This window comes from Bufo gargarizans, chromosome 2 (assembly GCF_014858855.1).
Source record: "Bufo gargarizans isolate SCDJY-AF-19 chromosome 2, ASM1485885v1, whole genome shotgun sequence".
Lineage (NCBI taxonomy): Eukaryota > Metazoa > Chordata > Amphibia > Anura > Bufonidae > Bufo > Bufo gargarizans.
The window spans coordinates 469,403,835-469,637,934 of record NC_058081.1 but is presented as its reverse complement, the minus strand read 5'-3'; the positions used below and the strand labels follow the sequence as shown (position 1 = coordinate 469,637,934).

The following is a 234,100-nucleotide window of genomic DNA, read 5'->3' as shown; positions in this document are numbered from 1 at the left end:
TCTATGTAAAGAAAGGAGTTAGAACCTTCTAGTCAGTGTAGTGTAGTCGAGCCTACCTAGGGCTAGAGAGAGGAAGCTCATGTATGGTGCTGCCACTCAAGCTCACTTGTCCTGGAAAAGGTACCACCCAGGACAGGACCAGAACATCTATAGAAGTATGCCAGATGAGGGAAGTAGAGATAATTGTCTAAAAAGGAGTGCATATTGAGGAAGATTAATTACTTTAAAGAAACACCTTGGGCCTATTACTACCTGTCCAGCTGTGAAGCCTGTAACATCTGTGAAATTGCATTTTGTGAACCACTTTTGGTCCATTGCAAGGTAAGAACTGTCCTGATCTGTCTGTATTTAAATTCTTCAGTAAAGAACTGTTCTGATGCACTGCTTCCTCCTCATTGCTTCCTGCATTACTATTGCACTGAAAAGTGCCAGGACCCTTGTACCTCAGAAACCGTCACAAGCAAGGGCACCTCAACCGTCATCAGGCAGGAGGACCCCAGAATCGATAGGTTCCCTGAAGGGAAGAAAAAGTGCTCCCTTTGTGTCACTGTACTGTAGCCCAGGGATCATCAGAACCGTGATTACAAACTACTACTGCATCTGGCCACCCACTCACTCCCACACCCCTGTGGCCCGATGGCTGCACATATACTTTTCATGCCCAGGGGCCCTTTCCTGAGGATCTGGTAGGAAGTTAAGTCGGACCTGCATATCTATCTTATATACAGTATGAGAAATTTTCCAATGTAAAGCTTCCTATACAATGCATAATGATAGTACAAATAGTAATAATAAGATGTAATACTGTAGGTTTGTTTTCCGCAAATATACTTTAAAACGTGGGGCTGTTATATGTCCTGTAGACAGCATGTCTTCTTAGCAACCTTATCAGCAAAATTCCTGGTCTTGTGATTCTCTATTAACTCTAAATAGTTTTAAAAACAGGAACAGATCCATTAGTTTTGAGGTAATTTCAGTTTCTATGGACTTTCCGCATTTGGGCAGATGTTCATTGTCTTCAGTCCTGGTGCCCGGGCATTTTGGATGGTGGAAAAATAATTAATTTGCTGTTGCTTGTATAGCTCCAGCATATTAACAACGCTGTACAAATCAATTAGGCCTCTTTCACACGGGCGTCTTATTTTTGGCCCGGATTGTAATGCGTTTTGCACTCGCGTGAGAAAAATCGCGCATGTTTGGTACCCAAACCTGAACTCGGGCTTGGAATTGATGTTCTGAAGATTGTATTATTTTCCCTTATAACATGGTTATAAGAGAAAATAATAGCATTCTGAATACAGAATGCATAGTATAATAGTGCTGGAGGGGTTAAAAAAAATAAAATAAAAATTAACTCACCTTCTCCTCTTGATCGCGTAGTTCCCGGTCTCTTTACTTCTTGGATGATGAGCTGTGGGCTAAAGGACCTGTGGTGACGTCAGATCACATGCTCCAATCACATGGTCCATCACCACGGTGATGGAGCATGTGATCTGACGTCACCACAGGTCCTTTAGCCCACAGCCCACAGCTCATCATTAAAGAAGTAAAGAGACCGGGAACTACGCGATCAAGAGGAGAAGGTGAGTTAACTTTTTTATATTTTTTTAACCCCTCCAGCACTATTCAGAATGCTATTATTTTCCCTTATAACGATGTCATAAGGAAAAATAATACAGTGAATAGACTGTCACCTAGCAATCGTGCGTGAAAATCGCACCGCATCCGCACTTGCTTGCGGATGCTATGCGATTTTCACGCACCCCATTCACTTCTATGGGGCCAGCGTCGCGTGAAAATCGCACAATATAGAGCATGCTGCGATTTTCACTCAACGCACAAGTGATGCGTGAAAATCACTGCTCATGTGCACAGCCCCATAGAAATGAATGGGTCTGGATTCAGTGCGGGTGCAATGCGTTCACCTCCCGCATTGCACCCGCGCGGAAATCTCGCCCGTATGAAAGGGGCCTTAGAGTCATGACAATCTAACGAAGTTAAAACCAGCGCTGTACCTCACATGGATCCAGAGCTCCTGCCATTCATTGCCCCAATTGCTCTCCTAGGTTTATTTAATGCTGGCAGCTCAGTGGGAAAGTCCTTTTTCAGAGGGTGTGTCCTTTCTACCTTAACATTTTCCCTGCAAGGGCTCATGCACACGACCTCAGTACCCATGCTGCAGACCGCAAATAGTGGTCTGCAATGCATGGGCACCAGCCATGTGCACTCCGTATTGCGCTGCAGACCCATTCACTTGACATTGACTGCAAGATACAGCTAAAGATTGAACATGTTCTATCTTTTTGCGGTGTGGAGGCATGGACCCGAAAGCCCATGGAAGCTCTTTATAGTGCTTCCATGTGCTTCCGATCTGTGCCTCTTTCACAACATATAGATGAAGTCCTATCTTCAGTCGTATCTTTTGGATCGCGGACCCATTGAAGTCAATGGGTCCACATCCGCAGCACTGAGTGCAAACGGCCAAACTGTCACAGCTTCTAACCGTAGATACAGCTGGTGACAGTTTAAGGATGGAACTGAGCACGTACGACCACCTGAGTGAAGTGGACCAGTTGCGTACCTACCATATAGGCAGACCACGCAGCTGCTATGGGGCCCGTGGCATGGGGGGCCCAGAGCGCATGGAAGGGCCCGCCCTCTACATCTGCAGACAGTTTATCGGGCATTGAGGAAGCACGCCCACTTGTCCTCCCCTGTCCCCCCCATTCTGTACTGTACACAATAGAGCACACTGCTGATGTCCCGACCCTCCGTGTCAGGCTCAAGCTGACAGAACTTCACCGGTCACGCCCACATCCATGAAGCCACGGCCCATCCCATGAAGCCACGCCCCCAATGCCAGTCGTGAAAAAAATACTGCAGCAGGAAAGAATCTCAGGTAGGACACTAGCTGTCTGCCACCTCCCTCTATCCTTCTGTTACCTATTATCTCCCTCCTGGCCCCCACAGAACCTCTTTTGTATGCCCCTCTACTACTCTCCCCACAGAATAGCTGCAATCATCTGTGGCCTCCAGCCACTATCATCTTCTATGTTCCCTGAAGTCCCCAGAGACTCCTTGCCACCTTCTGTGACCCGAAGAACCTGCACCACTTTCTGTGCCCCCTTCTCATAACAGAGCCCCTGCCACTTTTTGTATTCTTTGTCACCACCACCCACTCACAAAGCCCATGGAACCTTCTGCCCTCCTCCAATCTGTTTCTGTCCATCCATCAGTAACTCAGCCCCTATCACCTATTGGACTTGATGTGCCCAATCTCTTAGCACAAAGCCATTGTCAACTTCTGCCCCCTGATCTAACAGAGTCCATGCCACCTGCTTCTTTCCCCTTTCCTATAAAAGAGCCCATCAGCTGCTGCTGCTATCCTCCCTCTAATAACAGATCTCCATCAGCTTTTGTCTTTTATGTTCTCTCTGTTCTGTCAGAATACTATTCCTTATCAGAATGCTATACCCTCGTCACTTCCGTTGACGTGGCCGCACCTGAAGTGACGAGAATCAGCTGGAGGATGGGGTGTGCGGCGCTGCGCAAGCGCAGATCCACGGATAAGTCAAAATTATAGCAGCGCCACGGGAGAAGCGCCCACTTAATGCGCATGCGCGAAACCACCTGGGACACACTGCGCCTGCGCCTGGAGCCACGGCTGGGTAGGAGATGGTGCGTACGTGCGGCTATATACTCCGGTCCAAATCTACCTACCCCTGAGTGCGCACGCGTGCTGTAATCCTGATGTGTGTGGCCGACGGGAGTATATAGCCGCACGTGCACACCCTCTCCTACCCAGCCGTGTCTCCGAGCACAGGCGCAGTGTGTCCTGGCCGGTTTCGCGCATGCGCATTAAGTGGTACCTGATAAGGTATAGTATTCTGACAGAACACACTCCCCTCATAGAGCCTCTAGCAGCTTCTAATCTCCCACCCACTGCAGTGTCCCTGACATCTGCCTCCTCTAACAGTGCCTAGTGGCACTGACTCTGTGGCAATTATGGGACAAAAAAGTGCTAATAGCTGCCCTGCCCCACTTTGTACAAGATATGGTGGCTTTATCTGTGTACATTGTATAAGGGTCCATTCAGACGTCTGTTGAATGGGTCCGGATCCGTTTCGCAATTATGTGGAACGGGGGAAGACCCATTCATTTTGAATGGGGCTGGAAAAGATGCGAACAGTACACAGTGTGCTGTCCGCATCCGCAGTTCCTGTCCACTGCCCCAAACTTCCGGTCCGCGGCTCCGGAACAAAATAGAGCATGTCCTATTCTTGTCCGCAGCCGGTGATGTGCGGCGTCAGTGTTTTGCGGTCCGCAATTTGCAGACCGCAAAACAATATGGACGTCTGAATGGACCATTAGCAGGATTATTTATCTGTATAACATATTATGTTATTATTTGTGCATAGTGTATGGGAGAAGCATTATATGGTGGAGTTACTGGTGTGTGCAAGGTCTAACAACATTATTGGTGTGTAACAGGTAATAGATCATATTTTTAGTGTATAACGTAAAACGTATGATGTTCACGCTTTTATTTCTTGCACGTTATGAAAGCAATATCAACTTATACTCAAGTCAATATTCATGATAAATGGCAATTTTTTCTCATGGTTAAAGAGGTTATCCAAACCCTATAATGCCCCCCAAAATGCCAGGGCACCTCATACAGGTAAAGTATTCAGATCCAGGTGCTGGTTTCAAAAATTTTGAATATTTTTTGTGGAATACTCCATTTAAGAGAATTCACATTACTAGCTCCCTGACTCTTTTACAATAAATATACCATTGGATGAATTATGTAATCCTTCCAGTAAGCTTTTAATGCTCTTGTGTACATCACGGCCTGGTGCCTGATGGGCTGGTGATGCATCAAGGTAGTGTGTGCAGATGGACAACTTACTCCGTACTGCCTTTACTACAAGTCTTCTCATCACAGAGTGGTATAGTAATAACATGGGCACATGCCCAACTGCAACTTCTCAAGTAGAAAGGATACCCAGTTTCATAATTTTGCCACTGTCCTACATGAGCGACTTAGCATCCAAATGCCTATGTACTCTCATGGTACAGAGGGACCACTGCCATGTAATTCCCCACCAATCATGGCATTTGGAGACATTTTATCCCATGGTTTTGGCAATATTTAAGAGTAATGATGGACGAACATCGGCTGGGACGTTTCGCGAACCCAGGTTCGCGATCAAATGTTCGCGAACCGCGCATTCGCGGCGGGCCCCATTAACTTTAATGGCAGGCGAACCTGAAAAACCTTCAGGTCATATTTGCAGCCACCAAATACTTAATAGAAGTGCACAAATAGTCCCACAACTTGGACAGTGACATGCCAGAGGGGGATCAATGGCAAAAATTCCTCAAAACAATATGTATTTTAATCAGGGGCCTTTTTTATGCGTCTTAAAGGGAAACTCTCAAAAATGTGCCCTGCTGGAGCCTAGAAAAGTTTTATTTTAGGCCACAGGAGTACAGGCCCCAAAAATTAGGCATTCGCCTGACAGAAAAGAACAAGTGATTATGTGGCTGGAGGTACATCACTGAATAACAATTTTACTGTAGGCCAGTGGAGTACAGGCCCCCAAAATGAGGCATTCACCTGACAGAAAAGGCCTTTTATGCCGCTGTATATGCATAAGACAAGGACCATTCTTTGTTTTGTGTGGTGGCAGATATGTGTGGGCTGGCATGAGGAAATTCAATTACACGTGGTCGTCACAGGTGTTGAATTCCTCCGAGATCCATGCCTCATTAATGTGAAGTAGTCCACACTGTCGTGAGCTAGGCGAGTGCGCTTATAGGTTACAGTCCCCCCCGCTGAGCTGAACGTCCTTTCGGACAGGGCACTCAACGAGGGGCAAGCCAAGAGTTCAATGGCAAATTGTGTCAGCTATGGCCACAGGTCAAGCCTGCACACCCAGTAGTCCAGGGGTTCCTTGCTTCTTAGAGCGTTCACAACAGCCGTTAACCCAATGTAGTCGGACACCTGTCGGTCTAGGTGTTCCCTGAGGCTGGATTCAGAAGGCAGCTGTCGATGGGTTGGTTGCAAGAATGATCTCAGATCCGAAGTGACCAACACATCTTCAAACTGCCCTCTTCTTACAGGCGCGGTAGGATTGGTACCTGCACCTGTTTCGCTATGGGTGGAAATTCCTCTGCCAGTGCCCACAACAGCAGAATGCAGCATCTCTCTCAGCAAGACCTGGAAATGCTGCATTCGGCCAGCCCTCTGTGATGCTGGTAACATGTCTGCCATTTTTTTGTTTGTACCGGGGGTCTAAGTACATTGCCAACCAGTACTGGTCCTTTCCCTTTATGCTTTTTATACGGGGGTCCCTCTTCAAACACTGGAACATTAAGGCCCCCATTTGCACTAAATTGCAAGTGGTGGAGCGCCCTGGCTCCTGCTCATAGCCCAGGAGAATGTCGTCCTTGGTCTCCTCCCCCCAGCCACGGACAACACCAGGGATCCCCGAAAAGTTTAAAGTCCCCCTCAAAGCCTGCTTTTCTTGCTTCTCCTCCTCCCCCCAGCCACCATCATCCTCTGACTCCTCTTCACACTCCTGCTGACTTGTCTCAGATGGAGTATCCCCCACTGGGAATTCATTTAGCATTGCGACTTCCTCATCTTCCAGCTCCTGCTCCTCGACGCCTTGATCAATGACATGACGCAATGCACGCTCCAGAAAGAAGGCGTAAGGTACGATGTCACTGATGGCGCCCTGGCTGCGACTGACCAGTTTAGTGATCTCATCAAATGGCCTCAGAAGTCTGCATGCATCGCGCATGAGCAGTCACTGGCGCGGTGAAAAGAAACCAAGCTCCCCAGAACCTGTCCTGCTGCATAGTTCATACAGGTAGTCGTTAAAGGCACGTTGCTTCTGGTGGAGCCTATCAAGCATATACAAGGTGGAGTTCCAACGCGTCGGGCTGTCACAAATCAGAAGTCTGACGGGCAGTTGGTGTCGCCGCTGAACGTCAGCAAAGCGAGCCATGGCCGTGTAAGATCTTCTAAAATGGCCAGAGATTTTCCTGGCCTGCCACAAGACGTACTGGACCCCGGGGTATTTGGCAACGAATCGCTGCACGACTAAGTTCAGGATGTGTGCCATGCACGTGTGTCATTTTGCCCTGTTTCAGCACGCTCAGCAGATGGCACTGTTGTCGCACACCACTTTACAAACTGTCAAATTGAGCGGTGTTAGCCACTGATTGGCCTGTGACCGCAGAGCTGAAAGCAGTGCAGGACCAGTGTGGCTCTTGGCTTCCAGGCACAACAGCCGCAGCACAGCATGGCAACGTCTCACTTGGCACATTGAATAGGTTCTGGGGAGCTTGGGGGTGCAGCGGAAGAGGCGGTAGCAGTGGAAAAGGAGAAATCAGCTGAGGAGGAGACGAAGGATAGAGTAACACCAAATCCACACGGGTGCCACGGGTTACATGCTTGACAGCCGTCAGAAGAAACACCCAGTGGGCAGTAAAAGTTATATACCTTCCCTGCCCGTGTTTGCTAGACCACGTGTCTGTGGTCAGATGTGTCTTGGCACCAACACTGTGTGCCAGAGATATATTCAATTGCCGCTGAACTGGCTCTGGGATCCCCTCCTGGGAGAAATATTTCCTTCCGGGGACTTTCCATTGTGGTGTGCCAATGGCCACAAATTTTCTAAAGGCCTCCGAGTCCACCAGTTTATATGGCAGTAGTTGGCGGGCTAGCAGTTCCGACAAGCCAGCGGTCAGCCGTTGGGCAAGAGGTTTTTCCGGCGCACTCAACTTTTTATGCTCGAACATTTGGGCCACGGAAGCCTGCCTTCTTCCAGATGAACGTGACGACAGCGCAGTGGAAGGTGGAGTGGAGGACAAATGGGAGGAGAGAGGAGAAGGAGAAGAGGCAGGACATGGAGCGCTGGGAGTATGGCTTTGTGGGTTCTGACAGCGTTGCTCCCACTAGGCTCAGTGATGGGAGGCCAGGTGCTTTCTTAAGGTGGTCATCCCTAGGTGAGTGTTGGACTTACCGCAACTTATGCATTGACAGCACAGGCTGCAGATGGCAACACTATTGTCAGCAGCTGACACGTTAAAAAAAGCCCACACTGCGGAGCCATGTGCAAGCGTCCTGGGAGTGCAAGATATGACCATGCATGGTGGATGGCTCACTCCAGATACATTTGCAGTCTACTTTTTGCTTCCTGTGCACTGCGAGTTTTACCTGCTTCTCCTCCTTCTCCTCCCTATCTGCTGCTCTGTCTCTCCCTCTGAACTCCCCTCCTCTTCCTCTCTTGTGCACACCCACGTGATGTCCATCGACACGTCATTATCGTCACCTTTACCACCACTGACATTAGAGTAGGCAGCAACAGCGGGGACCACCCTCCTTGGGCTGATCTGGGTACTGTCACCAGACCGCTGGGTGGTGGCCGTTGCTACCTCTTCTTCCTCATCCGATGCCAAGAATGGCTGTGCATCGGTAAGGTCTGGGAATGGATGGGAAAATGGTCTATGGTGGTGGTGGTGGTGGTGGTAGTGGTGTCTTTGGGGGTGCACACAGCAGAGAGTGAGGAGGGTGCAGATACAGAGGATGAGGAGGGTGCAGAAGCGGAAGGCTGAGTGATCCACTCAGCCAACTCTGGTGTGTCCTGGTGCACCTACCCGACCCCTACCACCCCTGCGGAACGGCCTGCCTCTTCCTCTGCCTGTCATTTTCAAAATTTCCCTGTGCCAAAGTCCCTAGAGAAGAGCAGTATTTGTGGAAGCAGGTATATCGCAGGTCTCAGTCAGTATTTGGTGGAAGCTGGTATATCAAACCCCTTAATCAGTATTTTGTGGAAGCAGGTGTATCGCAGGCCTCAATCAATATCTGGTGTAAGCAGGTATATCAGTCCCCTTAATCAGTATTTTGTGGAAGCAGGTGTATCGCAGGCCTCAATCAATATTTGGTGGAAGCAGGTATATCAATCCCCTTAATCAGTATTTTGTGGAAGCAGGTGTATTGCAGGCCTCAATCAATATTTGGTGGAAGCAGGTATATCAATCCCCTTAATCAGTATTTTGTGGAAGCAGGTATATCACACCCTTCAATCAGTACTTTGTGGAAACAGGTATATAGAACCCCTTAATCAATATTTGGTGGAAGCAGGTATATCAAACCCCTTAATCAGTATTTTGTGGAAGCAGGTATATCAAACCCCTTAATCAGTATTTTGTGGAAGCAGATATATAGAACCCCTTAATCAATATTTGGTGGAAGCAGGTATATCGTATCCCTCAGTCTGTATTTTGTGGAAGCAGGTATATGAAACCTCTTAATCAGTATTTTGTTAAAGCAGGTATATCGCACCCCTCAATCAGTATTTTCTGGAAACAGGTATATAGAACCCCTTAATCAATATTTTGTGGAAACAGGTATATCGCACCCCTCAATCAGTATTTTGTGGAAGCAGGTATATAAAACCCCATAATCAGTATTTTGTGGAAGCAGTCATATCGCAGGCCTCAATCAATATTTGGTGGAAGCTGGTATATTAAACCCCTTAATCAGTATTTTGTGGAAGCAGGTGTATCGCAGGCCTCAATCAATATTTGGTGGAAGCAGGTATATCAATCCCCTTAATCAGTATTTTGTGGAAGCAGGTGTATTGCAGGCCTCAATCAATATTTGGTGGAAGCAGGTATATCAATCCCCTTAATCAGTATTTTGTGGAAGCAGGTATATCACACCCTTCAATCAGTATTTTGTGGAAACAGGTATATAGAACCCCTTAATCAATATTTGGTGGCAGCAGGTATATTGCACCACTCAATCAGTATTTTGTGGAAGCAGGTATATCAAACCCCTTAATCAGTATTTTGTGGAAGCAGGTATATCAAACCCCTTAATCAGTATTTTGTGGAAGCAGATATATAGAACCCCTTAATCAATATTTGGTGGAAGCAGGTATATCGTATCCCTCAGTCTGTATTTTGTGGAAGCAGGTATATGAAACCTCTTAATCAGTATTTTGCTAAAGCAGGTATATCGCACCCCTCAATCAGTATTTTCTAGAAACAGGTATATAGAACCCCTTAATCAATATTTTGTGGAAACAGGTATATCGCACCCCTCAATCAGTATTTTGTGGAAGCAGGTATATAAAACCCCATAATCAGTATTTTGTGGAAGCAGTCATATCGCAGGCCTCAATCAATATTTGGTGGAAACTGATATATCATACCCCTTATTTAGTATTTTGTGGAAGCAGGTGTATCGCAGGCCTCAATCAATATTTGGTGGAAGCAGGTATATCAATCCCCTTAATCAGTATTTTGTGGAAGCAGGTGTATTGCAGGCTTCAATCAATATTTGGTGGAAGCAGGTATATCAATCGAAGAAAACCACAGAAACAAGATAATAATGCACTTATTAAAGCAGATGCAAGCACTATATATGGACTAAGTCCTCACCCTGATATGATAATGTCTGAGACACTTAGTCGATATATTTTGATCAAAACACATCTAAGCCCGCCACCAAGCGTCAAGGTGGTCTCAGGTCAGGCGGGTCCTACGCTAAACCTACCTAAGCCGTTGGGCTTCTATGTTCAGGAGCGCAGACACCGCACATATGGTGTGCTGCTCCTAGTAACCTCCATGTGCATCAAGCAACCAATGGGAGGAGGAGCAAGCACAGCCATATGTACCACCTAATTAAGGCGCTCATTGGATAGAGGAGGGGGGCAAAAGTGCAGAGGAATGCTACTCCCAAGATACTAGGTGCGCATTCACACTTGAAGGTGCCACTCCCTCAAGCAAACACTACATAAACAAAAAAAACACAGAAAAAACTAAGATAAAAACATCCTGCACGATATGATACAAATTTGCGGATGTCCCTGGCCATATTATTGAAGAAAACCACAGAAACAAGATAATAATGCACTTATTAAAGCAGATGCAAGCACTATATATGGACTAAGTCCTCACCCTGATATGATAATGTCTGAGACACTTAGTCGATATATTTTGATCAAAACACATCTAAGCCCGCCACCAAGCGTCAAGGTGGTCTCAGGTCAGGCGGGTCCTACGCTAAACCTACCTAAGCCGTTGGGCTTCTATGTTCAGGAGCGCAGACACCGCACATATGGTGTGCTGCTCCTAGTAACCTCCATGTGCATCAAGCAACCAATGGGAGGAGGAGCAAGCACAGCCATATGTACCACCTAATTAAGGCGCTCATTGGATAGAGGAGGGGGGCAAAAGTGCAGAGGAATGCTACTCCCAAGATACTAGGTGCGCATTCACACTTGAAGGTGCCACTCCCTCAAGCAAACACTACATAAACAAAAAAAAAATGTTTTTATCTTAGTTTTTTCTGTGATTTTTTTTGTTCAGGTATATCAATCCCCTTAATCAGTATTTTGTGGAAGCAGGTATATCACACCCTTCATTCAGTATTTTGTGGAAACAGGTATATAGAACCCCTTAATCAATATTTGGTGGAAGCAGGTATATTGCACCACTCAATCAGTATTTTGTGGAAGCAGGTATATCAAACCCCTTAATCAGTATTTTGTGGAAGCAGGTATATCAAACCCCTTAATCAGTATTTTGTGGAAGCAGATATATAGAACCCCTTAATCAATATTTGGTGGAAGCAGGTATATCGTATCCCTCAGTCTGTATTTTGTGGAAGCAGGTATATGAAACCTCTTAATCAGTATTTTGTTAAAGCAGGTATATCGCACCCCTCAATCAGTATTTTCTGGAAACAGGTATATAGAACCCCTTAATCAATATTTTGTGGAAACAGGTATATCGCACCCCTCAATCAGTATTTTGTGGAAACAGGTATATAAAACCCCATAATCAGTATTTTGTGGAAGCAGTCATATCGCAGGCCTCAATCAATATTTGGTGGAAGCAGATATATCTCACCCCTCAATCAGTATTTGGGAAGCCAGTATATTGCACCCCTCAATCAGTATTTTGTGGAAGGAGGTATATCGCAGGCCTCAATCAATATTTGGTGGAAGCAGGTATATCGCACCCCTCAATCAGTATTTGCAAAGCAGGTATATTGCACCCCCTCAGTTTTTTGGGGGGCAACAGGTATATCACACTCATTGCAACTGCTGCACAATACAAATGCACTATATACTTTCAATGTTAGAAAGTATATTAGTTATATCACACCCCTCAATCCGTTTTTTGGGGGGCAACAGACCAGTCTATAAAAGGACTTTTGTGGCCCTATTAGCTACGTTTGGTGTCCCTAACAGCCTGTCCCTGCTCCACAAAGCAACCTCTCCCTAAACTGGCATATCACAGAATGTAAAATGGCTGCCAGATCGGGTTCTGTTATAAGGTGGGGGGGTGTCCATTAGAGATATCCAGTTCTTGAACGAATCGTTCTTTTGAATCGATTCCTTTCACTGAACTGGAGGAGTCGATTCATCTGACTATGCTGATCCGTTTGAAGCAGCTCAGTGTGAGGTAGCAGAGACTCTAGCAGGTAACATGATCTTAGAGTGAAGGATGGGCCCTCCCAACCTACCTGGTCTGCAACCATTTTAATTATATTAATTACCCCTCCCCTCCAATCCTGAGTTTTCCCCACCCCTGGAATGCTTTTTTTTTTTTTTTCTAAACCCCTGAGCTTCAGTTCACTTGCTTGTCAGTCGACTCAGCAAGAGAATTGAAGATTTGATTAATGAATTGGTTCTTTTGAATGAACCGATTCATTTAAAATATTCGAACTTCCCATCACTAGTGTCCATGTGCTGAAACGTCTCAATTGGCTGTCCTGTCCCACCTGATGGATGTGTCATGGGTCAATGCAAAAGAATATAGTGTATGCGAACATTGCATGTTCTGTGAATCGCGAACAAGCAAAGTTCGCTGCGAAACGACCGCCAGACGAACCGCAAGGCCATCTCTATTTAAGAGTCTGTGTGGACTTTAGGTCAACAAAGGATGCTAGGAGATTTTAGCCTTGAGGTCTGTATATCACGAATCAGCGGGTGTGAACCTACTGTGCCACGTGTCCTACCTCCTCTAAGTGCATTGTCTAATGGAACCCCTCGATTCTTCACAATACCCCTGATGGTAGGGATAGACTTTCCCGAGGGATATACCAGGCCACTACCTCTTGAGGAGGATAGGTACACGAGGCAGCTGGTCCAGGCGGACCAGGAGGTACCTGAGAAATGTACCAAAAATACAAGAGTAGTCAGGCAGGCAAAGTCATTACCAGGATAAGGCAGAGGCGTAATCAGACAGGAAAAAGTTCAGGGCAGACAGTACAGGTCAGGCAACAGGAGAATTAAGGCAAGCAGGCAGGGATCAGACAGTTAGCAGAATCCAGAAATGAAGTACAAGTCAGGAACACACGTGAGTATCAGGATCTTTAGAAAACACAAGGACCTTGACACTGAGGCATTTGAGAAGGGGACTAAGCCACTTATATATGCTCATGGGGGCTGGGATTGGTCAACAAGGTCACATGACCTAACCCATAAAACCCAGGAAGTGACGCGTGCCGGCCCTTAGGGAAGTGCTGCAAAAAAACAGCAGCATGCATGCTGTGGCCAGGGATGAGATGAAACTGCGGACCGGATCCTCAGAACCACAGCACCTACACAAACAGAGCCCAGAGCTGCAGCGGTGAATGGGAAGCTCTGGCCACAGATCACCACGGTGCCCGGGACCACGGTGGTAAGCAGGGGAACAGCGGTGCACAGCAGCCGCTGTTACACTGTAGAATTGTGAATGCAGCTCTATAGTACAGACTATAACTTAGGATCAATACAAGATAAGTATGTACAAAGTGACAAAATTTTTGGGGGATTCTACATTGTGTCCAAAATTGGTCATACTGTTTAGCAACGCGTCCACAGGTGGCGTCTTTTTATGTGCACTGTTATTAGATGCTTTGGATGAGTATTACACAGTACAGCTGGTATACTAACGGCCATCACTTTTATTATTGGAAAAAGAATGAGCATCGTTATTACTACTGGAACATCATTACATAATATTACTACTTGGACAGAGGCGTAACTTGAAGTATCTGTAACAGGGCGTTCACCTATCATATGCCGTTTATAACACTGTTGTCTACATGTCGCAGAGGAGCCTCTGAGCCCCTCAGATTTTGGGGCTTAGGTGTGACTGCTACCTTTGCACCCCCTTATAGATACTCCCTGTGTTTGGAATCTGTGACTCTGCATTTCAACTAAAGATGATATGAAATGTATCATATGAAAATATCATATGAAATAAAAATGCCCTCCACCACCTCAACCCAGTAGGGGGCAGTATTCTAGTACTTCATGCTGCTCTAATCTCATACAATCACGTTCATGTTTAGTAATGTAGTAAGGGGTTAATGGGAGACTAGGTGCATTGCGTAAGTGTCCACAGTCATACCAGACAGGATGCAGCATAATTTAAAACACATGTTCTAGACCCATGCTTGTACAGGAGAGCATGCCTCTATGGGTGCAGATGAACATTTGTGGATTCCTTCATAGGAGTTACTCAAATCTATTAAATATACACTAAGATTATATAGCTATGTAAGAGGGGCACACCTACATCTGATTCATACCAAACTCTAGACAATATTTAACTCTAAAAATTTATTAAATACAATTTGATGTGCAAGTGAGGTACCTTATCACTCTAAAAATATAATATAAATGTTTAAAATGTAGCCAAGCCAAGGGTTAATGCGTGCTCAACCTGAGGTCTCAGCAATAGATATAATGTCTATTTCAATAGTCTCAACCTGTAGACAATAGTGGATACAGTCTCTATGTTGGTCCGCAGTTTATCAGCGATATATCCAATATACAAGTGTGCTGTGATAGCAAAATTTTTTATTTATTTTTTTCTTTTGCAATACGTTGCATATAAGCTTTCACAGTTATAGCTCAGTTGTAATTAGCTGGTACACTGTGGTATGTAATGTTAGCAGCAGGGCCGGTGCTACCATAAGGCAGACCAAGCGGCCGCCTTAGGGCGCACCCTGGGGGAGGGCGGAAAAATGTGACATGGAGGGGGAGAAATGTGACATGGGGGGCTGATGGCTGGGGGATGATGTCTGACATGGGGGTCTGATCTGAGGTCTGATTAACATTGGGGGTCTGATTGCTGGTCTGACCTGAGGTGTAATGGAGAGAGAGAAGATACCAGGACCACAGAGAGGAGAAGCGAGGGGGGGGGGGGGGGCGCCAAAATGTAGCTTCGCTTTTGTTGGCAAGAATCCTTGCACCAGCCCTGGTTAGCAGATTACTCACTGTTTAGAAGCAGTAAAGTGTTCGGATTTTTGTGCTTAGCGTGGCGTCCCACGTATCATCAGCACAGGTGGTCGTACCTCCAATCAACTTTTGAAGTGAGTGATGAACTTGCAACCATAGAAACAGTCCGCTTAGGTGCCGGGGTAGATGTGGGATTATACCCACTTAAAGATTGTGATGACTCAATGTCTTTTACCCAGGACAAGGCAGGACTATCGTTTCTTTCGAAAATATATTCGGATGTTGTTGCAGGTTGAATAAAGATGCGCAGGTGAGCTGCGGTTTTTCTTCCTTTTGTAGAGACTTGTATACATGCAATGTTCTGAACAGCCAGAGAGGAGTGTGGGAGTGCTGGTGGCTCTGACTATAGCATGTGTTGTGGTTTCCCTTAGGCCTTTGCTCTTTAGGGTCTTACCTTAGGGCACTCCTTGTTGTTGGGGCTCCTGTCTGATTTTAGTCTGGGGGGGCTTGATGTTGGTGTTTTATGGGGGCCTGTAGTAGCGCAATGGCCAGCGTATGGTGTGTAAGGATTCAGAAGACCAGAAGTAAAAGAGTAGATGTCTTTTTTTTCTGAGTGCAAAATAGAAGTTGTAGTACATCCAGCAATAATATATACAGTGCAAATCCTTTTTTTTGGAGGCTGGCAAAGTAGAAAGTAATGGCGCTCTTGGTGTGCTATCTTGCTAAAATCTCTCTAGAATGTCTGGCTAGCAACTGTAATCTGGCAACTGTGGTTGTAGTGCCCACTGCAGGATACAGGTTTTAGAGGAACATCTGGCCAGGATGTTGTTAAGTGTGACGAGTGTCTTAACTGTAGTCCCTCACAAGTAGAAAAGTCTGGATAGCTATAGTAGAAGGTTACCTTACTGATTCCTATGATTAGCCAATGCAAATTCCAAGTTATTGTCTTTCTTTCCCTCTCTTGCTGTTTCTTTAGAAGATGCAGTAACTCACAGAGATCTGTTTGTCTTTGGATCTTGAGGCCTGTGACGAATACCACACCTCGTGCCCGCTTGACGTCACCTATGTCGAGCTCACGAGACGCTGTATGGTCACGGGTTACCAAAAACATGACGTTACGCCCTCCAGAGGAGCAGGTAAAGATTACACATACACCTCCTGTCCACGCGGGCACAGAGATGCAACAAGCTAAGAGAGCCTTTTCACTGCCGCAGTGAAAACAGAGCTGTCTCAGCCCGGGTATCTGCCACCAGCTCTTGTTTGATATAAGCCCGAGACGCTAATGGGATTATACAGGGTGAGAAACCAACCTGCGGTAGCTTATAACTAGGCCAAAACACAGACGTGGGGATTCATGATCGAGATACAAGACAGCACAAGATTAAATTATATATTTAATCGCCGTAAGGGCACACTAGATATAACACAATATACACAGAGAATATATACAGTGGTCTGAGGTTACCGATACAGGTTATATGGGTACAACAGGGTTAAGCAGAGTAAAAGTCAGTTACCGGGTAAATGGAAGTTCCTTTGGGTCATAAGGGTGGAATAGCCCTTGGCTGCAGTCACTTGGGGCAGTGAGGTCAGCTGGTTCCTGGTCTCTCCAAACACATTGGCACGATGTGACCCCCTTCAGTAAAGACACCGCCCTCTAGCTTGCATGGGCTTATGACCTGTAGCCGGACGCTCCCCTCCCCGCCTATGGGTAAGGTCCACCCCTCCTTCTCTGGTGCTGGGAGCAAATGACCCATAGGGCTCATAGCCCCAGACCAGAATGTCGCAAGAAGATGGTTCCGGGCCCAATTGATCCGCCTGGGTTCCGGCTATACCCATCATGGTACCGGTATTTGGTTTTTGTGGGGAGATATGGATATCTACTTTCCCTGGCATGCCCCCATCAGACAAAGCCCATGGGCACGTACATCGTGGCCACCGGGATACAAAAATGTATCCGGTTTGCGCTTGCGATGGCCGGGCAATTCATAATTCCTTATGAAATGTAGGTGCCAACATGTCTGGAAGGTATCCTTGATACTGGCAAGGGCTGATACCTTCTGCTGGGGTTTTTTCCTGCAGGATTTAGCTTGCCTCCAAACTGGTTGATTGAGGTGTGACCTTCTCTACCTGGGGCTTCCTTGAAGCCTGGACCCCTGGGGCTTTCTTCCTTGTCAGTTGACAACCAGATGGCTGGGGAGTGGGAACTTATTTTGCATGTACACTGATGAACATGCCAAAAGGTGAATCAAATGACAATCAGGGCTGGGGCATTGAAGCAGGGCCCTCCTGAGGAGTTCACTACCTCTGCTATCTGTCAGCAAATGTGGGGTGTGAGGACATGGCTGACAGTAAATATTAATCCATATTCCTTACAAGGCCTATGAAAAAGGAGCACATAGACTTGCTTTCTCTGTCCTCACTCACTAGACTAGAACTCCCTCTCTAGACAGGAATTCGGACCAGCCTTCCAAGAGGGGAGGAACAGAGTTATTAACTCAGTCCATTCCAACCATACCATGTCATGGTGGGTGTACATAAACTTGGCATAAAATTACATTAAAATATGAATAAACCATTTGCAGCTACTTCCTATACTGGGGTACTGCAATTGTAGGGGTTGTCTGAAAATTTTAATTATCTCAGACAATCACTTTAATTTTTTTCTTCAGGATCCTCATGTATTTACCATGAAGAAGAGCAATTACAAACTTTCTTGAAAACCTGTCCTGCATAAAATAGACAACCCATTGATTTGCATGGGTTACAGGATTATCCTATAGAGGCACTGCAGGACTCCTGTATAGCGTAAACATCCGGATCCGTAGACTTCTATTATGACGGAATGTAAAAAGGAATGCCTTAAAGGCTTCCGTGGTGCATTCCATCACAGCAGTCCGTTATATTCCGTGAATAGAATCCATAACGGAATTGCACAAATACCCGAATGCCGAACCCTAACTTGAAATATCAAGTTCGCTAATCCCTACTTAAAAACCTTTGGGAGTGCATAAAAAATCAGCATTTCCATATATTCTACCTATTTTTAGTCAAAATTCATAAGCCACGTCCTCATTCGAAATGTTACCAAGTTTTTATTTAATGTCAGTGGTAGGGTCAGCCAATAGTTCTTATCTTATCATCGTTTAACATCTGGAGCACTTCTCTTCTAGTTCTATATAAAAGAGAAGTGCAGATGGTAAATGATGATTAGCTACATAAAAAACTACAGACTGACCCTACTACTACATTAACCCCTTCAAGACCAAGCTAGTTTTTACCTTCAGGACCAGGCCATTTTTAGCAAATCTGACGTGTCACTTTATGTGGTAATAACTTTAAAACACTTTTACTAATCCAGGCAATTCTGAGATTGTTTCCCTCAGCTTCTATCAAGACGTACAGCAAGGGACATAGCCACCTCCAATGACTCGAGATATTCGTGAAACGCCAAAGCGTCCTTCAGGTTCTCGGATAGCCCTTGACAGAATTGAATACGGAGAGCTGGATCATTCCACTCCGTATCCGTAGACCATCTCCAAAATTCTGAGCAATAGGTCTCTGCAGAACGCCCTCCCTGCCGTAATCCATGCAACTTAGTCTTGACCAGGGAGAGTGTTTCTGGGTTTTTCAGAGCCCTAAAGCTCTGGAAAATTAATCTACTGACCAGAGGGACGGTGATCCGGTCGGCTACAAAAAAGCCCAACACTGAGCATCACCTTTTAGTTTAGTTTGTAAAATATTTTATTGTTCAAAATATGAAGAATGTCATACTTTAAGAAAAGCATTGGCATCACATTATGGCTCAGCATAACGCACATCAATATTGACATTTACATATAGATAAAATCATCTATTTTATATTGCCAAGTGAGAACATCAACTATAACATCCGACAGAGAATTATGTCATAATAGCTATATCATCTTCCCTCTTAGTACTGTTTTTAGGTTAAAGTTATTAACATCTTCTAAGTATCACTCAGTTCGGGGAACCTCTAAGCATATACGTCACAAGATAGAATACAATTGAGCATCACCTTTTAGCAAAGAAATGATTATCCCCACTCTTTGACTCTCGTCCTCAGACGAGCGTGGACGGAGTTTAAAGTATAACTTGCACGACTCCCTGAACCGAATAAAATTGTCACTTCTGTCCGGAAGAGCCACATTGGGTTCAGGGCAGGCATGGTTCTCGCTGTCGTAACCAGCCGCCTGTGGTCTCTGGATCAATGAGAGGGTCGTGCGGAGGTCAGTTACCTCAAGAGTCAGCCGCTGGAGTTGTCCGACCAGTGCAGAAATAGAATCCATTGCTGCACTGATACAAACAAAATGGTGTTTTTTGGCAGTTGATAATGTCACGAATAATAAGAAGGGGAAAGACAAAGAACTAGACCTCAAGGCTAGGGAGAGGGGTACGGTCACCTCCTACGAAACCCCTAAACCTGACCCTAACTCCTGTCAGTATGTATAGACCCTGAAGGTGGGAAAATACATACACCGGAACCTAAACCCTAGGAGCCCTGAAAATCCCTAAAGGTAGTGACAGGGAATGAGACAACTGGTTCCTTCCCAGGTGCATGAACCAGTGTCTCCCTGAGGCCTAGTAAACAATAAGAACAAGGGAACAAGTAAATACAAAGAGAAGAACAACTTATCTTATAGAAAATGGATAAGCATACTGAGGGTGAAGTGTGGGCATTTTTTCCGGTGCAATCCTATTCCTTTGCACCAGTGACAGAGAGATGTAATAGTTAATCAGTATGGTAAATGTGTAGGTGAGACATACCTATTTTTTGGTGCAAAAAAACCTTTACTTGCCTCTGTCAAAGGGATATATAATAGTTATTCAGCTGGTTAGCAGGGTCGATGTGTTCTACCTTTTTTGTTGTTGTTTTAAAATACACTGTACTTGCCATCGCAAAAGGAAATATATTATAGTTATTTAGCCGATTATTTGGGTCGGTGTGACCTACAGATAGAGCAGGGTTAGCACTCCAGCTCTTAAATCAAAGTTCTTAACTCATCGGGTTATCTTGAGACAAAAGCCATTGAAAAGCAATTGAAGGTGTTTGCTTAGATTAGATAACACAACTCAGAAATCTCAAAAAACAGGAGTGTTAACTCCACTCAATCCGTACCTATATTTGGGGTTGAAAATACACTATACTTGCTAACGTCAAAGGAATTATATTATAGTTATTCAGCCGGTTAATTGGGTCAGTGTGACCTACCTATATTTGGGGTTGAAAATACACTGTACTTGTCATCGTCAAGATTAATTGCCAATGAGAGTAAAACTAACCCTAAAATGTTCTTCAATTATATAAAGGGTAAAAAGTATAAATCTAAAGGTGTTGGCCCTTTACAGAGTAATGAGGGGGGAGTTGCAGAGAGCGATGAGTTGAAAGCAAAGCTATTAAATATATTTTTTCTCCAATGTATTTACTGAGGAAAATAAACTGTCAGATGAAATGCAGAATGCAAAAGTAAATTCCACATTAAAGGTGCCCTGTCTGACCCAGGAAGAAGTACAGCTGTGTCTTAAAAATATTAAAATAGACAAATCGCCGGAATCAGATGGCTTCCCCCCCTGTATCCTAAGAGAATTAAGTAATGTCATAGCCAGACCCTTATTTCTGATATTTAAGGACTCTATACTGACAGGGAGTGTTCCACAGGATTTGTGCATAGCAAATGTGGTGCCAATATTCAAAAAGGGTCCAAAAACAGAGCCCTTAAACTATAAGCCGGTACATTTAACATATGTGGTGGGTAAACTGTTTGAAGGTTTTCTAAGACATGCTATCTTGGAGTACCTCAATAAAAATAAGTAAATAACGCCATATCAGCATGGCTTCATGAGGGATCGGTCATGTACAAACTAATTTAATCAGTTTCTATGAGGAGGTAAGTTCTAGACTTGACCACGGCGAATCAATGGATGTCATATATCTGGACTTCTCCAAAGCATTTAACACTGTACCACATAAAAGGTTAGTTTATAAAATGAGAATGCTTTGACTGGGGGGAAATGTCTGTATGTGGGTAAGTAACTGGCTGAGTAATAAAAAACAGAGGGTTGTAATTAACAGTACACACTCGGATTGGGTCACTGTCACTAGTAGGTTAACACAGGGGTCAGTATTGGGCCCTATTCTCCTAAATATATTTATTAATGATCTTGTAGCAGGCTTGCACAGTAAAATAAATTTTTTTTAGATGACACTAAACTGTGTAATGTAATTAACACAGAAGATGGCAGTACACTGCTACAGATCGATCTGGATAGATTGGAGGCTTGGGCAGATAAGTGGCAGATGAGGTTTAACACTGACAAATGTAAAGTTATGGGAAGGAATAATGCAAGTCACCAGTACATACTAAATGGTAAAACACTGACATGGAAAAGGACTTAGGGATTTTAATGGACAGCAAGTTAAGCTGTAGAAACTAGCGTTGAGCGGACACCTGGAAGTTCGGGTTCGAGGGGTTCGGTCGAACTTCGCAAAAAAGTTTGAGTTCAGGACCCAAACTTGACCCCGAACCCCATTGAAGTCAATGATGACCCGAACTTTGGAGCACTAAATGCCTCTAAAAAGTAATGGAAAGGGCTAGAGGGCAGCAAAATGTAGTTAAGAGCATGGCAAGTACTCTGCAAACAAATGTGGATAGGGAAATGACTTAAAATAACATAAAATACATTAAAAAAAAATAATAATAATCTTGATCTAGGAGGAGGAGGTCCATATGGAGTAGGAGGTTGAGGAGGTGGTGGATGTGGGTGTAGGTGGAAGCGGCAGTGGAGGAGGAGGAGGTAGCCAACACTGGTTTTTGTTTTTTATTTTATTTTATTATTATTTTTTGTTTACATTTTGGTAGACCCCAAAACATTGGGAAATATAAAAAAACGAAACAAATAGAAAGTGCGCTGGAGTTCAACAATGGCTGGGTGATGCCGGTATACATGTCTATTCTGCACGTGTAGGCGTGTGCACACATACTGCTCCACCATGTTGCTGAAATGCTGCCTCCTGCTAAGACGTTCCATATCAGCTGGTGGTGCTGGTTGTTGTGGGTGCTAACAAAGCTTTTCCACATTTCGGCCATGCTAACCCTGCCTTCTGAGGTGCTGGCAGTGCCCCAGCTGCGTTGGCGACCTCTTCCTCCTCCTCAACCTTCGCCTTTTGCTTCCACTGTGCCCCCGCTGTCAGGTGGAAATGCCATCAGCAGCGCGTCTTCCAGCGTGCGCTTGTAGTCGCTCATCTTCCGATCAGTAACAGACGTTTTTACTACATTTAGTTTCCTGTCAGCAATGCAGAGCAGGGGTTTTTCACTGGCAAAAATGGGTTAATGTCAACCATCAATATAACAGACGATTTTTTGAAATTTAGGTTCCTGTCACCTATGCAGAGCAGGGGTTTGTATATGGCAAAAATTGTAAAATGTCACCCAAGAATGTAACAGATGCTTTTGCACCCTGCTCTCTCTTTTGCTGTGCTGGTGCCTCTGTGCGACCACCGCCTCTTCCATCAAACTGCACATGTCACTCGCATGACCTTGATTCCATGTGGGGTCTAGTACCTCATCATCCTCCACATTATCTTCCACCCACTCTTAACCCCTGCTCTTCTTGTCGGTCTGCAGACTGCAGAAAGCCAGAGCAGTTGGCCCCTTTGTTTCGTCATCATCAGAGACGTCCTGCGGTGGTCCTCCCATGTCCTCATCCTGAAACAGTGGTTGGGCATCAGTGCACTCAATATCTTCCACTTCTGGGGCAGGGCTATGTGGATGGCCCACGGAAACCCTGCCAGTAGAGTCATCAAAAAGCATAAGAGACTGCTGCAGGACTTGGGGCTCAGACTGCTTGCCTGATTTGCAAGGGGATGAGTTGAAAGACATATGGCCATGCGCTGTAGGTGCCAACTCTGATCTTTCAGCAGGAGACTGGGTGGCAGACAATGTGAAGGAACTGGAGGCACTGTCAGCCACCCAATCTACTATCGCCTGTACTTGTTCTGGCCTCAACATTCGTAGAGCCGCATTCGGGCCTACCAAATAATGGTGAAGGTTCTGTCGCCTACTCGCACCTGAGGAAGGTGTTTCACTTGGGCGTGTAGCTGGCACAGATCGACCACGTCCTCTACCTGCAACAGGAGCTTGACCAACACCAGCAGCACCACGACCAGGGCCATGTCCTTTTGACGCTCTCCTCATTTTTTGCGGTCACCCACTGAAGTAACAGACGTTTTTACTAAATTAAGTTCCTTGTGAACAATGCAGAGCACGTTTTTTTTTGACGGCCAAAATGGGTTAATGTCACCCAACAATGGAACAGACTAGTGATGATCGAGCATGCTCGGCCGAGTACCGGTTCGGCTTGAGCATCGCTATGCTCGGCAGATCCGAGCGCTCTGCCGAGTACCACATGTGCTTGAGCGCCATGCTCGAGTCTCCTCCCCAGACGTTTGGCGCCTTCTAAGCAGCCAATAAACATGCTGGTAAGTATTGCCATCACTGTAATGCCATTAGACATGTTTTCTACTGGCATTACAGTGATTGGCTGGCTGGAACACGTCATCAGCACCCGATCACGCGGGTTCGGCTCATTGCGTGTCAGGGAGAGCGGCTGTTAGGAAGGGACAAGAGCGAGTGTAGAGCGAATTTGATCTCAAACCTTTCAGAGACCCAAAAGTCCTTTTAAGGACTATTGTTAGAGGTGGCAGCAAAATTTATTTTGGGGGAATTATTGTTTTGTGTCAGGGCGACCGTTAGTGACATTCATTTTCTGCATTCTACAAACGCTGCTTGCTGTGACCAGTGAGAAGCGAATCTACACTTATTTCTAGACCGTGTGTGACGCCTATATTTAATCCAAATAGCAGTTACAGTCAGTTTCTGTATTGTTCAAACTCTGCTTGCTGTGACCAGTGAGAAGCAAATCTACACTTATTTCTGGACAGTGTGTGAGGCCTATATTTAATCCAAATAGCAGTTACAGTTAGTTTCTGTATTGTTCAAACTCTGCTTGCTGTGACCAGTGAGAAGCAAATCTACACTTATTTCTAGACAGTGTGAGGCCTATATTTAATCCAAATAGCAGTTACAGTCAGTTTCTGTATTGTTCAAACTCTGCTTGCTGTGACCAGTGAGAAGCAAATCTACACTTATTTCTAGACAGTGTGTGAGGCCTATATTTAATCCAAATATCAGTGACATCCAGTGTCAATATGAAGAAAGCGAGTATTAAGGGACGGGGAAGTAGACGTGATTCTGATGGTTCATGCAGAGGCCGTGGCTCAGGGCGCGTTGCAACTGTGCCTGCTGCCAGAGCACAAGGAAAACAGTCATTCACGATACCTAGCTTCATGTCCCAGTTTGCAGGGCGTTACAAGACAACACTCTTGAAGTCAGACCAGTGCGACCAGGTGGTCGGTTGGACTGCAGCAGATAATGCTTTCACTGGGTTAAGCACCACCCTGTCTTCCACCAAGTCCAGTCTCAGTAGCCAACAGTCTGGTCAACAACACAATCCTCACCCTGATCATCCTTCCTTCCACCATGCAGAGTCTGGCCAAACAAGCGATCCAGTACTCGGATGTTCCGAGGAGCTATTTTCACCCTATCACTTAATTTGGCCCTCTCCCCAAGCACTCTTGAAGAGGGACATGAGATCTTGTGCCCTGATTCTCAACCTCTAGAGCCTTCACACTCACAAGATGATGTGTTTAAGGAGGTGGATGATGACGAGACACAGTTGCCATCAAGTCAACCACAATTACTGACTGCAGAGGTTGATGGAGAGGATGATATACCGTTGTCAATCACTGAAGTTGTGTTGGGGTCAGCAAATGAGGAGGATGATCGGAGTGGGGAAGTTGAAGAGGATTTGGTGGACGATGAGGTCACTGACCCAACATGGGAAGGCGGAAACGCGAGCGAGGACAGCAGTCCCGAGGGGGAGCGATCTGCAGCACCGCAACAGGCTGAAAGAGGCAGTGGGGTGGCAACAGGGAGAAGGCGGGCCGCGCCAAACAGGAGCGCCCCCTTGCGGAAATCTCCCTTGCCAAGGGGTAGGTGTTCCGCGGTATGGCGCTTTTTTGCGGAAAGTGCAGACGACAAAAGAATAGTAGTTTGCAACCTGTGCCACACCAAAATGAGCCGAGGTGTGAACAGTAGCAACCTCACCACCTCTAGCATGATCCGCCACATGGCAGCCAAGCACCGCAATAAGTGGGAGGAACGCCTGGGTCCACAATCTGTGTCCGCGGGTCACACCACTGCCTCCTCTTCCCCTATGTTGGGTGACGACCAATTGCCTGTCGAAGGCGCAGGCCCGGATGCCTCCCGCGCTGCATCTGTACCGTCGCAAACACCATCAGCGACCACATCCACTTTCCTGTCACAGCGCAGCGTCCAAATGTCTTTACCCCAGGCATTTGAACGCAAGCGCAAATAAAATACCCAGCCACCCACCCACAGGCCATGGCACTAACCGCCCAACTTTCTAAGTTACTGGCGGTTGAAATGTTGCCATTTAGGCTTGTGGACACCGAGGCCTTTTGCGGCCTGATGTCGGCAGCCGTCCCTCGGTACTCAGTCCCCAGCCGCCACTATTTTTCCCGGTGTGCCGTCCCCGCCTTACACCAGCATGTGTCTGCTAACATCACCCGTGCCCTGACCAACGCAGTTATTGCTAAGGTCCACCTAACGACTGACACATGGACAAGTGCTTGTGGCCAGGGACGCTACATTTCCCTGACGGCACACTGGGTGAACGTAGTGGAGGCTGGGAGCGACTTGTACCCTGGGATGGCACAGGTGCTACCGACGCCCAGGATTGCAGGCCCTACTTCCATCAGGGTTACCGCCAGCACCTATGTAATTGGTTCCTCCGCCTCCTCTTCCACCTCCGAATTCTCCACGTGCAGCACCAGTCAGTCATCAGCTGGAAGCAGTGTAGCACTGCTGTGGGGATGCGTCAACAGGCCGTGCTGAAGATGATATGCTTAGGGGATAAACAGCACACCATTGCAGAGCTGTGGCAGGGGATAAGAGACTAGACTGAGCTGTGGCTCTCGCCACTCAACCTGCAACCAGGCATGGTTGTGTGTGATAATGGGTGTAACTTGGTGGCGGCAAGCTCATACACATCCCATGCCCAGCCCACTTCTTTAACTTACTGGTTCAGCGGTTTCTGAAAACCTACCCCAATTTGCCCGAGCTACTGGCGAAGGTGCCCCACGTGTGTGCACATTTCCGCAAGTCATCAACAGCTGCTGCTGGTCTGTTGACTCTGCAGCAGCGCTTGAAATTGCCAGCTCACCGGCTGTTGTGCGACATGAGCACGCGCTGGAACTCCACATTACACATGTTGGCCAGGCTTTGTGAGCAGCAAAGGGCAGTAATGGAATACCAGCTGCAGCACGGTCGTCGCCTTTCCAGTCAGCTTCCGCTCTTCACAAGCGAGGAGTGGGCATGGATGTCTGACCTCTGTGAGGTGTTAAGAAACTTTGAGAAATCGACACAGATGGTGAGCGTCGATAACGCTATTGTCAGTGTAACCATCCCACTTCTGTGTCTACTCAAACGCTCGCTGCTCACAATTAAGGCCGACGCTGTTCGTGGGGAAGAGTTGGAAATGGGGGAAGAAGACATGACCCTGGGTGATAGCCAGAACACCCTCAGTTTGTCTTCTCAGCGCGTATTGGAGGAGGAGGAGAAGGAGGAGCAGGGGTCGGTTGCCTCCGCTACACAGGGTAGTAGCCATGGAACTTTAATTCCATCTGTTCAGCGTGGTTGGACAGAAGAGGAGGAAGAGGATGAGGAGATGGACAGTCATCCTCCTGATGACGACAGCGAAGTCTTGCCCACTGGTACTCTGGCACACATGGTTGACTTCATGTTTGGCTGCCTTTCCCGTGACCCCCGTGTTATACGCATTTTAGATAACAGGGATTACTCGGTGTTCACCCTTCTGGACCCCCACTACAAAGAGAACTTCTCATCTCTCATTCCTCCGGTGGAGAGGACAAGCAAAATGGTGCTATACCAGAAGTTCCTTGTTGACAGATTGCTGCAAAAATTTCTATCTGACAGCGCTGGCAGCAGAGTCCATACTTCCTTGGGCAACCGAGGTGGGGAGACAAGGGGAACACACAGCACTTCCAGCAAAGGCAGGGCAACACTCTCCAAGGCCTGGGACAGTTTTATGACACCCTGCCAGCACCCTTAACATGATGCACAAAAGGGAAAAGTTTTGGAAGATGGTAAAAGAGTACGTAGCAGACCGTGTCAGCGTCCTCAGTGATCCCTCAGTTCCTTACAACTACTGGGTGTCCAAGCTGGACACGTGGCACGAACTGGCGCTCTACGCCTTGGAGGTGCTGGCCTGCCCTGCTGCCAGCGTTTTGTCTGAGCGGGTATTTAGTGCTGCTGGTGGCATTATAACAGATACTGTAAGCGTATCCGGCTGTCAACTGGAAATGCTAACAGGTTGACTCTTATAAAAATGAACAAGGCCTGGATTGCCCCTGACTTCTCCACTCCACCAGAGGAAAGCCACGACTGAACATAAAGACACTTTAAATGTGTTGTTTAGAATGTACTGAACACTCTGTATTCCCATGCAACCCTTCCACCACAAAAAAAGGTATATGGTTGAATCTTCCTTTTCTCATCCTCCTCCTCCTCGTCCATCACGTATATGCCTTCTCATATAATTTTTCGGATGGTCAGCTCACCAGCAGGCCCTCACCCATAATGTTTTAGATCGTCAGCTCACCAGCAGGCCCTCGCCCATAATGTTTTAGATAGTCAGCTCACCAGCAGGTCCTCACCCATAATGTTTTAGATGGTCAGCTCACCAGCAGGCCCTCACCCATAATCTTTTAAATGGTCAGCTCAGCTGAAGACCCTCAGCCCTAATGTTTTAGTGGGTCACCAGCAGGCCATCAATCATACTTTACCTCTCCTGTATAACGTTTCCTCATCCTAGATACCTATGACATTCCCTGTAATTTTTTTGTACTCGTTCCAATGACAGGCTCTCTTATAAGTCCTGTATTGTTATTTATCGTCACTACCTCCCTGAGTCGGTACTGGGAAATTTGCGCGCCCCCGCCTGCCTTTCTTGGAAGTGGTAGCCGTGGCCATCCCTCAGTCTCCCTCTCCGGAAGCGAACCCTGATTCCCCATTAGCCGTGGTCACCATGGTAGGCGCAAAAAAGAACATCGAAAGTTGATAGAGCAGACATCCGAATAGATCTTCAACATCACGGGGACGTGCGATCAGCTTAGAAGTTATCTAGAGTAAACAAAGCGGCAGCAGGCCCTCACCTTCAATTGTTTACAAGGTCAGCTCAACGTCTGTTCCTCTTCCAGGTTCATTATCATCAGATGATAGTCTGGTCAACACAATTGTAATCACCAGGGGTCACGTAACTAATTAGCACGGAGGAGTGTCTTTGGTTATCGGAATGAACCACACAAATCGACTTGATTCACACGCTCAAAACGGCCATGCACCACCACCCACAGAATTGCGAAATAGGTATCAATCTGTCAATCCTTTATGTGTCCGGGCCGGGTGAGGCTTCCCGTGCGTAGTCAAATTAAGCCGCAGGCTCCACTCCTGGTGGTGCCCTTACATCAATTAGTTTAAGTTTCAGCTTTGCAACCATACTCCCCCCGAAACCCCAAAACTTTAGTTTCCCTGAAAATGCTCGGCGGGAAATAGGAATAACGCTGCCGGGGATCGTCTTCGAACCTCCAACTTAAGTTGTTGATTAATGAAAACGTTCGTGGCAACAAAGGTTTCGGCTGTGGCTCGGCTTGCGCCGGTACAAGAATTTCACCTCTACAGGTACAATACGGATGCCACCGGCCGTTCCTCTTCCAATGAGTTCAGTTTGATTGTCCGGTCAACACAATCAAAACCACCGGCCGTCCCTCTTAGTCATGGCCCCAGTTCCGAAAATCACGAAAATTTTTGTCTGAACTTGCTCTTTATATAAAAGTAAATATACAGAAAAGAATGTTTCCTAACAATTTTTCATCTAAAATAGCTTTTATCTTCGGTTTTGTGAGTTTTATGGTCAGTCTTTAAAAGTGGCGTACAACTTGGGCAACATCATTACCAGCAGCGACATTGTAGTCCAAGATGCATCCAGGCATCCTCCCCATGCTGTCCCCGACCCATTTCGGTGGTGTTTCCATCAATTTCTGACCTTTTCCTATGAACCAGGCACCCTCCCCTCTTCAGAGCAGGGGGTGCCTGGTTTAATGCTCAGGTCCTCCCGTTGACTTCTATAGGGCTCGGGTGCTCGGGCAGAGCACCCGAGCATTGGGGTGCTCGATCATCACTAGAACAGACGAATTTTCGAAATTTAGGTCCCCGTCACCTAGGCAGAGCAGGGTTTTTTTTACGGGAAAAATGGGTTAATGTCACCCAGCGATTTTTTTAAAACGTATTGCCCGGTCTGCTATGCAGCAAAGGTACTTTATTGCAAAAAAAATAGTTTTTTTCTCACACACAATGAAACAGATGGATTTAACTGTATTTCTTTAACTACCAGAAATGCAGCACAGGGCGAAAAGGTACTTTATTGTGCCCAAAAAAGTGTTTTTTTTTAACCCTAAATGAAACAGATGAACTTAACTGAGATTATATTGCACGCTCACAAATGAAGCACAGGGGTTTTTTACAGAAAAAAATGGTGGCTATGTCACCCCTACAATAGAACAGAAGAATTTGCTGAATTTATGTGCCTGCCTGTCACATGTGCAGGCCTCAGAGGTACTTTACACCCAAAAATGGGAATTTGAAGCCCAAAAATGTAACAGCGGTATTTAATGGTTTTATTTGACTGACAGGAAAGCAGCGTAGGCCGCAAATGTACTGCAGTATTTTGCGGTTTTATTGGACTGTCAGAAATGCAGCACAGGGCAAAAAGGTACTTTATTGCCCCAAAAAGGTGTTTTTTTTTAACCCTAAATGAAACAGATGGATTTAACTGAGATTATATTCACTCGCACAAATGAAGCCCAGGTTTTTACATAGAAAATGGTGGATATGTCACCCCTACAATGGAACAGATGGATTTGCGGAATTTATGTGTCTGCTTGTCACATGTGCAGGCCTCAGGGGTAGGGTTGAGCGAAACCAAACTGTAAAGTTCGGGTTCGTACAGAACTTTGGGATTTTTGGACCCTGGACCCGAACCCGAACTTTTCTGTAAAAGTTTGGGTTCAAGTTCAGTGTTCGGCTATATAATGGCGCTTTTTGTAAGGCTGCAGGGCAGCCAATCAACAAGCGTTTAACTTGTGTACCCTTAGAAGCCATCACAGCCATGCCTACTAATGGCATGGCTGTAATTGGCCAGTGCAGCATGTAACCCAGCCTCTATATAAGCTGGAGTCACGTAGTCAGTAAACATTTTTATTAAACATTTCATAAATACAAAAATCTGGCTTCACTAAATTTAAGAACATTTAAAATCTCATAGGTTGTAGGTACCGTATATGGTGATATTAATTCATCAATGTAAAGTGCAAACATATCCATTCGGTAGTATGAGAAATGCATACATACAATATTATTACTGACCACAGTGTGTAAATATCATCAGATATCTAGTGTTGCTTCTACTAGACTCATAGGTAGAGTTGAGCGGACACCTGGATGTTCGGGTTCGACGGGTTCGGCCAAAATTCGGAAAAATTTTTGAGTTCGGGACCCGAACTTGACCCCGAACCCGAACCCCATTGAAGTCAATGGGAACCCGAACTTTTAAGCACTAAAATGGCTGTAAAAATGTCATGGAAAGGGCTAGAGGGCTGCAACTGGCGTCAAAATGTGGTTAAGAGCATGGCAAGTGCTCAGTAAACAAATGTGGATAGGGAAATGACTTAAAATAACATAAAATATGTTTAAAAAATAATAATAATCTTGATCTAGGAGGACCAGGTCCATATGGAGTAGGAGGTTGAGGAGGCGGTGGATGTGGCGGTGTAGGTGGAAGTGGCAGTGGAGGAGGAGGAGGTAGCCTACACTGCTTTTTGTTTTAAAAATTTTCTTTTTTTTTATTAGGGTACACCCCAAAACATTGGGAAATATAACCCTCCAGTCGTGCTAAACACACGTTCAGACAATACACCGGCTGCAGTGCAGGCCAGCACCTCCAAGGTGTAAATGGCAAGCTCAGGCCATGTGCCCAATTTGGAGACCCAGAAGTTGCAGGGGCTGACCCTTGTCAGTTCGTGTAGGCGTGTGCATACTTACTGCCCCACCATGTTGCACGTCCCCGTGATGTTCACGATCCAATTTGATATCTGCTCTATCAACTTTCGATGTTCTTTTATGCGCCTACCATGGTGATCACGGGTGGCGGGGAATCAGGGTTCCAGGCCGGAGAGAGAACGCGAGAAAAAGAGACCAAATTTAAGTGAGCTAAATTTATTTTAAAAATTTGGGATCGAGCAGAAATGTGGGAAAAGCTATTGAGGCGCAAATGTGGGACAAATTACAGAAGCCCAAATGTGGGCCAAAAGAGTCAAGCGGAATTGTGGGAAAAGGTATTGAGGCGCAAATGATGGCCAAAAGAGTAAAGCGGAAATGTGGGACAAAGTATTGAAGCTTAAATGTGGTACAACTTGTTTAAGTTTAAGCATTGAATCAAAGGAAGTGGCGCGCATCAATTAAAGAAGCATTTCAGAAATGTTATTCCCTGTCACCTATGCAGAGCAGGGGTTTATTCACGTCTAAAATTGTATAATGTCAACCCAAGAATATAACAGAAAAATTACAGAAATTTATTAACCTGTCTACTTGGTAGAGCAGAGGTCTATTGTTTATTGTCACCCGAAAATGTAAAATAAAAATTATTGAAATTTATTAAGCTGTCAACTAGGTAGAGGAGGGGTATATTACACCCAAAAATTGGTGAATTTGACCATAAAATGTAACTGAGGAATGTTTTTTTGTTTTTTTTTACCGGTCTAATAGGTATAGCAGTGGTACATCACACCCAAATATTGCTGAATTTCACCAGAAAATGTAACTGACAATTTTTTTTATTGTTTAACCTGTCTACTAGGTATAACAGTAGTACTATACACCCAAAATTTGGTGAATTTCACCCGAAAATGTAAATGACAATTTTTATTTTATTTTGTAACCGGCCTACTAGGTATAGTACAGTGGTACTATACACCCCGAAATTGGTTAATTTCACCCGAAAATGTAAATGACAAATAAGTGAAATTTTTTTCAAATTGATTTATAAGGTGGAGTTCCATATGGAGTAGGAGTTTGAGAAGGCGGTGGACGTAGCGGAGTAGGTGGAAGCGGCGGTGGAGGAGGACGAGATGGCCAACACAGGTTTTTGGGCTTTAATTTAATTTTTTTAAATTAAGGTACACTCCAAAAGAGTGTGAAATATCCAAAATGCAAACACGAGCAATTGCGCTGCAGTATAACAATGGCTGGTTAGTGCCGGTATACATGTCTATTCTGGACAAGGTACGGACAAGTCCTGAGGGATCCATGCCTGGTTAATTTTAATGAACGTGAGCTTGTCCACATTGGCTGTGGACAGGCGGCTGCGCTTGTCTGTGATGACGCCCCCTGCCGTGCTAAACACACGTTCAGATAATACACTGGCTGCAGGGCATGCCAGCACCTCCAAGGCGTAAAGGGCAAGCTCAGGCCATGTGCCCAATTTGGAGACCCAGAAGTTGAAGGGGGCAGACCCGTCATTCAGTACGTGTAGGCGTGTGCACACATACTGCTCCACCATGTTGGTGAAATGCTGCCTCCTGCTAAGAGGTTCCATATCAGCTGGTTGTTGTGGCGTGCTGACTAGAGTTGAGCGAACACCTGGATGTTCGGGTTCGAGAAGTTCGGGGGAACTTCCCGGAAATGTTCGGGTTCGGGATCCGAACCCGACCCGAACTTCGTCCCGAACCCCATTGAAGTCAATGGCGACCCGAACTTTTCGGCACTAAAAAGGCTGTAAAACAGCCCAGGAAAGGGCTAGAGGGCTGCAAAAGGCAGCAACATGTAGGTAAATCCCCTGCAAACAAATGTGGATAGGGAAATTAATTAAAATAAAAATAAAATAAATAAAAATTAACCAATATCAATTGGAGAGAGGTCCCATAGCAGAGAATCTGGCTTCACGTCACCCACCACTGTAACAGTCCATTGTCATATATTTAGGCCCCGGCACCCAGGCAGAGGAGAGAGGTCCCGTAACAGAGAATCTGGCTTCATGTCAGCAGAGAATCAGTCTTCATGTCATAGCAGAGAATCATGCTTCACGTCACCCAACACTGGAACAGTCCATTGTCAGATATTTAGGCCCAGGCACCCAGGCAGAGGAGAGAGGTCCCGTAACAGAGAATCTGGCTTCATGTCACCAGAGAATCAGTCTTCATGTCATAGCAGAGAATCATGCTTCACGTCACCCACCACTGTAACAGTCCATTGTCATAAATTTAGGCCCCAACACCCAGGCAGAGGAGAGAGGTCCCGTAACAGAGAATCTGGCTTCATGTCACCAGAGAATCAGTCTTCATATCATAGCAGAGAATCATGCTTCACGTCACCCACCACTGTAACAGTCCATTGTCATATATTTAGGCCCAGGCACCCAGGCAGAGGAGAGAGGTCCCGTAACAGAGAATCTGGCTTCATGTCACCAGAGAATCAGTCTTCATGTCATAGCATAGAATCAGGCTTCACGTCACACACCACTGTAACAGTCCATTGTCATAAATTTAGGCCCCGGCAGCCAGGCAGAGGAGAGAGGTCCCGTAACAGAGAATCAGTCTTCATATCATAGCAGAGAATCATGCTTCACGTCACCCACCACTGGAACAGTCCATTGTCATAAATTTAGGCCCAGGCACCCAAGCAGAGGAGAGAGGTCCCGTAACAGAGAATCTGGCTTCATGTCAGCAGAGAATCAGTCTTCATGTCATAGCAGAGAATCAAGCTTCACGTCACCCAACACTGGAACAGTCCATTGTCATAAATTTAGGCCCCAGCACCCAGACAGAGGAGAGGTTCATTCAACTTTGGGTTGCCCCGCAATATAATGGTAAAATGAAAATAAAAATAGGATTGAATGAGGAAGTGCCCTGGAGTACAATAATATATGGTTAAGGGGAGGTAGTTAATGTCTAATCTGCACAAGGGATGGACAGGTCCTGTGGGATCCATGCCTGGTTCATTTTTATGATCGTCAGCTTGTCCACATTGGCTGTAGACAGGCGGCTGCGTTTGTCTGTAATGACGCCCCCTGCCGTGCTGAATACACGTTCAGACAAAACGCTGGCCGCCGGGCTGGCCAGCACCTCCAAGGCATAAAAGGCTAGCTCTGGCCACGTGGACAATTTAGAGACCCAGAAGTTGAATGGGGCCGAACCATCAGTCAGTACGTGGAGGGGTGTGCACACGTACTGTTCCACCATGTTAGTGAAATGTTGCCTCCTGCTAACACGTTGCATATCAGGTGGTGGTGCAGTTAGCTGTGGCGTGTTGACAAAACTTTTCCACATCTCTGCCATGCTAACCCTGCCCTCAGAGGAGCTGGCCGTGACACAGCTGCCTTGGCGACCTCTTGCTTCTCCTCTGCCTTGGCCTTGGGCTTCCACTTGTTCCCCTGTGACATTTGGGAATGCTCTCAGTAGCGCGTCTACCAACGTGCGCTTGTACTCGCGCATCTTCCTATTTAAGACAGCCTGAATGCAATCTGCTACACCGTCTTAAAAGGGCATTGTTCCTAAAAGTCATAACATGGCCATTAAAGGGCCAGTAGCAGCAATATAAAATACCACATGCCCAAATATTGCATTCAAACGTACCAAATCACCAGGGGCCATAGTCAGCAGGTAGGAGGCGGGCAGCCAGGCCTCTCCAATGCCCAGTGGCGAGGCGGGTTCCGCCACAGTGGTGAAGGTGTTATGCTGACCAAATAAGAAGCTGGTAGAGGATGAGGAAGCATAGTAGGAGGAGGAAGCAACAGGATGCAAACTGAAGTGCCCTGCAATCCTCGGTGGTGGAAGGACATGCGTTAAACTGCTATCCGCCTCAGGCCCAGCCGCCACTGCATTTACCCATTGTGCTGTTATGGAAATATAATGGCCCTGACCGTGCTTACTGGTCCACGTATCCGTAGTCAGGTGCACCTTGCCACAGATGGCGTTGCGCAGTGCACACCTGATTTTGTCCCCTACTTGGTTGTGCAGGGAAGGGATGGCTCGCCTTGAAACGTAGTGGCGGCTGGGCACGACGTACTGTGGGACAGCCACCGCCATAAGGCCTTTAAAACTATTTGTCTCCACCAGACGGAATGACAGCAATTCAAAGGTTCAAAGGCCAGTAATTTAGAAATGCTGGCATCCAGGGCTAGGGATCGTGGGTGGGTAGGGGGGTACTTCCTCTTCCTCTCCAGCATTTGGGAGATGGAGAGCTGAACGCTTCCGTGGGACATTGTGGAGATGCTTGGTGACCCAGGTGTTGGTGTTGCTGGCAGGTCCTCTGTTTGCGGGGTCGCAGGTGGCACTGTCACTCCAGAGGTGGATGAAGAGGCCAAAACTGCAGCAGAAGAGGAAGCAGGAGGAGCCAAAGACCTTTCTTGGTTTTTGAGGTGTCTACTCCACTGCAGTTCGAGCTTTGCACTTAAATGCCTGGTCATGCAGGTTGTGCTCAGGTTGAGAACGTTTATGCCTCGCTTCAGGCTCTGATTGCACAGCGTGCAAACCACTCGTGTCTTGTCGTGAGCACATTGTCTAAAAAACTGCCACGCCAGGGAACTCCTTGAAGCTGGCCTTGGTGTGCTCGGTCCCTTGCTGTGGTGGGCAGTAGGAGGCGTACTGTCTAGAGGACGGCTGCTCCGCTTTTGAACCCTGCTCCCTCTTCTGCTGTGCTGGTGGCTCTGTGCGACCTCCGCCTCTTCCTCCGAACTACATAGGTCACTCGCATGACCTTCATTCCATGTGGGGTCGAGGACCTCATCATCCTCCACATCATCTTCCACCCAGTCTTCACCCTTGCCTTCCTTGTCGGTCTGCACACTTTCGAAAGCCCCAGCAGTTGGCACCTGTGTTTCGTCATCATCCGAGACGTGCTGCGATGGTCCTCCCATGTACTCATCTTGAAAGATAAGTAGTTGGGCAGGGCCACTTCTGGGGCAGGGCTAGGTGGATGGCCCTGGGAAACCCTGCTAACAGAGTCATCAAAAAGCAGAAGAGACTGCTGCATGACTTGGGGCTCAGACTGCTTGGCTGATTTGCAAGAAGGTGAGGTGAAAGACTGATGGACATCGGCTGCAGGTGCCAACCCAGCAGGAGACTGGGTGGGAGACAATGTGAAGGAACTGGATCCACTGTCAGCAACCCAATCTACTATCACCTGTACTTGTTCAGGCCTCACCATTCGTAGAACAGCATTAGGCCCGACCAAATACCGCTGCAGGTTTTGTCGCCTACTCGCACCTGAGGAAGGGGTTTCACTTGTGTGTGTAGCTGGCACAGATCGACCACATCCTCTCCCTGCAACAGGAGCGCCATCAGCAGCACCACGACCTGGGCCACGTCCCTTATTTGACGCTCTCCTCATATTTTTCGAATTTAGGATCTTGCCCTAAATGGGTGTTTAAAGGGATTCTGGCACCTCGTTTCTGGTTATAGAGCTACGGACATGCACGGCTAGATCGCCGCTAGCATGTCCGCAATATACCGGTCCTATAGGGCTGTGTCCTTTTATTTTGTTTAAAAAATTATTTTAGAGATATGTAAATGAGCCTTGTAAGGTGCCCAAGGGGTTGTACTAACCTTCCTGGTGCCCAGCCATGCCCCCCTGTGAAGGAGCCCAGCACCGCCTATGTCCTCCGAATTTCCTCCTTTCGTCACAGTTAGATTGCCGTAATCTCGCGATCCGCGAGCTCGCGCATGCGCAGTTCGTTCCCTGAGGCTGATGCCAGCACAGGGAAGGAACGCTATACCGGCACTGCACATGCTCGAGCTCGCGCATCGCGAGATTACGGCAATCTAACTGTGACGAAAGGAGGAAATTCGGAGGACATAGGCGGTGCTGGGCTCCTCCTCAGGGGGTGTGGCTGGGCGCCAGGAAGGTTAGTACAGCCCCTTGGGCACCTTACAAGGCTCATTTACATATCTCTAAAATAATTTTTTAAACAAAATAAAAGGACACAGCCCTATAGGACCCGTATATTGTGGACATGCTAGTGGTGATCTAGCCGTGCATGTCTGCAGCTCTATAACCTAAAACGAGTTGACAGAATCCCTTTAATTAATAGTAGAATAGAACGACAGTATGTAAAGGGTGTTTCTCACACGGCCTGAACCAGACTAGGCCTCAATTAAATATTTCTCTGCACAAAATGGCAGTATCTTAAATAACTGAATCAAACCCCTGTAGGTAGAGGGTGTATCTCACAGGGCCTGAACCAGTGTAGGCCTGAATTAAATATTTCTTTGCCCAACAAGGCTGTATTTCAAATTGCTGTATTTCAAATGCCTGAATAAAACCCCTGTATGCAGAGGGTGTATCTCACAGAGCCTGAACCAGTGTAGGCCTAAATTAAATATTTCTTTGCCCAAAAAGGCTGTATTTCAAATAGCTGTATTTCAAATGCCTGAATCAAACCCCTGTATGTAGAGGGTGTATCTCACAGGGCCTGAACCAGTGTAGGCCTAAATTAAATATTTCTCTGCACAAAATGGCAGTATCTTAAATAACTGAATCAAACCCCTGTAGGTAGAGGGTGTATCTCACAGGGCCTGAACCAGTGTAGGCCTGAATTAAATATTTCTTTGCCCAACAAGGCTGTATTTCAAATTGCTGTATTTCAAATGCCTGAATAAAACCCCTGTATGCAGAGGGTGTATCTCACAGAGCCTGAACCAGTGTAGGCCTAAATTAAATATTTCTTTGCCCAAAAAGGCTGTATTTCAAATTGCTGTATTTCAAATGCCTGAATAAAACCCCTGTATGTAGAGGGTGTATCTCACAGAGCCTGAACCAGTGTAGGCCTAAATTAAATATTTATTTGCACAAAATGGCTGTATTTCAAATGCATGAATCAAACCCCTGTATGTAGAGGGTGTATCTCACAGAGCCTGAACCAGTGTAGGCCTAAATTAAATATTTCTTTGCCCAAAAAGGCTGCATTTCAAATGACTGTATTTCAAATGCCTGAATCAAACCCCTGTATGTAGAGGGTGTATCTCACAGGGCCTGAATCAGTGTAGGCCTAAATTAAATATTTCTTTGCACAAAATGGCTGTATTTCAAATGTCTGAATCAAACCCCTGTATGTAGAGGGTGTATCTCACAGGGCCTGAACCAGTGTAGGCCTAAATTAAATACTTCTTTGCACAAAATGGCTGCATTTAAAATGACTGTATTTCAAATGCCTGAATCAAACCCCTGTATGTAGAGGGTGTATCTCACAGGGCCTGAATCAGTGTAGGCCTAAATTAAATACTTCTTTGCACAAAATGGCTGTATTTCAAATGTCTGAATCAAACCCCTGTATGTAGAGGGTGTATCTCACAGGGCCTGAACCAGTGTAGGTCTAAGTTAAATATTTCTTTGCACAAAATGGCTTTATTTCAAATGGCTGTATTTCAAATGCCTGAATCAAACCCCTGTATGTAGAGGGTGTATCTCACACGGTCTGAACCAGTGTAGGCCTAAATTAAATATTTATTTGCACAAAATGGCTTTATTTCAAATGGCTGTATTTCAAATGCCTGAATCAAACCCCTGTATGTAGAGGGTGTATCTCACACGGTCTGAACCAGTGTAGGCCTAAATTAAATATTTATTTGCACAAAATGGCTGTATTTCAAATGGCTGTATTTCAAATGCCTGAATCAAACCGCTTTATGTAGAGGGTGTATCTAACAGGGCCTGAACCAGTGTAGGCCTAAATTTAATATTTCTTTGCACAAAATGGCTGTATTTCAAATTGATGTATTTTAAATGCCTGAATCAAACCCCTGTATGTAGAGGGTGTATCTCACATGGCCTGAACCAGTGTAGGCCTAAATTAAATATTTCTTTGCACAAAATGGCTATTTTTCAAATGCCTGAATCAAACCCCTGTATGTAGAGAGTGTATCTCACAGGGCCTTAACCAGTGTAGGCCTAAATTAAATATCTCTCTGCACAAAATGGCTGTATTTCAAATGCCTGAATCAAACCCCTGTATTTAGAGGGTGTATTTCACACGGTCTGAACCAGTGTAGGCCTGAATTAAATATTTATTTGCACAAAATGGCTGTATTTCAAATGCCTGAATCAAACCCCTGTATGTAGAGGGTGTATCTCACAGGGCCTGAACCAGTAAACTTCGGGTTCGTACTGAACTTTAGGACTTTTTTGACAAAAAACACAAATTTTCAGGCCTTGCAGCATCAGCACGTGTGAAATTACAGGCTTATATACTGCTGTTTTTTGGAAAAAAAATGTGTTTTTAAAACCCCAGAAAATGATGGGTGTATTTCTAGCTTAAATTGCACACTGACTAATCCAGATGTTGTAGATTGCCCAAAAAGTGTTTTTTTGGTAACAGAATATGAAAGCTGTATATATTAAACTTGAATTTAACACTTGCAGATCAGGAAAATACATTTTTTGGGGGGAAAAGTGTGTTTTTCAAACCCCAGAAAATGATGGGTGTATTTCTAGCTTAAATTGCACACCGACTAATCAAGATGTAGTTTGCCCAAAAAATTGTGATTTGCAATTGTGAGATGCAGTGCTGGTGCACTGAGCTTGCATAAAATGGCCGCCGCCGCCACCCACCTAACTAACAGAATTATACAATTTTTTTTTTTGGGGTCAATGGCCTCAGGGCAGGGTAAAACGATTGTGTCTTGCACCCACACAACTATTTCTAGGTAGATCGCTGAGTTAGATTCTCTCCTATTCTCTCCATTAAATCACAAGTCCAGCAGCATCCTCTCCCTACACTTGTAACAGCAGAGTGACGTGCAGCGTTACATGACTCAAGCTTAAATAGGGCCTGGGTCACATGCTGCTCTGGCCAATCACAGCCATGCCATTAGTAGGCATGGCTGTGATGGCTTCTAAGGTCAGACAGTTAACCACTTGTTGATTGGCTGCTCTGCAGCCTTTCAAAAAGCGTCAAGAAAGCGCCGAACACCGAACCCGAACTTTTACTGAAATGTTCGGGTCCGGGTCCAAAAATCCTAAAGTTTGGTACGAACCCGAACTTTACAGTTCGGGTTTGCTCAACCCTACTTATTATGTCATATTATTCTATCACTTCATCCCCAACTAGAATACACAATGTGCCTGCTGTTAGTGGGTAAGTCTATATGATTGGGCTAGAAAAGGGTCCCTCTGTTAATGTATTATTAACCTAAAGCTGGTCCTGCTTCTCTCAATGGTGTACACCGATGAGGTGCAGAACGATACCCTTTGTTATATACAAAAATAATTGCACCTAGAGGTACTTTCACACTAGCCTTTTTCTTTTCCGGTATTGAATTCCGTCCTAGGGGCTCAATACCGGAAAAAAACTTATCAGTTTTTTTCCTAATGCATTCTGAATGGAGATAAATCCGTTCAGTATGCATCAGAATGTCTTCCGTTCTCCGTTCAAAATTCCGGAACACTTGCCGGAATGGGCATTATTTTACATTGAAATGCATTAATGCCGGATGCAGCCCTAAGTGTTCCAGAAAAACGGATCCGGTTTTGCTGTCTGCGCATGCACAGACCTTTAAAAATGTGACAAAGATAAATACCGGATCCGTTTTTCCGGATGACAACCGGAGAGAGGGATCCGGTATTGCAATACATTTGTGAGACGGATCCGGATCTGTTTACAAATGGTATCTGTTTGCATACAGATTGCCGGAATCCAGCGACACCAGTATGAAAGTACCCTTAAATCCTGGAAATCACTCTCTAGAATATAGAATCCCGCTATATCTAGCTGGATTCTAAGTATAGATTGGCCTCTCTAGTTACCCTGTTCCTTTAGCAAAGTTCATTTTCATTTCTGCCTCTACTGTGAAATGTTGAGGAATTTGGCCATCAGTTTTGCACAGACTGAATGTCTTTCTAAAGCTCTGTCTCAGCAAATACAGATTCCAAAAAAAAGAAAAAATTAGCAAAAAAATAAACATACTTTTTTTTTGCTGTTTTCCTTCCCTATCAATAGAAAGTGAAAGGATTTGGACATTTCGCATAAGATGTGTTTTTAGTGTTAGAAGTACATTATGTTATCAATAGGGAGATACTCTGCAGATTTTTTATTATTTTTTTGGGGCTAAAAATTATGCAGACTATTACAGTAGCAACAAAGTAGATAAACAAATCTCATCCATACCCTGCGGAAAAAAATCCACCTAGAAATGATGTGGAAATTTTAAACCTGTAATTTATGTCACAGATTTTCTCAGCGATTTCCACCCTTTGCAGTGTCTAGGGAGACATCTGTGGCAAATCTGATCCAAAATCTGCAAGTAAAAGAAGCAAATGTTGCCAAAGATTTTTAAGCAAATTCCATGGTGAATCCATATTGGATATTTTTCCTTTGCAAATTACATTCCATATGGATATAACCTGAAACTGGCTTTCTAGCTGTAAAAGAAAAAATATATAAAAAATTAAAAAGATGGGGAACCCCCATTCAGAACTTTCCTCTGTTAGTCAGGAGGGAGGTCTCTCTAGCTCTGGATGACCTGACTCTGCTGTGCATTACACAGATAGCCCATAGATTTCAGTGGAAGTGCATCTTTAGGCCATGGATATTTAATACTTGCTTCCCCACAGATTACAGCTTGCTGGATTGCTGGAAGTCTGGCAGGACAATCTGTAATTAGTTTGCCATTGGGGAACGTTTCTAGCAAAATGAATTGTCCACAGTGAACAGCTCCTTTAAAGGGAATGTTTTATCAGAAAATAACCTTTTGCTTAAATCAGGTTTTTGTGTTAAAGGTGTTTCCCTATCTCAGACAATGGGGGTATATCGCTAAGATATGCCCCCATTGTCTGATAGGTGCGGGTCCCACCTCTGGGACCTGCACCTACAAAGAGAACGGAGCCCTGAAAGTGGTGGAATTCATTTCTATGGGGTCGCTGAAAATAGCTGACCACTGTCTCAGCTATTTCCGATGGGCCCATAGAAGTGAATGGGAGCAGTGGCCGCGCATATGCGGTGCACTCCCATTCACTTCTATGGGGAGAGCGCTTGGTGGTGGCAGAGGTCCTCCAGCCACCACTTTCAGGGCTCCGTTCTCAGGGGTGGGACCCGCACCTATCAGACAATGGGGGCTTATCCTAGCGATATACCCCAATTGTCTGAGATGGGAAACTGTCAAGTTTGGCGTTGGAAGCCTGATGATATGGGGTTCTGTTAGCGACCTAAGATTAATATCCTCCATAATTCGCACCTCTCACTCCCATCTTCAAGACTTTTTTTGAGCTGCACCTAATCTCTGAAATGCTCTGCCCCGGAATATTAGGTTAATTCACTTCTCCACCTTCAAACCTGCCCTTAAAAACACATCTTTTCAGGCAGGCTTATAAAGATAACTAAAATGACTTTTTCCCAACTAAACCTCTCCCCCACCAACTCCTCTGGCCTGAACTCAATCCTCTAACATTCCCAAACTGGAAGCAGATCAGCCACCTCCACTCCTTTCAAAGTTCAATTATGGCTCAAATCCTACTTATCACAATCAACTACCTTATGTGTCACCCCCAATTCCTCATAGATTGTAAGCCCTGACTCCTAGTGTTTCAGTTGTATATTAGCGAGTTACTTTTGTTTTGTACATGAACCCTATGAATTTGTAAAGCGCTGCGAAATATGGTGGCGCTATATAAAAAAATATTATTATTTCACAGCCATGGACTACAGAACAATAGGCAAGCAGCTTGGTGAGAAGGCAACAACTGTTGGCACAATTATTAGAAAATGGAAGAAACACAAGATGACAATCATCCTTGGTCTAGGGCCTTATGCAAGATCTCGCCTCATGGGGTAAGGATGATTCTGAGAAAGGTCAGGAATCAGCCCAAAACTATACGGGAGGACCTGGTCAATGACCTGAAGACAGCTGGGACCACAGTCTCAAAGATTACCATTAGTAACACACTACACCATCATGGATTAAAATCCTGCAGGGCACGCAAGGTCCCCCTGTTCACGCCAGCTCATGTCCAGGCCCATTTGAAGTTCACCAATTACCATCTGGATAATCCAGGGAGGCATGGGAGAAGGTCATGCGGTCAGATGAGACCCAAATAGAACTTTTTTGTATCAAATCCACTCGCCGTGTTTAGAAAAAGAGGAAAGATGAGTACAAATTCAAGAACACTGTCCCAACAGTAAAACATGGGGGTGGAAACATCATACTTTGGGAGTACTTTTCTGCAAAGGGGACAGAACGCAGGGGCGTAACTACCATAGTGGCAGACCATGCAACTGCTATGGGGCCCAGGGCAAGAGGGGGCTCAAACTTAGTTAAGATTATCTACTCTTCCACTGGAGGTAAAAACTTGGTCAGGACTCTACCCTTTAAAAGAAGAACTTTTAGCAAAAGAGGCAGTGGAAAAATGGCCCAAGGGTCATTGAAAAGGGTTTAGGCAGAAACCCTTCTGTCCTTTGTGGGGGGCCTGGTTTGATCCTTGATATGGGGCCCTTACTTCTCTGTGATACGCCACTGACAGGAATTACCCAAAACACACAGCTAGGGCAACTAAGGAGTTGCTCCGTAAGAAGAATTTCAAGGTCCTGGAGTGGCCTAGCCAGTCTCCAGACGTAAATCGAAAATCTTTGAAGGGAGCTGAAACTCAATGTAGCCCTGCGACAGCTCCATAACCTGAAAGATCTGGAGAAGATCTCTATGGAGGACAGAGTTGCCAACCGTCCAGAAATTTGAAAAAACAAAGTATTTTTTTTCCGTCCTGCATAACGGAAACCAGACGGATCTGTTATGCTTGCCCATAGACGTCTATTAGGGCGGAGCAAAACGGAATGCCTCTTAAAAGACTTTCATTTTGCATTCCGTCTGGCCATTCCGTTATATTCCGTTATAAACGGAAAGTATAATGGAATGGCATAACGCTAGTGCGAACTCACCCTAACTAATAGTGGTCAACTATGCACCCCAGTCCATGTCAGAATTGGTTGCAGCAGCACTCTTTCTGCTCCAATGCTTGATATATACACCAATATCATATTAGAAAAGCATATGTTTAGAGATCAAAAAGTTTTGCTGAGTTTGAGATTTCCACTGCAATCAGACTTTTTACAAAATTTCAACTTAGTCCATATTCAGATTAGTGGTCCTGGTATTATTTTCAGAGAGAGAAGGACATAAAGATGGTTCAACTCAGATTCTAAGCCAACCATGTGTCATTCCTAGGTCACCACTACACCCTTTCTCTCCCACATAAATATAAACAGAATTTAGTTTTATACATCAGTAATTTTGGTAAATTCAGTTTGTAGACATTTCTAGACAGGCACAAAAAATTATAGTTTTATTGAAGAGAATAAAGGAAACAAAAGAAAGTGCAAAATTTTTTTTTTAGAGAAGCAGATAAAAAAGTTAAAAACACAGCAAAACCAGTTTAACCTTGATGACCACAGTTTTTTACATCTTAATCTCATGACTTATTGAGAGGTTACACAATCAGAGGGGGATGAGCGGTCATCCAGCTGTCTGCATACCCAGAGGAGGAAGAAAATGTTCATGTGTGTTAATAGACCACTAATAGCAAAAAGCTTTTCAAGGCAAATCAGGGAGGTTAGAAATACATTTTCAGTGGTACAACAAATTCACCCACAATTGATTACTGGTTGAACTGGCCAATATGTTTAAAAGGGAGAGGCTTAAAGGAAATGTGTCACCAACATTTTTACCTGCCAGTAAATGAGGCTTCCAGGCTCATTACTTGCATTCAACAATCCAGGCCAACAGGTGGCAGCACTTAATTGTAATAAAGCTATTTTGGTTTAGGATAACAGAGCATAATATATATATATATATATATATATATATATATATATATACACAGGTCCTTCTAAAAAAATTAGCATATTGTGATAAAGTTCATTATTTTCTGTAATGTATTGATAAACATTAGACTTTCATATATTTTAGATTCATTACACACAACTGAAGTAGTTCAAGCCTTTTATTGTTTTAATATTGATGATTTTGGCATACAACTCATGAAAACCCAAAATTCCTATCTAAAAAAATTAGCATATCATGAAAAAGTTCTCTAAACGAGCTATTAACCTAATCATCTGAATCAACTAATTAACTCTAAACACCTGCAAAAGATTCCTGAGGCTTTTAAAAACTCCCAGCCTGGTTCATTACTCAAAACCGCAATCATGGGTAAGACTGCCGACCAGACTGCTGCCCAGAAGGCCATCATTGACACCCTCAAGCAAGAGGGTAAGACACAGAAAGAAATTTCTGAACGAATAGGCTGTTCCCAGAGTGCTGTATCAAGGCCCCTCAGTGGGAAGTCTGTGGGAAGGAAAAAGTGTGGCAGAAAACGCTGCACAACGAGAAGAGGTGACCGGACCCTGAGGAAGATTGTGGAGAAGGACCGATTCCAGACCTTGGGGGACCTGCGGAAGCAGTGGACTGAGTCTGGAGTAGAAACATCCAGAGCCACCGTGTACAGGCGTGTGCAGGAAATGGGCTACAGGTGCCGCATTCCCCAGGTCAAGCCACTTTTGAACCAGAAACAGCGGCAGAAGCGCCTGACATGGGCTACAGAGAAGCAGCACTGGACTGTTGCTCAGTGGTCCAAAGTACTTTTTTCGGATGAAAGCAAATTTTGCATGTCATTCGGAAATCAAGGTGCCAGAGTCTGGAGGAAGACTGGGGAGAGAGAAATGCCAAAATGCCTGAAGTCCAGTGTCAAGTACCCACAGTCAGTGATGGCCTGGGGTGCCATGTCAGCTGCTGGTGTTGGTCCACTGTGTTTTATCAAGGGCAGGGTCAATGCAGCTAGCTATCAGGAGATTTTGGAGCACTTCATGCTTCCATCTGCTGAAAAGCTTTATGGAGATGAAGATTTCATTTTTCAGCTCACAGTGCCAAAACCACTGGTAAATGGTTTACTGACCATGGTATTACTGTGCTCAATTGGCCTGCCAACTCTCCTGACCTGAACCCCATAGAGAATCTGTGGGATATTGGGAAGAGGAAGTTGAGAGACGCAAGACCCAACACTCTGGATGAGCTTAAGGCCGCTATCGAAGCATCCTGGGCCTCCATAACACCTCAGCAGTGCCACAGGCTGATTGCCTCCATACCACGCCGCATTGAAGCAGTCATTTAGAACACCCCCTTTCCCCAAAATCAAAACATTTAAACAATGAAAAAAATAATGGGCATCGCCATGTGTAAAAAGACCCATACTATTAAAATATAAAAAAAATGTATCCCATATCGTGAATGATGTAAAATGGCTTATTTGCCGTTTTTTCATCACTTTACCTCCCAAAAAATCATAAAGTGATCAAAAAGTCATACACACCCCACACATCTCCGTAGACATAACTTTTTTGTAGTTACGTGGGTCAGAATATGGCGATAAAAATTTATTTTTTCTAAATTTTTTATATTTTTCAGTATTAAAACATAAGAAAAACTATACATATGTGGTATTTCTGTAACCATACTGACCTGGAGAACGAAGAGCACAAGTCACTTGTACCGCATAGTGAATTCCGTAAAAACAATAGCTTTTTTTTTCAAATTTCACCCGATTTGGATTTTTTTCTCCATTTCCCAGTACATTAATGCTGTATTAAATTGTGGCATTAAAAAGTACAACTTGGCCTGCAAAAAAATGGCCTCATACAGCTATGTGAACAGAAAAATTAAAAAAGTTATGGCTCAGAGAGCAATAAGCAAAAATGCAAAAAGGGTAAAAATAACATTACTCCAGTTTTTCTGTCACCCCCACCTACTGAATGACTTTGTAACTTTTTTTTTTTAGTGAAACTAATTAAAGGGTTCCTATCACCTCGTTTTGACGATCCGCTAGTGTCTGATCTACCTAACAATGCTATTATATTACCTTTGTGTGCAGCCGTTAGCCTAAAAAACGAACTTTTATTGATATGCTAACGATCCTCCCTCTGAGCCAGCGGACGAATTCTCGCGCCTGCGCTGTGCGCGTCTGTATTCGGCGCAGGCGCAGTGACTGTCTGAACGCTCCCTGCGCCGGCATCTCCACTGCGCCATCTGTTCCTCGGAGCACTCTGGCGTAAGCCTGTGCCGAATACAGACGCGCACGGCGCAGGCGCGAGAATTCGTCCGCTGGCTCAGAGGGAGGATCGCATTCCAGAGGAGATGGGCGGGCTGGAAGGACGCGCTGGACGGCATTTTGTGTAAGTAGACCGAGCCTCTAGGTGCTGAAAAGACGCCCCCATAGCACCTAGAGGCTAATTAGCATATCAATAAAAGTTCGTTTTTTAGGCAAACGGCTGTACACAAAGGTAATATAATAGCATTGTTAGGTAGATCAGACACTAGCGGATCGCTAGTGTCTGATAGCTAATTATGTCAAAACGAGGTGATAGGAACACTTTAACATAGCTAACCACAGCCACTTTTTCAAACTAGAGTGTGTGGTGTACAAATGGAAAAAGTCTAAAGATTTTTGTGCAAGTTGGGGCTGTATTTATGTTAGGAGCTTGGTCCTAGTGCTGTGTTCATGTTATGAGCTTGCTCCTGGTGCTGTATTCATGTTATGAGCTTGCTCCTGGTGCTGTATTCATGTTATGAGCTTGGTTCTGGTGCTGTATTCATGTTATGAGCTTGGTCCTAGTGCTGTGTTCATGTTATGAGCTTGGTCCTAGTGATGTGTTCATGTTATGAGCTTGGTCCTAGTGCTGTATTTATGTTATGAGCTTGGTCCTGGTGCTGTATTTATGTTATGAGCTTGGTCCTGGTGCTGTATTTATGTTATGAGCTTGGTCCTGGTGCTGTATTCATGTTATGAGCTTGGTCCTAATGCTGTGTTCATGTTATGAGCTTGGTCCTAGTGCTGTGTTCATGTTATGAGCTTGGTCCTAGTGCTGTATTCATGTTATGAGCTTGGTCCTAGTGCTGTGTTCATGTTATGAGCTTGGTCCTGGTGCTGTATTTATGTAATGAGCTTGGTTCTGGTGCTGGATTCATGTTATGAGCTTGGTTCTGGTGCTGTATTCATGTTATGAGCGTGGTTCTGGAGCTGTATTCATGTTATGAGCTTGGTCCTGGTGCTGTATTTATGTTATGAGCTTGGTCCTGGTGCTGTGTTCATGTTATGAGCTTGGTTCTGGTGCTGGATTCATGTTATGAGCGTGGTTCTGGTGCTGTATTCATGTTATGTTATGAGCGTGGTTCTGGTGCTGTATTCATGTTATGAGCGTGGTTCTGGAGCTGTATTCATGTTATGAGCTTGGTCCTGGTGCTGTATTTATGTTATGAGCTTGGTCCTGGTGCTGTATTTATGTTATGAGCTTGGGACTAGTGCTGTGTTCATGTTATGAGCTTGGTTCCGGTGCTGTATTTATGGTCTGAGCTTGGTTCTAGTGCTGTGTTCATGTTATGAGCTTGGTTCTGGTGCTGGATTCATGTTATGAGCTTGCTCCTAGTGCTGTGTTCATGTTATGAGCTTGGTCCTAGTGCTGTATTTATGTTATGAGCTTGGTCCTAGTGCTGTATTCATATTATGAGCTTGGTCCTAGTGCTGTATTCATATTATGAGCTTGGTCCTAGTGCTGTGTTCATGTTATGAGCTTGGTCCTAGTGCTGTGTTCATGTTATGAGCTTGGTCCTGGTGCTGTATTTATGTTATGAGCTTGGTCCTAGTGCTGTATTTATGTTATGAGCTTGTCTCTGGTGCTGTTTCATGTTATGAGCTTGCTCCTAGGTGCTGTATTCATGTTATGAGCTTGTCCTGGTGCTGTATTCATGTTATGAGCTTGGTCCTAGTGCTGTATTATGTTATGAGCTTGGTCTGGTGCTGTATTATGTTATGAGCTTGGTCCTGTGCTTGTATTTATGTTATGAGCTTGGTCCTGGTGCTGTATTCATGTTATGAGCTTGCTCCTGGTGCTGTATTCATGTTATGAGCTTGGTCCTGGTGCTGTATTCATGTTATGAGCTTGGTCCTGGTGCTGTGTTCATGTTATGAGCTTGGTCCTAGTGCTGTATTCATGTTATGAGCTTGCTCCTGGTGCTGTATTCATGTTATGAGCTTGGTCCTGGTGCTGTGTTCATGTTATGAGCTTGGTCCTAGTGCTGTATTCATGTTATGAGCTTGGTCCTGGTGCTGTATTCATGTTATGAGCTTGGTCCTAGTGCTGTATTCATGTTATGAGCTTGGTCCTAGTGCTGTATTCATGTTATGAGCTTGGTCCTAGGTGCTGTGTTCATGTTATGAGCTTGGTCCTAGTGCTGTGTTCATGTTATGAGCTTGGTCCTAGTGCTGTGTTCATGTTATGAGCTTGGTCCTAGGTGCTGTGTTCATGTTATGAGCTTGGTCCTGGTGCTGTGTTCATGTTATGAGCTTGGTCCTAGTGCTGTGTTCATGTTATGAGCTTGGTCCTAGTGCTGTGTTCATGTTATGAGCTTGGTCCTAGTGCTGTGTTCATGTTATGAGCTTGGTCCTAGTGCTGTGTTCATGTTATGAGCTTGGTCCTAGTGCTGTGTTCATGTTATGAGCTTGGTCCTAGTGCTGTGTTCATGTTATGAGCTTGGTCCTAGTGCTGTGTTCATGTTATGAGCTTGGTCCTAGTGCTGTGTTCATGTTATGAGCTTGGTCCTAGTGCTGTGTTCATGTTATGAGCTTGGTCCTAGTGCTGTGTTCATGTTATGAGCTTGGTCCTAGTGCTGTGTTCATGTTATGAGCTTGGTCCTAGTGCTGTGTTCATGTTATGAGCTTGGTCCTAGTGCTGTGTTCATGTTATGAGCTTGGTCCTAGTGCTGTGTTCATGTTATGAGCTTGACTCTGGGGCTGGATTTATGTTATGAACTTGGTTCTTGAGCTAGGTTGATTGTGATGACAGAAGCTCTTTAACAGCACACCATGTAGTCAGACATGGTATTGCAAGTATAGACATCAATTGTTTTAAAGAGACAGACACTGACGATTACAATACATTTATAATTTTATTGTGGTTGCAGTTTCATAATACATTGTTGAAAAAATATCCTAAGCAGCTGAAATGTTTTCAATAGCTTTGAAGACAATCATAGCCAATTTTGTGTAGGGATATTTACCCTTGAACATAACTGAGTGCATTTGCATCTTGTAAGTAAACATTTGAATTATTAAAAGCATACAATGTTTAAGCAAAGCAGTGGTTTTAATCTTTAGAACATGAAACAGTGTGATTTATTTATATTTTTATCAAATATGATGATAATACTAATAAATGCCAAATTTAGGCAAGCGTGATGACGTCCATATTACAGGCACAGTGCCTGGGCCCCCCATAATTTTGCTGAACCAAAACCTATATCATCAAGGAACCATATAGTAGTTTAAGTCTGGCTTGACACAAGCTGAGAGGGGAAGGGGGTGTTCCAAAAGTGAAAAAAAGGCTCTAAAATATGGTTGTATAAGTGCCGCCTAAAAGCGCCAGAATATGGCCCAAAATTACACTTGGCATATTTAACTCACACTGTCTAAAAATGTCAAGATCTATCTCTTAGGCCTCATGCACATGCAAACAACCGGTCCGTAATATGCGGGCATCGGCCGCGTGCTCCCTGCATCACGGATGCGGACCCATTCACTTGAATGGGTCCGCAATCCAGAGCTGCGGTGCGGAACGGAGGCACTGGAACCACTAAGGAGTGCTTCCGTGGTGTTTCTGTCTGTGCCTCCTCACCGCAAAAAATAAAAACAGAACTTGCTTTTTTGCGGTGCGGACGGATCACAGACCCATCCAAATTTTATGGGTCTCTATCCATCCAGGCTGCAGCACAGACCTTGCCTGTGCACGGAACAGCCATGTGCATGAGGCCTTATACGGATGACACACATAGTAACTATATACATATAAAATGAAACCTGCCTGTCAGAAACTTTGGAACGGATTAATAGGCAAATGGAAAAAAAAATATATATATATATATCTGCATAATATATATATTTAAATGAGTGTGGTGATCCCAGTGGCGGGATTCTCAAATTGTGCCGATTTTCTAATTTCTAAAAATATTTTAAAAATTCAGTTTTTATAAATTAATTACAATTTTTTATTTTTTTTCCCCTCCCAAATCTGAACTAATCTGTACTCTTTATAGTCTTTTTTTTTTTTTCCCCAAGATGTTGTTGGCTGGCTTATTTAAAAAAATCTTCTTACAGACTACAGAAATGAAAAACAAAAAATATCTAAAACTAACGTGAATTAAGAAAAACTGTGATATTGGCTAGTATGTAAAAAATTCTAGATATAGTCTAGCACATATAAAAGCGTTCTGCATTTAATAGTGTTGTTAGATTAAAAGCTACCTGTGTACATAATGTGTATTTAAAAAAAAAAACAAGTTGAACAATTATAACACTATAAGGTCAACCATAAAAGTACCGCTGCTGGCTAATAGGAGCCACAAATTTGGCAATACCTGTAACAGAATGAAAAGGTTGATTTTTTTCTTTTCTTTTTTTTTCTTTAAGTAGTTAATAAAATTAAAAAAAAACTTAATTTTTTCCTTTAAAGGGCTTCTGTCATCCCACTAAATTCATTTTTTTGTCTACTTATAATCCCTATCCTGTCATATTGCCATACATTATGTTATTAATAATTTTCGTTCAGTAGATTTAGCCAAAAACTTACTTTTATGATATGCTAATTACCTTTCTCCCAGCAAGTAGGGCGTCTACTTGCTGGTAGCAGCCGCAGAAAACCGCCCCCTCCTCCTGTTGATTGACAGGGCCAGTTGCGATCTCCTCCTCCGGCCGGCCCTGTCAGCATTTCAAAAATCGCGCGCCGGCGCTCTGAGAGAAGGAGGCTCGTCTCCTCAGCACTCCCTCAGTGCGCCTGCACCGATGACGTCTTCTCTTTCAGGTGACGTCATCGGCGCAGGCACACTGAGGGAGTGCTGAGGAGGCGAGCCTCCTTCTCTCAGAGCGCCTGCGCCGAGTCAACACAGGCGCGCGATTTTTGAAATGCTGACAGGGCCGGCTGGAGGAGGAGATCAACACAAGGATGGGGGTGGTTTTCTAGGGATGCTACCAGCAAGTAGACGCCCTACTTGCTGGTAGAAAGGTAATTAGCATGTCATAAAAGTAAGTTTTTGGCTAAATCTACTGAACGAAAATTATTAATAACATAATGTATGGCAATATGGCAGGATAGGGATTATAAGTAGACCAAAATAATATGCGTTTAGTGGGGTGACAGAAGCCCTTTAATGGATGCTGGTCTTAATATAAAGAAAAAAAAGTAAACCGTGTTATACTGTAAAGTGCAGCGCGATTCTGCTGGTGCATAATCTCATGGAAAACTGCCCTTTTGCCTGTCACTAAAATTTGCGTAACTATAATTGTATCAGTAGAAATCGGTTTGTTTCACAGCTGAGACTATCGAAGATCTTGTGCAAAGGCAGTGCTGTACTTCTGGAGAATTCACTGTGTTAAGGTGGGTATTAAATACAGTGCTAATATACATGGGTTTATTCAGCGTAATGAGAAACACATTTTTCTGTAAAGTAAACATAAATATAAAAATGACAATTTTAGCACTTTGTAACGGAGTTGGTCCGGTGGCTTGGAAAGTGCTTTTTATGGCTCCTTTTCGAATCGTAATCCTGCTGAAGAAAAGTAAGGCATTAAAAAAAAGGGCAGACTTGAGAAAAAAGTTGATTTGGCAAATATGATATAAAATAGCAGTTTAAAGTGAATCCGCATCCCTTAGTATATCTTTATAGTAGCCGGAGATCTGTTTTTCTATTACACAGCTATGGCTCAGGCAAATTACTGGTTCTCACTGAAGAGATGCAGTTGGTGTATTTTCAGGCAATGCTCCATGGGAAAAATGTATGGAAATGAGCTCATGTCAGCCAAACTAGAAACTCCTCCAAGAGGAAGAACAACCCATCTGTTTCAGGGTTTTTGCCTCTCGTCAGCACAGAGCCGGGTACTAGTTGACTAAAGAACATAGATTTGTGATGGTTAACCTCTGACACTCCAGAGTCGTAGTAAAACTACGACTCCCAAGATGTATACTTGCTTGGCTGTTCTTCATAGAAATGAATGGAACATGCTGGGAGTTGTAGTTTTACCACAGCTGGAGTGCCAGAGGTTAGCCATCACTGCTTTAGATGCACTACAGGTTCTAAAGAAACCAAGGTTTTTACAGCTCATTGATTGTAAGCTCTTGGGAGCAGGGCCCTCATTCCTCTTGTTTTAATTGTTGACCTACTATGTTATTTATGACTCTGTTTGTACTTGAACCCCCTGATTGTGAAGCACTGCAGAATATGTTAGTGCTATATAAATAAAAAGATTATTATTATTTTACAGCTGTAGTTCCTATGGAGCCCTGCAGGCGCCAGGGCTCCATAAGGACATAGAGAATCTGCAATGAATTGCAATGGTGATTTATTGCAATGTATTGTAAAAGCAATCTAACAATTGCTGGTTATAGCCACCTACAAAATAAAATAAAAATATAAAAATTCAAATAACCCCCCTTTACCCATAATTAAATTAACAAAAAATAGGCATCGCTGCATTCCAAAACAACCGAACTAGCCATAATTTTTGAGTGATGATTTTTTTCATTGCTATGACTTTTTACTCAAGTTTTTTTTCCCCAGTGTTAGAACAAGAAAACCTATATTAATGGGGTATCTTTGTATTCATTTCGACCCGGAGAATGAAGGTAACAGGTCAGTTTTTCTGCATAGAGAACGTCTTTAAAACAAAACCCATAAAACAATGGCAGAATACAGCTGTATGAACAGAAGAATAAAAAGTTATAGCTCTGGTATGGTAAAGAGTAAAAAACGGAAACGCAAAAACAGAATATCACAGGCTGCTAAAGGGGTTAAAGTCCTTGTCCAGGGTCAGAAAAACATTCCAGTAAAAGTGCCTATCCATAGGTATTGCAGCTCAATATTATTGAAGTGAAGGGGACTATGCTACAAAACCCCATTTAACCCATGGACAGGTGTGGCACTGTTTTAGGTCTACTTCTGTTTTTATCATGCAGGGTTCCAAATTGATCAAATTTCTGGCTGCCTGCAGCCACCACTAGAGGGAGCTTTTATATACTGTTTATGTTTACACATATTAAATTAATCAATACAGAATTACATAGTGCTAAAAACACTTCACATTGTAGACAGACTGCAAAAGAAGAGGATTTGTCTCTTACCATTAGTGTCAGACTTTTTCCCTCCAGTTGTCATCTGTTAATAAATATAGAGAACCAGTAAAAATGTGTTTTGTCCCAAATTCCCTATGTTGGATGATCATGAATTTATTGTATCATGCATTCAGAATACACAATCAAATTTCCCTATTTCATATGCTAGGGCATTTTAATAGAAAGCACCAGGGCATTTTAATAGAAATATCAGATTGGCATTGGTCCAACACCCTGCGAAGCATCTGGATTTGATAATGTGGGTGTGCATCTATCATTTTGTTTTTACAGCCAATGTTTTGTACCTACTTATTTCATAATGCATCTGTCTACTGTTCTCAGCTCTGTATCACAGACTTCCAATCCCCTGCATAGATGTAGGGGGAGATTTACTAATCAAAATGCACCAAAATTTGGGTAAAATTCTTTCCACAGTTTATTTACTGTTTGGACACTCTTGGACACTTTTTGCAACTTGTCCAATGAGGAACATGGTTAGCAAAAAAGGAGGCATGCCTGTGGACAAGAGGCAAGACTGTGGCTTAAATGTGCCAAAATGTTGGGGCAATTTTCAAGTGAGCTAAGCCAACAAAGAGGTGTAATCTTAGACTGGACAGTCTATTAGTGCACCATATTTTTCATCCAGCATCAGCCACTGTGATAAACCTGGAACCGTTTAAGGCTGTCTGAGTTTACTTTTAGACAGTATTGATAAATGCGGGCGATAGAGATAAGTGCTAAAATTCTGGCTTCCAACAGCCACCACTAGAGGTTTTACTTTTACTGATCAATTTACTTTTACAGAGAAAAATCTGCAGGATTCTACCTCAACCAGGGTTTCCTGGTGCCAGAATACTGGAGCTATAAATGGCACATGATTGTTGGAGGTGTTTGTATTAGGACCAAGAAGCTTAAAGTTACACCTATGATGTCTAATGAATTGCAGTAGGATGTCCACCCATTGCCAAAGCTATATTATGACAATCTGACTTTTGGACTCCCCAATTCCTCTAGACCTATGTAGGATACATCCTGATGATCTCTACAGAGAGGAGTCATCAGAAACATAGTTAGGAAGATTAAGACATCAGGTACCCATTAGATTTGTCTAGGTTCAGCTAAACTTGCAAGGCAGATACAGCGCCACTCCTGTATATCAACTATATTGCTTATCCAGGTACAGATGTACCGTACCTGCAAAGAACATATCCAGCAGTAGTCTACTTCAGCAATGAGGTGGAAGATGCAAAAGTGGGGAAACCCTTTAACTTGTCTTTGCACCCGATCATGGAGGGTACAGGAGTAACCAGCAATATACTTAACTACCACTTAAACTTAAAAACCCCTACTACTAAAATTCGGCTCTCACCTTGGTTGGTGACCCAGGTTTCTCTGTTTGCTGCTTTTCCCAGATATTACGTTTGCCGGATACATCTCCAGGTCTCAAATCCTGAACATGAAAAAAAATAAAAATTATTATTTATAAGATAAAAACATTGTGTGCAAAGACTATAACCACATATGCAGAAAGTCTAGAGAAAATGGAGGACCTTTAAAGGAGTTGTCTCATGCCTGTATTTAAATATAAGCTGGCTCAACAGTCAGCTAATCGCTATCTGTCTGGCTTCTCTAATGTCAGTCATCCTATCGCCCTATGACATTTGTCTTACGATTTGGTGTAAGTAATAGTAAATCAAGAGGCCATCCCTTCCCACTAAACCCTGTTCACTTTCTGAAACACCCCAACCTTCATAAAAAGTAACACATTTTAGCTCCAACATAACGTATGTTAAAATGTGTGACTTTTTATGCCACAAAATTTGTGCAACTGGCTTGATAAATTCCCTCCCCTGTTTTTTTGGGGGGGATCTGTCTACATTCTAATGACTGTAAGGACTGCTGGACCGGTTTCATTGCTTGCAGTTAGCACATGTGTGGCCTGTCCTTTATTTTATTCCCCATGGATAAAGATGGAACCAGAAAGAACTGATATCTGCTCATGTCCATCAGAATGGGACACATTTATGCTAGCTCGTAGCTAGTGTAGAATTTATTTTATGGAGCATGGACAGCACAAGATGCAACAAATTTATTAAGACCCATGCCTAATAAATTTGGTTGATCTTTTTACTAAGGCTGCTGTATAAAACACCAGTCTTTAGTAAATATAACCCAATGTTCATGTTAATGGGGAAATCTGGGGTTATAAATGTAAATCAAAAGATGGCTCTATGGCTATATTAGGCTAATCATAACTAGTCAATTCATGCTTCTATCTAGTCCTATTGGTGTCCACCACTGGGACCACTGCAATGATCTAGTTGATTGAAGGTTCTACTGTAGTCACTGGACTACAGTTTGGTCTAAAGCTGGTCACAAACCTAAGTGCTTCTACTACACACTTGGGTCAGTTGAATGTGCACATTTATGTCTATGGCAGCAAAAAGAACAAGCTGATGCCAAACCCATCTTGGAGGAAAACATTAGGCACTGGCAAGGTAGAGCGACTGTCTATTGTTCCTTTAAGAATGGATATCTAAAGGGCCTTTATTATGGGCCGATTATCAGCTGAACAAATGTTCATAGGGACATTCATTCGCGATCATTGCCTCATTTTAAAGGCAACTTTCATTCACTCCAACAATTGTCCAGTGTAACATCTATTAACGAGCGACTGTTGACTTGCTATTGAGGATTGGCACTGTCATGGACAATTATTTACCCATGCAAAAGGAACCTAAGGATGTCCCGATCCCCACAAGCTGTGCCAATAATGGTGAACAATATATTATCTATGGCCAGTTTAATACCTGGTTCTGTTTATGTGGGAAGAGAAGAGCCAAAATACAAATCAGGTTAATATTAGATTCCTCTACAGAACACGGATGATGACGATGATGCCATGTGACTACAATACCCACTCTGTCATACAGGAGTGAAACATTAATAATAATGAATTACTAATTTCTGCGCATTATTACCTTCTCAGCACAGTGAAAAGATCCAATAAGGAAAGAAGGAGGAAGAAGAATAAGGCATCAGAGAGGAGATCTCTTCAGGTGGGGGCAGATGGATAGACGAGTAAGGAAAGAAAATCAGCTGATCAGGAGCAAGAAAAAGAGGGCGTCAAAAAGGTAAACATGAAATAGCTGTATTCTGAAGATCTACAAAGGAGACAGCTGCGCTTATAAAAGGTTGTCCAAATACATTCATTTTTAAAAAAGCTGATTAATAGAGAGGAAGAGAAAAAAAAAAAAAAAACAGGAGTGTCAGGGTGAAACACCCTGGCACTTTTTTTTTTGACTGGCATGTCCCCTGATCCCTGCCATGTTCAAATGATAATGTTGAAATTAATACTGATAGTTCCCTGCGCTTTCATTCACTCTTTTAGACCACTTCACCACTTCAGGCCTGTGGCCTACAATATGCTGAGGCCTTGGTGCAGACAGCCTCATCATACCGGCCTGTGCCATGACTCTGACAGCGCAGGTCACAGGCTGGGAGAAAAACGTATTTCTACCCTGGGGGAGACAGTGGCAATGTAGGGGTACTTTGCTGCGTTGGGCCTATTATGGTGTTGGTATACAACAGATACATGTTTACTTAGGGTACAGTATTACTATGTGGGGCACTAACCAGGCTATTTTACTATGTAGTGGCTTACTATATAGTAAAATTGGGGGGCACTATTACTACATGTGGGCATGATCACTGTGTTGAGGGCATTAAAGGGAGACATCTACTATGTTGGGGAAACTAAGTGAGCACTTTTAGTATGTGAGAGGCACTGTACTATGTGAAAGGCACTATGGGGCACCTTTACTAGGATGCAGGATTTAAGAGAGCACTTTTGCCAAGTAGTATGCACATTTACTAAGTGGAGGCCAATATTATTAGTCACTATTACTATATAGGAACAGTAAAGGAGTATTATTTCTCTGAAGGGGGCACGTCAGGTACATTACTGTGGGGTGAACTATTAGCTCCTGGACCACTATCTGTTTGGTACCAGTTTTGGGTAACTATAGTTATGAAATCATTATTTCTGAAGTACAATATCTGAGAGCCTTTACTACACAGCAGGTACAGTATGTGGTGACACCTGGGACAGCAGAAGATACAGGAAGATAGTAGTCTTATAGGGGCAGGAGAATGGGCAATTTTCTCCCCACTGTTGGGGCACCGATTCTTAAATGGGACATATCTGCAGTCAATGGAATTATTTTTTACTACAGAAAACGGTGCCAGTTGTTGGGAGTCTCGATTATGGGCATTGCAGCAGGCATATCTAACGGTGTAATCATAAGTGCTGCGATGTAGTCAGAAAATTTACATTTTTACCTGGAATTAAAAACATTTTTTGATGCTGAAATTCATAATAAGAATGCACACAGATTACCCATGCTTTAAAAAAAATTCTGCAGGCAGAAGGGTAAATCAAAATAACCAAATTGAAGAATCCCTGTATTAAAAAAAAATTAGTAACAAATTTCAGGACTTCCACCTGTCGAAGCCATTCTTTACTTTTTACTTTACTATTTCCTTTTAATAGTCCAGAGTGTTCAGTAATCTGGAAACAATTTTTGTCCTGTGGTGATGGATTAATGAAATATTGCTTGATATGGATGCTTCATTTTACAAACAATAAATTACAAAGTAAAAAAATATAGGTATTAATATTCTTTTATATTATTTTTTTATGCATATATCAGAATCAATCATTAGGATCTTCATCCAAATTGTTGTTTTTCTTCTGAAAACAGTACCACATCTAGCCACGGGTTGTGTGTGGTATTATTGCAGCTCCATTCATTTCAGTGGAGCAGAGCAGCAATACCAGACCAAACTGGTGGAAAGCAGCCATGTTTTGCTTCCACATTTCTTCCACTATTTGCATACCACATGTCCATACAAAGAAATATTATATGGAATTTGATGGCTGTAGACTGTAGGTCACACTGAGCAGTAGCACTTACTGAAGGCTTTGAGGAAGGTGTTTTGTTGGTCTCTGGAGTTTTTGTAAGCCATTCATTAATACGGCTTGAGACACCCACTTTTATTCCTACTGTTTCCTGAAGAAATGAGTAGAAGACCAAACAAAATTTTAGTAACAGAAACTTAAATGTATACCGTAATTTTCCCAAAAACGTTTGAAGTCAAACATAAAAAGCATTGCATTTTTTTGGTGTTGACAAAGACTTTTGAGACTAAAGTGGATGACAAGGAGAAGGAACAAATGGACTCTTGATCAGTGGCGTACATAGAGAAGTAAGGGCCCCATAGCAAGTATCAAACCAGGCCCCCCCACACAGGACCGAAGAATTTTTGCCTAAACCCTTTTCAATGACCCTTGGGACATTTTTACAATGCCTAATTTGCTAAAAGTTGTTCCTTTACGCTGGGTTCACACCTGAGCGTTCGCGATGGAGCGCTCTGTATTTGCGATTGTACCGGCGTTTGCAATCGCGCATACAGAGGCAAGCGAACGCCCATTGTCACGCGTTCCCGAAAGTCTATGTACGGGAACGTGCGACAAGACGCCCCAAAGAAGCTCATGTACTTCTTGGGGCGTCTGGCATTTTACAGCGCGATCGTACGCGCTTTAAAACGCCCAGGTGAGAACCATGCCGATAGGGAAGCATTGGTTTCTCCTTTTTGAGCGTTTTACAGCGCGTAGGAACATTCTGTAAAACGCTCAGGTGTGAACCCAGCCTTAGAGGTTAGAGTCCTGACCAAGTTTTCACCCCCAGTAGAAGAGGAGATAATCCCAATTAAGACTGGGTCCCCTCCTGCGCTGGGCCCCATAGCAGTTGCATAGTCTGCCGCTATGGTAGTTACGCCCCTGCTCTTGATCAAATCATGCAAAACCTTGACCATGATATAAGTTTATGTTTTTCTGGTATGTTATCATACTGCCGGGGAATCAGAGATTATGAGAACATATGAGAACACCCAGGGAGGATACTTGGAAGAGTAAATAAAGGAAGCAGGCAGCCAGCTACTGACTAGCATAAAGACCAAAAACAGCACTATCCATGTGACACCAAGAATAAAAATAGTTATTTAATTGCTCCGACAATTGTATTAAAGTTATTGTCCAAATGGACAGCTGTCGATTACTTTGTAGACCCCCAACAAGAACCTACTGGTTTTCAAAAAAGTGCTCCAGAGCAAGGGAAATTTTTTATTTTTTTGCTGCTCTCAACTTTGGCCAATAGTGGTAGGTTGCAAATAAAGAGGTCTGACTATATGCAATGGCATATTATAGCAGAGGCAACTCCTATAAATTAGCAACTGATTAAATGTGAAGTTAGGACTATGTCCAAGAATTTTGTGGTTATCATAGAACACTAATATATCTTGTGTGTGTCTGTAAGAGGCTTGAATGGAAATACAACCACCTTTACAGATAGTACTGTATCCTTTAAGTTTGACACTTACCTTAACTTACAATTGTGACCCTGTTGTGGTGGTTACTCTATTCCTGCCTGAACAATTAAGCCAATATGTTATATTATGTTTGATATGCCTGTCTTGCATAAATGTATTGCACTGTAATTGTGTATGTTGAAAATATCACTTAGGTTTTGCTGCCACCTAGTGGCAAATTCTATTATTTCCAGGTTAGCCTCTGCAGAAGACACAGGAGTGACAGACTGGGTGAGGAAGGAGCTGCAGATTCCTGTGTGTTGATAGCTAGCAGTGGAGGTGAGTGACACTAGCCATAAAGGTGCACCATCTCCTAAACAGTACAAATACATAGATAGGCACCACAGAGGAGCTGAGGAGGGAAGAGAAGCCCCCTAGACTGTGCAGAGAGCATACAAGGCCTGTATAATAGTCAAGCCTGTGACAAATACCAGTCAACCTGCCGCCTGTAAGAAAACGTGTGAGATATTGTGTGCACTACTGTGTGTTTGGCCTGTCCTTGTCAATCAAAGCACCGGGAGGGGGGATAGCAGGTTGGCTGGCCACCAAAAAGAGCAGAGTCTGGGTGCAATGAGTGCAATAGTGATGCCCTTATTTGCATATTAGGATCAACAAACGAAAACAGCACTTTAATAAAGAGAACTACAGTTAAGCGACTGTAAGGCTATGTTCGCTTGGTGCCCGACTCAGGGACAAAAAGATTTGGGGGGATATTTATCAAAACTGGTGCAAAGTAGAACTGGCTTAGTTTTCCATAGCGACCAATCAGATTCTGCCTTTCATTTCCCAAAGGAGCTGTGAAAAATTAAAGATGGAATCTTATTGCTAGGGCAGTTTCTCTTTACACCAGTTTTGATTGGTCTGACCCCCACTCCCTTACATGTCTATTGTGTCATACAACAGTGTCTGGTATTTATTGGCTTAAGGCCCCTTTCGAATGCTTGTTAGTGACGATATTCTGCTGGTGTAATGGTGCCGCTGATTATCCGACGAATGAGCAAAACACTCATTCACTGGGCAATATGATTGTTTGTGCAGGCTCTAAATCATTGTTTCCTGGCAGCAGATCGTGCCGTGTAGACAGCCTCGCTGAAGGCAAACAATGATTCTGTATGGGGGCGAGAGATGGCATTAGTGATCACTACTCCCCATACGGTGGAGGAGATCGCTGCATGTAAATATGGCGGTCTCCTTCACTGACGAGCAGGCGATTGCCAGGAAGGAACGCTTCCTTCTGGACAATCAGTCTGCTCCATCAAGCAGTGTAGGGGCCTTCGTTTTTTAATAGCATGTTGCCCAAGCTCTTCCCTACAGTCCAGGGATTGTACTCCACCCTGTCCATGGCATCCTCTGCAGAAGACCTATAAAGTACATTTTACTTCATCTTTTTGATCAGTGAAACAGGTAGATAACAAATCAGCTGTCATTTAACATTCTCTCTGCTGTGATTTGCCTCATGGTGTTAGCATCCTCACAGGGGAGGGGAGTCTGCACTTTGTAAGTGATGAGTTCACTGGCCATAGACCCCACAGGGAAACTTCCCAGTGGGCCGATGTCCAGGGGGCCGCCTGAGCCCTACCTACGGCACGCAGCCAAGTACCGTAATTAATGATCTGACGCCCCCCCCTCCTGATTTTAACTGAGGCAACTGGAGTAGGGAGGACAGAATGGGGCAGCTGGCACTGAGCACTACAAAGGGGCAGTTTTTGGGGAGGTATTTTGTGCTGCATTTTATGATGCACTGTGGCACGGGGCAGAGTGGGAACTTACAGTGGCCCTGGAAAAAGACCAAAGTGTCCCCATGTTGTAGGCAAGTCCAGATTGACAGAAGACAGGACCAACACAAGTCACAAGTAGGCAGCATGAAATACACCACATTGCAGCATAAAATACTGCTCTATCACCATACTGAGGATGGTGATGCAGTTGAATTCCGGAGGGACTAAGAACCTGATGTTCCTAGCATTAATTCTGAGAGCTTCAGATCATTATGTACCCTGGGCATTGTCCCACTGGTAATTTTCCCTGTAGGGTTTATGGCTAGTCCGCCCCTGCACTGTGGTACTTGGCTCTGCTGGGGTGGTATAATGTGCTGCAATATGGTATTGGTGGCCCTGCCTACTTGTTCTGGACCTGTTTTCTATAAATTTGGACCAGACTACAAAATAGGGGCCACCTAATTTTTTCCAGGGCGACTTTAAGTTCCCAGTCTGCCCCTGGGTCTGTGGGTCATCTTAACTCTTGGGACCCTGTGCAGCAAACCACCGCTGCTCAGCTGTCAGATAGTAGCAAACATAAAATAATAAAAATCGGTACAATGTATTTCATGCTAATAAGACGAGCTAAACGTACCTTGTTAGGTGACACTACTCCACTGGGTGATGAGAAAACATTTCCCTTCTCCCACATGCTCTTTATGTTCCGCACACCCTCAGTTACCAATGGAAGGTCGGCTGGGGCAGGTTTGGCTAGTTTAGTGCCTTTGTTGGTCTGCAAAATATAAAACATGTCCTCAAACACAATTAAATCTAAAGTGCTGCATAACTGGTCAGGTCAAAAGAAGAATCAAGTCCACAGTCAACTTACTGTTGACCCAGATGAAGTCAAGGTTTAGCAAGACTGACCTTTCATGTGCCAGTCTTAAGGCGTGCTGGAGTACAGTGTGCCTAATTTTAGTGCAGTTATGTTGTGTGCCATAATATGTGGCATTTCCTTACTATACATGTGGTGTAAAGCATTTTATAAACGACTATGGTTAAATGTATAATTTTCTAACAGGCTACGTGGAGGCTCAGGTCTTGTTAGGAATAGCAGCCTTGCATTGTGTGTAATGTGTTGGTCACAAAATAATGACAAAAACTAATCTGGGGGCAAAAAGGTCCCAACCACATTATCATCCCAGACTTACCCCAATCGCACTGGTGTATTGCTCAAGTCGGCTGTCAATCTTGGACACCACTGCTGGTTGTGAAGCTTTAACACTGAAAGAAACGAGTTATCACATGCATTATAAATACAGTACTATGGGACCACAGTGTTATTTTGTGTTCCTCAAAAGTGGAAAAAAAAAAAAGGGGAAAAATCCCCTGGTTTTGACAAGTTGATAAAAATTACAAGGAAATATTTATGAGAAAGCTGAATGACTAACAATATGGTCACCATTATATTTCTCAAAGGGTTGACACCTAGAATAAAGTGATACGGTTGTGGAGTCTGTACTGCTACATACTGGCCAAACTAGACTCTGGGAGAACTTTCATGTCAGCCATATTGGTTGTCATCCAATTTGTCAGCCTGACAGATGATGACCACTTAACCCCTTAAAAAACTGGACCCATATTCATTTTTTATTTTTCCTCCCTATATTCCAAGAGCCATAACTTTTTAAATATTCCGTTCACATAGCCATACGCGGGCTTTTTTTCACGGAAAAAGATGTATTTTTAATGGCAGCATTATTGGAAAATCGGAAAAAAAAAATTGGGGGGTAAAACTAAAAATTTTAAAATAAAAATAAAAAGATTCCGCTTCGTGCATAGCTTTACAGGGAGCTTACCATGTAAGGCCTGGGAACCTTCAGAAGGTCACGGGCTGTCATGGTAACTGATCAGAGCCCCGTTAATTCTCTGGGGGGAGGTTCCGATTGGAACGCAGAGGGAGCCCCTTCCCTTTGCCTAACCTCACAGCTGCCACGGCCAATAGTGATTGTGGCATCTGAGGGGTTAAATGACCGGTTTCAGCGCCATTGCCGATCCCAGTAATTGTGGGCGTGTCCCTGATTTATTATACAGCCAGCACCCGTCATGTATGGAGCAGGCTTAGCGCAGTAGCCCGCTCCATACAACCACTTACACATTATCATGTACAGCATTTTGCGTAAAGGGGTTAAGAGCTATATTTCAGATATCTGAGACATAATGGTTGCCATGGATACGCTCCAGCCTTTTTTTATTATGTTGTCAGGCAGGAGGATCCTAACAACCACTCTGTCTGAGATTAACCCCTTCCCCCAGTATGAATTTTAGGACTTCGTGACCAAGCAATTTTTTCATTTTTTGATTATCGCCTTCCAAAAGCTATAACTTTTTAAAGCAATTCTGTTTTCTTTCTGAGCTTGTTAGCCGTGTGGGTGGTCTTATCAGTTACTGACAGCCTTCCCTGTATAAGCGCTCACGCACACGACCGTATGTATTTTGCAGTCCGCAAAACACGGATCTGCAAAAAATATGAATGACGTCCGGGTGCATTCTGCATTTTGCAGAACAGCTGGCCCCTAATAGAACAGTACTATGCTTGTCTGTTATACGGACAATAATAGGATACGTTCTATTTTTTTTCCGGAACGGAAGCACAGACATATGGAAGCGGAGTAACTTCCTTTTTTTTGCGGACCCATTGAAATGAATGGTTCTGCGTACGGTCCACAAAAAATACGAAACGTGAATAAGCCCTAAATGTATACACACTGATAGCCGTCAGCCCACATGTCTAACAAGCTCAAAAAGAGCACAGAATTAAGGAATAAATTACAAGTTTTACTGAATCATTTCCTGTAAACTATCTATCAATCAGCTCAGCTCCTCCTGCTCTATAACATGCTGCCTGCAGATTAGGCCTCAGGCACACAGCCGTTGCCCAGCTGTGGCCGTATTTGCGGTCCGCAATATGCTCCCCACATCACGGATGTGGACCCATTCACTTGAATGGGTCCGCAATCCGGAGCTGCGGTGCAGAAAGGAGGCACGGAACCACTACAGAGTGCTTCCGTGGCGTTTCGGTCCATGCCTCCGCACCGCAAAAAAAATAGAACATGTTCTATTTTTTTACGTTGCAGACGGATCACGGACCCATTCAAGTTGAATGGGTCTCGATCCGTCCCCGCCGCCGCACAGATGTTGCCCGTGCATTCGGTCCCCAATGCACGGAACGGCCGCAAAACTGCCATGTGCATGAGGCCTAACACTGCATTTAATAGTCACAGGTTCCCTGTAACAGAGAAATAGTCAAAAAGGCTTTGCCAAAACCTCACTTTTTATCATCTATTGCTGCCATGTTAGGCTAGGGCTACACGATGACATGTGTCGCACGACTTATTGGGCACAACTATACTGCAACATATGTCGCATAATAATTTTTATAATGATAGTCTAGAAAAATCCAACTTGGTCGCAGAATGTCACAGTGTGACACCATAGACTATTGGTGCAACAAAATGTTGCGCGACACATGTCGTCGTGTAGCCCTAGCCTTAATCCTTTAAAAAAGCTTCAGCTATTGTTACCATATATTGTATATGAAGTTTGAAGTAAACTCCACTGTCAATTAAGACTTGGTCTGTAAACAGCAAATGTAAAATCCATCAATCTTTTTATCTCTCTTTATTATACTTTTCAGGTTTTTTATATTCCCACTTATCAGCTTTATTGATTTTATTTTGATTTTGATGGGGCCACAAAAGATGCATCTGCACGTCCATTCTGCAGCCCCGCAAAAAAGATAGAACATGTCCTATTCTTGTCTGTTTTGCAGAGGCCTCTTGCACACGACCGTATGTATTTTGCATCTGCAAAAAAACGGATCCGCAAAAAATATGGATGACATCTAATAGAACAGTTCTATCTTTGTCCGTAATGCGGACAAGAATAGGACATGTTCTAATTTTTTGCACAACGGAAATACGGAAACGGAATGCAGACTCAGTTTTTTTGGTTTTTTTTTATGAATGGTTCCGTATACGGTCCCAAAAAAATAAAAAAATAAAAATGGAATGGACATGGAAAGAAAATACATTTGTGTGCAAGAGGTCGGACACTCAGCAATCAGTTGCAACCTGTAGAGGAACTTGGTTGCACAATCATCTGCAGCACCACCACAGCGGGAGCGAAGCATTACATGAGGCCTTTTTCAAATCAGTGGACGCCCCTCTAAAGGGAATCTGTCACCAGTGACCTTAACCGTTTGCATAGACACATACAGATGCAGTCGAGCTAAACTTGACAGTTAACGCATTAAGGCCCCATGCACACGGCCGTGTTTCACAGCCGTGTGCGGGCCGTGGAACCGTGGCCTGGATCCCTCCTGAGAGCAGGAGCGCACGGCGTCACTGGTTGCTATGACGCCGTGCGCTCCCTGCTGCCGCCGCAATACAGTCATACACTGGTATGATCTATACCAGTGTATTACTGTACTGTGCCGGCAGCAGGGGAGCGCACGGCGTCATAGCAACCAGTGACGCCGTGCGCTCCTGCTCTCAGGAGGGATCCAGGCCGCAGTTCCACGGCCCGCACACGGCTGTGAAACACGGCCGTGTGCATGGGGCCTAAGTAAAAAATAGCACAAAAAGGTTAATTAACTTTTCAATGTATTTCAAAGACCTTTGTCACAAGATGGCATGAGATAACACTGTGACATGAGTTATCAGAGTCAATTTTAGTAGTAAATGTAAAATATAAGAAAAAGAACTGGATCGCACATCCTCAATACTATGCTTTTATCTAACTGATTCTCAGCATAATAAACATCGCTTCTCAGCGCAATTTCTCGTATACCTACCCCTGTGCTGCATGCTGTACATGAGGCATTAGTATACAATTTGATAAGCATAGGCCCACTCACCACGACAAGGTTGCCTCTTTGAATGGGACCCTACTCTAAATTTGGCGCAGTTAGATAAAAGCATAGTATTGAGGATGTGCGATCCAGCTCTGTTTCTTGTATTTTACATCAGAGTCAATTTTAGCTCGGCTACATCTATAGCTGTGACTCACCTGATTAAAATAATTTCTCTGGTTGCTCCCAACCTCCCCTCCTTTAAGCAGCCAGCCTCTCCCTCACTGCTTTGATTGACAGGTCCAGGCAGTGGCAAAGCAGCAAGGGAGGGGCTGGCCCCAGAGAGGAGCAGAGCTTGGGTGCAACAAGAGCAATGGTGATGCCACATTGCACCAAAGGCCTAAAAACATTTAGATAGGGAGGTCACTGGTTAGAGATTCTTTAACCCCTTAAGGGCCTGCCTCGTACATGTATGGCGCAGATGTCCGTGACTTAAGGACCAGCGGCGTACATGTACGGTGCTGTACCGGGCGGGTGCAGGTGATGCGCTTGCCCGATCCGCGGCAGGGGTCCAGCAGTCACAGATGCCGGGCATTAACCCTTGATGTGCCGTGGTCAGCACTGACCGCGGCACGTGAGATGTCCTTGCGGGGATCGAAGCTTCCATCGGGTCCCCATTCTGTTGTTCTGTTGTGACAGGGACCTGATGGCAGGGAAGGCAACCAGATGCCTTCCTTAGGCATTGTAGCTGCCTTCCTGGAGAGCCTGTGAGATCCAGCCCCCTGGATCTCACAGGCAAACAGGCTGTAAGTATATTACAGTGTGCAATACACTTACAGCCAATGCATCACAATACAGAAGCATTGTGATGCATTGTAAAGGGGATCAGACCCACAAAAGTTGACGTCCCACAGTAGGGCAAAAAATGTGGGACAGTGGGACAAAATATTATAAAAGTAGAGAAATTTAAATTTGGAAATTTGCTCATTTTTCATAAAAAAAATTTTTACTCAATTTTACCAGTGTCATGAAGTACAATATGTGATGAGAAAACAAGCTCAGAATGGCCTGGATAAGTAAAAGCATTTTAAAGTTATCACCACAAAGTAACACATGTCAGATTTGCAAAAAATGGCCTGGGCAGGAAGGTGAAATATGGCAGGTTACTTAAGGGGATAAATGTGGGGGCAGAATGTAAATGTAAACAGAAAAAGACATGAAACCACAAATAAAGGTCACAAAGATCTATCAGTAGGATGCAGAGTGCAAAAAGTTGCACTAAAACAGACAATAGGATAGGTAATAAGCATAACATAAAAAGTGAGTCAACCACGTGCAGAATTTCACTTTTTATCTTATTTATCACCATCACTATCTCTTTGCTGGCTGATAATTTTATGGTGCACCTGTATACATAAAATAATTTTTATGGCTTGTTTGGTGCTGTTCAGATACCGGTTAGAAAAGTGTTACCTCCGATATGACCTCAACACTATAGAACTCCAGGTGGCACCTGTTTTTATGGTAACAGAAGGTCGCCCTCTGGTGTTGAGTGTATAGAATGACAGGTAGAAAGGGATAAGAATTACTTTTGTGCACTCCAGGATTACTATGACTCTACAGATGTGGAGAGGGATCCTTCGGGATTTCAATAAGTTACAGTTATATTAATATATATGCACATATACAAAAAGGTGCTAATACTGTGCCTTTAAATGGTGTTGACACCAAGACTGCTAGAGAACTACATGGTAGTTGGCTCCGAAGCATGAGAACATAAAGGTAGGAACGTCACAGTTTTCACATAGAACAACGGTTAGAAGGGTGTATGCTCAAGCAGTGTGAAGGTGCGACCACACAATGCGGTCACATTGTGGCAGAGTACCATACGGGTGTATGAGCCACAGTGAACTCCTATTAAGCTAATTAGGACCTCACTGTTTAGTCAGTCTCTAATGGTAATGGCCAGGACTATTACAGCAAGCCCTGTCCTGTACTCTTTTCCTCCAGGAGAAGGCTGCAAGTGTGATCCTGGACTATAAGAGAAGCAGGACTGACTAGAGGATAGCTGCAGATACCCCATGTATAAAGGAAGGATTACAATTCCTGCACCACAAAGGAGAACCACTATTGCCACCTTTAGATCATTTAGGGTTGCCACCTTTTCCAACACAAAATACCAGCCAAGGTTACATGAATAAAACAGGGTAAGGTTTTGTGAGCATGGCTTAATATTTAGTGTTATTTGACACTAATGGTTTCATCATATTCTATTTACATTTTTTTTTTAACTAAAAGTATTTTTTCCTGTCATTTTTATATAAAATGCAGCCAGAAATGATGCAAAGGTCTTATATGTAAACAGGTGTAATGAATGAGCTGTTATGAAGAAGCAAATAACCACAAAGCCAGGAAAATCCACCCCTTCCACCTATTTCACTGCTGCCCCTAAACCATGCAGCCCTGTGCAGGAGCCCAGTTTGCCCTGGTTTGTCATACTGTATTGTTTTGTAAAATTAATTGAAAACAATCATTTATGGTACAGTCAATAAGAGAAAATGTCCTTTCTAGTGCTAAAAATTTATATTATTGTGGTTTGAAATCGGTATCGCTAGAGAAGCAGTCTACATGTTTAACTCTAAAGATCCAGTATGGACAAATGGACACTTTACGGATGTGTGTATGTTTAGTACAACTAATCTGACACTGTGATCCGGAAGCTGGTAAATGTCTAGGTCGTGGCCTAATTAGGCCTAAAGGGGTGATTAGATGGGCAAGTGATGATCTTCTCATTCCTTTTCTGGAACAAAGAAAACCATATTTAACAACCAGAGAGCAGGTATGCTGTGGTTCATGTGGGGGTTGGGGGGGGGGGGGATAACTTTGGGTTGAGTTCACAACCATGGTGACATTTTTGTTGTTCTTTTCCATCAGAGGATCAGAAAAACTGATAAAAACACATCTGTTGAATAATGGATACCAACACATTACCTCTAATTTCCATCCATCATTTATTGACTTCCATGTTATGCTAAAAGTAAAATGGAAAGTTCCTTTCCATCATGTTTCCATTATTTTGTATGTAAAAAAAGGGGGGGGGGGGAATAAACATGGAACTGAGTAAATCTGAGTATAACTGATGCTATCACTACACCAATAAAAATCAATGGTGATAATAGCGGAAGCATTTTTTCAGTTTTTCTATTCTTTAATGGAACAGAAAAACAGAAATTACTAGCGTGAATATAACCAGACTTTACATGCACAGAAGTCCATGTCAGGCTTGGTTCACATTGGCATTTTGTTTATAGGAGTACAACAATGGAAATAATGTTTCTATCAAATGACGGGAAGAAACACCACCTAACGGATCCCATTGACTATAATGGAATCTGGTTTCCCTTAGAAAACCTGCATTTTACCTCACCAAAAAGCACAGCCTTCTGCGTTATTCTGGCCCGTATATTTGAAGGAATTTGCAACAGAGGCTCCTGAAGAATCCTCTGTTGCAAAGGTGAATGATCCCCCTCCCCTGAGATCATGTACAGATACACAAGAACAGGACGATCTGTGTCTCTCCTCTTGTCCCTGTAGCCGTCAGCATGTCTGCCCCTCTCCTCCTCCATGCTAGCCAGCTTCAACCTGGAATATCTCAGGCTATGTAGAGCCTAGAGATATGAGCCAGATCTGCAGATATTACCTGCAGATCTCACTAATGACCTAATTTCTAAGAGGTATATCCCAGGCTGTATGGTAGTTAGTACAGCGATCCTTGTCTTAGATTCTTAGCTCTAAAACAAGACCTGGATCATATCTCTAGGTGCTATACTGAGATATATCTTGATCTTATATCTATATCGAGATATATCTTATATCTCGAAAATTGCTGAAACTTCTATGTGCTGTTAAAAATACAATAGTGACACCAACTTTCTGCTGGTAGTACCGGCTAGGTCACTGGCCTACTGGCCAGGTGGCAACCTGAATTACGTTGCATTTAGAGTTTTGTTTCAGTAACATTTAAGGTCTGCACCTCTCTACATGAGAAGACTGTGTGCACGACTGTTGTTCTTGACCTGGTCGACTTCTAATGTGTAACCTGCCTTACTGTTCAGTGAAGTTGGCTGTTACTTGCGGCACCTGACTTTTTGCACCATTTGCAATTGTGACTTGCCTACACCCACATTGAACTCCGCTTACAATACAACAATCGCCATCCATTTCCTCTGACTAGTTAACTTGAAGATAAGATCACAAAGAAAAGATGGCTGCCTGGGCGTCTGGGAACTTTGAGGCCGGCTTTAATCATAGAACAAAGCCTTCATTTACAGCACTTGTCATTAATGAGTCTTCGCCTGAGAACAGAGTCATTTGTGTTAAGACTCCGGAAAAGAGGAAGAGAACTAAACTGCAGAAGACAATAAAGGTGCAGATTTAAGGCAGTCACCTCTGAAATTAGAGTGTGTATTGACGTCAGGGGCTGTTCAGCCGTGTCACGTAATGTGGGAGTTCGGGGTAACTCATTATTTGGCTTGTGTTGATAGTTTTCGGGATTTTAAGCGGAACTACTTTCAGTAATCTATAATGGAATTGCATCATGAGAAGTCATCTAACGCATACACGTACCCAGAGTTCAAACTCTCACTAAGACATATGGATGTCATAGCAGGGAGGTCCCACTCTGTAAGAACATTCCCTGCTCCAGCAGACTCAAGCCTACAATGTATTACTGCCATGTAATACTACATTTCCCTTGCAGTATCTGCTGCTGGAGAAATGTCTGACTTGAGAAAGGATTCCCCAGCAAAATGAATGAATGAATGAATGAATGATATGAACGGCTTGAGTATGCAAAGTGTTGTTGCTGGTAACACAGCCCTTTCAATGACCACTGTACAACTTGTGCCGTAGTATGGCGCAAGTTGCACCATGTATGCTCATAACTTAATCCTTGAATACAATTTGTGCTGATTAATTTCCTAATATATCTTTACAGTGGTCAGAGCTCCTGGCTTTGAAGCTTACTATATACTGTGTATACATTGAGTATGCCATAGTCTCCCCCTGGTGGTGGCTGGAGGAAGCCGGAATGTTATGTTTTAAATCAATGTCTGTGCAGGGGATTTGGTGCTCTGGGTCAAAAACTATTATTCCGACCACTGTAAAGAAATTAAGCACCACTGAAATTTTTTTACCTAAAGGTGGAACGATGGGAAATATTAGTCATTCATTCTAAGCTGACTGTACAATTTTGATGACACGACCACAGTTTTGTTATAACCAGGATAAAGAAACCGGCCAAAAAGGGCCCCTCTGCTGAATAATGAATATTGCTGTGTGTCAACTAATGTATAAAGTGAGCAGGTAATGTTGTCAGATGGATGGAACATTTGTTATGGATTTTGGATTTCCACATTATGTATTGCATGATTCTATGAGCTTAAAACTGTTACACCTATATATTTTACAGTACAGCTACATAAGATAGATAGCTAGGATTTCCTTCATCCGGAGCATAGATTCCGTTCAATGCCTTAGCCTTGTATCTAAATACACTGGTAAAGGCTTGTTGGCGCTCCAATGACTGCTAGCTTCTACGGCACTGGCCCCCTCAAGCTACTTCATATGTGTTATGACATTGAAACTCACCTTTTCTGGGACGACCTATGCAAAAATTCTGCCCGTTCCTCAATCTATAAAAAAAAAAAAAAAAAAACGTAATAGAAATTTAGTATTACACCAGTCATGAATGCCATTCTATATTCATATTTCCAATGGGGTATGGCTTGTGGACCTTAGAGGCAGCCCATGCACTGTCTGTGGGCCACAGGTAGAGAAAAGGGCCCAGTCCTGGTTATTCCAACTCCCTCTAACCAGTGCATCAACTAAACAAACAAAGAGGATTTGGCCCCAGCATAATGGAACGGGGGTGGAGGAAGGAAATAAACAACAGGCCCTTATGCCAAAACCTGGCACTATAATGGGGGCACATTTTGATGTCCACTTTGGGGCCTCTCTCTTCTAATAATCAAGGCTAATTTCATGCAATAAATGACAAAATACCCAAAAGTTGGCACAGCCATGCAAAAGAAGATATTACACGTAAAGAAGACTTTAGTGCAGCATCAACTTAGAATAAAATACGACTATCCTAAAGTTTACATAGACACCGAACGCCCAAATAGGATGTATTAGTAAAATGTCACACATGATGTAGATTTCTACATTTACATCACTCGCATTCATTAAATAAACCTCACTTCCTGAAACACTAAAGTCTGCTTCATATGTAATCCCAGGTAATAAAATGACTGCCACATATTGGTCATTTGATTTGTTTCATCATTGATTCTTATCATTTTACAAGTACTGTAGGGTTAAATCAAAGTGCAACGAGAAGAAAAAAAATGATGCACCCATCATGCTTACTATGTGGCAGCAGGTTACTAAATCCACCATTATATTTCACACACAACACACATTGTATCTTGAATGACATACACTGTATAAAATCACAAAGTACTTCTGTAAGAAAAAAAATACAAATTATTTACTGGAAATCTGTGACAAGTTAGTCTTTTCAGTTCCACTTCATCATGATAAATTGATTAACCATTCAAGTGTCACTGTCATTTCATTGTTTTCATATAGTGTAGGGACAGAGATGTTAAACAGTTTCGTACTATACTTTATTATGGAAATGTGTTTCTTTTTACAAAAAAACAGGGTGTAAAGAGTCTCCTTAGGCTACTTTCACACTAGCAGCAGGACGGATCCGACAGGCTGTTCACCCTGTCGTATCCATCCTGCCGCTATTTCGCCGTGCTGCCGGACTGCCGCTCCATCCCCATTGACTATAATGGGGATGGGGCGGAGCTCCGGGGCAGCACGGCGGTGCACGGCGAGAGGCCTCCGGACTAAAAGTCCTGCATGTCCGACTTTTTAGTCCGGTGGCCTCTCGCTGTGCACTGCTGTGCTGCCTCGGAGCTCCGCCCCCGTCCCCATTATACTCAATGGAGATGGAGCGGCAGTCCGGCGGCACGGCGAAATAGCGGCAGGACGGATCTGACAGGGTGAACAGCCTGTTGGATCCGTCCTGCCACTAGTGTGAAAGTACCCTTAGCAAGCCTCTAAGTGAGTATTGCTAAGGCTCCTTTCACACTCGCGTTTTGTGCAGATCCATCATGGACAGATCCGTTTAGATAATACGACCATCTGCATCCGTTCAGAACGGATCCGTTTGTATTATCTTTACCAAAGCCAAGACGGATCTGTCCCAATTGACTTACATTGTGTCCCAGGACGGATCCGTTTGGCTCAGTTTCATCTGCAAGCAGCGTTTTGGTGTCCATCTCCAAAGCGGAATGGAGACTGATGCATTCTGAGCGGATCCTTTTCCATTCAGAATGGAATGCATTAGGAGAGTCTTTTCAGCATCTAATGAGCATTGAAGACGACTATGTGGACCATACAGTGTGGGCTTCTCAGCCTGCCTCTTATTACCCCAGCTCCTGGCTCTCTATATGAGCCCTCTCTGTCTGTGTCACTGCTTATCTGACTTGCTGCCGGTGCTAACCATTGGCAGCTGTGTACAGGTCTCTCTTACCTGTGCTTTACTTTTATTACTGAGTTCAGGGAAGAAAAGGTATTGCCAAGGCTTAGTGCTGACGGTAAGTGTACTATGTTCAGGTACACTGCACCCATTGTCAGTGCTAATCACTGGCTGTCCTGCACTCAGTAACAGAAGAGAGAGGCGAACCAGATTTTCAGCGCTTCACAATGACAGTAAGTGTAATATGTTCCTATATACTATACCCTACTGTCAGTGCCAAGTGCTGGCATTCCAATAGAAAGGAGAACAGGGCTTCCAGTACTTAGTGCTCACAGTAGGTGACACAGAGATATAGTAAACACTGTCAAAACTAAACGCTAGCAGTTTCGTATTTCTCTTTCTTCCCTGCACTCAGTAACTTAGAAGTGCGGAGAATAGAGCTGCCAATGCTCAGCGCTGGCTCTACGTCATATAGGCAAGGAGACAGGCAGATGGTACATATAGAGAGGCAGGGGCTGGGTGAGTAAGCTAAGAGGCAGGTTGGAAGCTTCTGAATGTTCCACATAGTCGTTTCAGCGTTCAGACATGCTCTTCTAACCTTTCCGTAATAAAGTATATTATAAAAATGTTTAACATCCCTGTCCATACACTATATCAGCAAAAAAATAAAAATAAAATAAACCAAATGGCAGTTCCACTTTAGGGGATCAATCATGGAGGCTCAGCTTCATTAGTTAATTTATTTTGTTTGAGTATGAGTGATCTTCAATCAAAGGCTCTCCAGTTGTTGTGAAATAAACCCTCACACCTTGATGGGAGTTGTAGTTTCACAGCTGGAGTTCCAAAACGGGAGACCTGGATCTAGTCATTCAGGTCCATCCCTATGGTTCCATAGTACATAGGTATTTTACCCAGAAGCAGCGTTGAAGTGGTTAACTGATGATCTGGAATTTTCTTGGATTTTGTTATTTGCAGTGATTATGCAGCCAGATGACTCTCTAGTAAATTCTTCTGTTATATAGTAATTGTTAGCTAAATGCTAGGTAGGTAACCAGAAATTCTGGATCTACTGGTAGATATCTGACACGTCCTGACTAGATAGCCATGAATAAAGCTGGCACTAATTCCCCACTGCTCCTGTACAGATATTGCTTGAACTCCTGCTGTTGTTTTCTTCCTACCTGCCTCAACAAACAGGAAATGCCTGGAAATGGTTGCACAGCTAATCATTGGCCACAGTGATTGGCTGAGCTGGCATTTCCTGTGAGTCAGGACAGAACCAAGAAGCAGAGACTAGTAAAAACGTTTATCAGTGAGGTATCAGGTTTTTTCTTTATTTCATTAACCCATTCTAAACCAGATGCCACCAATTTTATTTTTCCAAGAGTCATAGGCACTGTTAGTGTTCTGAAATGTATTTCTGTGGACAAAAGGTTAATTAAAGGTTCCAGCATAGCCCGGTGGAGCAAAATATACAATCAGATATTCAAATACCCATAGTGGAGCTCTGCAGTTATACGTAGTCTTCACATATAGGCAGGCCACAGCCCTCACCAAATAGGCATCGATTTTTCTTGATTATAACCAAACGCTTAAAAATGGTTTTCCAAGATGTTTTTTTACTGATGACCTTTCCTCAGAATAGGTAATCTGACCCCCCCCCCCCCCCCCCGATCAGCTGTTTGAGAAAACACCGGCACTTCTTTGAGTGCCATGGCCTTCTTGCAGCTTACCAAGCACAGTGCAATGTATAGCAGCTATGCTTGATATCACGCTCAGACCCATTTACTTGAATGGGGCTGAGCTGTTCCTAGGCCATGTGACTGATGAATGCAACGCCACTGCCTATTTAAAACGGAGATAAGGCCGTTGTGCTCACAGGAGTCATCAGTATAAAAATCTGGGTAGACCCCTTTAAGCAGAGGGATGCAGATTAAACTTCAGCCTAAAGTTGTTTCATGTAAGGTCATGCTTTGTTATGGGGTGGCCGACTCTGTCCTTACCAAGGTTGTGTACTCCTGAGCTAAGCTACAAAAACTACAATTTACAAGAAGACTAACAGGTGAGTATCCATAAGAAGGGTTTATAATGGTTTGTACCTTAAAAGCTGAACCCTTTGGAGTAAAACATTTGAATGGTTTCTTCTCCTCTGATGACCCATCATCTGGAAGTTTCTGGCGTTTTTCTGCAGCCTCTGCTCGTCTCCTTTCTATTTCTTCCTTAAGTCTCTTCTTTTCTTCCTATGATGAAAGAACAAGAAATTGGAAAGCTGTCCAATAGTTGTAAACAATAGAAGCAACCAACTTGTGGACAGAAAACCATTTACCACATTTTAAGGACCATAAGTACCAGAATGTTATGCCAGTGGTATTCAACCTGTGGCTCTCTAGCTACAAAACTACAACTACCCAAAAAGGCCAACATGCTGCAGTCAACAGCTGCAGATTCCTGGGGGATGTACAAGATTAGAAAAGTACAGCTGCATTTTCCCAAAAACACAGCCATGTAAGAATGTGGCACTGACCCTTTAAATTGTAAAGGGAGGTGTTCTTCATAGTACAGAGAGAGACCACTTATGGTGATTGATGCTGTCCTCTATTTGTGTGCTTCTCTTGTGCCTGAAGTGTAAAGGGGACTGTGCGCCCTCAGTGAAAGACTGAAACCATTAAGCGGTTTATCCTCAGAGAGAGACTTTTCAATTGCCCATAGTAACTGCCAAGCATATAATACATGTGTAACCATCAAGCTTTGTACCTTGTTTTGAATGTAACCACTAAGCGTTGTGCTTTCTATTAGAAAATTAAATCACAAGTGCAGCTAAAGTGTCCTCCTCATTGCTGTGCCATTTTGAATTGCCATCTGTGCCAATTATGTACAACACCAAAATGTCTTCCTCTGCTGAACATGGCAACCAAGAACCCTTTGAAGGGTCACTGAGTTTTCAGAAAACTTTTTATATGTCATATAGACATATCAAAACTTTTGATCAGTGGGCATCTGGGTGCTGAGACCTCTCACCAAATGCTAGAACAAAGAAGGAGAAGCGCTAGCATACTGTGATCTGTCCCCTTGCTGCAGGAGACAGAATTGAGATGTGCCGAAAGACTTTCTTCTGATTCTATTTTGCTTCCTGCAGCGAGGAGTGCGATATGCAAGCACTGCTCTATCCTTGTTCTAATAATCGGTGGGAGTCTTAGCACTAAGATCCCTACCAATCAAAACTTTTGATATATGTTTCTAAAACTCAGTGACCATTTAACTTGCTACTAGTAATAACTGTATCATACCTCTTCCTTAGCCTTCCTCTCAGCTTCTTCTTGTTTCTTTCTTTGTTCTTCTTCTTCCATAATTTTTCTCCTTTCCTCGCGTTTTTTCTTCAGCTCCTCCAGCTCCACGGCTGATTCTTGTTGCTTCTGTTTAAGCTTCTCAAACTCTCCGGTTTCTGACTCTCCCCTACGACGCTTGAGTTCATCTAGCTTCTTCCCAGTGTCCGTCTGATCAGAACCTGGCTGTCCTTTCGCACCACTTAAAACGGAAAAATAAAACAATCTTATTTTTCCCAAAACATTTTAACATGTTTACTATACCACTGATGTTAGAATAACTTAGGCTAAATTGCTCAAATAGGGGGATTTGTGTTTTATGGCGTTTTCACCCTCTGTCTAGGTCTATCTTGAATTTAAGACAGTAAAAACAATAAAAATTGGTTGGCAGGGCAATGTAAGTTGAAAAAATATACAAAATATCCTTTCATGGGAATAGATTGGCCCTTAAAAACTCATTGGAAGTTTTCTATGAAGATGTTCATGAAAACCATAGCTGATTTACAAATTCTGCTTTCCCAGGCTTTTTTGGGGTCAAAAGATTAGAAGTTCATTCCAAGCTCTTTCAATTATAAATATGAAGTGTCAACCAGCAGCTGTGGAATCTGAATTAAAAAGGCTGCAAGCATCCAAATAAAGGACAAGATCAAACAACTTTGCTTAGCGTGCATCAAATATGTGTGCTACACCAATGACTGTTTCCTATAAGTCATGTCGTTTTAGATGTTGAAATTTTTTGAATTCTCCAGAACATGATAGATGAGAATCACGAGATCAATTCGGTTGTCATAGAACATACATAATACATGGATTTGAAGGCCCACCTTATGCCCAACACTATGTAATTTTTAGAACATAGACAGTGTGCTGATTAATTTCTTAATACTGGCTGGTGGTGGCATGGAGGATCAGGAAAGTGAGGTAGATAGCTAGATAACATTTAGAAAGTGGGGTAGAGGGAAGAATGGCAAGGAGGCTAGTCCTGATCTGACACACCCCAACAAGTTTGCATGGTTGGCAGATGAAAGGGATGTTCAGTTCAGGGATAGCACTGCTGCAGCAAAATACTTCCTCTGCCAGTGGAATGTCAGCTCCAGTAAGAAGGGGACCCGGAGAGCAGGGCAGGCTAGACAGGTGCTGGTAGTGGAAGACTTGATCATTAGAGGTACAGATAGGGCGATCTGTCAAAAAGAACGGGATCGTCAAAAGATGTGTTGTCTTCTTGGTGCTTGAGTTCAACATATCGCAGATCAGGTTGATAGATTACTGGGAGGGGCTGGCAAAGATCCAGCTGTCATGGTCCACATCAGAACCAATGACAAAGTTAGAGGTAGGTGGAACGTCCTTAAAAATGATTTTAGGGATTTAGGTCACAAGCTTAGGTCAAGGACCTCAAAAGGTAGTATTTTACTAAATACTACCAGTACCACGAGCCACACCAGAGAGGCAGCAGAAGATTAAGCAGTGCCTCAAAAGTTGGTAAGGAAGGAGGGATTTGGGTTCCTGGAGAACTGGGCTGGCTTCTCTGTCAGCTAGAGGCTCTATCATAGGGATGGGCTGCACCTCAATGAGGAAGGTGCAGCTGGTTTGACGAAGATGGCTAGAGGTTTAGAGGAGTGTTTAAACTAGGGACTTGGGGGAGGGTAATTACATTATAGGAGGGTAAGATAGAGCAGATATAGACCTGGAGTGAGGTAATGGGATTTGGGGGGGGGGGGGGGATTGAAGAGAGGAACTAGAACAGTTCATAAGAAAAGGTGTAGTGTAAAAATATCCAAAAACCTGTTAATTGTATGTATACTAATGTCAGAAGCCTGACTAATAAAACTGGGGAACTGGAATTAGTGATGTGTAAGGAGGACGTGACTGGATGATAGCTATGACTGGGGGGTTAAAGTACAGGGTTACAGTCTGTTTAGAAAGGATCGTTAAAACTGGAGAGGGGGAGGGATTTGCCTTTATGTAAAGCCCACACGCGGGGAAGCGAGGGACATGCACATGTGGAGTCACTGTGGATAGAAATACATGGAGGCAAAAACAATAATAAATTACTGATAAAGGTTTGTTACAAGCCACCTATTGGGATTCCCAAACATTACAAGGGACCAGTAATGGAGCAGTGGTCGAGAATGTGCTGCCACTAACTTCGGCACTGAAGGAGATGGCTGAGTGCAGCACTTGGCTACCTCTGTCAACCCCATAGATCTGAATAGAGCAGCAATGCTAAAGCCCAACTGCTGCTTTATTCCAATAGGTATCCCAAGGCCTCTGTTCTCATGGTTTACGGGGGTCACAGCTTTTAGACACTTATCACCCATTCTGTGGATAGGTGCCAAGTACTGCTTGTGGGAAAGGCCATCTTCAGTACTATCTATGTACTGATCTTAATGCAAACACTTCCTCTCTTATCGTTTCTTGAGTCGAACACCAGGATCGTGAGGATACAGTAAACACATACAGTATATGTCAATAGTTTACAGACTTTAGACTGACAATGGCTATTATAAGAGATACTTGCTACAGTATCTCTGGCTCCTCAGCTTATGCACTGGTTGTTTAACTGGTCATTGTATTCCAAGACTTGGCAAGTGCTACAAAAAAATGCAGAAGGATGCTGTCAATCATAAGCCATCTCCAAAAGGTGAAGGTCTCCTTATTCCCAATCTTTGAACCCTGAAAAATGTCAGAGCTCAAAGTCTAGGTTTGGCCAGGTTGCAAGAGCATGAGGAACCAGATGGTTGCAAACAATCCGCCTAGATCCTCAGTGGAGACAACCATAAGAGCACCACAGACAGAAAAGTTCTTGTGACCAATTCTTTTGAGCAAAGGTCTCTAGGAAACAGTATGCAAAGTAGCTTTCTCATTTCAGAATGATGAAAATTGTCCCTCTAGGGCTACTTACTGAGTAAAGTCAATGCTTGACCCTTTAAACAACACTTAAGTAATATGTGTAATACAGCCCTATATAGAGGGACAGATGATAGGAAGACAGTCTGAAGTATGTCACCGTACACATAGTCTTAGGGGAGGAAGACATTTAAAAAAAGCACTTCCATCATTTTGTTTTGCTTTAGACCTAACCATATCTCTACAAGCTCAACAAGTATGTCAACAGTTCTAACTGTTGCTTCATCCCTGCTACAAGTCACTGTTTTTTCTGTACTGGTCTGAATCTTTATCTGCCTTTTCTCTCTACTATATTCATTAAAAATGACTGCTGCTGTGTGAAAATCCCATGTTGCTGCAGTTTTGCCTACGAGTCCCAGAATACTGCTGTCCTAATGTTGTTTCCATCCACTGATCCTCCTCCTGGCAGTTGGTATTGTCATCGTCCTGACAGGACCTTATGATGTCACTCGGTCATGTGACCTCTGTTTGATTAAAGGGAACCTGTCACCAAAAAATTGCTTACTAAGCTGTTAATAGTACCTTATAGTGCTGCATAGTAGTTTCCTAATGCACTTTTTCATCGTATAGCCGCATCTAGCCTCCTTGTGAAATCGATGTTTTATTCAGCCGCTGCCCCCTGCTTCAAGTCAGGTTTAAAGTCAAGGGGGCAGCGGCCTAGGCGTCCCCAATCCTGCTCTCCCCGCCTCCCGCCGCCTTTATTGACACGCCGGATCTCAGTGCCGGGACTGCGCTCCCAGCCCTCATGCACAGTAAAGGGCTGCTGTAGCGCGATCCCGGCTCCGGCTCGTACACTCAGCCGGCTTCAGTTTCGCTACTGCGCATGTGCCCGGCATCTTCTGTAACTGCGCTAGTATGTAAGGCTGGCGGCGCAATCTGCGTCTTTTTTCCCGCTTACGCCAGGGCATGCTGTAGGCGGGGAAGGGGTTGGGCCGGCAGGCCCATCTCATTTATCCATTTTAACGCTTGTTTTAGTCGTAGAAAATTGTCTAAATTTAATCCAGCTAGGAAGCCGGCTAACATTTAGACTGGTGCTGGATACACTAAAGTTACATAACACCGCCTGGAAAGGGACTTATTACTGGCTCCTAAAACGCTTGTCTTAATAAATGACCTCCAAAAATGTAACTTTATTAGTAAAGGAGGTTTAATATCTATTTGAAATGCAAGTCTAAAAAAAAAACATGGGAGTGGTTCTTTAACAGGAGATGAGACATCTAAAGTATCTGAAACCAGATATGAAGTTGTTTGGTTAATGGAGAACACTTATTACCCAAACTTGTCTATATGCTTAAGCTTCTGTGGTGTTACTTCATGTAAACCTTCTCCATTTTGAGCTTTAGTCTTGCGTTCCCAGCTGGCCTTTAATTCTTCCTTTCCTCCCTTGTCTTTAATTGTTTTCTCATCCTTAACCTGGTCAGAAAAAAGTTTAGAAGACCAAGAAAATAACAAGTAAGTTTGGTGCAGAACATAGCATGAGCCCTGACCACTAGAATAATGACTGCAAGTACGAGTTTCTTCAGTGACTTCATTCACATGGTTGCATTACTACTCCAAACTCCATACAGCACCCATAGAAACCCATGGTCATACTGTACCTCTGTAGGCCTCCGATTCTAAAAAGAGACATATGAAGAAAAATGTGTATATGAGAGGCTATTATATGGTGCTATATGGAGGACATGGAGTGCAACACCATAAGAGACCAGTGGAGTTGTTAGTATCTGTGAACAGGGGCCCATGGGTCTCTTGGCACCACTGATCACCACTTTCAACCATTTGACAGGTCTACCAGTATCCCTGATAGGCACTCTGTGCTTCTTGCAGTCTCAGTGAACATGGCATAGACTTTACTATGGTTTTAGGTGGTTACTCAGAGTCTACCACATTGGGTTTAAATATTTATAACTTTATTGATTGTTTATTCTTTGCTAAGACTAATCATTGATCATACATTGGTCAGCTTTAAACTGCTAGTATCATATTCAATGCAATTTCCTAGAAATCACTTATTAAAAGGGGCTGTCTAGTCTAGAACACCCAATGTCAAATACAGTGATCCCTCAATATGCAATGGCCTCGGGATCAACATACAATGGTCTTTCCTGGGCCATCGTAAGTTGAAACTAGACTCAACATACAGTGCCTCAAACTCAGATACAACCAATCAACATGACAATTTCTCAGGTAAAACACCTGTATTGGTTGTCTAGTAGTTCTTCTTTACAGTACAGTTTGGTACTACATGTTCTGTACTGCTCTCTATCTGTGCCAAGATGGGCTGCTTCTTTGGATGCCAGCTCAGATTAGTTCCATTTTATTTTTCTGGTACACTGTGTGCTCTACAGAGCCCTGAAGAAGCTCCTGTCCTCATCATAGAAAGTGATTTACAGTTTCCACCAGCTTGTCCTGACTCATATGTAAGGATTTCCTTTATATGTCTTAGTTATCTGCTTATACTTCCTAATTGATAATTTTCTCTCATCTTGGAATTATATTTTGGGGCTTTGGAACCAATTACTAGTTTATCATCGAGTTAGAGACTCGAGATACAATGGTTTGAACATACAATGATAATCTAGGAACCAATTAATATTGTAACTTGAGGGACTACTGTATTGTATTAGGGAATTCTGAACTATGTTCAGTGCCTTTGCCAATTAGCAGAAGCAAAGAGAGGCTACAAAATGCATCTCTTGCTCTGGAGGACCCAGCACATCCATGTGAACACAGTTCTCACATCAGTGAGGACTGTGCAATTCTTTATTTTTCTTGTAGTGGCGCTGCAGGTTAACTGAACTGGTTATTTCACAGATTACAGCTGATCGCTGGTGATCAGACTATTAGATGTAGCTAAAAGCAGAGTCTTATAGTCAGAGCAGTATGTACTTACCATACTATGCAGTATACTTGCACCACTTTGTGTTTGTAATAAAATGTAATGCAGCACAATTGGGCATTTTTATGGATTAACAAATTAGTTGTAGGAGTTTTAAGAAAGATCAGTTGTTATAGTATGTATTTAGACAGCGTATTACTGTAAATGAGCTAGTATACTGTATTACAGAGAATACTGTTAAACATTTAACACAGGGAAAATGGAAAAGTAGACTTAAAAGTACAGTTAATACACAGTAACATCTGATAGTCAAAGGGTCAGTAAACTAAAAGTACAATTATACATATTACTGTAAACTATTTAAATTGGTAAGGAGAAAGAAAATAAGTCTTAAATCTTGTTACTCTCATATGTAATAAGGCAGCCATTTTTGACAACGGGAAGTGCCGCCATATTGATTGAGCATGAATAAAATAATAATAAAAAAAAAAAAAAAAGTGGCCATATAGTTACCTCCTCTTTTTTGAAGCCAGGTCGACCTTTGTCATCTTTTTTAGCTTCAAATTTATTTTCTTTGTCTTCTCCCTTGCGTGATATTTCACAGATTTCAGAAAAGTCTATGAGATTACGAGCAGACAAGGTGCACTCTAGCATCTGCAGGCAATCTAGCGCTTGATAAAATGGCGGCGTGTTGAGTGTGGGATTCGGTTGTGTGCATGCCTGGACTTGAACCATACCACTGTTCATATGGGCGCTAATTTTATTTTCATGTCCCGTAATAATGCTAAATGCTCATTCCAGTATTGCTAGTGCCCATAGACACTAGATTGTTGCCAATTCCTGACCAAAAAAACTGTAGGATCAGTTAACAAAAAGTAATGTCTATAGCGGGCCTTGGCAAGCCTAAAAGGTCTACAAGATCTATAAGTGGACAATTTGAAAAAAAAAAAGAAAAAAAATATTCCCAGGAAACATTCTGGGGATGTGCAAGCTTGTCTTTACAGTTACTTAAAGGGGTATTCTAATTGTGAGAACTTATCCCCTATCCATCGGGGGATACATTTTAGATCAGTGGGGGTCCTACTGTTGGGCCCCCCATGTTCATGACAATGAGGGACCCACTACCCCTTAGATCAGGGTCACCCTTTCCCATCGGTGTTAGCATCCAACTTCATGCCTTTGACACCAGGTGGGATCACATGGCCCTGACTGCATGAAGAGCAAGGAGCAAAACTTGGTTTTGACTTGGTGGTCTGGTGACCAAATTTTGTCCAGTTAAATGTCCTTGGCTATTTTCTGTATATGAAATAAATGTTGGATTATTTAAGGTATGGTTTTCACACTGAAACACCATGGAAGAGTTCTTATTGAAGCTTGTGATACACACCAAATGCTTGATGCAAGCGTGCCCAAACACCAAACGTGAGGCAAATCAAACCTATAGCACTCAAAAAAATTCAGCTGAACATCTCACAAACATGCTTTATGGTCCCTCAACTAACAGGGTGTAGATAGTGATTAGTTGTGCAGTATTAGCAGTGATAGTTGTAAGCAAGGTGTTTTATGTGCAAGTACAAGTCTGAGTATTCAGCAAGATGAAAGAAAGTGACAGCAAATTTTAAAGAACTGCACGGTGTTAACAAGACCCCAAGTTATTGCTGCCATTCCATTTTTCAAAACACAGGTGCAAAATAAGTTTACAGTGGGCATAATGTACCTGCTTCCTGAGGAAGGCTGGCTGCATTTTGTCCTCCAGCTTCTTTCCTTTTACCTGTCTGTCGTCAGCTTTGACATCTTTTTTCTCTTCTCCTTTTAACTTCTCCTCTTTCTTTTTGGCTTCTAACCTACTCTTCTCTTCTGCTGCCCTTTTCTCCTCTGCTTTTTTCCTTTCCCTCTCCTCTGCAGCCTTCTTGTCCTCTGCAGCCTTCTTCTCCTCTGCTTTCCTCTTTTCCTCTGCTTTTCTTTTTTCCTCTGCCTCTAGTCTTTTCCTTTCCTCCTCTGCCCTTCTCTGTTCTGCCTTTTGTCTTTCTTCTGCTGCCCTCCTTTCTTCTTCTTCTTTTTGTTTTCTCTGTTGCTCTCTTTCCTCTGCTTCTAACTTCTCCCTTTCAAACTCCGCTTTTCTCTCTGCCTCAAGCCTTTCCCTTTCTGCTGCCTCCCGTCTTGCCTCTTCTTCAAGTCTGTCCCTTTCCTCAGCTTCTTTCCTTTCTGCTTCTATTCTTTCTCTCCATGCTGCCTCCTGTCTTGTTTCTGCCTCCAGCCTCTCTCTTTCTTCAGCAGCCCTTTTTTCTGCTTCATCTCTTTGCCTCTCTGCTGTCTCTTGTATTGCTTCTTGCTCAAGTGTTTCCCTTTCCTCAGCTGATTCTCTAATTTCTTCTGCCTCTCTCTGCTCATGCTCCCTCTCACTGTCTCTTGTGATGATGGCTTCTATCCTCACCTCACCATGTTTCTCAACTGTAGACATCTCCACATTCTTAATTTGGAAAGTTACTTCTACCTGATTCTCCTCTATGTGAGGTTCCTCAGGTGCTTCTTCTTGTATATCCTGCTTGACCTCAACCTCTTCTGTTTCTACATGTTCTACTTCTTCCTCTTTTCTGTCATTCGTCTTGAAGGACTTGTCAACAGTTTCAGTCTCTTCAACTTCATGTTGGCCTGTATAAGATTCATTATTGTGTTCTTTAGGCGAGGTATCATTTTCTTGGACTTCATTTTCTCCATTTCTACTACTTTTTGTGATAGAAATAGTTTCGTTGAGTGTAATAGATATGGTTGGGTCTAACTCTTTCTGCCGTTCCAGAGCTTCTTTTAGACGTTTCTGACGTCTCTCTTCTCTTTTGGCCAGTCTCTCCAGCAATGCACCTTCATCATCCACTGAAAGGTCAGTGTTTAGTATTGAAGAAGACTTGGTCTCGTCTCCTGTGATGCTGTAAAAAGAAATTAAAAGTTTAGGTACAATAAATAGATCTGGACAATTTGGTTTCACATTTATTGACCATGACCAGACAGACCCCTACCTTACTAGCAGCATCCAGAGGTTGGTTGAACTAACAACTAATCTATAGTTCTCCAGCATCCCATTCTGCTCTTGCAGAAAGATCTCTGTTTTTGTTAATGTTTTCTCATGAGTTTTACCATAAGAAGGTGAAATATTATGGAGGAAAAACATCCTGCATATTTATTGGTAAACTAAATAATAGAAAAGAGGCTCCCCTCTCTCAAACTGGTCCCATGATTATGCTGTTGAGGGCAAGAAGGACTAATGTTTATTTTAATGACCCATTGGCCAATTTGTCACCCTCTTGTTTGCCAACAATGCAGTTCTCCTGGATGGCGGAGACCATAACAGGTTGACCACCCAATAGCACAGGAGATAGAATCTTCAAGGGCACACGGTTCATATGCCATTGAACATACAGACGTGGACAAAATTGTTGGTACCCTTTGGTCAATGAAAGAAAAAGTCACAATGGTCACAGAAATAACTTTAATCTGACAAAAGTAATAATAAATTAAAATTCTATAAATGTTAACCAATGAAAGTCAGACATTGTTTTTCAACCATGCTTCAACAGAATTATGTAAAAAAATAAACTCATGAAACAGGCATGGACAAAAATGATGGTACCCCTAACTTAATATTTTGTTGCGCAACCTTTTGAGGCAATCACTGCAATCAAACGCTTCCTGTAACTGTCAATGAGACATCTGCACCTCTCAGCAGGTATTTTGGCCCACTCCTCATGAGCAAACTGCTCCAGTTGTGTCCGGTTTGAAGGGTGCCTTTTCCAGACTGCATGTTTCAGCTCCTTCCAAAGATGCTCAATAGGATTGAGGTCAGGGCTCATAGAAGGCCACTTTAGAATAGTCCAATTTTTTCCTCTTAGCCATTCTTGGGTGTTTTTAGCGGTGTGTTTTGGGTCATTGTCCTGTTGCAAGACCCATGACCTGCGACTGAGACCAAGCTTTCTGACACTGGCTAGTACATTTCTCTCTAGAATTCCTTGATAGTCTTGAGATTTCATTGTACCCTGCACAGATTCAAGACACCCTGTGCCAGACGCAGCAAAGCAGCCCCAGAACATAACAGAGCCTCCTCCATGTTTCACAGTAGGGACAGTGTTCTTTTCTTGATATGCTTCATTTTTTCGTCTGTGAACATACAGCTGATGTGCCTTGGCAAAAACTTCGATTTTTGTCTCATCTGTCCACAGGACATTCTCCCAGAAGCTTTGTGGCTTGTCAACATGTAGTTTGGCATATTCCAGTCTTGCTTTTTTATGATTCGTTTTCAACAATGGTGTCCTCCTTGGTCGTCTCCCATGTAGTCCACTTTGGCTCAAACAACGACGGATGGTGCGATCTGACACTGATGTTCCTTGAGCATGAAGTTCACCTTGAATCTCTTTAGAAGTCTTTCTAGGCTCTTTTGTTACCATTCGGATTATCCGTCTCTTAGATTTGTCATCAATTTTCCTCCTGCGGCCACGTCCAGGGAGGTTGGCTACAGTCCCATGGATCTTAAACTTATGAATAATATGTGCAACTGTACTCACAGGAACATCTAGTTGCTTGGAGATGGTCTTATAGCCTTTACCTTTAACATGCTTGTCTATAATTTTCTTTCTGATCTCTTGAGACAGCTCTTTCCTTTGCTTCCTCTGGTCCATGTCGAGTGTGGTACACACCATATCACCAAACAACACAGTGATTACCTGGAGCCATATATATAGGCCCAATGGCTGATTACAAGGTTGTAGACACCTGTGATGCTAATTAGTGGACACACCTTGAATTAACATGTCCCTTTGGTCACATTATGTTCTGTGTTTTCTAGGGGTACCATCATTTTTGTCCATGCCTGTTTCATGAGTTTATTTTTTACATAATTCTGTTGAAGCATGGTTGAAAAACAATGTCTGACTTTCATTGGTTAACATTTATAGAATTTTAATTTATTATTACTTTTGTCAGATTAAAGTTATTTCTGTGACCATTGTGACTTTTTCTTTCATTGACCAAAGGGTACCAACAATTTTGTCCACGTCTGTATAAGGTGATTCTGTGTATTCTCTGGGTGACAATCTACAGTATATGGCTGCAAATACAACCCATATAGGAGTGTGAATAACTCCAAAAAGGTGCCATAGGCACTTGTACATTGTTATTAGCTACTAATCTACTATGCTGCAGTACCATAGCAGTACCACAACTGCTGCAAAAAACAGATAGACAAGTAAAACACATCTAGTGGGTACCACACAACTATCCACACCTATCGTTCCACTGACACCACCTCAGTAATAGGGTATCCTTGATACAGCTTAGCACAAAGAATCATTCATTACCTAGCTTTCCTTTCTGCTGTCCTCCAGATCCACGGCATATTCCTCCCTTAATCTGCGGGGGTTTAAATCCAGGGTGCTATGACAGGTAGTTATGTTAGGAGTGTGCCCCGACTAGCGGCTCAACTCCTTTCCCTATACCTGAAGCTAAAACTCCAAAGGAGGACTAATTGACGTTACTATAGAGCTATGGATGCCTGTTAGAGCTGTGGAATGATACCCTATTACTGAGGTGGTGCCAGTGGAGCGATACATGTGGATGGTTGTGCGATATCCATATAGGAGTTTGTCATGCTACGTCATTAGAGTCCTGAATAGTAATTTGCTATGTTATGCAGCAATAACTAATAACGTTTCATTGCATAATAATAAGGTACTGTGGATTTGAGAATGGAATGACAACTCCTACTAACATTTGTTAAATAACCCAACACTTGTAAAATCCCAGCTACTAATCTAACTAATCCACCCAGTGACATTTTAGATGAGGTTGTTCTCTCCTGGATCTCATGCTTTGGCTGCACTCTGATTGTCCCACAATTTGGGCCTACTTGAGGATCACAAGGTCTTCTGGTCTGCCAGTCCAACCAAGAATGTGCCAATAATACTCTCTACCATGAAGTGAAGTGATTTTTCTGTATCACTTTAGGTATGGGTCACAATATCATATTAAACCAGGAATGGATTATACATTTGTACAATGTGTGATAGTCTATCGCTTGTGGGGAACTCATGGTTCTAAGCCAGTTAAAACACTCCCTAAAGGTGGTATTCCAAATATAGAAAATTCAGGCATATCGCTAAAATGTATCCTAATTAGCTGAAAAGGTGAGGGTTCCACTGTTCTGATCTCTATCTTTTGAACATCCCTTGATGTGCTCTTGGGCTATGCATATCCCAGCTGCAAAGGGGTAAATGTGTGTAGGGGGAGGGTAAACACATGTGAGGCATTCTACATTTTCTGTGGATTATCCATCATACTGCAGCCCAAGTTTATCATGGTACTAGTCATATGTAAAAGGCCAATGACCTTTAATGTTGGTGTTTCAGACCACTCGGTTTACCTTTGAAAATTGAACAGCAAAATGTGCCCTCTACCATATCCGGAAAAACTGATCCGGTATTTATTTTTTTCACAGATTTAATGGTCTGCGCATGCGCGGACGGAAAGAACTAATCCGTTTTGCCGAAACACTTGGGGCCAGATCCGGTATTGAGCTTCTGTGACGGAACTCAACACCAGAAAAGAAAAACGCTAGTGTGAAAGTACCCCAATACAGTAGAGAACATAAGTGTGCTGGATTTACCTATTCTGAGTTCCATCATGCCCTTCTGAGTCATCCTTATTTAGCCGTTGCCGTTCTTGGCGAGCCCTTCGGCGTCTCTCTCTTGCAGCTTCTTCTTCATCATCGTCATTTCTCTCATAGGTTACTCTACAGCATAAAAAAAGTGCAGCTTTAGAACATACAGATCATTTCTCAGGTATGCATTTTGCACAGTCCATGCATAATATTCTCTGTAGGAACAAAACTATGTCCTGCAGAGCATCATGCTGGGAATACTAGTGTTGTCTGCAGATAAATGTGCAATAGAAATGAGTAAATATACCAAGAGGTCGTACAGAGTGCATTTGAATTGAATTATCACATTTGATGGTCAATGGAACATATAGAGACTTGTGCCAGTACAGAACTGTATTATGATCCTAGCTGCTACATGATCCGGACGGAATCTTAGATAAATGGACCCTTCTGATGATACATAATGGTCTCCAAAACATTTCATGTTCCCCTAGTTCTGAGTAAGTGCTCTTTAGTACATACCATTAGCCAATAAAAGTATTTAACCAATACTACAAAGATATTGGGGGCAATTTATCAAAACTGGTATAAAAAAACAAAAAAGGCTTAGTTGCCCATAGCCACCAATCAGATTTCACCTTTCATTTTTCTGAGCTCCTTTGGAAAGAAAAGGTGGAATTTTTTTGGTTGCTATGGGCAACTAAGCCAGTTTCCCTTCATACCAGTTTTAATAAATCACCCCAATCTCCCAGTGGGAATGTTTCCCTTTTACTGACCGCCAAAAACAGACAATAGAGGACAATTTATGAAAATCAGCACAATTAAAACACGGACTCTGCTCATAGCAACCAACCAGATGAACCTTTGAACTATGGAAAAACCAAGAACCCACTTGGTCATCAAAGGACAAACATTTCATAGGGTCAAAAAGTCCAAAACATCTCAGGTTCATTTATTAGATGCATTTATACCGGTCAAACCAGCCACCAGTATTCTATAACATAGGGTCAAAAGCTAATGATCATGCTCCCCTGTCATGAAGAATTACGGGAAAATAGGCTTTCACGTGAAAAAAAAGCAAAGAAAATATCCTATGCTCTGGATTATTTAGATTATTTTATTTTTTTTAAAACCAAACCTGTTATCCATCTCTTGTCTCCTTCCTCCTCATACCAGCAGTTCTCCAAAGCAAAGGATACAGTTTCCTAACTGAAGCGGTTTCCTTTTCTTTGGGCTGATAACCTAATATGTTGCATTAAAAATGTATGCAAGGCAATGTAAGCCATATAAAATACTGGAGGCCCTCCAGCCAAGTCACTTTCTTAGACAATTAAGTGCTCTTTAACAAAAAAAAAAGGAAACATTCTTGTGACCTGGGTCTTCTCTACCTGAGGCCTTTCCCAAGTCACGGAGCCAGAAAGGAGCTAAAAAAAAGAAATCCTAGCAAGTCATGCAGGGTATTAACCTTTGCTTGTAAAAGTGGTGGAGGTGGTGGGGTGGGGTATTTTAGTTGCAGTAGGGGGTTGTCCGATTTGGACAATCTCTTTGTTGAAAGAGTACTGTGCCAATAAAGCGATGACAGGATATCCTGTTGCTAGGACCCCCAGCAATCAGCTGTAAACTGTGGGAGAAACCATCTGCAAATGTTCAATTTCCCAAGAGCGCATCCAAAGGGAAAAGGTAATAACAGGTCCTCTAGAGATGCTTTTTGTAGCTGCTATCCAGTCTTGTTAATAGATGAGGGAGATCCACTGTATATCAATCATAGACTGGCAGTCAATTAAAACAATTGCATTGTTTCAATGATTCTCGCAGTCCTTATTCCTACTACCACCTCGTACTCTGGCTGCTGAAGCCACTCATCTGGTTATAGGATGTATAAATTGGCTCAATAAAAAAACAAAGCTCTAATATGGCTACCATAACAAGATGAGCACATGTGTAGGCCTCACATGAGCAGAACATGTGGGGGTCAGAGTGTTGAGATTCTCACCGATCATTAAAATAGATAGACACCTTCACACAGAGCACAGAAGACAGGCTCATAGACTTTCTAATGAAACATCTTTTTAAGCAGCAAGGAGAGACAGTGTGTGAGTGAATATAGCTAATTTTAGTGATCCATGAGGGTCTCAGGATTCAAACCCCCACCCATCAAAACCTTTTATATGTCTCTATGACATATCAAAAATTTGTTTGAAGTACAGGTATACTTTAAAGAACTTTATTTGCAGGAACTGAAATACCCAATTTATCAAGTAATAATTGAAATCAGATTGATAATTATGACAATACTTTCTACTCAACAGGTTCCTTTAGTTACATAATAGCCCCCAGCATGGGGACATCACTACTTTTGGTCGAGGGGTAAAAAGCACATTATGTATTAGCCCCTACTCCTTGTTATATTGGATATTTTTGTGGAATTTATGCTAAAAGCAACACATTCTCAAAGAAAAATAGTTCCCTTTGAGAATGTTTTATGGGTTTTGTACTTCATGTTGCTCTGTTATTTTGAACATTCTGTGTTGTATCACTTGATTCAAATTTGCCCCACCCCCAACAATGGACACCTTTATCATACAGGTGGCATGACCTCACCGGAGATAGAAATTGCTTCATGTTATTTTATTAAGGTGACTCACTAAGAGAGGACCGTGATTTCACACGAGAACTCAATGTTATAATTTACAAGACAAAAGAATGAAAGATCTATAGTATCTACAGCCAAAAATGTAAATGTTCCCATACTCTGGAACCCTTATGGTTAATAATCTGCAACCCTTCTAAAAGACCTTATTGGAGGACTCTGCTTAGTCCGTATGTGGCAAGGGCACTCCGCTCAGTCCGTATGTGGCAAGGGCACTCCGCTCAGTCCGTATGTGGCAAGGGCACTCCGCTCAGTCCGTATGTGGCAAGGGCACTCCGCTCAGTCCGTATGTGGCAAGGGCACTCCGCTCAGTCCGTATGTGGCAAGGGCGCTCTGCTTAGCCCGTTTATGACAAGGGCGCTCTGCTTAGCCCGTTTATGACAAGGGCGCTCTGCTTAGCCCGTTTATGACAAGGGCGCTCTGCTTAGCCCGTTTATGACAAGGGCGCTCTGCTTAGCCCGTTTATGACAAGGGCGCTCTGCTTAGCCCGTTTATGACAAGGGCGCTCTGCTTAGCCCGTTTATGACAAGGGCGCTCTGCTTAGCCCGTTTATGACAAGGGCGCTCTGCTTAGCCCGTTTATGACAAGGGCGCTCTGCTTAGCCCGTTTATGACAAGGGCGCTCTGCTTAGCCCGTTTATGACAAGAGCACTATCTTTTGTCTGTTTATGACAAGGGCACTATCCTTTGTCTGTTTATGACAAGGGCACTCTGCTTAAAGGGGTTATATGGGAAATGATAATGGTGACATATCCTCAGGTCCTGGCACCCCGGCCGGTCAGCTGTTCCAGGTCTAGGGAGCTGCTGCGCTCACCAGATTTCTGGTGAACGCAGCCGGCTGCCCGCATCTCTCCAAACACTGCGCCGGACATACTACAGTGGCAGTGCCTGGTATTGCAGCTCAGTCTTATTCACTTCTATGGGGCTGAGCTGCAACTAGGCTATATGACCAATGTACGATGACATCACATGACCTAGGAAGAGGCTGCGTAATTAAGGGATAACCCCATTAATCTGTTTATAGAAGCAATGCTGATACTGTTCATGGGGGAGTATTCTGCTCAGTCTTTTTATTGGGGGCACTCTGATGGCAACCTAAATGGAGGTACTTTAGCTGTCTCTATTTAGACACATTCTTCCTCATCTTTGTGGTTTAATTGATTCTTAAAAGGTAGATGCTTCATATCAACATGATCTTTATGCCATGAATAACATATAGTAATGCAGCTCAGCCATGTTTACTTGAAAGATGCAATACCAGGCACAGCCCATGGACAAAAGGGGCACTGTTGCTAAAAGAAAACGAATCCTCCAACCGGTATCAATGATGGTTTAAGAGCTGAACAATCTGTTATGAAGAGAGAACATGACAGCTATGGCTGGGGAAATGTTAATTTAGATAACTTGGTATTGAGTGAAAAAAATAAAATTAAAATTAAAGTCTACAACTACTTTACAAGCCCCGTAAAACAGTCATTACTCAATGGTAAGCCAGGCTGAGGCCATACCTGCCAAGCCACTCCTCATCCTCATTAATCAACAGTTTCGTTTGCTGAAAAGTCTCACACAGTTTTTTAGTTTTTTTTGCATCTCCAAAAGAGTTGAAATCTTTTCCCTTATTAGGACAATGTATGTGTAATAAAAAGCAATTCCCCCTAACAACCATTACCATGATGATGAGCATGTGTTTGGAAAGGAGAACTGTAGGTCATGAACAGACGGTTATCAGCCCCTCCACCCACCACCCCAAGTTGATTCACTCAATTGAAACAATATGTTTAGCTTTAGTGAAACATTGATAAAGGTTGGGGCCGCAGCAGTGACTTCTGGGATATCAAATTGTCTCAGCAGCAGTTTTTACATAGTGGTTTCATTCTGGACTATTCCAAGAACTACAGAGAGAGGAATTTTACAAAAAAAAGCCTGATTTATTCTTTTTGGAGCTCCTGAGTGTAGGATAAGGTTTCGTTGCATGTACCTCAGCCTGAAGGAGCTTAAAGGGAGTGTTTTATTTTTTTAATCAAAGTTTTATGTTTTTTAAGAATTTTTGGTGATGTTTTAAAGTGCATTTGGAAAGTCTTCAAAACCTTTCATTTTGGACTCATGCACACGGCCGTTGTTTTCATCCGCATCCGAGCAGCCGGTTTGGCCGCATCCGTTCCGTGGCCCCGCTAAAAAAATATAACATGTCCTATTCTTGTCCGCTCTTTGCGGACAAGAATAGGCATTTATATTAAAGGCTGTCCGTGCCGTTCCGCAAATTTCTGAACGCGCACGGACGCCATCCGTCTTTTGCGGATCCGCGGTTTTCAGACCGCAAAACACACCACGGTCGTGTGCATGCTGCCTTTTTTTTACATTTTGTAGGTATAAAAAAAATATCACGTTTTCCTGATCGTTCTGCACTCAATACATCATGATGAGGAAGTAATTGTGGTAAATCTTTGCTAATTTATAAAAAAAAAAAAAAAATCTTGCATACAGACCCAATACTCAGTACTTAGTTGAAGCACCTTTGGCAGCCATTACAGCCTTCAGTCTTCTTGGTTATGATACCACAAAGTTTGCACGCCTGGATTTGGGAATTTTCTGCCATTCTTCTTTGCAGAGCCTCTCCAGAGATGTTTGATTCAAGTCAGGGCTCTGGCTGGGGCACTCAATGACATTCAAAGAGTTGTCCCTAAAGGCGTATTACATTTGCAGAAAATCAGTAAGATCATCGCTAACGAGCGTTCGTAAAAACGTTCATTAGTGATGATCTGGCAGTGTAATGCTGCCGCGGATTACCCAATGAATGAGCAAACACCTTTTTGTCGGGTAATCAGAGTCGTTCAACATGTTTAAAAATAATAATTTGCCACCAGCAGATTGTGCCATGTAATCAGCACTCTGCTGCCGCCAACAATGATTCAGTATGGGGACAAGCGATGGCATAACGATCACTCCTCCTCATGCTGTGTAGGCGATCGCTGCACGCTTCCCTCCGAACAATTGCCTGCTGAATCTGCAGGTGTAATAGGGCCTAAGCCACTGCTATATTGTCATGGCTGTATACTTACAGAATGTGAACCTTTGGCCTAGTCTGAGGTCCAGAGCACGCTGGATCAGGTTTCTATTAAGATCATCTCTGTACGTTGCTCCATTCAGCTGTCCCTGGACCCTGACCAGTCACCCTGTCCCAGCTGCTGAAAAAACACCCCCACAGCGTAATGCTGCCATCACCATGATTCACTGTAGGGGTGATATTGCAGGTGATGAGCAGTGCCTGGTTTCCTCCAAACAGGATGCTTAGAACGGAGGCCAACAAGTTCAATCTTGGTTTCATCAAACCAGAGAATCTTGTTTCTCAGAGTCCTTTAGTTTTTTTAGTTTTCTTCAAACTTTCCTGTGTTCTCTTACTGAGAGAGGCTTCTTTCTGGCCACTCTGCCATAAAGCAGAGATTGGTTGAATATGGACTGTGATGGTTGACCTTCTGGAAGTTTCTCTCATCTGCACACATGATCTATAGAGCTCAGCCAGACTAACCATTGAGTTCTTGGTCCCCACCCTCACCAAGGTCCTTTATTCATGATTACGTAGTTTGGCGAGGCTGCCAGCTCTCTGAAGAGTACTGGTTGTTTCAAACTTTTTCCATTTAAGAATTATGGAAGTCATTGTGCATTTGGGAACCTTCTCCAGATCTGTGCCTCCACACAAGCCTGTCTCTAAGCTGTACAGGCAGTTATTTCCTCCTCGTGGCTTGGTTTCTGCTTTGATATGCATTGTCATCTGTGAGACTCTATATAAACAGGGGTGTGTCTGTCCAAACAATGTGCAATCTACTGAATTTACCACATGTAGACTCCAATCAAGGGGTAGAAACATCTCAAAGATGATAAAGAGAAATGGAAAGCCTTCAGAACCAAATGTTAAGTGTCACAACAAAGGATCTGAATATTTATGTCCGTGAAATGAAAATTTGTAATTTTTAATAAAACTGCTAATATTTCTAACATTCTGTTTTCACTTTCTCATTATGGGGTATTGCAGATTGATTGGCAAAACTTATTTATTTTTTTTTTTTTACTTTAGCACAAGGCCGCAACATAACAAAATGTGAAAAAGTGAAAGTGCATGAAGACTTTCAGAGTTCATTGCATACAATAATACAAAAATAATAATCATGACATCTTGAAGGATTTGCTCTTGTCACTAAGCCGTACAATAGATCAACACCTCCTGTTTTGTAGAGATCATTATTCAGTAGTCATTATAGCATCACAGGCATTGTTACAATGACAGGCAACACCTCTATTACAAAGGTGGAAGCAGACAACACAGGATCCACCATTCATAATTTGTAATGGTTGCACCTCAACTTCTCGCCACTCCCTGCATTGAACAGGTCACAAAACATGGCCACAACACTATCCCATAAAAGAAAATAAAGTTATTCCTAGCACATCTCTGAACGCTGTAAATTTAAGCTCAGGCAAGATGGCTGCCCCATACTCGTGTACAGAAAATAGAATTAGAAAATATGTACAATTATAAAAATAAAAAAATAGCGATAATGAAAAAGAATGTGTATCACTATCCGATTTCAATCAGTAAGTAGCATAGATACATTCCCTTTAAATAGGTATTTACCTTTTAAGAAGTGATGGCACATCTCTAGGATATGCGATCACTGTGGGGGGCTGTCCATCGGGACTCCGAGATTCTAAGGACCAAAACAGTTTATTCCCCATAATTGGTTATCATTGAGTGGAGGGGAGAACTGCATTTACATGCAGCAATAATCACTGATAGGACTAACTCCTTAACTTCAAAGCCCAGAATGAGAAAGGATATAAATAAGTAAATTACACGTTATACTGAATCTTTTCCCATAAAACTATATATTAATCTGCTCAGCTCCTCCTGCTCTATAACATGCCGCTGCAGCTCAGATACTATTTTCAATATGACAGGTTCCCTTTAACAATTGCTACAGCGATCACTGATCCCCATACAAATTCAGCCTTACGGTTTTATGTGCCGCAAAAAAGATGCAATCACTTGATGAGCAATCGTATCAGTCACAGGAGAAACATGCCTCAAGGGAGTGACACATCACTGCACGATCAGACTACATAAAAGGGTTTATTTGTAGTCTGTAGCCATGGAAACAGTCACATGGAAACTGTATACACAAAATATTCATAGTTTAGAATGAAGACTACCTGCATCCATACACGTACATCCATAGGTGTGAATGGTCTTAGTAGCTTATTTTATAATGCCACCGATTTTACGGTTAAAGGGAATATGTCACCCACATTTATTAATTTTTTTTCAGTTTTAAACCAGATAGCGACGCAAATCTTTTTTTCTAATCCGTTTCTGATTTCAGTAGTTTTTTTTTTAAACATGAATTAAATAATAGGTCATTTTGTGATGACACATTTCCTTTAAATGACTGCAGAAAATAGCTTCCCAACAGGAGCTACAGATTAAAACAACACTCCTTATCCTTTAATGAGAAGATTAGTGAGTGACAGTCATGGAATAGTATGCGTGGTGCACGCTAGGTGGACACCAGCAGAGAGGAATTCCATCACCCATATATTATTATGTGCATTTTGTGATATCATCACTGTCATCGTGCACAGAAAACAGTAATTAAGATTCTTCTGTCATCTTGTAAGATTAAACCCACACCCACGGAGAGCCTCCAAGATGCTATGTCTGGCCAGAATCACTTTTTTGTCAGGTAAAACGACATAAACGTGTTTGTATCTGTGTCTCCTGTCTGCATCTCATATTTTAAAGAACCCACGCTAAGACAATTTTCTTCGCTTTTAGAGGCGGTAATCCTAAAATCAGTACTTGAAAACATTCTCTAATATAAGTGATGTACAATGAAGAAAACGGGGCACATATCAAAAAATGAACCTGTACCCCCATTATGATGATGAGTTTTGCTATCCAGGTCAGATGGGCCTGTGGTGTATATCCCCCTCCATTCTCCTTGCATGACTGTCAGCCCCCCACCGCCATGCTTGTTCAGGATGCAATTCCTCTGTAGAAAGGAGTCCAGATGTTTTTCATACAGGACATGGAACCAATCAGGGCTTGCACCCTTTCTCTAAGTGGCCCATAGCAGCAGCATGGTCTACCTCATATGTGGCTTTCAGATCTTAAGGGCAGGACTGACCAGTAATTTCTACAAAACCCACATTTGTCCACATCAACATGCACGTTCACATGGAGCATGGGGACAAGTGTCTTTCTGACACCTCTTGTTATTGGGCAAAAAGTTATGGTTGAAAACCAGAGTATATTATTGAAATAGGTCAACAATGATGAATCCTCATTTTAGTATCAAAAAGCCTTCTTGGCTTGGCCAAGCATGGATGCTATTTCAATGACGGAGGAAGAGTTAAGGGGCTTGCTGAAACCTTTGTCCTCTCTTATTACTTTGGTATACAGAAGGATGAGACAGAAAAAAATGTATCCTGTATGAGAGAGACTCATAGCATGGAATTGGAGATCCATCTAACGTCTATGACCATGAGATTAAATAAATGGGGCTTGTAGTAACTGCAATACAAGACACAGGCCATGGACAAGATTGGCGCTCTTCATATATACAGCCCCTTAAAGTCTTGACATATTTTAACCCACCAGTGTATCTCTAGATTTCACATAGTCATGTAGCAGCCGCAATGCAAGAACATCCAAACAACAGGCCCTTGTTCTGCCCTGGCACATTCTGTTTTAGCCACATGTTTATTTGCTATGACCCGGTGTCATCTCCTGACTTCCAACCATTTCAGATTAAATCGCCTGCAAATTACCCACAAGGTCTGGGAGAAACTGCTGCTTTCACCTGAAAGGGCTCACGTCCCAGCATGCACCATCCCTGAGATCTCCGCTGGGCTCAGAGTTGTGAAAATAAACACTTGCAACAAAAGGGCATTGTTTCCCTGCGCTGTGCGCCTCTCAGGACATTTCTGTTTTTCTTTTTGGCTGGAATATAGCTTTATGCCAGACTTCATTCTCACCTAAGTAACTTTGACAGATTGCTATGAGATCCCTTGAATACATAAAAAAAAATAATCAAAATAAATCCAAGATTCTCTAATGATTTATTTCTTAATATACTTTTATAGCGGTTGGGGATATGTTTTTGTGATGCCAAATCTCCTGCATAGACACAGAGTTAAATAACCAAGTTCTGCCTGCCTCAAGACACCACTAGAAGGTTTTGCCACCAATAAATGCTATTTTAATATAACTTAACTTGAAAAACTAGTAACTTTTGTAATAACTTTCTGTTACAAAAATGCTCCAGTTGTGAGATATTCTCTTTACTTCGTTACAATGTAATCCCTACTGAGGAGGTTGCACGTGCTTAGTTCCATCCTTCAACAGCCACATCTACTGTTAGAAGCCATGAGAAAGGACACAGCCTCAGGAGAATCTAGCAGAGAAATTGGAGAAATGAATGGAAACATCTCTGGATCCATGCACAGGGCTGGCTCTAACTTTGTTAGAAAGAGATTGTCATGTACTATATGTTGTCTGATCTTCATTTTTACATCAATCATGGCATAACCCCCCTTAACTGTCTATACATTGAATTTATGAAGAGCTGTGCGCCACAATGTCTCAAGATGCAAATTTTTGTGCAAGCCTAAGGGGTGCAACTGCCCTCTATCACCGTCACTGTATGGTATCTCTGCAGTATCCTCAGGGCAGGGGCATACATAGTAATCATGGGGCCCCATTAGCAAAACTCAGAATTGGAGCCCCCCCAAAGGGAGCTAGTTCACACCTGTCAGTTTCAGTAATGTATCAGCTATATAGCTGACACCAAAAGGTGATCACTGTGCTACATATCTACATAGAAGAGCAGGAAACAGTAAAAAAAAAAAAAACTGGTGTAAAGTAGAACTGGCTTAGTTGCCCTTGGCAACCAATCAGATTCCACCTTTCATTTTCCAAAGGAGCTCTCCAAAATAAAAGGTTGAATCTGATCGGTTGCTATGGGCAACTAAGCCAGTTCTACTTTACACGAGTTTGATAAATCGATATATCTATATATCTATTGTAGGGATTTGCTCTGGTAGGCAGGGTAAGCGGACTCAGTACAGAGGCAAGAACACGGTAGTAAAGCAAAAGTTAAGTGTTTATTCACACAAAAAGCAATAAAGCAAAAGCAACACTGTGCAGAGTCCTGGTGTTAATTCACACCACATAAAGTCCAAAGCACAAACGTGTCACCTGGTGGACTGTTTTGTCCATGGCAATCCACAGCAGTCCACAGCAGGCTTTAGGGCGCCTGATTTTCAGCGTGCGGCTCTCCAGCATGCTACCAACTGGTTGGAACCCAAGACCATAGTGCTTCACAGCTCCACTATGAAAATGCAGGGTAATCCACACACAGCTGTGACTGGATTTGTATTCCCAGCCCAAAACCTGGCCTGGAACATGGGGAACAGCCACCCATCCTGCTCTTTGGCTGCTCCCTATAACAACTGGCCCGGATCGGTTTTACAGCCACACTATGTAAAAACACTAGCTGCTGCTGACACACTAAACTACCAGTTCCTATCTCACAGAGGCCAGGAACTTCGGTGACACGTACCTTCCGTCAATGACAGACCCCTGCGCCTTCCTACACTATATATATCTATAGATCTATTTATATATCTATTGTGGGGTTTCGCTCTGGTAGAAAGGGTAAACGGACACAGTACAGAGGCAAAATACAAGTTCTTAACTCAGTCTTTGGTGTTAATTCACACACAAATGGAAAGTTCAATTTTTACAGAACAACATTTCACTTTGCAGTCTCTGGTGTTAATTCAGACACAATGGGAAGTTCATATTGCACAAGTCACCTTGTTGGCAGTTCTAACTCCACTAGTCTACAGCAGGCTTTAAGGGGCCTATTCCCCCTGCACATGGATCTCAGCCCTCCAGTCTGGCACAAAACCTCATATCCCAACACAGAGACTCAGCTGCTGAGCCCAGCTGACTATTTAAGGACAGCCAGGTGCTGCCAAAACCTGGAATGGCACTTAAACTCCTCCGGTCCGGTATTTGACCTCACCTGGCTGGAAACCAGCCCAGCCGCACATGCTGGGAGGAAAATACCTTCCCAGACAAATTTCCTCACTGTGTCATACTATGTATCTATAAAAATATATATAAAAGGTTCAGTCTCTGTCTCTTATTGCCCTATAATAGGGCAATGAGGAGCAAAGACTGAACTCCCTGAATTTCAATCATGTGTCTGTGAGTGGTAGGAAGCATATGGAGGCTGCTGTGTAGTCAGTAAGCAAGTATATATACAGTACAGACCAAAAGTTTGGACACACCTTCTCAATTCAAAGAGTTTTCTTTATTTTCATGACTACGAAAATTGTAGCATTCACACTGAAGGCATCAAAACTATGAATTAACACACTGTGGAATTATATACATAACAAAAAAGTCATATTCTAGGTTCTTCAAAGTAGCCACCTTTTGCTTTGATTACTGCTTTGCACACTCTTGGCATTCTCTTGATGAGCTTCAAGAGGTAGTCACCTGAAATGGTTTTCACTTCACAGGTGTGCCCTGTCAGGTTTAATAAGTGGGATTTATTGCCTTATAAATGGGGTTGGGACCATCAGTTGCGTTGTGGAGAAGTCAGGTGGATACACAGCCGATAGTCCTACTGAATAGACTGTTAGAATTTGTATTATAGCAAGAAAAAAGTAAAGTAAAGTAAAGAAAATCGAGTGGCCATCATTACTTTAAGAAATGAAGGTCAGTCAGTCCGAAAAATTGGGAAAACTTTGAAAGTGTCCCCAAGTGCAGTCACAAAAACCATCAAGTGCTACAAAGAAACTGGCTCACATGCGGAGTCACCAGCCTCAGAAATCGCAGGTTAACAGCAGCTCAGATTAGAGACCAGGTCAATGCCACACAGAGTTCTAGCAGCAGACACATCTCTAGAACAACTGTTAAGAGGAGACTGTGTGAATTAGGCCTTCATGGTAGAATATCTGCTAGGAAAACACTGCTAAAGACAGGCAACAAGCAGAAGAGACTTGTTTGGGCTAAAGAACACAAGGGATTGACATTAGACCAGTGGGGATCTGTGCTTTGGTCTGATGAGTCCAAATTTGAGATCTTTAGTTCCAACCACCGTGTCTTCGTGCGACGCAGAAAAGGTGAACGGATGGACTCTACATGCCTGGTTCCCACCGTGAAGCATGGAGGAGGAGGTGTGATGGTGTGGAGGTGCTTTGCTGGTGACACTGTTGGAGATTTATTCAAAATTGAAGGCATACTGAACCAGCATGGCTACCACAGCATCTTGCAGCGGCATACTATTCCATCCGGTTTGCGTTTAGTTGGACCATCATTTATTTTTCAACAGGACAATGACCCCAAACAGACCTCCAGGCTGTGTAAGGGCTATTTGACCATGAAGGAGAGTGATGGGGTGCTGCGCCAGATGACCTGGCCTTCACAGTCACCTGAACCCAATCGAGATGGTTTGGGGTGAGCTGGACCGCAGAGTGAAGGCAAAAGGGCCAACAAGTGCTAAGCATCTCTGGGAACTCCTTCAAGACTGTTGGAAGACCATTTAAGGTGACTACCTCTTGAAGCTCATCAAGAGAATGTCAAGAGTGTGCAAAGCAGTAATCAAAGCAAAGGGTGGCTACTTTGAAGAACCTAGAATATGACATATTTTCAGTTGTTTCACACTTTTTTGTTATGTATATAATTCCACATGTGTTAATTCACAGTTTTGATGCCTTCAGTGTGAATCTACAATTTTTATAGTCATGAAAATAAAGAAAACAATTTGAATGAGAAGGTGTGTCCAAACCTTTGGTCTGTACTGTATATACACACACACACACACACAGTATATAAACACACACACACACACAGTATATAAACACACACTAGCCCTCCTACTAACCCTGTCCCTGCTACATATTACACACCTAGCCTCAGCCAGCAGATACAGCAGTCATCTATGATTATTGTAGTGAGCTCACTGTCTGCTGGGTCTGTACTTGCTCAGTTTGGTCCCTGGAAGAGTTAATCCCTACCTCTGCAGGTCACTGGTCAGGAGGAGGTTAGAGCAGTGAAGCTCTGTTGAAGTTGCCGGGCCCCCTCTCAGCAATGAGATCTGCTGCTGTAATGATGCTGGATGCATCAGGCAGTGAAGCAGCAGAGTGAAAACTGGAGAACAGATCAGGTCATGGCCTTGAAAATTCTGCTGGTCAATAAGCAGAGCAGGGAACACAGCATCTCCCTGCTCATTGACCAGCTCGGTATCTTGGGCAGATGGCAGCAGCTGCAGGGGCCAGGAGAAAAAGCTGTGCATTTAGGTCAGAAAGGGGGCGGGGCCATTCAGCCTGGCCAGGCCCTTCACACTCACAGGCCCCATAGCAACTACCTAGTCTTCCTATATGGGAGGTACGCTAGTTCCTCAGGGGAATAGAATCTCTGTACATAGGGGCCCTTCTGATGTGATGGGAAACCTGAAGCCTTTTGCAGATAAGTCAATAGCCACAATGTACATGTGTTACCTTTCTCTAATCAATACTCTGCACACAATGTTCTGTTGCACCCAATAGTTTTTTTACTAACTGGCCATACAGTTCTATAGTGTAGTGGTTAACATTCTGGGCTGAAATGTAGAAGGTTTTGAGTTTGAATCCCGACAGAAACTTTCAGAAATAGAGACTAAATTAAATTTATATATTTTTTTGTAATTGTAAAAAATGTGTAATTACTAAAATTATATATATATATATATATATATATATATATATATATATATAATATATTTTCATACATCTGATATATATGAATGCATAATATGTGGGAAACTACTACTGATGTTTTAGCCATAATATATTTACATATATTATAATATATAATATATTTAAAATATATAATAATATATGTAAATATATTATGGCTAAAAACTTATACATATGTTTAAATTAAATTTAGCCTCTTTTTCTGAAACGTTTCTGGCGGGATTCAAACTCACAACCTTCTACATTACAGCCCAGAATGTTAACCTGTACACTATAGAGCTGCATGGCCAGTTACTAAAAAGTAAGTATTCCTATACAGCAGAAGTCTTTTTTTTTTTTTTTTTTTAAGTAACTGGCCATGCAGCTCTATAGTGTAGTGCTTAAGATTCTTGGCTGTAATGTAGAAAGTTGTGAGTTCGAATCCCGCCAGAAACTTTTCAGAAATAGAGGCTAAATTAGATTTAAATACACTGGGTGTCCCCAAGCACTGACTCCATATATGGACATAGCTATATATGGAGTCAGAGCAGGGACTTCTAAGCCGAACTAGAGTCCCGACACCCTCCCCTCTTCAGACCAGGGGGCGTCTGGTTTAATGCTCGGGTTCTCCCATTGACTTCCATTGTGCATCGGGAAGTGTTCTACTCGAGCACTTTGGTGCTCGACCAACACTAATAATCACCCAAATTATAACAAATAAAGGCTTGAAATATCTCGCTTTGCATGTAATGAGTCTATCTCCTATGTTAGTTTCACCTTTTAAGTTGCATTACTGAAATGAATTAACTTTGCGCGATGTTCAAATTTTTCGAGTTTCACCTGTACATATGTATAGCAGAGCACTGTTGTCTGAATTCATAAATGATAGAATTCTGGTTGAATGCAGCCTCCACTAGGGGGAGCATATGTACATATTGATTTATACAACTAGTATTGTACTCACTGGGACCTGTATTGATCTGCATGCAGTGAGGATTTTAGAATTCAGATGGAGATACATTTGTGTACATTTTCACCATTTAAAAAAATTATAGAAAAATGGGAAAAAAATAAGTTACATAATAAAGTTAAAATTATTTAAAGGGTCGGTGATAATCTCAAGTAACAAATGGATATGATAGAGAAAATGATTTTTCCACTTAATCCAAGTGCAGAAAGTGAAATAGATCCAATGCTTTGAACCTGAACCCTTGTATTTAATTAATGGATTAGGCGCTCTGTAAAGTTTCCTCTAAATTCCAAAGTCTTATCTGGTGACCTCTAAACGCATACCAGTGTCAGAGGCCTGAAAGGCAACAAAAATAACTGAAAAATCGCGGCCCAAATATTAGAACAGGAATGATAAATATATTTCTATTTACTGGATGAGACATTTATTTTATTTTGTTTCTGGGAAAGCTGAGTGAGACAAAATGGCTAACTTTACCCTTACTTTCTCCCACCAGCAAACAATGATAAAAATGCCCGTCAAGGACAGACAGAAGTGCAAGTGGGTATGGAACTCCCACTGTGCAGATGAGCAAAATTCTATGGTCATCACCATTTAACAAGGAATTGGAGAAACACCATTTTGATCCCGCAACAGGGCAACCCTGGGAACTTACAGCATCATAGGAATTGGGATTTGTGGAGGTGCAATAACTGCAGGCATATTACCTTCTGTAAAACCAGGGTTGTTCCAACATTAACCACCTCAGCCCCCCTAGCTTAAACCCCCTTAATGACCAGACCACTTTTTACAATTCTGTACTACACTAATTTCACGGTTTATTGCTCGGTCATACAACTTACCACCTAAATGAATTTTACCTCCTTTTCTTCTCACTAATAGAGCTTTCATTTGGTGGTATTTCATTGCTGCTGACATTTTTACTTTTTTTGATATTAAATCGAAATTGACCGAAATTTTTGCAAAACAATGACATTTTTTACTTTCTGTTGTAAAAATTTTCAATTAAAACTACATTTCTATATAAATTTTTCTCTAAATTTATTGTTCTACATGTCTTTGATAAAAAAAAATAATGCAATGTGTATATTTATTGGTTTGGGTAAAAGTTATAGCGTTTACAAACTATGGTGCAAAAAATAAATTTACGTACTTTGACTTTCTGAGCACCTGTCATGTTTCCTGAGGTTCTACAATGCCCAGACAGTAGAAACACGCTACAATTGACCCCATTTCAGAAAGTAGACACCCTAAGGTATTTGCTGATGGGCATACTGAGTTCATGGAAGTTTTTATTTTTTGTCACAAGTTAGCGGAAAATGTTTTTTTTTCTCATATTCCACTAACTTGTGACAAAAAATAAAATTTTACATGAACTCACCATACCCCTCACGGAATACCTTGAGGTGTCTTCTTTCCAAAATGGGGTCACATGTAGGGTATTTATACTGCCCTGGCGTTTTAGGGGCCTCCTAAAAGGTACTCATTGGAATTTGGGCCCCTTTGCGCACCTAGGCTGCAAAAAAGTGTCACACATGTGGTATCACCGTACTCAGAAGAAGTAAGGCAATGTGTTTTGGGGTGTATTTGTACATATAACCATGCTGGGTGAGAGAAATATCTCTGTAAATGACAACTTTTTCAATTTTTTTTATACAAAGTTGTCAATTTACTGAGATATTTCTCTCACCCAGCATGGGTATATGTAAAAATACACCCTAAACCACATTGCTCTACTTCTCCTGAGTACGGCGATACCACATGTGTGACACTTTTTTTGCAGCCAAGATGCGCAAAGGGGCCCAAATTCCAATGAGTACCTTTAGGATTTCACAGGGCATTTTTACGCATTTGGATTCCGTGAGGGGTATGGTGAGTTCATGTAAGATTTAATTTTTGGTCACAAGTTAGTGGAATATGAGACTTTGTAAGAAAAAAAAAAAAAAATAAATAAAAAATAAAAAACAAATATGAACTCGCCATGCCCCTCAAAAGTGATCTTTATAGTGCCGCAGCAATTTTACGGTGTTTTTGCAGTGATCAAAATAAAAAAAATTCTGTCACTGTGGTGGGCCGACTGAACGCTAGTGATGAGCGGGAGGTGCCATATTCGATTTCGCGATATTTCGCGAATATTCGAATGAATATTCATGTTATATTCGTCAAAATCGAATATTCGTAATTATTCTAATTATCGTGAATAATATACGAATATTTTTTTTCGCGTATTGCGATTATTTATCTTGATAGTATAAAGCAACGTTCCTATGCTAATTGACTATGGCTAGGCTAATATGTGTATTTTACGAAATTTCGTGATTTGCTCTAACTTCGTCTCTTAGAATATTACGAATATTCTAAAAGACGAAGTTAGAGCAATATTACGAAATTTCGTAAAATACACATATAGATTGTAATTTAGCTAATATAGTGCTATAATCCCTTTTTTTGCCTCTAATTTTTTTTTGCCTCTTCTGAACTTAAGTTTTGTAAAATATGTACACTATTAAAAAATATTACTATAGCAGTATATTAGCTTAAATACAATCTCTGTATTTTACGAAATTTCGTAATATTGCTCTAACTTCGTCTTTTAGAATATTCGTAATATTCTAAAAGACGAAGTTAGAGCAATATTAAGAACATTTGCAAAAGCCGAAATTGCGATGCGAGTAATATAACACGAAATAATCGCATGAAGATTTCAACTTAGCACTGCTATATTCCATATTCTAGCCTAATATGGAATATAGCTGTGCTAAGTTAGCACTGCTATATTCCATACTAGGCTAGAATCTGGAATATAGCAGTGCTAAGTTGAAATCTTCATGCGATTATTTCGTATTATATTACTCGCATCGCAATTTCGGCTTTTGCAAATGTTCTCAATATTGCTCTAACTTCGTCTTTTAGAATATTACGAATATTCTAAAAGACGAAGTTAGAGCAATATTACGAAATTTCGTAAAATACACATAGATTGTATTTAAGCTAATATACTGCTATAGTAATATTTTTTAATAGTGTACATATTTTACAAAACTTAAGTTCAGAAGAGGCAAAAAAAATTTGAGGAAAAAAAAAGGGATTATAGCACTATATAAGCTAAATTACAATCTATATGTGTATTTTACGAAATTTCGTAATATTGCTCTAACTTCATCTTTTAGAATATTCGTAATATTCTAAAAGACGAAGTTAGAGCAATATTAAGAACATTTGCAAAAGTCGAAATTGCGATGCGAGTAATATAACACAAAATAATCGCATGAAGATTTCAACTTAGCACTGCTATATTCCATATTCTAGCCTAGTATGGAATATAGCAGTGCTAACTTAGCACAGCTATATTCCATATTAGGCTAGAATATGGAATATAGCAGTGCTAAATTGAAATCTTCATGCGATTATTTCGTGTTATATTACTCGCATCGCAATTTGCAAAATTTCGTAAAATACACATATAGATTAGATTGTAATTTAGCTAATATGGAATATAGCAGTAAGTTGAAAACGCCACTGACTGGAGCAGCCAGGAAGCCAGGAATCCAAAGGACAGGTAAGAACAACTTTAGAGAAGTGGGAAAGAAAAAAATATAATAATAAAAAAATAAAAAAACGAATATTCGAATTCGCGAATATATAGAACGATATTCTAAATATTCGCGAAATCTCTAAATTGCGATATTCGAGAAAAAAATTCGCAATTCGAATATTCGCGCTCAACACTACTGAACGCAAGTGTGCGCACAAGATAAGGCCTGATCGGGCGAACACTGCGTTTTTTGTAGAGCCTATAGAACAGGGGTGCACAACCTTTTTAGGTCTGGGGGCCGCATTGTCACATCGCTCTATTTCAAGGGGCCGCAAATAAAAAAATGTTGATTGGCGCTCATCTGCCTATTACGCAAGCCAGTGCAAAGTGACTGGGGAGGAGTGATCGCTGCCACAGTCGTGCTGCAGATAATCAGACAGCTTTCATCCTGATAAAATATGCAAATCAGCCGACAAATGAGCAATTCCTTGTTTATCGACTGATCAGCTGCACGATTATACCGGCCAGATATGAGATATGAGCGCTCCTATGAACACTTGTTTCCAATAATTGTCCCAAATATCGTGCTGCAGCATAACCCCTGAAACTGAAGAGTTATACTTACCTGCTCTCCGCCTCTCCGGTTCTTCAAACTGCCTCCGCTGTTTACACCTGGCAGTGCATGGACATGGTCATACACCACTCCAGACAATGACTGGCTTAGGCGGTGATGTGGCCACAAGCAGTGTGTCACTGCTGAAGCCAGTCATTGACTGGAGCCGTGCAAGTGACCATGGTCATGCACTGTCAGGTGTAAACAGAGCAGGAACCGGAAGATGGAGGCAGCGGGGGCAGCGCAGAGGACCAGAGCGGAGTGGAGCAGGTAATTATGAATTTTCTATTCCAGAGGCCATGCTGCAGGAACTTGTTAAAAATCATTTTTACCAGAAAAGTGGCGACATTTCCTTCCATCCTGCCTCCTATTTATAAATCAGCATTTTCCTTCACTGCAGAGGACGGAGCTCACTGGTTACTACCATCTCCTGCCAATCCAGGTATAGGCGCCCTGCAGTAACCAGTAAGCACTTTACCTTGCTAGTGGGGAAGGTGCCTATTGGTTAACGCTTGAATGACCAGGCCCGAAAAGGCCTTAAGGACCAGACACTTTTTTGTGATTTAGCGCACGTGGTGGTTCAAATGGTTGTAACTATCTTATTTGTTGGACTACCAAAATCATTTTTGCAACTATTTTTATTTAGGGGAAACTGTACAAAACGTTTTTAAAAAGTATATTTTTTTTAACCTATAGCTCCTTATTCTTTAAATATGCAAACTGACACCAAAATAAATTATTATAATTAGTTCTCTATTTTGTGTAGGCCGTTTTGCTATATAATATCAAAAGTTTCACGTGAATGGGGCTGTAACGGTGACAGGTTTGATTGGCGTGGGTGTTTTTTCTTTTATGTATATATTTTTTTTTTAACTTAATATATTTCTGCTACATAATATGTCCCCCAAGAGGTCATAAAAAGACCTTGCGGCACACTGTCACTTTTTTACATTTTGCACTTTTTCATAAAAAGACTGTGGTGGGACACTGAACACTCTTTTATTAAGCACTTTTTCCTTTTTATTTTATTTTTTAAGTTATTTAGTTTCCACATTTTTTTGAATATTTTTTTTTTTTACTTTTTCATATATATTTTTACCACATAATTTGTCCCCAAGAGGTCACTGAAAGACCTTTGGGAGACGATAAGTGACTTTTTTTTGTACTATTACCACTGTAACTGGAGCATCCAAAGGAGCCCCAGTTACAGGGAAACCAGCCTGCTGTGGAGGCTTTGTACCAGGGCAGCGCTCCTCTGTTCCTGAGACACCCAGTGATCACATGATCGCTGGGTCCACACTGCAGAGTGCTCATAGAGGAGAAGGCAGAAGCACTAATAAAGCGCTTCTGTCTTCTCCTCTGCTTCCCTGCTCTCACTAATAGCCGGGGATCCTTTCTGCTCCTGCTACAGGGCAGGAGCAAAACCTGTAATTCATCTGCTGTGCGGCGCTCTATGCAGAAACACAGCTGATTGCAGGATCAGCTGTGTTTCTGCCCAGTAGGGTGGGGGCCGCAAACCATGGCTCTGGGGGCCGCATGCGGCCTGCGGGCCGCAGGTTGTGCACCCCTGCTATAGAACATGTCCTATTCTTGTCCGCAATGACAGGGGAGTGATCAGGGAGTCTATATGGGGAGATCAGGGGTTAATAAGGGGTTAATAAGTGACAGGGGGGGTGTAGTGTAGTGTGGTGATTGGTGCTACTTACAGAGCTGCCTGTGTCCTCTGGTGGTCGAACAGCGTTAATGTACCTTTTTGGAGTAAAAAAAATAAAATAAAAAAAACGCATCTACAGCCGGCCAGCGAATGATCTGCCTGCTGGCAGGCTGTAGATCAACTCGTTTACCTCGCGATCCTGTGAGCGCGCATTCACAGGAAATCTCGCGTCTCGCGAGATGACGCGCCGACGCGTTAAGGAGGAATAACCCGGCTGCCCGCAGGACGCATCTCTGCGTTAGGCGGTCGGGAGGCGGTTAAAGGGGTTCTCGGGGCCCATACCTAAAATGGCACTTTCAAATAACCTGTGGACAGAGGACACATTGAGCAACGCTTAGCTTTCTTTTGCTCTGTCGATTCCGCAATCTTGGCTGAAATCACATGACCAGTGGTAAGCACTGCCAGATATGCCCTTCCCGCACCCACTGGACAGTGACTGACAGTTTTGTCCTATGCAGAACACGAAAATAAACTATCAATCATTGTCTGGAGGGTCAGGGTAGTTTGCATATTATCAGATTCATCTTTGGCATTATACTGGTGCCCCCTGGTGTTCATTCTGTTCAGTAATGTTCAATTCCTCCTACTGAGCTGAAGGAGCAGGTCACACATGCTCAGTTCCATCCAGCCGGACTTTCTTTTAGAAGGGCCGATTGAGGTTCTCTGTTGGGATTTTCTTCTATGGACAGAACATCTTGTGCTGTGTAAGGAGACCCAAACAGTGGATAGAGAATCACAGAAAGGAGGAGAGTCAGCAGAGAGAGCCCAATCATACAGCTCGGCCTGCATGCAGCTTTAATGCTCTCCTCTCCTGCTCAGCCTCTGTGTGGAAGCCCCAGGCTCGACCTCTTCTTCAGTTATCTAGAACTGGACTTTCCTGAAAAGTCTGGCTATGTGGGGCATTTGTAAAGCTTCTCCTAGTGATATAGTAGGATCTTCCTCTGCAATCTGTGACGGGTAAAGAGTTGTTGGAGAAAAGACACACCCCACCTGGGAAAGGACACGCCCCCCACCGCCACCCCCTCCCCCAAGTTGCCAGCCTGAAGAAAATCCAGTAGAGCAATAAATGGGAGGGCTCTGGATGTATGTGTGTTACAGCACTCGTTCTACCTTTGTTAGAAAGAGATTATATTGTATTATATTTCTGTATGTTAGATTTTAAAGGGGGTTAGATTTTAAAGCTTAGTGGTGTATCTTGGTTTTGTGCTGCCCTAGGCGAGACTAAACTCGGCCACCCCCCTAATATAAATTTGATCCGCCCCTTCCGGTCAAGGCCAAACCCCTTTCTCTCTAAACCCCACCCGTTCCTATGTTCCATCCACAGATCCCCCTCCCCTAAACAGTGCCATCCACAGATGCCCCTCCCCTAAACAGTGCCATCCACAGATCCCCCTCCCCTAAACAGTGCCATTCACAGATCCCCCTCCCCTAAACAGTGCCATCCACAGATGCCCCTCCCCTAAACAGTGCCATCCACAGATCCCCCTCCCCTAAACAGTGCCATCCACAGATCCCCCTCCCCGAAACAGTGCCATCCACAGATCCCCCTCCCCGACGCTCACAGGAGTACATTTATAAACTAATCTGTAACTTTAACTTTAATCATTGCTGATCTATTTACTGGATACCTTACTCTGTCTTAGTTCCGGTAACAGCAGGCAGTGCGGGCCGGCGGCGCTCACTCACTGACGTCACGCGCCTGTGCCGCCTAGTGGGAGGAGCAGGCGTCAGTGAGTGAGCGCCGCCCGCCCGCACTGCCTGCTGTGCTGTTACCGGAGCTAACACAGAGTAAGGTATCCATTAAAGAGATCAGCAATGATTAAAGTTAAAGTTACTGATTAGTTTATAAATGTACTCCTGTGAGCGGCGTGGACCTGTATATTCTAACCCCCCCAGGCAAGCGTCCTTGTCACCATGGGATCTCACTGAGATCGTGAAAACTCAGATCTGATGGTATATTCTAACGCCCAGGCAAGCGTCCCCGTCACCATGGGAACGCCTGGGGGTTAGAATATACCATCGGATCTTCTAAGTATACCGTCATATAAGATGGATGGGAGAAGGGGCTAACAAGGCATTTTGCCACCCCATTGGCAAGTGCTGCCCTAGGCAAATGTCTTGTTTGCCTCGTGATAGATACGCCACTGCCTGTGTCATTAACAGCGTATACTCACTTTTGTGCGCCACTTCCTGTTGACTTCTAGGAAAGGGCTGGCAATTCCACTCAGCCAGTTACTAGGAGCAGCAATGACCTATATCAGCCAGTGATTAGCGTAGTGGCATTCCAAGCCATTTCCTGCCATGTCAAGAACAGGAGCTGGAAGTGGCGTGCAGTGGGGATCCAGGTACCATCGAAACACCAGCTGGTCAATGTGGGTATAAGCTGCTTTATTTATTTTATAATCATTTGCAGACCACTAGGCGGCAATTTTACTGTGCTGGAATACTTCTTTCATTTATATGCTAATCATGGGATTACCCATGTAAATATGAATGAACAATCGCATTAATATTTAAATGTATACAATTAAAGTTAAAGTCCTCTTTGGAGATTAAAAATGGGGGGGAAAAGTAACAGTAAGGCCCCTTGCAGACGAGCGTGTGCGGATTAGGTCCGGATGCACTGCAAATGTGTTCAGTGAAAAATGCGCAATTTCGCAAGCAAGTTCATTCAGTTTTGCCTGCGATCGCGTTCCATTGTTCAGTTTTGCCTCACCAATGTGATACTAATCACCTACCCTAAGGATAGGTCATGATTATCATTTCACAGATATCCCTTTTATTACTCATCCCAAAATGCCAAAAATATCCTCATAACAACAAGCACAGTAAAAGTATAATATCACTAAATATAAATTGAGGCATTTCTCCCCAAATCAATGAATGAATAAGAATATGTAAATAAATAATTAAATAATTAAATAAACAACTATTGCGATTCCTAATAAAAATTATTTTAAAAAAATCATACAAAATGAAACATTAGTGCATTCTACATGTGCCATAGAGGGGCCTCATACAGGTATAAAACCTATAAAAACGTAATGATGTATAGAATGCAAGAGGGCCAAACTAGAGAACAATTCAGGTCCCCTATACCCTAATTGTCGGGGTCCTGAAAGGCTTCAAATTCCCACAGGGTTTATCGGTTACTTCATAGCGACAATGAAGCGGTTAACCTGTCATAAAAGATGCTGATCTGGGGTCATTCTACCGGGCAGTGCCCTATTATCCTATTATAATTAGATTACCAAAGTACACAGAACATTCAAGCTACATAAAATCTAAAGCCGAAAAAGCCAGGCATGAAAATCATTCTAACATATAATGGATGCATCCATTATCAAAAACTATTTTAGAGTACAAGAAATGGGCATGTACGGTATGTACCGTGCAGTGTCTAGATGTCTTGTTTCCTCACTGACAGCGCTTACGGACGGCATATACATATGTAATAATAGCATACACACATCTACACATACAAGAAATGAGTATATACACACGTGTATATACACAAAATCCATCCATACACATCCATGCCGGGTGTTTTTTTCAGGCATTTTTCCCACCCCCTTCAATATAGGGGGAAAAAAAACGGCTTGAATAAAGCACCAAACATGTTAACCCAAAAACAGCACATGGTATGGCCAAAAACGCATGAGGTTGTTGTGGCGGTTTTTAGCAGGACAAAACAGCAAAGCAAATTTATGTGTAGAAGCCTAAAGGTGAATTTTGGCGCTATTTCTGCCGCGGTTCTTTACTTTGAATGCCATGGACCGACTTGTGGCTTAGCTCTACTGCATGGAGCTAAACTACGAGTGGATAACTTTCTTGTCACTTTAAACTCCTGGCTTGTGAACTGCAACTCTGCCTCTCATCGAAAACAATGGGAGGCAGACACCACGCGGCTACTGCCAGAATTTTGGTGCAGAATCCACGCCAAAATTCTGACTGCAAATTCCGTCAAGTGAACGGGCCCCTAAGAAAGCATTTCCATTTAAGGTACAACTACACAGCGCAGGTCATGCCACAGTCACGTCATGACTGAGTACCACACATTCGTACGCTGGGGCCACATATGAATATTCTTTAGCAATAATCGGCCCGTTTAAAGGCGCCGATGATTACCCGATGAACAAGAGAATCGCTCTCTCATTGTGTAATAAGATAGTTGGAGCAGACACCTAAATCGTCGTTTGCTGGCAGCAGATCGTGCCATGTAATCAGCATCTTCTGCCGGCAAACAGTGTTTCCTGTATGGGGATGAGCAATGGCATTTGCGGTTACTCCTCGCCATACTGTGGAGGAAATCGCTGCATGTAAATCAGGATCAGTGTGAAGAGGTCTTTAGTTGCTATGCCAACTGGTCCAGTCGGACATCCACCATGTTCACAGACTAAGGGCTCATGCACATGACCGTATGCATTTTGCAGTCCTTAAAAAAAACGGATCCGCAAAAAATACTAATGACGTCCTGTGTGCATTTTCCATATTTTGCTGAACGGAACAGCTGGCCCCTAATAGAACAGCACTATCCATGTCCGTAATGCGGACAATAATAGGACATGTTCTATTTTTTTGCAAAACAGAAATCCGGACATACGGAAACGGAATGCACACGGAGTAACATCCGCAGAAAAAAAACGGAACAGACACGTAAAGATAATATGTTCGTGTGCATGAGCCCTGATATAATGTTTCAAAGCAACTGTGGTCCCAGCCCCCACGCCTCAACTGACACCATTTATAGCACTAATATATATATATATATATATATATATATATATACGCACACACACATACACACTATATATCTTTTGTGTCAGTCTCACTCCCTGAGATCCAGTCCAGAGAGCGGAGATAGTAGGAGCTGATTGATAGGGTCTTCACATTATAGAACTGATTTAGCAAGTCCCTGTGACAGGAAGATGCTATTTGGTCCCCTTGACCCTGCCAGGGCCTGAGTGAAGGAATAAAGATTCCATTAAATATATGAGAGAATCGCATAAATAGCAGTTCCCTGACATGGTTGAGGAAGCCCTATGTACCAGCATTCTATAAACAGAATACAGACTGCTATACTTGGTGTCTGCACTCTGCAATGTCTCTGGTTGATTGTGAAGGGAGAATGGGGGAAATTTATCAAAACTGGCTTAGTTGCCCACAGCAACCAATCAGATTCCACCTTTCATTTTCCAGAGCTCCTTTGGAAAATGAAAGGTGGAATCTGACTGGTTGCTATGGGCAGCTAAGCCAGTTTTCCTTTACACCATTTGTGATAACTTTCCTCCATTATGTGAATACCAGTACATTAGGGCATTGTCACTTAGGCAATTGCCTGCTATAAAGATTAAAGCAACTCCTCACCAGAGTTTCTATTTAAGACTCTTTATACCTTACAACAGTGATCTCTGACCTGTGGCTGTTATGCTGTTGCAAAACTACAACTCTCATCATTCCCTGCCTTTGTTCCTCAAGATTTGGTGAGCCACAAGTTGAAGACCAGTGTCTTAGACCGCAGAAGGCACATGGACCAATGGGCTCCATATAGTACAATGAATACACATACACAAAATAGATGTATGCCTACTAGAAGATCTGCTCTACTGTTTCGGGAATGTAAGGGTTAAAGCTATCCAAAAACAATGCACATCATGTACAGGACTAACTTGTACAAAAGCTGCAATGGAGGACGCCCTTCACACCTACCATCATCACGCCTGTACAATGCAGGAAAGAGCAGCTTGTAAAACTACAACTCTCATCTTGCCGCCAGCTTTCTAGTTCTAGGTTGCCGTATTGAAGGCAAAACTGCAAAGCAAACTCCCACTCTGTTTCTCTAAGTGACAGGGCTGATATTGTCATAGGCTGCATTAGGGTAGCAGCTTTCAGGTAAGATAATGCACTAGGTTTATCTGCAGTCCTATGTAAAAAAAAAAACAAACATCTTAATGTATCTTAAAGCTCGTTCACTATCCGAGGTGGCTTTGATATAGTTCCACACTGAGGTCCCAGACCTCCACCCGTGACCTTTAACTCCCTTACAGGGAATATTCTCTCCTCCAGCTAGGAGATATTGAGTATCATGCTAATTGACAAACTCAGCTCTACTATTACTAGGACCATGATAAATGCACTTAGGATATCTTTTACAAAAGCTACAGTGGAGAAGACTACAACAGTAGAACCCATCAAGTCTATACATTACAGTAGAGGCTCCAGCGGTTGTGAAACTACAATTCCCAGCGTGCACAGCTGCTCAACTGTTCTCCGAACTCCCATAAGAGTGAATGGGGCATGCTGGAAATTGTAGTCTCACAACAGCTGGAGCGCCGGAGGTTGCTGACCCCTGCATTTCAGGCAACTTGTAGAACTACTACTCCCATCTTGCCACAAACTGCCTAGTATGCAAGTAAAAAAATCTACAAAAGCATAGATCTACTATCCTTTTCAGTACGGTCCATGCAGAGGGTAAAAGCTTTGAGATGTTTTTAGGCAGTCCTAGGTAAACTACTAGATAACATATACTATCCAGCTGTACTGTGCCAATTGACCAACTCAGCTCTGCTACATCTGTACTAGCAAATAGGTGATCTAGCTTCCTAGTATGTTGGCAATGGCTTTTTACAAAATCTCTGAGCCGTAAAAAATGCACAGGTTGGGGCCAGAACAGAGGCAGAAAAGTTAATAACTCACTTGGAAAGGGCGGAGAGGCTGTGCCTGCTGCTGTTGGATCTGCTGATCATTTCTGCTTGTGGAAGTCAATGACTCTTTTCCAAATTCTCATTAAGAACAATGCAGGATGGGATGAGACAATGTCATATTCCTTTCCAAGAGCTGCAACCCTGCAGGATGCTCAGCACACCTAGGCATTCTCCTTGCCCATCAGCCTATGACGACAGAGCCTGCCAAGCTTGACCCACCACTTTTTATCACATGATCTCATATACGAATGCTCCCCCCCTCCTCTTCTTGGTTACCGTAATCACTGTAGTAGAAGTTCTGTACTCTTTTGTCTTCTATTTTTCCCATATTCTCCCTCCCAATCCCACCACCCCCACCACCCCTGATAATACAGGAATGTCTACGCTAAGCTTACGTCACCTGAGAAATATTGCATTAAATATTTCCAGGTCTGTTATCTGGAAAGCAGAAACTCTGAAGTCTTCATTCGAGGTGACTTCTCTACTGAACATCTTAAGCCAATTTAAATAGTTTACCTATAAGAGTCTGATAATTTATGTAAATGTTCCGGATTCTGCACCGCTTGTTTGGCTTTGTGAGACCGGTGTGAGAGCTTGTTTTTTTGGATGTTCTACATTGAACTGCTACATATAATGATAGTTGCTTATAGCCATTGTGAGTATAATAAGGGTACACACAACATTTTTGTATATATAAGCCATTAAAAGGGGTTCAATTTTGGAAACTGTTTTTTTTAGGGTCCATCACACGACCGTAAGTGTTCTGCGGCCCGCATAGTGCCGATCCACGAAACACGGGTACTGACCAGACCTATGATAGAAATACCTATCCTTGGACGCAATTGCGGACAAGAATAGGACATGCACTATCATTTTTTTTTGCAGTTTGCCCATTGAAAAGAACGGGTCTGCACCCTTTCCGCAAACTTGAGGACCCAGAAATACAGTCATGTGAATAAACACTTAGGGTCCACTCACACGTCCGTAGTGTATTGTGGATCTGCAATACACACGGCCGGCACCCCCTCCCCCCCATAGAACTGCCTATTCTTGTCCGCAATTGTGGACAAGAATAGGACATGTTCTATTTTTTTTCGGAGCCGCGGAACGGAAGTTCGAGGCCAGCGCTCCGGAAATGCGGATAGCACACTGTGTGCTGTCTACATCCATTCCTGCCCCATAGAAAATAAATGGGTCCGCACCTGTTCTGGATAATTGCGGAATGGGTGTGGACACCTTCTACGGACGTGTGAATGGACCCTTAGTTGAAGGTTGCTTTACTATAAGTTAATTACTGGATGTCCTGCTGTTGGGACTCCTAGTGATCAGCTGTAGAAAGGAGAATAAATTTCTGCAGAAAGCGCTCATTTTACCACCGCTGCCCCCGCAGGAAACTTGAAGCATTACATAGTCAAATCAAAGTGCAGATGTTGTGGCAGTTGCAGAGAGGGCAGAGCCTTAAGGAGTAAGGGCAATGCCTTCGTTGCTCCTATAGGTTCATTTGCATATATTAAAACTTCATGTTACTCAACAATGTGCGCACATATGAACATGGGACCAACACAGATGCCTTCAGCTGCCAGTGTAACATCCCAGAGTTATGTTATGAAACTCTTTTACTCCGCTACAACCTGTTAAGTGTATTTGCATGGTCATCCTGTGTAATTTAACATCACATCCTCACTAATGTGCATTGAAACCCTTGTTAAATCATATATTGCTGTAATTTTCATGTACACCAGCAGATGGCAGCAATGTTTAGAAGGGCCTTAGTAACAGTTTAGCATTTCTAGACTGGAATAGTACATTCCAGTTTAGCTCCCCCCTCTTTGAGGAGGTGTGGAATGTTCCCACATCCTGCCTCATGGGTGGGGAAGGAAGTTCAGCTAGTGTGCCAGCCATCCCGGCTAGGGGAAGGCTGTGCTGGTAGGAGCTCCCAGTTCTAGGGATCCCAACCCAGGATCGTGTCTCGGCTGAGACCAAAGATCTTCATTCCCAGTCTGAACCCTTCAGTCTCAGCTGGTGACAAGCAGGCAGCCACCTCCAGAACTCCAGGAAGAAACAGACCCTGTGAGCACAACTCTGAGTAACGTCCAGAGACCAGGAGAAGCCCTAATTCCTCCTCAGCTAGTCAGTCCCATACACAGCAGAAGATAGACAGAGCAGAAGACCGATTCCTGCCACATATTACAGAGCCATAAGCAGACGACTAATCCTGCAAGAGAGCAGCTCCAGGCACATGATAGAAGCAGAAGAGATAGTAATTCCTGCCATACATTGCCAATACCTGCTGGGACCCAAGACTATTGCTGTATCTCATGTGGATTACTGCTGTAACAAGTGAAGACAAGTTGCATTATATTCCAAGTCTGGATCTCATTCATTACTACCTAAGTTCCTCAATTACTCCTACTAGCAACACATTCATTTATTGCAAGTGAGCCAGGAGTCTAGCCGTACCAAGGTAGGAGACACCAGTTGACACTATACCCACTACTTTACAGAGACATTATACCACTCTGGCATTCCTAACTTAGGTACGTGAGTTGCAACACCTTAAAGGGCCCTGAGACTGTACCCTGCGCACGCTGCAGTGGGCGTCACAAACAAAAACTATTAACTATCATTTACACCTGACCCAGTCATTGCATATTATAGCGTCAGTGTGCATAACCCCAATCCGGCTTACTGCCCCAGGTCAGTGACAGATGCCCTTCAAGTGCTGTAAGCAGGGCTGAGCTGCAGGACCAGAAACAAGAGTGGTGCTTTCTCCAGAAACAAAGCAGACCCTTTTGGCCACCTACATGTGCAGAAAAACCGCAGTGTAGTACAGTACCAGCAAAGTGTATGAGATTACACAAATCTCATGTACTCTTTGCCAATTTTTTTCCCCAAATCCGCAGCATGTCAATTGTGTTTGCAGTTTTAGCTGCACATTTGACCCCTTTCCAATGAAGGGTGAGATCTTTGGTAAAATCGCATCAAACTCTAAACCAAAAAACAATGTTAGAAATTGTGGATTTTGGAGCGGATAGGGGGCAGAAATGCACAGAAATCCACATGAAAATTTGTGTGGATCTTCCGCACATTGACCTGCACTCATGTGCAGGTACCCTTTATCTAACTCTAGAAACCCCTCTAGGTCTAGCTCTTATCAGTGTTTTGGTGCTTATTTTGATAAGTGTCAAAATGGCCTCAAAACAACCTCCAATTGCTTTCAATGCTATTTAGGCTACTTTCACACTAGCGTTCGGCTGTCCGATTGTGAGCTCCGTTTGAAGGGGCTCACAAGCGGACCCGAACGCATTCCGTCCAGCGCTAATGCATTCTGAGTGGACGCGGATCCGCTCAGAATGCATCAGTCTGGCAGCGTTCAGCCTCCGCTCCGCTCAGCAGGCGGACACCTGAACGCTGCTTGCAGCGTTCGGGTGTCCGCCTGGCCGTGCGGATCCGTCCAGACTTACAATGTAAGTCAATGGGGACGGATCCGTTTGAAGATGACACAATATGGCTCAATCTTCAAATGGATCCGTCCCCCATTGACTTTCAATGTAAAAGTCTGGACGGATCCGTTCAGGCTAATTTCACACTTAGACATTTTTTGACAATATAATGCAGACGGATCCGTTCTGAACGGAGCCACCAGTCTGCATTATATGAGCGGATCCGTTCAGAACGGTGTGAAAGTACCCTTAGCAGCGTTTTTTTTTTTCTCCCCCACTGTTGTTTTCTCAGCTCCAGAAAAAAGAAGCAACATGCCATATCTTGGGCCAGAATCAGAGTTGAATTTCCCATTGAAATCACTGGGAAGTGAAAAAAATGCAAATCTAAAACAAAACTATGATAAACGCGCATCAAAAATCAGCATGGAAACAGAGTCATATAGATTTGTCCGAAAATGGGCTCAGAACCCAAAGAATTTCAAGGCAAAGAGGTATCTCCCAAGGAAAGAGAACTGTCTCGCTAGTGCCATCTTGTGGTAGTGGCTCCCTGTGAGTGAAATCCGACTTTTTAAAGGGGTTTTCCGAGACTTTTTAACTGATAACCTATTCCCTGCCAAATATTCATCCATAGACAGCTGTTTCGGGTTGCTTACCCCTCATCAGTACAGAGTAGGATTCTGGCTGGCTGGATGCAATACCTTGGTTGCAGCTTAGGTAGGGTATTGGCTGTCCTTAAAGGGACCAGTCCTGTATGGAAACTCACTGTCCCACTCAATGAGTCTCCATAAAGGGCTGTTTTTTTTTTTTTTTTTTTACAGTCAGCAATTACCCTGCTTAAGCTGCATCCAAGGCATCACACTGAGCCAGCCAGAATCCTACTCCAAGCACCCCAAAACAGCTGTCAACGGATGGATATTTGGCTTGGCTATTTTCCCTTGTTATATCCCAAGGTGCTGCTAGCAAGATGATTTACTCTCCTTGGGAGATACCTCTCTGCATCTTGTGTACCCATTGAGCATTGCCAATAAGTCTCCATACCATGGAGCACTACCAATAAATCTCCATACTGGGCTGGTCTCTTTAAGGCGATTCAGCAACCTGCCTAAGGCAAAGAGACCAAGGAATGTTATCAAGCAGCAAAAACTCTTCATCAATGAAAATGGCATACAGTGGTCATGATAATGTGTTTAGCTGGTCATGCATATCTGATGATGTGTGTGGGGCCTCCTGACATCAGTTGGATTCCAGGTCCTTTTGTTCTCAGGGTAGATAACCCAGAGTAGTTAGAAGCTTACTCCCTTCTCTCTACTGAGGTGGTTGGGAGGAATAGCTGTCAGCTATGGCCTACCCTACTGTGAGCCAAGGGGTTTGGCCCAATCTTAATGGAGTCTACAGTAATAAATCACTGTACACATCAGATGTGCTGAAGTAAATAATCATAAATAATCAATAATCAAATATATCGTTTCTTATGTAAGCCAGGAGCGGGAATGTTTGGCCGGCTACATTTCGGGGGGGGGGGGGGGGGGGGTGTTCTAAAAGGTTGTCGTGACCACTAATGGAGGCCAGCAGAAGCATAGAAGAATGTTCTAAATTCCCATAATAAACAAGCGGAGGCAGCTCCACCGCAGTAGTCAAACTTGTCATTCAAAAGGAAGTCTTGAAAGTACACAAAGGTCGGAGATTTGTATAGAGAACGATACAATGCGGTCATGCTCGGCTGAGTTGTTGTTACACTTGAAGATTTTCTATTGAAAGTCTGATACTTTTTTATTCAATTTGCAGTGATTAAAAACAAATAGAAGAATGTGAAGATGTGAAGACTATTGATTTAGTGAAGCACTTGTCTATGGAACGCGACTATACTGTGTAATAGATGCAATACCTCTGTGGTGCAGAGGAGACTTCCCAAAAACACTTGATTGCAGAAGTCAGCTAGAACCTTATTAGATATACACAGGTTGAACCAAGTCAGTTATATGTCCAGATGAATGTGCAGTACAGTGTAACCTATTGTTCCTTGTTACAATCCACTTCAGGCCAGAGGGAGGTTAGAGGCATAACTTGAAGCTCCTAGGCCCAGTGCAAAATCTGTAATATACCCTATGAACCATGGGCCATTTATAACATTGGTGTCTTCTTATCTGGCAGAGGAGACTCTCTTGAGAGCGATTGACTATATAGTTGTTTTCAATGATAAGGACTGTTTCCAATATACATCAACTCTGTGACACTACTTCAAATCTAGTTCTCCCCCAATAGTAGGAGAGGAGTATCGGGCAGTTGGATTCCATTGGATTTGAACTGGCCAATCTTTTTGTCCTCTGGGAGGTCTGGGGTCTTTGCCAGGGAAGTCTGAAAGTACCTTGCTACTGAGAAATGCAAGATCAACTGAGCTGGGCAGGCAAGTCTATGAGGGGATCAAAGTTCCTAACCCAAACTTTTCTCTTTTCTGGACAACTTATCCTAAAATCACAAACCTTTTATACGGACATATTGAAACGGACGTATACAGACGTATTGGAAAACCATAATGAATGATAAAGATTATAATTAATACAGGTCTCTAGCTCAATATACTGATGAGAACTTACTGTGAGTTGTATAATGGTGATGACCACCACCAAAACAATATAGTCATGTACCACCAGTCACAATTATTTTTTTCATGGACACAGGAAAAAAAAGTTGCCTATTCTTTACAGACTGTCCAGAAATTTCTGGACAGTTGGCAACTCCGGAGGGGATTGGGAGTGATAGCTGTTAACTGAAGTAGTATTTGGCTAACAGCTACTGTATCTTGGTCTTAGCCTCAACAAAGTTTTCGTTATCCAGCTGACAGCACTAATATATGAAACTCAAAAGTCGGTCAGATCACTTGCTATGTGGACTTTATTTCACAAATATTTTTACCCCTGTTAGAAATGAAATAGGTCTGTATGATTTAGTCTTGTATTCTAACTAGAAGAACATACTGTAGTGCAACCTGCTGGCCTGCAGGGGGAGGGCATAGGGAGGAAGTGGAGAGGATGGGAGTGGTGGAGGTCGCAATGAGGGAGGTCATAGTCCTCACAGTGGCAAACCCTGCTCCAGTGCTCTTGCATTGTAGCAAAGCAGAGGGGAACAACCCTTCTTACCATCAGGGCACACTCTGGTCTTTGGGGTCTCCTTTCTGGTGGTGGCTGGGGTGCCCTTGACCAGGGTAGAATGCAGGAGAACAGGCAAGAAAAACATTGATTGGGTAGGGAGACCAATGAGCAGACTGTTTAATTATAATAAGATAAAGTCCTTTACTGAACAAGATTATGGGGTTTACAGTACAAATGTTAGCAGTAAGCATAAGTATTTCAACAGAATAAGCCATTTCCAAAATCTGTGTATAGGAGGTGGCTATGATGGTGATCCACCCTGAGCCTCTCTTTATACAGTAGATACTAGCAATCTTCCCAGTTAACCAAAGGTGTGCAATCACTCTTAATATTTCTCTTCAAACTGTGGGGTGCCATCCTACATCAGATGGCCAGTCCATCTCAGTAGTCTACCGGGCACCAGGAGCAATATAACCCAAACCTTGTGCAGTAAAGTCTAAAGCATAATGCATGCATTACCTTTACTGTCTTTGTCCAAACACAGCCTTTAAATGGCCTCAACCTTCTGCAAAAATGCAATGCTTCTTCTTTCCCCCAGAAGTTCGTTCCCAGCAAAGATGCCTGTCAGGCAGCTTTTTACTTACAGGAAGAGTGTCTTCCTAGAGAAGGGTTCTCTGTTGGCTTACTTAGCAGCAGCACATTCTCCAAACAGAAGACTCTCTAACCAGAGGAAATGGGTCCAGCACACTACCTGGGAACTATTACTAAGTACTGCCAGTTAATTTCCTACCCATATTCAATCTTTTGGAATACACATTGCATAGTAAAGTTACATAAACCACTTGTATCAAGGATAGCGTATTGTTACCTCTTTCAGTAAACAACCTTTAACAGTGAACCATTTGATAATTGGAACAGTGAACCATAGCATTAACCCTTTAGCAGTGAAACATAACACTTTTTCTTTAGCAGTGAACCATAACATTAATTCTTTAACAGTGAACTAGTGGGTCACTGTAGGATTGTGAGCATACAGAGTGTCTATTGATTTCCCTGTTGAAAGGGGTCTTGGGCAAAGCCTAATTAGGAACTATTAGCACAAGAAGCTTGCTGGTCTACTGAAGTCCACAATTGTAGTTATAGATATAGCATCCCTATTGTCCTCTGCTATTTAACTATTTGTTGCCTATTTTAATCAGCATGTAAACTTAGTATAACAGAAAAAGGAACATATGCTGCTTGAAGGAAACCCAGAACAAAGGACTAATGAGGCCATTTGAACCTGTGACAATCAATAAGCTGAATGTTCCTTCCCGAAATATTTTCTTTATTCTCTGAAAACAGATACATTGGACAACTGTTATCAATTCATTAATGAAGAACAGTAATTGGGAAGTAGCATTCAGCCAAGTTTAGCTGTTTTTCTTCACAACCTCTAGTAGCCGTCCTTCAGCCAAGAACAGAGCATACGTATGTAGATGTGACAGAAGATCCCAAGCCAGTAGCTTGCAGACTTTTGCAGATCAAGCAGTAATAGAGGGTGTTATCTTAGGCTGGGGCATGGGTGTAACCATGGCCATAGCTCTTGCTATGGGACCCAGAGGTTGGGAGGGCCCAGTCAGGTGGAATAACAATATGGTGGCTTTTTGTTATAATATGGGTTTTCTGATATATGGTGCTATTACCTTTAATTATAGCTACTGATGCTGATGTTTTACATTTCTTACACTAGATGGTGGAGTCCCCATCATATTTTGCTATGGAGCCCTATGAATTATAGTTATGCCTATGGCCTGTATACAATGTTGTATGGCAGTATGATGGCCCATTGGATTATCCCTAAGACAACCTACCAGTGCCATAGCTAGTAAAGGGGGTTGGAAAGTCATGGTTATCAAATTCTGGGCGCTGGGAAGTAGAATTCAGTAGAATTAGCAGTCAGATTCGATCCAAGCAAATTCAATCTTAATCGAAAATGCCCAGATTGTCTTGTAAAAGTAATATAGGATACTCGGACTAGAAACTAGGACTATATCAAACCCCTTTCAAACTCTTTAAAACCAAGACAGCATTAGTACTGTCAGAGTGACAGTGACATATATGACTATTGCTAAATGGATGTGCAGTGGCCTGTGAGGAGCCGGAGTGGAGAATGGGAGTGGTAGTGGTTCTGTAATCACACAGTCTGTCACAGTGCTTATCCGGTCAACTTTGCTCCCTAGGGCCAGTGCAGCAGAAGGAAAGGGCACCCTTTCTTCCCTCAGGGGACAACTCTGATTCAGGGGCTCCTGCTTGATGGTAGTTGGGGTACTCTTGATGTTAGGCGTTTGGATGGGTGCAAGGCAGGGAGTTTAGAATGCAATAGCTGGTGTATGGTGCAGGAGTCAGGAAACCATGCCAGATAATAAATGCTTTTCTTTACTATAGTACAAAATAGGAGTAATAGAACATCCAACTATACAACTGTACATCTGAAGCAAAACACAGTTCCAGCTGTTCACAGTGCAATTCTCTCACAGATAACAGTTTGTGGATGTCAGCAAGCTTGAGTGTTATGTCCCTTCTTCCTCTCTAGCTTGCCAAAGTCTCTCCCAGTAGAATCTATGGTGGGCAATAGTACTGTAATAGTACTGTAAAGTAATGGCTGTAATGACCACTGTGGGATATAGGTTTTTTGATTGCACATCAAGCCAGGATGTGTCTAAGGGTGAACGGTGTCTTAACAGTATCCCTCCACTGCAGTATGGTTTGGTTAGCTGTAGTGGCAGATTACCTTCCTGATGCTTGGCTATACAAATTCCAAGTTCTCCTTTTCCCTCTCTTTCTCTGTCTTTCTCTTTCTGTAGATCTGCAGAGATCTTTTAGTCTCTGGAACTTGAGGACCAAGAAGAAGGAGTGCATGGACTTTGTTTTATTCTCTTTTGAATTATCACTATACACTCCCCCAAAGGTTAGAGGGGATGGGACCAGTCCACAACTAACCTTTTTACAAGGGCAGAGCCAGGCTTTGTTAACCCTGGGTTGCCATCCATATACTATATGGTGGGTGTAATACAGAATATTAGATAATATAATATATACATATTACTAGAGATGAGCGATTTTCTTAAAAGTCAGATTCGCCAAATTTCACACAAAAATTCGCTTTGTGATGAATTACTTGGTCACAAAGCGCATTTTTTGTAAGTAGCGGGTGCAATGATAGGGAGCTGCGATAGCTCTGCCCCTGTCATTTTACCCCTCAGATGCCGCGATCATACATGATCACGGCATCTGAGTTCAAAATTAACAATAAAAAGAATTATATTAAACTTACCGCCTCCATTTGCTTGAAGATCTCGTCCGAGATCCTGTGCAGCGCGAGATTACGTCATCACGCGGTCACGAGCAAATGGAGGAGGTAAGTTTGAATTTTTTAGTTTCTTATACTATTTCAGGTTAAATCGATTCGCTGACACGAAGCATGAGGAAATTCGTCATCTAGGCGAATCAAATTTATCCTGAAATTCGGATCATATTCCACATCATGGGATTCGATTCGCTCATCTCTAAACATCACCAACCATTTGCATATACAGGGGGTACTGGGGTACTACAGATGTTAACAAGTGGTAAGAAACAGCCTGTTTGATAGAACACTGTCCTGTCAGATTTTTTTTTTTAAACGGTCCAAAAAGTATTTCTTTTTGGTGGCAGATGTCTCCTTGGCCTTCTGACCTGTGAAATGGTGTCGGCCATTTTAAGTGATTTATACTTGATGAATCACACAAGTTTCTGATTTGCCAAAATTAGAATCTTCCGGGGAATTCATAACAGTTTTCATTTGCATAGAATATATTCACTCATCACTAGGCACCAAAAATCTACTGTGACTTGATCAGGTTACTAGATAGAGGTCTACATTTTTGTCTTGGATGAAGGAAGGCCTAGCTGAACACACAGATGTGGCAGGGTCAAATTTAACTGTTTGGTGCTGCATTGTTGGCGTACCATAATTCTAACTCTTTCGGTTAACCCTTCAATGGCCAGTCAAAGGGTTTCTTAAAGTGGACTGCATTAGTGACTCTCTGAAATCGTATGTATGTATCATATAGACAGCCAGTGTCCATGCAGTGAACTTGTATCTGACTTCACAGGTACCTGCATGGGGCTTCTCCATGGATAAAGAATGTGTGATTACCATAAGAAGATCACATAGTCAAGCTTTTGTTGCTAGATGGAATGGGTGAGCTGGTGTCAATCACCAGCAGGGGGCTCTCTTACCTCTTTGCACAGTCATGTGTCAGCCACATGTTTGTCCACAAAATAGAGAATTGTGCTTTTGCAATGACATGTTTGTCAAAAAGTGGAGAATCGTGTTTTTGTAATGACAAAATAAAAAATAATGATACAAGATGCAGGACAGATAAATAGGCCTCTAGCGAGGAGAAGGCATCTGACCATTGGATGCTGGACTCCATTCCCTGTCAGGGGATTCGTGTGAATACTTTATTATTCAAACTACAAAAATCTTGTGAACTGTGTGCTGGAGAGTAGTCGCAATATTTGTACTGTAACCGAATCAGAAACAGCTGCGTATCTTCATAGTGGGCCAAGCACTGAGATAGCAAGAAGTAAATAAGTACAAGCTGGAAAATCAAAACTCCTGCTAATGAATATTTGAACTGACCAAGTATTAATAGGATACAAACCAGCATGATAGCTGTGACACTATAGACTACGACATCACTCTGGCCTTTGGCATAATTTTTGTCTGTATACACAGGTGATCCCATACAGTTTCAAGGGAGACCCTAAGGCAAGAGCTCCATATGGTTGCATGTGAGTCACGATAAAATACTTGGATCAATGTTTCCCTGTAGAAGGATCACTTTGGAATCCTAGTTTTAATACCACTTAGGTTCTGTTAGTCAGCATGTGCAATACGGTTTGCCTTTGGATTTATCCAACAGTAGGCCCTGCTATATTCATTGTAATGTCAGCATTGATGAGCTGGGGTACTTTGAGCCCACCAGATGATTTTCTTGAAGGTCTATCCCACAGCTATACCATAGAACAGGCATCCTCAAACTGCGGCCCTCTAGCTGTTGCAAAACTACAACTCCCAGCATGCCCGAACAGCCTACAGGTATCAGCCTACAACAGGGCATTGTGGGAGTTGTAGTTTTACAACAGCTGGAGGCACACTGTTTGGGAAACACTGCCATAGAACATAAACAACAGCATGTTGACTTTTAGCCCCTTAACCTAGATTATCTTCACACATCCAACTAAAGGGGTATTCACAACTATGCTTAGAATCGGCCATTAAAGGGAGTCTTGACCATGCAAAACTGCTGACTGAGATACATTGAGATCTTACACCTCTCTAGACACACCATAAGTGCCTTCTGTTTGTTACCCAGTGCAGAAGTGTCCTCAGCAGTAGTGGTCCACAACTGCTCACCTCGATGGTGAGTGATGGCTGTGACAGGCTCTAACATAGGAGGGGTTATGGAGCACTTAGTGTACAGAGACCAGGGAACTTTATCGTTAGGGAACACCCAGAGGGCACTTGCAATAGCAGCCTGCATTGGTTTAAAACTTTGTCTTGGTGAGGCTGATAGTAAGAACATATACAAGGCTAAGTTTAACGGTGTTATTCCGTGATTATTGTAAAAAATGAAAGTCAGACATCAGATAGTACATGACAATATCTTTCTAAAATAGCTAGAACCAGCCCTGTACCCAACATGAAAAAACATATCTCCATTCCCCTGCCCCTAGTTCATTGCTCCAATTGGTCTGCTAAATGTATTTCAAACTGGCAGCTCGGGGATGGTGTGGGGATTAAGAATTTCCTTTCTTAGGGGCATAGACTTTTTTCTGCAGCTCTCCCTGTAATTGCCACAGCTTCTAACAGAAGACCTGGCTGGTCGCAGTTCAAGGATAGAACTGAGCATGTGTGTCCACCTCAGCAAGGTGGTTAGAGAAATAAACAAAAGAACAAACAGCAGGTGATGCTAAGCAGGTAGATTTTATTGATTAACTCAGCGGCTATATTACATTTTTGATTACATGCAATTACAAAAAGGTATTTAGATCCAGATGCTTTTTTTTTATTATTATTTTTTTTTAAACGAAATGTAGAATATTTTTTATGCTACAACCCATTTAAAGAAGTCTGGGGTCTCCTAACAAATTTTGACATCAGTTTTGCAGAGTCATAACTGCTGACAGACTCCTATTCATAAGTGGGATTGAATGAAATGAGTTGCAGTACCAGGCAATACTGTCTGTACGGCAAGTTACTGTGCCTATTTAAACGATGAAGGAAACACAGCACTCTTAGGAGAACCTCAACACCTTCATTGTGCTGATAGGTGGGTGTCTCAGGGGTCAGATCCCCTCCAAACATAGATGTCTTATTTTATACATAGCTAATTAATGTCAAAGCCTGGAGAAACAATCTAAGTGATAAATTAGTCTTGCCTCCAGGGGGAGCTCACTGCATACATACTACTGAGGTCAATAAATGTGATATAAATACACATTCCACAACCTAACCCTAGTCGTGGCTGCCAGCAGTCTTTGTGGGAGACGTGACTGTTCCGCTGGGAGTCCAGAAGATCCCCCTCTTTCTTGGAAGACTCTGGGAGAGTAGGCAAATATGGTTATTAATATTATATTTAGACAGATACATTTTAGTGACATTTTTTTGTGACAATTCACACTTTTAGTTGAAGTTTTCTAAAGGACATGGCCCTCTATGGGGAGCACAGAATAATTTGGCCCCTGTTATTGTAAGCCATGTAGGAGCCTGAGATGGAGACAAAATAAAGCCTCCATTCATGACATACTTTGTGGTGACAGCTCGCTGAGATATTGAACTTCTATTCAAATAGCTCCACAAAATTCACAAAATACCCGCAGGATTGCCTAAAAGGGAAATGTGTATTTATTTCAACTTAACTCCAGATCTGGCAACTTCTGTGTGGATTTAAGGATACACTCCCATGAACATGGGTATAAAATGTACCAATATTCCTTTAGTCTGGCATCCAATGACCTGGGAAACATGATTGTTCTAAAGAATTTAATCAAAATTTACTGCCAGTAAGAATTAAAAACTTAAAGAGGACTTGTCACTTCTCCTGACATGTTTGTTTTAGTAACTACTTGCATTCCAATTCTGGAACATATATACTGTAAGTTGAGCTGTTAATAATTGTGTATAGTTGCCAACTGGGTGTTACCGTTCCCTTTGTCAAAAAGGTGTGTCCCTGCGGACAATATTGGCAATATTTTGGGAGAGGCATCGGACCACAGAATGATGGACCCAAGAGTGGTTTGGATCATCATTCCTCCAAAATTTGACATTCCTAGAGCTGTTCTTAAATATAGCAAATGTGCACATGTGAACAGTACAGGAACAAAAGGGATGTGTTTTGGAAAGACAACATGGCAATAGTGGAGGCAGTTAACTGTATTTCATGCTCCTGTCCTCATATTGGTCCACTAGTCAGTAGCCTGGATAAGTTATTCACCTCTCCTTATGAGTGTGCACTCTTCCATATTGCCTTATAATGGTCATATTTGGAGCATCCCAAGTGGGAAAATTGGTGAGTGAGAGTAAATAGCACATGGGGAACTTGTCTAAGAAGGATGTGGTGATAGGTTGAAATTGTGCGAGTTTATTGTTGGCCAGGTCAAAAGAGATTAGCTGGGTAAGGGTAAATGTGTTCCATTTCACACAATCGATGAAATGACTTGCCCAATAGCAGCAAACCAGGCCTTTATTGATATTAGACCCCCTCTCCAGTCAGATCCTTGGTTGGTGAAGCTGATGTATCACCACTTAAGAGGTTCAATGTTTTGTCAATGTTGAGAAAGAAGGTCCTAGAGGGGGTGGACCATGATCTTGGTTCCCACTCTTTCAGAGCGGGAGCAGCCAAAGCTTCCAGGTTTGGGTTCAATAGGGAAGTGATCAAGAAGGTGGGTTGTTATTAATCAAATAGGTACACATTATACACTTGTCCAGTCACCAGGGTGTGGCAGCCATTGGAGATATTCAACTAGGGATCAGTTTTGGTGTACTGCAGGATTGTTTGGTGGAGGACAAAGAGCAAATATGTGGCTTAGTGGGCAAACCTTTCTGTGCTTCAGGTTAAGAGCTGAAGTCTGAAAGTGGCAAACACTGCTTGGCTTTCCAAGTGCCCAGGTAGTGCTTTCATCGTTTGACTTCTTCATTTGTGAAACTAGCTGATCTACCCCACACAGTTTCTAGGGGCTCTTGACATTTCTTGAGTATAGAAGGAAAGATGTTAGGCAGGAGCCCCAGCTTATCTTTTAAAGCTCATGACAAAGGATGTAGTGCCAATAATTGGGCTGATGCCAGGAGTAGAAGTTATCTCATCAGAGATGGTGCCGCTGTCTATCTGCCAGGAAACCAGAGGGATTGGACAAGTTGAGTAAAAAGAACAAAAAAAAAAAAAAAAGGCCTCATTTATAAGAAACAGGTGGCCATTCGGTGTCAGAACACTGATGGCATAAGGGATCTTGTGGTTGGCTTTTAGTGGGTTCATAGTCAGCTGTATTTTTTATTGGGCTGTCTCTTTTACTAGTTTTCTTGGTAATCATACTCTATGTAAGTTTTAGAGTATTAAAAAAATAAAAATAATTCACACCTTGGTTGTCTCTGCCCAAATGTGTTTTTTTTTTTTTGTTGGCTTTAAAAATTATGATACTAGGGGTAAACAAAACCTCTGCCACTGCAGGAATCATGTTCTTCACACCTCTCCTCCTTCATAATTCACAAATATAATGGAGCCACAGCCCATCAAATCTCTTCTAACTTTGCCCTATTGAAATGAAAGGAGTGTACAGCTTGCAAGTCATTAAAGCTAATAAACAGCACAAAATTTCAGGTTCACACAAAAACCGCACCCCATTGCTATACCAGTTTCAGCTTAAGCTGGCTGACAACCTATATTCATGACCTGTAAAGCTGTTACATAACTTATCGCCTAGTTCTTCAAAAGGCATGTACAGCAAAATTGTATAGCTACACTGCAAAATGCAAGTAGAGAATATATCTATTACTAGGCAATTTAGATATTTAGGAGTTTAGGTAAGGTGGGTGGGAGCCTATGTATTATAGATAATTCTTCTATTATAAGGTTTAATCAGATGACAACCCTCCCTAGAATTAGACTGGATAACACTTTTGAGGAGATAATCTTGAAGCCTCAAGCAGTTACATAATAAACTTGTAATAGACAACAAGTGTGATGAGAATCAGCATTTGCTTGTCTTCGTTATCACCATTCAGTTGTAAAGGGGAAAGCCATGTCTACACATGGGTTTTGTCTGGGAATTCACTGCAGCATTGGTCTCCAGCCAGGTTATAATATGTCTAAAGACAGCGTGCTGATATATTTATTTCACAGGAGCAAAAGTTGTTCAAAGGAGGGAAAATAATAGGCAAAAAATCATGAGAAAAAAATTAATTTTAAAAATCTATACTGATAACGTCCGAGTTTGAAGGCTTTAGGTAAGTTCAGGCACATTTTATGGAAATGTGAAAAAGTGGTGAAGACCTGGCACGAAATGTAAAATGTAAAGACCCCTTTACACTGGCTGATGCATTTGCAAGGAACGAGAATGAACTGTTTATTCCCGCGTATTGTCTAATTGTTGAGCAGAAATGATAGCTGCATACATGGAGAAAAAATTGGTTAAGAAGATGAACAACCCCTTTAAGCTCACTCATCTGTAATGGGACCCCGTTCATAATTTATGGTGACCTCTCATATGGCAGAGAGGCCTTGAGGGTGACCTCAGGCACCATAGTCCAAAGTCGATTGTCACCTCTGAACCTTCTATAAATGCACCACTAATTAAACATACAGTCATGTGAAAAAATTAGGACACCCTTTGAAAGCATGTGGTTTTTTGTAACATTTTTAATAAAAGGTTATTTCATCTCCGTTTCAACAATACAGAGAGATTAAAGTAATCCAACTAAACAAAGAAAACTGAAGAAAAGTCTTTTCAAGATCTTCTGTAAATGTCATTCTACAAAAATGCCTATTCTAACTGAGGAAAAAGATAGGACACCCTCACATGTATTCCCTCTTAAATTGGCTCAGATCTCACACAGGTATATCACACCAGGTGCACATAATTAGTAGATCGTTACTCTGCATGTTGAATGAGGCTTGCCCTATTTAAACCTCAGACATTTAGTTTGGTGTGCTCCTGACTGTTGAACTGAGAGTGAGCACCATGGTGAGAGCAAAAGAGCTGTCAGAGGACTTCAGAAAAAAGATTGTAGCAGCCTATGAGTCTGGGAAGGGATTTAAAAAGATCTCAAAAGATTTTGAAATCAGCCATTCCACTGTCCGGAAGATAGTCTACAAGTGGAGGGCTTTCAAAACAACTGCCAACATGCCCAGGACTGGTCGCCCCAGCAAGTTCACCCCAAGAGCAGACCGCAAGATGCTAAAAGAGGTCTCCAAAAACCCTAAAGTGTCATCTCGAGAACTACAGCAGGCTCTGGCTACTGTTGATGTAGAAGTACATGCCTCTACAATCAGAAAGAGACTGTACAAGTTTAACTTGCATGGGAGGTGTGCAAGGAGGAAACCTTTGCTTTCCAAGAGAAACATCGAGGCCAGACTGACATTTGCCAGAGATAAAGTTGACAAAGACCAGGACTTCTGGAATAATGTTCTTTGGACAGATGAGTCCAAAATTGAATTATTTGGACACAACAGCAGAGGACATGTTTGGCGTAAACCAAACACAGCATTCCAAGAAAAGAACCTCATACCAACTGTGAAGCATGGAGGTGGAAGTGTCATGGTTTGGGGCTGCTTTGCTGCAGCAGGACCTGGTCAGCTCACCATCATAGAATCCACGATGAATTCTACTGTGTATCAGAAGGTGCTTGAAGAACATGTGAGACCATCAGTTAGAAAATTAAAGCTGAAGCGGAACTGGACCATGCAACATGACAATGACCCAAAACATACTAGTAAATCAACCAAAGATTGGCTGAAAAAGAAGAAATGGAGAGTCCTGGAATGGCCAAGTCAAAGTCCAGATTTGAATCCCATTGAGATGCTGTGGGGTGACTTGAAAAGGGCTGTACGTGCAAGAAACCACTCAAACATCTCACAGCTGAAAAAGTTCTGCATTGAGGAGTGGGGTAAAATTTCCTCAGACCGATGTCGAAGACTGGTAGATGGCTACAAGAACCGTCTCACTGCAGTTATTTCAGCCAAAGGAGGTAACACTCGCTATTAGGGGCAAGGGTGTCCTATCTTTTTCCTCAGTTAGAATAGGCATTTTTGTAGAATGACATTTACAGAAGATCTTGAAAAGACTTTTCTTCAGTTTTCTTTGTTTAGTCGGATTACTTTAATCTCTCTGTATTGTTGAAACGGAGATGAAATAACCTTTTATTAAAAATGTTACAAAAAACCACATGCTTTCAAAGGGTGTCCTAATTTTTTCACATGACTGTATGTGGTTGAGCTCCTAAGTGTAAATTTGACCACAGCATTTCTAACATCTACGTAGAGTTTGCATGTTCTTCTCCATAGGGACATAGCTATAGGGGTGCAGAGTTAGCAGTTGCCTGGGGCCCAAAGTCCCTCCACTACATAAGAAGATGTAAAGATTTTACATATGAACATGGTATAAATGCACATGTTTGTGTGAATTTCCTTCAAGTTTCTGACGTAAAGGGGTAATCCTATTGAAAGTATATTTCTAGTTTATGCCCTCAATGTCAGATAGGTGTGGGTCCCACCTCTGGGACCCACTCCTATCTCCAGAATGAGGCCCAAAAGAGAATGGAGATCAGCCATGAATGCGCGGCCACCCTCTATTCACAGCTATGGAAGTTCAAAAATAGCCAAGCACTGGCAATCCCATAGCGGTGAATGGGGAGGTAACCATACTTGCGTGGTGTGCTGTCCATTCACTGCTATGATACTTGCGAAAATAGCCAAGTGTGATTGCTCGGCTATTTTAGGAAGCCCCATTACGATATATAGAATGTATGCCTTGTCTGCATGGTGTGATTTCCTTCACTTCGTGACCCCATTCTGTATATCGAAGCAGGTCCCAGAGGTGGAACCTGCACCTATCTGACATTGATGGGCCAACCCTTTTAATGATAGCTTAGTTAATTTCCTTATTGGATCTATGATATGAGGCACAGAATTACGCTGTGAGACCTATATGTTACCAGGACTGATGTCAGCATTACATTCTGTGTACAGCTCTACAGAATATGTTGTCAGTATACTAAATAATACAACAATGGAATATAATTTTACTCGTCCTTAAAAATCTTAGACAATCTTAAATTTCCCAATTCCTATTTTAAAAAAAATAATAATAATGAATTTTAACGTTTGCTGAGAAGTTAAAATTCCTGTAACTGCAAATCTGTAGATTTTTTTTTTTGCTTCTTAACAATACATATGTTGTATATAGTTTGACGAACAGCTACAGTATTTAATACGTCCCCGAAGGTGGAAGTGAATTTACAAAAGCTCCCTCTGTCTGCAGCTGCATAAGAGTTTGGATCACTCTACAGAAAAATCAACAAATAAGAAATGCCAAGAACCGTTTTAAGTGGGATTTGTGGATTACAGATCAAGCTCGAAGGTCATTCTGCTATACGTGACGAGGACTGAAATATCTCCAAGGTGGCCGTCTAGGAGAAGAAGCATGAGGGAGCACTTTAGTTTCTCAGACAAATGATCTTGGCTACATCATGTTTCTATCAAGAGCAAATGTCTAGAATACTTTCTCCCACTGAACAATTCCAGTAGGGGTTTTCAGAAATGTAATACCTTCCCAGGCAATTCCTTTTATATATTTTATGTGTTTTAATATATACACACAATGGGGGCTCAAGTAGAAAAGTGTTGATGAGACAAATACAGAAAATTAAATGAAAAGAAAAACGTTGGCGAAAATGTGGGTCAAGTTTATGATTCCATGTTCTAAAATGTTTTTGAAAAATGAGATTGCTACAAATATCCTATAGCCATGTTGAGGCACCCCTGTATAGATTCTATGTTATAGCTACAGTATATAGGGGATGTATAGGTATTTGCCAAATGCCCCTTAGCCACATAAGTAAACAATAGGCACCTAGATCGGGTGCCCTGTTACAAATTTTTCATTGTACCCCAGGAACTTCAAGTTACACCTACAGTAGATAATTTTTATTATAATTTCCACGTTTAAACCTCAATTTGGTAGAAGGAAATATATATATTTACAATAATATTTCTAGTTGTCGGTTGTCACTGTACTTCCTACATGCATGTGAGGTTCTAGCCTTTATAGAGGGATAGAAATTTGAATGGAGTGCCAACCACATCCCAAATTCCAAGTCCATGATAACAAAAAATGTATTCTGAGCAAATAGAGAAGTTCTAACCCCTTCCCAAAGTCAACACGCTTGTCTTGTAGCCAGGAAATACTGCAGAGCATTTCTTGCTGTGGAGGACCCCTCATCTTAGTACATTACGTGAACAGCCCATGGATTTGCAATGCTTTGTTTCTCCTGTGGTGGCGCTGCAGAGAAAATGAACTAGCCCTAGTTCTAGCCCACAGAGTGCATGTGAACAGCTTATCTTCGAGGTAACCCTCTATAGGGATATCTGCAGTGGCCTACATGTGATACCAGGATATCTAGCCCTGGGTTTACCAACTATTATTACATATAATGTGAAAAGGAAGCCAGAAATGCCCTTACAAGGCAAAAGGCAAAGTTACTAGGGAAATGTTAACAGAATCTTATTGAATTTCCAGTACAAAAAAAATGAGTTAGTTGCCAACCCTGGGTCGATAGGAGATTATTATCATTTCCTTTTTCTCTTTTTCATCATAATGCCCTCCAATGCCAATTACATTTTATGCACAATAGATGAAGAAAAAAAAGTCAACACACAGGGTGGGATTTAGACCCTGTAGTACAGCAGGATTCTCAGCTGGCCCACAGTCTGTAAGGGCTAATGACTCACCAGATTGCCTGGAGTGTGGGGTGATCATACCACCTCATAAAATCACAGCTTCACTAAACCACAAGCTCAAAGACGCAACACAATGAAATATGCTAAGGAACAAAAAAGATTGTTCTCTGCAAACCTCATAACTGACTATCATATCTAACAAATAATATTAACACTGAATCAGGTAAAAGTTCAATAGTAGATTTAAAACAGGAGAATTTCATACTCATTTAGCATAAGGATTGAGTGCAGAGGTGTAACGTGATTTTGTGACAGGTCCTTCCCTGCCATGTGTCTTTTATAGTACTGGTTGTAGCTGGCCAGCTAAGACCTGTCCTATTTTGCTAATATAGCTTGTATGTTTATGCAGCTGGACCTGCCAATAACCTTAACACAGTTCCTATGTTTATGTGTTAGAGACAAAAGCAGAGTTATTTACTGTGACATCATGTTTTGAATGTCATATAACTTTTATATTTTGTGTTCACAGAAGCAGAAAAAGATAATATGCCTTTAAGATTCATTTTGTAATGTAAGGTAAGCTCAGTGACACAGCAGAAACAACAGAAAGCATAGTGTTAATCTGTTGTTGCTGGACAGAAGTCTAGACCAATCACAACCATCTTCTTACACAGCAAGAGTTTTCACCAATCACAGCCAGCCTCACAGTCAGCCTGTCTGGGAATTCCCCTAGCAGGAGCTGCTAGAATCATTATTCACCAGAGATAGGAGCTGAAGAGACATTCACTCCACTGAGAACTGTGTTTTTATGGAAGCAAAGAGGCCAAAATAGGTATTTAATACAGTTATGATGTGTTCCTATTGTTAATAGTGTGATTAGAGCTGTATACTGAAGTGGTTATATGTGTTTACTTGCAGTTCCACCAATTGCAAACTACAAATAGCATACAGATAGCAACCCATACATATTGCATACAGATCAGTAGAACTATCGGTCAAATCTTAGATATACCTCTCAGAGAGATCATAAAGTGCTTAAATAACTTAAAGAGGAGTACAGATACTCAAGAGAGAAATATATCCACCAATTTATGTTGAATGATAAGATTGAACAGTTGAACCACCATCTTATGCATACCGCCATTTTGTGATATCTTTTCAACATGTGTTTTGTACATGGACATAGGCGGCAGTGTTATATATGAAGAAAAGTTGAAGTTTATAAAGAAGTTATTTGAAGTATTTGGTGTGCTCTTTAAACCTACTGTTTCCATAGAACCACACTAGAGGAATTGCAGAGTAATAGACAGTCTGGTTAGACTAAAAGTCAGAGATATCAAAATTCTTCTAATGCCACAGCGCAAAAGGCACTTCATAGTGCTGCGCCTGCCACACTGGTGACTTTGGGCTTCCTCAGGCACCAGGTTCCCGGTTCAACTGCTACCTTTGCACCCACTATAGCTACACCCTAAGGATAGATTTCATACTCTTCTTTCAATGGGAAGGAACTTTTTTTGCACTCATTGTCATCCCCTGCTGATTGATCCAAATGTAGCCACGATGGAGAATGCAGTGTCCAGGAATCCATACCCTGTTCTCCCAGTAATGAGGAGGCCTTTATTTAGGTGTTATAAGGGTCTATACCACCCTTCATTTGATCAGTCTAGGACAGTGATGGCTAACCTTGGCACTCCAACTGTGGTGAAACTACGACTCCCATCATGCTCCATTTATTTCTATACAGTTCTGAGAGCAGCCAAGTAAGGGGGGCATTTTGGGAGTTGTAGTTTTACCACAGCTGGAGTGCCAAGGTTAGCCATCACTGGTCTAGGACATGTTTACCTTCATCAATCTCCCTTATCCCAACTCAAGCCCAGTTGGTGCTGGTGCATGCCTTAGGTCTGCATGGTGCTGACACCAGTCCTGCCTAACTTCATTAGTCTGTCATCACCTAGGCGGTAATTTGTGAGTTTACCTGGCAACTGAGATATTTTACTAGCTAGTTGAAATCCAAGATATGAATGGTCCATGGCTAAAATGACTAGTTGCAAATGAATATACTGTATTACACAGAGTAGATATTTCATAATGTAGAGGAACAGTTCCTTTAAAAATAAATTATATAACATAAAGGCGAATATAACTTAATAGTATATAACCTTTTATATAACTTAAAGGAGTATTCCTATCTGGGACATAGATGGCATATCACTATCTCCAGAATAGGACCCCTGAAGTAAAGAAGAGCAGTCACTCTTGCTATAGGGGTTCTGGAAATACTGCGATCAGCTATTTCCCATAGCGGTGAATGGAGAGGTGGCTGCGCTTGCACAGTGTGCGTTACATTCACTATACATGCTCGCTATTTTCAGAACTCTCATAGCGGTGAATGAAGAGCACGCCTAACATGCTCAGTGTGCTTACATTCACTTCAGGGTCCCTGTTTTCTAGATAGGGATGGGTCCCTGAGATGGGACTCTCACTTATATGACAGACATGGCATATCCTAGTGATATGCCATCAATATCCCAGATGGGCCAAGCCCTTTAAAGGGGTGATCCTACAAAAGTATTCATAGCCTATTCACAATATAAGTGATAGATATCAAATTGCTGGGATTTCAACCACTTGGACCCCTAGTGAGAACAAGGGGTCCTCGAGTCCGCTCTCTGAATGAATCAGTAGTGCACAGGTCCGTCCACCATTCCATTCACTTGATGCAGACAGCACCATGTCATTCAAATAAACTGATTTCCAGAACAAAGGAGATAAGCTCTTGCATGTTCTTTATTGAATATTCCAAACGTACACACGGTGCAGTGAAAGAGGTCCCTCCATGTCCCTGGTCAGACCGACATGTTTCGAGGTAACCGGCTCTTAGTCATGATCTGTAAGCTGTATGGGTCTGGACACACATATGGGACCCCACCTCCAATCAGGTGCATGGGGAAGGGGGAAGGGAGAAGGGAGAAGGGAGAAGGGAGAAGCAGTGTTCAGGTGATCGGAGGCGGGGGCGCAAATGGAAACCAAGCCCAGGCAGCAACCTGCTCTATTCATAGTGAAATATGCAAGGTGAAAAAACCCAAATAGATACAAAAAAGATTTTTAAATACAAGTTCTTTCACATATAAAATGATTCTAGGGTGTCATGCAGAAAAAATCTGTGCGTTCATATAAGTAAAAGGTCATATATAAGATTTGAACAAAAAAAAAAATACAATTTTTTTTGCTCAAACTGCATGAGATCCTAGATAATACCAGTTATAAAAACAGGAAAAAGGCAGCAAGGGGGATAACATACATAACATTATCCAAACAATAAAGGAAGCATTGTTTGGTAGAAAAAAACCCTGTATATACAAATCGGCAAGATGTTAAGAGAAAAGTTGTCTCTTTTCTTTCTCTCTTTTATATATGGCATATAGGGAATGTAAATAAATAATTAAGTCAAAATAAGCCTAATAAAAATGCATTAACTCTTTCTTTAAATTGAGCCCATAGGGAATTCTGGTATTAAAACGAAAAATCCAATCGGCCTCCTCTGATGGGTATAGCAACCTTCTCAAAGGCAAATGCGTTCAGATAGTCAGTCTAAGGCAGTGCTGCGGCCCGCAAAATGATGGGCCGCAATACACGAACACAGTCCTTGGGGCAGCCGCAGCAGATCGTGGATCCATTCACTTTAATGGGCCCACGATCTGGCCATTCTGCAAAAAGATAGGACATGTTCTATCTTTTTGCAGAACGGACGTACGGGACGAAACTCCACAGAAGCACTCGGTATTGTGCTTCCGTAGGGTTCCGTTCCGTGCTTCCGTTCCACACCATTCCACATCTCTGGATTTGCGGAATGCTCACAGAACAGCACCCGTGTATGCAGATCCGCAAATGCGGTCCGCAATACGGCAATGGGAAGCACAGTGTACAAAAGTGTTGTGCGGCATTGGTGATATTAGTGGCTCGGGGGTGAGATATATAATTAAGATGTTCTCTGAACCTGGTTTTAAACTGTCTGCTGGTGCTGCCCACATACACCAGGTCACAACTAGTGCACCTAATCATGTAGACAACACCAGCAGCGTTACAGTTAATATAGTTCTGAATCGCAAACTTCTCAGTATGTAGAGAATTTTGAAAGGATATTGTTTTAGTAACAAATCTTCAGGTCCGACATGGGTGACTTCCACATCTAAAAAAAACACTGATTTAAGCCAGGTGTTCCTTGTAGATGGCCGTACACTGTTAAACGAAAGATACAATATATTGCCCAGTGTCTGGGATCTTCTGCGCACTATACGACAGCCTTTTTCGAGGATATCAAACAGAATATGGTCCTTAGTGTATGGGAAGACATTTTTGGATAATCCGTTTGATCTCCGCAAATTGGCGACTGTAGGTGAGAACTAATGTAGGTGCATCATTTGCAAAAAGGGAACTCTGGTCCCCTTTGTCATTTGGACCTACAATTATATCTGCGGTTTGTTCGTTAGACACATGAATACCCCCAGGGATCAATTTGATGTTATTGGGTTTATTATGGGAAAAGTAAATCTACTCTGCTTTTATTGTTAGCAATATGAAATGCTCTGTTAAGCATCCAGTGAGAAAATCCTCTGTCACATAGGCTATCCCAAATAAGCGAGCATTTAGATTTAATGCAGCATCAGTGCTGCAATTGCGTCTTGCTCGGATAAACTCTCCGACGGGTATCGCCTTAATAGCGTGCATAGGATGATGACTGGAGGCCTGCAGGATTGTATTTCCTGACATTGGTGGTTTGAATGACCAAATATGCACCCTCGTTAGTGTAAGATCCAAGAAGGAAATGGTATTTCTGTCAAAATGACAGGTGAAACGAAGATTGTAAGGATTGTCATTAACGTACCCAACGAGGTCTGGTATGGCAGACACACCACCGCCCCAAATAAGGAGCAGGTCATCAATGTATCTGCCATACCAGACCACGCCAGGCACGAATGAATTGCCGCAGGAGAAAATATAGCGTTCATCCCAATACGCCATCACCAGGTTGGCTAGGGAGGGGGAGTACTTAGCCCCCATGGACACACTTCTAATCTGTAAAAAAAAATATTGGTTGTCATTCTCATTAGTCTCCGTGCACTACTTTATGTATTTAGAGATGAGATTGGGTCAGACCCCCTGAAATCAAATATTTATCACCTATCCTGTGGATCGGTAATAAATACTTTTCTGGGATAACCCTTTTATAGGGAACCTGTTACCATAAAAATGCAAAGTAATCTGCAGGCAGCATGTTATAGAGCAGGAGGAGCTGAGCAGGCTGATATATAGTTTTGTACTAAAAGATTCAGTAAAACTTACAGTATATGCCATTCACCTAAATTCCTACTCCTTCTGGGCTTTGTAGTCAAGGAGGCGGTCCTATCAGTGATTGACAGCTGTCTATACACAGTCATAGAAAGAAGGCTGTCAATCACTGACAGGACCTCCTCCTTGACCTCAAAGCCCAGAATGAGCAGGACCATAAATGAGTAAATCACAAGTTATACAGAATCTTTTCCCAAAAAACTATTTATCAATCGGCTCCGCTTTGACTCCCACCTATTTAATAATTATCCCCTATTCTCTGGATAGGATATAACTTGCCGCAACCAGTATAGCCCTTTAAGGATAAAACAAAGTTGAGTAGTAAAAAGTCATCTCTGCCAGGTGCATGAAGTAGGTGGAGTGACCATTAGGCATAACTCCTTGGACATTTCAGGGCTGGTCATCCACTCAGTCTGGGGGAGTAGCTATAAGGGTGGTAATATTTACCCCATGTCCATTGTGCTTCAGGGAGCCCTAAGGCCTCTGTCATTAAAGATACCATTTGGTGGGGGTGAAGGGGGTTTGTTACAGATTTTGCATGCATTGTGGTTCAGGAATTTTAAGTTACCCTACTGACCCCGCAGGCCAACTTAACTGCTCAAGTTGAACATCATGGAATGAGTTGAAATCCCACCTTCCTAAATTAAATAACTAAACACATACTGTATGAAGAGACCACTATAGGTTGTAATACATCAAGTTGATGTATAGCATATTATATTTAACCCTTTAATATGGAGTCTCATTTTGCATGCATAATATGATTCATAACTGATATAGCCCAACTTTCAAAGCTTTAACTTTCCTTTCTTAGGAGATGTTTGACAATACTTGGCTACATATCCAGAAATGTTTCCTGTCAACAATATATCCAAGAAATAAAACGGGTCCACTGGGAACAATGATGTCATCAATATACAATTATAAATAGCGCCCGACTCCTAACTCAGTCTACATTCCTGACATGCCGTATTTGGCCCAATGTACAGAGGACACAGCAAATCATTATTTATGACCATTTTTGGAGATGCAACATGGCTGGTTATTTCATGGCATGGTAATTATGCCGGCCAAGTATGACTGCTAGATATGGGTAACCTCCAATTCAAACATAATGAGCACTGTACTTGCAAATTTATTATGAGATTACCTTTCGACTTCCTGGCGCATTTCCTCCCGTTTCTGTCTCCTAAGCTCTCTGCGACGTTCAAAGTCATCCATGGTGGCCACTGGAACTTCTGAGCTGAAATCTAAAACAACAGCAAAAACCACAGGTTAGACAAAACACTAATCTATCCTGGCACAGAACTAGGTGGCGCAGAACTAATTCTCTGTACTGCTTAATGTCAGATTTAGACAAATTATATATTATTACATGAACACCATGTATCACATATCCACAGTGTGGCTGGTAAATGTCAGACTTGGTATCTCTGGGGGTTCAACTGCTGGGGCCCCCAGAGATACCAAGTACTGGGGTCTCCAAGTTGCCTGTCTGAACTGAGTTATAGTGTTCACATTTGTCCATTTCATTTACTTCTACTGACTCAGACGGTGCTCTGTCAGTAGATTGAGTGGTGGACTGACATGCGCACTTCATTTCACTCAGACAGGAGACTTGGAGATGCCCGTTCTTTGGATCGCTGAAAGTCAAGCTACCTATGCTCACATAGGCGATAATTCTGTTTGTGAGATAACGCTTTTTCCTCAGGCTGCCTCTAACATCCTTTTTAGATGAGAACAATCCCGCATGTGGCCCCATCTTTATTGCAGAGATGACTGGTTGCTACCTGTCCATTACGATCTTGTCTGTTGCTACCTTGCCAAGCATTAGATAGTAGCATTGATCGCGAATATTCTAATCACAAATTTTTATTGCGAATATCGGCACTGCAAGAATTAGTCAAGATGTAGAATATAGTGCTATATATTCGTAATCGCAAATATTCTAGATTTTGTTTTCATCAGTAACCTCCCTTCTTACTTGTGGGCCAATGAGAAGGCTGCAATGTATTTGTCTAAGCTTAGCAACATCCCTAGCAACCAATAGGAAAGCTGCCCACCCCTTACTATATAAGAACCTCCCCAGCAGCCATTTTCTGCTGGTTTTTGCAGTTCTGAGCGAGAAAGCAGTGTCATTGCTGTGCTCTGTGCTATAATCTGGATCCTATTCCTTATCCAATTACATGAGTTAGTTAGTTAGCTCACATATATAATACACATAGTTAGTGGGAGATAGTCAGTGTAGGTTATATAGTGATATAGTGTAGCTGATACTTAGTGCTTCAATCAGTAATATCTACTCAGACCTTATAAAATGTAAAGTTGCATGTCATGCGCCAAAAATATGTGCATCATTTGTGCAATTGCGAAAATAATGACTGGAGATCATGATTTCTAGAATTTGCAAGTGTCTTGTGAATATTATGCGAAAAATCTGCGAAAACGAATATTGCCTATGCCGCTGATCACTATTAGATAGATCGGTGTGGCCAGATCATATCTACCAGAAGCTATAATTATATAGATAATTCCCAATAGTAAATAGCATGCTGGAGAACCATAGATGAAGGTTTAAGGTACAGGAGAGGCAGCTGTCTGTGCTCTGTCCTGCAGTATGTACTGTATGTCACAAGCAGAGCAAAAACTCCAGTCTCTGCAGGGAGAGGAAGAGTTGAAGGGGCAAAAAGCCCTAAATTATCTGCAGGAGGCAGCATGCAGAAGCAGAATACACAGGGCATTGCTAGATTGACACAATGGACCAGGGGCAATATCAATTAATTCAATTTACTAATTATTACTTTAATTATGAAAGCCTTACAGATGGTCCAGTTTCAGTCCTTGCCCCTTCAGTCATGGAGGAGGAGCTTCTGCTGAAAGCTGTGACCTTCGACATAGGCTTCCCTGGCCAGGAGCATCCTCCCTAACCTTGTGTGTCAGTGGCATGTTTAAAGGGGCTGTTTGTCTGGCTCAATTCATTAGCTAAGCAAAGCAAGCCTTCTTCTCTTCACAACTGGTTCGAAAACAAAGAATTTCTACTCCTTTCTATTCCTCTGCTTGCATTTTGAGTGTATATGCACTTCTTTGCAGATTATAAGGCAGTGGTCAACACTCTGCCAGTCCATTGTCTCTCACATCAGCACACTATTAATCCCACAAATTGCAGCCCCATAAGATAAAAAGAAACTGCAGCTGCATCCCCTTCATCCCTTTCCTTTCTCTTACTCTGAATCTCCTCCTTGCCGGCTGACGTCACAGAGCTGGAGCGCCGAAATCTCGCGATGCGCGAGCTAGCGCATGCATAGTTCGTTCCCTGTGCTGATGCCAGTACAGGGAATGAACATGATGCCGACACTGCGCATGCGCTAGCTCGCGCATCGCGAGATTTCGGCACTGCAGCTCTATGACGTCAGCCGGCAAGGAGGAGATTCGGAGGACGCGGGGCGGTGCTGGGCTCCTTTCCGCTTGACTCATCTCCGGCTACAGGACTCATATCAGGTAATTTGCATATTACTCAAAACTGTTTTTTAACACAATAAAAGCGCAAAGAGCTATGGGACCTGGGTACTGCAGATGTGCTAGTGGCCATCTAGCAGCCCATGTCCCCAGCTGTATGCGCAAAATCATGGTGACAGGTTTCCTTTAAGAGGAGACTGTGTGAATCAGGCCTTCATGGTAGAATATCTGCTAGGAAACCACTGCTAAGGACAGGCAACAAGCAGTAGAGACTTGTTTGGGCTAAAGAACACAAGGGATGGACATTAGACCAGTGGAAATCTGTGCTTTGGTCTGATGAGTCCAAATTTGAGATCTTTGGTTCCAACTACTGTGTCTCTGTGCGACGCAGAAAAGGTGAACGGATGGACTCTACATGCCTGGTTTCCACAGTGAAGCATGGAGGAGGAGGTGTGATGGTGTGGGGGTGCTTTGCTGGTGACACTGTTGGGGATTTATTCAAAATTGAAGGCATACTGAACCAGCATGGCTACCACAGCATCTTGCAGCGGCATGCTATTCCATCCGGTTTGCGTTTAGTTGGACCATCATTTATTTTTCAACAAGACAATGAACCCAAACACACCTCCAGGCTGTGTAAGGGTTATTTGACCATGAAGGAGAGTGATGGGGTGCTGCGCCAGGTGACCTGGCCTCCACAGTCACCAGACCTGAACCCAATCGAGATGGTTTGGGGTGAGCTGGACCGCAGAAGAGGACGGGGTAGTAGAAGAGGACGAGGAGGTAGAGGTCAATACGGTAGGGGGGGTTTTTTAGACGATACCCCGCTGATTTCCCAATACTTACTGAGGAACAAACATTGACATCCCCCTGTACGTCCCAAACTACATCCCTGTTTCCATCTAGATCAGTGAAGGACGAGTTACAAGTTATTAACTTGTCTTCACGGACTCTAACTACCATGGAGACCCATGTTCTACAAAAGGGCCTTTCATTTGTCCCGATGCGCAGGTTTGATTGTTTTGGGTGGGTCAAAGACCTGAATTTATTTGCGCGTAAGCTCAAGTGGCGAAAATTTTTTGTCAATAATGACCGCAGGAAATGCGAAGAGCTAGGAATTGATATATCAGACTTGCCAGATGTCCAAATCTTATCAGATCTTCTTGCTGAGGGACAAAGGGATCCAGGTGATGGTCCGTTCACCAAGCTTAGATTACCCTCAACAAAAATGCCACCTATTGGTGATTGCACCCCAATTGATACTTTTGTGTCCATAGTGTCTAATAAGTTGAGTCAGATTGACATGCATGGACTTAACAGTGACAATTTGAATGACCAAGAAAGAGGGGCCTTGTGGTTATTGCAACAGGACAAAGAAGTGGTGATTAAATCATCAGACAAAGGCGGAAATATTGTTGTCCTTGGGCACGAACAATATCGTAATATGTGTATGAGCGTGCTCAGGGACAAGCTTACATATGAACTACTTCCGTCTGATCCCACGCCAACTTATAAGGTGGAATTGTCCTGTATTTTGAACCAAGCCCTTGAGAAGAAACTCATTGACAAGACTGAATTGGCCTTTTTGTTACCTTCACACCCAGTCACTGCGGCCTTTTATTGTCTCCCCAAAGTTCACAAGGGGTATGAACCTCTAAAGGGGAGGCCGATAGTGTCTGGAAACAATTGTTTGACAGCCAATATCAGTACTTATGTTGACACCATCCTGCGTCCATTTGTTAACAGCTTGCCCTCACATGTAAGGGATACTATGGATGTGCTGGGACGCTTGGATGGTGTCCAATGTGACAGTGGTACCTATCTGGCCAGTTTGGATGTGGAGGCGCTCTACAGCTCAATCCCTCATGGATTGGGCTGTGGAGCGATCCTAACATTCCTTCAGCAGAGGGGTGAACAATACAGGGCCCATAATGCCTTTGTAATGGAATTGTTGAGTTTCATACTCACACACAATGTATTTTTGTTTGATGGCTCTATCTTCCACCAGCTCAGGGGGGTCGCAATGGGCAGTCCCTGTGCCCCGACTTTTGCGAACCTCTACCTGGGCTGGTGGGAGAGGGAGGTAGTGTTTTGTGAAGATATGGAGCGATTCACGGATGTTGTCCCCCTCTGGATCAGGTACATCGACGATGTGCTGATCCTGTGGGGGGGCGATAGTGAATTGTTCCGTGAATTTGTTGCGGTCCTCAACAATAACACCGTGGGACTTTTTTTCACCTCAGAAATGGATTTGAAGAACATTTCCTTCCTGGATCTGTCCATTTCATTGTCTGCTGATGGGCATATTAGTACCAACGTTTTCAGAAAGCCCACAGCTACCAATAACCTTTTGAAATGGGACAGTGCGCACCCTGTAGCCCTTAGGAGAGGAATCCCTAAGGGCCAATATTTGAGGGTTAGGAGGAATTGTTCTCATCTCAGTGATTTTAGGGTGGCTGCTAAAGATCTCCAGCAGAGGTTTCAGTGTCGTGGTTATCCTCAGCAGTGTCTAAAGCAGGCTTACCAGCACTCAATGAGTACTAACAGGGATCGGTTGTTGTCTCCGAAAAAGAGGGACAATAGTGAGAATATTGTGAGGATCATTGGGACTTTTGACGGCGCCCATGACGAGGTGCGCCATGTCCTTAACGAGCACTGGGACATTTTGAAATCCGATCCGGATATTGGTGGGATGATTTCAGCCAACCCTTCAGTCACTTATCGCCGCAACAATAATTTACGTGACATGTTGACACATAGTCTGTACATCAGCCCCCGTCCGCAGTCATGGCTGCGAAACCCACTTACAGGTACGTTTTCTTGTGGATCCTGTAAATTTTGTGGGTTCATTAAAAAATCCAAAAGCTTCACTAACAGCACTGCGGATAAAACGTTCTTCATTAAGTCTTTCCACAATTGCAAGTCAGTTGGTGTTGTGTATTTAATGACATGTGTATGCAGCATCAAATATGTGGGTAAAACCATCAGAGAGCTAAGAAGACGGATTGGGGAGCATATTTTGGATATTACCAATCTCAAAGATACGCCAATTGCTCGTCATGTTCTTGACCTTCACAGGGGGGATACATCATCGGTCAAATTTCAAGTGATCGACTCTGTGAAGCCGTCACCAAGGGGCGGTGACTATGATCGCATATTGTTGCAAAAAGAGGCGAGATGGATTTTTTCTCTGAATACCATCAAACCATCCGGCCTCAATGATGCGATCTCATACGTCCCGTTCATCTAGTGACCAGGCTGATTTCTTTGTGTTACTGTACAATGCACTATGAGAAGTGGATTCATGTGTGTGATCATTGATACAAGTGGCTACACACATGAATCTATGTGTCTGTCCGTTTTTACACACTTCTCTTGGAGTGACTCTCCTTTACTGTATAATTACAATAAAGATGTCCATGCTGCGATAAATATATAAAGCCGCTTTGTAAATTCCTTGTTTTGTTTATGTGGCGCTTGCTGCGCTTTCCCTGTGACTCACCGTGTTCCTCCTCCCCTCAGCCTTTGGTTTGCCTTGTGCCGTGCCTCCTGGCCGGATTGGCTGATTGACGGAGGCGTGTCTAACAGGGCGGGGCTTCACCCTGTAAAGCCCGGCGTTCTGTGGGCCGCTTTGCGGCCATCACAGTGCCGGATTACATGCACACTAGCACGCAGCACCTCAGCCTAGAGGTTGCTAGCTCAGGCAGGATAGTGACTGTTTGTAAAGCTCCGTACCTCACACTAGAGGAAAACGGTGCTAGGCAGGGATCTCTATCACTGACTGTTTGTTTGTCCATTACCTCGGTCATTAAAACAACACTGAGGCTCTGGGCTCTAGTATTAACCTGGTGCACATAGCTCCTGATGAAATGCATCCCCAATGCATGGAAACGCAGCGTTGAGCTGTTGCCAATAAGGGACATGTCAGGGCAACCATTGCTCCTTTAATCCACCTGGAGTGATTGTTATTGCTCTGCCATAGTCCAGCACCTGTGATTGTTAGTGCAGTGAGAGTCTGCGCGCTGGCTCTCACTGTTTTGGAGTGGTGTTTGGTGAAATTCCTATACCAATACATCCCCTTGATACCTTTCACCCTGGGATACACATCTTGAACCCTGTGGTTGAATGAGCCCCTTATGCTAGTAGCTTGTGAGATTACACTGGCAATCCAGATGGTGGTGCTATTTGGTATATATCAGTGTTTTCACAATTGTTAAAGTCAGTTTTGCACATTATACTGACGGTTGATACCCCTTATTTCTTAAATCAGACAATTAATAAAGACATTATTATTTTGTTTTAGCGCCTATCCCTATGTTATTTGCTCGAGCTGGACCGCAGAGTGAAGGCAAAAGGGCCAACAAGTGCTAAGCATCTCTGGGAACTCCTTCAAGACTGTTGGAAGACCATTTCAGCTGACTACCTCTTGAAGCTCATCAAGAGAATGCCAAGAGTGTGCAAAGCAGTAATCAAAGCAAAAGGTGGCTACTTTGAAGAACCTAGAATATGACATATTTTCAGTTGTTTCACACTTTTTTGTTATGTATATAATTCCACATGTGTTAATTCATAGTTTTGATGCCTTCAGTGTGAATCTACAATTTTCATAGTCATGAAAAAAATGAAAACTCTTTGAATGAGAATATATACACACACACACACACACACACACACACACACACACGAAGTAGTCAAGTTAATATCCCCTGGAAATTCAGGTTTATGCTAAATACACGGTCCTAGGTCCTATGAGCTGTGTTTTTTGCATTTGTGTGTATTATCTCTGGGTGCATTGATTTCCACCCCCATTCAAGAAGCACACTTGAGTTCGTCACTATATATTTCAGGGCATTTGCTGTTCCATTAAACTATTTACTGTATATCTTGGCGGTCAATTAGTCATAATATCTGTGGAGGGTGGCTCTGAATATTTGTGAATCCCGATGACGTTACTACTGAGATTTGCACCTTTACATAGACTACCCAGGGCTATGATAATGCCGGTTAAATATATGCCAGTACAGCATAGTTAAAAATGGTAAATCAAAAGTAAAATTCCCTTATGGAAATACAAAAAGAATAATATTGAATAAATGCAAATAGAGCAGTAACCTGGCTAGGAGTGATACAGCAGACAATGTGAACTGGTGCTGGGTTCCAGAGGGGGCTGGGTTGTAGAGTGGGCAACAAGCCACTCAGTCTTGGTCAGGGTATTTAGATACTTGGCTAAGATGCAGTGCTGTGTAGTCGGAAAGACAATTTTCAAGCTCCAACTCCTCTGTATTTCCACAGTCTTACTCCGACCCCAGATCCAGCGCCTTAAAAATAACTCATGTATAAGTTTTAACTTTATTTAATAAATAGGGGCCTTAGATGGAATAATATATATATATATATATATATATATATATATATATATATATATATATTAAAAATTTCTAACTCTTCCTAAATTCTAACGAAATTAAATATGCAAGAAGCTATGCATTTAATACATTATACAATAGTAATAATATTTAATATTGTTATTCTAAGGATTGTGTTAGAATTGGTACTTTTCTATGGACAAAATGCTTTACCTAATAAATATCTCAAAACAGACATAAAAAAACTGTAATTTAGTCTCCCCATACGTATACGAAACCTGTATGTATTTAGTATCCCATGTTTTAGGTTTCTTCTTGAAACTGGACAACCCCCTGAAGTCAGTTTTGCTTGAGTCTGCGTTGCTGAAATCACCCCGTATTTGGCACATATTTAAAAATGACACTTTGTCCACAGATGTTAATTCCAGTTTTTATGCCACGCCCTACTAGACAGAGATAGTGACATTTTTTGTGAAATTTTAAAAATATGACATATACCCCCTCACCCGGATAACTACTACCACTTTCCAAATCACTTTTCTAAAGTGGGGAGGGTGGCTTACGATTTTAAAAAGTTGCAAATTCTTGCACAAAACCAGCATTTGTGATTTTTTTTTTTTTACAGCACAAAACCAGCATATAAAAGGCATGTCTAATGCTACATTTCATGTAGCTAAAGATTGTTCTTCTTGCAGAAAAAAAAAACAAGGCTCTTATAAAACTAGAAAGCTATGGCAATCCCCCGACCCCAAACTTCTGTGTTTGTCATTAATGCCAAATTTGGCTATATCCTTAAAAGTTATGGTCACATGTTCGGGTTTCTTAATGCAATTTTGGAAGCCAAAATCTGGAGTGGTTCATAAAAGGATAGAAAGTATAAAGGACAGTATGAGGTGTCTTTTGGGGATTCAGTTCTGGTTTTGGCTTTCAAAGCTGCATCAAGAATCCTAAACATGTGGCCGTACTCTAAGAGGTTAATGGACTGTCAATAAAAAAAAGTGGGTGCAAGATTGATAGAGTTATGCATGTGTATTGTGTAGGATCTGGATACTAACGCCTCCCCTACTGTTTCTTCCCTGTCCTTTCATCTATTTCTAAAGACAAAAACACAAAACTGAAATACTCCATACTCACGAGCTGTTGCTTTTCTTCTGTGATTTGTAATCCACCAGCTTTAATATAATGTCTTAGGTATCACTGAGCAGACACACAGTGTGCAGCACATCAAAGACTAGGCTTGTCTCCTCCACTCTGGAGATCATATTAAAGTACTACCAGAAAAGGGAAAGGCTTTGTGTCCTCACTGTGTTTAGCTAAACCGTCCTGTCAGTGCATAGTTTAACTTTCGGATGCTGAATGCCAGATCAGCACCAAGAACTAGAGAGTTTCCTGTGAGGTTTTTGAGGCTGCCTCTCTGAACTTTGGGACAAAAATTCCACAATTAACCCCTTACATACCCTTTCGCATTCCATGAAATTCCATGCACACATTGTTTAGAAGGCCCTCAGTCCTATGCTAACATGCAACGTGTAAGATTGTATATCATGCATAAAAACTCATTTGACAGAAGTGATGCAGAGCTTCTTATCACGCCCCCATTGGGGCTCACGATCTAAATAAATTCCATCTCGTTGACCTTACCCTTTCTTCAGGCATCTTCAAGTATAGTTTTACATGTAAAAATAAATCTAGCAACGCCAAATAAATAATTGTGCAACAAGGTGCAAGACTGAGGAAACCGGTTTAAAAAAACTTTTAAAAAATGACAGCAGTCCTAAAATTTCTAGGGAACAAAAATAAAGGGGGTCATTTATAAATTAGGCATATTTCAAACGCAAATGACGGCAAAATGGTTAGTTGCTCTGTTATCTGCGACTTCGCCCCGCTAGCTTCAGGTCTAAAATTGTGGTCCGGAAAGGGCGTGGAAAAAGGTCCAAATGTAAGACAGCTCTTCATAACTTCGGTGGATCAACAGCCAGCTTAGGGCGGCCTAAAACGCCGGTCTTAATAAAAGTGCCCCAAAGTTCTTTCATTCAAAAAATGTAGTTGGAACTAAGAAACGAATTATTGACCTCAGCAGTTTCCAAGTATGACCCTATATTTTTCGTATTTTGGTGCCTTAAAGCCTGTAATTAACATGGATTGTTTGAGGATTTTTTCTTTTCATTGTGAAGCAAACATCAAATAAGACAAACTAACAGAAAAAGTCAATGTGCATAACTATTCACCCCCCAAAAATCAATACTTTGTAGATCCCCTTTTGCAGCAATCACAGCTCCAAGTCGCTTTGGATAAGTCTCTATGAGCTTGCCACATCTTACCACTGGGTTTTTTGCCCATTCCTCAATGCAAAACTGCTCCAGCTCCTTCAAGTTGGATGGTTTGTGCTTGTGAACAGCAATCTTTAAGTCTGACCATAGATTTTCTATTGGATTGAAATCTGGGCTTTGACTAGGCCATTCCAACACATTTACATGTTTCCCCTTAAACCACTCAAGTGTTGCCTTCGCAGTGTGTTTGGGGTTATTGTCTTCATGGAAGGTGAACCTCTGTCCTAGCCTCAGTTCACACACAGAGTGGTACGGGTCCTGCTCAAGAATATCCCTGTATTTAGCACCATCCATCTTTCCCTCAACTCTGACCAGTTTCCCAGTCCCGGCTGCTGAAAAACGTCCCCACAGCATGATGCTGCGACCACCATGTTTGACTGTTCTTGGGATGGTGTTCTTTGGGTGATGTGTTGGGTTTGCGCCAGACATAGCGTTTTCTTTGATTGCCAAAAAGTCAAATTTTAGTCATCAGACCAGAACACCTTCCTACATACATTATGGGAGTCTCACATATGCCTTTTCGCTAATACAAGTAAAAAAAAATGCTTTAGAACATATAGCTGAACCGCACAAGGGCAAATAAGCCGTAGAAAGATTTCCTCATAATAAACCCTGTTAATGCCTGTATCAAACAACACTTGCACCCCAAAAACAAGAACGGTTTGCTGGAATTACAGAGCTGAAAAATGGCAATTTGGGTCCCCAGTCAGTACAGCAAGGTGTAATAGGATTGTTCCTATTACCCAAGTTGTAACCTCCCCTACTGAACCCTGTTCTGCTTCAATACTGTGGAATGATTCCTCTCTATCCTTTCCCTGAACTTCTATACAGCAAAATAAAAGTTTTAAAGTCTTTTTTACCACTATCCCTAGCGGCTGCTGACGTCTCTCCTTGCACTAAGTACACTGGAAAATGGCTGAATCCAAGATGGCTGCTGATTGGCTGCATGCATCGCATTGTGGGTGATCCCTCGTTCCAAGAGTTCCTTGCTCTATGTCCAAACACGTGCAGCAGCCATTTTAGGAAAAATTGCGATTCATTACCACCAAAAATGAGGAAATTCAGATTTGGTGCGAATCTAATTTTTCCTGAAATTCCAATTCATCAACTTCAATTCGCTCATCTCTAGATATGACCTCCCTTATGCCACTAGAGCACAATAGGATCTGGAGCTGCCAGAAGATTGAGGCAATCTGATCCACCAGTTAGAGGATACTGTCCTGTATCAATGTCAGGAGAATTTATTGCAGGTGCAATTATTGACTCTCTCTTTAGGGCTGTTTCACACGAGCGGATGCCGTGCGTGACATCCGCTCCGTGAAAGAGTGCCAAGACCCGATGCAGACTGCAGAGGCACGGAGCATTAACATGACTGATAATGCTCCGTGCCTCTCTGTGATCTCTTTACTACGAAATCACAGTTGTCACTGTGATTTCGTAGTAAAGAGGTCACAGAGAGGCACGGAGCATTATCAGTCATGTTAATGCTCCGTGCTTCTGCTGTCCGCATCGGGTCTTGGCACTCTTTCACGGAGCTGATGTCACGCACGACATCCGCTCATGTGAAACAGCCCTTAGTATTCTCCTGGTCTTTTTTCTTTATGTGTCCATACATACATACATTTGGATATTTTCATAGCCTTCATAAGAGTCTGAAGCTGTTAAGTCATTTCCTCACTTTAACTTCCATCTCTGTCATTTGTGCCACTAGGTTCTTACCTTGGTTCTTTTTCTTCCTCTCCATCTATGGACATGGACAACTCATTTGGTTTTCAATATATCTATATTCTGCTTACAACCAAACCTAACTGACCACTTTGATATCTCGTTTTCCTTACTATGTATTAGCCATTTCCTCTGTAATACCCTCTGCCTTCTCACTCTTACCCTGGTCAACACAGAATTTATCACTAACCTGAAATAACTAACGAGAAATAGCAAGTATTATTACAATAATAGTAATGCTGGGTTTAGACTCGGATAAACTTTGTTCAGCCACCAGCAAGCCACACATAAAAAGAAACATTGCGATTGGGCAATCGCGCATGTTTCTGTTCTCTGGAACTAACTTCTTCATGTAGGAGAGAGAAGGTCTTCATAACTAATTCCTACTGGTTTTCGGTACTGCAATTTATTGGTGGTTTACCGCTTCATGGACCCCATAGCACCCAAGACTCTGCCTCTAAGAACACATTTATAACATTTCAGTGCAATGGGGTTTACGTGATAAAACAATCCTCTTTTCTCCATAGTCAAGTTCCATTGTCTACAAAAGGTTACCTGAGACATATGATAGATAAAATGTAAGCCCCCAGGACCTTCTGTGGCTGAAAGAGTTGTAGAGAACAGTGATACCAGACTTTAGGGATCATCTGTGTTAAGGGGACATCAGTGGCTGGCAGTGTTATAGAGGCTTCTGTGACTGAACCTATGGCTGGTAGTGTTATGCGGGGGCTTTTGTTGCTATCCGGATTGAAGGCACATCTGTGACTAGAAATATTGTAAACTTCCTTGTGTCTGGCAGTGTTATGGGCATATCTGTAGCTAGCAGTATTATGATGACATCGCTAGCTGGTTGTGTTATGGAGGCCTTCGTGGGTTGCCCTGTTATAGGGGCTGCCGTGGCTATGTATTATTTGCTACTAGACACACCTCTGCAGGTAACATTTTTATAAGGTCTACTGTATTTGGCTATGTAATGGGGACATCTGTAGCTACCTGTCTGGCGGTGTCATTGGACAGATGTTGCTGGCAGTATTGAGGACACATCTGTGGCTAATGTCCTTAGAAGATTTGTGCCTAGTTCTGTTGTAGGGGCTTCTGTTGTTGGCACTATTGAATCATAAAAAGATGTGTAGCTGGCTGTGTTATGTGGGATTCTATGGACGGCACAAAGTTTGGGCTGGCCCCAGATGCAGTTATTTTTGGGCCATACGATAAGGGTCAGATAAACAATTTACAGATATTGTATTGTGATTGTCCTGCTACTTATCTTTTATAGTGGATCTAAGGGACACCCATTCATTAGTTATTCCAGCTCAAAAAATATAAAATAGAGGCTTATAATACTTATTTTTCCTGAGGCTGTCCCGTAGCTCTGCAATTTCTGAAACTTTTTTACTTTTCGGGAAAAGCAAGAACAATTTGACTTCAGATCATCTGGAAAAGTGAAGTAACTGAAACTTGAGCCGGGGCTTGCACAGAGTTATAGTCAACACAACAGGAAATACCCAAACTGAAGGTTACGACTGATAGCATGAACTGCAACATTATCCCTGACCCTAAAATATGTTGCCTTTTCTTCATTAACAAATTAGTCTCCTTGGTCGTTTTTTTAAATCCATGTGCATGGCTTTCTTAAAAGAACACTTCCATCAGAAAGGGGTATATTTTGTAAATTAATATTCACAGTAAACACATTTTGGGGGAATTTTCGGCTTTTTTCATTTTGGCAGTACTATGCCACTGAAAATTAAATAAAATATATTGGGGGTCATTTACTGCTTTGAAATACGCCTAAATTAGGCATATTTCAGGCGCAGATGGTGGTGCAAAGGTTAGTTGCGCCACAATCTGCAAATTTTCCCCACTCATGCCAAGTCTAAAAAAGTGGGGTGGACGGGTTGGCAGGCCAGTCTCATTTACCATTTTCTACGCCTGTTTTAGGTGTAGAAAATGGTCTAAATTTAAGACCGCTCAGAAGCTGTTTAATACTACGTTTAAAGGGCTTCTGTCACCCCACCAAAGTCCTTTTTTTTTTTTTTGGGCTAGTTAAATTCCTTATACTGCGATATATGAAAATATAATGATGTTACTTACTTTCCTTCAGCAGTTTCTTATAAAAACGAACTTTTATAATATGTAAATTAGGTCTCTACCAGCAAGTAGGGCGTCTACTTGCTGGTAGCCACCGCAAAAAAACGCCCCCTCTTCTTGTTGATTGACAGGGCCAGCCGCGATCTCCTCCTCCGGCTGGCCCTGTCTGCATTTCAAAAATCGCACGCCTGTGTTGATTCACATTTTTCAAAGCCTCTGCTTTTTGTTAGCGAGTATAAGCATTCTTGTTTATATCCAGAGTGTAACAAGCCACCCAGATCATGTCCACCTTACATAGGAGAGTTCTAACACCATTTGACAAACCCTGCTGCTGTGCCATCTGGACATGAACAGAACATGATCAGTGCAGGTCTCTGTTGCCGATTTCCTTCAAATACATAGGACATTGTTGTAGATTCCTGCACCAAGAACACCTAGCAGGTGACTTTTAAAGTCACTTGTTAACTATCCTTAAATCAATAAATGTCTTAAAGGGATTCTGTAACCTCTTTTTACACTATAGAAATGCGTACATGCGCTAGATCGCCGCTAGCATGTCTGCAATATACCTGCCCCATATCTCTGAGTGGTTTTATTGAGTGTAAAAAAATATATATGTAAATCAGCCTGGGCTGGGCTCCTTACCAGGCTGATTTGTGTAATATATATAAAATCATTTTTTACACTCAATAAAACCACTCAGAGACATGGGACAGGTATATTGCGGACAGGCTAGCGGCGATCTAGCCGTGCATGTCCGCATCTCTATAGTTTAAAAAGAGGTGACAGAATCCCTTTAATCTCTGTGCACATGTGTGTCTTGGTTTCTGTCAAAAATAAAAACGCTGCAGTGCTATATTCATCATACAATGAACAGCGGGGGTGACGATTGGAACCACTGACTTATCATTGGGTTTCACTATGGAATCTGTTATTTTGAAGGGAAAATAATGCTGGATACAGTGCTCTTCTTCCTATCAAAAACTACTAAACCAATGTTGAAGGCTCCTGACAAATAAGGTGTGTACATACCCAAAAAGGATATTCCTATCATGGCACCTGAGGGGTCATCTGCCAAATAAGAATATACCAATATTATTAAAGGGACCTAGTGGGTGGGGGAAGGAGGACTATTATAGATTTAGCAGTGTTGTGACATACATACTTTGTATAATTGTTCCCTAACCTTAAAAAAAAAAAAAACTAAAAAAAAACTTCTCAACTATTGCGTTTAATGACTACCTGTTATTTATGCATCTTCCTATGTCACATATGATTAACAATATTAGGTTTCATGGGCACAGAGCCATTGCACTAAGCTACTTGAATGCCACATGTGTGGTCCTATTTGTTCTGTCGTATTTGCACATTTGTGGTTTAATATAACAAGGAATGGGTGGAGATAATAATCTTTAATTAACATGGATTACAAATAGAGCATTACTAACACAGTGGGAGCAAATACATCACTGTGGGAAGACAATACACAAAATTAAGCAATCTTTGTGTCGTCTCCCCTGTAGCAGTGGCATAGTGTAATTACAAGTACTCATTCCATTTGAGTGAAAGGAGTTTGCACTTGTAATGACACTGCACTTCCGGGACAACAGGCAGTGTACTGAAGAGGAAGTAGCACTCACATGGAGTTCTGCCTCTTCTTCAAACAGCTGATCGGCGGTAGTGCCGGGTGTCGGACCCCTACCAATCAGTTATTAATGACCTATCCTGAGAATAGGTCATCCATACAAACAGGCTGCACAAACCCTTTAAGACTGATATTAGACAAAAATCCCAGGTACTAATATAAACTCTAGCTATGTAAAAAAAAAAAAAGAACAATGATACCTTTTTCTTCATTGATGCTATTCTGTTTCAATTTGAAATGCAAAGGGTAAAACATAAAAAAATGTTCCTTATATTCTGTCTAAATTGTTGTGCAAGTGTTTATTTCATCTCCCCTTCTTCCCACCATGTATGTTTTAAAAAGTACTTGGATTAAAAAAAAAATAAAAAAAAATTGCATAATGACTGCTTTTGTGCACAATCATAACAGTGAAGGAACAGGTGCTTTTTGGACTTCCCTAAAGTCTCTTTCAGCTATACTATTCCCTGTTTCAGCTGCAAAGCTAGATGCATTTCTCTCAGAAGCAATGGGTGTCTCCCTTCTGCCGGTACTGTATGCCGTGACCTCACTTCCCTTACTTTCCACTATGTTTATTTTCTTCAAGGAGGCTACGAAAGCTGATAAGTAGGCATGAATCACTCTTACAGAAAAGCAGAAAGCTCCTGTGATGTTCAGAATCTGTGTAAATGCACACACACACACACACTTCCTCTCAGCTGTCTTCCGATTCTCTGTTACCAGGGATGGATCTTTTCTGACAGCAGGAAGTAGACTGGACTGAGGCCCCTAGTGATCATGACTTTACAGATTTTTTTTTTTTTTTTAAGGTGGATGCAGGCACATTTTTAAATGAAGGGAGTTAGAAGTGAGCTAGCCACATCATTCTGTATTAGATAAAATGAAATTGTTTAAAAAGTACAGTGAACACCATTGAAAGTCAATGGAGAACAGATCCATTTTCTATTGTGCCAGATTGGGTCAGTTTGGCTCAGTTACATCAGACGGACAAAGCGGAATGGAGACTGAACTGAGCGGATCCTTTTCCATTCAGAATGCATTAAAAGGCAAACTGATCCGTTTTGGACCGCTTGTGAGAGCCCTGAACGGATCTCACAAACGGAAAGTCAAAACGCGAGTGTGAAAGTAGACTAAGGCTGCTTTGTTGAGTAGAAAAAGACCACTACTAATTTGACTGCAAATAATGCCAAGCTAAAACAAACCACACCCCTTTACTTAAGCCTCACCCTTCCAACAACCAGCTGAAACACAGAGAGAACCAAGGTGTTCAAGGTCCCAACTACTTCATAAAATTTCTACAAAAGTGCTTGTTCCTGAAGCATGCAGAAACCAAAGCAGAATGACAACTGTTCAAGATTTCGTTTTTTGTTCTTATTTTATCCTATTCATTTATGTTCCTTTAACACACACTGTTGAACAATCTAAAAAACCTCCAGACATCTTCTTCTTTAAGACCAGATCATTTACTATATTAGAATAACTGCTGAGCATTGCGGTGTAGCATGATGTTTTAAAAGATAAGCAGAGATTAATAATAACTTATGTTTTTGTTGCTTTTTGCAGCCCCCCTATAGGGAATGTCAGAAACAGAATGTTCTAATGTCAGTGTTAAATAGTCGTGTTATACAGGAATAGATAGAGATCAGAGCTCAGGCGTACACTTAATTGGTTCCTGGCGTGTCACCCTGAAAGCTTCATGGCCTAGTTTTACAATGCTGTTACCTAAATCTATAACTTGTGTTCCAGGATACAGTACTGAAACGTCCCAGTAATGCATTCACTGTATGATAAAGCCCATTGTATATAGGTTAACAGGTAAGAATGTGTGGGGAATCAGATGCTTGAACAGTTTAGCCAGTGGGATACATAGAACAGAGGTGTCCCTGTTATAGTGCTAGGATTTGCCATCCAGGACAGAAGGGTTTGGTTTGTTTCCTCCTTTACATCTTTCCTCTAAGCTTTGGGCCATAATGCAAACCTTTAAGAACTCTGTGTTCAACCCAACAGCTCTATGCATGTCTTAGGCTTTCTGTGTGCAAGTCATCTACTCTGCATGAAGGATCATATCTTTCAAAAACATCTAAGAATGCATTGTCCTTCTAATTAGCTGCTACGACCGGAACACTTAGTACAAAGTTTTTCTCAAAACTAAACAAAAAAGTTGTTAATTTTGAAGTTGCTAATTCAGTGAAAGCTTCGTGCACTGCTGGGTAGGAAAATCTCATGGCGATATTTCCTATTTACTAGGAACCTTTGTGCAGGACCATGGGGGATGCTTACTGACAGGATATCCTGACCCCCATGATTATTGTTATGTTTTACAGATCCACGCTGGGAACTTCATTTAATTTCTTTTAGATTGCTATGATTTTGGGCAAAATTTTGTTTAAAGGGACATAAAGTATGTGTAAGGGAGAAAGGATGCAAATAGCAGCATTGCTATACTATGTTCAGAGAAAGCGGGAGATGCTACAAGTCAAAAACCTATAGATCAGGAAAGGCCAACCTGAGGCTCTCCAGCTGTTGCAAAACTACAACTCCCGTCATGCCCGGACAGTCTACAGCTATCAGACTACAGCAGGGCATGGTGGGAGTTGTAGTTTTACAACAGCTGGAGAGCCGCAAGTTGGCAATGCCTGCTTTAGATCCTCCATGCTTTATAAGTGTAGTCTGTTTGATGATCAATAGAACAGATAGTGGTTAAACTTTGCATGCAATAATCCTCTACATAAGGAATGTCAAACTCGTGGCGCTCCAGATGTTGCAAAACTACAACGTACATGATGTCCTGACAGCCTATAGCTGGAAGTTGTAGTTTTGCAACAGCTGGAGGACCACGAGTTTGAGATCCCTACTCTACATGGATCCACTTGAACTGTTTCACTGCACATTGTAGGGTTTTAATTGCGGGTAACCAAAGTGATGTCCTCGGACTGCATAGCTACTACTATGAGATGATGCTAGCAAGTTAGAAAAGTGAAGCTATGTTATCTGCCTCAATTTTTATCATAAAAGTGTTACCTTTCATTGTAAGCTTGCCATTTTCTGACAATAGACTCCCAATAGGCACAGAAAACCCCTGATGTTGATCTATGTATGAAGGCTATGTAGTTAGTATTTTTTTTGCTAGCATCACACAGGCCATACATTTCACTACATGACCAGGGCAACATCTACATGTAGTTTGCATGTTCTGTTGGGTTAAATTTCCATTATGTAATCTCATTTCCTCTACAATATAAATAAAATAACTAACTTCCTATAAAATTGGCCTTTTGTGTCTGTGGAACTGAGATATGGAATTTTCATGTCAGAAGCGAGCTGCACCGGGTGCATCCTCTGTCAGGGCTATCAAATAATGACTAATACATAAACCTTATGAAGTATACTAGAGAAAAATGAAAAGGGAGACAAAAAAATGACTATGCAAAACCAGTGCCAGTTTATTAGACTTTCAGTTTCAGGATTAATAGATGCTGGATTAGGGATGTTTAACGTAATTAAATATCATTACCATATTATTACTTGTAACTTGAGGTTTACACTAAAGGAAAGAAAATCTTTTTGTTTAAGAGGTTCGAAGGACAATAAAATGATTGTAGAATGTGCAATATTCATGTCAGATATATAATTTCCATGTCAGAAGTGATTTGCACCGTATGCTTCCTCTGTCAGGGCTATAAAATAATGACCAAGCCTTCTGAAGTTTACAGTCATCATTTTATTAGAGTATTGTTGACTGAACCCACCAAGAACGGTGGGTTTGGCCAATACTGTAATGTGTGTGGGGAGCTTCTTACCCTCCCCTGACAAATGATGTGGGGGAAGAGAAGGATTGGCAAATTAAATAGTTTCGCCTGATCCTTTTGTGGATGTGTATGGGGAAGTCAGTAGAGAGTTGGGATAAATAGCTGTAGGCCAAACATTTGTTCGGCCGACAGCTATTGAATGTGTAAAGGAGGTTTTATTTTCAACTCTATTGACCTGCAGGAGGTCTAGATAAAGCAAGACTGCAACAGCATACATTATAGTTAGGGTGCTCCATGCAGCTACCCTGCCACTTCCTGATCTCTAGGGGAAGGGCTATCCTCTATCACTTCTTGGACACTGTACTAGTCTGTTGACACATATAGGTCCATTCAGGCAGACTACACACATTTGATAGCCTGCAGGACAGTAATTGGCCAAGCTGCCAATACACATGCATGTGTTCTTATCAGGGAGAGGACAGTAAGCCACTGCTAGATACATCTAGTGGCTTGAGAACAAAGGGAGCTGGCATGTTGAAAGCTAATTTCCAATCTGCCAGTCTCTGGACAACCCCACCACACCTATCCTGCCAATGACAGCACGATAGGTCTCCATGTACCACCACTACAGGCTATAGCTACTAGAGATGGGTTGTTGATCCAGGGAGTAATTCTGATTGGCCGATTGGAGTCGGGAAGGAATTTCTCACAGTTTTTTTGCCTTCCTCTGGATCAACTTGCAGGATAACAGGCTGAACTGGATGGACAGATGTCTTTTTTCAGCCTTATAAACTATGTTACTAAACTATGCTACCTCCCACTGAAAAAGAACTGGTCTGTGCCAGCTTCTTTTCGCACTCAGGACCTACTGTGTCCAGAAGGTAATAGTGCAGTTCTCCATCTGCCGCCATTTTCAAGAGAGGAGCAACTGGGCTATCTGAAGAAAGGACTTGAATGGGAGAAGGGACATAAAAGAAGTCACTGCAAAATGTCTGAAGAGTATATATTAAAAATAGTTTTACATGAAGTTTTTTAACTTGCAATTTATTAATGTAAACCTCTGTTGTTTCTATGCTTAGCTGGCACGCGAGTCCTACTTACGGATTCACTTAGTTACACAGAGTTAGCTGTCAATCACCGAGTAGGATCGCCCACATGACTCCTAAGCATAGAAAGAGCAGAGGTTTAGAAATTGAAAGTTTTACTGAACGACTGCCCATTAAAGTATATATAAATCTGCTCAGATCTTCCTGCCTGGAGATTGGATTGAATTTCATAAGAAGCAGACTGAAACATTTTACTTCCTAGTTCTGTGTCTGTGTAGGGGGAGAGGGGGAGCAGCAAGTTAGAGCAAAAAAAAAAATCATAGTCAGTTACTGTCTGATACTGTCATGTATCTCCCTGGGCGCCTTACAGTGGTCCCAAGGGGAAATACAGGAACTTTTCTTCAAGTTACAGTTAGGTGACAGTTCCCTTTAAGGGAGTTGTCCGGTAATAATTATTTTTTTATCAAGTGCCCGCAGCATACCCTCTAAAACAGAAGATTCATACTTACCAGCTCCACAAAACTCAGCTCCCCCACACTGACTCTGCTGTTTCTATCTGCTGCCCCCTGCGCTGCTTAAATCCAGCCATGGGCAAGGTCAAATGCATCATTCCAGCCAATGACTAGTCCTGTGGCCACAAGGAGCACATCGCCACTGAAGCCAGTCACTGGCTGTAGTGGTACATATGACCATATCCATGGCAGCCTGATGCATACAGCGTTGGGACTAGATGGAGACAGCGGGGGCAGCGAGGAGCAGGTAAATATGAATCTTATGTTTTAGGGGGCATGCTGTGGAAAAACGTTATTACTAGAATACCCCTTTAACTATGATTCATTTTAACTGCCCTAATTCTCATACAGTACTTACAACCTTTAAAAAAAAATCATCTGAAGACTTGTAATGAATGCCACTCTAATTAAATACATGAGACATTCCCTCTAAGATCCCCAGTCTTGAGAAATTCTGCCTTTGAGAAGAATCTCTGCCTTTGTCTGTTTTATCTGAGCCATTTCGAGTGCCAGGAACCATGCCTCACCTCGCGCCATTAAATGTTACAGTCAGATATTGATTGGCTGTCATCTCCAGCGCACTGTTTCTCACACAATTGTCTATTTATTTAATCTACAATGGAGATAATGTCTTAACTGGTGAAAAAAGAAAAAAAAAATATATATTAAAAAATAACATTACTCCATCATTTTAATGACGTTAGGTCATTGTGCCAAATAGATTACAATCTTGGGCTTTTTTTTGGATAAAATCCCTCGTCTACAATTATCTTCAGTATTGCTTTGGGGAATGTAATATGTTTGACAGGATTTGAGATTTTTTTTCATGCTTTGCTGCATGTTGCGAAGTACTTATAAACATAAGCAAATAAAGAAAAAAACTGGAGAAAAAAAAATTCCCCTTGGTTTACAGAACGCCAGCTGTTAGGGCCGTTTCACACGAGCGGATGCCGTGCGTGGCATCCGCTCCGTGAAAGAGTGCCAAGACCCGCTGCAGACTGCAGAGGCACGGAGTATTAACATGACTGTTAATGCTCCGTGCCTCTCTGTGATCGCTTTACTACGAAATCACAGTTGTCACTGTGATTTCGTAGGAAAGAGATCACAGAGAGGCACGGAGCATTAACAGTCATGTTAATACTCCGTGCCTCTGCAGTCTGCAGCGGGTCTTGGCACTCTTTCACGGAGCGGATGCCACGCACGGCATCCGCTCGTGTGAAACGGCCCTTATACAGAAGGTTCATAATGGAACATGGCAAAAGCAGGTAGACAACCCAGAGAAAACGTGGCGGCGTTAATGGGGCTGGTTTGAAGCATTTTTGTCTTTTGCCTACCACGTCAGTTTTGTTTGAACATACCTACAGATATGGTAAAAGTTTTAATGGCAACAACATGTATTCAGGTCAAAAGGGAAAAACATTGTGTAAGCAAAGCGTAGATTAAAACCACATGTCGTGTAAGCTAACGGGAAAAAGGGGCTTTTTTTGTACAACATAAGAACATGGTTTTGAATGAAAGTTAAAAAAATATTTTCTTTTATAATTTTTCCTATTTTGAAAGAATACAATGAAGAAAAATATTTTTGCCCACAAAAAAATAGCTTTTGAAAGGTCATTCTTAAAGGTCTTTTAATACTATGTTATTAATAAACTTTAAATATAACTAACATTTGGGAATAAAAACTTTTTTATATATTTAATTTACATTGTTTAACATTTTCAATATTGCATAAAAAGTGTATTAGGTTATGGTATTTTTTTATACTCTTTTATTCCTATATTTTTTATATAGTATATTTTGAAAATGCCACCAGGCAGTTTACATTCATCAGCGTCTTCATGCAATTTTGCATCAAAGTACGCCTCTTTCCTGTACTGCGCCTGTGGCGGATACTGAAGCGCAAGGCATAGTGCAAGACTTTATGAGAAGTCAGGGCCTGGTGTGATCATGTCTACACTGCCTGGCCCTGCTAATCAAAGTGCAGAGGGTGTGGCAGTTGCAGAGCCTTTAGGTGTAATGACTACGCCCCTGTTGCTTGTAGAAGTCATTTACATATTTTAAAACTTTTTCTAAGCAATACGGCCACATATGAACATGGGACCAACACAGATGCCTTCAGCTGCCAAGTGCACATGTAACAGCTCAGCCAGTTTCATAGGTACAAATCTGCCCTTTAATGTCACTATGTCTGCATTCATATATCAGCACATAATTACCACAACTGATTAGGTAACAAATCTCCATTATCCGGATAAAGCATTGAGTTATCTTCTCAACCTTCAATAGAAAAAAAAAAATATATAGATCCTATCTGATTGTTTAGAGACGTGATAGCATAAAGAAAAGTATTCCTCTCTAGGGTCACTGGAAAACTGTACAGGGGTGAGACATGACAGTGTCAGACAGTGACAGAATATGATTTTTCTTTTTGCTCTCTCTTTCTGCTCCTCCGTTTCCCCTTCCCAGACACAGAACCAGGAAGTAAAACATTTACACTACTTCTAAAAGAGGACCTGTTACTGTGAAATTTAGTGTGACCTGCAGAGCAGAAAGAGTTGAGCAGGTTGATATATAGTTTTGTGGGAAAATATTTATTTAAATCTCTGTTAGTTCTGAGTTCCATTGTACTCAGGGCCATATTTTAAGTGATTGATAGCATTCTCTGTGTAAGCGTGTATGTGGAGTGAGCTGTCAGTCACTGAAAAGATGACTGTGTACAACTGAGCTCAGAAAGAGCACAGCTATAAATGTATAAATTGCAAGTTCTGCTGAATCTTTTCCCACAGAACTATTTAACAAGTTCATCAGCTTCACCTACTCTACAACATGCTGCCTGCAGATTGCACTCCATTTTCACGCTGACGGGTTCTCTTGACCCTGGGTTCACACCTGAGCGCTTCTCAAACGCGCGTTTTACACGCGTTTTTGTCGCGCGTTCTTATGCACGTTTTTTGTAATAGTAAACGCGCGTTTGACGCGCGTTTGTGTCATTGACTGCAGTGTCTTATGGCCACAAACGCGCGTCAAAACGCCCCAAAGAAGCTCAAGTACTTGTTTGAGCGTCGGGCGTTTTACAGCGCGTTCGTACGCGCTGTAAAACGCCCAGGTGTGAACCATTCCCATAGGGAAGCATTGGATTTCATGTCTTGAGCGTTTTACAGCGCGTTTGAACGCGCTGTAAAACGCTCAGGTGTGAACCCAGGGTTAAAGGGGTTGTCCAGCCACTACATATTGATGACCTGTCCTAAGGATAGGTCATCAATATCTGTTCAGTGGGGGTCTGACTCCTGGGAGGATGCACAGTGTAATCGTGAAGAGCTGATCATGGGTGTCAAACCTCCACCAATCAGATATTGATGACCTATCCTGAGGACAACCTTTAACCTTAAACAAATGCTTTTCCCTGAATATTACAGCCAGAGCTTTGATCCTGGTTTCAAGGTAAGCTTTAGATGTTCTGTTCAAGCCAAGGCAATCCTAATCAGTGCACAAGTTACTGTGTAGACCTGTCTTTTATAAATTGTAGCTAGTAGTCTTTTCAAAAGTTGCATTCAAAGAGTTGAGTACAGATGACAAGAGGAAATTCCCAAAATCATAATGCGCTGCACCAATGTACTGTGAATTATGTTCTAGAATCTCCTTTTATCCAGTCATCGCAGAATGAACTATGCAAGCTATGTGCCCTTTTAGCCTTCCTGTAAATGAGCAGGAATCCAACAATGACAGTTCATTTATCTGGAGTCTGTGATAGAAGTCATTCCGGCTTTAAATCAAAGTTTAAAACATAAAATTTCAGTTGGGCCATAAAAAATGTAAATATAAAATATAAAATGAAACAAGCATTTCACTATTAAATATAAAAAATATTAAATCAACAACAAAAAAAAGCTAAAATATGTTTTATGTGGGCAACCCGGTCTAATTCAAGCCCTGCCGTTGGCTCCCACAGTTGAAACTCCTGTAGGGTATCATGCCCACTTACCACTCATGCAGTATGAATATCATCAGCTTTTTTAAATCTAAAGATGGATTTAGACGGTGCAATAATCAGCCAGATTATTGAAAACGAACACTCATTCCCGACAATCTGCCCATGTAAACGTGCCGCAGATCACCCAATGATGCAGACACCTAAATTATAATTTCTGGGCAGCAGATTGTGCATTCTAAACAGCAATCTGCTGCCCAGAAACAATGCAGCTGTATGAGGATGAGCGATTACAATAATGATAAATCCTGTGGAGGTGATCGCTGCATGGAAATGAGGTGGTCTCCTTAAAGGGGTTGTCCAGGTTCAGAGCTGAACCTGGACATCCCTCCATTTTCACCCCGGCAGCCCCCCTGACATGAGCATCGGAGCAGTTCATGCTCCGATGCTCTCCTTTGCCCTGCGCTAAATCGCGCAGGGCAAAGGCATTTTTCTGAGTTCCGGTGACATACCGGGCTCTCTATGGGGCTGACAGGCAGCCCGGTGACGTCACCGGCACTGATGGGCGGGATTTGGCTCTGCCCTAGCCAGTAAAACGGCTAGGGCAGAGCTAAAGCCCGCCCCTCAGAGCCGGTGACGTCACCGAACACACTGCTGGGCGGAAGTTACCGCCCGGCAGTGTGTTATTGAAAACACAAGAGCCTGTGCCCTGCGCGATCTAGCGCAGGGCACGGGAGCGCATCGGAGCATGAGATGCTCCGATGCTAGGCTCAGGGGGGCTGCCGGGGTGAAAATAAGGGTATGTCCGGGTTCAGCTCTGAACCCGGACAACCCCTTTAACTGAGTGAGCAGCCGACTGTGGGGAAGTAACGCTTTCTTCCTAACAATCAGCTTCTCATTGCCCTGTCTAAATGCACCTGTAGGGTCCATTCACCCTGACAATTTTGCAGAACAGATGTGGACCCATTAATTTCAACGGGGCAGCAAAAGTAGTTCCATTCTGCAGCTCCGCAAAAATATAGAGCATGTCATTCTTGTCCACAGTCTCTGACAAGAATAGGCATTTTGTATATAGCGCGGCCATGTGCGGTCCGCAACATGCAGAACGCACACGGGTAGTATCCGTGTTTGGGGATCTGCAATTTGCATACCGCAAAACACTTATGGTCATGTGAATTAATCTGTTTTTATTTATTTTTTTATGTTGTTTTTTGATAAGTTGATTTCATACAAAAAAAAATAATTGTGGGTCATTCCAATCTTCATTTGAAAAGTTTTATGGCTTTTCAAAATCATATTTAGCAACTCAAAAAGGTAAAAAAAATATATAACTTTAGACACACTTACATGTGTTACTGAAGATAGGGGGTCACTGGGCCAAGTCCTATTTATCAGACGAAGCAACTGCTTAGCAGGCAGACATAAAGAAGTTGTGTTTTCTAGCACTGTAAAAGAACATAGGTAAAAGTTAGGTTATTTGTGGTAGTATTAAAAAAAAAAGTAAAATAAATTCACACTGTTTTTGCATACTGCCCCTATTTGGACCTATGTGTATCTATAGTTACATACTACAAAAAAGCCCTGTGTGGTTGAGTCCCACAGTCGTGCTAGTCCATTCTATATTTTAATGATCTACAGACAGTAAAAGAAGAGGCAGAAGGAAGGGGGTAACATTAGGTAGGTTTGTAGTCTGTTACCATGGAGACACATAGAACTGCATAGAAAACTGCATAAAAAAACAACAAAAAACATCTGTACCTGAAACTAGTGTTTGTCAATTCACCAAGTGTGGTGCCAAATTTTGAAGACACATCAGCATTGCTACATCTGTACATAAGTGTATATTAAATATTCATTAGTGTCAGTGTTATTTTATAGGGTCCTCAGGAGAGTCATGCTGCATCCTGCAATTTGTGATCTTCAAGAAAATGGGCACAGCAAAAAGAAAAAAAAAAAGCCCAAACAATCCCATTTATCAGAAGACTAAACACGCCATATTTTACTTGTACGTATGCCAGCTCTTGTTTTTCTTCTAAGGAACTATTATCACATTGTCCGCCTCAGCCAAAATCAACAAATTAGGGACATATTTGAGACCTTAAGGCTTATTAAACCATGAAAAGGAAGCTAAGTATACATTAAGGGCCATTTTGACATGCTATGAAAAGCTCTCACAGAGGAGTACACCACTCATGATTCAGAATGTGAAATGTGAGTAATTAAATACTTTAATACTGAACATTACAATGCATTCTAATCCCTTAAAGGGACTGTCTAGTCTAGAACGGTTTTTATATACCCTTTTAGGGAATTTTGAGCTATTAGAGGAGGTTCCTCTGTTCAAGGTCCCCGATTCCTGACAATAAACTAATCAGAAGGTCTTCCACTGCTTGAACCCTCAGAAAACAGCTCTCTGAAGGAACCTGGACTTAACTGTTTAATTCTCCTATAGCACCACCACATAATAAATTAAGTATTACACAGTGCCTATTGATATTATACACTCTGGATAATTCTGGCTAAGGTTTTGAATGGGGTACCCTCTTTTTTTAAAACTCGGATAGAACTCAATAACAGGGTATTTGAAACAGGGTTTTGTAAGCTAGAGAACTCCTTAAATCAACATGTGACCCATCCCGTAATAACTCCATGTAGGACTATATCAGCAAACAGACATCTGTGGAATAAGGCAAGCAGACAGATCATTAGGACATTCTTAGGTCAAGGCCACATCTTGTATATCGCCAGATTCTAGGGCCAAATAAGAGTGTAGTACAAGAAATTGGGCATATAGGGGGATGATCAAGTTTTCTGGATTTTGAAGTTCTTATAAAATCTCAATAACACATTGGGAGAGCCTTATGAGAGAGTAAGGTTCTTTATGAGATCGCAACTGTCCATCCGTCTATGACTAACGTACTGTAAGTAAATGACAAAAATCATTAAATCTGTGGCCAATCAGATCATATAAAGCAGAAGTTTTACAAACAAGGCATCCAAAAACAGGATCAAACAGACAGGGCCGGTGCAAGGATTTTTGCCAACACAAGCGAAGCTACATTTTAGCGCCCCCCCCCCCCTTTCCCGCGCCCCATCCATGATCACATCATTAACCCCCGCCCAGACGGCCCTGGCCCCATCCTGATCACATCATTACCCCCTATTGACAATAGGGGGTAATGATGTGATCATGGATGGGGCCGGGGCCAGGGCCGACCGGGCGGGAGGGGTGGGAATGATGTGCCATGGGGGGGGAGAAATGTGACACACAATAGGCTATTGTGTCACATTTCTCCCCCCCCATGGCACTTAATCCCCCCCCTGACGGACGGCTCTGGCCCCATCCATGATCACATCATTACCCCCTATTGTGTCACATTTTACCCCCCCATGGAACATCATTCCCCCCCCCCCGGCCGACCCTTCCTGGCGGCCTGGCCCCATTCCCATGTCACATACAGTGGCATACTCAGAGTACAGACATTTACATTGTCCCCCCTGCCCTCCCTCCATCATGTCACGGTCACACAAACTAGCGCCAGAGCAGAGGCGCTCAGGCTTAGCATGGCATCAATGATGTGTTTAAAAAAATTAATTACAAAACAACAATAATTAATATTAGGGGGGGGGGGCGGGGTGTGTGACCCCCCCAATATTAATGATTGTTTTGTAATTAATTTTTTTAAACACATCATTGATGCCATGCTAAGCCTGAGCGCCTCTGCTCTGGCGCTAGTCAGTGTGTGCGCTAGCCTAGCGCTTTTTGCTCATGGGCGCTCATCTCATCATTTTGAATTAATTTTAAACTGGTGTGACTCTTTATAAAATAGCATTAAAAATTCAATTCAGACCTACGCCTACCCTAACAAGTCCTGACCTGTCCTGTCCTGACCACGTCTCCTGCTGCTGCTGGCTGCCAGAGGGCCAGAGGGCCAGTGTGCGTCTGAATCATCTGCTCTCATCTTACTGGCGGGCGCGGCTGCCTGTGTCTGACTCAGACACAATCAGTTAGCTCGAGCCTCGCCTATGGTACCTGCGCTACCCGCCGCCGCCGTGCCGCTCTCACACCAGTCACGCCCCCTCTGCAGGTGACTGTGTTGTGTACTGTTGCCCTGACTACGATGAGCGCCGCCGGCCGACGCACGCAGGCTGGGGACGGGTGGTAATGTTGCCCTGACTATGACGAGCGCCGCGGCTGCCGGCCGGCACACGCAGGCTGGGGGCGGGCAGGTTCACTGACGGTGGCGGCGCTGCAGCACAAGCAAGTGCAAAAAAAAAAAAAAAAAAAAAAAACGGCATTCATTCATTCTTCCGTTCTTCCGCCCTGCGCAGGGCGCGCCCTAAGGCAGCCGCTTGGTCTGCCTTATGGTAGCGCCGGCCCTGCAAACAGATAACTGCTTTAGCATACACTGCAGCTCTTACAAGAGATGAATACAGTAACAAACACTGGCTAGACAAGTTCCTGGGTGCTCTATCAGCCATGAAAGTTGCATGCTCAGACGCGATATAGCTCTTTGTTTTTACACATCTTGCCTTCATGCCTGAATGATTGTTTATGGGCATTCATATCTTTGCATGTGAAGGCTGGCCGTGATCATTGGCTTAGTTTCATTTTTCACAAAAGAAACCACCACAACTGAAACAAGGACCATGACAGTGTGAGTCGGGGAAACAGCTCTCCTTGTCTGAACACGGTTTGTGTGATCAAATTAAATGTTCTGGACTGACATTCTGCTGTTTGGCCACAAGATGCCGCTGTTTTCTAAACACAGCTACAGACTGCACATATATCACTATATTCATGAGAGAGGTGGGGTTTACACAGAGTCTGGAGAGAAGAGAAGGAGAGAGCAGCCATCTTAGAGGGAGGTGAAACTAAGGCTGTGTGAGCAGAGAATCTGACTGCATCCAGGTGTGAGAGCATCCCACAGTGACCAGAGCTGCAGCTAAGTGAAGCCGATCGTGTCCAAGATCCTGATCCAGAGGAAGGAAGATTGCTGCCAGGAACGCTGATGAGAGCAGAGGAACAAAGCAACATACACTGTGGTACCGCATCCTTGTTGGAGAGACATTTGTTCTGTTCAGAGTCACCAGCGGATGCAAAGCAGACCGGGGTCGGTAAGATTGTGCACGCACCTCATCACCATGTTGGCGCCTAGAGACTGAGACTAGGCCTGTAGTTAATTAGTTAGGGTTTCTGTTTGTGTCAGGTCACAAGTGTTACTACTGTTCATTTCAAGGACCCCATAACTTAAAGTGACATTTTACATTGGAGAGCTGATCAAATTCTCACAGACTCAAACCAGGCTGGCATTTTCTTGCTCAGGGGGAATACTCAGGCACGTGCTACAGGACCAGTTATGGGAGGGGGAATACTGTAGAACTTGGTAAGATTGTAAGCTGTTGTGCTGCACTTCAGGATAGCCCGTAACACACACCCATACAGTGGTTCTTGTTTTTAGAGTAATAACAGGTAAGGTGTGGCAGTTTAGTTGTGCCTGCCAGTAGGTAAATTACTGCACTTTCCTCCATCTATCAGAGGGCGCCATGCTGTGCAGCACAAGGGTCTCAGCCTTCGGGCTGGATGTATGTAAATCTATTGTATGTTACCAGTATTTGTGGTTGTATTTATTGCCACATTTAAGTAAAATTCTGTTTTGGCAAAAGCTGGTATTGGGGTTGTTTTCCTCGTTCGCGACTTAACTGTATCCTGGGGGGCCCACCCCGGTACACGGCTTACAACAGTGCATGACACAAGATATGCAACCTTTGAAAAACAACAGGTTAAATATTTTAGAAATTTGTCCTGCAATAATTGGAAGAACATTAACCTTGATTCTGTCAAACAGTACTCCAATCAGCAGACTAGGCAGCCATACCTTCAAAAAGTTCCAAATTAGGTGGTGTAATATTAATCCTAGAACCAATGTCTTATCATTCTGGTAGGCAGGCGCAGGTTGATCATAGACTCTACAGGGAAATTTCCGGGTGGGCCAATGCCCCAGGGGGACACCCAAGCCCTCCTCTCTGCCGCTGACGGGTACACAATAAGCTCTCAACAGTAATTAACACTGAGATTCAGGTACTCATGTACCCAGCCAGAGACCGCACATGCCCTCCTGAATTCAACTGCTGTGGTCCACACCTCACCCCTTAAGCCCCCTGCTTCTTAGATAACTGGAGAAGGAGGACAGAAGATGGTAGCTATTGATGGCCACCACAGAGGGCCAGCTTTTGGGCCAGTATATTGTGCTACACTGTGTTATTTGGTTCTGCTGGGATGGTATTTTGCACTATGGTATTGTTGACCCCGCCTACTTGTGTTGCCCACTCCTTCTGTTAATTTGGACTCACAAAATAGGGCCACTTTTAGTTTTTGTTTTTTATTCCATGGCCACTATAAGTTTCCAGTCCTCCCCTGCTGGTTGGTCTCCAGTTTCAGGGGTTTAACATAGCAGATTTATTATCTCCACTAGTTAGGCATATGAAAAATACAATAAAAAGATTTATTTGAATCTTAACTCATCCTAAAATCCATTATCCCCATTTTATATCCCTGGAAGGAAGAAGCACTATTAGAAGCCGTTTCTAGTTATTGATAAAATGGAATACCTGGTGGTCACTAATGATTTTCTTTCTAGAACAGAGTATATTGGTGGACAAAAACTGACTGTATCATGAGCCCCAGTTAATCTGGGAAAGGGCCCACTAGTCTTGGACCAGCTACAGAAAATTATTCTGATGGATTTGTCTTTCAAACCATACAATATAGATCATACAAATTTTTTCCAAAGTCAGCTCGAAATTGGGTTTTCTTATGCCAGAGTTCTCGGAACCAAGAGTCTGGGCCAACCGGAATATCTGGTAGTACTGTACTTGGCCAGTCAGACAGTAACCTTCGTTCAGCAACGTATCAGCGGCATCTCAGACATGTGACCAGGGGCGGACTGGCCATAGACCCTACAGGAAAACTTCCCAGTGAGCCAATATTCATGAGGCCGCCAGCCAGGTATTAAACAATCTAATGCTCAGTGAATGCTAGGAGCATCAGTTACTTAGGTACCTGGCTGGTAGCTGCAGGTGAGGTCAGCTGTATCACCATCCATAGAACAGTGATACAGTTGAATACTGCAGTGGAGATGGCAGTGTTTTGTCCTACACTGTGGTATTTGGTCCTGCTGGGACAGTATTTTGTACTGCACTGTGATATTGCTGGCTACCTGCCAACTTCTGTTGTCCCTGTCTAATTGTGTTGGCCCTGTCTACTTGTGTTGATTCATCTTTTGTCAATTTGGACCTGCCTACAGCATGGGGCCATGTTTAAGTTGGTTTTCCAGGGCCACCTTAAAGGGGTTGTCCCACTTCATTAAATAGGGTTACATTAAATCATTGCCCCCCCACTGAACATTTCTTCTAATACATATCATTAAAAAAAAACATAGCATTCAGCCTAAAAACGCTCCTTTCACTCCCCTTTGTTTGTGCTGGTATCCCATGGATACGGCCGCATCTCGCCGGCCGCATCCATGCCGCACCTGCGCACTTGTAACTATTGCAATCCTACAGCCGGCCTCTCACTCACACTGTGAGCGCGCACGTCGCATTAGTTCTGCGCATGCGCGTGCGCCCGATCATATCAATGTATTACTGTTTTCTTGTAGCAGGAGGGAGCGCACGGCGTCATAGCAACCGAGGACGAGCAACCCCCAGTATAATAAACATTGAGTGCGGCCCCCCCCCCCAGTATAATAAACATTGGTGGCGCAGTGGGAAGTGCCAATGAGGGTTAAAAAAAAAAAAAGAAAAAAAAAAAAATTAACTCACCTCCACCAATTGATCGCGCCGCTGCTGGTCTTCTGTTCTTGCTTCAGGACCTGTGGTGACGTCACTGAGCTAATCACATGGTCCATTACCATGGTGATGGATCATATGATGTACCATGTGATGACCACAGTGATGTCACCACAGGTCCTTTGACAGGTCCTAAAGAAAGAACAGGAGACCGGCAGCTGCACGATCAATTGGTGGAGGTGAGTTAATTTTTTATTTATTTTTTTAACCCTCATTGGCACTACCCACTGTGCCACCAATGTTTATTATACTGGGGGGCGCACTCAATGTTTATTATACTGGGGGGGGCGCACTCAATGTTTATTATACTGGGGGGGGGGGGCCTCACATACATTGTCAGCTCCAGAAGGATGACTCATCCACATGAACGAGCACGCAAGGACTGAGCTCTCAGGGTCATGAGGAGGCGTGGCCGGCCTTCACTCAACTGCCGGAGCCAAACCAGGAAGTTATCAGGACATCTACTGCTGGTAAGATTGAAAAAGCAAAGTGGGACAACCCCTTTAAGTTCCTAGTCAGTCCCTGCACGTGACCAATGTACAGTGATATGACTGGCCTAGAAAGAGGCCTAGGCGCTCAATGGAGCGCCGCAACCTCTTTAAACAGCTTGTCGGCGGGGGTCCCGGGAGTCAGCCCCCTACCAATGTGAGGTTGGTGACCTATCCTGAGGATAAGCCATCAATGTCAATTTCCCAGATAAACCCTTTTACTCCGCAAAATGACCGCCTGGACTTGATTTCTCTGTTTTAATGCCAAGTTGCAATGAAAACATCTGTTACATTTATTGGTATCATTTTCTGGCAAACAATACAATCTCTTTCACAACAATATATTTTATAAACTTTAAATCTTATTTGATTTTAGCTTTGCCAAATATAATTTAATTTTGAGGCTGCGATATTGATCCTTCTTTACTACTTGTTAAGAATATTTATTTGGGTGGTTCTAGTATAAAGACTTACTGGCGGGCCAGAATTGCCTAGAAAATTATATAGTAATGTATAGTAATAAAAGCCATAGAAACTATTGGATAAAAAGGGCCAAAAATCATTTATTCTAGAAAGTCCTACATAATGCTCTATAAAAAAAAAGTGCATTATTGATGACATACCCTTGATCCATTGAAACATTTTACTATATGCCCACACCCAAACAGTAATATTTGTCACACCCCTGCTTTCTAAAGCCATACGAACACTTCATTAAACTATAAAAGTCGACACCATCCACAGAAATTAGGCTAGGTTTTAGGAGAGAAAGGAGAGGAGACATCTTCAGGGCATTACGGGTCTTACTAGTTTTTGTTATCCCATCATTGTAATAGAAACGCTATGGGGGAATTCATCAAAGACTGGCACTATCCCTTGCGCCGCCGGAGAGCGTACTTCATTTATGACAAGGGGCATGTCTAGTCATAAATTAGGTGCATCCTCCAGCCAGGGGCGGACTGGGCCGGGGGGCAGGGAGGCAATTGCCCCCCAGGCCGCCCTAAATAAACGGCCGCTGGGCCGCCCGTCTGAAAAAAAAAAAAATAATATTTTTATTCTTCAGGGCCGCACCGCCGATCACCACAGGCGGCGCGGCCCTGGATGTAATTGCGCTGCGGCCGGGCTGTGGGGCAGGGGAGGGAGAGGCGTGTCCCTCCCCTGTTCTTCTGATGCCTGCAGCCTATCAGAGGCCGGCTCAGGAAGCGCGATGACGTCATTATCATCGCGACACCTGAGCCGGCAGCACACGCTGCTGATGGAGGTAAGTATTTTTTCTTCTTTTTTCTTCTTTGCGGAGATCTGGCACTATGGGGGGGGGGGGGCGGAGATCTGGCACTATGGGGGGGGGGGGAGATCTGGCACTATGGGGGGGGGAGATCTGGCACTATGGGGGGGGGGGGAGATCTGGCACTATGGGGTGCACTATAGGGGGAGCTGGCACTATGGGGGGCACTATAAGGGGAGCTGGCACTATGGGGGGGGACTATAGGGGGAGCTGGCACTATGGGGGGGGCTATAGGGGGAGCTGGCACTATGGGGGGGGCTATAGGGGGAGCTGGCACTATGGGGGGACTATAGGGGGAGCTGGCACTATGGGGGGCACTATAGGGGGAGCTGGCACTATGGGGGGCGCTGGCACTATGGGGGGGCACTATAGGGGGAGCTGGCACTGTGGGGGGGCACTATAGGGGGAGCTGGCACTATTGGGGGAGCTGGCACTATTGGGGGCATTTCTTACTGGCACATTATGCGGGGGCACCATGGGGGAGAGGAGCACTATGGGGGTAACTGGGGGCTCTAAAGGGGCTTTTTTTTAATTATTGGCGCATTCTGGGGGGCACTATAGGGGAGAGCAGCACTATGGTGCATCTGGTGCTACTATAGGGGCATTATTTGGGGGCACTATGGGGAAGTGGGGGCTCTAAAGGGGCCTTTTGTATTGGAACATTATGGGGGGCACTATGGCATTTGGTGGCACTAAGGGGGCATTTTTTACTGGCACATTATGGAAGGCACTATAGGGGAGAGCGGCACTATGGGGGAGTGGAGCACTATTGGGGCATATGGTGGCACTAAGAAGGGGCATTTTTTTACTGGTACATTGTGGGGGAGAGGAGCACTATAGGGGCATCTGCTGGGGGCACTAAGGGGAATTTTTTTACTGGCATATTATGGGGACACTATGGGGAAGGGGGAGAGGAGCAGTATGAGGGCATTTACTGGGGCACTATATAGGGGTATTTTATACTGGCATACATTATGGGGACATTAGCTCAACTGCGGGCACTAAGCGGGGGTATTTCATGTACTGTCATATTATAGGGAAAATTACTACTACTAGGGGGTATTATGGGGAGCTTTACTACTACTAGGGGCTATGAAGAACATGATTACTAGGGCACTATAGGGGCATTATTACTGCTAAGTGTGCTCTGGCAGAGAATTATTTCTATTGGTGGGATTTTGGGGAGCATTGTTACTTTGGGGGCACCCTGGCATAGTATCAGCTTAGCACAATTATTTTTGGGGGACATTATCTTTATACTATTAGTGTCTGGGCGCAGTTATTTTTTAGAGCGCTGTGTGCCAATAATTGTTTAAGGGGGCACTATCTGTGGGGTAGTAGTATTTCCAGGCGGACTGTTTCTGCAGTATAGTATTGGGGGCATAGCGGGTACAGTATTGGGGGCACTATCTGTGTGGCAGTTTGTATTTCCAGGGGGACTGTTTCTGCAGTATAGTATTGGGGGTGGCAGGAAACTAATGTCTGTTTCTCAATCTCTGCAGAGACGGGAGATGCTGAAGAATCATGGCGGTCTGGTCTGAATGGAGAAGATGAGGAAAGAGAACGTCTACAACAAAAGGTGACATCACTGGATGTAAGAGGTATGTGGTGCTATGTAGGAGAGGAGATGCTCCGGCTCCTCCTCCTGCCATTTGCAGAAGGAGGATTCAGAACTGGGTGAGGATGACGAAAGGGGGCAGCAGGCCACGGGCGGGTGGCAGATGGTGGGGGGAACCACAGGCCTTTAGCAGGATCAGGGTAGGGAGGAGAGCGGAGGAGCTTCCTGGCTGTAGCTTGTTATATAAGCAGGCAGTGCAGCCAGGACAGACCTCCCCTCTCCGTATGATGTGTAGAAACAGGCCGCAACTATAAAATGTCAGCTGTACAGTGTGTGTTGGGAGTGGCCTATTATATGTAGGAGGGGCTTTTAATGATGGGCGGGGCTAAAAATGGGCCACTTGACTAGATTTGCCCCCCAGGACTAAGGCTGCCAGTCCTCCCCTGCCTCCAGCAGTCGATGCACCTAGACTGAAATCTTCGGCAACTCTTAGGTGTCATACATGTCAGTCATCTTTTACGCCAGCCTTTTTTTATAAAGCTGGCACCACCCCCTCCTAATCCTCGTCATGCCCCCTTCTTGGAAAATGGCAATGGAGTTGTAAAAATGCCACTCGTGTAGCAAATATGAGGTTCCCAGATTTTATATGCCAGAAAACTGACGTAGGGGTAATGATAAATACACCTCTCTATCTTTTATAATGGGACAACAGATATAGCAAAATATTTTCAATTGTATTTCTTGTACAGGAATTTAGTCGCCTGCTTACGGTTTATTTGGAAGAACTCCCTAATCATGACTTCTACTGTAGTGATTTCCCACCCAGGAACTAGAGAAGCCTGGCATTGGGCATGAGGGTGCCAGCAAGATACTTTGCCTTGACTATAGGGCTAGGGCATCCAACTCTAAAAACTTTCAGGGAATGCTGGGGGTTATAGTATTGCAATGGTGGTAGATTCACAGGCTGCATATCATCCAATGGAGAATGCCACAGGATCTGTGTGAGAGAAACACTGTATATTTATATATGAAACTGGGAGGCATATGGAGGTACAGTTAGACTCCATAGACATCTGTGAGTGCTGTATTACAGTTACGTACAGCTCTGAGATTATACAAAGGCATACTACAGTCATGTGTTTAAAGTCTCAAAGTAAGGGTTTCTTAACATGTTCAATAGCAGTGCTCTGAGTCACAACATAGAACATGAAGAAGGTCACCGTCAAGGGGTCAAGTTCTGGACGGCTTCATTGTCAGCCATGTAATTGGAAGATCGAGGCCGTTTCTTGCTAGGCTCCATAACTTTATTATTATTATTATTATTTTTTTTTTTTTTTTCTGAATTCTGGCTTATAGCCACATGGCAATGAAATGGATCATAGCTAGGCCTTAACCACTCAAGTAACAAGATATTATTGCATTTTTCAGTTTGACCATTTGGTATAGTCACTGTAGAGCAATGTTTCTCAACCAGGGTTTTCAAGAACTCTGGGCTTCCTTTAGCTCTGATCAAGAGCTCTCCAGAACACAGAAAAACAAGACCCGTCACTTTTAGGGAAGGTAAACTGATCCCAGCCTAATGAAAGTTGCCTTACAAAGCCGTAACATACAGTTGCAAGAAAAAGTATGTGAACCCTTTGGAATGATATGGATTTCTGCACAAATTGGTCATAAAATGTGATCTGATCTTCATCTAAGTCACAACAATAAACAATCACAGTCTGCTTGAACTAATAACACACAAAGAATTAAATGTTACCATGTTTTTATTGAACACACCATGTAAACATTCACAGAAAAAGTATGTGAACAGTTGGATTTAATAACTGGCTGTACCTCCTTTGGCAGCAATAACTTCAACCGAACGTTCCCTGTAGTTGTAGATCAGACGTACACAACGGTCAGAAGTAATTCTTGACCATTCCTCTTTACAAAAAAGTTTCAGTTCAGCAATATTCTTGGGATGTCTGGTGTGAATCGCTTTCTTGAGGTTATGCCACAGCATCACAATCGGGTTGAGGTCAGGACTCTGACTGGGCCACTTCAGAAGGCGTATTTTCTTCTGTTTAAGCCATTCTGTTGTTGATTTACTTCTATGCTTTGGGTCGTTGTCCTGTTGCAACACCCATCTTCTGTTGAGCTTCAGCTGGTGGACAGATGGCCTTAAGTTCTCCTGCAAAATGTCTTGATAAACTTGGGAATTCATTTTTCCTTTGATGATAGCAATCCGTCCAGGCCCTGACGCAGCAAAGCAGCCACAAACCATGATGCCCCTACCACCATACTTCACAGTTGGGATGATGCTTTGATGTTGGTGTGCTGTGCCTCTTTTTCTCCACACATAGTGTTGTGTGTTTCTTCCAAACAACTCAACTTTGGTTTCATCTGTCCACAGAATATTTTGCCAGTACTGCTGTGGAACATCCAGGTGCTCTTGTGCAAACTGTAAACGTGCAGCAATGTTTTTTTGGACAGTAGTGGCTTCCTCTGTGGTATACTCCCATGAAATCCATTCTTGTTTAGTGTTTTACGTATCGTAGATTCGCTAACAGGGATGTTAGCATATGCCAGAGACATTTGTAAGTCTTTAGCTGACACTCTAGAATTCTTCTTCACCTCATTGAGCAGCATGCGCTGTGCTCTTGCAGTCATCTTTACAGGACGGCCACTTCTAGGGAGAGTATCAGCAGTGCTGAATTTTCTCCATTTATAATTTGTCTTACCGTGGACTGATGAACAGCAAGGCTTTTGGAGATACTTTTATAACCCTTTCCAGCTTTATGCAAGTCAACAATTCTTAATCATAGGTCTTCTGAGACCTCTTTTGTGCTAGGCATCATTAACATCAGGCAATGCTTCTTGTGAAAGGCAAACCCAGAACTGGTGTGTGTTTTTTATAGGGCAGGGCAGCTGTAACCAACACCTCCAATCTCATCTCATTGATTGGACTCCAGTTAGCTGACACCTCACTCCAATTAGCTCTTGGAGATGTCATTAGTCTAGGGGTTCACATACTTTTTCCACCTGCACTTTGAATGTTTACATGGTGTGTTCAATAAAAACATGGTAACATTTAATTATTTGTGTGTTATTAGTTTAAGCAGACTGTGATTGTCTATTGTTGTGACTTAGATGAAGATCAGATCACATTTTATGACCAATTTGTGGAGAAATCCATATCATTCCAAAGGGTTCACATACTTTTTCTTGTAACTGTATATAAGCCAAATTATAGCAAAGTATGAGAATGATAGAAAACCTGCATGAAGCATTGACGCAGGAATGCATTTTTTGGTTCTCCATTCTTGTCTATGGCAGTGTCTGGTATTGCAGCTGAGCTCCATTCACTTGAGTGGGGCCAAGGTGCACTTCGGGTACACACGTGTGATGGCTGTTTTTTTTTTTTACCTGTTGTCACACGGCCATTTTAGGAACAATTTCCATCTATGGGGCTATTCACAGGGACATTTTTTAATGGCCACTGAATAACAGATGTCCAAAAATAGGAAATGTTCTTTGACTGTTTTGATGGCCAGATGGATCCTATCGAAATAAATGGGCACTTTTTAAACAGCCATTAAAAATGGGTACACTTTGAAAAGAAACCATGGTTACACTATAAACCTGACGTTCCCAGAAATACCGGGGGTGGGGGAAAAGGGGACATTATATAGACTGAGGGCACACCAGGGGTGCATTATAGATACTGAGGACTCCAGAGAAGAGCATTATAACTACAGAAGACACTATTATATATTTATACTTGAGGCACTACTGAGGGTCATTATTTATACTGGGAGCACTATGGGGCATCAATGTATACTGAGGGCACAGTGGGAGAAAAAATATATACTGAGGGCACTGTGTGAGGGGCATTAATATATACTGAGGGCACTGCAGTGATTGTGGTTAAAAACAAACAATAATATTCATCCATTTTTAACGGCCATTAAAACCAGATACAAAACAGATCAAAAAGGCGTTAAAACAGATAGATGGCCAGGAAATGTACACACACATGGATGCAAAAAGACCATGAAAAACTGACAGTTTATCCATTTTTAACACCCGCCATGTGAATGTGCCCTTAGAAAAGACAAATTATCATACCGTAATTTAAAGAGGCAAATTTCCATTCTTGGGGCATAAACACAAAAGGTTGTACGGCTCACCTTTTGCTTTTAGTAACACAGTGCATCATCAGTAAAAATAACAGCAAGCTGGACTCGGTTTAATGTTCATGCTTGTGTTGTCAGTTATATTATTAAAAAAAAAAAAGTTTAAAATTTATAATGAAATATGTATTGATGTTTTCTTGCACACACTGTTTTGCTTTTCCTTAGTTCAGTCTGGTCTCCAGTTTAAGAAGCTCATTGTTTTTAGAAGGCTATATAACGAATAATGATTTTGCTAGTTTTTAGCAAGGGTTATCCAAGGACACTCATATAACCCAGAACATGGGCGTAGCTATAAGGGGTGCAGAGTTAGCATTGACACATGGTCTCTGATGTTTGAGAGAGCACAGAAGTCCCTCTGCCACAAAAGAAAATACCTGTGTTATAAATGGTACATAGTAGGTGGGAAGACTTGCTAGAGGATTTGCACTGGGTCACCAGAGCTTCTAATTACTTATCTGTTCATGATGATCCACGATGGTGGAGCAGTTCAAGGATGGATAAGCACAAGTCATTATGCTGATTTTCAAAGTATAATCCACTAAACTGGTTTGGGTTTAATTGAACTATGATCTGCTCTCTAAGGAATGCAAAGTCAATAAGTTATGTGCAAAAAAATATTAAAAAGGTGCTTGAAGATCAAACTAAATAAAATAAATAATAAAGTTGAACTCATATAGGGACAATTCACAGTCAGTTTTTTGGTGCTGATTTTGAAGCGTTTCTGTCTCAAAATCAGCTCCAAAAATGCCTCAAAACAGCTTCCCATTTATTTCAATGGTGAGCAGTACTTTTTTATTTATAACACATGTAAAAAAGAAACAAGCAAGCATGCTCTATCTTGGGGCAGAATCAGGCATCATTGAAATGAATGCGAATCCTAAAAAAAAAAAAAAAGCTCCATGTAAGTCCATGCATTTTTTTGTGCATTTTCCGTGTGTTTTTTGGCACAGATCTGTGTCACAAACCTCAAGCTGAAAATGCAGCTTTGTACTGAACACCCATTGATAAAAAAAAAAAAGCGACACGTAAAAAAGAACATCAAAAATCCTACAAACATGCGGTTCCCACGCTGATTTTTTTAACCATGTGTTTCAAAATCTGTCATGTAAACTGGCCCATAGAATACCAGTTCACAATAGCATGGCAAATATCAAACTGGACCCCCATTATGGACCCCCGCGTTTCGGGGTTTTAAAACAATGACCCCTTCATCAGTGGTACCACTGATGAAGGGGTCATTGTTTTAAAACCCCGAAACGTGTCTGGTATTAATCCCCTAACTTGTATAAAGGATATTGCCAGACTGAGGAGGCCTGGACACCATCGTACGAATAGCGAATTGCCAAAGTAAGAAATGATTACTACACGAAAGACACCAAGACCACGTGTATTCAACAACTCTTTTGGCGCTAAATTCAAATCAGAACAAACAGCCCTTGAGACCGGAATTCTAAAACTTCTAAAGAAAACTAACCGAGTCGAGGGCTTACAGTCCAGCGAAAAGACCTCCCGGTAAGACTGCGCATATCCCATCTGAAATTAAGCGATCGCTTTCCAGACAAATACAGCGGGACGCCGCTGTGTGTATGAGCAGGTGAAATATTGTTTTATAAACTATCGAATGCCACTTACGCTCTAACTTTTGGCTATCACAATGAATGTGTGTTAAGGACTGGCCATGAGTCGACATTTATCCTGACTATTCGGCAGAGAGCGATTATTCGTATCATCGAATATTTTCTAACGGAAAAACGTATCGAATTATTGCTATCGAATATCATTGCCGAATCTCTATGACCACTTCCTCTCGATTATTCTAATCAAATATTTTACCTCATTGTCTTTTAAGTCCTCTGTATATTGGGATCTATATTTATGTAGATTTTATTGTTTTAGGTTTTAAATATATTATTCCATATTCTAACGTACCAAAATATATTAGTCCAATATCACTACCATTTATATATTACTATTATTGACCACTTAATTCTGCTGATTTTTATACTATTGCTGATTTTTACACTATTACTTTGATATGTATTGCCAATCCTGACATTTGATTGCTAATTCTGCTATTATATTCAATAAAGATCCCTTTACTTATAGAGCGTGCCCCACTTCTAATATATATATATATATATAAAAAACACGATAATTCAGGGCAGCACTCCAAATGGAAAAGATAGGGTGCCAGCGGAAAAAACACCTTACCAAGGTGTACGATATAAAAATAGAAGACACCGCAGCACATCCGTTGGTGAAAAATAGTGGATCTTTATTCACCCAAGCGACGTTTCAGTCCTCTTACTGGGACCTTTTTCACCAACGGATGTGCTGCGGTGTCTTCTAGAATATATATATATCTATCTATCTATCTATCTTCTGCTGTATAGGAATACTTACTTTTTTTTAAGTAACTGCCCATGCATCTCTATAGTGTAGTGGTTAAGATTCTTGGCTGTAGTGTAGAAGGTTGTGACTTCGAATCCCACCAGAAACTTTTCAGAAATAGAGCTAAATTAGATTTAAATACTAGGTGTCCCCAAGCACTGACTCCATATATGGACATAGCTACATATGGAGTCAGAGCAGGGATTTCCAAGCCGAACTAGCGTCCTGACACCCTCCCCTCTTCAAAGCAGGGGGTGCCTTGTTTAATGCTCGGGTTCTCCCATTTACTTCCATTTTGCTCTGTAGAGCACCCAAGCATTGGGAAGTGTTCTATTCGAGCACGGGAGCGAGCAAGCCCGTTGGTGCTCGACCAACACCAATTTTCAGGTCTCTTCAGAGATATTCGAATGGATACAAGTAAAGGCTCTGTGTTGTTTTGGCTGTGTACTTAGGGTTATTGTCTTGTTGGAAGGGGAACCTTAGGAACAGTCTGAGGTCCAGAGCATTCTGGATTAGGTGTTCATTAGGAAAATATCTACACTTTGCTCCATTCAGCTTTCCCTCAAACCTGACCAGTTTCCCTGTCCCAGCTGCTGAAAAACACTGCCATCCTGCTGCCACCACCACACTTCACTGTAGGGATGTTATTGGGCAGGTGATGAACAGTGCCTGCTTTCCTCCAGACACTGACAGTTAGAATTGAGGCCAAAAATGTCAATCTTGGTTTTATCAGACCATATAATCTTGGACCACAGGACCTCTGGAGCTCAGCCAAAGTGACTATTGGGTTCCTGGTCACCTTTCTTACTAAGGCCCTTCTATTCCGATTACTTAGTTGGTTGTGGTGGCCATTTCTTGGAAGACTCCTGGTTATTCCAAACTTCTTCCATTAAAGAATTAAGGAGACTACTGTGCTTTTGGGAACTTTCAGTGCAGCAGAATTTTTTCTGCCCTTCACCAGATTTGTGCCTTCTGACAAACCTCTCTCTAAGCTCTACAGGCAGTTCTTTCCTCCTCATGGTTTGGTTTTTGCTCTGATATGCCTTGTCAGCTGTAAGGGCTTCTTTTAAATACATTTAACTCAAAATCTAAAATTCTGTGTTTACTTTGTCATTATGGATGGGGTATTAAGTGAAAGATTGATGTGGGAAATCTTTTTTTTTTTTTTTCTATTTTAGCACAGGACTGCAAAATAACAATGTGAAAAACGTGAAAGGGCCTGAGGACTTTGCAAATGCATTGTACATAAATGAAAAAACTAATGCAATATAGTGTCTAAAGAATGAAAATGTAAAGATTGTCTTAAGGAGATTGAGCATGAAATGTTAAAACTACAATTACATAAAGTTTTAGTTCAGACATTCTCCATCATGATCTACACTACCAGCCTGATTACCTGGCTCTGTGCCCAATGTCCTGAATAATTATGAATTTATGGACATATGACGACATCTCATTTTTTGGCAAAACATCATAAAAGATAAGCAGCACTTCTGATTCATCTGTGGGCAGGTCACTGTGTATTTATATCTGTCTTACAGGTTTGGAGAATGTTTTTTTTATTGGAAACTGAAGCCTGGACATTTACAAAGCTGAAATGTATAAGGCCAGATTCACTGATTTCCTGGCTCCTTTCCCAATGGCCTAATATGGCAAAGTGTTTTATGCCAAACCTAACAACCTTCCATTGAGTTGTGTGCCACGGGCATCTGTTTAGAATATGTTTAAATTAAAATGTCAAGTATACTCTAACTGTACTTTCATTTGTAACACAATGCAGGCCCCCACCCACCTCCACACCATTCAGACCAAGTCTTGCATAAATAAAAGTTTCAGATTTTTTTAATGCTGTCTGACAGTTAATTTTAGAGAACAGACGTAAATCCTAGACAAAAATTACCATGTCTTAAAGGGAGTCTGTCAGCAGTTTAGCCCATGCAAAACTACTGTCAGGGGCTGGGGAGAGCAATTCAAGCATACCTTTTCTAGAGCTTTTCTCATCAGGAATAGTGTGAATAAGAAATTTTATTCTACTAAACTACACTACACTCACCTAAAGAATTATTAGGAACACCTGTTCTATTTCTCATTAATGCGATTATCTAGTCAACCAATCACATGGCAGTTGCTTCAATGCGTGTAGGGTTGTGGTCCTGGTCAAGACAATCTCCTGAACTCCAAACTGAATGTCAGAATGGGAAAGAAAGGTGATTTAAGCAATTTTGAGCATGGCATGGTTGTTGGTGCCAGACGGGCCGGTCTGAGTATTTCACAATCTGCTCAGTTACTGGGATTTTCACGCACAACCATTTCTAGGGTTTACAAAGAATGGTGTGAAAAGGGAAAAACATCCAGTATGCGGCAGTCCTGTGGGCAAAAATGCCTTGTTGATGCTAGAGGTCAGAGGAGAATGGGCCGACTGATTCAAGCTGATAGAAGAGCAACGTTGACTGAAATAACCACTCGTTACAACCAAGGTTTGCAGCAAAGCATTTGTGAAGCCACAACACGCACAACCTTGAGGCGGATGGGCTACAACAGCAGAAGACCCCACCGGGTACCACTCATCTCCACTTCAAATAGGAAAAAGAGGCTACAATTTGCACGAGCTCACCAAAATTGGACTGTTGAAGACTGGAAAAATGTTGCCTGGTCTGATGAGTCTCGATTTCTGTTGAGACATTCAAATGGTAGAGTCCGAATTGGGCGTAAGCAGAATGAGAACATGTATCCATCATGTCTTGTTACTACTGTGCAGGCTGGTGGTGGTGGTGTAATGGTGTGGGGGATGTTTTCTGGGCACACTTTAGGCCCATTAGTGCCAATTGGCCATCGTTTAAATGCCACGGGCTACCTGAGCATTGTTTCTGACCATGTCCATCCCTTCATGACCACCATGTACCTATCCTCCAGCAGGATAATGCACCATGTCACAAAGCTCGAATCATTGCAAATTGGTTTCTTGAACATGACAATGAGTTCACTGTACTAAAATGGCCCCCACAGTCACCAGATCTCAACCCAATAGAGCATCTTTGGGATGTGGTGGAACGGGAGCTTCGTGCCCTGGATGTGCATCCCTCAAATCTCCTGCAAGATGCTATCCTATCAATATGGGCCAACATTTCTAAAGAATGCTATCAGCACCTTGTTGAATCAATGCCATGTAGAATTAAGGCAGTTCTAAAGGCAAAAGGGGGTCCAACACAGTATTAGTATGGTGTTCCTAATAATTCTTTAGGTGAGTGTATGTCCCTGCAACAGTTCATCCCCTCAGCAATAAGTTACTACTGTAGCATCCAACCAGGAGACCACTATAGCTGTCACTCAGACTAACGGGAAGGGACTGTGAAGCAGTTTGATGCAGAGAACACTTTAAAGTGAAGACCATCCTCCCTGAGAGACCTGTAGTTGACAGAATAAAACCTCATATTCTCATTACTCCTGATAACAAAAGGCTTACAAAAGAAATGTTTGTACTGTTGTCCTCTGCCCTCCTTAGTGCCTTTCCTTTAACACATAATCATGTTCATGTGCGAGATTAGCATTAAAGGGTTGTATGGAGAGCGCTCAAATGCTGAACTTGCTTTATATATTGCAGGTGCCAGTGTATAATACAGAAGGTACCCGCTGGAAGTGACTGGGATTAGCGTAATTGTAATAAAACCTCTAAGATGCCACTGTCAATAGCATTCTCTGCATCTGTGATGTTAGACAGAGGAGGCGGCTCCCTTTATCCTCCCCCACAGCGACATCACAGGACTTCAATCAGTTGCCATGATGGCATAGAGCCTTGTGAAGGTTCCAAGCTCTTTCATGGCTACCTGCCTGAAAAGCCCTGCCTTCATTATGGCCTGACAGGCAGCATACTATTCTATTGCAGTCTGTGGAACAAGTGAACAGAAGATTGCATGTTCAAGTTCCCTTCCCAAAAATTGCAGTGTAAAAAGTTAAAAAAATAAGTTTTTAAGAAAATAAAAAAACACTGAAATATAAAAAACTTCAAATTACCCACTTTCTGAACTATTAAAATATCAAAGTACATGTACGTCACAGCTGGACGTGACTTAAGGACCAGGGACATACATGTACGGCAGGCTGATCGGGCGGGTGCAGGAGCTGCGCCCGCCTGATCAGTGGCACGGACCCGGCAGTCACTGACAGCCAGGTCCCTGCTGCATACGCCGGCACCCCTTGAGACTTCACCTCTTGTATGCCGCGGTCAAAGCTGACCGCGGCATGCAGAGGGTTTGCGGAGAGTACAGGTGCATCTCCATCGGGTCCCCGTGAAAAACGGACATATTGGGTATTACCGCGTCCGTAATGACCGGCTCTATAAAAATATCACATGATCCTCCCCCTGACCTGAACGCCGTAGAAAATAAAAAATAAAAAAACTGTGCCAAAACAACAATTTTTTGTCACCTTGCATGACAAAAAAGTGCAATACCAAGCTATCAAAAAGGCTTATGCCCCCAAAATAGTACCAATTAAACAGTCACCTCATCCCACAAAAAATTAGCCCCTACAAAAAACAATCTAGCAAAAATAAAAAATAAACTATGGCTCAGAATATGGAGACACAAAAACATTTTTTTGTTTCAAAAATGCTGTTATTTTGTGAAATTTCAATAAATTTAAAAAAGTATACATATTAGGTATCTCTGCGTCTGTAAGAACCTGCTGTATAAAAATATCACATGACCTAACCCACCAAGTGAACACTGTAAAAAAAAAAGAAAAGAAAAACTGAGTCAAAAAAAGCAATTTTTTGTCACCTTACATCACAAAATGTGTCATACCTAGCGATCAAAAAGTCATATGCACCCTAAAATGGTACCAATCAAACCGTCATCTCATACCGAAAAAAAAATAGCCCATACATAAGACAGCCCCCCCCCCCCCCCCAAAAAAAAAAAAAAAAAAAAAAAAAATATGGCTTTCAGAATATGGAGACACTAAAAAATGGTTTATTATGTAAAACTGAAACAAATAACCCAAAAAAGTCATACTGTATTTGGTATTGTCACTTCTGTAACAACCTGCTCTATAAAAATTACACATGATCTAACCTGCCAGGTCAAATGTGACATGACAACTTAAAATTATCCCAGTGAAATCTGCCTTCCAAAAAGCATATGGCGTTCCTTTGCTTCTGTGCCCATACAGTAGTTTACGACCACATATTTAGATTCTGTAAACTACAGAATCAGGGCAATAAATATTGAGTTTTGTTTGGCTGTTAACCCTTGCTTTGTTAGAGGAAAAAAATGGATTAAAATAGAAAATCTGCCAAAAAAGTGAAATTTTGAAATTTCATCTACATTTTCCTTTAATTCTTGTGGAACACCTAAAGGGTTAACAAAGTTTATCAAATCAGTTTTGAATACCTTGAGGGTTGTAGTTTCTAAAATGGGCCCATTTATTGGTGGTTTCTATTATGTAAGCCCCACAAAGTGACTTCAGACCTGAACTAATCTGTAAAAATTCTTCTAAACTTCTAAGCCTTTTAGTTTTCATTAATTTACGTGGCCAAATAAATTGATTCTGAATCTCATTCTAACGTACCAAAAAAATAAAATGTCATTTACAAAATGATCCAAACATGAAGTAGACAAATGGGGAAATGTAAAGTAATAACTATTTTAGAAGGCATCACTATCTGTTTTAAAAGCAGAGAAACTGCAATTTAGAAAATTGCTAATTTTTCTAAATTTTTTGTAAATTTCATATTTTTTTATAAATAAAAAAAATAAATTTTTGGACTCAAATTTACCACTGTCAAAAAGTACAATATGTGACGAGAAAACAATCTCAGAATGGCTTGGAGAAGTAAAAGCGTTTTAAAGTTATCACCACATAAAGTGACACATGTCAGATATGCAAAAAATGGCCTGGTCCTTAAGGGGAAAAATAGCAGAGTCCTGTGGGGGTTGAAGAGGATCGGTCATCACAAAATGCAATGTAATCTGCAGGCAGCACGTTATAGAACAGGAGATGCTAAGTAAATTGATACGGATTTTTGTTGGAAAAGCTTCAGCAAAACCCATAATTTATACATTAATATCTCTGCCTTTTTCACTTCCTGTGAATGCGTCACGGTACAGGAGGGAGGTGTTATCAGTGACTGACAAGTATCTCATACACATTTATGCACTCAATGCTATCAAACAATGATAACACGTCATCCTGTACTGATCGTTGTTCAGAGGAAGTGAAAAAAAGGAGATAAACTGTATAAATTGTAAAGGTTTTCCTGAATCTTTTCCCACAAAAATATACAGTATCTCACAAAAGTGAGTACACCCCTCACATTTTTTGTAAATATTTTACTATATCTTAGCGATAACACCAAATTTAACACACCTGCTTCCCATTCACACCTGAAACCTTGTAATAATAACACCAGGGAGAGAAAATGGCTAATTGGGCACAATTTGGCCATTTTCACTTAGGGGTCTACTCACTTGTGTTGCCAGCGGTTTCAAAATTAATGGCTGTGTGTTGAGTTATTTTGAGGGCACACCAAATTTTCACTGTTATACAAGCTGTACACTGACTACTTTACATTGTATGAAAGTGTCAGATATTCAGTGTCCCATGAAAATATATAATAAAATATTTACAAAAATGTGAGGGGTGTACTCATATTTGTCAGATACTGTATATTTATATAAACAGCTCCTGTTGCTCTATAACATGCCTGCAGATACATAGCATTTTGTGGTGACAGGTCCTCTTTAGGGGATTAAGGTTCTGAATAGAAGCTGAATTCTAAGGCAGACAGAGCCAGGTTCAGATTCTTCCCCTCAATATACATTTACATTGCATTAATAATAAATATATATTACCAATTACTGATCTTTAGAAAAGGTAACATGATTGACCAAATTACCATAATACTGAATACAAGTTGAATGCATTGATACAATGGTAAAAAGTACAAGATCAAACACAGTTGTATACATAGAAGAGAGGGTGTTTCATTGAAAGCTCCAAATGGGCCCCTCATTTTGGTGCTGGGATTTGCCAACGAGATCATGACCCTACTGAACCCACTCCAAGTGTCCTCTTGTAGACCTCCTGGTCGGCCTAGAAAATATTTAAACCCAATTCAAATACTGCTATGTGAATGGGTGCCGCTATAAAATGCACTTTACCTCGACATTTACACCATTGCTTGAGGTCTACTGAGACATAAGACAGCATGCTATAGTAGCAGCATAATTTTTATTTGATTTTTTATCATTAGATGGTTACGGTCGCAAGCCAGTTGGTTGGTCCACCACAGAGTTCAGCTACAGTCAAGCTGGGTAGGTGGCTCACCTGCTGCTCTGGGAGCCTCTTGTTCTACATACATTTTCTTTGTATGCCTCATGTGCTTGTGCTGTCCTCTGGCTCCCCTTCAAGTCTCCAGCAGCTTCTCCTCATTCCTGGAAGGTGAGGTCCAGCAGTTTGAGGAGAACAAGAACATAGGAGGAACTGCAGGAGAGAGCTGGGCTATTGCATATTTGGTATGATCTCCTCCACCCTGCGACTAGAATGTGAGGCAGAGCAGCTTGGGGTGAACAAGAAGATTAGAGGCTCTTCAGCAGAGAGTTAGAGGACAGGACAGACATGTGCAACATGCAAAGGACACTTGGGTAGATCAATATTTCTTAGTTAAAAATGTCAGATGTACTGTATATGTGATGCAGATAAGCTACTACAGCTTCTGGTCTACAATATGAGGGATGAACTACACATCGCTGTATACTACAGATGCTGTGGTATACTGCACTGTATATTTCTGTGGGATCTCAAAACTGAACAAATGAGAGATACAGATCATGATGGACAGTTTTCTGGATATCTTGATTATTATATTGAAAAGACAAGATACATTTTAAGTTTGACTCTTTTAGAGATCGTACATACAGGCAGTTTAAAGATCCCATTAATGGTCCACAAAAAATGTTCATATACTCTTTCTCTGTTTCATCACATGCCATAGTATACTCAAAGTTGAGATCACTGTACAACTATAGAATCCTTATACTGTAGATAACGCTGCTCCAGAAGAAAGAAAACTGTCTTATCTCATACCATCTATAAGGGCCTACCTTATACATCAATTCCCAAACTTTTAAACAGCCCTGAAACAGATATTGGGTCTGGCTAATGACCCTGCCAGGTTTTAAAGGGTTGGGCATGGTAGCCACCAATGAAGACAGTTTTCTTCCTTCTGGAGGACAGTTCTCATGTATGACAGTACAGAATAATCTCACACAAAACAAGTTCTCAGCTACCCACCTAACTTTTGTATATTTTCTTGACCATTTCACCATAAACAGCTCTGCTGTTCTTTCCAATCCTGACTGAACAGCTTTAATTTATTACCATACAGAAAACATGTCAGATGATCCACCAATGAGGAGGACTCTTACTGTTGAAATATGTTGTCGTTTCTGGATTTATGACTCCATGATGTGCAATTGCACTTCCCATGCAAATGTACCATACCATTGTCACGCTTCGGTGTGGGATGGAAGCACCACACAGAGCATAGGAGGGAAGAGGGGGAACAGGGAATCAAGCCTGAGAACTAGGGAAAGAAAATGGACACCTCCTAGTAAAAACCCTAAATAAAATCCTGACTGACTACCAGTATGAACAGACCCCAAAGGTAGGCGAGTTCATACGCAGGAATACCTAGAGTCCTATCAAGCCCTATAGGACCCTGGTACTAATGGCAGGGATGAGACTACCTGTTCCTTCAAAAGGAAGGATGAACAGGAGTCTCCTTCAGGCCTAATACAAACAATAGGAAAATGCAACACACAGAACCCAAACAAAATACAAAATGGAAAGGAAAGACTTAACTTCAAAAGGAGCAATGGAAGCACCAGGACTGTGGGAGAAGCAACTATAAATAGTGAAGGTTAAATGACCCTAATAGCCACACCTGGGGAAAGAAGGCGTGGCAAGCGTCAGAAACAACACAGACGTCATTTGATCCAAATGAAAAAACATGTCAGATCAAACCACGTGCTGCCAGTCTCACCGATCTCCCGCCACCTGTCACGGGAACCAGAAGTGCAATTGAGAGGAACATTTCAAATATCTTTACATACAAATCATACTCAACCTGGAAACCTGAGAGCTCAAACATCTTCATCATTTGCTTATAACCATAAATATATACCGTAGATTTCCCAACCAACATGGTAGATACTGTGGCCAAAAGAAATTGTTATGACTCATGAAGTTCCCTTTTCAGGATATCTATATAATGTGTGTGTGGGATGGGGGGTCACTTCTAAGTACTGCTTTGAATGGCTTATAGAGTTGCACACTGCAGGGTAAACAAAACCAAGACAATAAGTACTCTATTCGATAGCTAATGGAGTTGCCTGAATCCTTAATATAATTGTTCAGCGCTTATAGCTCAGTTATTTTTTTCTGATTCTGACCTCCAAACCCCAATACATAGACTTAATGTGAACTGATAAAATGCAGGCTTCCAGCAGCCACCACTAGAGGGAGTTTAGGAACTTACTGCATACTTTTTTTTTTTTTTTTTTTTTTATTGCTAATCTCTGACTAATGGTGGCTGCAGTGGTGCACCAACCACTATAAAGACATATTATGCATGCATGCATGCCAACATTTCATTGTTGGCATCCATCAGGAAGGAGAGCACAGCTGGCACTGACACGCCTTTTTCAAGACAACACAATATTTGTCACTGACTATTCCCCTTTTAGTGACACACCACTCCCCCTCGATAAATGTTTGGAAGCCTCAGTTAATGTGCTTAAAGGTCACTTTAAGAAATTAAGTAGCAAATAATTTTGGGTCTATATAGAAAAACAAATGTCGACGTAAAAAGTTAAACTGTAAAGCAAGATTTATTTGTCAGTTTTGATATACAATTCCAACCGTTGTCCCATATTCCACTCTTACATAGGATATCACAAACCCAGTCATGTGTATACGGCTTACATTTTTATTGCTCCGTAATAACAAATGAAATAAATGAGAACAATGTTGTAGTTTACAGACACTCAATTAAGCACATATTTAGGATTCCATAGGTTTACTGTAAGAGTAAGGATTGGGTCAGGGTGAAATTCCAGCCAGTAGCTGAAAAAGAATTAGTGATATTGAGATAAAGTCTCCCTGTAAACGCCAACAGGTATCAAATAGCACAGAATGGAATGTACGAATATTGGAGAGTACAAGGTACAATGAGATGGTGTTCCTTCATTGAAGGATTTTAATATTTTCTTTATCAAAAAAATTTGGTTATTTTTTGGGGGTAAAATGCAATACAAAGTGGAACTACACCTAAAATAATATGACAATGATACGGTATACTGTAGAAATCCCCAAGCAGTTGCAAAGGGGTTAAGATAGCCGCATATTCCTTGGTTTGGAGATCGGTGGTGACTGACCTCATTAGCCTCGACTGATATAATATTGGGATAATAAAGTAAATTACTTAAAGTGGTTGTAGTTTACAAAGTCCATTTTTGAATACCGAGTTAAGTGATTGAAAGGGTGATCGTACCATTCTGAAAGATCACCTATTCTCATTCTGGAGGACCAAAAGAGACCATTGATTTCAATGAGAACTGTGTAATTTTTAATTTCCCCTGTGGTGGTGCTGCAGGGAAATTGAAGACTTCCAGACAGAGTCAACCAGAGTTTACAACAGATTGCTGGAGGATAACACTATGGGCTGAAACCTATTAAATGGAATGTGTCTTCAGAAAATCACCTATTTTTAAATACATTTTTTATCTTAACATATTTTGTTAGAATTGTTGGTAATCATTTCCCTTGTCCCCATCTATATTTAAGAAATAATCCTAAAATCATGCTTCACACTGATCACTTGGCCTGAAATGTGTCTTTGAGAGCAGCCACATGAGCCACAGACACAATGGACTGTAGGGGACCTCACTGACTTCGGCTAAATGCACACGACAGTTGTTTTTCTCTGCGTCCGTTCCGTTCTTTTTGGCTGATTGGATGGTTACCCATGCATTTCTATGGAGCCGTTAAAATTGCGGTCTAGTCAACCATTTCTTTTCCGCGTCTGCTGTCAGTGTTTCCCGTCCGCAAAAAAAGTATTGCATGTCCTTTTCTTGTCCGCAATAAACGTTTTGCGGACCCATTGAAGTCAATGGGTCTGCAAAAAAAATGCGGATGACCAACGGAAGCCATCCATATGTCATTCGCATCAGGTTTTTTTTGCAGATGGTTGATGGGAAACCTGTATATATATTACATTTCAAGAATTACATCCTTTATTTTTTTTTTGCGGACCAAAAAAAAATATAAAAAAAAAATTAAGACACACGGAAACACAACCTAAATTTGCGGACAAACGGAACGGATGTGGATGTAAAAAACAAACAAAAAAAAAAACAACACAGGAACACAGATCCGCTATTTGCGGACCGCAAAAAACAACTGTCGTGTTAATGTAGCCCTCTTTGGGAGATTTTCTAGGCATGCTCTGTGACCTGTGCACCTATTGTGAATGGAAATCCTGTGCTATTAATACAGAGGTGATAACCGTCATTAAAATACAGGGTGGGCCATTTATATGGATACACCTTAATAAAATGGGAATGGTTGGTGATATTAACTTCCTGTTTGTGGCACATTTGTGAGGGGGGGAAACTTTTCAAGATGGGTGGTGACCATGGTGGCCATTTTGAAGTCGGCCATTTTGAAGCCAACTTTTGTTTTTTCAATAGGAAGAGGGTCAGGTGACACATCAAACTTATTGGGAATTTCACAAGAAAAACAATGGTGTGCTTGGTTTTAACGTAACTTTATTCTTTCATGAGTTATTTCCAAGTTTCTGACCACTTATAAAATGTGTTCAATGTGCTGCCCATTGTGTTGGATTGTCAATGCAACCCTCTTCTCCCACTCTTCACACACTGATAGCAACACCGCAGGAGAAATGCTAGCACAGGCTTCCAGTATCCGTAGTTTCAGGTGCTTCACATCCCGTATCGTCACAGCATTTTTAAATAGGTCAAATATGTAAGTATTGAATATACTGGCACAATTGCCATCTATAGCTGCCAGTTATTTGGGTGGAGTTACGCAAATAAAATGACTCAATGATTGAAATATACAATGAAGTATGTCTTGGGAACAAACTTGTTACATGGCTAGATATTGGTTTTATGTTTTTCCAGTGTACTGAATAAAACACCATTAAAGTATACCAGTATACCTGCAGAAGCTCCATTATACAGTACAGAATCTGTGATTGGTGCTGGAATTAGATTTCTAATATCATATATGTGTATCCATATTTTTTTGTATGGCATATGTCATCCCCCCAACTTCTCCCATTTTTCTGCTGCTCAGAAACCAGCCCTGCCTAATATAATGGCTGGAAGCAGCAGGCTGTCTTGTAGCAACTATTGTGCAATACCCCATCCTTGTATTGTGCAATAAACAGCAAGAATTCCAAGTTCAAACCCTTGCTAAAAATCCATAATGTTACCCAATCCTGGTAAAGCAAGAGCAACAAGCATGGCTGGCTTTTAATCTAATTTTCATATACGTCTTCCCATCTCCTGAATTTCTGACTAGTTATTCAATGATAGGTTCTCTATTTACATATCATCTGGTTAGGCGACTAGTGGTATCAACTGTAAATCTTCTGCCATCCAGCTTTCCCAGATGCAGAAATATAACAAATAAGTGTATGTGCCTAGAGCAATCATATTGAACCTGCGGGCAGCTCATATTGGCCATTAGTGTTGAGCGCGAATATTCAAATTGCAAATATTTATATCGAATTTCGCAACTTCGAGAATAGCTAATATTTTGAATATAGGGCTATATATTCGCTATATAGAATATTTGTCATTTTTTTTACATCTGAAAACATGGGAGGAATCATGGCAAAAATTATGAATATTCTAAAAAACAAATATATAGCACTATATCGAATATTCTAAAAAACTAATATTTATCTTTTTTATTTTTTTCAATTTGTACAGTTGTTCCCTTTCAGCATACTCCTCCCCGACAAGCGTCTCCGTCACCATCGGATCTGAGTTTTCAGGATCTCAGTGAGATTGTGAAAACTCATATGCGATGGTATAGTCTAACCCCCAGGCGTTCCCATGGTGACAGGGACGCTTGTCGGGGAGGAGTATGCTGAAGTGGAACAACTGTACAGGTTTAAAAAAAAAAAAAGTTCTAAAAAACTAATATATTCAATATAGTGCTATATATACGTTTTTTTTGAATATTTGTAATATTCTAAAACAAGAATATATAGCAATATAGCAAATATTCGAAAAAACAAATGTAGAGCAATTTAGCTAATATAGTGCTATAATCTTTTGGGTCTAATAGTTGTAATAGTTCAGATTGAAAAAAAAAAAAAAAAAAGATTATAGCACTATATTAGCTAAATTGCTCTATATTTAGATTTTTTTCAAATATTTGCTATATTGCTATATATTCTTGTTTTATTATATTACGAATATTCTATAACGAATATAGCACTATATTAGCTATATTGCTCTATATACACCGGTATTAGTTTTTTAGAATATTCGTCATTTTTTTCCATCTGAAGTCATGATTCATTCCTCCCTGCTTAAGTAACTTTTTATTTTTATTTTTTTTATTACACGTCTCCCTCCCCCCCCCATAAGGGCGGTAGGAGGGTGGGTAATTGGGGAGTAAAAATAATTGGGTTTATATAGGAAAAGATTGGAATGTTTTCTTTTTGATGTTTCAAAAATGTAACTTTTATTTAATCTATTGTTGACGAATTTTGAGATGATGAAAATAAACATAAAAAAAAAAAAAAAAACTTAAGCAGGGAGGAATCATGACTTCAGATGGAACAAAATGACGAATATTCTAAAAAATTAATATACAGCACTAAATTTTATAGTGCTATATATTCATTTTTATTGCCTTATGCATATTATGCGATCATTACCTTGCCGATTTTTCGAGAATAAAATAAAAAAGTAGACTATAACGAACATTTGAATTCGCGAATATTCTACGAAATATCGCGAATTTGAATATGATCATGCTGCTGCATATTATCATATGAAAAATGTGTTCATTGAACACGCAATGTAATAATTCATATCTAGAATTATGGCCTGTTCAATGCAGAGGAACAGGCGGTGTCCAGTATAATCCCTAATTCCTGGAATACCTGAGGTCATTGGTAAGTGCGGTTATTATATAAGAACGGCATGTTCATAACCCTGAGAATTTAGGGATAATGTGGGAATCATGTTACATATTAAGTATATGTGCAAAGCTTTTTGAATGACATCCAGGACATAAAGCATATAAAGCTTCCAGCTCCTTAAGTACAGTACTAAGAATTATATCCAGCCTATAACAAGATAAGTCATTAAGTGCAGCTTCCCACACATACATCTTGAGTATACTATTGAGAATTACATTAGGCATTATAAAGCCTCCCAAAGACTTCCCAACTGTCCCAGATACAGTGGACCAGTCCTGGATTTCAGTGGCTGTGCCACGGCCCCTAAACAGCTGGGGTATGTGCCCCATTTCAACTTCCCCTGTGTCCTGAGGATGCAGAGACAGTTGAATGCCCTGCTCCATTATTCAGAGGGCAGTGTTCTGCCCAACAGCAGTCATGATGTGGTGACCTCATCGCACCTGCTGGACTGAAAAATAGAACGCACAGGCTGGAGGATGATGGGTGCTCAACTCAGCAGGCGCGATGATGTCACTTCATCAAGTCTGCTTCTGGGGAGAGCCTGATGGGCTCCATTTCCTGGGGGAATGGGCTAGGTGAGTGTTATCTATTTTATTCTGTACAGGCTTCACTTTTGTAACAGGGCATTCTGCTGTGTGTGTGGGCATAACTACTGTGTGGGGGGCACTAAGGGGGCATGCCTACTATGGGAGGTACTTAGTATAACTACTGTGTGGGCATCAAGTGGCATAGCTACTACTTGGGGGTACTAAGAGGGTATAACTACTGTGTGGGGCACTAAGGGGCATAGCTAGTGCGTGGGGTACTAAGGTAGCATTACTACTGTGTTGGATACAAAGGGGGCATAAATACTGTATTGGGGTACTAACATAGTATAACTACTGTGTGGGGCACTAAAGGGGCATAGCAACTGTGTGGGGCATTAAGGGGTATAACTAGTGTGTGAAGGAACAAAGAGGGTATAAATACTGTGTGTGTCACTAAGGGGGCATAACTACTGTGTGGGGCACTAACAATTTAGATACTTTGTGGGGGTACAAAGAGAACTGGGCAGAATTTGCCGCATATAGATAGGTATTGGTTGGAGTTAGTGGTGTAGTTTAGGGTCAAAACTTCTTTGACCTTTTAAAATGTTGAAAGGTATGAAGGAAAATTTGCCTTCTGTGGCTCTCCGTGTGTGTGTGTGTGTGTGTGTGTGTGTGTGTGTGTGTGTGTGTGTATATCTATATCATAACTGTCCTGAGAATTACATCCAGCATAAAAAGCAAGAAATTATACTGTGTAGCTTATGCTATATCTAGCATATAAAGCAAGATAAGTTGTACTATGGAGCTTCCTTTACATGAACCATGAGTAACATCATAATAGATATAGTTCTTCAAAACCATCATATTGTACAAGGAAAGTCCTGCTGGTGTTGAAAATCTCCTGAACACCATATCTGCCAAGGGTTCTTCCAGCCCTGGTGAACCACATGTTTCCTAATTGTTATCTAAACCTTGTTAGTTTGGATTTTACAGCTTAAGACAAGACATCTGGATGATGGACCCAACCAATTGTTGTTCAAATTAAAAAAAGAACTTGTTTCCTCAGCCGAGCGACTAGATCCAATTAAAAGGTTCCCTAAGACATAAGCCCAGTGTACAAGGAAAAGCATTCCTCCGAGGTTTGTCATGCATTCTTGGACTTCTGCCGGCGGCTAGAAGGCTGCATCTCTGCTTATGATTAGGTAATTGCAATCAGTTGACATGATGAGAGATGAAATTCAAGAAGAGATAATGTCAAAAAATTGTCTATATTGTCTAAAAATAACCAGTAGGTGGCGACGAACATGAAAAGTTTAACATATTAACAATCTATTGTGCTAAAATAGGGGTTAATATCATTTTAGATGCGGCAACTACTACTCTGTCAACACAGAAAGAATTTGAGGCATACTTTCAGATTTTTGGTGGAAAAAAAATGTCATTTTATGAAACTATAAAAATGTTGTTATTTGGGCAGGTTATGGTTGTAGAGTAATTGATGACAGTTTACAGTGCTGTTATTAGGGCAATGTGGGTTAGTATTATTCAATAATTATACTGCGCTTTTATTTGGGTTGTGTATGGCAGTTTTACCCAGGCGCTTTTAGGTGTTGTCATGTTGAGGCGCTGTTTGATTACTATGGCACTATTTGAGTAGTACGGTATATGATGCAATTTTTTGGGCTCTGTATGATGGTGTATGTAGACACCGTATGGCACGGTGGTATTATTTGGGGACTTTGCGGTTATATATTCAGTTACTGCATATTTTCATTGTGGCATTGTATATTGGTATTTTTTACTAATTTATTTGGTCATTGTAGTAAATGTGAAAGGAGGGGGCACACCAATAAATACAAGTAATCTAAAGAGTAAGGATGGGCATGTATAGGGTGGTTCTTGTGACTCTTCCTTGGGTCTGGCTTGTTTTATTTGGTCATTGTATGGTAGTGTTGATTGTCCTGAGGATAAGTCATCAGTATTTATGTATCAGAAACCCCCTTTAACATGGTGTGGTTATACAGTTATCCCCTTTTACCTGTAAACTAGAGGAAGCCCCTCACAATGTTTGTCGCAGTGGCTACCATAGACAGTGATCTGGCTAAAATAAAATATATGCAAAGCCCTTATACCGGCGTCTGGGGTATCCCTTACCCTTTAGGAGATTTTTACGTTATATGTCCCTCTTACAGAGCAAGTAGTCGTGACGCCAGTTGCATTGAAGCAACGAGGACATGGAGTCCCCTTTGTAGATGGTAGTGTTGGTACCCAGGTGTAGGATTGCCAGAGTGGCCTACAATCTCTCGGAAGGTGTTGTATGCACGTGTCACGGTGCTCCTACATGGATATCCTTGGATCCCAGACAAAGCAGTGCAAAAAGGGATGAATAACTTGGATGATGAAGGAATAATTCAGAGTCCAGACTTGTAGTAATGTAATTAACAGCTTTACTTGAATAAACATAAACGGTAATCCAAACAATTTCCAGACTTTATCTTGGTCATTAGCAGGTCATGGCATGTAGTTCTGGCAGGCAAACACTCTCAGCTCTGCTACATCTGTACTCTCTCAGCTCTGCTGGCTGGCTTAAATAGGAACCTTTCCTCTTCTGCTGGAACTGTATCCTAGCTGTCTGTCTCTTACTTTAATCCTATAAAACTTCTTCCTGGCTTCAAGCTCACTTAGCTTTTAGGCAATGCTAGCCCAGAATGGGACATGCAACCATGTAGAACTCACAGGCAAGGCCTGCAGGCCCAGCAGAGCAGACAGAGCTCTGCTGGCCGACACACAGCCTTCACCTGGGAAGGGGTAAGCTAGACTGACTCCTTACTAACTCATCCCTCTCTAGGGAGGGCTGGAATGGACAGAAGGCTCCATCCCAAAGACACTAGCTCTTTACAGATTACCACAACCTGCTGGTGAACCAGGCACATTACACTTGAACATTAATGCTCAAGGAAATACAAATACACATATTGCAGGACATGATATTAGATGTACAAAATGACACAGGATTCACAAATAAAGACAGTAGGGGCCCCCACAAAAAAGGTGGCAATGCCACGGTTTTACAATTGCATACTGCACATTACCAAGGGGGATCTTTTTAAGGAGCTAAGAAAGGCTTCCATTATGACAAATATAGGATCCACTTAACAATTTTTCTAATAACTTTTAGTTCATGAGGAATACCTTTTAATAGTAAGTTATTGTATTTTTGTATCTAGATGACTATGGCTTGCCATACACTTAAGAACACTTTTTCAGTCGATATTACTCCTATTTTTCCTACACACATACTTGATTCAACTGAGCATGTATGTGTTCTCAGAAGGAGAATTGAGGGAAGCCTCTGCCAGACATATCTCGTTGTCTTCCCGAGAACAAAAGGATTGAAAAATTCAAAACGTCTGATCCTTCTCCCTCCTCCCTAACATCTGCCATCGGGGAGAGAGTCGTAAGCCCCCATGGTACATTTTGGCAGGTTCAGTTGACAAACATCTTATGTTTTATGGCCATCTTTAGACTTTGCAAGGGTTGTCCAGGGCTGGAAAAGGAGATCTTTTTTTCCAGAAAAAGTGCCACTCTTGTCCTTAGTCTGTGTTTAGCATTGCAGCTTAACCGCAATTACTTAAATGGGGATAGGCTGCAGTACCAGACAACCCATGGACAACTGTGGTGCCCTTCCAGGAAAAAGAGAAGATCCCCATTTTTTTATATTCCAAGAGATTTGCTGTCCTTTTCCTGTTCCTATAAAGCAAAATTTCAGCAGCATGAAGCATCTAGCTGTCATTTTCCTAAATGGAACCGGTCATCTGGTTTGGGAGCCACTAAAATACCAGCATGCTGGTATTAAGATTCCCATACCTGCCCATAGCAAACACATTCGAGTCTGCAAAAGAAAGTAAAAGAAATTCAAACTTAGTAGGAGAAGAGTCCAGGCTCTTCTCCAGTGGTACCGGGAGCATTTGCACTGGGTGGATGGAGCCAAGGACAGTATACCTCGCTTCACTGCACATCAAGGAAATGTGTCACTGGCTTCACTGGTGCATTGTGCATGTGTCTGTCGCTAGGAGAAGAGTCCTGGACTCTTCTGACCATGAGTTTGGCTTTTTTTTTTTTTTACTTTTTTTTAGGGGGAGGGGGCACAGAAGGGTTTGCTATGGGCATTTTTGGGTTCCTAAATCCTAGCTGTATAACAGCAAGCTGATGGTTTAGTGTCCTTTAACCAGATGACAGATTCCCTTTAATCCTGCAGCACCTTGTTATGATACTGGTTTATAATATCCCAGTTCAGCACTTCCCGCTCTGTGGCTTAATGCATCCTTTACTATTCTAGGCAATGGTAATGACACAACATAATTCTATAACAGGCTGATGCTTTATAGTTTATTTTCCAGTCAATTATCCCAAAATAATACCTCTTGTTTATTTAAATAAAGACTGGGATAACGTGGAATGTTGAATGTAAGAAGGAAAAAAAATTCTAAATATTTTATCAGAATAAAATGTACTTGCCAAAAACTTCATGCCAGGCATTTGATATCTCAACCAAAATAAAATGACTGGATTTAGAGACTGTTGGAACTGGTAGGCACAACACATTTGGCTTCTTTTTTTAAAAAAGACCCCTAAGCATTTCTGACATGTCTTTTTTTTTTAGTAAACACGTATATCCCTTATGAAATAATAATTTGTGTATGACACCTTGAGCTCTCCAAGGACTCATTTTTTCTATCTTGTCTCTAAGTTTTTTAACATAATTTTATCTTTCTTACATTCTCTCGCTCCCAAAAAATTGCCCAAATCAAATCACCCAAAATTCAAAAGCAAATCAAATTACCGGTAGTTTAGAGTCAATTCACTCATCTCTACTGAACAGGACCAGCAACAGGGCAGTACTGCCGTCACAGGCCTAGTCCTATGTGACATGGTCAGCATAATTAGTGCTCACTTCAGTAGAGTAGATACTAATAAAGCTATGTGACGCTTCGATATGAATTGGGGGAGGGGTCCTCCAAAGACACAGACATTTAATAAAGAAATTATTTTACAGGTTTGTGTTGGGAATTTAATCCCAGACTTTTTTGTATGACAGGCAGCACATTTACCACTACACTATAGAACTGCACAAGAATAAAAAACTTAAAAAGCTACTAAACATTATTACCATTTTCCTCACAGACCTAATATTAAATAAATATTAGTATCTTTTTAGGAACATTTACGTTACAGCTTTTATGGTAAAAGAAAAAATTATATTTTTTCTACAAAGTTAGAAAAACATTACAATAAATGTGTTTTTTTAAGCAACTTACTATTAAATATCACATTTGTGTAATTATAATCTGTACAATATAGTGATCAAATTACTTATGGTTATCTGTAAGCAGTTTAAATAAAAAGTAAAAAATAATAAAAGTTATGGCAGTTATTGCTATGAAAAGGACCAGTAAGAGGCCCACCCGGTTTTCCTGTATGGGGCTCTGAAATACCTTATGGCAGCCCTGCTACTGTGAATGCAGTTCCTCTGGAGATGGGAGTTCTCAAGCACTTTGGACCACAAAGCGAACCACAGCAGATGAGTTGCCTCCATGGTTTGTACTTCTTTGTCATAATTTTGAGTTTGATTGTCCAGTTTCTTGTCAATTTCTATGGCCACTTGATTTTGCTCATTCTTTCACATATAAGCATTACATGGAAATATGCACCTCTCGGTTGACCCTTCTCAAAGCCATAGGCCTACTGTGTGTAATGATCATTCCGGCCTCTATAGGAATAAAAGCTTGTGTTTCTTAATCCCATTTCTGCTTCCTACTAGATATTTTTAACATGTCCTGTGGTTGATCTTTGACTACTCATTATTGCATCTTGATTCTTGACATAAATTGGCTGAGCACTTGATGAAAATCAAGCAGCATTATTGAATTCCAGTGAAAATCCATTTTGCTGCATATTGCAGATTCTTTCTAAAATTACATTCTTCAAGTAAATGTGGTCTTTATGAGAAATCCTTAATTACACAGGGCAACCAGTTCCAATGATAGCTGAATTCTAGAAATGCTTGGTGTTGTCAGATTAAGCTTTATGCTATAAAATGTGATGAACATACTTTTACCCATAGAAAACAAACATGATAGTTTGGCGTGCATCAGTGCCCCCATTATATTACCTACCATAGTCATGGCTTCCAAAATATTACCAGTCACACCGAGTGCCCCAATAACATCTCTAAACACAGTTATTGGCAGACATAATCAGTGCACTCATGAGTCTGTATTCACCCCAGCGCTAGTTTTTTTTTTTTATTTGTTCTCCTGAGCAGAACCATGGAAATAGCAGAAGTGCTGGGTTCGGCACATTCCTGAAACCAATGGTGCAGAAAAGATCCCATTGACTATAATAGGGTCCATTCGGGTGTCTGCTTTTTAGCAGAAAAAAAAAATCCTCTTTTTGGTGGAATCTGTGGCTGAGGGCCTGAACAGAGCCTCCAACGCACATGTGAACATGCCCTAATGTTGCCAGCTGCAGTAAGTGCCCACATATTACCTGACATAGTCAAGGCTCCCATAATATTGCCAGACACATTCAGTGCCCACATATTACCTACCATAGTGAAAGCTCCCATAATATTGCTAGTCCCAGTCAGTGCTTCTGTAATATTACCAATCACGGTCAGTGCTCCTATAATATTTCCAGCCATAGTCAGTGCACCAATAGCACTGTCAGTCATAGTCAGTGCTTTCATAGTATTGCCAGCCACAGTCAATGCTCCCCTATAATATTGCCAGACACAATGGGCACTCCAATGATATTGCCAGCCACAATGTTGCCATAATACTGCCGCCGACAATAAGAGGATAACTGAAGAACTTGTAATAATTAGGGATACTAGGGGAAAAGTCTATTTAATAAACCATGATATACTTGGACATTAGCAAGAGAACAAAAGAAGTAGTAGACAAGGCGGCAGCAATGCTCCTCTACCCTTACAAAAAAAAGGAGTTGGTGGTCTTCTACAAGAACGTCTTAAATGTAACATTTATACATTCATAATAACAGGACTGGAAGGGGCCTTGGGATCTAAAAATGTTTGATATTAGAAGTATAACATTTCATGGAAGCCCAGAAGTGCTTTACATTAGACTGATGTTGATGGAAGGCTGGTCCACTGCCTGCAGAAACTGTTTACACAGTAAGAAAACACTGTAAGCCTCTGCTGCCATCTAAGGAACACTGCCCAATTTTGGAGAGCAAGAGCTTGTACAATACTTTATACATATGTCTTAAGCTGAAAATTCAGGTGCGTCTGCAGGAAGCAGAGATTTGATGTGTGGAGGTATTTGGTGGGTCATCACATTGTACAGATACTTTAGCTGTCCATGCGTCTGCCTGTGACATTGTTTCCAAGGAAAGAATATACTAATCTGGCAGCGTTAAAAAAGGCCTCATTCAGATGGTTGATCGGAAACTCATCCATGTTCTGGACGATAAACATGGATAACTTTCCAATCGTCCATCTGAAAGACACCTTAAAAAAGAAATCCACTTTTGTTAGGAGAGCCACAAATAACAAATAAACCTCATGATGCTCCATTACTGGGACCCTTGGTGATCAGCAATGATCTAAAGGGGAACCTGGGAGCAAGTGTACAATTTCCCTGCAATGCCCCCCACAATGTAAATAAACCACTACATGGGGCGCATTGACATGTGCATTACACAGATGAGCCATGTCCCTCGTAGACACTCTGCTTCGGCTAATCTAGAAGGTACCTAAATAAGGAAGCCCCTATCCATCATCTCAGAAATCCTTAATAAAGTATTTAAAGGGGGAAGGGGAAAGCATTGTAGCAGCAGTTATATAGTAACAGTCCTCATGTCGTGGCATTGTTAATCAGATTTTTCTAAAAAATAGATTTAGACAGAGAATCTCTTTAGCATGATCTATGGTAGCGTGAAAAAAAATCAACATCAATAGTGAATAGTTCCCTTGTAATGCACACGTCATTACAATCCAGACCCTGTTCATTTTTATATAGAGCTGTAAAACTTTTTTTTCATGTCGCCTTATGGCAAATGCCTGTGGAGCAAGAGAGTCAAGTAAGGTAATTTAAAAAAAGAAGATTGTATAAATAAGTAATTTACGCCCCATACAGAATGTTCCTGCAGCACTCGTATCGCACCTGTACAAACGCACAGAAAACATCTGGTTCATAAATCTGTCCTCTCACATTCTCCAGAGAGTGTCATTAATGTACAGTACAAATACTTGGGAACAGGATAAAGCAATTTTGGACTTGCAGCCCTCCAGTAAACTCCCATTAGCTGTCTGCTGCTCAATTACTCACCTGAGGTTATTGACCTGAGGGGGGAGGAGCAGCAATTAAAATGCAAGATGTCATAATGACATGGGCTCTAATGGCAATTTACATTTGATGGCTTTGATTAAGTCAACAGTATGTGCACTTAATGTCAAAAACGTCCCATTACACAATCCTGTCATAACTACAAGGTGCGACTGTATGGATGTGTAATTTGGAAATGTATCAAAAAGTTAATTAGTCTGGTTTGAAAAATAAAGTAAAAATATAATTATCTAATTAAAGTAGAGAAATAATCCTGGTAATCTAAACTGTGGTATATATAATTCCTTTAATCCTGTTAATTCAGACTAGAGGCTGTTCCACAGGTGATCATCACTTTCAACTTTATACAGCTGAAAAGCACTCAGGCCTTTCCTCAGTGTGACCAATAGGATCATTAGTGTTGGATATGGGTCCCTTGGGCACCACAGAAAATAATTTTGAGGGCCCATCCTCCATCCATACAGAACATTTACTGTATGTAATGCCCTCGAGCAAGGGTACTTTGGAGCATGGACATTTGTGGATATTTGCCCATATTGAAAAGTCATCAACTCACTACTTGATTGCACTTTAAAGGGTTAACTTGCACTGTGATTTATATAGTTGTTTACACTCAGTTTATATTGTTGAACTGCATTTTATGTCTATTTTAATATACTGTATCATGCTCACTTGCACTGTTATTGCACTATATCTGCACTGCAGAAAAGTGTTAATATACAGTTAGCAAATGCTTAGAGACTTTGGGACTTTCTATCTATGCGCTGAGAAGTTAGACATCTTTCACAGTTACTATAAGGGACTATGCAATGTTTTAGAGGGAGTTTGGCTTAGACCTTTTTTCTACATCTGAAGACCTTTTTAGGTCTGGAAAAACTGCTTTGTTATTCCCATAGACTTGTATTGAAAATATATACACGTCTATGACAGACTGAAATTGCAATATTGTTTCAGTTAACGGTATGCTTCTCTACTCCACCCCTCCCACTAGAAGGTTCTAGTTTAGTTAGAAACTGTATAAAAGTGGAGCAGTCAAAGTCCTTAGTTGTCTGCAGATAGGGACCAGTGTTTACTAGAAGAGAGAGTACATGAGTGAGCAGAAGAAGACACTGATACAGGGATATTCTACCACAGATTCTGGCTAACCAGCCCTTTGACCTGAGGGCCAGCCAGATGACTGAGCCACAGACCCTGGGCCACCAACCCTTTGGTCAGGGTACTACCAGCTTTCTGCGAGAAATAGAGCTCATATTGTTTTGCACTTGAGTTCCTCCAGCAGAGACACCGGTTAATTGCAAACCCTGACTCTCTGGACTTCTTTGCTATTGGAGTGTACCACGCCTTATCATCCCCTCCGGAGAGCAGCAACACGTGGGGACATCTCAATGGTGTCCGGTGAATCTAGTGTTGCATCGGGGCCGACCCAAACCTCGATAGTCCATGTACATGTCTGCTTGTAATTGCATCATAATTCATAACCTTTGTTCTTATCAATGCACATACAAGACATTGTTAAGAAAATCTAATAGATTATTAGTTTATTATGTTCTACTGGACCTTTGGGACATACTATATTATTGAGTTAGAGCCTGAGCCCACTGTAGTCCTCTGGTATTGGATTCTGTAGTCCTTTGGTGGGCCAGTGACCAATTCAATATAGACTAAAAACTTCACTCTTGTTTTTGGCACAGACCTGCAATCTTTTTATACTAGAAGTATGAAGTATTCCTCCAATTTACACCGTTAGCAGCATATTGTATCGTCAACTGTGTTCCCAGGTATTTCGTTTCACCCAAGTCCCCAGAACCGTAATGTTTTAGTTAGAATATTAAAGTTCATTTCTACCCTCAATCAATATAAATCCTTGAAATGTGGCCACATTTTTTGACAATATGTAACTTCAGCTTCTATAGAGGCCGCCACCCAGATAAGCTAAATTACTGAGAAGCAAGTCTGCCTGTTTATGAAACAATATGGATGCATGGCATGTATGATTGTGTAAGTGTTATGAATAACAGGGATCTTTTGCCTGTTTGTAACTGGGAGACATTGCTATGCACCTGAATCTGGTTCTGTTATCAACATGCTTAGTCTGGTGTTTGCTGGGAGGGGCCTATGTATTATTATGCCTTTAAAGACCTTTATTTTCTGTGCCTCTATGCTAGGCATAGCTAGGTATAGCAAATGCTATGTGCAGGTTTTTCCAGAGTCTTAAATCCTAGTCCACTGACCTTGCTTGTATGCATCCTAGGACCTTCATGGTCCTTTTGTTGTTGGTGTTCCATTTGTGTTTGTTGGGTTCAGCTGTCTGCTTGTGGTTTGGGTTTTGAATTTCTTATTGTATTCTTGGACTTAGCAGTTCAGGGTCAGTTTTTGCTAATCATTATTCCTCTCCCCTACATTCTTGAATCTTCACCTGTACACCATTGCTGTCTGCAGCATGTTCCATTGCCAGACTCCATCTCACTCATACTTTGCATCCACATCCAGTTTCCTGTCATCTATCAGCGACTTTATTATTCAGTATTTGTTCTCTGTCAATCTGATATGTGCGTCATATCATCCAGCTGACACATAATTCTGCTCTACTCTAGTCCTGGGTGGACCTGAATACCAAGAGGCATTGGTTAGGAGTTGGGAAATCTGTGTGACTACCAATGCTGGAGTGGTTACTGTGGCCATATTTGCAGCCATCTACCTTTCAGTGAACAGATTAATCCAATCTGACAGAAAAAATATGACTCAATGGCTTGTATTTACTGGTGATTTTTTTTGTCCTTAAAGAGAACCTGTCACCACAAAATGCAATTTAATCTGAAAGCACCATGTTATACAGCAGGAGAAGCTGAGCAGATTCATAGATGGGAAAAGATTCAGTAAAACCTATATTTTATACATTTATATCTCCGCTTTTTTGCAGCCCTGTGAATACCTATTGGTACAGGGAGGATACAGTGGCCTTATCATCAGTGCTGGTTTATCCAAGGATAGTGAAGGAAGAGGCGGAGAAGATACAGAATTAGTGGTGCATTTAGAGTGGAAGCATCTGGAGCTGGGGCACTAATGAGGGTGCACCTAAAGCAGAGGCATTAGGGTCACCTGAGGCAGGGTAATGGTGGGGATCCTGGAGCAGCTGCAGGGTTATTAGGGGGCAACTGGAGAAGATTCAATATTAGGGGTGCTTTTAGAGTGGGGGCATCTGGAGCTGGGGCACTTATGGGGGTGCACCTAAAGCAGAGGCATTGGGGGGGGGGGGGACCTAGGGCAGAGTCCCCCCCAATGCCACTCTGAACTCTGCAGAGAGCAGCACACATTCATAGATCTGTCTCTGCTATAAACATTTCCTCCTTACAGTCTCCTACAGCTCACTACTGTCACACATCTGAGAAATGATCCCAGCACCGCAGAGGAGTCCTTCTCTCCAGCAGACACAGTTTCCTGACAGCAGGGAGGGCAGGAGGAGGCAGGCACCTTCTCTCCTCCTATACAGCCTGCAGCCCCAGAAGCCTACAAGATACTGCGGGACTTCCTGTACAATGTACACCAGTAGGAGGCTGCTTCACATCGCAATACTGCCACCTAGAGGTTGCAATAATTATGTTTCCTGAGAAAGGAGAAATAATTACTTCTCCATCTTATCTCGGGCACAGGAGACTGGCGGCCCACCGAGGAATCCCCCGCCTCCCCGGTGGGCCAGTCTGAGCCTGGGCTGGAGGGTCGCTCTACGTAAGACAATTTCAATAAGTTATATAAATATATTAATATATTGTAAATTAGATTCTCTGAGAGACCCAATGCAGAAGACTATTGTTTCCTGTCTGGCAAAGTTACAGCTTCGTATCTCTCATAATTATTGTTTGTCTGGAAGCTTTCTTAAGACTTCAAAAGGTATGCTACATAAAGTACTCTCTGGGGATGATAATTAATTGATTTTCCATTTTAAAAAGTTGAAGCAAGACATGGAAAATGCTGCTGAGGAGGACAATTCCAATATACAGAGGAGGACAGAAGGTAATGCATCACCATGAAGAGAACGGAATCCGAAGTCATCTACTGATTGATAATGACAAAGTGTAAACTACTGTATTTTCTATGAAGTTCCAAAAAATAACACAGAACCTGTGTATCACTTGAAGTTGTGTCTGTGATTTTTATTTTTACTGATTTGGTAAACTATATTAGCAAGGAGACATTGTCACTCATCCCATCTTAAAAGGCAGAGGAGACAGGCAGGGGAGACAGTTGTTGCCTCCTTCATTCCTATTAACCCCACCATTCCTGTTTTGTAAATGGCAATTGAATTCCTACAGATTACTTGTTACTACTTTGCACATACTTAAAGTGTGACAACCAAGTATGTCTAATAGATTACATAAAATTTCCTACTGAAGTTTCTTACAACATATGGAACTGATCTGAAAAGATTAAAAGATTGTTTGCGCAAAATGTAAAATATAATACAAAAATATTCTAAACTACTAGTGGTTTACTGAAGCCAAATATGCTCTGGCCCTTACAAGGAGCGTTATTTGATACAACGGGGTAGAAGCTAGGACTTTGTACTGGTAAGCTGCTGCTATCTTTCAAACTCAATAGGCCATAATTTATTTCCGTGACACTGTAAAGGACCTCTTCCCTATTAGGCAAACAAATGCAGATTTTCCTCATATGGCAAGCAATATTGCAAATGGTTTTCCAAAGATTTAATCTCCCTAGACATATGGCCAAATCAAAAACATATGACATTTGGACTATGTTAAAAAAATAAATAAATCAGCTTTTAGCTCTAAAAACTTTACAAACGCTATGGGGCACACATATCACTACAGGCTCAACTGATATACAGCGTATGTCAATATGACTTCACAGTTTGAACATTAGTCTCTACTGAAGACGGTGCCCCCTATGGCATGATCGCCCAAGGCTAGTGCCATATTTCAGGCTTGGAACTGAAACCTCCAATTTTTTGTTTTGGTGCAGTTTTCTAAGGCCCACCAAGGATATTAAACCCTAAAACACACAGGACTACCAGAGATATTAACCCCTAAAAACAAAGGAATATTAACATCTTATCAGATCATTTTGTCAGTGCATGGTACTGTTGATTTGACACTGTATGCCATGTTAGTGTAAATAAGAACTAGATAGTGCTCATATTTTAGTGTTGTATTTTGGTATTATTTAAACACTGTATGGTGGCATTGTAATTTAGACATTGTATGAAACTGTTAATTAGGAGCGGTATAGCATTGTTATTTAGGTGACCATAGGACACTTTTCTTTGGACAGCATACAGCACTGTTAATTAGCCTTTATACTGCCAGTAATTAGTTGCTCTATGATATTATATTTGTAAAATTTATGGAATTTGTATTTGGCCAATACAGTGTACAAAATATAGTAGAGGGGGTATTAGCAGAAGATCCCACACAGGTCAACATCCAACCTAAGGTCATTACCACCACTATTACTTGTTGCAACTGAACATTTCCACATACCAAGTTAGGTGGAAAACACATAGTATGGCAGCTCTGAGCCTCTGTCTAACAGCAGCTGAGGTAAGTCAATTTTGTAAAACAACTAGATGCAGAAGGAGGCCGCCCCCACCAGGCACAATAAACCCTGCCCCTTAGCAATAGATCCATCCCATCAGCAGAAACAAATTAACAGCTGTGTTTGCGAAGCAGTCAGTTCTAGATCTGATCCGAAAAGATTAAAGATTGTTTGAGCTGAATGTTCCTTTAAAAACGTTTCTTGGGGATCAGCAGTTCGTTGATCCGAAGCGAACAAATCGGGCATTGAACCAATGATGCATAAACTGAAGACACACTTTGAAAATAAAATATTAGAGTAACTTATTCCTATTAAAATATTTTGCAGAAAATAAAATTCTGGGCTGTACTTGGTTTCCTAAGTTCAGTGCAGAGGAACTAGAGCACCTCCTAGATCCTGTGCCCAGAGAACGTGTTTCCTGCTCTCACGAAGATTACTCAAACTGCTGATTTAATCAAGGGAGTTCCCCGTATGAAACGTGAGTTCATATTGTAAACAGGAGCTAATGTACCGGCAGTGAAAGCGCAATTGTCTTACTGAGCAGTGAATGCAAAACACTCTCACATTTAAAGGACTTCTCCACCTAGAATACAGTCTGCTTCGTATCACAGTGACATATTTAGGACTTGTCACAGACATTAGCACCAAGCTGTCCCCAATGGGGCTCACAATTTATTTTATGCACTTATATAGCGCTAATATATTCCGCAGCACTTTACAGACATTAGCATCCAACTGTCCCCAATGGGGCTCACAATCTAAGGTCCCTATTGTTGTCCTTGGTCAGATTCGAACCTAGGACCCCAACGCTGCAAGGCACCAGTGCCAACCACTGAGCCACCGCCATATCTAAGTTCGCTATCAGTATGTCTTTGGAGTGTGGGAGAAACCGGAGCACCCATAGGAAACCCACGCAAACACAGGGAGAACATACAAACTCCATGCATATTTTTATGTTTTTATTTATTTGAGTGTATTGCTAAGAAGTCTGCTTAAACATTAACCTTAATATCACAACAGTGAAGGATCTGAGCAAAAGACTGGGATGACTAGTTTGTGGCTTGGCTTGGAATGTGGACACCAGGATGAATAATATCTCCACTATTTAATGAATGGAGAGTGTGACTTTGTCCTTATATGGAAGAGATTTCTAGTAACTAAGTAGCAAATAAACACTGGAATTTGTTAGAGCTTTTTCCTTCACACTTAAAAAATAGCTGTGATTACTTGTCTTTTATGTTAATCGATGGGCACACACACACTATTTTTCTCCTGTAGGCTACATTCATCGGCTGTTAAAAAAAATAAAAAAAAAGTTAAACTGTGTTTTTTTTTTTGCAGTAGTTTTTTTTTTATGGAAGCCTTTTTGAAAAACAGCCATTAAAAATAGCCCTGTTAAAGCAGCTTGGCACTTTCTGGCTACTTTGACCAATGTGTAAGATGAATGTAACACTTACTAATATAGCCTTGGTTGATTTTCTGTGTCGTTTGATATATTTCATAAATCATGTCCCCTTGTTGGGGAAATCTTCTGTGCTGTCCACACAGATGTCCCGACAACCATTAGATGGCCTTCTCCACTCAAATTCACCAAATCTGCTATCTGTACTTGCAATGTTGAGAGCTTAGTGTAGGTGTAGTTGCAGTGTCCCACTTCGTGATCTGTGTGGGCACATTAAACGATGTTATTTGACATTGTAATGTAATGTCTGCACCCTGTATATCCCAATAACAGGCTTGTAGGGTGTTATTCCATCCCTTCTCCCCTAGGTGGTGCTGTCATCACTTAGCTAGAACAGGAAATAGGAAGAAGTTAGGCAGTTGGAGTGTATGTCTGAGAGGAGTCATGAGAGGAGCAGTACAGCCCTACATCATGTAGCTGCCATGTTAGCCCCTTGGCTCTGGCCAGGTCAAAGGAGCACGAAGAACGGATTCCAGCAGCATAGCACAGACCAGTGAGTCTACGTCTGAATATAGGGAAAGTCTAGTGAAGGTAAGAGCTACCTTAGCCTGTGGACTTCACAAGCACCAGTGACCGGGAGAAGCCTAAAAGCGCCTGGACACAACCGGAAGATTATTACGCAGAATTATCCTTTTTCACTAAATGCCTTCTGGGACATAGTGAACCTGAATATTTCAGGAGAACATCCTGCATCAAATAATGTAGCAGAGAGTTTACCTGCCACGAGGGAGAACACCCTTATTGGATTGCTCAAGATAAAGTAAGGAAAGCATAATATTTAGTACCTGGATGCTAGAACATAGACCGATATAGAGAGAAGGAAACTCCTTAAAGTACAATTATTAAGCCTGTTATAGGATTACAGTGGATATCATTGGGATTATCAATTTTGCCATCTAAATGAACTGTATTGACTACCTGGAGACAAGTGATTCAAGTAAAGGTTCCACTGTTTTACACAGTTTTTTGAACACAAGTTGTTTGTACAACCGACTCCTCATCTTTTGCATCACCAATCTTTGCACCTAACGTTGCTGGCGTCACGAACAACACAGGGACCCAGCCACCAAAGCACCTTAAATACCCATTACCATCAAGGGTACCTCAACTACCATCTGGCTGGTTTTCCCTGCAATAGAGAGTGCCCCGGAGGATTTAGTGCGGTCTTCCCCTTCATTGCACGCCGACCCAGGGAGGCTCTGCTAACCGTGAGTACCAACTACTACTACCCCCATCGGCCCACTGCGCCTCACGTGTTTCCCCTGCGGTCCCGTTCGCTGCATAGTGTATTTTAATGGAGGAGACTAAGTGATTTGCCTGGTCACATGACCCTCCATCATCAGCCATCTTATGGACAGGACCTCTGTGTGGACAGCACAAAAGACTTGGGAAACAAGAGAAAATACCTTATGAAATAGACAAAATATCAACAAAGGCTACTGTAGATCAGTAAGTTCCATACAGTCACCTTCAAACACATTGAACAGTAGCCAGAAAGTGGCCAGCCCCTTTACCTGTATGAGTACTGTTGGGCCATGAAAACAGACAAAGAAGGACGTGTCCTAGTTTTTAATGACCAGTTTTCACAGTCGTGTAAATAAGGCCTTAGTCTATACTACGTTTTCTTATATACAATTAGAACATATATTTAAAGCTTAGTAAAAACACAGTGGCCAACATGGAAAAAGGTGACCCCATAGTACACCTATATGGTGCAGAGTTTTTCCATCACAGACAAAATAGCCCAATGTTGTGCCCAGTCGATAAATCTCTAGAAAATGATCTGTCTTTGTGTCTACTAACAATAAAAGAGGGGAGTCCTGCACAGGTTCAATCCACCCTGGACACGGGATTAACCACTGTTGGGCCCCTTCTCCTAAAGGGCCCTTAATCGGACATGTGTTTAAACTCTGATCCTATCTCCATTGTAGAAACTGCAAAGTAGTGCCAGATACCAATGACACCTGTTGGACCCCAATTGACTTAGGGTCTATTCACACGTCCGTTTTTTCTTTCCTGATCTGTTCCGTTTTTTGCTGAACAGATCAGGACCAGATCTGGACCCATTCATTTTCAATGGGTCCTGAAAAAAAATCAGACATTGTGCTGTCCGTTTTTTTTCAGGACCCATTGAAAATGAATGGGTCCAGATCTGGTCCAGATCTGTTCAGCAAAAAACGGAACAGATCAGGAAAGAAAAAACGGACGTGTGAATAGACCCTTATAATGTCGTTTATTGGTCCAATCTTGTCGTGTTTTTTTGTTTTGTTTTTGCAAGCTGCACTATTTCCCCATTTTTTGTGAGGAAATATTCAACAGATGGTCCAAACAAAGCCTAAAGCTGGCCATACACATTTTGGCTGACTCTTTTAAAAAACTAGTGCAAATGATCATTCGCTATGGTGGCCAATGGCAGACTGCCGAAAATGTATTTGACAATACTGAAAGATTTTGCCCATTGTCAGCCAAAACTGAGTGATTATAGCATGATCAGCTGAATTTGGCCAATCATTTGCCATTGTACTCAAAGACCAGGGAGTCAGTTTTTTTTTTTATGGATTCCTTGGCCAGCCAATGTAGTCGGGCATGTTGCTCCCACAAATGACTGATCATCCACTATGCAGCCAAGTATATGGTCAGCTCAGCAATTGAAATTGATACATATTCCATGGTATCCAAGATGACTACAATAAAACCACATCTCATTCAAGCAAACTGTCTACTGGAATATCTGCCCTTGTTGCCTACAGCAACCAATCATCAACATTTTACTGTCAGGAGCTTAAGAGGGTGTGAAATCACCCCAAGGGTGGTTTCTAAGTTGATGCATCTTTATTTTACAATAAATGCTATGTCTGAAAACCACTCATTCATCAAAACTGCCCAAGGGTTTTCACATCTCGTTCTGCCTTATACATTAGGGCATACTGTATGCTACGGATATACAGACTATAGTATGGCCACTATTGTATCCAGCACATACAGTATAGCATTATTTATGCTGCACATTTTGAATATATTAGCTCTATGGAGGGTTTGTTTTATAGTTTTCCTTCCATAAAATAAGACCCATTAGGTTAATATTCCACTTTAGTCACATTTACTTCCAGCAAACCTGCCTTATAACAATAATTAAGTGGCAATTAAGCCCTGAAATAAGAAACTATAATAATAAAGGGAAGGTAATCCTTCTCATCAGCTTTCTAATATCTTACTTCATCATGAGCCGTCAGCATTCCACAATGTTCCTCAAGCATCTGGAATACCCTAAGGCAACTGACATTCCTCAAATATCTTAGGAATGGACCTGACTGGCTCCAAAGCCCCTAAATCTTCTACCCATTAACCAGGGAGTCTTCCACCTTTAACCTAAACAGTTCAAAACCTTCTGTACAAAGTTTATATCAAGAGGTTGTCTGAGATATAGAGAATTGTATGCCCTATGTTCCGAGTACAATGCTGTGAAAACACCTGGAGCATAAACTGCCAGAAGGGTATCTTTTTATCATCCATCTGGCTGGAATACATTGAATTCCCTTTTTTTTTTTATCATTGTATAGAAAAGTTTTTCAATGCAGCGGCATCACACACACACACAAAAAATAAAAATAAAATCTATATACCCGCCGACATATGCCACAGTAGTCCTATTAGAGGGACATCCATCTGAGCCTTCCACCAATGATAGACTTTGTGAAAGCCTCCTGACCTCATGCTAGCTAGGTTTTTAATAGACCTTGATGACATTACCTCCATGGTAACATAATCCATACTTGATGAACTATAAACTTCGAGGAGGCTCCGTTAAATATTAGAAAGCTCCCACAGTTCCAGAAGAGTTGGGAAATTTCCCATACACTGTTACTATATGTGGCACGGAAATTCCGCATTATTAGTCGCAGCCCCAATGTCCAAAGTAACTGGAGGGAGCACTGGGTGCCACTCAAAAGGGAGCAGGGCCTAAAAAACGGGGCATGGCACTTGGGAAATCTTCCATGCACTGTAACTGTATGGGGCACTGTGATTCGGGATCATTACATGCAGCCCCAAGGTCTTCACCAAAAAGGGACCAGGTGTCACTCAAAAGGGAGCGAGGCCTGAAAAAAGGGGCGTGACGATGGAAGGAAAAAAAAAAAAAAAACTTAGGGCTGCAATCTCACACCTCCCAGACGCCAACCTTCAGAAGTATGACTTTGTCATGCCATCCAATTGCTGCAGGTCACTGTGATCGCAGTGATCGAGTGCCACAAGAGTTCTAATGAACGCTCAAGGAAAAACCCTTGGTTCTAGCAAACTTGGCAATCCTGATCCCTTAAAGTAATACACACACCATAGCAAGCCAATTAAAGTAGAGTTTTGACCATACCCTTTAAATTAAAACAGGCTATAGACCAGGCTCCTTAAACACAGTCCCCAAACCTGATCCTCTAGTCTAAACTAATACGTTCTTGATACCACACCCCTAAGCAATTATAGACCCAAAACCAGACCATGTATTAAACCTGCAACATAGGCCCCATAAGTTACTCTCACCAGTGATTCCCCCCCCCCCCCCCCCCCCTAAATTTAACCCAGCCTTTTGTCTTTATCTGGGCAAACACTGTATATTTCCATTGAGGAGTTACACATCTATAAAAGAAGGCAGCCATATTGGTCGTTTATGGTTATCCGTTATATTTCTTTCAGGGAAAGTTGGGGGGGGGGGGGGGGTGACAACCAATATGGCCTGCGTTGAAATTTCCGTTGTGCTTGCCAGAAGAGGAAAACTCTAGAGGGAAATAAAAATGTAAAGTGATATGTTTTTATTATTGATGGATACATGCTGTACTTTAGCTGACTATTATTAGTCTTAAATATCCACTCCATTATTTTAGGGCAAACATGGCTGGTCTCAGACATAGCTCAGTGCCAGTCTCCAGTACAAAAAAAAATTACAGTATATTAAGTAACAAATTAATATTGCGTTTGGCATAAGTGGTAGCACAGGCAACAGCACTAGTCTGGAGGACAGGGGTACAGCTATAGGGGATGCAGAGGTACCTGTTGCATCCCTTCCCCAAACACATAAGTATCTCAAGGTAGGTATGGGCTCTGTTACAGCTTTCACATAGGGTTTAGCACAGTTTAGCAACTTATACCAAGCATCGAGTTACCCCTCTCATCAGTGGCCTCTGTTGTATTGTGCCCAAAACCTTGCATTTGGTGTGTCTAGTGTCAACCTCTGGAAGAAAAATGTTCAGAAGTCTCCACATAGTACCATTGGAACCATAGTCAGCCTCATGGCTGGAGTGTGAGTTGAGGTTTCTGAGGGAGAACCTGTAACAGGGCCCTACAACCCTCACAGCATTTATAATACAGCAGTTTCAGGGTACATTTGGAGGGGATACCACACCAAATATCAACTCAGCCCTTTATTATGGTGCTGGCATTTGCTACCCAGGCCATAAGGGTTGCTGTTCATTTCCATAACTCTTGGGTCAATACTCCACCCCTGATTTGCCAACATTACAGCCTCTATAGAGATGGGAGTCCTGCACAGGTTCTCACCACCCAATAGCAAAGGGGATTGGAACAACCAAGTCTGGTCTCCACACTCTCTAAGGGTCTTATAGAAGCCGCTGTGGTACATGACCCTGGCAGTTCTCCTTTATGGCAGAGAGGGCCTGGGTATAACCACAGTTGCGTACACAGAGAATTAAGGGCCCCATATCAAGGATCAAACCAGGCCTTTTAGTATAATAACCCTACGCATGTGATTTTCATGATGGCCCTCTTCTCTCCCTACTCCTGACTCTTGTTCCTGTTTATTACTCATTGTCAGGGGTTATAGCCACCTTCGGCAATTCTGCATCAGTGGCCGCACTTATTCAGTGTCTTTCATTCCTTGGTCTGGACTGTGGTGGCCGGGACCACGGAAGCAAGCATATTCAAGAATGCGTGGCCTCTCCCCTCCCGGCCACTTCTCTGCTGCTCCATAGAAATCAACTGAACAAGCTTCTCGGCATCCTGGAGCAACCACTCTTACCATGCCTGGTTGTGAAGACCCTGTAGAAGTAGAAGCATGCTCGTGCAGACAAATGGCGTGATGACATCAACTTAGCGCCGCCTAATTGTACTATCAAATTTGTTGGTAACCACTCCCAGAGGACTCAGGAAGCAGGGTACTGCGGTGGAGGAAGGCAAGTGAACAGCACAGATGGGACAACCTCGTTAAGTTTCAAAAATAAATAAAAATAGTGGTTGCTATGGGCAACAACACTACGTTTTTGTCTATTTTGTTAAAGTAGGGTGTATTATTAAATGTATAAATATTGTTGTGGGGCTGCTAGACACAAAAATAATAAAGGGAAATGGATGCACACTTCAATTACAGCATATTCATGGTCCCATGTGATTTTTCTTGGCCATCTAGCATGGGAGGATCACCTACTGCGTGGGTGCTAAGACACCCCATAGCATAGTGCCAATATATGCTCTCCAGTGCTCTTGAACATAAAGATTTAGTCCCAAAACAGTGACCCCCACACAGCAGGAAAGGGGTGTGGTCCTTCACATGTCTCATCCGAAAACACGGGATGAATCCATAGGGATTTCTCTTGACATCCTGTGGATACAGCCCATGCATGTAAACAGACATCCCTCCCCCAATCCCCTTACCCTCCGTTTCAGCTGTAGAATCCCAAAAATCTATCTGTAAGTTAGAGTTCTTTCATATATTGTTGGAGACGTCCTTTAAGAAATTCCTATTCTTTTACTTGAACACAGCAAAACCAATCAATACATACGCTTGTTATTCATCTATAAGTATAAGGACAGTTGCCCTTTAAGGCTCAATACAGTATATTATTATTAGTATAATAGTAACTAAGGCATATGTAAAACTATACAGTACTAGAGCCCAGACAAAGGTTATCAGATAATCAATGTTTTCTAAACAGGATTGTCTTTCTGTAGGAATTCCTGCCCACAAACACTATCTCCCTCAAGCATCAAGTCTGCTGCTGGGCCAGAACTGTCTCAGCATGTCTCAGTGGCTTCTGCTCTCTCGTTTCCTTTATTCCTGGAATAACTGCATGACATAAGGATGGTGATGTTCCTATAGTAGGACCCACCCAGTTCAATGGCTTTTATGCAAACTTCATGTACAGATGTAGCAGAGCTGAATTTGTCTTGGAATAAAATAACTGTAGGTTACTTGCAGTCCCATGTGAAACTATTGAAATTCTGTATCTTGGACTTCAAGCACACAGCCGTATTTGTATTTGGATCCACAAACCACGCATCTGCAAAATAAAGATGCCTTCCATGTGCATGCCATATTTTTCTCATTCCCATCAATTTTAAGGGCAATACGGACAAGAACAGGTCTTGTTCTACATATCGCCGCATAGATCTACAAAAAACGCGCATGGCCGCATAGAAATGAATGGGTCAGTCTACTATCCGCAAAAAAGCGGGCAGCGCACGCACGCAAAATATGGTCTTGTGCATGGAGTTTAAGAATTTCGCTCTGCAGCGTCGCTGAACACATAGATTCATGTTGCAAAAATGCACAGTGCAGATGCTGTAAGCTAAAGAACACCACATCTTCATGTTATCAGATCTATTGTTCCCTGTTATCAGCTGCTTTGGGCTAGGAGAGGCTGAGGGTAGTAACATCCAATAGGATGAGTAACAGGAAGTCTACAACGAGCCCTTCCCACCCCCCCATATAACCAGTTCACATACATCAGCTGCTTCTCTTGCTCCAATTTTAGAAGCTGATCTATATGGCGTACTGTTCCTTTAAAAAAATGCTAGCGCTGCATTAAGTCCCATAATTTGAAAGCAGAGGTTGCCCAGTTTGGAACCCGCTATAATCATTTGTGGGTAACCAGTAACCACAAGGTATATGCTAGTTTTTTCCTACAACGTAGCATTAAGTAGCCACCATTGAAATCAATGGGAAGCAATCAGTCCTCTAGAGCTGAAAGCCTTGTAGGATATAGCTACTGGCTGAGACACATTAAAAGGTGTGCCCCCCCCATCTTTTACCTGCACAGGAAATTTAACAAAGGGGACACGCCCCCCCAAATCTATAGGAAGAGTAAATCAATTAAGAATCTCAAATGAAGTATTATAATACTAAATACATAAAATAAGATATTATTACGGGTGCAAACAATCCGAACATCCTTCTTTATTAATATGATATGCAGATGCAGCAATCTTTAACTTAACACAGTGAACTGACACTTAAACACCATTGACGGTAAAGATAATGTTTGCAGCAATTGCATATTTACTGTGTTGTGAGAGTGACGTTAACCATTGTACATCTGTAACATCAATCTATACAAATGCAAAAAGACAATAAAGAAGTCTATAATATATATCATGCAGGGAAATTTCCAGCGACTCCAGGTCTGCAGTAGAAACAGTGTACGGTTCCCTTACCTTTCTGATGAAAAGTTTGCAGCTGGAAGGAAGTCACTGGCTGCTTTGCAAAGAGGCACAGCTTAAAACACAGCTCTACTGAATTAAACTTGCAGACTTTCTCTAAGCCCCTCCCCCTCAGAGGAAAAAAAAAAGTCAACGCTGGATGAATCCTTATTCCTTATGTTTACCATTGGCAGCCAGTAAAAGCCATTGTCCTCCTCAGCATATTCTAATAGCCGGCCAATGGGGTCTCTCCCAGCGAAGAAAAGGTGGGTTTAGCCCTGGCTAGAAAAATGCTTGTCATTCCCCAAGCATGCTCAGAGACAGGGCTCATCAGAAAAACCCAAATTCATGCAGTCTGCCAATTTCAGTAACATATCCTTTTTTGGTTATGCTTTCAGGGCCTCTGTAAGAAAATCCTCTGACAGAGAAGATCATAAGAAACCCTAATCTTACAAAGAAAAATAGGATGTCTTGTGGAATGCAGCGGCATAAAAATAATCAGCTGCAACAAAGAGAACCGCGGTGTAGCAGAGCGGAGTTTGTCATCCGTCGAAACTCTTCTGTTGTTTTGGACGTTTTTTTTACACAGAGTTATCACGAAAGCAGAGATAACCTCGAAGAGTTAAATGACAACTTCAGCTCTGCTACATGATGGAAAAAGGAGAAGGGGGGGGGGTAATTTGTTTTAAATCAAAACCACATGTTCGCTGGGAAACCGGCTTGAATGAATCTGGAACAATTGAATGAGAGGCTTTGAAAGACTTGTCTGCCTTCAAGGGTTGCCTGAAAAAAGGCAGCATTGTAATGTCATAGCGTTGGCTGCTGGCCCGATAGGTGTGTGTTTTAGGAACTGCTGTCCTACTTACTGTAGGTTCCCAGAAATGTACGTACAAGACCGAACAGATAGCGCGTATATACAAATCAGACGTTAAGGACTTACATGACAAGAGTTTATGCGATCTGGGGAGGTCGGGATAAAGCCTAATCCTCTTACTGAGTGACTGTGTACGACTGGGTAATGTAGGGAGAGCTCGTCACCATTGTCATGTCACATCAATTAATAGGGCGGTGCTTAAAGGGGATGTCTGGTTTAGGAATCCTGTTTGCAGGGAGTTTGGGAGTCCCATTTATGTTAGGCCACTTTCACACTGGCGTTTTAGCTTTCCGTTTGTGAGACCGTTCAGGGCTCTCACAAGCGGTCCAAAACGGATCAGTTTTGCCCTAATGCATTCTGTATAGAAAAAGATCCGCTCAGAATACATCAGTTTGCATCAGTTCAGTCTCCATTCCGCTTTGGAGCGGGACACCAAAACGTCTGATGAAACTGAGCCAAACGGATCCATCCTGGAACAAAATGTAAGTCAATGGGGATGGATCCGTTTTCACTGACATAATAGAAAACGGATCCGTCCTCCATTGACTTTCAATGATGTTCAAGACGGATCCGTCTTGGCTATGTTAAATATAATACAAACGGATCCGTTCTGAATGGATTCAGACGTTCGTATTATCTGAACGGATCCGTCTGTGCAGATCCATGATTGATCCGCACCAAACTTGAGAGTGAAAGTAGCCTTATTAGTCTAGGAAGGAATAAAATAAAACCCGTAAAGCAGTTTTCTGCTATTACTATGGTGTTTAACAGATAGGCTCATGTAGTTGCTTAAGGGTCCATTCACACGCCCGTATTTGTTTTGCGGATCTGCAAAACACGGACACTGGCATTTTGCGGACCACACATCGCCGACACTCTCATAGAAAATGCCTCTTCTTGTCCGCAATTGCGGACAAGAATAGGACATGTTCTATTTTTTTGGGCGGAAAGGAAGTTCGGATCCGCAAATGCGGATGCAGACAGCACATTCTGGCCCCATTCTGGCAAAATTGATGAACGGATGCAGACCTATTTTGCGGACCCTAACTTATGTTCATCTTCCCCGTGTCTTTTTTTCAATTTGGACTCTCCTGACCTTTTTAAACCATTTAACAAATCTCATATTTTTTTCACATCCTATATGTAGCACTTCTTGTTGCTGTATCCAACCAAACCCATGATGCACTTCTCCTTTGGCCTCATGCACACGACCGTTGTGTGTTTTGCGGTCCGCAAATTGCGGATCTGCAAAACGCGGATGGCGTCCGTTTGCGTTTCGCCATTTGCGGAATGGCACGGACAGCCTTTGATATAACTGCCTATTCTTGTCCGCAAGACGGACAATAGGACAGGTTATATTTTTTTTGCGGGGCCACAGAACGAAGCAACGAATGCGGACAGCACACGGAGTGCTGTCCACATCTTTTGCAGCCCCATTGAAGTGAATGGGTCCACATCCAAGCCGCAAAAGATGGTCGTGTGCATGAGGCCTTTCTCTGCCAAATCTCCAGCACCGCCCCTAACAATGTCCAGCTAGTTTATATCTCCTCCTACCAGCTAGTTACATAGACTCTCCCCTATCACTGCCCCTAATGGTCCATTCACACATCCATAACGTGTTTTGCAGATGCGCAAAACACGGACACGGCAATGTGCGTTCCGCATTTTGCGGACCGCACATCGCCGGCACTAATAGAATATGCCTATTCATGTCCGCAATTGCGGACAAAAATAGGACATGTATTTTTTCCTGGATGGAATTGCACATCGTGCTGCCCCATGGAAATGAATGAGATGGCAATTCCGTTCCGCCAAATGCGGAACGAAATTTCGGACGTGTGAATGGGGCCTAACAACAGCAAGCTAGTTTATAGCTCCTCCCACCAGCTAGTTACATAGACACTCCTCCCCTATCACTTCACAATGCCAAGCTAGTCTATAGCTTCTTTCACCCAGCTAGTTACGTGGACACTCACCTATCACTGCCCCATACAATACAAAGCCAGTTTATATCTCTCTACCACCCAGTTGGTTACAACACTCTTCCCCTATCCCTGCCCCTAACAATGCCAAGCTAGTTTATAGCTCTCTATCACCCAGCTAGTTACATAGCAACTTCTCCCCTATCACTGCCCCTAACAACACCCAGCTAGCTTATGGCTCTTCCCACCCAGCTATTTACATAGACACTCCTCCCCTATCACTTTCCCTAATAACAACCAGCTAGTTTATAGCTCCTCCCACCAGCTAGTTACATAGACACTCCCTTATCACTGCCCCTAACACCCAGCTAGTTTATAGCTCCTCCCACCAGCTAGTTACATCGACACTCCTCTATCACTGTCCCTAACACCCAGCTAGTTTATAGCTCCTCCCACCAGCTAGTTACATAGACACTCCTCTATCACTGTCCCTAACACCCAGCTAGTTTATAGCTCCTCCCACCCAGCAAGTTACATAGACACTCCCCTATCACTGCCCCTAACAACCAGCGAGTTTATAGCTCCTCCCACCAGCTAGTTACATAGACACTCCTCCCCTATCACTGCTCTAACACCCAGCTAGCGTATAGCTCCTCCCACCAGCTAGTTACATAGACACTCCCCTATCACTGCCCCTAACACCCAGCTGGTTTATAGCTCCTCCCACCAGCTGGTTACATAGTCACTCCTCCTCTAACACTAGAGACTTTCTGTAAAAAAAACAATTCTAACAAAATTTTTCATTCTGGAATCCCGTTCCCTCTGCATAGAAACACTGAACTGACTACACTTTCAATTGCTAAAAGGGGTTTTCCAAGACTTTTATACTGATGACCCATACCTTTGATAGGGGGTAAGTATCTGATTGGTGGGGGTCAGGCACCCAGGACCCCCACCGATCAGCTGTTTGAAATGCACTGGCGCTCACAGTACACCCTGACCTTCTCTCAGCTCACCAAGCACAGAGCTGTACATTGTATAGCGGTTGTACTTGCTATCGCAGCTCAGCCCCATCACTTCTTTGGAACTGAACTGCGCCTAGGCCATGTAAACGCTGAACGTTGCGTCTAGGGGCGTAACTACCATAGCGGCAGACCATGCGACTTGGGCCCAGGGCAAGAGGGGGCCCAGTCTTATTTGGGATCATCTCCTCTTCTACTGGTCAGGACTCTACCCTCTAAAGCAGGCATGCTCAAACTGCGGCCCTCCAGCTGTTGTAAAACTACAATTCCCACAATGCCCCGCTGTAGGCTGATAGCTGTAGGCTGTTCAGGCATGCTGGGAGTTGTAGTTTTGCAACAGCTGGAGGGCCGCAGGTTGAGCATGCCTGCTCTAAAGAAACAACTTGTAACAAATGAGCAGTGAAAAAAATGGCCAGGTGGTCATTGAAAGGGGTTTAGGCGGAAACCCTTCTGCCCTGGTTAGATCCGTGCTATGGGGCCCTTACTTCTCTACGTACGCCACTGGTTGCGTCACTGGCCTAGTAAAAGCTGCGAGAAGGCGTGGTGCTACTGCGAGCACTAGTGCCTTCTCAAACAGCTGATTAACAGGGGTCTCGGGTGTCGGACCCCCACGATCAGATACTGATGACCTATCCAGGGGATAGGCCATCAGTATACAAGTCTTTGAAAAAAACTTTAAAGGATGCTCTTTTGGCTGGAAGCCTATGGATACTCTTGGCTATATGACAGGAGCTCCTCTGGCACATATCGCAAACTTACATAGAAACGCGGTGTGAACATGAGCCTAAGGCCCCTTTCACACGGGCGAGTTTTCCATGCGGGTGCAATCCGTGCGGCGAACGTATGGCACCCGCACTAAATCCTGACCCATTCATTTCTATGGGGCTGTGCACATGAGCGATGTTTTTAACGCATCACTTGTGCGTTCAGTTGAAATCGCAGCATGCTCTATATTGTCCGATTTTGACGTGACGCAGGCCCCATAGAAGTGAATGGGGTGTGTGAAAATCGGATGGCATCCGCAAGCAAGTACGGATGCCGTGCGATTTTCACGCACGGTTGCTAGGAGACGATCGGGATGGAGACCCGATCCTTATTATTTTCCCTTATAACATGGTTATAAGGGAAAATAATAGCATTCTGAATACAGAATGCATAGTAAACCAGCGCTAGAGGGGTTAAAAATTTTTAAAAATTATTTAACTCAGCTTAGTCCACTTGATCACGAAGGCCGGCATCTCCTTGTGTCTCCTCTGCGCTGAAGTTGAACAGGACCTGGGGTGAGCTTCTCCATTAAATATCGGTTAAGGACCTTCAATGACGTCACTCCGGTCATCACATGGTACGTCACATGATCTTTTACCATGGTGATTCACCATGGTAAAAGACCATGTGATGACCGGAGTGACGTCATCGAAGGTCCTTAACCTGTATTTAATGGAGCAGCTCACCCCAGGTCCTGTTCATCAGCAGCGGAGACACAAGGAGATGCCGGCCTTCGTGATCAAGTGGACTAAGCTGAGTTAAATTATTTTTAATTTTTTTTAACCCCTCTAGCGCTGTTTTACTATGCATTCTGTATTCAGAATGCTATTATTTTCCCTTATAACCATGTTATAAGGGAAAATAATACAATCTTCAGAACATCAATCCCAAGCCCGAACTTCTATGAAAAAGTTCGGGTTTGGCTACCAAACATGCGCGATTTTTCTCACGCGAGTGCAACGCATGACAATGTTTTGCACTCGCGCAGAAAAAATCGCGCATTTTCCCGCAACGCACCCGGCTCTTATCTGGGCAAAAAAACTGACGCCCGTGTGAAAGAGGCCTAATACACACCTGATGTGTTACAGTGAGTTACTCTGGAATCCAGGCCGTTTAGATCTCAGTGGATTGACTAAACTGGATACAAAACTCTAGAAGAGAGAAGTTTTAGATGTCAAGGTTCAAATTCACTGACAGCAAGCAGAGATCTTGAAAATAGTCATCATTTGAAACAGAAGTATTATACAAAGCTGCCGAATCTTTCCATATACAGTCACTAAGACCTATTAACTGACAACTGGAAGACCTTTTAGGACTTTGGATGAATTTTGCCACTAGTTTCTCTTTATGTAATAAATCAAAATCCAGCAGATAACGCAGTGAATGTGTTGTATACAGAGGAGGTGTTGATATAGTAAAATAGCAGATATGAGTCACTGCAAGGAGTGACATAATTCTCATATGCTGCTGCTTTTCATAGCACAAGTTCTTATATGGAGTAGTGCAGATGGTGACTTTTTTCAAATATATATATCTCAGCATTAGAGATGAGATGCCTTTAGAGACATTCCATTAATCATTCCGTCATAATAGAAGTCTGTGGCCTGCATAACGGATCCGTCCCGTTTCCGTTATGCAAGGGAGTCCTCTCCTGCATAACGGAAACGGGACAGATCCGTTTTGCACCCCTTAGACTTCTATTATGACGGAATGATTAATGGAATGTCTCTAAAGGCATTCCGTTATGCATTCCGTCGTAGAATTGCTTTATGGTCCCTGGTAACGGAATCCACATCGCAATTCTGCTTTTACCACCAAACGAAGCGTGAACTAATTTCATAACATGAAATTCGCTCATCTCTAGTCAGCATCCTCCATTATGTAGCTAGAAAGGCTTAAAGGGGTTGTGCAAGAATGACCTGTAAAGGGAAGCTTACCTGCCTGTAGGCCTGGCTCCCCAAAATGCTCTTCTGGGTTCCCACACTGAAAACATCTTATTTGACATCGCCTGTAACCAATCACTGGCCGCGGTGGTGATCATTAGAGATGGCTTTGCGGTCCGCCCGGCGGTCGTTTCGCGGTGAACGATGTCCGCCGGCACCATATTCTTTGCATTGTTCAGAACTTTGACCCATGACACATCCATCAGGTGGTACAGGACAGCCAATTGAGACGTTTCAGCACATGGACATACCCCTACCCTATAAATAAACCCGATCTGGACGCCATTTTACATTCAGTTTTTTTGCCAGTGTAGGGAGAGGCTGCATTTTGGAGCAGAGACAGGCTGTTAGGAACTTAGGGACACCAAACGCTAGCTAATAGGGCCACAAAAGTCCTTTTAAGAACTGGTATAAGTGTGCTATCGATAGGTGTGACTTACTGAGGGGTGTAATATACTTATAATATACTTTCTAACATAGAAAGTATATTATAGTGCATTTGTATTGTGCAGCAGTTGTGTGTGGTTCTGCTGAGATACCGCAGCTATATAGAGGGACAAACGACATTGGAACAACTAATTGCAACTGATGTGATATACCAGTTGCCCGCAAAAAAATCTGATTGAGGCAGGGGTGTGATATGC

The 234,100-nt window shown here is 42.4% G+C and overlaps 1 protein-coding gene and 1 long non-coding RNA gene across 6 annotated transcripts; one reads left to right on the top strand and one right to left on the bottom strand.

Moving 5' to 3' along the window:
• Positions 1–52,652: 52,652 nt before the first annotated feature.
• CALD1 (caldesmon 1) lies at positions 52,653–227,094 on the bottom strand. Of its 5 annotated transcripts, none has more exons than XM_044281057.1 (16): positions 226,946–227,094; positions 171,950–172,047; positions 145,908–146,007; positions 90,932–91,057; positions 86,000–87,206; positions 84,796–84,867; positions 82,717–82,856; positions 78,501–78,738; positions 77,313–77,453; positions 73,311–73,354; positions 64,021–64,093; positions 63,465–63,602; positions 59,660–59,755; positions 56,053–56,133; positions 54,693–54,726; positions 52,653–53,124 (listed from the first exon to the last, which is right to left on the bottom strand). In XM_044281057.1, the coding sequence occupies exons 3-16, from the start codon at positions 145,976–145,978 to the stop codon at positions 53,096–53,098; spliced, it is 2,490 nt and encodes an 829-aa protein (XP_044136992.1). In that variant the 5' UTR covers positions 145,979–146,007; positions 171,950–172,047; positions 226,946–227,094; the 3' UTR covers positions 52,653–53,095. The 5 variants fall into 5 exon arrangements, with proteins under 5 accessions (XP_044136992.1, XP_044136994.1, XP_044136996.1 ...); XM_044281059.1 differs by having other exon boundaries at positions 52,653–53,121; XM_044281061.1 differs by lacking the exon at positions 84,796–84,867.
• LOC122928324 lies at positions 56,140–107,179 on the top strand. Its single transcript, XR_006387871.1, has 3 exons — positions 56,140–57,817; positions 61,285–61,391; positions 106,825–107,179. It is a non-coding gene; the product is annotated as an uncharacterized LOC122928324 (long non-coding RNA).
• Positions 227,095–234,100: the final 7,006 nt, after the last annotated feature.

What these genes read in the sequence shown, in the direction of transcription:
- CALD1 (XM_044281057.1), bottom strand. Translation starts at nt 145,978, where the DNA reads ATGGATGACTTTGAACGTCGCAGAGAGCTTAGGAGACAGAAACGGGAG. An exon ending in CAGCCTTCCTCAGGAAGCAG is followed by an intron (nt 84,868 to 85,999) that starts GTACATTATGCC and finishes ATATCACGCAAG; the next exon opens with GGAGAAGACAAAGAAAATAA. An exon ending in CAAAGGGTTCAGCTTTTAAG is followed by an intron (nt 73,355 to 77,312) that starts GTACAAACCATT and finishes TTTTTTTTATAG; the next exon opens with ATTGAGGAACGGGCAGAATT.